Raw genomic sequence first — 267152 nt, 5'->3', positions numbered from 1 at the left:
CGAAAATTATCAATGCCCATTTTAGCGAAATATTTTTCACCTTTTTATAATAAAGGTTAAATAATGCATATATTTTTAATAGAATCAAGAATACACAATATAAATAATATATCATGTCCATCTAAATACCGCGTTAAAAGTCTAGAAGGTTAAATCATATGTTGATCAAGATAAAAAATAAATCAAATGTTAAAGTCCATTCTAGCTTGTAATTTATATCCTAGACGTGTAATGGGCTCTTGGGTTATCTTGTCTTAATTGTGGTGCATATTCGTCTATTGTACGTCGTATTTTTGTATATGTTGTTTCTTGCAAATAGACGATTGTATCAAGTAAAACGTAAATAGCTGGGTGACTACTGAAAAGCAGTATATTTTGCCTTTATTTGACAAAACCCAAGGAAAAAATAATCTTTTATTGATGTTATTCATCTTATAGTCGCATTGAAGCCTAAAGGCCAAACATTTGAAATCTGAAGCTGTATATAAGTACCGAAACCGTTGAAGAGCTATGTGTAGAAAATACCTAAAATAAATAGCCAAATTCATCTAAAGCCAACTTTGTCTTAGGGAGTTGAAACCTTAGTTTCTTAATAATTTCTAAATTTATAAACGGACAAATTTAAGTAAAGTTTGTTAAATCATGTCAGTACCGAAATACTGACTACTGAGCTATCTTGGTCAAGATTTACACGTGTTTGAGAATATAATGGAATTCCAAAATGTCACTGTTGATACTTTCAGTGTTTCGATAAATTTGCCTTAGAAGTATACATCAATTGGAATGGTGAATGACTATAATACAAGTGGGAGACTCGGTACACCATTAGACAGGATTATCCCAAAAGGGAAAATAAGGACTTGCTTAAGGTATTTCCAACTTTGATATTTCGAACAGATTCATCCTACTTCTGCTAGTGCGAAAATTTTATGTACACATGTCTATAAACATGTATAATTCGTTTTAATATACATTGGCGATTAGTATACATTTAATATTTTTTATTCATATTACAAATGTATATACGAAAGCCTATTAGGGTCAAATTTTTTTTTATCTCGTAATTACGAGATAAATATTTTTCAAATACGAGAAAACTGTCGCGGAATTACGTGATAATTTTCGTGTAATTACGAGAAAACTATACCAAAATACGAGATAATCATTTTTTTAAATCTCGTTATTACGTGATAATTATCGCGTAATTACGAGAAAGCTATCGTGTAATTCCAAGAAAACATTCGCGTAAATACGCGATAATTATTTCGTTATAACGCGATAATTATCTCGTAATTACGTGATAAAAAACTTCTTACGTCGTAGATATTTGATAGTTTTCTCGTAATTACGCGATGATTATCTCGTTGTGACGAAATAAAAATCTCATCTCGTAATAACGTGATAGTTTTCTCGTTATTACGCGATAATTATCTCGTTTTTTCGCAATAGTTTTCTCGTAATTAAGAGATATTTTTTGTGTGACCCTGATAGGCTTTCGTATGTATATGTATGGGGATCACATTTGTTTTATTTAAAATTGATTATTAATAATTAAGAAATAATTGATGCAAGCTATACTTTATTGTAGTTTTAACATATGTAGGCATTATATTCGTGATTATTTCAGCCCGAGCGATAGTGAGGGCTAAAATAACACGAATATAATGCCTACCTATCCCACGTTCCATGTGACATCCAATCTTTCTTTTTGTTAGTTTTTCTACCAAGTACATCTTCACACACTTCCTTGATGATATCTCTTCCCACTTCCCATTCGTTATTTATGTCCAGGTCTGGCCCATCTTTAAGTACTTCAAATCTGTTTCTGTAGAAGAGAGGAGGAAAATGAAGGAAAATTTAAACAATGCAAAAACAAGGGCTAAGAAACAAGAAGCACAAAATAAACACCAGCTTCTCAACAAAGAAGTGAAAAAATGTTGTAGGAAAGACAAGAGAGATTATGTAAATGATCTAGCAACTGAAGCAGAATTTGCTGCATATAAGGGCGACATCAAAACCTTGTACAATATCACCAAAACCCTTAGTAGACGTAAAACAGCTAAGTCTAAACCAGTAAAGGATAAAGATGGAAAAGTCCTAACCAATCTTAATGAACAGATGGAAAGATGGAATGAATACTTTGTCAATGTCCTGAATAGACCAGAACCAGACCAACCAGTAATAGTAGAGCCAGCTGGGGTAGATTTGAATATTAAAATAGATAACATCAAGAAATATGAAGTGAAAAAGGCCATCAAAACACTAAAAAATGGAAAATCTGCAGGCATAGATGAAATACCACCTGAAGTTTTCAAATCTGGAGGCAATGACATAATCGAATACATGTACAAACTCCTGAATAAGATCTGGCAGGAAGAAAAGATACCAACAGAATGGTTAAAGGGTTTGTTAGTGAAGCTGCCAAAGAAAGGTGATTTAGGGCTATGTGAGAATTGGAGAGGCATAACACTTCTATCAGTAGCTAGTAAAATACTGTGCAGAATTATACTCAGCCGAATTAAAGATGCAATTGATCAGGTACTGAGAGACGAACAAGCAGGTTTCAGATCAAACAGAAGCTGCACTGACCAAATATCAACACTACGTACCATCATTGAACAATCGGTAGAATGGCAATCATCCCTCTACATCAACTTTGTCGATTTTGAAAGGGCATTCGATAGTGTCAACAGAGAAGTGCTGTGGCAACTGCTAAGGCATTATGGCATACCAACAAAAATTGTGAACATGATCAAGGCGTTGTATGAGGATTACACAGTACAGGTGATACATGAATCATCATTCACCAATCCTTTCCATGTAAATACTGGTGTGAAACAAGGCTGCCTACTCTCCCCTACACTATTCTTGATAGCTATAGACTGGGTAACAAAGCAAGCACTAGACGCTACACCAAGAGGTATACAGTGGAACTTCGCACAAAGGCTAGAAGACCTAGATTTTGCAGATGATCTGGCTCTGTTATCTCACCGTTTGAAAGACATGAGAGACAAAACCACCGAACTCCATGAAACAGGAAAGAAACTAGGGCTAAAAATCAACATCAAGAAGACAAAAATTATGAAAGTAAAGACCAGAAAAGGAGGAACAGTGTCAATTGAAGGAGAAAATATTGAAGAAGTAGATCAGTTTACTTATTTAGGAAGCATCATGGATAGAACTGGTGGGACAGATGCAGACATCAGGACAAGAATAAGTAAAGCTCGACAAGCCTTTGCTATGCTGAAGCCAGTCTGGAAATCAACAGCATTCACAGAAAACACCAAAATTCGTATTTTTAACACAAATGTCAAATCAGTCCTTTTTTATGGTGCAGAGACCTGGAGACTTACAGCAGGGGTACAACATCAAATCCAGGTTTTTTATCAACAAATGCCTGCGCCAAATTTGTAAATTTTGGTGGCCAGAAACCATTAGTAACAAATGCCTATGGGAAAGAACCAACCAGGAACCAGCAACTAAACAGCTAAAGAGGAGAACTTGGCAATGGATTGGGCATACTTTGAGGAAACCTGTAGGTACCATCACTAGACAGGCATTAGAATGGAATCCCCAAGGACATCGGAGACCGGGAAGACCATTTCACAGCTGGAGAAGATCAAGGCACAAAGAACTGGATGAAATTGGATATACCTGGACCGAAGCAAAAAGGATAGCCCAAAATAGAGTAAGATGGAAAGCGACTGTAGCAGCCCTATGTTCCACAAGGAACGAAGAGGATTAAGTCAAGTAAGTCAATGCCTACCTATGTTAAAACTACAATAAAGTAATAAAAGCTTGCATCAATTATTTCGATTTTGATTAGGAGAGTTAAGGTAATTTCTATGTCCGATGTGTATAAGGGTAAAACGATTGTGTATGCTCTTCCATGAATCTCCCTTTTTTGTTTGTAAAAAGGCAAACATCTGGCGCTGTGATTTTTCATAGGGAGGTGTTTTAGAACAGCCAGCATGCACGGTGTCGTATCTAGGTCAAATATGTCATTATGAATGAATTAGTAACGAAATGTGCATCATTTAAGAGTTTGGCAGCGTTTTAAGTTAATGAAATATATTTAATGGATGCAAATTTGATGAAATTCATTATTCTGCAATAGTCAATATACGCATGTGCCAAAAAAATTATTGGATTAAGAGCATGGGTTTATTCATAAAGCAAAAGAAGCACGCCATATTAAAATTTTACGTTTTGTATGATTTATCACACAAGTTTAATTTTGACCTAGAGGGACGAAAGATACCAGAGGGACAGTCAAACTCATAAATTGAAAATAAACTGACAACGTCATGGCTAAAAATGAAAAAGACAAACAGACAAACAACAGTACACATGACACAACATAGAAAACTAAAGAATCTGCAACACGAACCCCACCAAAAACTAGGGGTGATCTCAGGTGCTCCGGAAGGGTAAGCAGATCCTGCTCCACATGTGGCACCCGTCGTGTTGCTTGTGTGATAACAAATCCTGTAAATAGTCTTAATTGTGTAGGTCACATTCATGAAATGGAAGGGGATTGTAGTTACGACGTAAGGAACATATCCGATATCATTTGTGAAACAGTTATTCCATAACGGTCAACCAACTCGTGATGGCGTCCGTAAAATTTACGAAGGGATGATTTCAACTTCACCATTTGGAACTCTTGGTTTAATAGCTTCCTTGTGAGCAGCAACCCTCTATCAAGAAAATCATGATTTCATGAAAATGAAATCAATTGGGAGATATATACCCCGTATGCAGGTGCTGCTAGAATGTTGCTACTTAGAAATGGAAAGTTTACAATTGGAAAGCTGAAATCATCTCTTTTGTCGTAAAGTTTTGTTTTCAACCAACCCTCATTGTCAATTACTAGATGTAAGTCAAGATGTGAGGCCGACTTCACGGTATCTGTAGTATCTTTTATCTCTAGTTTGATGGGATAGATGCGTTCAACATAGAATTATTTAGTCAAAGAACATCATCTTTATAGCGGAAAGTAGAGTTAAAGGATATTGCTAACTTCTTATCTTTCTTCCTAAGAAGTTCCTGCATGAAGTCAGCCTCATAATAATAAAGAAACAAGTCGGCAAGAAGAACTTACAGAAGTTCAGATGCACATTGAATGAGAGACATTTTCCTACAATACTACAAAAAGACATGTATCAATAGTTCTGTATCATTTCGAAATTTGTAAGAGTTGAAAATAAATGAACACTATAGTGAAACCAACAGAAGAATTGACAGTAGTAATTCGTGTTCAGTCTTCCCGGTTACCTTTTTGAGGATTGAAACTGATATTGGACTTTTTGCAAGTCAACAAAAATGAATAAATTTAACGGGGGAAAATCGCATATTTGCCGCCGACAATCAATTCTTAAAAAACATCACAAGATATGATATTTAGTCCTTAATGACCTATAACATAACGGTTTTATTGAGTATATAATATTGTCAATAAAAAAATACAGTCTTTTTCGTATGGTTTATTTTTGCAATCTGTGTTCTTCTTCATAAAGTATGGATTTTATTATCTTATTCAAGGAACTTGACAACGTTCACATTACACTGAGATGATCCTGTCGATTATGTCTATCATCATCTTCGCTAGCCAAGGGTTACGATCCACTCCCACTCTCACAAGATAGCGGGAGTGGATCGTAACCCTTGGCTAGCGAAGCTGGTCTATCATAGGTATTGTAAAGATTGCGATCGAAGTTTAATTACTCTGACCAAAATTAGGAAAACAGATGCAACATAATATTTAATTTTTTGAACAATCTTAACCGGTTCCTAAAATTTTATTTCGGGAATGAAAAAACTACATTATAGTTTAAAAGATGGCAAAGCCTTGCAACACCTACGGAACTCCTAAAAATAGGTAAATAGGAGATACAAAATTACAATACTTGTGCAAATTTTTCGATTCTGTAAATGTTATTTTTAAACCATTAGAGTTATGCGGCCAAAAGTACAATAGGGAAGGACCATTCCTTCCTGAAACTACTATACATTCTACATTCATCAGATATGTCTAACTCAGTGACGAGGTAATAAATTGTTATCTTTTAATCTTTGTACAGGCTTCATAGAGACTACTTTGAATGGTAAACTAGAAATAAAAGTATTTATATAGTGATTTTATCCTGAAATGCAATTAAACCTCGTTGGAAATCTATATAAAAAGAATCAAAATAAGTTTCCTGTACACAAATGATAAGGACATTTTAGTATAACAAAAAAAAAATGAACTCCTAGTCAAATTAAATAAAAGGGAAGTTAATAAAAAAATAACAAAATCCAAATAATTAACTGCCATAATCCTGACTTAGTAAAACCATTTCACGAAAAATAAATGGTGGATTAAACTTGATTTAATAGCTAGCTAAACCTACCCAAAAATACATTGTAATAGGCCGTTGTTTATAATTCTGGTAAATTAACAAAATTTGACGATCAACCCTAACGGCATTGTAGGTTTATTTATAAACACGATATGGTTGGAAGAAGCCTATTAAATTTAATTGTTACATCGACTTGAAGTATAAGGAAATTACATTACTCATGTTACTATATGAATACTTACTTTTATCCTTTTACGCATATAACTAGTGACAAGACAAGGAATGAAGGATTTGTTTTATTTTGAATAAACTGTACAAAGCACTTCAATATTATCTTTGTATTGGGAAAACTCAGACTACCACATCTCGCTCTGACAGATAAAACAATACATGATTATCGTTGCCAGATAAACTGTCCAATGGTTCTGCGTTTTCGTCCATACAGATTTAGTATAAATGTTACCGGTATATTAAATTCATTATGTTGACTTATCAAGAGACCAATTTACGGGAACGTAAAAGCGAATGGCAAGGCAAAGAAAAAGTTGTATCATATAGAATGAAATTCAAAACAGTGTGGCTGTGGCTGTGGCCATTGATTGACACATTAAATTCATCCATTTACTGGGACAATTTAGGTGAACGTTTGTATGTAACGACCATTGCTTTCTGTGTACTTTTTAAAGACACTTTAACTATGGGGTCACCAAAGGTTCTCAACACCTTAATAAAGTAATTCGAAAAAAATAATCAGAAATAACACGATGTTTTGATTTATATCAATTATATAAATCAAAACATAACGGTTATTTCTGAATAATTTTTCGAATAATTTTATAATTAAAGGCGTTAAGAAACCTTGGTGACCCCACAGTTTAAATGTCTATCGTAGGTACGTCGTGAACAGTGATCGTTACAGACAAACGTTCACGTAAATTGTCCCAGTCAATGGATGAATTTAATGTGTCAATCTATGGCCACAACCACACTGTTTTGAATTTCATTCTATATATGAAGTACTAAAGGACATATATTAATTTAACTTCACCCATAAGAAAATGCCTGTACAACATCAGAAATATGACAGTTGTTGTCCAGTCGTTTGATGTGTTTGGGCTTTTAATTTTGCCATTTGATTAAAGACTTTCCGTTTTGAATTTTCCTCTAAGTTACGAATGTTTGTGATTTTATTATTTTCACTAATGTTTAGTTGATTTACTTTCATGACTATCCTAAGAAGGATGTGATGTTTTTCAGTTCGTACCTTACTTCTGTTTCAGGTAACATTTTAGATTTTAAGGTAGTAAGAAATGAAGTTGTGGTCTCTGATGCTGATAAAAAAATCACTTCGATAGAATTTTTGCTTCCGAATGAAATGATGATCACGGTAAATTCAAACCGCATATTCAACGCAACCAACAAATATGTTACGTCGATTCACTACCATTGTATCAAACTACGATTGTTACACTTTAATTTCTTAATGACAAAATCTTGTTCATATAAATAAATAAATTGATTCATTTACTGCATATATCTTTTTAATCATTTTACTTTATACAAAAGATTTGTAACTTCTATAACAGACTTAGTAATCTCTAACAAGTTATTCTAATATCAGTGGTATGAAAACACATCAAAGACTGTGACTTTCCAAACATTTGTTGACAACAGCGTTTTCTTTAAATTATTGGTTTGTTTTATTTTGAAATCGTGATTTCAGAATATGCAGATTCACAATCCTTTTGTATTAAGAATATCGCCAGACATTGATTTTTACATCAGAGGACCGTCAGGACCTCGGGTGTACTGCCATCGCCTAATTTTCCACCTAATTTGAATATATCCATATAAGGAATATGCATATATAATTAGTTTTGGAATGATAACCGAGTAATTGATCCGCGCACATTATATAGTGCAAAATAAAATTATTTATCGCTTCTTCTTAATTCATGTTTTCAATGGATACTTAGAAAATTAATGTTTATTCAATACCAATTAAAAATATGGAAATGTTTTGTCGTCAGAAATATTAGATTATATTAGTCAAACAATCTTTAATATTAATGACGTAGCAAACAATTGTTGTTGCGGATGAATACCACCAGTGCGCATTCATCATCAAGAGCGAGCTTGAAGAAACACGAAAGTCAATCAATACAGGAATTTATAAACATAAATGTAATTTATATATTTCAATTATTTGATTTTAAGTTAATCTTGTTTAAAACCGTTTGTAGAATATTTGTCTATCATATTATCGTAGCAAAACCAGCAATATTTAATCTGGCACAATATGAAAATAATTTCTCTCTTTACGTTCCCTGTCGCCATTTTGAAAATACCAGCTGATTGAGTTGGAGAAACGAGAACATGCAAGGCCTTTAAAGATAAGTTTACTTTTTGTGTATTCTATATTGCAACAATTTGGTTTTTTTATATTAGATCTCAACAATTTTTGGAGTTAACTTTATTTTCTTTGTATTAAAGTAACAAGTAGATCACGTATAGGGTTACAAGAGCGCAATTATTTGTTTACATTTTACAGCCCTAGCACATTTATACGGTTTCTGACTGGATGATACAGGGTTGGAATTACATTTCCAATTAGGTTTTAAAAATTGCCGAAAATCATATTCACATATTAAATAAATTTTATTACGAAGTATAGAAAATATGTTTCATTTCTGCACGTCGGAGCCATCAAAAATATGCCTTAACGTGCCTTCAGCTCCCTCCTCCCCCTAAAAATATGCCTCAGCAATGTAATTAAACCCTTTTACGCTGTATATTAATGTAGCTGTACAGTGGAGCCTATTGGACTACAATATAAGTAGACATCTGATTCTGAACCACTGAAAGTCAACCTATATTTTCATGTAAAATGTTTAATTTGATAATTAAATTTTAACACATTTATACATTTTTTTAAATTTGTTCTTGACAATTTTTTGTTTATTTAAAAAGAAAATATAGGGACAACAGAGTTGGTGTATGTGGGTTCGATTCCCACCCTAGGCATTCATTTATATTGGCTGGTGGAAGCGGACAGTTTAGCTTAGTGGCCCCACACTGACTCTGTTGTTCATATGTTACTTAAAAAAATTAGGTGGCCTCGTTCAGGTCTTGCCATTTTTTTTTTCTATTCGAAAATCAGACACAACAAAACCATTGAATAATTGTGAAAATTATACCACAGATAACTATGGTAAAACTTTAATTGCTTTTGGCATAATTAAACTTGGCTGCCATCCAAGATCCAAAAAGTTTTTATATTGATGAATATTATATATATCAGATTTGGATTCTTTTGGTTACAAAACATTTTGGATGGTACATGTAGGTAGCGGCGAAATCTTTATTCCTAAAGGCTTAAAGCTTTCAGGTCTGAAAATTGCCCAAAATCATCACATTTTGACAAATTTGGAACATAAAATGTACTTTTATGAAAAGAACTGATTTATTTTATTGAGTGTTAAGACTTTTGAAATAGACCCAAATTACGAACCAAATTGAGAACTTTTTGGAGTTTTATAGTTTAGGCTATTTTGGGCAATAAGTGAAACTTGTCCCATGAATCAGTGGTTTCACAATAACCATTATATACTAAGTATCTGTTAAAAGATAGCTCTTTCACAGTACATTGTTAAACTTAAAGATAAATATATACCAACAATGACCAATATTAATGATGGAATGAGATTATACCTGTATATACACTGTTTTATATTGTTACATGTACATACATAAATGAAAATTAAAACCAAACTGTTGTCATTATTCATAAAAAAAGAAAAGGGAGGTATGATTGGTATAAATCAGACACCAGCTCTAGACAAAATGATGAAAAAGAAATAAAGCTTATAACCATACAACATTTTTACAATCAGAAAAAAACTATACATAAATCAGTTAGAAATAGCCATGAAATGTCAAATGTTAAACAATATACAAGAAAACTAATGGCCACATCAATGTACAATCGGGAAATCAAGATATACACCAAAAAATTACAAGGCCTGTTTTACAGGTTTCTTACAAAGGACCGACACATTCATATGGTAGTTGTGTTCTATATGTATAGTGCAAAATGTTCTCATTGCTAAACCAGTGGTATCAAAAGTATTAAATCCAGAAGAAAGTTTAAAAAAAATAACAGTTGAAAAACTATCCAGATGTTGTGAAATTCAATTAACAAAAATACTATCATTAGCAAATGGCTATCTACATATAATACATTGTAATATTTACAATGAACCATTTAATAATTAGAAAACAGAACCTACAATGTACATGTATAGCTGCTGATTTAAAAAAAATATAATGGATAAATGATTGACTGTGTTACAATAAAACCAAGATACAAATGTAACTCAGTGAAGCTATTTATGAACATTTAAAGAGTTTGTGTTGACTGCAACAAAAATCTAGAATAAGGGATAGTAATCTTGCTGTGTTAACATCCATTTAATAAGCAATTGATCCAAAAGCTAAATGTTTCAGAAAAAAGACCTGGATACTACATGTACAAACATTGTTAATAAATGCCATTTGTAGAGCAGGATCTGCTTACCCACCCGGAGCACCTGAGATCACCTGTTTTGGTGGGGTTCGTTCAGTGAGTGACTATATAGCTACTCGAAGAATTGTTTGCTATGTTGATTTTCTATTATAAGTTATATGTTAGCGATTTTTGTATGTGTGCAACTATATGGTCATAATGCCAATCTAACAGTTCTCATTTGACCAAGTAATCATTGATAATTCACAAAGTTAAGTTTCCTAGTTCAAGTCAGTATCTCAGATATGATAGCAAATTATATTTAATATTTGTGCTATATTGTATGGTGAACATATCTGTCTGGTAGGTATAATATAAACACCTGTCATTTATCAATAATTCAACACAACTTGAGGTCCTCTGATGTTCAGTACTTCAGTACTTTGATTTAGATTTGGTTTTACCATCTAACCTGGTATTCCGAAAAATTGGAACCTATGGATTTAAATCCTTTTAGAGTATGTTAATACCGCAAGTTGGATATAAGATTTGAAGACAAAAACGAATGTGAATGGGACTAATAAGGTTTTCTTTAAGCATAATTATTAATGTCATTATTTAGTTTGTTTAAGCTTTGTGAAGTTTTGTCAATTTCAAAAATATATAAATTGATGTTACACATGTTGGTGCCCGAATACAAAATATACACTGCGATTATGTTTTATCCGAACGATGTACCATAAAGGTAAAGACAATGAACTTTCTGTGAAACACAGAACAACAGACATCTTTACGTATACATAACCAATATTTAAAATGAAATGTAATGGATATCGTCAAGTTATGGGAATTCCTAATAGGGATTTACTGTGCACCACTTACAGAAAAGCGGTTCCGTGGCATAAAATTCATAATGTGTAGTTGTTTTTTTTATTTTTATTGCAGACCTGTTTCTGTAGTGTTATGAGTTACAATTTATGATTGAGAGCAGCAAACCCATCGAAAAATCAGCTGATACAAATTTTAAATACACTTTTAGGTATTGTGATTATATATTTGCTCTCAGTAATGACGACTTCAGTATGTACACTAAAGATATTTCTCCTGCTGTACTGATCTTAAATAAAGCTTATTCTAACAATGAACACTGCCCTAGATATTGATACCAAGGTTTTTTTTCATTTATTAAGGAATTTTCCGGTTTGAATTTCCCTTGGAGTTTGGCATTTGTATTATATATCTTTGATACACAAATTAAAATGAAAGTTGTATATACCAAAATAGTATGTGCTATTATCAGAACATCCACCCACACAATGTTTACTATACTTAAGGGCATACGATAAAGTTTTGATCTTGATTTACAGTTTGATGAAAAATTCCATATAGGCTATTTTTTGTCTGATTAAATCAAATATGTAATAAAAAATATACCTTCATGTGCTACTTTTTGAGTTAAATGAGGTCAAAATTTTGTATATTTGCTCAAAATTCGGATTTGTGGCCGTATTTTCCCTTTCGAAAGAAAGCCATAGCTTTTTTGATTTAAAAGATAAACGCAAATTGTTTTTTTTTTAATAATTTGTAATTTCTGGTTTTTTTTTATAAGTATCCAAAATCTTATGCATTTTTTATTTAGAAATAACTCATATTTATCAAATGGTCATGAATTGAGAAGAAAACGTAATTTTTTGCTGTATAATAATTTACATTAAAAAAAATGCACTATTTACAGTTTTATAAAATGTGGTTCACATAATCTCTCAGCAAAATGAAACAAAATGTCGTTTTAAAAAATAGGGGTCCATGCACTCGTTTTCAAATTAAATCAGTTTGAATGATAAAAATCAGTCGAAAAATGCATCTTTTCCCGGTATGTCACAGTTTGACGTCGCGAAAATAACATTTTACGTTAGCAACGTCATTACCTCCCCTGTAACTGTATCGTATGCCCTTAATATGATTTTGGTGGATAAGTATTCGTGTAAATGATATAAATAATTATCGTGCCATCGACCTCGTGCAGTGTTTTAAGGTCCGTCGTATATAATTTTAATCATCGTTCCTATGGTGAGTGTATTCATGCATTTAACCTATTCTTTCACTTCTTTTGTAGTGTAAATAAACTCATATATACTTGGATTGAAATTTTGCATTTGAGCCAGACGCGAGTTTCGTCTACATATAAAAACCTGCTAACAATTTACAGTCTTAACCCAATGACACTTCTCCATATAATATATGCACCAAACAAAGTTGGTGACTTCATGCGTGTTTCAATTCTATAAAGTGTGTGACTGTCACAAGCAATAACATCAATGTTTAAGATAGTGCTGTGGACTGGTTTTAATGTTTAATTCTGATCATATGTTTCACACATTTTTCAGGCTTTCGTTTCAAATTACATTAAGGATTGTGATTAAGTCATTAAAAAAACAAATAAGAACTATATGACCAAAAAGGATACAATAGCCAGATTTATTAAAGGTCAACTGTGTGTTAGGGAGTGAAACTCTTAATTTTTGAAAAACTTTAAACTGGTTGAACGGGCAATTTCACAGAGGTATCATATTGTAGATCATGTCATTCATGACTTCTGAACTGATGAAACCATCGGAGATTGATAGTCCACCAACAACGGTATCGTATTGTAAGAAAGGCAGTAGTTATTTAGACAAAACCATTTAAACAATAATCAGTTTGTTTTATTTTGAACAGACTGTACAATGAACTTCGGTTTTATCTTTGTATGGAGGACATCTCAAACTACCACATTTTGCTCTGACGGGATAAAACAATGCACCATTATTGTTGGCTGATTGATTGTCCAAAGGTTCTGCGTCACCGTCCATACAAGCAAAGTCGATCTGGTTATAAATTTTATGTTGACTCATCAAAAATCCATTGTATTCGTATTTCCATCCTTTGTAACAGGTTTTCCTTCCTGAAGTAAACCAAAAAGTTAAAAGACAAAGAGAAAACAAACATATGCAAAGTTCAAACAAAACAATGATATCAAAGTTTTATTTCATTCTTTGAATAAATTATTTCAATAATACAGCAAGTGAACTTATTTAAAGCTTATGCATTCAAAACCAATCTATACCGATGATAGTATTATAAAATAATCAAAAATATTATGCAACAGAGCAAGTGAGAAAAGGAACATATTTCTAATAATTTTGAAATTACATTTGAAATAAATGTTGATGATATTACTACCTGGTATCATTAAAACAGAAAATTTCCCTGTCCTCCTGCAAACAGCACATGGGACCTCTTTTTGATACATATTTGATCGGAAACCGGCGGGTGCATTGCCGGAACTGACATCATACTCGGCACCATATAGTCCGTCATTATCATTGGAGGTTACTCTACCATTTTCAGGATCACTGGATAAACAGAGGTAGTTGGAACCTCCTCCTTTATTAGTATAAAAGTTTCCCCCAGCCTGACCTGCATAAGTTTGAGGAAATGAACTAATTACAAATAATCTATTTATACGTTACAATGACACTAATATTTCAAACTAATGTTTTGATTTTTAGAAATTAACATACTAATAGTAGAGAAAATAAAATCGAGTTAGAAACTCTGTTATAGATTGCAACTAATTCTAATAACATACAATCTGTTCAACCTTTCTCATAACACTGTTAAAAAAACCAACTGATTAATTCATAAGTGTATTTATGAGTCGGCATTGCATATTGCAGTTTGCTATCTTAAATAACAAGAGGAATAGCCAAGAAAATAAATGTTTGTGCATTGTTTTAATAAAACACTGAAATATAAATTGATTCGAGTACAAATTTTGCATTCACGGTAAAATTAATCCGTGTTATTTAATCAAAGACCGTTTGGTCATCTCCAAATAGTTCATTCAACCTAACCCTCGCACCGATTCATTCATTTGTTTGAATGATCATACTGATGGTTAACTGCCATATAACAGTGAACGCTATGAATTATTTGTTGAATTTGGTAATAATGGTACCAAACAGCTTGACTTAAATTAATTTGGCTCGTTTAGTTTTCATAAAGTTTTGACAAAATATTTACTTTGACCCTTTGACAAAAATATATGAATTTAAAAAAAAAACAAGAACCAAACACTTTTCGGAAAAATTACATTGAAAATAAAGCAGTTCGACAAACACGTTTTTGATTATTAAGAAGCTTAATATATCCTTGACAATAGGACGTGGTTAAAACGTTAATTTTTTCTAAAGATTTTTTACAGAGTTATCTCCCTATAGTGTAATTTACCAATTTCAAATAGGTAATGCATGAAGTTTATATTACCACAAACATGAAAATCTTAAACAAATTGAACTTTATTTTGTTTATTCTTATGTAGTGCTCTCTCGGATTTTCCAAATCTATAAGTTTATGTATATGTAAAAAGGTTAATTCACATGCACATAATAATATTCGTAAGAAAAAAAAAAGATAGCGATTCAAAGTATCTTTTAGTGTCTAGCGGTGTCATCCATCTGTAAGAACTTGTCAGTAATTTACTAAAAACATTAATAAAAATGAACACAAACTATAAATACCTGCATACACAATGTCCACACCTTCGGGACAGACTTTCTTCCCCCATCTGACATATGTCACACCAATATCTAAAATAAACACAGGATTTTGCTTGTTTTTTTTCTATAAATGAACGTTATCATATAATATCGGAAATTGATGAGACTGTCATTAAAGTGAGAGGGTTAGCGCTATAGAACCAGGTTTAATCCACCATTTTCTACATTTGAAAATGCCTGTACCAAGTCAGGAATATGACAGTTTTTGTCCATTCGTTTTTGATGCGTTTTGTTATTTGATTTTGCCATGTGATTATGGACTTTCCCAATTGATCTTCCTCTAAGTTCAGTATTTTTGTGATTTTACTTTTTTTGTAGAAAAATAAAAACAAAAAATGGGTTCCCCGTTCATTTAAGCTCACAATCTGCCATCGAAAGAAGCATGCATTTTACTTTATTTCTGTTGAACTAATAGGAGAAATAGAGGTAATATCGAAAAATAAAAATAACTAAATTACAGAAATCGCTAAATGTTTTACAATTAGAAAGTTTTAAGTACAGCTTATTTGAAGAAAAAAAAATAATAAAAAAATATAGGTCACCGATGAGTTAAAAAGATATTTCAATTTTAATGCGAAAATGGCATTTTTGTACCAAAGGCAGATAATTTGGAACCTTTTGAAAGATATAAACATTTTGAAAGTCTTCTGGAACCAAAACGAATGGATTTGTTTGGTTGATTTTTGTACAATATCATAAAATTATAACTGATAGTTAAATAGATAAAAGTTTTAATGAAGAAAAACAAAATAATTTTTTGTAGCAATTTTTATACCTTCGAGCCTCCTTAAGGATAAAACAGCTTCGGTGGGCGCATCCAATATGGCACCGGACGGCTTACCATCGAAGTGTTTGTTATATAATCACACCAACAATTTCATTTGAAAGACGGTCTTGTGTCTTTACAGAACAATCCTAGTCTAGTCATATGATCTTTAATTTCATCGAGTGTGTCCAATTTAAAGTTTTCATATTCAGACACATTTTTATATCGCTTTGAAAGTGATTCATGAATAGCAGAAAGAGTTTACCTTGTCTATGCATTCAGACTCTTTCAGATTTTCTTTGTTATATGTATCTTTATTTTCCCCTTCCTAATTGATTTACATGATTTGAACTTTGATTAAAAATTGTCAGTCCGTTTTTTCAAAAAGTACTTACTTATAGAGATTTTTAATGACAATTATTGGCTATAAAGCCCTCGCACTGTCGGAAAATTGAATATCTATACTGACAAAAAGTAAAATCACAAAAATACAACAGATACTTACCCTGTTGTGAATGTGCTACCGGAGTATCCGCCTTCCTGGAGGTATGCAAGTAATGCTTCATCATGTCAATAAGCGACTGGTCTGATGGTGTTAGGCTGTATTCTTTACAATCATTTCCAAAAACACTTACAACAAAGGCAACTATTGTGGTGGCAAAGCTGAATATGAGCATACTGAAAATCAAGTACTAATAATTATTTGTTAGAATGAAATGTAAAAAATCAAAATTACTACACTATGAACAAAATAACATCAGTACATGATTGTTTTACCTCTTAGACTCCCTATAATTCGTCTGTCAGTTAATGCTGTATTTTCATTATATCTTATATTTCGGATTGATCAATATTTTTTTAATTTGGAAATAGCGTGTAGAAGAAATACGATAGCGTAACAATATATTTTGACATTTCAAATGAAAATATTCAACTGAATATAAAGAAAGCATAGTTGTTTTTATATTATCTCGTACAACAATAAATAATGTATGGTATAGCGTTGTGAGCTGTGTTCGTCTTTTACCTAGTATTTTATCATAGAACATAAATATTTTCGTATTTCGTAGAATGGCATTGCATATTAGTTATACAGAACAAAATATATAACTTACTATACAAAATGATATTTGTTATTTTTTGAAGCATGAACGGTTATCTTAAGTTGATGGCACTTGCCAGTTGGTCTTCAAATGATAGATATTTATAGAGGTTTCTATCCTAAAATATATATGCCTTGTTATTAAATTTGTGTCATTACCCATAACTGATGACATCTTCATGCGAAATGAGCTATCATACAGGCGTTCGAATTTGAAAATGATTTCGTACTTTTAAGGTACAATGATGTCAATCCCAAATCAATCCTAACCATTCTAAACACTGTACTGGTTCAAAAATGATTGTTCACCATTGAAAATAAATCCTATCAATTCAAGTGATGATTTTACAAATTCAAAATAAAATTGAGAAAGGAAATGGGGAATGTGTCAACGCGACAACAACCCGACCATAGAGCAGACAACAGCCGAAGGCCACCAATGGGTCTTCAATGTAGCGAGAAACTCCCGCACCCGTAAGCGTCCTTCAGCTGGCCCCTTAAAACATATGTATACTAGTACATTGATAATGGACGTCATACTAAACTTCAAATTATACACAAGAAACTAAAATTAAAAATCATACAATACTAACAAAGGCCACAGGCTCCTGACTTGGGACAGGCGCAAAATTGCGGCGGGGTTAAACATGTTTATGATATCTCAACCCTTTCCCCTATACCTCTTGTCAATGTAAAAAAGTAAACGCATAACAATACGCACATTAAAATTCAGTTCAAGAGAAGTCCGAGTCCAATGTCAGAAGATGTAACAAAAGAAAATAAATAAAATGACAATAATACATAAATAACAACAGACTACTAGCAGTAAACTGACATGCCAGCTCCAGACCTCAATTAAACTGATTGAAAGATTATGTCTTCATCATATGAATATCAGGCACAATCCCTCCCGTTAGGGGTTTAGTATCATACTATCATAAAATATATGAGAAGAACATAACCGATGTCATTCCAACATCTGTTTTTTTTTTTAAATAAATGTGTTAAGTTCCGATGCAAAGACCCTATAACAGTATCGTAACTATTTTCCTTCTTAATAAGTTTGTTTAAAGGTTTTGCAAGCTTTTGAGGTGAATACTGACATTTTTGTGCTTTGTAAAGAATATTTCCATAAAAGATTGGATGTGAAATACCTGAACGTATAAGATGTCTGCATGTTGAGTTATATTTACGAATTATTTCCTTATACCGATGATAAAATTTAGTAAATGTTTTGACTAGTTTGTGATATCGAAAACCCTGGTGTAATAATTTTCCAGTAATACATTAATTTTTCTCGTTAAAATCTAAAACATTGTTACATACACGAGCGAATCGTACAAGTTGTTATATATAAACACCGTAAGATGGTGACAAGGGAACGTCACCATCTAAAAATGGATAATTAACGATAGGAAATGAGAAATCATCTCTTTTATCATAAATTTTAGTTTTAAGCTTTCCGTTAATGATATAGATATCAAGATCTAGGAAAGAGAAGTGGTCATTGTTAGTATTAGTTTTATTTAAAGTAAGTTCAACAGGATAAATTTCTTTAGTATACATACTGAAGTCGTTATTATTGACAGCCAAGATATCATCCAAATATCTAAAAGTATTATTAAAGTTGTGTATCACATGTTGTTTCGAGGGGTCTTTACTGATTTTTGTCATAAATTGTAAATCATAGCAATACAAAAACAGGTCCGCAATAAGTGGTGTACAGTTAGTCCCAATTGGAATTCCGATAACATGGCGATATACGGAATCTCCAAAGCGAACAAAAATGTTATCTAGTAAAAATTCAAGGGCATATAAAGTACCAAAACATGTCCAATTGACATAGTTCGTTTGCTTATTGCTACTAAAAAATGACCTAAAAGAGTGTGAACATATGTACTCGCATTCTGACTTTTTAAATGCCCAGTTAATTAAGGATGTGATTTTTTTCTTAATAAGAATATGAGGCAAAGTGGTTTATAGGGTAAAAAAATCAAAACTTTGAACAGATTCAAAATCACCAATATATGCATGCAATTTATCAAGTACTTCCAACGAGTTTTTGACACTTTAAAAGTAATAAATTCCACTACATGTATTTTCAAAGGCCTTATTTGAACAATTCATTATCAGGTTTTTTACTGTACCAAGTGTACTAGTAAGTAGAATAGACAATTTAGTAGTGGAACAATGGCTTGAAGATGAAATAAATCTATATTTGTAAGGTTTTTTGTGTAGCTTCGGAAGCCAGTATATATATGGGACTTTCTTTGTATTTGGTTCTGCTTCTAAAGAAGTATCTAACAGTTTGTGTTTGTTACAGATGTCGTTTTCTGAAAATGAAGTCAGTTTGAATGTTGGTGAATTCGTGATTTCCTTTTGCAGAACCTCAATATAAAATTTACGTCAAACAATGATGATTTTATTAGCAGCTTTATCAGCCGGGACAAAAACAAATTCCTTGGCTAGTTCTTTAAGTTTATGTTTGATACGCGAAATGGGGTTTTTATGGTTGTTGTTAAGAGTAAAATGTTCTTTAAAATATATTATTTGAATATCAACTATCTTCATTACTGAATTAAAAAAAGAGTCCAAATATTTTTTGTCAGCTTTTTTCCCGTTTTACCCATTTCAAACAGTAGGTACGGAGTGAGTTGTGGATGATATAACGACACTCATTCCAATTAATAATTGACGGGGGACGATATTTAGGTCCTTTACTGAGGAATGATTTTAACTCTCGGTCGCGAACGATGTTAAGGTCTCCTGTTATGACATGGGAAATGGGGCCATAAGTGTATTCGGAATTACTTCAATTACATGACATATTTGTATTTTCAATGATATTTACATCTTTACACAATTTGCTATGATTAGACACATATATCCAGGAATTTGGTCTTTAACAGAAAAAGTACCGGCAATATTTACAAAATCAAAACCTTTATTGACATACTTTATTTTAATAAAATGGTTTTTATGATCTTTAGGGCGATCAATTTTGGGAAACAGTTTAGAATAACAATATGCCATTATAATTTGAACGATTTCATACTGAGGACTGTAATATTAAATTGTGTTGCAATCCTGTAAAATTTTATTTAATTTATTTATAGGTAAAGAACAGAGCTTGGTTAACAGATAATGTCTGCCGTTGTTTTTTGAAATAGAAATCAGGTCCGAAATATTTGTATGGTTGGTCCGAATTTCTTTGATTGCGATTTTTTTCTACGTCCATGAAAACGATTTTTACGAACAGTTTTAGAAACTATATCCAAAATGTTAACAGAAAGTATCTTTACAATTTCCATAACCGTCGTCCATGACTAATCCATCGTCCAAATTTAACAATATTTACACCACTTTCTCGCTAGTACTTTACCATTGGCCTCAAACATTAAGGGAATATATAGAGGCCACTTCTTAAACCAAAAACTAATACCGAAAAACAATATAACTTGTTATTCCAGAAAAACTAAATATGGTTGTTGTTTTTTTTAAATGAAATATCGAAATGAAAAAAATCACGATTCTAAATAAAATCTAATTAGAAAATTATCTTTTTGGAAAGATTCCAGTGAAATTTTCAATTTTCCCATTTTAACCTCGTTTTGCAAAACATAGAAATTCAATTCCCTTTAATCTAGAATGATGCGTTGTGTACTTGTCTTTTGTATCGCTACACGGAGGGGATAAACAACGAATGGTTGAAAATGTACTTCTTGAATACAGCCCTTGCTAATTAGTCAGTTACTGCTTCTATTACAGATTTATTATTACGAAATTCCTTTGCAGAGGGTTGTTTTATCACCAGCCCAGTAGTCAGCACTTTTTGTGCTGACATGAATTATCATTGATATGGTTATATTTATAAATTAACTGTTTACAAAATTTAGAATTTTTGAAATACTAAGCTTTTATACCTCAGGCATAGATTACCTTAGATGGATTTGGCAAAACTTTTAGGAATTTTGGTCCTCAATGCTCTTCAACTTCGTACTTTATTTGGCCTTTTTAACTTTTTTCGATTCGAGCGTCACTGATGAGTCTTTTGTAGGTAGACGAAACGCGCGTCTGGCGTATATACAAAATTTAGTCCTGGTTTCTATGATGAGTTTATTTATAAATAGAAATATATGACCATTTTCAATGGTGTTAAGCACAAATGTGTAAGCCCCAAAGTGTTTCCGAAACTGTATATGTTTAGATAAGCTTGATTTTATTCATTTTGCGATTTTCGAAAAATCTATATTATCAAAATGTCTAACATGTTGAAAGAGAACATAAATGTGACCATATAGCATAAAATTGTCAACAATATTAATATACTCATCTTGTATCATTTTGCCAAGGTTCCAAAAATTTGTCTGTTTGCAGTTGTTGGGCAGTTCCTCTTGAAGTGGCCAGTTTGATGACAATCGTAACAGGTGTCGTATTAGGTTGGCTCGTGGCGACAGTACCTCGTAAAGGGCTGTTGGGAATAGTTGTATGACTGGTAATAAATGTTATGAGTAGAATTGACAGGAATCGAAACATTGGCTGACGATTTTGGGTACGGTTTATACGGTTTGTCTGTGCCTTGATTTTCTTTTCTTGGCCCTACTTTCTGTTTGGCGTAGACATTTTCGTCCTCTGAATCTGATTCCAGGTCAACCCATTCGTATGCTCAGACTGTGGACTCGCCTGCTTGCGACTTTTCAGCAATCCAGATCAATTCATTCCTCTTGTTGATTTTCAGAATAATGCTGGAAATCAAATCGGTGCTGACGGAATCTTCCGCCGGTGTAAGTTTCTGGATTTTCTGCAGAAACGATCTCAGAGTTGTTGCATCTGATTCCACTCACCTTTCGGCTTAATGTACACACCCTCCTTGAACTTTTTTTAAAATCTACATAATAGTTAACGAACAAAAGAAAAAATTTCAAGAAGGTATGACATATGTATAACTTATAAACTAAAGAATACTGAGATATGTATTGCATATCAAATGTGTTTTTTCATAAACAACACTGTCACACCTCCAAAAATCGGTCATACAAGGGATTGAACACGTAGTTCAGCGATAACAGTTTGACAGATAACATCACTTACCTCACTTCAAAAATACTAGAACACACCCGAGAAATCGCGGGCATATACAGCTTGTGAACTGTTGTAGGATGATTTTTTGTGTGGAGAATTTCAAAGGTACCAAAAGCCCTCTCCCTTTTTCGAAAGTCCGATATTTGTTTCCTTTCTGTTAAATTAAACTATTTTCGTGTTTCTGGCCTCATACCACAATTATTCTTTTCCTTTGCTACAATGCATCTTTTGGTAAAAGTCAAATTAGATTCAAAATGTGCAACGCTTCAAACATGAAATAAATGTAACTGCTTTATATAAATACCATTATTAGTCTAATAAAATATGCTTCTAGGACAATCCATCAGTGCTTTTTCTTTTGAGAGCCTTACTAAAATGCCAGTGGTAGGATATGAATCTTGTATTAATGACTAAGACCGACTAAGGCTAATTTGAGGGGTGGTCGGAGGGGTCCTGATCCCGAAATCCCGGGCTTAAAAACATGTAATCCCGAGACGCAGAATTTAAAAAATCATATACCGAAATCGAAAATTATATTCTCGGATCCCGAGCTTAAAAACACCCGATCCAGACATCCCAAAAAAGGTGCTGCCTCCCTCTAATCTTTACCCTACTTTCATTTTTGCCAAATCACTACTTTCACTTTCAACAATAAATTTAAATGTCCCATTTTCCCATGTTTTCTAGTCTGTTGTGCATCCGTGCGTTCGTTCGTTCGTCCGTCCGTCTGTCCCGCTTCGTGTTGAAGTTTTTGGTCGATGTAGTTTTTGATGAAGTTGAGAAGTCCAATCAACCGGAAACTTAGTAAATATAGTGCTGATGTGGCATCCGTGTACTATGGACACATTCTTTTTTCCACCTGTTCTACTTATTTTAATATATATGCAACTGGTATGACCCCTTAAATAGTTACCATTTCAAAGAAAACAATAGACAGAATACAGAGAGTTTCTATATATTAAAGTAATATAATCGTAGTTTACATGTAGGTAAACGCAAAAAATAATTGTCCTCTCTAAGGAGGTATAATAGTTGTGGTTCTTGCGATCTAAACACCATGATATAGAGAACGCTCTGATTGGCTTATTTATTTTTTCAATTTTTGTTATCTCATATATACCAGTGAACTTGAAATTGAGGACACTACTGATACTAGAAGGACTGCTTCATACCTTGATCTTTTCCTCAATATTGACACAGATGGACGACTTCACACGAAAATCTATGATAAACGGGACGATTTTAACTTCCCAATTATTAATTTCCCATTTCTTAGCAGTAACATACCCTCTGCCCCTTCGTATGGTGTTTACATATCTAAATTAATACATTATTCTCGTGCATGTTCACCCTATACGGACTTTATATACAGGAGTGTGCTCCTAACGCAGAAACTGCTCAAACAAAGTGATGAGGAAGACAGATTAAAAATGACACTCCGTTAAATATTACGGACACCATCACGAATTGGTTGATCCATACGATGTATCTTTGTTCAAACTATCTATGTACATTTTTACCACGTGTTAGATTGTGGTTTGTCATTACGTCGTCTGATCTTTTCATTACCGAACTTGACTTATTTCCGAATGTGACTGTTTTGCTGAGTGTGAATTCGTACTGCTTTAAGACTTGGCACGGTACTTTTTTCCATCCCAAATTAATTTGTTGTGTTTTTATGTTGTGTTTGTTGTTGTCATCGGATTTTGTCAAATGTCTTAACGTTTGTAGTTGTAAATCGTATTTTTTTCAGTTGAATTCGTGTGTTGTGTTATGGATAACTACTCATCCAGGTCATTTGGTAAATTTAATTTTAGATCAACGAAATTTACACGATATATTTGGTTTGCAGTTTGATAATATTTGCTTCTCGTTATCGATTATCGTCTTTGCGACGTTATCAAATAATTTCGGTAATTTTGCCTTTTTTGTAGTTCCAAGAATAGAACACCTTTTGGGTTTCAACGCAGCGTACAAATTCCGTACCGGGAGGCATTCTTCCGCTGACTCTTAATCAATATTGTGTACTGATTTAGTTAAATGGATGCCACACTAAACATACAAAAAATACAAAAAGGGGAGTAACACATATTTTGTGAGATCCTTAACCTCTAGCCAATGTAAAGTAAACAAGCACACAGTAAAACTGAGTTAAAAAAAAGTCTGAGTTCGATGTGAGAATAGTAACATGAAACAAAAGACACTAAGCAAACACAATGATAAACATAAAGAAACAAACACAGACAACTAGCAGTAACTAACGTGCCAGCTCCAGACTTCAATTAACCTGATTTTCAGATTACATCTTCATCATATCAAAATCATATGAACACTATGGGGTTTAGTATTACCCATCATAAATAATACGAAACGAACATAAACCGTATCATGCCAACAAGTGGTTTTAGAATAAATTGTTTATTTCCGATGCATAGACCCCATGAGTTAATCAATATTAATTTCAAATGCAATCTTTAATAAATTGACAACAGTATCGTAACTATATCCGTTAAAAGATTCGGTTTGCTTTGAAGGCGAATGACGACATTTTTGTGCTTTGTATAGAATATTGCTATAAAAGATGGAATGTGAAATACCTGAACGTATAAGATGCACGCAGATTAAATATTTACGAATGCTGTCCTTGTCGTGAAGAACAAATCAAGTAATAGTTTTAACAAGCTTGTGAAATCGAAACCCTGGTGTATTTATTTATTAGTAATACATAGATTTCTTAAAAACCGCTAAACTCGTTAAATAGAGCAACTTGAGAAATTTAAACATCGCACGATGGTGCCAATGGAGATCCATGATCAAAAAGCGGATTCTTCACAATAGGAAATAATTGAAATCATCTCATTGCAATTAGGTAAGTTGGCGAAACAAAGGAATCTTCAAAGGATCAAAAATGTTATCTAGTAAAAAAATCAAGTACAGTTATCATATCAAAGCAGGTACAGTTGATATATTTCTTGTGTAGTTATTTAAAAATCACTTAAAAGAATTTGAACGTATATGTATTCAAATTCTGACTCTTTAAATGCCCACTTTAAAACAGATACAGTTAAGTCGGGCTCTTATCTTGACTTACATCTAGAAATTGACAATCAGTGTTGGTTGAAAAAAAACTTCACGATAAAAGATATGATTTCAGCTTTCCAATTGTGAACTTTCCATTTCTAAGAAGCAACATTCAAGCAGCACCTGCATACGGGGTATATATATCCCAATTGATACGATATCCCCCTGCTTGTATTTCCTATCATGAGTTTCTTGATAGAGGGTTGCTGCTCGCAAGGAAGCTATTAAACCAAGAGTCCCAAATGGTGAAGTTGAAATCATCCCTTCGTAAATTTTACAGCCATCACGAGTTGGCTGACCGTTATTGAATAACCGTTTCACAAATTATATCGGATATGTTCCTTACGTCGTAACTACAATCCCCTTCCCTTTCATGCATGTGACCTACCGAATTAGACTATTTACCGGATTGGTTATAAAATGAGCAACACGACGGGTGCCTCATATGGAGCAGGATCTGCTTACCATTCCGGAGCACCTGAGATCACCCCTAGTTTTTGGTGGGGTTCGTGTTGCTTATTCTTGACTTTTCTATGTGTCATGTGTACTATTGTTTGTCTGTTTGTCTTTTTCATTTTTAGCCATGGCGTTGTCAGTTTATTTTCGATTTATGAGTTTGACTGTCCCTCTTTCATCTTTCGTACCTCTTTTAAAATTATATATCGTGATTTGGTTTCATGATGAGATTTTAAGGAAAAGTAAAATACATTGTAGAAAATCTCAATGTGAACATATTCGAAATACTTATAGATATTTAGCCCATATTTACTGACATTTATATTGCATTTAAATTCATCAAAGGTTAACACGAATATTCAGATTAATACATTTGTTTGTGCAGAATTTAAAAAATCATATACCGAAATCGAAAAGTATATTCTCGGATCCCGAGCTTAAAATCACCCGATCCAGACATCCCAAAAAAGGTGCTGCCTCCCTCTAATCTTTACCCTACTTTCATTTTTGCCAAATCACTACTTTCACTTTCAACAATAAATTTAAATGTCCCATTTTCCCATGTTTTCTAGTCTGTTGTGCATCCGTGCGTTCGTTCGTTCGTCCGTCCGTCTGTCCTGCTTCGTGTTGAAGTTTTTGGTCGATGTAGTTTTTGATGAAGTTGAGAAGTCCAATCAACCGGAAACTTAGTAAATATAGTGCCGATGTGGCATCCTAGTACTATGGACACATTCTTTTTTCCACCTGTTCTACTTATTTTAATATATATGCAACTGGTATGACCCCTTAAATAGTTAACATTTCAAAGAAAACAGTAGACAGAATACAGAGAGTTTCTATATATTAAAGTAATATAATCGTAGTTTACATGTAGGTAAACGCAAAAAATAATTGTCCTCTCTAAGGAGGTATAATAGTTGTGGTTCTTGCGATCTAAACACCATGATATAGAGAACGCTCTGATTGGCTTATTTATTTTTTCAATTTTTGTTATCTCATATATCCCAGTGAACTTGAAATTGAGGACACTACTTATACTAGAAGGACTGCTTCATACCTTGATCTTTTCCTCAATATTGACACAGATGGACGACTTCACACGAAAATCTATGATAAACGGGACGATTTTAACTTCCCAATTATTAATTTCCCATTTCTTAGCAGTAACATACCCTCTGCCCCTTCGTATGGTGTTTACATATCTAAATTAATACATTATTCTCGTGCATGTTCACCCTATACGGACTTTATATACAGGAGTGTGGTCCTAACGCAGAAACTGCTCCAACAAAGTGATGAGGAAGACAGATTATGAGTTTGACTGTCCCTCTTTCATCTTTCGTCCCTCTTTTAAAATTATATATCGTGATTTGGTTTCATGATGATATTTTAAGGTAAAGTAAAATACATTGTAGAAAATCTCAATGTGAACATATTCGAAATACTCATAGATATTTAGCCCATATTTACTGACATTTATATTGCATTTAAATTCATCAAAGGTTAACACGAATATTCAGATTAATACATTTGTTTGTGCATTTAGCTTGCTTTTAAATACATGTATACATAAATTTCCCTTTATATATCGTAAACAAACTTGCCAAAGACTCTAGTAAAAAACTGTCTCCACAAAAGGTCATATTAGTTTCGTTTCGCGAAATGTTATTCTCCCAAATATTTGGTAAGTATTTTTTTTAATATCTTTTCGAAACGTAACAGGATGAAACATCTCCCTAGTTTGAACAGAACATGACTGTTAACATATTCAAACGTTGTATATTGTTCGGAAGTATAGATGTCGAAGATGGGCTGCTTAACAAAAACATCAGATGGCATATACCAAGTGCAATAATAAGGAATATGGAGTACTCAATGGTAGTCAAATTCATACTTTCTTTCGACATCTATTCTTTTTATTCAAGCATCACTGATGAGACAAACGGCGTCTAGCCAATAAAATATCAAGGTTGGTGTTTATGATGAGTTTACTTGTTCTGCTTTGAAGTCCCTTGATAAAGAAAAATTTCTTTTAAACCCTCTCTAAATACATAAAATATAGATAAATAACACAGTAAGTCACCAAAAAACTCTCCTTGTAATAAAGAGTATTTAAGATAATGTATGGATGTATTCAGCTGAATATCACATGCTACTTTTCGGGATATTAAAAAAAAAACGATATTAAAATTTAAAAAAAAATCACTTAACATCCTATGCTGATATAAATACTGATATATAAAAATAAATCGCTGAAATTGTTTTTCTTTAATAACAAAACACTGATTTTTGATAAATTAATTACATTCCAAACATACTTTTTAAAAGATACTCTCTGATATGTTTCTAATTAGCTGACTTAGGTTGAATTTTAACATATACCTGCGGTAACATATGGCTACATTGAACACTGCAAAAGGTATAATCCCATCTGATAAAGGCGATTACGTATGATAGTAAGGATTACTCAAATGTTAAAAAAAATGTACAATAGAAGAACAGAATTCGACGGGGATCGTTGTCTGAAACCAGACGATTCGATTACAGAATAATTACAGTCCTTATACCAAATATATTTATAATGAAAGTCTAATACAAAGAGTTATCAATTAGCTTGAAATTGAACTGAAAAATGTGTAAATTACATAAATTAGTTTTAAAAAGGAAATATCAATACAAAACATTAAACATTTGGAATACAAGTCTTTGATCGAAGATACCAATGGAAGCCATAACACTTTAATCAAATCTTGAAAATATTATAACATTCCCACGAGTATGAGTAAATTGCCAGAATATACGATCAAATTTATATTGATCCAAATACACCAGCTGTTTTTGTTTTTCAAAACATACATGTATTTCTTTTAAAGGTAAACTATTTCAAAGAATTGTTTATTGATTTCCGAATTCTATATGCAGATATATGTAAACAAATATTTTAATAAACAAACTTTTACAGCTTCACTTTAGTATTTACTCTGACTATCAACATTTTTCATAAAAGGTTTTTATATTATATACATAATAATATATTTAACTCTAAAAGATTAACCAAATAATGTTATAGTAGTTTCCAGCCGTGAAACCGTTTTTGCACACTGATTTGAATTTTAAAAGTAAAATAATAAAAATATCAAACTCCAAGAAAAATTCAAAAGGAAAGTCCCTTATTAAATGGCAAAATCAAAAGCTCAAACTTAAGTCACGGCTGATGAAAGGAACATTAGTTTCTTACAATTTATGGAAACCCTGCGCCTATCATGTAAAGACAGATACTATCTGTTTCACAAGGTTCAAGAGAGGAAGTTACATACATCACGATCAGTTCAATAGTTATCACGACCTGACATAAACTTAACCTTACCTAATTGCAAACTTATCAAATGTATCATATGAAAATTAACACTTATACATTTGGTTCATCTCAAGAAATTTCGGGATTAGCCTTCATTCAGAACAATCAAATCCCAAAAAATTGAAAGCCAAATATGTATATATACTGAAATTTTTGAGGAGCTACATGTATGTAACTATATGTACTCGAACCTTTGTATCGAAGGAAATTCATACAAAACAATATATATGTATTTGTATTTGAAAGATAATACATGACGTGGCTCTCATACTATTTATAGTATTGGCAATGAATGCACTTTTTATTCATTTCTTGGATAAATTTTCAAAATTTTTCAAATGCTTGAAACAAAATGATTCTTACCTGGTCATCAACTTCATCTCTTACAAATACAAACTAATATAAACTTTATAGGTCAAACGAAAGTAAGGTTTGGTGTACCAGTTATTTTATAAATAACTACAAAGAAAACCCGTTTAACCCTAAAAAATGTTCGAAGCAAATGCATACTATCTTTTTTAGACAATTGTTTAGCAATTCAAAAATAACTTCCTCTCACCTTTCGAATGACTTTTTACCATAACAGTTTGTAACGACATATTTAGTATCAATTTTACACTAAAGATCAAGTGGAAAAGTTTTATACAAGTATAAGTATGCATATTTCATCACAGTACACGGTTGTATGTGAACTACACATGTGATTTGAGGCATTCATGTTCATTGAACAAACAAAAACAAAATAAAAAACAAACAAACAGATTTTTGAATGTTTGTTTGTTTGCTTGACCATATTTGCCATTGATGCATCAAAAGACTATCCATCCCTTACTACAAGCGTGAAGTTTGTAACTAGCTCAAAACTGTTCGTACCATTTACAATTTATTTAGGAGTTAAAGAAGAGGGACGAAAAATACCAAAGGGACAGTCAAACTCATAAATCTAAAATAAACTGACAACGCCATGGCTAAAAATGAAAAAGACAAACAGACAAACTATAGTACACATGACACTAAATAGAAAACTAAAGAATAAACAACATGTTATCTAGCATTTACAATAATAAATTTCAGTAACGAAGTATACCCCCTTTTAAAGATCAAAGCTCACATGAAATGAGCAACAATACGTTTTGCTCATATCATAACTAAATGTGATTATTTTAAAAGAAAGTCAACTAGATATCAAAGTTTATACTCATATTTGATGTATATAAAAGCTAAATATATGCATTCAAAATTGACAACAGTGTCAACAGACTGAAGTTAAACTGTGAAATATTCTTTATATTGTATTACTGCTTATTATGTACAGATTTCACAAATACTAAACTATGTATAGCAACAACAAACATATGCATTGTCGATGCTATTTGTTGATTTAAGCGGAAATTTCAGTATTTGATTTTTTTCACCTCAAATTGGCACTGTGATTTCAGAGTTTTATTCTGCGGCCCAGTTACAGTACATATGAATGATTTTGCATATATTTTTTTAAGAAGTTGTAAACAAAACCAGTATGTTAAACATATTGAAAATCGAAACAAGTATGCAATAACTTATTTTCAGAAAAAGAATAGAATGCATGATTAATTGATTGATTGATTGATGTTTAACACCACCTTCAAATATATTATGCTATTTCGTGACGCTCAGTTTTTTTGTGACGGAGGAAGCCACAGTTTCCGGAGAGAACCCACGGTATTCGGTAGTAAAACTATCAATTCTAGTCAATTAAGATTAGAGCCGCGTGTACCTGTCACGTGTAGGATTCTAACTCACAACCCTAGACAGAATAATGATATATAAGTTCAACTAATTAGACCACTCAACCACCGCGGCCCAAAATAAATGCATGTAAATTAGATGATTTTTTATTTTATTCAAAACATACCCATTAATTTTTCGAAAACAATATCTGTTTTTAATGAATAAGTATCTGTTAAACGTTTGTTTTAAGTTTTTAGATTTCAAGTATCTTGACCACAAGCATCACTGAAGACATACGCATCTGGTGCAGTAAAAATGGTATTATTAAATCATTACTACCACTTGGTCAATGCCTCTGCTGGTGGACTGTTAGTTCAGGAATTAAAACTCAGCGTTGGAGTAAAGTTTTAGTTGTTTTCAAATATGTTGGCCTAGATAATTACTGATGAGACATTAATTGTCGTAATTCGCCTCTGATGCAGTCAAACTATTACAGCCTATATTATTCGTTGTTTATAAACTAAATAGAAATAGACTTAACTCTTAATAGCTTTACATCGCCATCGTTATTTCGACCGATGATTTAATGTATTTTTCTTCAAGAACTCATATATATGAATAATGTATGCATTAACAATAAGGTCAATGACAGTAACAAGAATGTTTTAATCTATTAAAATTGAAATATTCTGTCATTTTTTATATTGTTTTGGTCTAGTAAAATTTCTTTAAATTTGTCGAAATACAAAGGATTTTCTATTTCGGAAATTAATTATATCAGCTGTGTATTGGAAAACCTGAAATAAACCGCACAACTTTGAACTTTATTTTGCCTTTTAACACTTTTGATTCGAGCCTCGCTAATATTTCTTTTGTATATAGCGCTATTCTAGTGTACACAATTTTTCGTCTGACGATTTCATAATATTTTATAAAACCAAGTAAAATTCTGACACTAAACAATAATGCCCCAAAGCTTCAAACTCAAAATACAAGTAAATAAACTCATCATAGATACCAGGACTAATTTTTTTCATATACGTAAGCAACCAATAAACACGTACTACTCCTGTTAATTTTTTTTATCTGTATGACTATTGTCAAAATTCATAATGTGATACCATCCAATCAACTTTCTTTTAATTTTAGTAACATTGACCTTGGACATGTGTTGATTCCAAAATCATTAGGCTTCTTTCAATTTGTCTAAGCGTCTGTGTGTGTCAGTTTAATTCAAATAATGCAAGAGACGATCTTATGACTATCCGTACACCTTTTGTTCAAATTTTCTATGTTAAGTAACAATGACCCTAACCTTTAGCCAAACAAAACCCAAAGGCTTCTTTCCACTTCCTATGTATATTAGATTCGTTCCAGTCAAAAAAGTTAAACTCAAGCTATTATTCGGAATTCTAATCTATTTCTAAATAACCTTTACCTATTAACTCCAAAAGCAGTAGGCTTTTTCATTCCTAAATCTTCTATTTATATCACTTTCATTTGAATTGAGCAAGGAATATTCAAGTTATCAAAACCTTTTGTTTCAGACACTAGGACAAAAGAGACGAACGGAAGTTCTATAGCAACTATTATATGGTACCGAATGGTTTTAGGAGAACATGATAAAATCTTGATTGTAAACAAATAGGAAATCCGTTTATTCTTTCGCAGTTCAGATATAAAGATTGTGAAGAAGTTGAATTAGTAGCACTGGGTCGATACCATTTCTGGTTGAATGCAAATCCGCAATGTTTGATAAGCACAGTAGTGAAAGATTTGGTACTGATATGATTTGTAACATGTTTTTCTTCTTAAATTCTTCCTTGATCAAAAAATAACAACTTCCTCAGACAATGTTGACCGTAGCCAATTTTGGCAATGTTTTATGTAATTTTTGGTCGTATAGCTCATAAATTTTCTACGTATTCATACGTTCCTGGCTTGTCAATGACTCCGTTTGAGCCTTCCAGAAGAAGGTAAATCAATTAAGCACTGTGGACACACGGACAGTGTAGAGTGTTATTTTCATGTTTTTGTCATTAGTATAAATTCTAATAAATAGATAAGGTAAAGCAAAACGAATAAGCAATATTAAATCAATTATTGTAAATTAGGAATATTTATATTTACATCATTACATATCAATGGGAAATTAAAAAATAAAAATCAAACAACCTGATGTAGCTTTTCAAGTACCTTTCATACCTGTTATCCCCAATATCAACTTACTGTCAAATATAAACTTATATCGCACGATAAAGAGGCTTTTATTAATTTTTTTTTTTACATATTACATTAAATATAAGGAATGTTGAACAACCTTTATCCAAAACTTTCAAGAGAGCGGCGATAGATTCCATAGGGACATCCAAACTCATAGATCGAAAACAAACTGATTGATAAAGCCATAACTTAAAAAGAAAAAGACAAACAGACAAATAATAGTACACAAGACACAACATAGAAAACTAAAGACTAAGCAACACGAACCCCTCCAAAAACTGGGGGTAATCCCAGGTGCTCCGGAAGGGTAAGCAGATCCTACTATACATGTGGCACCCATCGCGTTTTAAATATCAGATAAGAGAAAAGATAACAAAAGTATATCATTTATTTAGTACAAACGGTACAAAGCACTTCAGTATTATCTTTGTATGGAGGGCATCTCAGACTACCACATTTTGCTCTGACAGGATATAACAAAGCACCATTTTCGTCAGCTTTTCGATCGTCCAAAGGTTTTGCTTCTCCGTCCATACAGATAAAGTCTTTATTGTTATGATTCTTATGTTCACTCATCAAGAAACCACTGTACTCGGATTGCCATCCTTTGTAGCAGGACTTCCTTCCTAAATTAAAAAAAGGTCACAATAAAAAAAAGTTTAATATCTATATAAGAACACATTTGTACTTTTTATTTTGAATAAATGACTGCAATAATGCAGAACAAAGCATCATTTGAAGCCGTTGCTTTCAAGATTAATTTAAGTGTAACATTATAATCAACAATATCATATAACAATATCATGTAACGATCTAGGTTAATGATGTACCAATTAATTAAAAAAAAATTATTTAACTTTTCAAGTTAAGGAACAAAATAAATGTTAATAACAAAACTACCTGGTATCATTAAAACAGAAACTTTCCCTTTTCGCCTGCACACGGAACATATGACCTCTTTTTCATACAAACTAGTAGGTAAACCGGATGGTTTAGTGCTGGAAGTTATCTCATACTCTGCACCATATAGTCCATCATTAGCATAGGAGTATTCTTTACCATTTTCAGGGTCACTGGGTAAACAGAGGTAATTTGAACCTCCTCCTTTGTTAGTATAAATATTACCTCCAGCCTGACCTGCATAAGTTGAAAGTAATCTTAAATAATAGAAATTCAGTTCAGATTATCTATTTGTAAGTAAGAATGACAAGTATAGCGTTAACATGTGTATTAAAATTTTATGCCATACAAGGAGGGGAGACAATACAATCGACTTTTATTCCGTTTTGCAGATTGTACCAAGTATTACAAATATATTTTCATGGAACTGAGAGAAAAAGAAAGTGATTGATTACATAATGTTATAAAATGTTCAGCATTTAACTTTACAGTTTGAAAGCCATAGTAGTAAGGTGAACAACACAGTAACATGTTTTGCACCAGCTATGTCAAGTTTAAATTGGATACTCAAAGCCATCTTTTGATAAAAAAATAAAACTTTTTTAAGACAAATATTCTTAAAAATCATGACCCTGCTAGTCACAAAATAGAAAAGAATAAGTTCACACCCGCCAGTGTAACATATAAGTCTTAGGAAATGAATACCAAAGGGACTATCAAAATTTGTAAGTTGATATAAATAGACAAAATCATTGGAAAAACGGAAATCACAAACAGTCAATAGTGTATTAAACACCACATAAAAAACTAAGGACTGAGCAACAAGAACGTCGCAAAAAAAATGTCAGTAATCTTATGTGAATCTTGAAGAATAAACAAATCATGCGTCATATACGGTACCACATTTACAATTCGTTCAAAGAATTCGGACTCTATTCCTCATTAAATTCATAGTGAAGTGATAAATCTGACACATACTATGAATATGTAAATGTTCCAACATTGTAGGTTTGTTACAAAAGCATTAGAGTTGCGAATGCATGTGTTTTATGTTAGAAAGATCTGTTTCAATAACCTTGTATCTTTCAAGGCCTAGTCAGGACATATCTTTAACATAAACCAGACATACACTGTTTTATAAAACACTAATCTTTAAACAAGTATCAGATCTACTCTAGGGGAACTAGATTACTTGTGTTATGAATTAACAGAAATTTGTCGTATTATTTGATGAGATTTAACCAATAAATTAAAACAAGACAAGATTTTGAAGATATCTTAAATCCATGGAAACATATATAGGTACAGAGTTTAATCAACATGCACATAATTATACATTAAGGTGGTATGGGTGTCTTTCGCCATCTTGGATTGTGAAAACACAGAGAATCTAAGTTCCAGATATTCAATCAAGTTTCCAAAATTGATTCAGGAATGCAGTTAACAAATGTGAGTTTGCATGTAAAAGAACAAATTTGTAAGATTATAACTTATAAATATTAATATTTTTACAAGTGTAAATTATTCTAGCTTGATTTTTAATGCATTTTAAATTGACATTTTAAGGATAAGTAACTCTGAATTAGTGCATTTTCTGAAGGAATCTTTATGGAATTTTGCTATTTTGAATTCTAGCCGGAAAAACGCACGGTGACCCTATCTTTTCTTTGATATTCTCAAAGCATTTTCTGAAAGCCATTTTTTTTACAATTCTATCATTAAGTTTAGCTTCAAATCACATACTGATGTTTTTTCTTGTAGAATCCATACAAAATGTGTCATAACCTGTAGCTTAAGAAAATGCGCGGTGACTATTATTTTTATTATATTTTTGAACATTGATAAAACGACACTAAGTTTTGGCAAAATATGAACAAATTCTATCATTGTTAATTTAGACTCATATACCACCTTAATAAGAGAAAAACAATCGAGTTAAAATGTCCTGAGCTTTCGTTCATCTGTAAGAAAATGTCAAGAGTTAATTAAGTTAAAATGATAATAATAATTTAAAAAACATACCTGCATAGACAATTTCCGCATGTGCAGGACAAGTTTTCTTCCCCCATCTAACATATGTCACACCAATATCTTAAATATGAACAGCATAGTATTAATTTATAGTATAAAACGGTAATACAAATAATGTACAAATGCTTAGTCCTGTGTATCCAATACGGTAGTGAAAATACGACTAAACTTTTACGTGCTTGTCATTCACTATCATTAACAATTAGGATTGAACGCAAATACAGATAACTCTTTTTGGTATTAAAATACATAAAATATATATTAAAAGAAAAAACAACACAAATTCGTTATACATTGTATAATAACTCCCAGCAGTTTCATTTTAAATAATAAAAAATGCTTTCGCGGTCTTATGTTTTTACTTATGTACCAGTCTAGTCGTCTGTTCTGTTATGTTATTGATTGTGTCTTGTTCCCGATTAAGACATTTTCAGTGAATGTGCATTGATTTCACATGGAGGAGGATTTAGGCATAGCAGGAGAGTCTTACTGTGTCGGCGATTTCGGTCTTTCTGCTTTGGGAGTTTATGTATTTTTCTTCAGTTTTTTTGTTTAGATTTTGATTTGCCTCATAATAAACGTATAAAGATTTGAATATTGGATAACTACAATTGCATTTAGTAACACTTATTTCACAAAATCACTTACGATTAGGATTGATCGTAAATCATGAATAATTCAGTATAATTCCGATACCATCAAAAAAGCAAATCAAATTTTAGTTTTTACCCTCAACAAATACTTACCCTGTTTTGAAGGTGTTACAGGACAGTCCGCCTTCCTGGAGGTATGCAAGTAATGCTTCATCATATCAATGAGAGACTGGTCTGATGGTGTCAAGTTGTATTCGTTACAATCATGTCCATATACAGTGACTACAAAGGCAGCAATAACAGTTGCAAAGCTGAATGAAAACATTCTGAAAATCAAGGACTAATAATTATTTGTTAGACTAAAATGTAACAAATCAAAATTACTACACTGTGAACAAAATACCATCAGTACATAGTTGTTTTACCTTGACTTCCAGGAATTTGTCTGTCAGTTAATGTAGTATTTTCTATATATTATATTCCGGATTGATCAATATTTTTTTAATTTGGAAATAGCGTGTAGAAATAAATACGATAGCGTAACAATATATTTTGACATTTCGAAAGAAAATATTCCACTGAATATGAAGAAAGCATGGTTATTTTTAGGATATTTCGTACAACAATAAATAACGTATGGTATGGTTTGTGAACTGTGTTCGTATTTTATCGTAGAACACTAAATATTTTCGTATTTCGTAAAATGGAATTGCATATAAGCTATACAGAACATATATAACTTACTATACAAAATGATATTTGCTTATTTTTGAAGCAGGAAAAGTGATCTTTAGTTGATGACACCAGTCAGTTGGTCTTCAAATGATAATTATTTCGTTGTCAAACAGAAAAGTACTACATCTTCTAAATAAATTAAAGGATTGTTACCTGAATGGTACACCCGCTATCCCACTTAAAACCATTTCTTTATCAATAGTAACAGAAATTAAATGTGTATATGTTACACGATACATCATTATACCTATTCAAGTATTCAGTTATTTTAATTATCTTATATCAGGGAATATATTTTTCCAACTTCGTACAAATTAAAAATAACATTTGTAAAATAATTGGAATACAACCTATGTTCTATTACTTTCAATATTATGCTTCATTGGACTGTTCACACCAAACATGTACTTATTAAGCTTTTCTCTGACTGGACATAAGACATATTATTTGATCATGAATGCATTTGCGTACGTTTTAGACTTCTTGGTCTAGATTTTCAGCTGATTGCGGGATTGTTTCCGTATACGCTTTTGATTTCGGTTTGTCTCTTACATTGGACAATTAAATAATCGTTCAAATATGTTAGAAAATCTACCGTGCAAAAAGAGAAATGTTGCAAATATCCGATATTTAAAAATTTTGTCATTTCGAGGACTCTTATAAGGCGAGTGACATTTAGACCTAAAAAAATATTTTTAATGCACCCTGCTTAATTATATATCTTTGGAAAAAGAAAAGTGTGTAGAATTCATTTTGCCTGGTCGTAAAAGTGAAATATGGTGCATATATTTTTTAATCCGGGGCAAAGGTCAGACGCGAAAATTTATCAAAGTTCACACCTTTTTTGAATTTTGAAATAATTTGAAACTGCAAGGTTACGAAATTTATTTTATTTTACTTTATACAACATTATTATGTTGTTTCTTCGATTGAAAATTACATACGCTGTATGCAAGAGCGGTAACTGACGTCATTTTTGACGTTTCTATTCTGATATGAAAATACGGTTCTTTTACCAAGATATGAATAAATACGAATGAATTTGACATTAAAAATACTGTTTTATATTGCAATGTTGGTTCTAGTATGCATAATAATGATACAGGTATAAAAGTTAGATAAATATCTAAATACAATGGTGTCCAAAGTAGACGTATTTGTCGCATCAACTATAAAAAGGGCGTCCTGTTTGTGTAAAGCCTACCAACCACACTAAGGTCGGAGATTGTCTGGCAGGTAATTTTTTTTTTAATTTCTTTTTATATTTTTTCTTTTGTTACACATAAGGGCTTTTGATTATTTGAGTTAAGAGTTTTCATGTCCAATTTTTTATCTAATGGAACGAATTGTTAAAAAATAATCACAAACAGCGTTTCATCTTGTGATTCATTAACATTAAAACAAATTTAAATTCATATTTTAGAATTGAAATCAAGCCTGAAGAACTTCCTCTTCGTCGTCATCGTCAGGGCTCTGTTGGCTTGTCAATATATGAAACCAGAGATCGCTTCCATGACAAGGAAATAGTTCTGTACAACAAAGGTTTTGTTCAACACAAACACATTCTCTACTGCAAATCTTTTTTTCCTTTACAAGAACATATTAAATCCTGAAGAAAGTTTGATGACATAAGTCCAGTGAACAGAACTGGGGTAGAACCATTGCAACTTTATTTCCAACCGTATTCATAGGGTGAACCCATTGGCGGCCTTGCCTGATGTGATGTCATCCATATGTTTGTTTGAATGCTGGCTCTTAGAACATGTTGTTTAAATGAAGCTTCGATCGGTCGAAGGCGAACAAGAGAGCAGTCTTTGCTAGTTGCAAGTCTAACACGTGCACTTAACTTGTTCAAATCATGGTGACTTGACTTATATTTGCCTTTTGGGTGATACAACTAAAATACAAGTTTTCTTGCAACACAGATGGAGGTGTCAATATCTGAGTTACCTAGTTGTGATAGACCCGCAAGTTTTGCAGATGACGACTTCAAAATCTTAAAAACAGACTTTTCCAAATGCCAAAGAGACTTGATGTGGTGTCACAACCAGTAAGAGCATGAGTTGCTGATAGTATTACACGTTTAATGTTTGTAAGGGAACTACACAACTCATGCACTGGGATGTATCGCCTACTATCCTAACCACTAATGACAGAACCCATGTATAACCATAGCTGATCTGTGTACAGAGAAATAATCAACAGCGAGTACTAAAACATCAGTGTCAGAACATTTAACAATCGTTCTCCCTCTACATTACACATCTTAAAGTGTTCGTCTGCATGAAGAGCATGAAAAACGAGTCTTGTATCAGCTTCCACTTGTGTGCTAAACAAGCTTGTACAGTCAGTTATTTGATCGTAAGTTATTTGTTTTTAGATTTCTGGATTTGGAAAAGTTCCTGCTAGAAATAAAATTTGTCCGACAGGCAGTGTATTACTGGCACAATGATATTTTTGAAATAAATTCCCCGATGAAGCTTGTTTATTTCTTTTGTTCGCCAGGATTTTTTTCCAGTTTGGAATACTGCTTCCTTTATTTACATGATAGACCCTGTGTCCACCAGCTGCTTGAGATCGACGTTCCCTTTCAGCCGATTTGATAGAGTATGTTATGTCATACATATTAAACACATCTACAATTGATGATGCAAACCGAAAGAGAGTTGACAGCCGCTTTAAATAGAAAATAAGCAGATCACAAAAACTAGAAAACCTTTTCACATCCAACGATTGAATAATAGCCATGCCATCCCTGATTACAACCGTGAGTGATGAGTCAAATGCTGGAAGATTAAAAGACGCGTTTAAGCTCATGTGCCAAATCAGATTTAACACATTTTCGCATCGTTCCATCGTCGTGAAAAAGAGGAGTGGGTATGGGTCCAATAGGGAAAGAAAGCAATTTTTCAACAGTAACATCATTTTTGCATTTCGTCAGTGATAGGGAACGACGGAATATGTGCTCTGGGTTGATGTTATCTTGAACTGTCTCTCCTGATCTGCATTTTAACTTTGTTTTTTATCGTCTTTATGTTAGAGCGTTGAATGGGTCCATAGCAGCTTCTAGACATACCTTCAGACAAGGCAGAATCAATGAACTTTTTGGACATTTCAGTACCCGTGTCAGCTGCATACAAAAGTGATTCTTGGACTTCCTTTGAAGTTTTAAGGCCAGTTGAAATATTGACTAATTCAGAAGGATGCTGTTGGATGTCAAAAAGATTCACCATTGTCTCGTGTAAGTGACTTATTAAGTCGATGACTTGCTGTTCGTACCGTTTCATAGATGCAGGTCTGCTTTCATCATGCGTGTTCTCATCAGCAATTACCAAACCTGATCTCTTTTTCATTGCAGCACTAAAGTGGCCTTCTATGTGTCTTGTTACATTCCATCTTATCAGTGCAGATTTTTTTCTGGTCAGCCCAACAATACCACCGTTCCCTGTACTATCGATATCTTGAATAATGTTTTTTTTGTCGGTGGCCATTTCACTCCAGACTCCATTGAAAGAACTAGCTTTTTGATGTATAGCAAAAAAATCCATCATTAAAGTGTGCTTCAACTTCAGAGGGGAGATTGAGCATATCAAGAAGGTATACAGGCGTCAATCTTGAATAATTATTCCTGTTGGTCACATAAAATAATGGGAGCATAGCGCGGACTGAACTCAAATGTAGTGGCCATATACCATTTCTTTCTGCTCTAGTTTTTTGTAGCATGCTACTCACAGAATCCAGGAACATGTCCAAAAGCCTAACTGTAGGGGACACAGCACAGCTCCATTCCTTAAATTCTTTCAGTAGAGGCACTAGATGCAGGTCTACTAAAGAGGTAAGGGAGGCTATATTTTTGATTCCATGAGGACATATCACCAGCAAATGTATCAAACAAGTAGAACTTCAGAAGGGCGTCCCAAATAGTTTCTGGTATGTTGATTATACGATTATACGATTTGTGGTAGTTCACCAATCAAAAAAAGAGGATACCCATAGCGACATCATAGCCTCATATGTAAGAGCTGGAGCTCTGACTGCTCTGTTGAATTGTGTTCTAGAAAGCATTTGTGCAACGGTACAGGCTGCGTATACTCTTGAATCAAAAAGCAGATCTGACAGACCCCATCCCCCCCAGAGTTTACAAATAGAAGCAATAAAGCATGATACGGTGTGAAACCCTCCCAAACGAATGATATGACTCTGGAATTCAAGAGGCCTGGACCATTTGATCTGCTGTGCAATGGCATATAACTGTTGGTCTGAACTGAAAACTGCAGGCCAGCTTTCATACACATATCAACACACCTTTCTATTGTAGTATAGACAGTAGCCATATCGCTTGGTTTTGAGTCGACGATTGGTTCATATAATACTATACTGAAAGATCTACAGTACACATATGTTTTACGATTATAGCCTGTCCAAAAAGGAATAATTTGTTTGCCTCCAGTGACAAATGGTTCCCTATTGGAAAATCAACAGTATGCCTAGGCCTTGACAGAAGCCTTACAAATACCCAAGCTATGTCTGATGTTTCCGCACGTCGGTCATCACAACTTTTGATTTTTCCAAAAGCATCTTCGTGACGTATAGGTTCTTTTGGTTTGTCGTACTGTAGACAACTGATCAGAGCAAATGTGGTCTCTGTCAATGGAAGGGAACGCACTTGGTTACGTCTGACCCTCATTTCATTTACAGCTTCATTCGTATGAGACAAATACTGAACCTGAAAGACCGCCCTAGCCATTGAGTGGAACGTATCCTTACCATCTATTGTTTCAGTATTGATGTCTACATTGTCTGCTCCTTCTTGAATGAGGGTTACATCCCAGGAGATGCAACACTACCTTAAGGAACATATGCGCATTCTCAATCTTGTCAATCTCATGATCGACTAAGCTAGTAAGAAATCTCCTCAGCTCGTTGTATGAAGCACAGAACCCATGACTATGTAAAGTTTCGACCAGACTTTTAGAATCATATACATGATAAATTTGTAATGCTAAAGCCAAGATTGAAAGGCGTGAATGAATTTCTACTGATTGAAACTATTGTTTCTGTTAAGGCCAAGCATTTTCTCAATTTTACCATTGGTAGGGCATTGTCATTATTTACAGTTTCATAGGAATATCCATCTATTAGCCAGCATATGAATGTTTATAAAATAGTTGGCAAAATTTTCTGAGACTGACTTTAGGAAGTATCTGCAGGTGACGGATATGCATCACTTTGGATTACAACATCGCCAATATGCTTACGTAATATACTAGCAGCTTTGTAATATGAGATCTTCGTCACAACCAGGTGTTGAAACAGTACTTAAGGTAGCACAATACAAAGATTTTTCATCCCCAATCAGACATCTTTAAACTGATGTAATTCCACTCATCTTTCTTTAAATTTTATAAAGGAGGTACTAAAAGAAAGAAGAAAGATTAATCTTTTAAATTGTGATAATTTCATTATGACATAATTATTACATAATTAATTATTATGTAATTAGTTGCTATATTGTGATGTCCACACTTGAATGAATTTAGCTTCTTTGTTCTTCATAGCATCCCAAAATATTTTATAGATTCTTGCACAAGACAGTATGACCTCCAAAACTGTGTCTCAGATTTTTCCTATTGTATTTCATTCTCTCATAAATCTTCAATGAAGTTTGCTAAATCAATTCATAAGAGACCACCAAATTCAATTGGGTATAACATTTGTTCTATTGATGTTTTTGGAAATCTGAGACACAGTTTTGGAGGTCAAGCTGTGTTGTACAAGAATCTATAAAATATTTTGGGATGCTATGAAAAACAAAGAAGCTAAATTCATTCAAGTGTGGACATCACAATATAGCAACTAATTACATAATAATTAATTATGTAATAATTATGTCATAATGAAATTATCACAATTTGAAAGATTAATCTTTTTCCTTTCTTTTGGTACCTCATTTATAAAATATAAAGAAGGATGAAATGAATTACATCAGTTTAAAGTTGTCTGATTGGGATTGAAAAAATCTTTGTATTGTGCTACCTTAAATCATAAGTTTTGAGAGGTTTCATATCGGCTTTAAGACGGTTAGCCGTAGTGATGGCTTCGGCGAGAGAAATTGAGCTGCTGTAAACAATGTTGGACATTCCTTTTCCTTTTTGGCACTGTATAACAATAGTTTTTCCAAAGTGTATTTTTGCAATTTTTGTTGAAGCCAATACGTTGTGTAACTTTCCCGCACATGTTTGGGGAGGAAGGGAGTAAATAGTTCTAGTAAACCCTTCATGTAGAATACCTTCTTATTCACAAGCACATCTTCCTGGATTGTAGAAACAAATTCAGCAAAGGCACTTTCATGCTCCGACTTTAAAGGTTTTTCAATTTCAAATTTAACCGAATTTCTCAACAAATATTTGATATGCAAGTTGAGTGGTATAAAGCATTTGGTGCACAAAACTCCTATCTTATTTTTAAAACCATTTCACTGTCTGATATATTTTTCCAGTACGCATAATATATTGGATTCTTTCGGCCGATGATACCTTGTGTATTTTTTTATCTTACCTAAAAGCATTGTATTTACAAAATATGCAAACCATCCAATCTATCTCAGGCAATATAGATCGTGTCAATATGGTAGACTGAGTATCATTTTTACACAAGGGTACTTTTTTACAGGAAGATGTAGATTGTCCGGTCAAATTATTGTCTGTAAATGTGGTCAAGTTTTGTTTACGGGTAAAAGCTTTATAACAGCTTTTATGATATTTTATTCTATCAAGTGGTGCTTCCTCGACCGTTTTTTATTCATGAACAAGCCTTCTATAAACGTTGTAATCCGTTTATTTACGGCAGAAAGAAAAGTTGATTTCCCTTGGCAGCTGGAAAACATAGCCGCTCTGTCGTAAATACTTGACAAATGATACATCGTTGCCAGTCAATGGAGAGTCTGCCCTTTTTAGCAACAGAAGGGGTTAGTTTAACAGGAGTACACGTCAAGTTAGACATTGTCCGAAAAAAAAAACAACTAAAAGAAATTGAAAAGAAGGGGTCGGTTTTCTAAATAATGACAAAATTGTTACAACAATGACTTTTTTCTGCGAAAAAAACCACAATAATATATTTTTAAAACCTTTTGATTATACTAAGATCTGTAATACGCTAAAAATCAATACATTGTATTAGTAAAAAAGAGAAAGTAAAGGCTATTAATTTACGTTGAAACACAGGTGGTAAATTTTAATTTTGAAAACATTTCTCGACTTTAATTCAATTTTTACAAAAATTGCACAGTACGATTTTTTTACGACCGGGCACAAAATGAAGTTCATATATTCATCTATCACTTGTAAAAAAAAATCAGCTGTGTGTTAAGTGGGTGCATTAAAGTCGATAACCAAGCGTCTTTTCTGAAAATGCCACTCGCCTATATAGCCTGCCAAACATTACGGGTTCCACTCATAATTAAAGGGTGTACAGTGGTCTCTGGTTGATAGTTCCCTGAATTGGTACAGTTTGATTTTTAAAAAGTTTAAAATTTTTTTTTTAAAAGGTGCAGTGTTCCGCCTGTTGGAATTTTCTTTAAAACCGTTAATATTATAGTCTAGCACATCTGCTCGTGAAGATCTTGACGATCTAACCTTCTACAACCGTTGACGAGGTTCATGCTTTCGAATAGACACATGTACATGTGACAGGATTTAATTGTAGATTTCATAAGGACACGAAGCGTCCAATGTGAAATATAGTTTATACTAAGAAAATGATTAAGATATAACATTGCAATTGCCTTCATTTATGAACTGTAATCGAGCTATTTAAAGTAAAACCACTATATAAACATGCGTGTCACTTAAATACTCGCTTTCAATTGCGAGCAGAACTTTTAGAACCTAAGGATCCTCTTTATAAACATCAACATACATGTACCAAAAACAATAATAACCAACGAGAACTCTAAACCATATATATTGAAACAAGAAATGTATAATTATGCTTCTACTACCAGTGCTGGTACAAATTTCCTTTCCTTTCATATATGATTAATAAAAAGAATACTGTTTAACATTTAATTGGTCAACAAGATATATTATAATAAACCTGTTCTTCATAATTAATAATATCAATTCAATTGTTACGTTATTATTACTACACAATTTCATAAAAGGATCTTGGTTTTTTTAATTATATTTTTTTTTGTGTGAGTTTGTGTGTATATATAGTTTATGATATGTGTATATATAGTTTATGATATGTGTAAATATAGTTTATGATATATACTAGTAGTGTATCATGTATATGTAGTATCTGGTCATAAGTAGTCTCTTATACATTGACTCTTTGTACTAATCTACGTCAAATATTATCTTTGGGTATTGGTTTGGAGGGAAATTGCAATGTTATATCTTAATCATTTTCTAAGTATAATCTATATTTCATATTATGAAATCTACAATTATACGTCAGAAAAACTCATTAGATATAACATTGCACGTTCAAAGCGTAAATCATAATTACTAACATACCTGAAGGTAAACTCAAGACTTTCTTTGAAAACTGATCATTGGAACTATCCTCCAGCAATGGTCTGAAATAGAATTTTTTTAAAGTTAAAGCATTTGACCAATCAGATATTTTCAAAATCTCTGATACAGAAACTCCTTAACATTTAGCTTTACTAGTTGAAGACCCTCTAGTTGAATGAGACTCAAACTTAGCTGTATCAATACCGGCTAACTTCATAATATCCTTAATCCAATTAGCTATAGTATAAGACGAGGCACCTCTTAGTGGCTTAACTAAAGTTCTAAGTAATGGATTTGGCTTAGACTTATCCTTCACTCGAAAATCTGCAGAACGATCAAATAAGCTTGTAAACAATCAACCACACATAATTTAAGGTTGTCCTCAAATTTGGGATAAATTATTTCTTTTTGAATAAAATCAGATTGAGTTTTTGATATACCTGGGAGCTGAAATTTAGCCCCTTCATTGTTTATTTGCCTAAGTCTTATATCAAGTCTAGCAATCTCAGAAGATCTTTTCGGAGCAGCTATTGCTAAAAGAATTGCTAATTTTTTGGTTAATGTTTTAAGATCCAAATCAGGGTTAATAGACTGAGAAATGAAAAACTTCAGAACAATATCAATGTCCCACATATCTTAATATTTCGGTTAAGGTGGATTTTCCCTCAAAATGCCCTTCATTAATTTTTTAACTAATTGTGTCTGTCCCACTGGTTGACCATCAATATGAGGAAGAATAGAGGATATTGCAGATCTATGGACATTATGTTCTTTATTGAAAACCCTTTTGGAACATCCATACCAAAAAATCTAGAACAGCAGTTAGAGGTGCTGAAAAGGGATCAACTTCCCGTTCCAAACACCAGCTAACCCACTTATTCCAGGCCGAATCGTAAGATTTCTGAGTTCCTTTCCCCCAGGAGCTGAGCAAAAGTTTTTTTAACTTCCTCTGATATTGATATTTTTTTATATGATCTCCTGAGACAAGCCACCCGACTAGTTGAAGCGATTTGTTTTGAATCATTGGGTGAGGTTCCCCTTTATGCGACTGTAGCAGACGTGGAAATATTGGCAACAGAATTGGATGTTGTATTGACATTTCCAGCATGATTGCGTACCATGGCTGTGCAATCCAAGAGAGTTATCAGAACTACAGTTGTTTGCTCTGCTTTGATTTTTATCAGACATTGACCTTCCAAGCAGAAAGGGGGAAGACATCAGCCTTGAAACTTGTCCAAGGATGTAGGAGAGCATTGAACGCTAATGCTCCTGGATCGGGAAGCCAGCTTATGTATGTTTGAAGTTGATTGTTGGACTGATCTGCGAAAAAATCTATGTTGCAGGTCATTGTCTGCCTCATTAAAGAATTGAAAACCTTTGAATGAAGTTTCCAATTGCTGGAGTCTAAATGATGTCTGGAATCTCAATCTGCAATTGGATTTTCTCGACCAGGGATGAATTCTGCTTTTAGCACTATGTCTTTCTGAAGACACCATGTCCAAAGCCATAGGGCTAGTTTGTTGCAAACTTTGTGCACAGTCCCTCCCATTTTTTTGATATAGGTCATTATTGTTATGTTGTCTGTCTGAACCAACACTTGTAAATTGTGTCTGTCTTTTAAGAAAGATTTGACTGCATGAGTCACTGCTATTAATTCCAGGGCATTTATATGGAAACTTTTTTTCTGATTGTAAGGACCCCCTATGGACACTTTGTTCATTAGTGCTCCCCATCCCACATTGCTTGCATCTGTTTGGATGATTACAGATGGTTGGATGAAAATTAGAGACCTCCCATTCCAATGAATGAACTGGTGTATCCACCAGTTTAATTCGTTTTGAGCTTTTTGAGATAGGACTATTTCTGAATTGTAACTGAGTCTGGTTGAGCTTTTGAATTTTTTTCTACCTGTAAATGTCTGTAATGAAGTGGGGCTCGAAAAATTGCTTGAATTGAAGCTGTCAGATTTCCTATTAATTCTGATAGTTTTTTCTCTGTTATGTTTCTGAATTTTTTACCTCTTTGCATAATTTTTGTACTTTTTGATATTTTGGGTTGGAAGGGACTCATATCTACCGAGTTCACTAGAAATCCTAGAAAAAGCATTTGTTGAGATGGGACAAAAACTGATTGCTTTTCGTTTATTGCAAATCCTAAACTTTAAATAAGCTTTACTGTTAGTTGTGCTTCTAACTGAGATTTCTCTTTTGATTGGTTCATTATTAAGATATCGTCCAAGTAAACCACTAGACGTATACCCAGTCGTCTTAGAAAACTTGCTGGGACTTTCATTAATTTTGTGAATACTAGTGGGGCGACTGAAATTCCAAAGGGAAGTACCTGAAATTGATAGTCTTTCCCTGTCATTAAAACTGGACATAATTTTGATGTTGTTTTAACACTGTGACGGTCAAATATACATCCGTCAGATCTATTTTTATCATCCAGTCTGATTTTCGGATTTAATCTTTTACTGAATGAATCCCTTCCATTTTGAAATGATTGTACATCAAATAATTGTTCATCTGCTTTAAATTTATTACAGGACGGTGTCCTCCCCTTTTTCTAGACCAACAAAAGATGACTTAAAAATACCCCTGACTTTGGAATATCTGACATATTGGTTTTTTGTCTAACAATGATAGAAGTCCTGATTGAGCAATGCCGTTTTCTCTTTGTCGAAAAATAGTTTGGGCACTGAATTTGTCTTGGCGGTATTTGACAGAATTCTAGTTTTAGACCCTGAATTGTATCTAAGACTGAAGGATCTGATGTTAAACAACCCCAGTTCTGGACAAACAGTTTTGTTCTCCCTCCTACAGGGAAGTGAGCAAAACGGTCTGTTGTAACGGGGAAAAAACTTAAGTCTTGAATTTGTCCCTGTTGTATGCTTAATTCTTGGGATTGAACCCCTTCATTGGGATCCCTGGTGTCGATCTTGACTGACCTCTGCCTCTGCCCCTGCCTCGGCCCCAAAACTGCTGGTTCTGGTTGTTTGGGGGCTCGAGCCGAAAATACTGGTTATTGCCACTGCCACCATTTCCATGACCAACACTAAAGTTACCATTACCAAATCTAGATGATTTATTCTTGGAACGACGTACAGTTTGAAGTAAGCTAAACAATTCCCTGTTGTCCTTGCTTTCCTCGGTGAGCAATTTTCTGAACTTACGGCCGAATAGTTCATTAGAGCTTTTTAACAGAGCTTTCTTGCCATCTTTATCCGTTAATAAATCTAATCATTCTGGTAATACTCTACCGAGCATAGACCTACGACGATCAGTTAAGTATACATAGTGAGCGTTTCCAATCAGGACTAATGATCTCTGTACAATGTCAATGACATCTACTGGATTCAAACCACGATCACGTTTCTTAGCTTTCTCTGCTTCTGTCCATAATATTGCTAAGGGACCAATAGCATCTAAAATTCTGTTTTCAGAGTTAATAATAGAACTTTCTTTCTTGGCATTCAATGGTTGATTAAATTTCTTACGAAACAGTTTCTTTATTTATCTATCCGTTTCTTTGGAAGCGAGCTTATTACTTATAGGAATGTTTCAGTTCTTTGTGACTTCTACCTTTACGTTCTTTGTGATGCCCTGATTGGCATATTTCTCAATGTATTTTGAAATTTTACCCGGTACCTTGATACCTTTCTTAAACATTTCAGACGGATCAAAAAGATCGTCATTATCTGAACTTTCCCCACTTTCTGAGGAGGAAATATCGGTCTCCTGTTCCGATTCATCACCAGAATCTGTGTTCACCTCCACATGTTTTCGTTTACCGGAAGAAGATGATTCTACTGCATTTCTTTTATCCGGCAACCAGTTTCGTGTGGCTCTCTCGTCACTTTCACAATCTTCACTTTCATCGTCTGATTGTGCATGAGTTTTGTCCTCATAGATACTTAATTTGCCCTTATTGGCACTATGTTTACCCTTATTGGCACTTTGTTTGCCCTTATTGGCATTGTGTTTGTCTTTCGTGGCACTTGAATTGTCCATATAAGTATTGCCCTCATCGGCATTAGAAACATCACCCTCATTGGTATGTTCAATGTCACTAAGGTCACTAAACTAACCATCGTCAAACAGTTCAACTTCATCTTAAGATTGAACATCAGACAAGTAGTCTAAATCTTCTAACAAATCTCGAGAAAGGGTATGTTTCCCTCTAGAACTGGGCGAGTTTAATTGAGTTTGAGCCATATTAATTTTTCAAAATTAAATCTTACCGAACATCTCGACTGCGAGCTAAAATTGAAAGCGAGTATTTAAGTGACACGCATGTTTATATAGTACACAGGTGAGCTGTTTTTCTCACTTGAGTGGTTTTTCTTTAAACAACTCGAGTAGAGTTCATAAATGAAGGCAATTGCAATGTTATATCTTTTGAGTTTTTCTGACGTATAAATATTTGTGATCGCACGTATTTTACTTTTAAATATCTACCAATGAAATTAGAGAAGGCTCATTGCAGAAAAATACATATAAATCAGTAATTGATAGGACTTCACTCTATAATAACAGTATAACAGATAACTTAATTACTTGTACAATAGAAAGATACAGCGTTTCTCAGAGGTATTTAACCAAGCTCAATTACTTCAAACACTGATTCAACATGTACTGGAATGCTATACATTCAACAAACATTGAACGAATAATACTAACAGAGATATGTGTACATAGTTTTAACCTACAGCTGACCAATGGATTCTATAGGATGCAACCATATTATAAATCTCGATAGCAGTAAATCTTATCATAGATATTTATGGTTTCAGTTCCACGATCATTCCATAGCTTTGTTATATCGGCACTATTTAAAAAAGAAGGAACAAAGCAAAACTTAGCAGCGGCCAACTGTATTTGTAGACATGAACAATAAATTCGTCTCCGAGCGCCTGATATAAATAAAAGCTTAAAGTGGAAATCGAACCCACGTAACCAGACTCTGTTGTCTAATATCTTAATCATATTACATCTCCTTATTTTCATACAATGTATTCATAAGTTATAAGTGAGGTAATACTTATATATTTATTGCGGAGGCGGTCTCCAGCTGAATCATTACAAAACATGTATACAAGTTTAACGAATTGAATACCACGTTAAACTCCAAATAAATACATATGGATTTACAAATTAAAATACAACCACAAGACTAATATTGCATAACGCAAAAACATTAACGTTCCCTTTACCCCATACTTCTAGACAATGTGTAAAACACAAAGCCAAACAAAACGCACAATAGTATTGGTTAAAAAGTCCGAATCTGATATTAGAATATGTAGCAGCAGGAACTAAAAAATGACAATGATAAAGATAAATTTACAAAAAACTTATAGCAGTTATTAACATGCCATTTCCAGACTTTATTTAAAGTCATTAAAATACTATGTCTTCATCAGATATATAAGCAACCACACAGCCCACCCGTAAGGGGTTAAGTGTCATGAAATCATAACTATTTACGAGCATCTGGTCTTTTTATTCATGAGTTTATTAATTCTAATGCAGACTATAAAGTTTAGTATGAAGGGATCAATATTATTATTTAAAATAAAGCCATCTTTCGTTAATTACTCCTATATTCTTGTTAACAAATTAATGGACAAGTCGTATCTTAAAAAATACCAACTCCTCAGGAACAGATGATACATATATTGTCTACTGTGTCGGACTTTACATTCAAATATTTTTGATTTTAATGAAATTTGGTTCATGAACACGTACACAAACAATAATTGGTATTATGACAAGTTATTTGTACGGTCGGTAAATTACTAATTCATTGTTAAATTGACACAAACAAAAGCAGAGGAGTAAGCTATGTTTGTAGAACGTTTGACTTATGTTTATGAAAGGTAATAACAATAACACTGCATCCCACCTTAAATATAAACTTTTCAATAGACGTTTAAGATTCATCCGAGTTCAATCCTTCATGGGTGGATTTAACATACATAACTAAAATACAAAAATAAGTAAGCAATGAATGAGGTTGTTGAAGTGATATTTGCCTTTTGTGTTTTTTTGTGTGTTAAATATTTGTTTGGTTTTATTGTGATTAAGATTATAACACAATGTTGAATGCTGTATCCCTATTTTTGACATTTTTACCAGTTATTCATGTTTATCTTGTTCACGCATCTATGTCAATATAATAGAATTTGATGCGACTGTCATACACGTGAGAAGTTTAGCTAGCTATAAAACCAGGTTAAATCCACCATTTTCTACATAAGAAATAGTCTGTACCAAGACGGAAATTTGATCGTTGTTTATTTATTCGATTGATGTGTTTGAGTTATTGATTTTGCCATTTGATTATGGACTTTCCTTTTTGAATTTTTGAGTTCAGTATTTTTGTTATTTTACTTTTTTTTGTGTTTATTTTCAGCTTTTAAAACGTTAGTACAAATACTTGACATAATGAGGAACACATTTAAAATCCCTGAGAATAACTCATTTGTAGTATGGTAATGGGTCTAGTCGTTTTAAAGGAGAGGATTTTAAATCAAGTAAAACGACGGTTGCCAAGTATGAACAAACTTTCACTTGCCATTATTTGACTGCTGGCTCTAATACATGACATGTAGATATTGTCAGAAAATGTACAAACTGAAATTAAAAGAAAAACCTATGACTTAATTCAGCAGTGTACAAGTTTACTCCACGATTACCTATGATTGAAGCAATAAACATGGATTCCCCCTCAATTTCGTTCTGAAAATGCATGTAACAAGTCCGGAGTAAAACAGTTGTTTTCCCCTTGTTCTGTTAATTGATAGCGTTTGATTTTGTCAGTTTTTGTGAACTTTCCCTTTTATAGTTTGCCTTGGATCTCGGTATCAGTTTTTTATGTTTTCAATGTGGGTTTCTTTTTGTTGCGGAAACTACAAGAGTGTATTAATGGGTTTCAATAAATTTTAAAATGAACTGAAACAAAATATAAACTAAACAAGAGAAAAAAGTGAAAAGGCGATAAAATTCATTTTATGTTGTAGAAATGCTCATTTACCCTGTTGATTTGTTGATTGAAACTGTCCATACATATCGGCGTGTCTATCCTTATTATTATATATTACTGTGATAAATTACTCAATTTTCAGTTTTTATTGTCATATGAACTAAAACGAGTTTGACAAAACACCAAAAAACAAAACAAACAACATACAAAATACAACACACAAAAAATTTAATTCAAAGGAACAAAGTAAATCGATCAACTTCGTTAGTTTAAGTGTAGCTACTTATACATGTATCACAAATGTGATTGGTATGTAACTTATATTTTTATTGAATCAATAGATAAGTTTACATGTGCGGGTATCCTTTCTATATTGTTTTCTACAATGAAAAAAATATTTAATCTGCATCAGTATCAATTGTTCGAGTGGCTTTTATGTGACGAAAGTATTTAAATTAGTTAAAAAAGAAAATACCAATTCAAAAGTTTTGGAATGAAATTCTTTGATAATATCAATATATCAAAAAATATCAATGCAAACCATAGCACTTAATTCCAATCATGAAAATGTTTTAACATTCCTTCACAAAATATGAGTACATATATACGATCACATTTGTATTGATACAAATGTGCCAGCTGTTTTTGTTTTTCAAAATATACGTGTATTTCTATTAAAGGTAAACGTTTTCAAAGAATTGTATATTGATTTCCGAATTCTGTAGGCAGATATATGTATGTTTTGTTCATGGATTTATGAGATTTGAACAGCGGTATACTACTGTTGCCTTTGTTTATGTAAACAAATATTTAATTTAACAAACTCTTACAGCTTCACCAACTGGATTTATCCTGACTATCAACATTGCTCATAAAGGTTTACATAATAAACTCTAATAGATTAACCATGCAATGTTATAGAAGTTTCCACCCATCAAACCGTTTTTACACGCGGATTTGAATTTAAAAAGAAAATAACAAAAATACCGACCTCAAAGAGTATTCAAAACGGAAAGTCCCTTATTAAATTGCAAAATCAAAAGCTGAGACTTAACTCACCTCTCATGAAAGAAACACCATGTTGTAAAATGGTACGGTAATACGCCTATCATGTAAAGACAGATACTAACCCTTTCAAATTGACAAGAGAGGAAAGACATATATGTGACCAGCCACGACATATCCAGGCTTTTTTAGTAGCAATAAACAAAAAAACTATGTCAATTGGACATGCTTTGATACTATATATGCCCTTGAATTTTGACTAGATGACATTTTTGTTCGCTTTTTGGATTCCGTATATCGTCAGATTATCGGAATTCCAATGGGGACTAACTGTGCACCACTTATTGCTGACCTGTTTTTGTATTGCTATGAGTTACAATTTATGAAATAAATAAGCAAAACCCCATCGAAACAACATTTGATAAACAAATTTAATAATACTTTTAGATATTTGGATGATATTTTGGCTCTCAATAATGACGACTTTAGTATGTATATTAAAGAAATTTATCCTGTTGAACTTACTTTAAATAAAGCTAATACTATTACTAACAATGACCACTGCCTTTTCCTCGATCTTGATATCTATATCACTAACGGAAAGCTGAATACTAAAATTTATGATAAAAGAGATGATTTTTCATTTCCTATCGTTAATTATCCATTTTTAGATGGTGACGCTCCCTTGTCACCATCTTACGGTGTTTATATATCTCAACTTGTACGATTCGCTCGTGTATGTAACAATGTTTTAGATTTTAACGAGAGAAATTTATGTATTACTGAAAAATTATTACTCCAGGGTTTTCGATATCACAAACTAGTCAAAACATTAACTAAATTTTATCATCGGTATAAGGACATCATTCGTAAATATAGCTCAACATGCAGACTTCTTATACGTTCAGGTATTTCACATCCAATTTTTTATGGAAATATTCTTTATAAAGCACAAAGGTGTCAGTATTCGCCTCAAAACTAACAAAACCTTTGAATAGACTTATTAAGAAGGGATATAGTTACGATACCGTTGTCAGGTCATTAAAGATTGCATATTTTGGCGTTAATATTGATTCACTTATAGGGTCTTTGCATCGGAACTAAACACATCTATTCAAAAATCAGTTGTTGGCATGACACGAGTTATGTTCTTCTCATATATGTTATGATGGTATGATACTAAACCCTTAACGGGAAGGATTGTGTCTGATGTTCATATGATGAAATCATAATCTTTCAGTCAGTTTAATTGAAGTCTGGAGCTGACTTGTCAGATAACTGCTTGTAGTCTGTTGTTATTTATGTATTATTGTCATTTTGTTTATTTTCTTTGGTTACATCTTCTGACATCAGACTCGGGCTTCTCTTGAACTGACTTTTAATGTGCGTATTGTTATGCGTTTACTTTTCTACATTTGCTAGAGGTATAGGGGGAGGGTTGAGATCTCACAAACATGTTTAACCCCGCCGCATTTTAGCGCCTGTCCCAAGTCAGGAGCCTCTAGCCTTTGTTAGTCTTGTATTATTTTTAATTTTAGTTTCGTGTGTACTATTTGGAAATTAGTATGGCGTTCATTATCACTGAACTAGTATATATTTGTTTAGGGGCCAGCTGAAGGACGCCTCCGGGTGCGGGAATTTCTCGCTACATTGAAGACCTGTTGATGACCTTCTGCTGTTGTTTTTTTTCTATGGTCGGGTTGTTGTCTCTTTGGCACATTCCCCATTTCCATTCTCAATTTTATTATGGAGGTAGAACGTCATTGTGAGAAAAACGCCGTTAACTATATGTGACTAGCCACTTCCAGGCTTAGGAGGGTACATTGTCTTAAATTTGCTTTTTGTATATTTATCTAGAATATTCCGAAACAAAACTCTCTGTCATGTGAATTTGACATATTTGTTGTAATAGCAATGAAACGAGTCATTTCGAATATCGGTATGAAAATCAGACTGTTCTATGACGGCTTTTATTTATTGAAGGCACTAATTTATAAAATACAAAATTATTGTATGTATTGGCTCTTAGGACTGTTCAATAGCGTATCTGAATAAAATTTCAAAGACTTTAATTTACTACAATGCAAACAATTCTTAGGTCTATTTTAGAACATGTAATTTAAACTTGTTGAAATGAAGTTAGTTTAAAATTTGTCAAATTAAGCTGTAAGAATTCCTTTTTTTGATTTAGATTTATTATGCATGTCTCTATACTTAGTATACGACGCGTAACAGTTTATAAGTAGGTTTTTTCTTAGATGCATTTTATACGGTGCATTTGTCAGGGATTTATTTCAGATTTCATTTATGAAAGAAAATCTATAGAGCAGAAATTTGATTTTTTTGGTATCAATTTAAAATGTAGATTCAAATATTTTTCACTTCAAACGATAAAGTAAAACTTCTTCAAAACTTATATATGATGTATAGTTCGGCGTCAGCAAAAAAGAAGCCAAGGAAAGTGTTTATCTCTTCTTCACAAATACGTATTTCATTGAATCTAGATATTTATCATGTTTATAATTTTTTTCTAACAATGACGTTCTACCTCCATAAGCCTGCAAATGTCATGGCGGGTCACATATATACATGCAGATATTCAGTTATATAGTTATCCCGACCTAACATAAAACGATACTTGAAATGTATGACAAAATTCTAACTAAATATACTATTAAAAATATATCTAAATGTCTCATTTATTTGAATAGAAAAGACACCTTAACCTTACTTAATTGCAAACATATTGTACAAGTCATATTAAAATGATTACTTTATAAATTTCGTGCGTTTCAAGAAATTTTCGGAATAAACCTTCATTCAGAACAGTCTAACCCTAAAAAAATTGAAAACCAAATATGTATATATACGGAAATACTTACATATTTAACTATATGTACTCGAAATTTTGCATCGAATGACATTCTTGTCAAAAATTAATATATTTGTATTTGAAAGAAAATCTGTTACGTGTCAACTTAATCTCTTACAAATACAAACCAATATTTGCTAGAGGGTTGAAAGTTGTCGTTAACATGTCAAACGAAGTACAGTTTTGTATTTCATAAATATCTACCAAGAAAACCCGTTCTTCGAAGATGAAATGGTTGAGGCCATTGCGTTTTATCTTTTTCTTATACGTTTGTATAACAAATGAAACATAACTAATTATATTCATCTTTGAAATTACTCTTTACAGTAACAATATGTTAAGCTATTTTTAGCATCATATTTACAATTATTATGAAGTGGAATGTACAAGTGTAAGACTTAGTATGCTTATTCTATCATATTACTCGTTCATCTGTGAGATCCAATATGTGAAGTAGAGAGAACAAATGGCATGCAATAGTAAAACTATCAACCCGAGTCAATTAAGACTGGATTTGCGCGCTCCTGCCATGTGCAGGATTCGAACGCACAACCCCAGTGTTGACGGCTAGTGGCACATTAGTTCAACTACTTAGACCACTCAACCACCGCGGCCTAAATAAAATGCATGTAAAGTGGATGTTTTATATTGTATCATATATCCATAACATTTCCATACATTTTTCTGTTATCAATGAGCGTGTATCCGTAAAACGTTTGTATTAAGTTTTGGATTTTCAAAAATATTGACCTTGAGCATTACTGAAGAGACATTTATTGCCGAAATGCGAATCTGGTGCAGTAAAATTGGTACCGTTAGATTATTACTACTACTGGTTTAATACTTCTGCTGGTGGATTGTAAGCCCTGGGGGTATCACAAGTCTAGTAACTAGGTACAGAAATTGTTTTCATCTAATTTTACTGATTAAAAATCATTTAAAATTATTTTAAATAGGAATATATCTCCCTCATGCAAAGCCCTGATTCCTTGTCCGGTTTTGGCTTTACTTCAGGTCTTTTTTTTGGTTGATCAAATCTTCAACGTTCGTGTTATGTTTTAGTTTTTTTTCAACTATTTTGGCCTCGAGCATTACCAAAGAGACATTAATTGTCGTAATGCGTCTCTGGTGCAGTAATATTGATACTGTTCTTATTGTTTGTAGTGTGCAAACTAAATACAAAAAAGATTTAATGTTTTACAGCTCTACAGCGTTATTCTTACTTCGAACGATTTTTAATGTATTTTTCACCCTAAACTCATATATGAATAATTTTTGCACGAGTTTTCCGTGCAGAATATTAAGTCTGGTATATATGATATGCTATAATATCATAAAACAACCAAGTGTAATTCTGACACTGTAAAAAAAGTCCCTAAAACTTCAAATTCAATGAGAAGCGTGTTTATTTCAAGATTTCAAAATACAAATAAGCTACACATTAACATGTACTACTATTGCTAACTTTTCCTCAATTCATAGTATGAGATCATTCAGCAATCTTCTTTTTCATGTTGGAAACATTGACTTTGAGTTTTGACATGTGTTGATTCCAAAAAGCTTTAGTCACTTTCGATTCCTGTTAATTTCCGTTTGTGTTAGTTTAATTCTAATTATGCACCAGATGATCAAATGACTATTCGTGCATCATTTTTCCAAATTTTCTATTTAAGTGTACAGTGACCATAGTTTTTCTTTACACATTTTTATTCTTTGTAATAACGTCTTGACTCCAAAAGTAATAGGCCTTTTCTGTCCTAAATATTCTATTTGTATGACTTTTAATGAAGTCATCAAACCCTTTTGTTTCAAACACTCGGACGATAGAGACAAACGGAAGACAAAGCGAGTATGATATCGTATAGGTTTTAGGACAGCATGATTACCTCTTAAGTTCTAATTAGATTGCAAACAAAGAGGAAAACCATCTATTGCTGGATGAATGTAAGTCCGCGGTGGTTTCATAAGCTCAGTAATCAGTGCTTCGGTACTGACATGATTAATAACATGTTTTTTTTTTCTTTGAGCGTATTGATGAAAGTTAATAAATTCAGAGCTTCGGACACACAAAATGTTATTTTCAGAATTAAATTATTAGAATGAATTCCAATGAATAGATAGCGAAAAGCAAAACGAATAAGTAAAATTAAATCCATTATTGTGAATTAGGAATAAATATTTTTACATTATTTATTATCACACGGGGTGAAAAGCTATAATATGATAAAAACAACATGATACGTCTGTCCGATAACATCTCAAAACAACGAGAATAACAAACGAATCACTACTTGTTATCCGCAAAATCAACAAACCGACAAACATAAACTTATATACCGTTTTATGACGTGCGACGTTGAATTTAAGGACTGTTGAATACCTTTTATTTAAAACTTTTACATATCAAGTGAGTTTAAAGAAAAACGTGAACATTATTTAATATTTATTTTGTACAAACGGTACAAAGAACTTCAATGTTATCTTTGTATGGGGGACATCTTAGACTGCCACATTTAGCTCTTACAGGATAAAACAATGCACCGTCTTTGTTGGAAGATCGATTGTTCAATGGTTCTGCATCTCCGTCCATACAGATAAAGTCTGCTGTGATGTGATTCTTATGTGCACTCATCAAGAAGCCATTGTACTCAGATTTCCATCCTTTGTAACATGACTTTCTTCCTGATTAAGATAAAAAGCAACAAATATAAATAGATATAACATACACAATGTATACAATTTCTATATAATAATATTTGTTCTTTATATATACATGTGTACCTCGTCCTAATCATTGCAGTAATTCAGAACAATCCAATTTTTGAAGAATTTGCATTCAAAGTAATGTTCATATTAAGCCTCAGAGTCAACAATACAATGTTACAATCTAGGTGATAATGTACCATATTTAGGACAGGTTTTTTATATTTTGAAGGTAATGATGAAAAAACATAAAACTACCTGGTATCATTAAAACAGAAACTTTTCCTTTCCGCCTGCACACAGAACACGGGACCTCTTTGTTATTCAAATTAGCAGGAAAACCGGAGGGATTATTGCTGGAATCTATATGGTACTCGGCACCATATAATCCATCATAACCATTGGAGGATACATTACCATTTTCAGGGTCATTGGGTAAACAGAGCCAGTTTGAACCTCCTCCTTTGTTAGTATAATAGTTACCTCCAACCTGACCTGAAGAAGTTTAAGATGATTATCTTATTTAAAATTAAAAATTTTCATATTCAAATTACTGATCTGTACGTTACAATGACAAAGATATCGCAAACCAATGTTTAATTTTTTTTAATGTATTAACATGCAATTAGTAAAGGCTTTAAGTTCGGCTTTTAAAATGTGTTTAATATTGATTCATAAGCTTTAGCTATTGTTTTCCTTTTTAAAAATTTCTCCCAAAAACTTCAACTTTATCCGGACCCTAGCCATGTTAGATATTAAATTTCAACTAAGACAACAATAAACAATTTTCCGATGAGTACTAGGCCTATTATCATATTTGTTGAAATTGTAAATTATACAGAAAACTAATGATAAAAAACATAACAAGATTTGTAATATACCAAAAATTTACATGAATGTACATTATGGGTAAAAAGTTAATTCATGCACAAGTTCAGAACTATATGTTTATGAAAAGAAAAGAAAACTGTAGAAAGCATGTAAAACTGTCCTTTACAGTCTATCGCTTTCATCCATATGTAGAAACTTGTCAGACTCTAATTTACATATAAATATGATGATATTGAGAAAATATACCTGTATACACAATGTCCGAATTTTCAGGACAAGTTTTCTTCCCCCATCTGACATATGTCACACCAATATCTTAAATACACAAAGCAAAGCGTTCATTTACAGTATGAACCGTATTGAATATGAATTATTAGAAAAGCTTAGTCCATCTTATCTAATACATTACCTTTAACGGGTTGGTCTCTGGTTTTCGTTTATACTTATGATTTAATGCAAGTTCAATTTGAAAGAACATTTGTGTGTGCATATAATCTTTAGAATACTCATTTTCATAAATAGAATACAAGTTTCTTTTCTTAAAACATTTATATAAATTTAATAAATTAAAAAAACCTCTTTATTTAATCACACCCAATAGTTTCATTAGAAAGAATATTATATTTTTCTGCGGTCTATTCGTCTGATCTGTAACTTTATCAATTGTGTCTTTTCCCTAATTTTGACAGTTTTACTTAGTATGAGTTTGTACTATGGGTGATGCATACAGAACAGAAAAGTCTTATCTTGTCGACACATACGGATTTTCTCCTTTTAGAGTTGTCCGAATCTCTTTTTAATCGATATAGCAGTTGTTTTTCAATTGTTTCGTATTTGATTTTGATTGGACTTCTCCTTTTAAAATGTTCCTTGGAGTTCGGGTTTTCGTTATACCTTTTAGTTTTTTTTTACCTTGATTTGTATATTTTTCTACTTTTTTTCTTACACTGTTGTGAAGGTGTTACAGGACAGTCTGATTTCCGTGAGGTATGTAAGTAATGCTTCATCATATCAATAAGAGTCTGGTCTGATGGTGTAAGCATGTGTTTTGTACAATCATGTCCGTAAACACAGACTACAAAGACTTACCTTGTTGTGTAGGTGTTACTGGACAGTCCGCCTTCCGTGAGGTGTGCAAGTAATGCTTCATCATTTCAATAAGAGACTGGTCAGATGGTGTCAGGCTGTATTTTGTAGAGTCATGTCCATAAGTACTGACTACAGAGACTTACCTTGTTGTGTATGTGTCACTGGACAGTCCGCCTTCCGAGAGGTATGCAAGTAATGCTTCATCATATCAATAAGAGACTGGTCTGATGGTGTCAGGCTGTATTTTGTACAGTCATGTCCATAAGTACAGACTACAAAGACTTACCTTGTTGTGTAGGTGTTACTGGACAGTCCGCCTTCCGTGAGGTGTGCAAGTAATGCGTCATCATTTCAATAAGAGACTGGTCAGATGGTGTCAGGCTGTATTTATTTTGTAGAGTCATGTCCATAAGTACTGACTACAGAGACTTACCTTGTTGTGTATGTGTTACTGGACAGTCCGCCTTCCGAGAGGTATGCAAGTAATGCTTCATCATATCAATAAGAGACTGGTCTGATGGTGTCAGGCTGTATTTTGTACAGTCATGTCCATAAGTACTGACTACAGAGACTTACCTTGTTGTGTATGTGTTACAGGACAGTCTGCTTTCCGTGAGGTATGTAAGTAATGCTTCATCATATCAATAAGAGTCTGGTCTGATGGTGTAAGCCTGTGTTTTGTACAATCATGTCCGTAAACACAGACTACAAAGACTTACCTTGTTGTGTAGGTGTTACTGGACAGTCCGCCTTCTGTGAGGTGTGCAAGTAATGCTTCATCATTTCAATAAGAGACTGGTCAGATGGTGTCAGGCTGTATTTTGTACAGTCATGTCCATAAGTACTGACTACAGAGACTTACCTTGTTGTGTATGTGTTACTGGACAGTCCGCCTTCCGAGAGGTATGCAAGTAATGCTTCATCATATCAATAAGAGACTGGTCTGTTGGTGTAAGGCTGTATTTTGTACAATCATGTCCATAAGTACTGACTACAAAGGCAACAATGACAGTGGCAAAGCTGAATGTGGACATTCTGAAATAGAGTAGTAGTTATCATACAATAGAATAAAATATAACAAATCAAAATAACAACACTATGAACAAAAGAACATAAAAATATTTTACTTTTTACCTTACTGACTTCAAGGAATTCGTGTTAGCGTTTATGCAGTATCTTCTTTATATTTTATATCATGGATTGATCAATATTGTTAATTTTGAAATAGCGTGTCGAATACATTCGATAGCCTAACAATATATTTTTACATTTTAAATGAAATTAAATCTTATTATTTTAATGGCATTTAAAGAAACCATCGTTTATTATTAATTTTTTAATATTAAACAACAGTATTGTAGTGAATGTTTTTGCTTTGTGATCTGTGTTTTTTTCATTTTATCGTAGCATCTTCATATTTCTGTAGTTGGCAATGCCTGCTAGTTAATCAGAACACTTGTGCTTATCACTAACATTTTACAATGTTTTCCAGCACGCCGAGGTTACATACTGATAAACGATTAGTAATGGACGTTTTAATTGCTATTCATCTATTCGCATCTGATATAAAGTTCATTTGTATATCAATTCACATATTGAGATATATTAAAAAAGTGGGACGAAAGATACCAAAGGGACAGTCAAACTCATAAATCTAAAACAAACTGACAACGCCATGGCTAAAAATGAAAAAGACAAACAAACAACAGCACACATGACACAACATTGAAAACTGAAGAATAAACAACACGAACCCCACCAAAAAGCTAGGGTTGATCTCAGGTGCTCCGGAATGGTAAGCAGATCCTGCTCAACATGTGGCACCCGTCGTGTTGCTTATGTGATAACAAATACGGTAAATAGTCTAATTCGGTAGGTCACATTCATGAAAGGGAAGGGGATTGTAGTTACGACGTAAGGAACATATCCGATATCATTTGTGAAACGGTTATTCCATAACGGTCAACCAACTCGTGATGGCGTCCGTAAAATTTACGTAGGGATGATTTCAACTTCACCATTTGATACTCTTGGTTTAATAGCTTCCTTGTGAGCAGCAACCCTCTATCAAGAAAATCATGATAAGAGATGCAAGCACGAGAATATCGAGATATATACCCCGTATGCAGGTGCTGCTTGAATGTTGCTACTTAGAAATGGAAAGTTCACAATTGGAAAGCTGAAATCAACTCTTTTGTCGTAAAGTTTTGTTTTCAACCGACCCTCATTGTCAATTTCTAGATGTAAGTAAAGATATGAGGCCGACCTAACTGTATCTGTAGTATCCTTTATCTCTAGGGAATAGATGGGATAGATGCGTTCTACATAGTCACCAAATTTTGAATTATTTAGTGAAAGAAAATCATCTATATAGCGGAAAGTAGAGTTAAAGGATAATGCTAACTTCTTATCTTTCTTCCTAAGAAGTTCCTGCATGAAGTCAGCCTCATAATAATAAAGAAACAAGTCGGCAAGTAGAGGGGCACAGTTTGTTCCCATTGGAATGCCGACAGTCTATTGAAAAACACTTTATTTGGCTTATTTTTTTTTTTTTTAACTTTTTTGGATTCGAGCGTCACTGATGAGTCTTTTGTAGACGAAACGCGCGTCTGGCGTTTATATAAGATTTAGTCCTGGTATCTATGATGATTTTATTTATCATTGCGATTTCAGAAAATATGTAGAAAGATATAGCATCATCTATTAAATGCGAAATTTATCATTGCCATACGCACTCAGTAGATTTTGAATTTACAGTAACCATCTTCATTTGGGGTTCAGTTGTCTCCTTTAAATACCAGTCATCAACTGTATTTGGCATATTTTCGTTATTATTAACTCAATTTCCTCAAAAGACAAGGTATGATAAGAGGCATGTTTGGCCCCCCTTTTTCCTGATTTGAGAAACTTTTATGTTGAAACCCATCCTGCATGTGAAATGACCTATAGTATCTGTTCTTAAACGTATCACCTTATTTTGCTGAAATATGTCCCCAGATTTTTGCAAAAAGAGTCTTAAAAAGGGCCATGAACAACGAAAAGTGTTTTAAATCTACAATTTTGTGACGTTTGATGTTCCTGAAGAGTTTGACATGTCTGACGTAGAAAGTGTTGATTCATATGTAGAAGAATGACATTAACCTTGTCTATATGAATGACTTTAACAAATTCCTCGCAACTGTTTTTGTTTATTCATAAGATGTATATTGCTGTATATATAATTTTTCTTAAAAAAAAAACCACATTTTTTAACCACAAGATTTATTTTGTCTCAACTTGTAACGTAAGACGTGGAAGACTAGATTTGGTATTTTTTTCAATTTTTCAATTTTCCACTTTTTCAACACATTTTTTTTTAACTCCAAGCACTTGATAATACACATGCCACTTTGTTTAACTCAGGAATTTGTTGTGTTTGGTCAAGTGTGTCTTGTAATTCTGTCAATTTCCCTTATTACTATTGGTAACAACATTAACATAATGTTAACGCACGTTAAGATATCTAATCGATTTATAGAGTTTTAGTAGAATATTTCATACCAAGTACATTGTTATAATTGTTTGCAATTGTGACAACTATCTACCAGAGACCTTATGTGTTAATTTCAAGAAATCTAGCAATATAATATTTAAGAAAAAAATGTAAAAGTTCATCTTCATTTGGGGTTCAGTTGTCTCCTTTAAATACCAGTCATCAACTGTATTTGGCATATTTTCGTTATTATTAACTCAATTTCCTCAAAAGACAAGGTATGATAAGAGGCATGTTTGGCCCCCCTTTTTCCTGATTTGAGAAACTTTTATGTTGAAACCCATCCTGCATGTGAAATGACCTATAGTATCTGTTCTTAAACGTATCACCTTATTTTGCTGAAATATGTCCCCAGATTTTTGCAAAAAGAGTCTTAAAAAGGGCCATGAACAACGAAAAGTGTTTTAAATCTACAATTTTGTGACGTTTGATGTTCCTGAAGAGTTTGACATGTCTGACGTAGAAAGTGTTGATTCATATGTAGAAGAATGACATTAACCTTGTCTATATGAATGACTTTAACAAATTCCTCGCAACTGTTTTTGTTTATTCATAAGATGTATATTGCTGTATATATAATTTTTCTTAAAAAAAAAACCACATTTTTTAACCACAAGATTTATTTTGTCTCAACTTGTAACGTAAGACGTGGAAGACTAGATTTGGTATTTTTTTCAATTTTTCAATTTTCCACTTTTTCAACACATTTTTTTTTAACTCCAAGCACTTGATAATACACATGCCACTTTGTTTAACTCAGGAATTTGTTGTGTTTGGTCAAGTGTGTCTTGTAATTCTGTCAATTTCCCTTATTACTATTGGTAACAACATTAACATAATGTTAACGCACGTTAAGATATCTAATCGATTTATAGAGTTTTAGTAGAATATTTCATACCAAGTACATTGTTATAATTGTTTGCAATTGTGACAACTATCTACCAGAGACCTTATGTGTTAATTTCAAGAAATCTAGCAATATAATATTTAAGAAAAAAATGTAAAAGTTCATGGAGGTCACGCTTTTTACGCATTTTCCTTATATGAAGTGTTGACGAACACTTAACTTTGCAAACTTTTTTACGCATTTAAAATGTTCCTGATATTGATTAACAGTTCCCTAACAGACGAAAAACGAATTCTAGAAGCAACACACATTTGTTACAGAATACTTTGTGATCCGCTTTTCATTTTTCAATAGCATTTTTAGTCGCTTTGTGTTAAATAAAGTTAAATAGTAAGGTCTATGCTTTATTTGTTACTCTTACTATTGTTTATAAAGATAAGTGTCACTTAAAAGTTCTTTTATACTACTCAATTTGTTAATACATGTATTACCTAATGTAAAGAACCATCAACAATAACTGTTGACGGAACCATACAAGTCCATGTGAAATTCTATTTATGAGAATAAAAGTGTATAAACAAGATCATTAATTATGAGTTATTTGTATGTGAATATAGATGCTTTAATATAAAATAGACTCTTACCAATTTTATGTACAAACGTATGAATGAAATCTGATATGAAAAAATATCATTACTTTAAATTAACTTTCTTAAATCCATCCATAAATAGCACAAACTACATGTGATTATTATTTAAAGTAAAGCAAACAATGTCGATATGGCAATCTTCTCCCTCCTCTGTATATGCTTTAGCTGGATGCCAGTATGATAGTTACTGAAAAAGTTAAAATTGAACTGACTTTTTTATTTCTATTATCAAGTCTTTTATACAGAACTAGAAAATCGGATGAGTAGATATTTGTACAATGAAAATAGTAGTTGTCTTTAATTTAAACATGATGATAGTTGCTTACAATATTTGTGTTGCTATGCAATATATAGACTTCTTACAACAACAACAAAAAACGATTGATAAAGATATCAATATTATAGTGTACTCAATGCGAAAGAAAGTTTTTAAAAATTACCAACACTCATGCTTGGGATTAAACAAAGGACTCATTATTAAACAGTTGCTAGGCACTATTTTTTTTTATTGAAATGTTGTTGATATACATGAACTTCAATTGAAATTACTTTTATCTCTTACAGTTAATTATTTTTATATGAAATCATTTTGTTTTTATTTACAATAAAATGATTGTGCTCACATTTCTTTTTAATTATCATTTTGTGTCTGTTGCTAAGCAATATTTGTGTTGCTATGGTTGATTTCAACATCCATAAAAAGAATAAGGATGACTGATCAATCATATCAGTCTGAAAACAAATTTAGATTTAAAATCTACAAATATTGCTAATTTTTTATATCCCAGACCAAACTTTGAACTGTTGCTAGGCAACAACCTTGTTGTTAGGTTGTTACTAAGAATTCTAATTCACTAAAATTTAACGTGAACAATCGTTCGTAACTTCAGGATCCTATAAAGTAAACAATAGCATTTAGAATTGAGATCATTTGTTTAGATAATACTTTCCATAAGAGATAATTTTGCTTTTTAATAAAACCGTTGCTAGGCAACCATCCCTTGACCGGAACATAAAAAAATCATTGTTTTCTCAAGTTTCTATACAAAGGCTATCAATGATATGAATATAAGCTTATTTTGAGAGGGGGCCAAAAACGCCCCTTATCATACCTTGTCGTTTGATGCAGAGTTATTGATGTATAAGTTGCTTGTCACAGTTAATGGGACTTATAGCAGTAATTTGGTTAAATTTTAAATAGACGAGACACATGCTAGAAGTTTCCGGACACTAACTAACAACAGATACCTGTTCTAAGTCAGTCCTGACAACAGTCCATGCATGGACATCTATAACTGACGTTTTTGATCTACATGCTTGTAGTCATAAACAAGAACAGGTCCAGCAGTAAGTTCAAGCATGAACTGAAAGTTAGTGTCCTATCGTTATTCAGAAGTTCAAGCATGAACTCAAATCTTCCGATTGATATGATTCTCAAGTTTGGGAATTAATCAATCACAGTGACAGCAACCGAGACGGCTAAACGCCAAGTGATGTTTATTTTATTGTATGTATATCATGTAGTATGTATCTTAGTTTATTTTATCTTCATAAATATATATTCTATGTTTTGTTTTGTATATAGCAGTATTTAGAACATATTGATATTTTTCTTCATAGAATACGGGTTATTTTTTTTATACACGAGACAATGCCTGTGCCAAGTCAGTAATATGACAGTTGTTGCCCATTAATGTGTTTGAGGTTTTGATTTTGCCATTTGATTACGGACTTTCCTTTCGAATTTTCAACGGAGTTCGATATTTTTGCGATTTTACTTTTCTTTTTTTTTTAAAATAAATCCCTATATATTTGATCTATTGTCTGAATCTAATTATAACTGATGCCTTTCTTTAGCTATAGTCAATTTGAAGCTTCTTTAAGCTGTTGACAAATTCATCGTGTCTTTTGGTGTATGTGGGGTTTTATTTGAGTTAAAATTAGTTTTTATTTTATTTCTTTTTAATTTCCACTTGTTTACACTTTACAAATATGTTCAAGCTTTTATTTTTACAAATTATTTCAACATAAGAATAGGAGCAGCACATTTTAACTACTGTAAATGTATACTTGTATAATTACAAAAGGAGCATAAAGTATTTAATTCATTGAACTAAAAATTATATATATGTAATTGAAACACAAAAATCAAAAGGCATTAAAAATAGAGGTCAATGACATATTAACTGGTTATGAAAGATAACAGTTGATTTCTTGTTAGACGGTTCTTTTAGACACTTTTTAAGTTATTGGCGGTGTCGATATATTGTGTTTTGTGGAAAAACATCAATTATGACCATGCATCAATGGATTTATTATAATTTTTACTCCTGTGTAAAATATTTGATTTATTTTATAAATCAGGTACATGTATCAATGATTATCCTTTTTTTTTTTTAGATTAATAACAATATAGTGTAAAATTCAGAATGAAAATGGGGAATGTGTCAAAGAGACAACAACCCGACCATAGAACAGCCAACAGCAGAAGGTCACCAACAGGTCTTCAATGCAGCGAGAAATGTCTGCACCCGGAGGTGTCCTTCAGCTGGCCCCTAAACAAATATATACTAGTTCAGTGATAATGAACGCCATACTAAACTAAAAAAATTGGACACAAGAAACTAAAATTAAAAATGATACAAGACTAACAAAGGACAATGGTTCCAGATATGGGACAGGCGAAAAAATGCGGAGAGGTTAAACATGTTTATGAGATCTCAACCCTCCCCCTATACCTCTAGCCAATGTAGAAAAATCACATATCAATACTCACATTAAAATTCAGTTCAAGAGAAGTACGAGTCTGGTGTAAGAAGATGTAAACAAAGAATAAACTTATAAAACAATACATAAATAACAACAGAGTACTAGCGGTTAACTGACATGCCAGCTCCAGACTTCAATTAAACTGATTGAAAGATTATATCTTCATTATATGAATATCAGGCACAATCCTTCCCGTTAGGCGTTTAGTATCATACCATCATAAAATATATGAGAAGAGCATAACTCGTGTCATGCCAACAACTGGTTGTTAAGTAAATGTGTTTAGTTTCGATGCAAAGACCCTATAAGTGAATCAATATTAACGCCAAAATATGCAATCTTTAATGACCTGACAACAGTATCGTAACTATATTACTTCTTTATAAGTCTCTCTAAAGGTTTTGTTGGCTTCTGAGGTGAATACTGACATTTTTGTGCTTTATAAAGAATATATCCATAAAAAAATGGATGTGAAATACCTGAACGTATAAGAAATCTGCATGTTGAGCTTTATTTACGAATAATATCCTTATACCAATGCTAAAATTAAGTAAATATTTTGACTAGTTAGTGATATCGAAACCCTGGTGCAATAATTTTTTCAGTAATACATAAATTTCCCTCGTTAAAATCTAAAACATTGTTACACACACGAGCGAATCGTACAAGTTGAGATATATAAACAACGTAAGATGGTGACAAGGGAACGTCACCATCTAAAAATGGATAATTAACATTAGGAAATGAGAAATCATCTCTTTTATCATAAATTTTAGCATTAAGCTTTCCGTTAATTATATAGATATCAAGATCGATGAAAGAGCAGTGGTCATTGTTAGTATTAGCTTTATTTAATGTAAGTTCAACAGGATAAATTAGTATACATACTGAAGTCGTCATTATTGAGAGCCAAAATATCATACAAATATCTAAAAGTATTATTTAATTTGTGTATCAGATGTTGTTTCTTTGTTGATTTTTGTCATAAATTTTCACTCATAGCAGTACGAAAACAGGTCCGCAATAAGTGGTGCACAGTTAGTCCCCATTGCAATTCCGATAATGGCTTATATCTGCTTACATTATCGTCTTTTGATCTCTGATGGTAGATAGCTGTCTCATTGGTAATCATACAACTTCAATGAAAAACAATACTTTATTTTTTTTGAGGGGATGGGGTATTCAGATTTGACATTCTTACGTGAATTTTAGCATTCCTTACACTCCTGCCTGCGTAATCATACATTGCGCAGTGTGGTTAAAATATGAGGCATAAAAATGTGTAGCTAAAATCTTGCGAACAAGCCTTTTAAATTTAAATGTCCCTATAAATTGATATATTTCCAAGGATTGCCTATGAAAGCTTGTATGTTTATTTTTTATTGAATCCTGTAAATGTATAACACTTGTTAGTCATAAAGAGCTGCGACAGCGCCATGAGCGCACGATATGCCTGTCACTTCTTTTTTTTATAGAATAAAGTTCCATAACTCCACAATGCCATATCAGAAATTTATAACAAAATGTAAAAGGAATAACGACGTGCTGTCCTGTGCATTTTAAGGCGAAAATTTGATTTGAAGTATAAGTTATTTGAAGAGCTTCAAGGGTTATGAATTACATCTTGTACTAAAATATCATAAATAATTTGTCCAGAAGGATAATTGATAAGGTTTCACCACCCCAATTGCAAGAAACCAACATTTCAGTTTTGACATAAATAAAATACTTCAATAGGATTTTCTACCAAACGAATTGATAACCTTATCTGTATTGGCAAAACCTTATATGAATTTTATGCTCTCAATGCGACCTATTCAAATATGTTTTTTGTGTAAAGTGTGGTATTTATAATGAATTTATGTACAACCACTGGTACAATGCCATTGTTGGTGGAAGTGTACCCCCGAGGTTATTACCATCCCAGTACTATGTATTCATGATGACATGCATTATTATGGATATGGTCATTAATCTAAATTAACATTGTTGTCATTATAATGGATTTTAATGTGACTGTCATAAGGGAAAAGTCAAGCTAGCTATACACTAAGCTTTAATCGACCATATTCTATGAAGGAAATGTCTATACCGCGTCAAGAAAATGATAGTTGGCATGTTTGATGTGTTTGAGTTTTGATTTTGCCTTTTGATAAAGGACTATATGTTATTTCACTTTCGAACAGTTGACAACACTTTTGTTATTGTTTGAACTACCCAAGAAAGATTACTCAAGCTGTGTTTGGAAAACTTCTGGAAATTTACGGTTCTTAGTGCTCTTCAACTTCGACATTTATTTTTCTTTTTGTCATGTTTTTTATTCGAGTATCACCAATGAGTGTTTTGTAAACGAAACAGGTTGTCTTGATTTGGGCTTAGACATATTGCCACTTTTGTTTACTTCTGAACACTAGTAAAACACTGGCTGGTCGAAATGTATCAAGTTCACAGTCACGTTCAGTCAGAATGGTGAATATGAATAAAATTCCATTCTCCGTATTAAGAGATTTCCACGTTCTGTACACGTTAATAACCTTTACAAAATATCTGTTAGTGGCCTGTAAGTGCACATCGCTTCTTACAAGGCCAAATGTCTGGCTCTATCTAATATTCCCTCGTTTTCCTGTGGCAGTTGAAAATAACTTAACCTTATCCCGGACAGCCTCAATTACAAAACGTACATATTGTATTTATTGTTAAGTTGTTCTCGTCATAAACATGGATTAAATCTTGACACTGGACGTGTAGCAAAAACAACCAATCAATCAATGCACTTAGCGTGCAATATGTAAAGTTTGGTATCTATGATGAGTGTATTTATAACCGCTAGGACGATGCCATTTCTGATAGAGTTTTCTTTCATAAAACATATGTAAAAGTATAACCAGTTATGTATTTAGGATTACTGTGCTAATATAAACTATAATTGATAAGATCATAACTATATTTATATGGTTCGGGGACAAAGGTATCGCCCCTTTATTTTCGTTGTCTAAAAATTAAATTCCTGCTATGAGCAGTGCAATTTTTTTATACCACTTGCTACTTTTTTTTTTTGGGGGGGGGGGCCTTAAAAAGCTAATCGGGGGAAGAAATTTCATGATAAAAAGGCGTCCTGAACTTTATAGTTAAAAATGCAATACTAGATGGCTGTGTTCTCGTGCTAGGTGTTTACAAATTTCCAATTTTCGAAGTACCAATTATGTAGAAATCTGGCAAGGCGATATAGTACTCCACCACCTCCATATCGTTTCGGCAAAAACATTGTATTTTAAGGTTTCAAAATACATGTTTGCTTTACGATAGAGTGTACTATTATTGCTATTTTTTCTCCTGTAAAATTTCATCAACATCAAAATCGGTTACAATGACCTTGACCCTTTGCATTTGTTGATCCCATATCAAAACGCTTCTTTTTTTCCCCTATAGATTTTTTTTAAACAACGTAACAGTCACCTAAACATTTGACCTTTTGACTTATAAAATCAATATGATCCCTTCCACGTGCTATATCTTCCGTCTTTATTAGTTTCATTCCAATCGCTAAGGGACACTCCAGTTTCGATTAGGAATCAGTTTATCGAGACAAAAATGATTCTAGTTACCTGGACATATTGACCTCCAATGCAATAGTCTTTTTTTTTGTTTCATCTTTCTTGCATTTGTAAAATTTTCATTCAAATCAAAAAGGCGATACTTAAGTTATCAAACTCTTTTGTTTCGGACACTGAGACGTAGGGAGAAAGAACGATAAGTGTTATCGTATGCTTTCCGAATAATAATAGGGAAGCATGACAACTTTCTTGGAAATTTGAAAACAAAGCAGGAAATTGTCTATTTGCTCTTTGTTCATATCAAGATTGTGAAACGATTCAATTACTAGTGCATGGTCAATTCCACATCTGGTTGAATGCAAGTCCCCAAAGTTCTCATCTCCTCAGTAGTCTGGTTTTTTGGTACTGACATGATTTTTAGTATATTTTTTCTTCGTCAATTCTCAATTGATAGATAAAGATATTAAATCCTTTTAATCAAATTGGTCTTGAATTATGCTATACCTTTTATGTACCTTATGTACAGCTCCTAACGTTTGTACCTATATGTACGTCCATGACTTTCAAAAGCCTTAGTTTGAGTGTCCCTTATGAAAGTAAATCTCTAAAACGCGTCTGACGCACGAAATTTATAAAGTGTCATTTTCATCCTTAAGTTATAAATAAGAATTCTGATTAATCGATAACGTAAAACATATCGATGGATTAATTGATTAGTATTAAAGTCCATTTCTAGCACTGTTGTGTTACTTCGTGACAATCAGTTTTCTTGGCGGAGGAATCTGGAGTGCCAGGAGAAAACCACCATTCTTTGATACAACAAAAAAGCTAACAATCCTAGTAAACTAAGATCATTTACCGGATTTTAACTCACTCCATCATTGTTGAAAGACTAGTGATACACTTGTTGGACTTAGACCAATCCAATTACCCCCCCCCCCCCACATGAGGCTCATCAAAACATAACAAACAAAATATTTTAAATCTATTATTGTAATATCGCGTTAGATGTTTACATCATAATATACCAAATCGTGAATCAAAACAATAACATAAGCATCTTAATTAACCTGTACGAGTACCTCACATATAAAATCCGAATAAAAGAAGAATCATTGCTTGATATCCTCAATATCAACAAACAATCTGCTAACACAAGCTTATATCATATAATAAAGAAATTTGTTTTTAATTTTTGACAGTACAGTAGACTACCATGTAAAGTAAACTTTCAACTATTAGGAAATAAGTAAACAAACGAGAACATTTTATTATTTTTATTTTGTACAGACGGTACAAAGCACTTCAGTATTATCTTTGTATGGGGGACATCTCAGACTACCACATTTCGCTCTGACAGGATAAAGCAAGGCACCTTCTTCGTTGGAGGATCGGTTGTCCAATGGTTCTGCGTCTTTGTCTATACAGATAAAATCTTTAGAGTTATGACCTTTGTGTTCACTAATCAAGAAACCACTGTACTCAGATTTCCATCCTTTATAACAGGACTTCCTTCCTGATTAAGATAAGAGCAACAAATATAGATATAACATAAACAACTTATAAAATTTCTATATAACAACACATTTATGCTTTATATATACATTTGAACCTATACTTAATGATTGCAGTAACTCAGAACAATCAAATATTTGAAGAATTTGCATTCAAAGTTATGTTCATATTGAGCCTCATAGTGAACAATACAAGTGATTACGTACCATATTTAGAACACATTTCTTATGTTTGTTAGGTAATGATCAAAATACATAACAAAACTACCTGCTATCATTAAAACAGAAACTTTCCCTTTCCGCCTGCAAACAGAACATGGGACCTCTTTTTCATAAAAACTAGCAGGAAAACCGGATGGATTATTGCTAGAATTTATCTGGTACTCAGCACCATATAGTCCATCATTACCCTTGGATGTTTCACCATTTTCAGGATCACTGGGTAAACAGAGGTAATTGGAACCTCCTCCTTTATTAGCATAAAAGTTCCCTCCAACCTGCCCTGAATAAGTTTAAGGTAAAAATCTAATTATAAATGTTATTATTCAAATATTCAAATTATATATTGCTACAAACAATGAAAAAGCTATTTCAAAGCAATGTTTAAAACATGCCAGTAGAAAAGACAATACCTTCGACTTTAAATATGTGTTATATATTGATAAACAAGCATTAGAAATTGTTTATTTTCAAAATCGTTTCTTTCAATAACATCAAACCTTATCCAGACACTAGCCATATCATATCTTTGAATTCCACGAAAATCTTAAACAATGTTATTTTCTACGGACACCAGGCCTACTATAGGAGAATGCGTGATATGAATTATAAGAATAATAAAAATGATTAAAATAAAAATAAATTGAACTATAAATACCTGCATACACAATATCTGTACTTCCAGGGCATGTTTTCTTCCCCCATCTGACATATGTCACACCAACATCTTAAATTTATATAAAATGTTTATTTGTTGTATGAATAAACTCGTCACAGACCAACAAACCCATAATAAAGATGAATTACAAAACAGCTTAGTCCGGTGCATCTTACATGACGAGGAAAATACCGAACGCCTAGCCATTAACGTGTTTACAAATAGGCTATTGTTAACATATGCTTTTACGCAAATAGAGTCCTTAACGAGCCTTTTAATTTGGGGGTTAAATAATTACCCAAATACTAGTTTCTATTGAAAAAATAAATGTGTTTTCATTTAAAACGGAAATAAACTTATATATTTACACGAACAATTTCATTAATTCGGAAAAAAAATCCTGGTACCTTTGATAACTATTTACGTCATCACATACCAGTACAGTCGTCTGATCATCAATTTTATCGGTTGTGTCCTATTCCCGGTTTTGACGATTTTATTTGAGTGTAGATTCGCATGACGGGTGATGCATGCATAGCGGGAGACGCTTACACTTCAGACTCATCTTGTCTCTTTTCTTTTTGGAGTTTATCTATATTTCTCGGTTTTTGGTTGTTATCTTTATTTGTTTCTACTTTAAAAAAATTGGCGATTGTAGGATTCATTTGGTTAACTACTTTCGCATTAATTTAAAAAAAGATTGTCAGTTTGTTAGTGTGTCCATAAAGTCGATTGTGTAATGACAACAGAGACTTGCCCTGGTGTGAGGGTATTACAGGACAATCCGCTTTCCGTGAAGTATGCAAGTAATGCTTCATCATATCAATAAGAGACTGGTCTGATGGTATCAGGTTGTATTCTCTACAATCATTTCCATAATCACTGAATACAAAGACTTACCTTGTTGTGGTGATGTTACAGGACAATCCGCTTTCCTGGAGGTATGCAAGTAATGCTTCATCATATCAATAAGAGATTGGTCTGATGGTGTAAGATTGTATTTTGTACAATCATGTCCATAAACACTGACTACAAAGGCAACAATGACAGTGGCAAAGCTGAATGGAGACATTCTGAAAATAGAATACTAGTACACAAATGTAATCATATAATGAGACAAAACATTACAAATCAAAATATCAACACTAGGAAAAAAATAACATAAGCACATTTTACTTTTTACCTTTAAGACTTCCAGGATTTCATCTTAACGTTTATGCAGTATCTTCTTTATATTTTATATCATGGATTGATCAATATTTTTAATTTTGAAATTGCGTGTTGAATATATTCGATAGCGTAACAATATATTTTGACATTTTAAATGAAATTAAATCTTATTATTTTAATTGCATTTAAAGAAACCATCGTTTATTATTATTTGTTTTTTTTTTGCTAAACAACAGCTTTGTAGTAAATGTTATTGCTTTGTAAACTGTGTTTTTCGTTTTTTGTCTTGTATTTTATCGTAGTACATGTATCTGCATATTCTTGTAGTTGGCAATGCATGCTAGTTAGGTAGAATAAAAACGCGTATAATTATGACCATATTGGTCAAGGATGGGCACGATTACTGATAAATGTAATCGATTAATAATCGATTACATGAAGGATTTTTGTGCAATCGATTAATAATCGATTACTCAAATTTTAGTATGTAATCGATTACATACTTTTCGATTACTGTCAATTACATGCTTCAACATTTCAACAAAAAAATAACATGCCTGAGTAAAACACAATTATATTGCTCAACATTTGTATAGTGGAAATTAAGAACTTTACCAAATACATCATTTAAAGCATTGATTCTAAATTAGAAGTTAATAGCTGTTGTTTAGATCAAATCTCTTAACATGCTTAATGAAGATTAGAAATATATAAAAAATCTTGAAATTTTGACTTTCAACATAAATGTAAGATGTCATCGCATTGCAACAATCACTTATTCATAACTAATTGTTTTTAAAAAAAATTTGCTTTCTTACTGACTTACGTTAGCTTTTTTGTTTTTACTCTTAAAAAAAATATTTATGCATAGTTAATTATAATGTTTAAGGAAATATAAAAAAAAAGTAGAATAATTAATCAGTTCAGCTAATTTTTAAGATCAAAATTATTAAAATTATAATGACATGCATGATTTAAACCTTTTGTTTGGATAACCATCCTAATTACAGATTATTTAACTGTCACTGGAGTTCAATTTATAACCTGGGGCTAAATATTGTAAATTTCCTTCTTAATTAGATAATAAGATAATTGAAATAAAAATAAAGTATGTTTGTTATTGATTAGAAGACTCTCATTAGTAAAGGCAAGAATGTTGTTAAGATTTGTTAACTTCTCCAATCAAATTATATACAAAATATATCTATAGTCTCAAAGGGATACATGTATCTTTTTCTAAAAAGAATTGCAATGCATTGCCATTGGTTCATTGTTAAAAGGATTTTGTGTTCTTTTTTAATTTAACTTATATACATTATATCATAACATTTAAGAAATCAACTGTTTATATATTCTAAGCTTTAATTTCAACTCTGATTGAAATGATGTTGTCAGGAAATTTAATACAAATAAGCTTACTACTTTTAAAAATGTACTACAGAACTTAAAGAAAGACGGACACATTTCTTATTTTAGATCTATTTTATTATTTCAAATCTATTTTCTTATTTTAATGTTAAAGCTCTTGAATTATTGACAAGCATATACATCCATTTGTTTCAAAAGCTAGATATAAAGTAAATTTAGGTAGGGGATCTGGTTGCTCATAATGCAGCTTGAGACAATAGATAGAAATAAGGCAGTTGCTTAACTCTCAAGTATTGTTGATGCATAATATTTTATCTGTACTACAAAGAGATAATATACATATTTTCCTCTGAACTAGGTTATTTTTCATCAAACTATTTTACTAAAGTAATCGAAATGTAATCGAAAAGTAATCGATGATTACATCCAAATTTTTTCTGTAATCGATTAAATTACAATTACATGTAATCGAAAATGTCTTCGATTACAGATTACTGTCGATTACTTGAAAAAATGTAATCAATTACAATCGATTACGATTACAGATTACCATTACCCCATCCCTGATATTGGTACACAATCTTGCAGTTGGCAATGCTTGCTAGTTATGTAGAATAAATACGCGTATAATTATGACCATATTGGTACATATTCTTGTAGTTGGCAATACATGCTAGTTATGTAGAATAAATACGCGTATAATTGTGACTATATCGGTATTCTCATAGGGTCCGACTATAAGCGTATATCCGGATATTATGAGTATATACTCGTTTCGTTATTAACGGACCGGACCATATGAGTATTAAGAACATATTGATATTTTTCAAATAGTTTAAAAAAAATATTTCATAGGAACACAGCTTGTTCTATTTTTTTTTACACGAGACAATGCCTGTACAAAGTCAGGAATATGACAGTTGTTGTCCATTAATGTGTTTGAGGTTTTGATTTTGCCATTTGATTACGGACTTTTCGTTCGAATTTTCCACGGAGTTCGGTACTTTTGTGATTTTACTTTTTTTTTTATAAATCCCTATATCTTTAATTCAATCTATTGTCCGAATCTTAGTATATCTGATGCCATTCTTTAGCTATAGTAAATTTGAGGCTTCTTTGCGTTGTCGACAATTTCATTCTGTCGTTTGGTGCATGTGGGTTGTTTTGCGTTGTGATTAGTTTTAATTTTATTTCTTTTTAGTTTCCACTTATTCACATTTTACAAATATGTTCAAGTTTTTATTTTTACAAATTATTTTCAACAAAATAATAGGGCAGCACGTTGAAACTACTGTAACTGTATACTTGTATTATTACAAAAGGAGCACAAAGTATTTAATTCATTGAACTAAAAATTATATGAAAATAATTGAAACACAAAAATAAAAAAGCAATAAAAATAGAGTTCAATGACATAACTGCTTATGAAAGATAACAGTTAAATCTTGTTAGACGGTTCGTTTAGATATTTATTTTATTTACTGAAAGTCAGTGACAAAGTCGTTAAACACTTCAATAATCATGATAGATATTTCTTAAGGTATTGTAGGTAACGATATATTATGTTTTGTGAAGAAACATCAATAATGAATATGCATCGATGAATCTTTATCTGCTTATACTCTCTGCTTATATATCCCGGATATATTGATGCAAAAGGGGATACGAGTTTAGGATGGGTTATGCAGATTAGAAATTATTTTAAATGTCTCTATAAATGGATATATTTCCAAGGAATGTCTATCAAAAGAGGGACGAAAGATACCAAAGGGACAGTCAAACTCATAAATCTAAAACAAACTGACAACGCCATGGCTAAAAATAAAAAAGACAAACAGAAAAACAATAGTACACACGACACAACATAGAAAACTAAAGAATAAACAACACGAACCCCACCAAAAACTAGGGGTGATCTCAGGTGCTCCGGAAGGGTAAGCAGATCCTGCTCCACATGTGGCACCCGTCGTGTTGCTTAAGTGATTACAAATCCGGTAAATAGTCTAATTCGGTAGGTCATATTCATGAAAGGGAAGGGGATTGTAGTTACGACGTAAGGAACATATCCGATATCATTTGTGAAACGGTTATTCCATAACGGTCAACCAACTCGTGATGGCGTCCGTAAAATTTACGAAGGGATGATTTCAACTTCACCATTTGGAACTCTTGGTTTAATAGCTTCCTTGTGAGCAGCAAACCTCTATCAAGAAAATCATGATAGGAAATGCAAGCACGGGAATATCGTATCAATTGGGAGATATATACCCCGTATGCAGGTGCTGCTGGAATGTTGCTACTTAGAAATGGAAAGTTCACAATTGGAAAGCTGAAATCATCTCTTTTGTCGTAAAGTTTTGTTTTCAACCGACCCTCATTGTCAATTTCTAGATGTAAGTCAAGATATGAAGCCGACTTAACTGTATCTGTAGTATCCTTTATCTCTAGTTCGATTGGATAGATGCGTTCCACATAGTCACCAAATTTTGAATTGTTTAGTGAAAGAACATCATCTATATAGCGGAAAGTAGAGTTAAAGGATATTGCTAACTTCTTATCTTTCTTCCTAAGAAGTTCCTGCATGAAGTCAGCCTCATAATAATAAAGAAACAAGTCGGCGAGTAGAGGGGCACAGTTTGTTCCCATTGGAATGCCGACAGTCTGTTGAAAAACACGTCCTCCGAACGTAACAAATATGTTGTCAATCAAGAAATCAAGCATCTTGATAATATCAGTTTCAGAGAATTTTTTGTTTGAATCAGAGTGATTCTTTACAAAGTAGGATTTATCCCTCCCTAAGACAAGATACTTGTATCTACGTTGGCCATTCTTTTTTATGAAGCAAAGTAATATCAAGTCTTTCAATTTGTCTTTTAGTTTGGAATGTGGAATACTTGTGTACAGGGTAGAAAAGTCAAATGTTTTAATACTGTTACAAGATGAAAGAGAGTTAGATTATATGTACTCTAAAAGATCTTTTGAATTTTTAAGTATCCACATCTGATTCACGCCACCTCTGGAATAGGCAGTTTCACAATAACTTTGAAGCCCGTCTTTGATTGCTGATAAAATAGATGTTAATAATTTAGAAAGAGGTTTCGTGGAGCACTTGGAAGACCCAGCAATATACCGTTGTTTGTAAGGACACTTATGTAGTTTAGGTGACTATTTATTTTCAATTGAACACATTTTGGTAATAAAGAGGTGCGGCAGCGCCATGAGCGCATGATACGCCTGTCACTTTTTTTTTTATAAAATAATGTTCCGTAACTCTATAATGCCATATCAGATATTAAAACAAAGTTTATTGGGAATAACGAAGTGATATCATGTCATTTTAAGGCAAAAGTTTGATTTACAGTATGAGTTATTTGTTTAGCTTATGAAATCCAAAAAAATGTTGTGATAAATTGTGTTTCTTTTAAAAACAAAATCGAGATACATATATCCAAAATCAATCCATCGGATATTTTCTGAAAAAATCATGTAAAAGAGGGGCGAAATATACTAGAGGGACAGTCAAACTCATAAACATAAAACATAAACTGACAACAATTTAAGGGATAGATGTAGGTTAATTTGATCAAATAATCACATTAGCTTCAAACTAGTGTTTGATGCATTTTCAATTTTGCCATTTGATAAGGAACTTTCCTTTTAGAATTAACATCGGGGTTCAGTGATGTTGGGATTTAACTTTTACCTAGTGCGTAGTTTAAAAATTGGAGAATCATAGGTTTAACGCTTACAGCCCTACAACGTCACTTTCATTTAGAACATTTTTGTTTTTCTTTATTAAAACATATTTCTTACTAAGACCTTGTCTATTCTATGAATAGTGTATTTTTATATAGATTAGACCGTTGGTTTTCCCGTTTGAATGGTTTTACACTAGTAATTTTGGGGCCCTTTATAGCTTGTTGTTCGGTGTAATCGAAGACTCCGTGTTGAAGGCCGTACATTGACTTATAATGGTTTAATTTTATAAATTGTTGTTTGGATGGAGAGTTGTCTCATTGACACTCATACCACATATTCCTATATCTACTAACAACAATGAAGTTTATGATGCTATATAGATCAATTGTATCCACAAGAACAAGTAACAACATCTTTATTTGCAAGAATAATCTTCTGCCTTGTTTTGAATGAATGAAAATTGAAGGATAATTTTGAAATACTTTTTCAATTTCTTTACATTCCTTGATTTCAAATGTGCACTATTTGAAGGATTTTCATTCAATTTGTTTCTTCAATTGGTATCAAAAAGCTGTTAAACCGTATGTGCAAAATGTCACATATAAATCCTGGATAATCATAGGTCTGTTCTATGTTCCTTTGGGATTTCAAGCAATGATGAAGAACTGGATCTTCCATCACTGTATTGGATACCTAAACTACATAAGTGTCCTTATAAACAACGGTATATTGCTGGGTCTTTCAAGTGCTCCACGAAACCTCTTTCTAAATTATTAACATCTATTTTATCAGCAATCAAAGACGGGCTTCAAAGTTATTGTGAAACTGCCTATTCTAGAGGTGGCGTGAATCAGATGTGGATACTTAAAAATTCAAAAGATCTTTTAGAGTACATACAATCTAACTCTCTTTCATCTTGTAACAGTATTAAAACATTTGACTTTTCTACCCTGTACACAAGTATTCCACATTCCAAACTAAAAGACAAATTGAAAGAGTTGATATTACTTTGCTTCATAAAAAAGAATGACCAACGTAGATACAAGTATCTTGTCTTAGGGAGGGAAAAATCCTACTTTGTAAAGAATCACTCTGATTCAAACAAAAAATTCTCTGAAACTGATATTATCAAGATGCTTGATTTCTTGATTGACAACATATTTGTTACGTTCGGAGGACGTGTTTTTCAACAGACTGTCGGCATTCCAAAGGGAACAAACTGTGCCCCTTTACTCGACGACTTGTTTCTTTATTATTATGAGGCTGACTTCATGCAGGAACTTCTTAGGAAGAAAGATAAGAAGTTAGCAATATCCTTTAACTCTACTTTCCGCTATATAGATGATGTTCTTTCACTAAACAATTCAAAGTTTGGTGACTATGTGGAACGCATCTATCCAATCGAACTAGAGATAAAGGATACTACAGATACAGTTAAGTCGGCTTCATATCTTGACTTACATCTAGAAATTGACAATGAGGGTCGGTTGAAAACAAAACTTTACGACAAAAGAGATGATTTCAGCTTTCCAATTGTGAACTTTCCATTTCTAAGTAGCAACATTCCAGCAGCACCTGCATACGGGGTATATATCTCCCAATTGATACGATATTCCCGTGCTTGCATTTCCTATCATGATTTTCTTGATAGAGGTTTGCTGCTCACAAGGAAGCTATTAAACCAAGAGTTCCAAATGGTGAAGTTGAAATCATCCCTTCGTAAATTTTACGGACGCCATCACGAGTTGGTTGACCGTTATGGAATAACCGTTTCACAAATGATATCGGATATGTTCCTTACGTCGTAACTACAATCCCCTTCACTTTCATGAATATGACCTACCGAATTAGACTATTTACCGGATTTGTAATCACTTAAGCAACACGACGGGTGCCACATGTGGAGCAGGATCTGCTTACCCTTCCGGAGCACCTGAGATCACCCCTAGTTTTTGGTGTGGTTCGTGTTGTTTATTCTTTAGTTTTCTATGTTGTGTCATGTGTACTATTGTTTTTCTGTTTGTCTTTTTTATTTTTAGCCATGGCGTTGTCAGTTTGTTTTAGATTTATGAGTTTGACTGTCCCTTTGGTATCTTTCGTCCCTCTTATATCATAGCACTCATTTCAGATCCTTAACTTGATTTTTGAAGATTAAAACCAGACAAGACAGTAAGATTTGAGAAAGATTATAATTGATCTATGTGTATATAATGATAATGGAAATCATCACAAGAACATTAATACATCCTATGTTTTAATTTTTTGTGACAGAAGGATACTTCTTTATAACAGATAAGGTACCACCAACCCCATAAACCAGCAATTCTAGCTGTCTTGACATAATGATGGTTAATATAGTCTTAAATATGGTTTACACAAAACCGTTTTTTCGAAATACTAGTTCTTTTATAGGATTTTCTACCATAGGAAACATCTATATTTGGCAAAACCTTTTTGAATTTTTGGCTCTCAGTGCGACTCAGTCAAAAGATTTTGATTCGAACGTCACTGTTAAGTCTTTTGTAGACGAAACGCTAGTTTGACGTTTAATATGTAAAGTCTAGTATTTATAATGAATTTATGTACAACCACTTGGGCGAATCCATTGTTGGTGACGGTTTATCACCAGGGGTGCTTACCAGCCCATGTAGTTTGCATTTGTTTTGACATGAATTATAATGGATATTGCCATCATTCTAAGTTATCAATGTTATCCGTATAATAATTTTTTTATGTGACTGTCTTACAAGTTAAAAGTAAGCTAGATATAGAACAAAGTTTTATCCCCCATATTCTCCGTAAGGAAATGTCCGTAGCACGTCCGGAAAATGACAGTTGTTTCACTTTCGTTTGGCATGGGTGGTGTTTTTAAGTTTTTGATTTTGTCATTTTATAAGAAAATTTCAGTTTGGGTTTTCTAGGAGTTCGATGTCTTTGTTATTTCACTTTCGAACAGTTGACAAAACTTTGAATTATGTGAAGTACAAAGGATTTTCTATCCAAGAAAAACATTACTTAAGATGTGTTTGGGATTAACGGTCTTCGATGCTCTTTAAGTTTATTTTGTCTTTTTCAACATTTCTTATTCAAGCATCACTGATGAGTCTTTTGTAAACAAAATGGGTTGTCTACGTGCTATCCTTTTGTTGTGCCTTTGGAATAGACATTTTGTAACATTGGTCTACTTTTGACAGGTAGTTAAACCCTCGCTAAAGTGGGGCGTCCGTTTGTCTGTCCGGAATGTATCAAGTTCACAACCACATTTAATAAAAAAGGGGAAGTTAAATCCGATGCCCGGTGAAGAGAAAGTGCTACGTTTTCTACACGTTAATAACTCTTATTAAATATCTTTAAGGGGTCATGTTGCAAGGCCAAATGTCTGACCATATCCAATATTTTCTCTTTTTTCAGTTGCAGTCGAAATTTCTCCTCATCTTTAACCAAGACAGCCTCAATCATGAAACGCACATATTGTATTTATCGTTAATTTGTCTCGTCATGAACATGGATTAATTTGCCACTGGACGTGTAGTAAAAACAATCAATCAATCAATGAATTTGGAGAGCCATATGTAAAGTATGCAATTTATAATGAGTGTAATTACAACCACTTGGATGATGACATTTCTGATAGAGTTTTCTTCTACAAAGGTATAACCAGTTATGTAGTAAGCATTGCTGTGTTAACATAAACTATCATTAATAAGATCATAACTATATTTTAGGTTCGGGAACACAGGTATCGCACCTTTATTTTCGTTGTCTACAAATAAAATTCCTACTGTGAGCAGTGAATTTTTTTTTCATACCCATTTTTATCTTTTTTCATGTTTTATGCCTTAAAAAAACCAATCGGGGATGAAATTTCATGGTAAAAAAGCGTCCTGAACATTGAAGTATTTTCTTTTTCAGCTGAAAAAGAGAGTACAAATGAGTAATAATATCTGAAGCTGTCAAATAAAATTGAACACCCCCTTAATATAAAACTGTCCATATTTTAAGCTAGAGGTAATCAAGTTCTATAAAAAATTTTGTCCCTAAACTGGTACACCATACTGTAAAAATATTATTGAGAAAGCGCAGGTACAATTTCTTTAATTTGACGTTAGTGTCTAAAAAATGCTAAACGAAATAGCTGTGCTCGGGTCAACTGTTAACAAACTTTTAATGTTTCGATGTATCAATTATGTAGAAATCTGGCAAGGCGATATAATACTCCACAACCTGCATATCTTTTTAGAGAAAACATTGTATTTTTCAAAGTTTCAAAATACATGTCTGCTTTACGAGACAGTATACTTCTATTACTTATTTTGTTACCTGTGTAAATATTACAATGTTTGTTGGTGGTTCTGCCACAGGGATTATGTATGCGTCTAGTGCAGAGGGGGCTTTATACTCTAACATTGCCGCTGGCTAACTCACTTGTAGGTGAAAACAGAGTCGAGTGCGTAAATCTCTCCTGCCAGTACAAAGCCTCTACACTGTACTAGACTTCTACAGTGCCTCCTCTTGACAGCACACGGTAACTAGGTATATTGACCTAGGCATTATCTGTAGATGATCTCGGAGCAGCAAGGACCCTCGAAATGCAGTGTGTAGGCCCACCGGCGTGTGGACATGCCCAGCACTCATTAGCCGTGCCCCAGCAATGGGTTGAATAGCATCGCTGCCTTGTGATTGGATTGGATCAAAGGCTATGGAATTAAATCCAGACAGAAAATCCGGAAAGATGGAACTCGTTAGCAACAGCAATCGTCTAAGGGATGGAATCACCTACAGAAAAGCCACAGGTCCTCCACCATTGCCGGTCTCAAGCACGGATGAGAAAGGGAGGAGAGTTATGCATAGGGCCAGCACCCCTATCATGTAAAAAAACCTACGCTACGGAAACCACACTAGTAAATCAAAATAACTTCACCGGTACTCAAGGAGACATTCATCAAACTGTTGATGGAATGACTGTTGTTAGTGAAAGCAGAGAGGCCAGAACTTCTGAGGCCAAAATCCCTACTTAGAGTGGGTGGATGGAATGTCCGCACCATGTACGAAGTAGGAAAAACTGCACAAATTGAAAACGAAATGTTGAACTATAACATCGATATACTGGGCATACGTGAATGCAGGTGGACAGGTTATGGGTCAGTTATAACAACAAATTGACATAAGATAGTTTACTCTGGGAGGAAAGATAATATCCATAGAGAAATTGTAGCCATCATAATGAATAAGCAAGCAGGTAAAGCTCTTATAGAATAGAAACCTATAGATGAGAGAATAATAACAGCAAGATTCCATTCAGAATATGTTAAACTTATTCTGATTCAATGCTATGCACCAACTAATGAATCAGACATTGAAACTAAAACCGACCTCTATGAAAAGCTAAAAAGTGTAATGGAAAGATTACATGGCCATGATGTTGTACTGGTTAATGGAGACTTGAATGCAATAGAAGGTAATGAAAACATCGGAGTGGAGAGAATAATGGGTAACACCGGATGTGGAACTTGTAATGAAAACGGAAACCTGCTGATTGAATTTTGCGGACTAAATGATCTGGTTATTGGTGGCACAATGTTCCAGTACAAAGAGATACATAAACTTACATGGACATCGCCAAACAGAAGAGACAAAAATCAATTTGACCATCCATCTAATGATAAATGGCAGATGGCGGCATTCACTGAACGATGTATCTGTAAGAAGAGGGGCAGACTGCGGAAGTGTCCACTACCTGATTATTGGCAACATTAAATTGAAGCTCAAGAAAGCTCCGAAGATAAATGAGTCGAGCAGGAAAACATTTGATCTGCAGAGACTGAAGGACAACAAAATAAGACAAAAATTTAATACTGAAGTAAAAAACAGATACCAAGTACTCCGTGCAATTCTTAACAACAATGACAACATGGGTGAAAACATAACTGAAATTAGAGATAACATCAAGGACATTCATACTGAAACAGCTTAGAAAGTATTGGGTTTAAAGAACAGAAAAAAAACCAGTGGCTGTCAGAGAAGACTTGGGAAAACATCAAGGAAAGGAAAGCCATAAAAATAAAACTTAATGCATCTAAATCTAACAGATGGAAAATCAAATTGCAATCAGACTATAGAAATAAAGACAAAGAAGTTAAAAAAAGGGGCAAAGAATGATGGGAGAAACTATGTTGAAGAACTTGCAAATGAAGCTAAAGAAGCGTCAAAGCGTGGAGAGCTCAGTGCAGTATATAAAATCACTAGGCAGCTCTGTGGAAAGTCCAGGAATAATTATGCACCAGTACTATCCAAAGAGAGTAAGCTTCTAACTACAGACAAGGAAAAGTTACATCGTTGAGCAAAACACTTTAAAACTATCCTGAATAGGGTTGAAGCAAACAATGATATACCTGACATTCAACCGTTTGGAGATGCACTTGAAATAGACACAGAAGCTGTATGCAAATATGAGATCCAAAAGGTAATAAGAAAACTGAAAAATGGTAAAGCACCAGGCATAGATAACATAAGTGCATAATTACTAAAATCCGACATACAGCCAACAAGCGAGATACTACATTATCTATTTACCAACAAATGGATAGATAAAGAAATACCAACTGAATGGGACAAAGTAATTATTATAAAACTGCAAAAGAAGGGAGATCTGAAACTTTGCAAAAACTGGCGAGGAATGTCACTACTTTCAATCCCTAGTAAAGTATTCCTTAGAGTCATCAATAATGGAATATTTGATTCCATTAACAGTAAGCTGCGTGAAGAACAGGCAGGTTTTACAAATAACAGAGGCTGCATTGACCATCTATTTACCCTCCGAAACATCATTTTGTAATCCATAGAGCGGCAGAACAAAATAGTATTAAACTTCATTAACTTCCAAAGAGCATTTGACAGTGTTATCAGAGAATATATCTGGGACATACTAAGAGCATATGGAGTACCATCGAAAAAAATCAAGCTGATAAAAATATTCTATGACAAGTACGAATGTAGTGTATAGTTGTTGACTGGTGTATGAGATCAACCTTTGGAAATGGAAACACCGGGATAAGATGGACACTCAACTCTTTTTTGAAAATTTAGATTTTGCAAATGACATTTGCTTACTATCAAGCAACAGAGCACAAATTCAAAAGAAAACATCAAGACTGAATGCTATGTCAAACAAACTTGGGCTCAAAATAAACATCGAGAAAACAAAAGTTATGTCAATCAGTGACCAATCAAACAAAATTCCAATAAAGATTGGATCCTTAAACATCGAGGAAATAGAAGACTTTACATACCTAGGCAGCGTAATAAGCAGTGATAATGGGACCACCAAAGACATCAAAGCAAGACTGAGTAAGGCTGTTTGTATGCATACTCTATCATTTGTATTTTAATCTTTTGTGATTGTTTGATCGAAATATCTTTTCACTTCTAGCAAATTCTATATTCCCTTGTCAATTAAATAAGTTAACTGATCAATTTAACACGTTCAATTATGATTACCAATACTTATATGTTGAAATGGGAGTGAAGGTAATGCGCATCCCTTTACTATGAACTTCCTCAGTCCAAGTTGTCCATTAGATGGTTGTGCTATTCTAATTAGTTCATTTTTGTTTATACCTCTACAACATTTAGGTCCCTATACATACATGGCCTTCAAATATTCGGTATTGCCCGTTCCTAATGACGGTTAATTTTGAAAAGCGGTTCGAACGCATGAATTCACAACGTGTTGTTTTCGTTTTTTATAAGTTTTCTTGAACTATGTTCAAAATATCAAAACAAAAATATCAAGTTACTTAATAGCTGTGAAAATGAAACAAATGATAACAGGTAATCACTGAAACAATCAGTAAATACATGTAATTACTAAATTGATTAGTAATTACATGTATTGACTGAATTATTTAGTAATTACCGGTATTGACTGAATTATTTAGTAATTACAGGTATTGCCTGAATTGTTTATTAATTACTTGTATTGACTGAAATGTTTAGTAATTACTTGTATTGACTGAAATGTTTAGTAATTACTTGTATTGACTGAAATGATTAGTAATTACTTGTATTGACTGAAATGTTTAGTAATTACTTGTAATTCTTATTTCATCTATTTACTGAGGTGTTGTTAAATCGTACATTTTTGAGTAACCGATTCCTCGGGTAATCGTTCGATCGATTAACAATTAACCGGTAGTTAACGTTGATGTTTGAAGGCCTTATATCTATAGTACCCTTCAAAAGCACGTTTTTATAATACGATGAACTAAAACCGATGTTTCTTTCATTTTTTCTTGATATCTCGGGAAATAATGTGGAGGGTTTCAATTTGAAATGATTAAAAAAAAGAAGAAGATATGGAATAATTGCTAATGAGACATCTCTCCACAAGGGACAAAAAGACACAAAAATTAACAACTATAGGTCACCAGACGGCCTGCAACATGCCGCATGGTCAGCTATTAAAGGCCCAGAAATGACAAATGTAAAACAATTCAAACGAATTACGGATTTCAAATTACTATTTAAAAAAACATATATACTAATTATGTTTACTTACGATCTTGCCCGGAGCTGATAGAGTAGTTGTCTATGTTCAAATTAAATTTATGTTTTGTTTAATTAACAATAGCAATCAGTATACTGGATAATTGAATTGTCAACTAATAACTTCGATGATATACGTCTATAATCAAATCTACTAAAATTGAAAAAAAATCCGGTTAACCGGTTAGCGTTTTGGTATTCGGTATTCGGTCCTTCCGACGGTTTACCGGTTAACCGTTGACAACACTTATTTACTGTAACATATATATTCCGTAAGAAGCAGTATAACCATATGTATGTAAAATTTTGCATCGAAGGAAATTCATCACAAACATTAATATATTTGTGTGTGATAGACAATTCATGACTTGAAATTCGGTCGATTATTGGTTTTGGTAAAGTATGCACGTTTTATTAAATTACCTTTTTCATTCGATCAAATTGATTATTTTGAGTGTAGCTGCGCAATACACGTGCATCTCAATTATGATATGTATATAAGTTGTTTCTTTTATTTCATAACTAGAGTACATAATGTAGGATATTTGTGTATTTGAGGGTGTCATTTTTATATTGTTTTTATGAAAATAAAAAAGTGAATAAAATCTACATCGATATCACCACTGATCGCGTGGTTTTTTGACAAAAAAATACTAATACAACAATTATACCCTGAAATTCTTGATTCAACAGTATTGATGCCAACCATGGAACTTTATATTTAACTTGAATGTCATCGTAAAAATGTAGATTCCTACACGCAATTTCAAAACTTGAACAGATATCACGTTAAAAAATACATCGATGCAAGTTCTGCCACAGTTTTGTATTGTATTTCCTGTTCTTCTGTTAAAGGTAAACTATTTCCAAGAATAATCTATTGGTTTTAAACATGCTGACTGCTTCTTAGTTATGCCAAAAATACATCTTGAATTTTATAAGGGGGTTTTGATAATATATTCATATATACATAGGCTTAAAGTCATCATAAACCTAAATTAAAAGAAAAATAATGCATATATGTTTTATAACTCAATGGATGGTTTTCATTATAAAACTTATGTACATTTACTTTTTTCTGAAGAAAATTCTTTAATTTGTTCATATTTAGAAGAAGTTTACTTTATTTTAAATGCTTCCTTCCAGGAAGCAATTCCCGGACATATTTTCCGTATGCAAAGTGACCTCAGTGTGACCCATCTCGTAAAAATCCAGTGATCGCAATACGCATGGATATCCTTAAAATAAACTATTATCTGATTGTACATGTTAAACACGTGCTCAATATCCATGCTTTTTTGTTGTTTGTTGACAAACAGGTGGCAATCGTCAAACTTCGGCTTCAAAACACGAACTTTAATTATCTGTCATATTTTTACAACAAAACTGACCGATTGAAAAAAAAATTGACGATCAAACGAAATTTATGCGAAAAAAATGATAAAATCGTGCACAGAAGACTAAGTTTTTTTTTCTTTAACAACATAAATAAATATTTATTTCAAATGGAAGCTTGTTACAATATCATTCAGGAGTCCAAGCTCCTCCTGTTACAATCCACTAATCACTCGGGGTAGTGATTAGTTGTAAAATACAGATTACATTTTTTACATCATATATATAATAAATAATATCACTTAATCACTTAATATGACTATTCATATGTTTTCTAATAGTTGCTAAAACATTTTTAAAACTTTTAAGTTTCAAACATACTCTTCTATTGAACTCATTGAGAAAAATTGAGAAAACGTTGACATTTTTTGTCTTCTGATCAGATATGTAGAAGGCTTTGTAAATTGAAAAACCCACAATTGTTAGAAAATTGTGTAAGTCAAAATATTCTTCTTCAGAAGTTTTATATCCAAATACTAAGTGTCTTAGTTTTATCTTAAAAGTTATTTTACTGTTCTTTAAAACTTCATTTATTTTATTCCAAAAAAGTTTTAAATACGGACACAGTATAAAGAAGTGATCATAATCTTGTATACAAAAATTAAAAGAACTATTGTTTACAATTTTCCACCTGCATAAAAGTTTCTTTGTAGGTAGAATATGTTGTAGTAATTTCCATCTAAAAATTATAAGTTTATTTTCTTTTGAATATCTGAATAAAAATTATTTAGATAGTTTTGATATAACACATCATCTATATCAAATATACGCAGCCAATTTTTGGGTCCAATAGCTGGTTAAATTTTTTTATTTATCAGAGACCTATATAAATGTTTATTTGTTAATGCTTCTAATTTTATAGGTAAACCATCCAAAATAAATTGGTTTCTTTTTATATCAACATTACTTTTTATAGAATTTTCCGATTTTAAAATTGCTGCCTAGTCTTTTGGTATAGATGTCGTTACTAAATTAATTTCAGCTATCCAGTTTGCTTTATTTTTTAGTTTATTTAAAATGATGTCTTGAGAAATACAGCTTTTTGCATCTATGATATTATTTACATAAATAAGATCGCTTTTAATTCAATTTAAAAAAAAATATAGCTTTATTTTCAAATTTAATAAATTTATTGTTCCATAATATTTGTTTTCTTATATCTGTAAATGTTTCGGTTTTCTTGTTAGACCTCCACCACTTAATTTCCAACATTTAATGATATCTTTATAAAAATCAGGAATATGTTCAATGCTTTCGTCTGTCTTATCACCACTGTTTGTTTGAAACACAAACCAGTTTGACCCAAATTTATAAAAATAGTGTTGAGGTATAATTGTCCACCCTCCTTCACAATCATTTACTAGTCTTTTTACCCACATAGCTTTTAAAGCAGTGAAATAACTTCTGCTATCTATCATATTCAATTCCCCGTTTTCATATGAACCAATAATTGAATTTCTTTTTACTTTATCTGGTTTATTATCCCAAACAAATTTATAACAACTTTTTTCTATTTCTTTTAAAAATTTCTCTGGAACTCTGCAAGCAGATCCCAATTTATGTTTTAATTATCAAAATTTTTCCAAAAATAGTAAGATTTCTTTTTTGCCAAGAACAAAATAATTTATTCATCTTTTCAATCTTATTTTCCCAATTTAGTTTTTCACATTCCTCTTTATAATGTCCAAAGTAAATGCCTAGAGTTTTAACTGGTCCATTGCTCCAGTTGTTTCTCTCAATTTTGTCTTTACAAGAATTAAGCTTTCCTACCCATAACCCCTCTGCTTTTTTTCTGTTAAATTTCAGTCCTGAATAAGAACCAAAAATTTCAATTTCATTCATAGCTACTTGAACGTCATATTTAGAACAACAAAATAAAGTAGTATCATCTGCCAGTTGCAAAATATTTATGAAATGGTTTTTGCAATCTAATTTGACTCTGATACCTTTAAAATCAGTATTGCTTATTAATCTTGAAGCCATAATTTCCACAGATAAAACAAATAATAAGGCAAATAAAGGATATCCTTGACGTATACCCCTTGTGTTTTAAATGACCTCAGATATCCAACCATTATTTATTACACATGTTTGAATATCGCTATTTAAAGTCTTAACCCATCTGATAAAAGATTCATTAAATCCAAAATGTTTCAAAACTGAAAACATAAAATTCTATTCTAGAGAGTCAAACGCTTTGGAAAAATCAACAAAGACTATAGCCCCCTCAATTTTGTATAAAATAGTAAAATCAATAATATCTTGTATCTGTTTAAGATTAAAACCAATAAATCTATTTTTAACATATCCAGTCTTATCTTCTTTAATAAGTTTTGGTAAGATTTTTTTCAATCGTTGTGCTAGAGCGTACGATAGAAGTTTCATGTCAATATTTAAAAAAGAAATAGGACGGTAATTATCTAGTGACAATGGATCACCTTTTTTAAATAAAAGCGTTAATACATTTGTACGCTGTGAATATGTAAGTGTTTGATCTTTATATCCAATATTAAGAATGTTTACTACTATGAACTTTAAGTTATTCCAAAATTTTCTATAAAATTCAACGGTTAAACCGTCTAATCCAGGGGATTTATTAAGTTTCATTTTATAAATAGCATCTGAGCATTCTTCTACTGTAATTTCCCCACCACAGAGTGATTTATCATGTTTATCCATTTCTTTATCGAGTTTTGTCTCAAATATATATTTATCGCTTGATATTTTATCAGGGCTTTGCGTCGAGTAATTTTTTTTTTATAGTATTCTCTAATACTACATAGTATATCACTTTGATCCGTTAAAATCTCACCATTTTCCCCCTTTAATTTGTTGATTGACTTTTTTACCTGTCTCTGTTTTTCTAAACCTAAAAAGTACGAGTTATTTCCCCCCCCCCCCCCCCAAATTCAACCCATTTCTCTCGTGATCTTATTTTAGCCCCCGTAGCCTTTTGTTCGTAAATTTTGGCAATATTATTTTCAAGTTCTTCAATATCTTTATCTAAAACGTTATTCTCAGATTCTTGTTCATCTCTAATTTTCAATTTTATTTCTAATTTTTTTTCAAGAGTTCGTACGTTTTCTCTTGTAAATTTTGCTTTAGATTTTATACAATAAGCTATAGTTTCCCGCCTCCCTTACCTTTATTTTAAATATATCCCATGCTAAACCAAGGTTTTTTAAATTACGATTACCCATAAAGCAGCTTTCCATTTCTTTATTAACTAATTGTATGTAGTCATTATCTTTTAAAATAGAATTATTTATTTTCCAGTACCCCTTCCCTTTTCTGATGCACCAGTTCTAAACTTCATAAAAACACTTTGATGATCCGTAGAATCAATAACTGCAGGTTTAATTTTACAACATTATACTAGTGGTATGAAATCTGAACCTATCAGAATCATATCAATCCTACTTGCCTGAGATTTATCTTTTCTTCGCCAAGTATATTGTTGTTTATCTTTATTTGAATATCGCCAAAGATCTGTTAAGTTATTTATTTTTATTAAAGATTTTAAACTATTTACTGATTGGACATTTATTATCTCTGAACGAGTATTTTTCCTGTCTATCGCTTTCATCGTATCATTGAAATCTCCCCCCATTATCGTAATTGCTATCCCTTGTTCTTTTAATATATTATTTACTTTTTTGAAAAATATATTTCTATTACTTTTACAATCTTTTCATCGATTATTCAGAATTAAATATGTATGTTCCACTGTATCCGAAAATATCTGATCTTCTAACCATTCATTAATCCGAATTCTGACATGTGATGAAAAAGTGTAGTCGGATTGGTGAGACATTTTGTTGTGCGAAAATATCGTATCTCAAAAGAAAAACACACGGCACGGCCGCTGACATTATAACAGCTACAGTTTTATCAATTTTAGGTTCTCAAAGCTAATATAGCTAAGAGATAATGTGAAAAGCTTTGAAAATACAATATAGGTGCAGACATTTTTGCTCGTCTTGGCTCAGAGCGTCTTGGTAACTGATTGGTTAGAAGATCAAATATTTTCGCATACAGTGGAACATACATATTTAAATTTAAAATAATCAATAAAAAGATTTCAGTTTTTACTGCCTGGTGTAAAATTATCAAAGCCTTAGATACGAGGTTTTTGTATAACAGCGACGATATACACATTAGTGTAAAAAACGCTTTCATCAATTTCTACATTCAAAAGAACCAATCGTCCATCTACATCGTTATGTTTATTTATCAACTTATAATTCAGTGACTTTTTTAATGAGAATAGCCACACGACTATTAGAGGTCGTTCCGTGACTGCAAAATATATTAAATTCTGAATTATTTCTTATTTCTGTTTCTATGTTTTCATCAAAATTATTTTCTTGTAAAAAACAAATAGAACTATTTTTACATTTAATCCATTCAATAACTGTCCCTTTTAGCTTTATTTTTATTACATTTAAACTACTTAAGTTTATTAGACATTAAAATGCCATTTCAAAGTATAGTTTCATATAATTGTATTATTTCCTCACAAAACTGTCCATGCCTGCAAACAATACAATTAAAACACATGTTTATAACAATCATATTGAAATCAACAATGTATATCACTCTATTTCTATAAGCATAAAAAGTAAAATTCATCAAGCTACCTAAAATTACAGGTAACAAATAAAACACGCTACCTGTTATGGCATGGCATTGGTTGCAAAAATTTTAATATTTTTCATTTAAATGCAATATTTCTTATTTAATTGGTATATTTCTTCATTTAAATGCAATGTTTTTTTTATTTGAATGGTATATTTTTTCATTTAAAAGCAATATTGTTTTTTCAACTGGACCTGTGAATACGGCATTTAATTTACTGGCCTGAATTGATCCTCAATGCTCTTCAACTTTGTATTTATTTGGCTTTTTAACTATTTTGATCTGAGCGTCACTGATGAGTCTTAGGTAGACGAAACGCGCGTCTGGCGTATAAAATTATAATCCTGGTACTTTTGATAACTATATTGACCTTGTTATGAAAAAATCATTAGACAATAAAATTGACACTGAAATAATCAACATCCACGTGTGATTTGTTACAGCTTTTCAATGACTATTCGAATGGATATATATTTTTGATATACGTGTCTTATTCACATTATGTGTGTATATACTTTTATTTGAATAGTGAAATGGAGAATGTAAACAAATTTAGGATAATAACGTATGTCAATTTCATCGTTTGCTTTTAAAATTGTGTTGGCTATGCTTACTAATTGACCAATAGTAAACACAATAGATGTAAATAATATTAAAGCAATAATGCACATCGTGCATACATACATTTCATGAGATACTTCATTGAAATAAAAAATAGTTGGTAATATATTTCTTTTTGACATATACATCTCACACTTTATATATCGTTTGTTATAGCTTATCAAAGCCTTTAGAATAAAGGTTTTGAGTTCGCATTTATAAAAAACATGAGTTGCATTAATGACCAATAGTCAACTTCACGATCAACACATTGAAGTTAACTCTTTTAAAGAGCTGAAAGCTTTTTTTAATTTTAATTTTTAATTTATATTTGGTTTATATTATATATAGATAAAAGATTTTTGTACTGTAATATTTACATTAAAATATTTATATTGTCTATATGACTACAGTTATAAAGCTTTGGCCTTATTGGGGCCATTATTACCAGTAGTCCTGTCATGTAAGTTCTCATGGGTGTAGGTGGGGTATGATGCTGAGACAGATTCCTGCGTTGACTTTGTGGTGTGTTCAAAAATTTGTCTATATATGATTGTGCTTTGTCAGAATTGCTTGAACTTGTCTCATTCACACTAGCCTTTCCCTTTCCTGGTTTTGCAGAATTTGTCTTATTTGCATTGTTTGAATTAGTGTCTGTTGTTTTTGTATTTCTACCTTTTCGTTTGTTTGCCACATTTGTCTTTTGGTTCAGTTTCTCAGCCTGTTCGGTTGACTGAGAATCATCTACTGTAACAGATTCATCAGTGGTCACTATTTGTTCTTTTTTGTTGCCTACTACTTGGAATGCATTAGGACAATCCATAATTTTGTGGCCTGGTAATTTGCATTTTCTACACACCCAATCATTTGGACAGTCATACAAGCATTTATAGCATGGTTTTGTATTGCCATCACTGTTAGAGCTTCTGTTTTCGAATTCAGGTTGCCCATTATGCATAACTATGGCCACGTATTTGCCTATTTGTAAACTTCTGGCTATAGGTTTGTCTAACAACTTACTAATAATAATTCTGTCTCCAGTTTGACTGTTAGTGATTTTGTCTTTTACCCTTAACCGTTTTCTGTGGAGACTCTGTATGTCACAACCCTGTAATGTAAGGGCTCTATGTATTTGCCCATCATCAGCTGAAATCGGCACATTTTTCACTATTATTCTGATGGTATCTGGTTGTAAATTGCCTGGATTTCGGGGATTTTGATAGTGCAGGGGAACTTTCCTGCCACGCAAATTCATTCCTGTCACTAACAGAGACAGTTTGTCTTCCTCGTTATCCATGTAAATGCGCCACATATCACGGATTCTCTGAATACCTTTTATCCGTTCAGCAGAAATTTGTGTATCAATGGCGTTGTATATTTCTATGTTCGTAAGCCAAATGGGTCTCAGTGGTTTAACAGAACCAAATACATCTGTCAGAAATATGGGTTTTATATAGTCACTTGGATTATATGATTCATCTGTAATATTATCAGCCCCAACTGTTTTGTTTTGGTTTGTGTTGGTGTTTGTATTTGACAGTACCTCAAAATATGACGCCATATTTGTTTTGTTCTGATTTGAAATGTTCACCTCGGGGTCTAACAACTCTTCTTGCATACCTTGCATGTCTTCTAGAAGACGTTTAAAACGATCTTTTGACATTGGTTTAACTAATACTTCAATTTCTGGTTCCACCATGTAGTTTAACTTTATGAAAATTGTATTTTTTCTGGAGCGGTATCTCACTAAGCCTTAGCCATAAAGGGACATCACTCCAATCTATTTAGGATATGGAAGTTTTTAAAATAAATAAGTGCCACAGTATTTCTCTATTTATCCCATTTAAACCTGAATAAAAGAATCAAATTGATAACAAAAGGTAGAAGAACTAAAAGATAAAAGTAGACTACTAGCGTACCTAGCCCTTGGACTGTCTCCCAGTGTCACCCAATTTGTATATATACGTATATCAAGCCTTACAACTCTTTCGCCGTGACAGAAAAAAAAACACAGTCCTCTGGACATCGCTTCTATCTGCTGAGATATCCACTGGCTCGTACCATTGGCAATGACTGGTGCGAAATGTCTAGGATGACTATCAATTGTAAAATTAGTCTGCTACACTTTATATGCTATTTTTGTTCTCATGTTGTACACGTTAATATAAAATGTTTAATATCTTCTTTGCCGTCATAACATAACTGGCAAATAATTTGTTTCTCTCTGTTTCCATAGAATGAAAGATATATACTCCAGTAGCAATTATAAGTATGATACACGCCTTCTTTATCAACACGGTTTCTAGACTTGTAGATATCCAAATGTCGTGAAAGATACTTGGTGTCACAGTGCGATTTACATTTACCCAACTTGACTTATTTGTTGCATCTTCTTCCACTAATTTCTTCCAATGGCCATTAATTTACTTTCTATTTTAACATGTTTTTGGATTCTGTATACTAGTAGTTTGAGATGGCAAATTATCAATAAGAGTAAAAATGAATGTGAGATCATACTAATCTAGTAATTTCCTTACATAGATTAATCAACTATTCGAAGGGAATCCTGCATTTTACAACCGGTATATTTCTAAATTGTCATCTCAATTTCCAGTTTATTATAAAAGTTGAATATTTATCAGATACGAAATACCTTCTGTAACGTATATTTCCATGCATTTTTATCTCTTTTTCTTATCTCACACAGTTTAAGAATAACTTATTTACATAAAATACTTTAAACTGTACTCGTTCTATTTGAGCAGTCAAAATGCGTTGACTGTATATTTCTATGTCGTATATAGTCACTGACCCGATATCACTTTTCCTCATGAATATTTAAATTGAAGTTGCCGAAACTATGTTTAATTATTTATACGACCTCTTCAGCTTGTTCTTATTTTAAATGTATACAATGATGCGTGAAACTTATCTCTTTAACAATTTTTTTTTACATATTTCACTTGTTAATATTTTTTTGTTTAAAACCTATAAATCATTATGTTTTATGCTTAAAGTTGATATTTTAGTCCATTCTCAAACTAATTTGTTCCCCATCAATCGCTGGTTTCAACAGGTAATGTACATTTCATTGTGTTGTATATTTCTCCGCCTCAGATATGCGGCCTTTTTTTTTAAAGGGGGCGTTTCCCATAACATTAACACATTAAACAACAATTGAAAAAGCATTTTCTAGATTGCAGTATAAAGACAATAATAGTGCATTGACTTGACATATCAACTATATAAGGATTCGGCCCTAAACGTTTCTAAGTCTTATCCTTATATCGTTGATATGTCAAGTCAATGCACTATTATTGTCTATGTATTAAAATGTTGATGTTGATATAAAGCTTATAAGTGGTGAAACAATACACCAGGGCATTTTTCATGGACCGAGAATACAACCAGTATTTAAAATGGCTTTCAATTGTTAGCTTCATTGAACAGTTCTTCATTACACGGTTCCAAATAATATCATGTCTAGCTATTTCCTGGCTAGTTATACAAAATACGTTTTCGATAATAAATGTATGACTTAAGGTTTAGATTATTTGACTTTTCAGTAATTATTATGTTCAGGCTCAGCTGTCCGACTTTCAAATACAACAATTATGCCTAATTGGGTTGCTCATTCAATCTATTTAGAAATGTGACAGAACTATAGGTTGCAGTCTTGTAATTAACTGCTCCATAGGCTTACATGCAAAACAGCTGATCTTTAAAATAAAAAAAATAAAAAATGCTACATAGAAAAAAAAATATTCATGTTCATATCATGTATTTACTAATGTGAAATTGTGATTTAATCGAAAACAAAGTGGGTCATGCCACGAAGAATAAACAGTTACGTATCCCTGAAGTCAAAACATTTTTTTTCTACTTTCTGTTTGCTGTTTTTACTAGGCCGCACCACTTCCAGTAAACATAATATCCTTCCACTATCCTGGATTGATATCCCCCAAAACATACAAGATTTTTTTAAATCTATATATACATGTACACCTCGCCAAAAGTTAAGCAACACCTAAATGTTTTTGCTTCTAATTTTTGTTTTTACAATTAAATTTGATACTGCTTTGTTTCCCTATATTTTGTTAATATATTACTTATCGACTGGTAAAAATTCAGGTCTGAATTTCATTCCTAGGTACTTAAAAAAACGGGTTTTCGAAAACTACATACACGTTTTTTCCTTTCAAGTTTAGTGCAATGAAATGTAACTGTTAACCGCAGACTAAATTGTGCCAATTTACGTCCCTGTAGACCAGTCAAAAGACCATTGCTGACTCGTAAGCATCGTCAGGCTCGACTTCAGTGGTCGCGTGATCACCGCAATTGAACTTTGAGACAATGGCGTCAAGTCCATTGGTCTGACGAGTGCAGATCCTCCTACATCATATTGATGGGAACATGCGCGTATGGCGTCCCCGGGATACAGCATACAAGAAACCTCACATCCTTGTAACTACAGCGTTTGGATGTGGGGGTTTGACGGTTTGGGGATGCTTTGGTTTCGACTTAAAAATTGACCTTTATGGTCTGGATGGGACTATAACGGGTTCAAAAAATCGCGGTAAAAGCATCCGAGATATCGTTGTGCTACAATTTGACAATAACAACCTTGCAACTAGACCGATACTCATAGACGATAATGCTAGACCACACAGAGAACTTATTGTATCCGATAATTTACGTCAGGAGGCAATTGACACGATTCCTTGGCCACCCATACCACCGGATATGGTTTCCATTTAGCATGTTTGTGATGATATTGCTCGAAAAGTCAACAACAGGGTTCCAGCTTATAAGAATTTACAGGAATTACGAGCAGCCTTGATTGATGAATGGCAAAGAATTTCTGTTAGAACATTACGACACTTAGTTCAAAGCACGAGACGACGTGTGTCTGAATTTTTCCGAAAGCGTGGAGGATACAATCGCTACTGACCTAAATTGTACTTTAATTTATTCACGAATTGTCATTATCGAGTTTTAAAAAGAATAGTGCGTATAGTGCAGAGCAAACTTTATAAAAACTTATAAGTTAAAGTTGAAACTGTATCTTGTATTTTATTTTGCCATTTTACAACCATTTGCCCAAAATGAAACAGTCAAAAGTTCAACTATGAAAACAGTCCAAGTTTTCACTTTTCAATTAACATTCTATATGTTTTCTTATAAAAACACAAAGTCAGTTAATTGTATCAATAATTCGATAAGTTATGAATTCAGTAAAAGACGATTCTGGAAAATTATCAGGTGTTGCTTAACTTTTGGCGAGGTGTATATATGTTTCAATTCCGCATAAACCTATAATCAAACAGAAAAAATTGAGTCCAGAAAAAAATTCAGAAAAAATGGACTATTTTGTTTCCCTCCATGTTTTGACATGCACCGGCAACTGGAGTTGTAATACAAGACTGGTACCTCTACACTACTGCTATACATATAGGATGTTAACTAGCAATAGAACAATGCTATCTCGCCAATTTTGTAGAAAATGTCTGAACCAAGTCAGGATTATGACAGTTGTTGTCCATTCGTTCCGTTGGTTCATATATTCGAGGATTTGATTTTGTCATGTTATTTTGATATCCCAGGATGTAATTGGAAGCATTGTTTCTTAACAATTGCAAAAGTTACATTTCTTAAACATAATTTGTGTAGGTTGCTATCTCCGTGTTGAAGACCGTATATACGTACCTTCACCTATTATATTAGTATAGCTATTATAAATTGTGACATGGATGTAGAGTTGTCTCATTTGCACTCATACCACAGCTTCCTATATCTTATTGATTCTACAATTTAAGTTTTGGAGTACTTACCGCGATCAATTCATAACAATATATTTCAATCTTTAGCAGTGCACATTGGTGGTCATTATCTGTCTCATGCATTTAAACTGCTTCATCACATTTACATTCAATACAGTTAAATATTTTTATAGCATATCTTACTTGCTCTACACATTCTAATATCTATTTTGATATGAGCGTCACTGATGAATCTTATGTAGACTAATTGTGCTTCTAGCGTACTATACTTTATTCTTGATAATTGTTACGGAAATAAGAAGATGTGGAATGAGTGCCAACTCTCTATCCAAATCATAATATGTGTAAAAATTATAAAATTCTAAACAGTGAATTGGATTAATTCACCCAGTATATATGCTATTTGCATCTTCTGCTAAATCCTACGATCCTTTTATTGTCAAATGTGTATTTCCAAGAGAAGCTAAATAGTTTATGGTGCGAGCGATATGAATATATTATCAACGACCAAGAAACCATTTTTAAACCTGCACTGTGCATATGAATGAACTCAAACTTATCTAAAAATTGAATAAACAGCAGACAAAACTGTACTCATACAATAACTAAATTATTGTTGTAGCGGTGTACTTGTTTATATGAGATTGAGTCAGAAATTGGTCCTTCATTTTTTGAATATTGGAATCGATGCAACTTCTGCTATGATATTTTTTTATTATATATTTAGTACTTTTTTTTACTATTTGATAAAGATGGAAATTCAAGACCAGTATCTCATACCATGTAACGCATTTCTTTTTTTAAACTGCCTTTAAGTCTTTTCTGATCTCTATAGTTGTTTTCTACTTAACATTGACCGAGAAGGTATTAACGTCGCTGAGGTAAAATAATTTGTTTTGCGACGTCAATAAAAATTTAATAAGAATGAATTATTTTCATAAAAATTGTAACAAAAATGTAGAGCGTGCTTACTTAAAGAAGATGTTCCAAATGATTTTAAAAAAATCAGCTTGTGATTATCTTTTGAATCAATATGACAAGGTATACTTGTAAGAAAAAAATATCTTGCTGAATATATTATTTACTCGGGTTGATGAAACGTATGAGACGGATTTTATGTTTTGTTCAATATAGTTTTACAACAGAAATATATAAAAATAAAATTTTTGAGGGGGCCCTAGCTCCCAAATTCATGTGTATTTTAGTATGGACGCCATCTAATTAACCACCGATTACCATATAAGTGATATACACATAATTAAAGATATAAATAGACAAAGAACTCGTGCAATTTGATTTTTCTTGGTCTGTTTAATTTCATATTATAGATTAAAAATGTATGTTAATCATCGTGTTTACCTGTATAAGAATGATTTTTTTGTGGATCGAATCAATCAATTAAATGATTCATCTTTGTTTCACATTCAATTTTGACATTCTCTTCCTTTTAATAACTATACACACATAATTTACGTGTTATCTATCCATCTCTAGCTAAGGGGTTAAATGGAAGTTCAAATGAATACAGATTAAATGAGGTCGAATTATTCACTTGCAAGTGAATAATAATTAATCAATGTTTCTTCCCTTATTTTGACAAAACTGAACCAAACTGGCTGCTAAAAGCGAATTATTATTTCACTATTTTGCTTTCATTAATGATTGAACAAAACAAACAAAAATCATATTTTAGATTTTTTATTTATCTCTTGCTAGTGCCCCTTTAAGGTTAGATTTTATATAAAAATAATTAGTACCGTTAAATATACTGTATATACAATTTAAAAAAAAAGGTTAAAAGCAAGGGCACACCTCTTCTTATTTTCATATAAGTCGGAGTTCCTTACGAATCTTGTAAAAAACAAGAAGATCAAAGAAGCCAGATCATTTAATTTTTACATTCAGATACATTGATGAGGTTCTTTTTATTAAGAATCCAAATCTTCTGATGCGCTTCATAAATATCCACCAGAACTCGAAATTAAAGAAACAACAGACACGGCTTCCTCTGTCTCATTTTTAGATTTATACCTCGGATTTGACACGTTTCATCTCAGTATCAGAATCTATGACAAACGAGACGATTTTAATTTTGAAATTATCAACACCCCCACCTTAGTAGAAATATACCAACTTCACCTGCATATGGGATATACATTTCTCAACTTATTCTGTATTCAAGAGCTTGCAGCTGCTTCTCAGACTTTGAAAAACGTCACCAGTGTCCGAGTAGAAAGATGATGATCCAGGGGTATGTCAACAAACGTCTCGTCATTTTTCTAAAAAAACGATCATCAGAAGGTACAAAGACCTTGTTGGTAAATATTAAGTATAAACTTCACAAATAATACACGATATTCTTGAAGTGTAGATTCTGGGTACCAACGTTGTTTAATTTTTTAATAGCGTGTTATAGTATTCTTTTATTTGTCTGTATAAATATAACTTGAACTGTTTTTATTGATGTTTGACGTGACTCTGTACTTTAACATCCCGTAACTGTGTTAGTGTGCTGTGATAAATTGTTATATTGTTATATTTCTTTTTTGCTAATGTGTCTATTTGCCTTTTTATGTTTCTTTGTTACATATTTGTTTGTTTTATATTGAAAAAGATTATAACACAATGTTGTCTGCTGTAACCCTTTTTTGACATTTTTACCTATTATGTCTGTTTTGTTCACTCATCGTTGTCAAAATAATGGAATTTTATGCAACTGTCATACAATTGAGAAGTTTAGGTAGCTTTAAAACCAGGTTTAATCTACCATTTTCTACATAAGAAATCGCCTGTTCCAAGTCAGATAAATGACAGTTGTTGTTCATTCGTTTGAAGTGTTTGAGCTTTTGATTTTGTCATTTGATTAGGAACTTTCCTTTTTGAAATTTCCTCGGAGTTCAATATTTTTGTGATTTTACCTTTTCTGCATCTGAATTATACAATACCTTAGAAACGATATATATAGTTATTTGACGAAAGGTTATGTTTTGTAAATTAACAAAAATATTTCTTAAGAAAAACCATGCACAAATTGAACTAGAAATTGTGCTGTTTTAAAGCGCTATGACCTTTTCAACACGGTGTGCATTTATGTAGACAAGTTAATTTAAAAGATATTGATTAGAAAATGTTTCTCATGTTTAGGATGGCTAATTATGAGACACATGTATTTGACTGATGATTAAATCCAAACATAGATTCGACTGGAAACAAACAAAACAACTTATGCTAAACCAATGCAAATTCAGTATTTATGTTATTCTACTTTTTTACTTTTTTTCTGAAGCTTATGAAAAATTTATCGTCGAAAATCAAGACATCACAGCTACTTAATGTAAAAAATGCAAGTAAATAACAGAGAGGATTATAGGCATAGCCTTTGGTTGGCTCCATGTTTTTTTTTTATGTATTGTCAATTTTATCTCGACTTTTCTCTGTTATTTTTGTCAATGGTGGGATGTGAGCACTCTTTTTCTGTTTTATTTTTAATTTATTGTTTTATAGTAATCATCTTTTTATCTATCGATATTTATTAGCTTTTGACTCTATTTTGTGTGCCTTTTAAAAACATATTCAACTAAGATGTATATGTAACAAATAAACATGCTATCACAGAAAAAGGCAAAAGCGTATACTTTAGCTACATATTTGTGACTGTTTCATTCGTCCCATTTCAGTTCCTATGTATAAATATGTGTTTGGAAATCAGAAATAATGATTTTAACTTCAATTATCCTTCACGAAGCAAACAGATAGAATGTCCTGTCCATATGCAAATTAAAATGTAAACTCTATTCGATCAAGTGGAAAACATTATACCTTTAAAGGATGACAAAACGGCTCTTTATACACAAATGTTTAAATGTATATGTTAAATTATCAGTTTCTTGATCAGAGTTTTTGTTACAAGTCTATGAAAAAGAGAAGACACGTAGTTCGTCACGCCAGTTAAATTCAATGATATATATTAGAATGCAGACTACATTTATTATGTAATACAAATGTACATATCATGCATATGTAAGGTAAACTTGGTGTTCCATTCAATAGAACGACTTTATGAAATTGTAATGCATAATATTCAAGTGCTGGATATTGCAACTTGATGATATTTGGAAAATGATTTACTAGCTGTAGGTAAGCAGCAGATGATTTATCTTAAACAGACATTTTTGAAAGCTATTTGTTATCGACGCTTTCGTCTATGCCTGGGCCTACAGGTAACCTTATTGAAAAGGGGTCACCTCAATGTGTACAAAATTCACAGTCATTAGGTCTTTCCACTTTTCTGTGGAAAGACCTTTTGTATTTGTTCTGATTTTATTAGGTCTTTTCACTTTTCCATGGAAAGACATTTTGCTTTTGTTCTAATCATATTTTTTTCTTTTGCCTAATTTGTTTCCTTTCGCTGTTTCCTTGTTTCACAAGATGTCGATTTGATATTTGGTATGTGATATTGAACAGTTTAGACGCTTTAAAAACTGACACTGCCTAACCAAATACTTTTCTTTGTGAGATTTATCTCACCGGTAAGGGTTTTTTCTTGTGTTTTCTACTCCTTTTCAACCGTTAAAGATAACAAAAAATTATTTCACTATTTTGCTCATTATATCATCAGGATATTGAGATCAGTAGACTCCGTATAAGAGTCATTTCTAATTTGTCTTTTGTAACAACCTTCATTCTGTATGAAAGAACTACACTCCATAATTCTAGTCACATGCACGTCACCCCATGCTAATGTACGCCTTTGAAAAACCCTTTAAAGGAAATAGCATACTGTGGAAGTGTGGAAGTATAAAGAATACACACACTCATAATCAAAGTGCAAAGCTACACGACAACGCTACTGCTATGTATATTAAATATGTTACCGTGGCATGAACATTCAAAAACACAAATGTATATATTATACACGAATATATGTGGAAGGGTGAAATTTAAATGGTTTGTATGTATATAGTTTTAACTTTCAGAATTGTACTTTGATCTATATGATGTTATGTTTTTCTGTATAATAAAATATCCATTGGAACATATTTATTGGATTTGTTTACTTATTTACAGAATAGAATCTTTTGTCTAAAATAAAAGAATAAAGCATGCTGTTTTGTTTATAAGCTAATTAAGGTGATGACCCGAGTTCTGGTATGTGAACCCTGTAAATGCCTATTCATAGTACTGATGGTCAGTATTGGTCACTTTGTCTATTCTCATTGGTCAGTTATATCACATGTATATGTGTGGAGGGAAATCTCTTTGTTCTTTGAAATTATTCTTTTGGATTTACTCAGCATGAAGGCAGACATTTTGAACTATATACACTAATTAATATTCTGATGTCCATTTGAGTCTTTATATTCAGCCACTGTGTTACTTTGTCATCATATTATTCATTTAGGTATTTATGATTACTCACATATATTTAATTGTCATTTAATTAATAATTCTAATGTATTTGAAATGAGTGATTGATTGATTGACGGATAATACAGCTAAATTGAGTAAATGGTTAAAAACTATAAAAAGTATTAAAAACGTTTATCAGTTAATATTTAAAACCATAAGATATTAATATAAACTATCTGAGTAGTATTTTTCATTAAACTAGTAAATATAAACTAAAAGTAAAGTTTCATGTACAAAATGTGTATTAGTGTAATTGTGCATTTTTGTGGCACAATAGTTATATTCCTTATTTTATATTCAGGAGTTACTATGCCTATGTACTGTTGTTTCCATCCCATGAGGGGATATTGTTATTGACCTTTGCATCTAAGTGTGAGGTAAGCATTGAGTTGGGTTTTATATGTTTTGCTATCAATGCTTATTATTTTGTTTGCTTATGCTTATTTTTAATTGCTTTGCTTTTGCTTAACATTAGCTATTTAGTTTGTTTCGTGTAGAATCTAGTTTTGCATGTAATTATATTTTTAAGACATTATATTAATTGAATAGTTTGTTAAATCAATAAGCGACTTAATTCAATTAGAGTACATTGATATTTTGTTAGAATAACAAAATAAGAGAAAGATTAAGAAATTGTATTATTTATTTTAATTGGAAATTCATTGAGTTCATATTGTACTCATATTATTAAAACTGAACCATTGGTTATAATTCTATATTTAATAACAGGGTCTTTTGTTTACAACCTTTTCGTTATTTTTTTTACACACTTTGAACTTAGTTACACTTTGAACTTAGTTATACTTTGTGTTTTATTTGTGTTTAAAACAAAGAAAACCACTCGACAACAAATGGCGCCCAACGTGATTATTGTGATTATCGAAAATATTGGAAACTAGCCCGGGATCAGCATACATCTTTTAGCAGTGCACTCGACCGTAATCTACATCAACATCCGGTGAAAGAAAAACGTGTTTTCTACAGAGATTGACTGCTTGTGATTGACTTATATATTCATTGTAAAGGTTTGCATATATATTTTATGTATTACATTTATCTACTTATATGTTTGTGTAACACCGTTTGAAGTTGTGGTTGATATTGATGCAAAATAACATAGAAATCTTGAGAAAACAATAGGGATTTGGACTTGCAAAATTTTGTACATTAGAAAAAGTGTTGTTATTTTGTTAAACAAGTAAGCCACATCGTTATTACTTGAACAACATTTAGATTAGAGTATACCGTGTTGAGTATATTTATCACGTTTTGTGAAACTTGTAAACTTAGTCTCGGATAAAGTTTGTACATTATTATCACCCCCTACATACCCGAACCCACCCACAGACACACACAAGGTCAAGGTCATCGTCGACCGGAACCGGAAGTACACATAACCAATGTAAATAAATATGTTTTTGTTTGTTTACATAGTACAGTTTGATTTATAATTTTTTTTACACTCTTTGAACTTAGTTACACTTTGTGAATTTGCATACATTTTTTTTCAAAATTATTTACACATTGACATGATGATTGATTGGTATATGTAGTTGAGACATTGCGAAATATAGGGTAAGATACCCAACTGAGACTTAGTTTAGATTACTGAATTTTATTTATGTAAACAGGATTAGTTCGATTTAGTTTCACCGATACACATTGAACTTGCGTACACATATACACACATACTCACAAACATTTACACTTAAACCGCATTGAATATAGTGCCATATTGGTGTTTATATATATATTTTGTGTGTTGATACTTGGTAGACATAGTGTATTATATACATGTTATACGTTGTATTGTAGTATATTGAATATTGTGTTGTTTTGTGTATGTTTATATGTTGTGATGATTTATGCTTTAACTTTTGTTATTGTTGTCTCTTGAGTGTATACATGTACATGATTTAAATAATAATAATTTAAAAGGTTAAATTACTTAAACTTAATTTTAAATCAGAGTTTACAATTTGATTTGAGTATTAATAGTAATAAAAGCTTAAAAAGGTTTATTTGAGAAGTTAAAGATTAAATTACTTAATAATTGATATAAAACTACTCGACTGGTTTGAAAGTTGAATGAAACCGTACACTTGCATGTATCCTTATACTAACATCATTATCACCCAATACCTTACACACCCTGCATTCCTGATTGACACTTTGAATTTCAGTTGATATTTATACATCTTCAGGTTCAGTTAGTTGTTTTCTTTTTGTGTGAAGGCGAGGGACAGGTTACATTGAGTGAAGTTAGGGTCCAGTCTATATTTTTGTTACGTTTTACTAGATTCAGTTCTTGTTACTTACGTGGATATTGCGAGCGTAGACCATTTAGTCAGATTATATCGGTTATCGTGTTGCAGACTTTAATTTATTAAAGTTATAGATTTAGACGTAATTTATTCAGTTCATACATAGTTGTATTTATTTTTAGACTTGTTTATCATTTGATTATTTGTACATATTTGATATTTGGTATAAGACATCGTCATGGCTAGTGGAGGCAGTTCATCTACGAAACCATTCAGCCCAGGACTACCAGCCAGTCCTACGTTGAAGGAATTATTACAATTCAAGATGATGTTTGATAAATTTGAAACCATGGGTCTCAAACCCAAAGGCAGTAACGCTAAAGAACTGAATGAATGGGTAAGTAATTTCAACGCAGAGAAGTTATCTGAGAAGGAAAAGAAACCAATTAAGATGAGTTTGACACTACCATCAAAAGAAACAGTTCCAAAGAAAAGAGAGGAGAAACCAATACAAGAAAAATCCACTACAGTATTTACTCAGTCGCCGAAAGTTCGATGCTTTTCAGGTGGAGACAACAAAGAGATCTTCAATATGACATCTGGCATTATGATGTTAGGATGATGCTCATGGACCCATCTTATAGTAAACAGCAAAAGGAATTTGCTATTCGACGATCACTTACAGGATCAGCAGCTAGATTAGTTATGGGAATGGCGAAACCTATTGACCAAATAATGGAAGTATTAGATAGTGTATATGGAACCATAGACAACAAAGAACAACTACTCGCAGAATTTTATAGCGCAAGGCAGCGAGAGGATAAAGATGTTACTACATGGAGTAATAGATTACAGGATATCCTGGGTAAAGGACTTGGATCAGGCATTGACAGTCACCAAGAGATGAATTCCATGTTACACGCCATGTTATGGACAGGTTTACTACAAGACCTTAAGGATATTAGTGGATACAAGTATGACACCATTAAAGATTTTAACCAACTAAGAGTAGCATTGCGTCAATTAGAGAAAGATCATCAACCAAAGAAGACAAAACCTAATACAGCCAAAGCAGCAACTACTACTATCAAAGAAAACACACATGATTATGAAGAGTTGAAGGGAATGGTACAGCAGTTTACAGAATTGAGACAGCAACAACAACAACCGCAAAAGCAACTACATCAGCAACCTCAACAACAGTATTATAGAGGTAACAACTTTAGAGGAAATAGAGGCAACAATAGAGGTCGAGGTAGAGGTGGTCAATGGTATAACAACCTACAAGGACAACAGCAGCAAAATTATCAACAAGGACAACAACAGCAAAACTATCAACAAGGACAACAGCAGCAAAATTACCAACAAGGACAACAGCAGCAAAGTTATCAACAAGGACAACAGCAGCAAAGTTATCAACAAGGAGGTACTTATCAGCAGAACCCAATACAGTGTAGACGTTGTGGTCAAGAAGGGCACATACAGATAGGATGCCGTGTAAGACTAGACCATACAAGACAGAATTTAAACATCAAGAAGCCTATGCCTACGAGGGGCCAGCATTAGGCTTGATGGGAACATCAGGTCCCAAGGTAAGTAATAACATTGTGAAGACACCATCTGGATTATTTGGAACACCTACAGAGACAATAATATTTTTGAATGGAAAGAAAAAACCAGCATTATTGGATACAGGGTCAACCGTATCGACCATTGCAGAATCATTTTATACAGAACATTTATCATCCACAGTACCATTGAAATATTTAGATAGCATCTTGGAAGTTGAATGTGCTGGAGGATCTCAGCTGCCGTATACAGGATATATAGAGGTTAATATAAAGATACCTGGAAATACCAACACCACTAATCAACATGTAATGCTAGTAGTACCTGATAGTAGATATAGCCAACATGTACCAGCTTTAATTGGAACAAACATATTAGACACCATGATGTTTTACCTGAAGGAGGAACATGGTATATGACCTTCAGATGTTTAGCAATGAGGGAAAGGGAGTTAACAAAGAACAACAACAGAGTAGCTGTAATAAGAACATGTAAAAGAATAACCCTTCTTCCGTATACCACCATTGAAGTTTCTGGCTATTATGACAAGGAGATACCGTACAAAACAACACCATCTATTATTCAATCTACTATTTTGGCGGAAGATTACAAAGAAATTGACACAGAACAAACTTTAAGGAATAATCAGTATAAAGAAAATGGAACACTTACAGTTAGATTATCTAATATTACAACAAGAACCATAACCATACCACCAAAGACCATTATTTGTGAAGTTCAACCAGTTACTATAGAAGCACAACCAAATGGTACAAAGGAAACAGATACGAAGTTACTTGAAGAATTGGATATAACCCAGAGCGACCTCACAAATGAACAACTAGAGGAAGGGAAACAACTCATATTGAGATACACAGATATTTTTAGTAGAGACGATAATGATTTAGGACACACCAACAGAGTTAAACATCGAAAAGATCTGCTTGATGAAACTCCATTTAAACACCGATATAGAAGAATTCCACCGTCCATGTATGATGAAGTTAGATCTCATTTAAGACAACTTTTGGACATGGGAAGTATTTGACGATCACGTTCACCATTCGCATCAGCCATTGTTATTGTTAGGAAGAAGAATGGACAGCTAAGAATGTGTGTGGACTACAGACAGTTAAACAAGCAGAGTAAACATGATAGGTATGCACTACCAAGGATAGAAGAACTATTATATTGCTGTGCAGGCAGTAGATTCTTCTCTGTCGTCGATATGAAGTCCGGTTACCATCAGGTGGAGATTTTGGAAGACCATAAGGAGCGTACTGCATTCTCCGTGGGACCACTTGGCTTTTACGAGTTTAACAGGATGCCTTTTGGACTTACGAACTCTCCAGCAACATACCAGAGACTGATGGAGGATTGCCTTGCAGATTACAACCTGAAGATATGTTGCATTTTTATTGATGATATCATTATTTATGGTAGGACGTATGAAGACCACTTGCAGAATTTACACCTGGTATTCGAGAGGATAAGAGAGGCCAATCTGAAGCTTTTACCCAGCAAGTGCGAATTCTTCAAACGCAAGGTAAAGTATGTTGGACACATAGTGTCAGAAGAAGGAGTGGAGATAGATCAACAGAAGACAGAGAAGGTAGTGAATTGGCCAACACCAACGAGTCCAGAGGAAGTCAGGAGATATTTGGGATTTGTCGGTTATTACAGACGCTTCATAAAGAGTTTCAGTAAAGTCAGCAGACCTTTGACCGATTTGATTCCAGCACCAAACAAGAAGAAGAAACCCAAATCCAAGTCATCTAGAGAGTGGATATGGAATGATCAACACCAACAGGCATTCCAGACACTGAAAGACCACCTAGTAAGTGCACCAATCCTTGGTTGTGCAGATGGTTCAGTACCATATGAGCTTCATACTGATGCCTCTGGAGATGCTTTAGGAGCAGTTCTTTACCAAGAACAGCAGGGAATGAAAAGAGTCATCAGTTATGCAAGTCGAGGACTCAACAAGGCTGAACGCAATTATCCACCACACGAAAGAGAATTTCTGGCATTGAAATGGGCAGTATGTGACAAGTTTAGAGACTACCTTTATGGACAAGACTTCACAGTATACACAGACAACAACCCAGTCACGTATGTATTGACAACTGCAAAGTTAGACGCCACAGGACACCGTTGGCTAGCAGGATTGGCAGCTTTTACATTTGATATCAAGTACAGACCTGGAAAAAGTAACGCAGATGCAGACGCACTCAGTCGGTTACCCATCACAAGTGATTCCATCCAAGCCATATGTAATGTAACTATGCCGGAATCGTACATTGATAGTCTTACGTTGACATCAGATGCCGTCATCAAAGATCTGGATTTAAGAGGCAGTGGAATTGGTAATATTGTTGACTGGAGGAAAGTTCAAGAACAGGATCCTGATATACAAAGTATTGTGGAGTATGTCAGAGGAAACACAAAGCCTACCAGAAAAGACGTTGGACCAAATCCGCACTTAAAGCAGTTTAACCATCTGAAAATGTATGACGGAGTTCTTCATCGGGTAACTATTGTGAATGAAGAGGAAAGATGCCAACTAGTTCTTCCACTAGAACATGTACCAACTATTTTAGAAGCCATACATAACGACATGGGACATCCTGGGAGAGATCGAACAACGTCACTGGTCAAGGATAGGTTTTACTGGCCCGGAATGCACCAAGATATACAGAGATGGATTGAAGAATGTGGAAGATGTGTCCGTAGGAAGTCACCTACCAACCAACGTGCACCATTGGTAAGTATATCAACGACATCGCCATTGGAGTTAGTGTGGATGGACTTCCTAACCCTTGAACCATCTAAGGGAGGCTATCAACACCTATTACCCACAACTATACCCAAACCGAAACCAAGACCAAGGAAAAGACCTGCCAAGAGGACAGAAGAACTGGAAACAACCCAACCTGACTCCAAACAAGAATCGGACGAAGAGTCAGAATGGGACTTAAGAATCATCACTAGAACTGGTATGGTTAGTGATTCATCCATCACTAAGGAGAACATACGTAGTAATGATGATGAAGATATGTTGGTTACAAGCGAGACAGAAGGGGACGCCCAGTCATCTGTGGGTACTATTGGTATTTCAGATGATGTTGAGCTTGTACAAGAAGGAAGCGGTTCGAATGATGAGACTGTTCAGGAGGAACCGCCTGATGAGGAAACAGCCCAGGATACTGATATAGATGATGAACCAGTTTAGATACGTCGTTCCACCAGAGAACGGAGAGTTCCCCTCCGATTTAGATCTGGAGATTTTGATTTTGATATGACCAAATCTGCACAGAGAACACCGTTATCAGATTACAGTCTGAGGCAGCAAAGACCATATTTAATTAGACATACTGAAGTCGTCTTTACATACTCCTACGTGAAATGACGAGACATCATTTTCCAGCTGGGGGGAGTATGTGGAAGGGTGAAATTTAAATGGTTTGTATGTATATAGTTTTAACTTTCAGAATTGTACTTTGATCTATATGATGTTATGTTTTTCTGTATAATAAAATATCCATTGGAACATATTTATTGGATTTGTTTACTTATTTACAGAATAGAATCTTATGTCAATAATAAAAGAATAAAGCATGCTGTTTTGTTTATCTTTATATGCTAATTAAGGTGATGACCTGAGTACTGGTATGTGAACCCTTTAAATGCCTATTCATAGTACTGATGGTCAGTATTGGTCACTTCGTCTATTCTCATTGGTTAGTTATATCACATGTATATGTTTGGAGGGAAATCTCTTTGTTCTTTGAAATTCTTCTTTTGGATTTACTCAGCATGAAGGCAGACATTTTGAACTATATACACTAATTAATATTCTGATGTCCATTTGAGTCTTTATATTCAGCCACTGTATTACTTTTTCATCATATTATTCATTTAGGTATTTATGATTACTCACATATATTTAATTGTCATTTAATTAATAATTCTAGTGTATTTGAAATGAGTGATTGATTGACTGACGGATAATACAGCTAAATTGAGTAAATGGTTAAAAACTATAAAAAGTATTAAAAACGTTTATCAGTTAATATTTAAAACCATAAGATATTAATATAAACTATCTGAGTAGTATTTTTCATTAAACTAGTAAATATAAACTAAAAGTAAAGTTTCACGTACAAAATGTGTATTAGTGTAATTGTGCATTTTTGTGGCACAATAGTTATATTCCTTATTTTATATTCAGGAGTAACTATGCCTATGTACTGTTGTTTCCATCCCATGAGGGGATATTGTTATTGACCTTTGCATCTAAGTGTGAGGTAAGCATTGAGTTGGGTTTTATATGTTTTGCTATCAATGCTTATTATTTTGTTTGCTTATGCTTATTTTTAATTGCTTTGCTTTTGCTTAACATTAGCTATTTAGTTTGTTTCGTGTAGAATCTAGTTTTGCATGTAATTATATTTTTAAGACATTATATTAATTGAATAGTTTGTTAAATCAATAAGCGACTTAATTCAATTAGAGTACATTGATATTTTGTTAGAATAACAAAATAAGAGAAAGATTAAGAAATTGTATTATTTATTTTAATTGGAAATTCATTGAGTTCATATTGTACTCATATTATTATTCCTGAACCATTGGTTATAATTTTATATTTAATTACAGGGTCTTTTGTTTACAACCTTTTCGTTATCATAATAAAGAATCAAAAACCTGAGGAGTGTTTTATTTGTGTTTAAAACCAAGAAAACCACTCGACAACATATATACTTCACACAACATAATACCAAAATGAAAAACAACCCTCCAGTCCTTTTAATCTGATCTTGTTTATAATGAAAAAGGGGTGAGTTAATTAAAATTTACGAAGTGATTAAGGAAGAACCGATAGCTTTGGCGACGTCGTGCTGTATGACCGAAACCCCTTTCGGCGGGAAAGTGAACACTAATAGGTACGACACCTATACATCATGAAAAAGGCAAGAGGAAATTATGTCACTTTAATTCACTACGCCACGTTCAACCGTATGAAATTAACAAAAAAAACTCATAATTCAATTCAATTCTTTTATTACTTTGAGTTTAAGCAAATAATGCTCATCAGTACAAAGATAATATATATGCAAATACAATATATAAAAAATAAATACATAATGCATACAAAAATGATAAATGAATACATCCGAGAAGAATAATGATCTATTGTAAGTTTTGGATACTTATAACATGTCTGTTCTACGTTTAAATGCAGGGAAAAGAAATTTACAAAGGTTACATATGTCTTTTACATTTCAACAACTGCATAAGCTTAAGGTGATATGAATCTGACAAAATAATAGTAAAGTAATATAAAAAGGGTATGTACTCAAACTGTCTCCTTATTGCATTATAACAATCACACTGTAAAATGAAATGAAACACGTCTTCTACTGTAAAGTAGTGTCTTAAAGTAAAGAGAGTGCATTTTCTTTCTGATCTTTTAACGCGGCCTGTTTCAACAAATAAGTTATGTGAAGACAATCTTATTTTCGTTAGATACACCGTAAAATTCACATGTTTAGTAAGGTAAAATTGTAAACAAACATTATTTACACAGTATTTATACAAAAAGATACTTTCGCGAGCCATCCAATAATTGATTCAAGTATTTATAAGCTTGATCACATATTTTAGTTTTGAAAAAAATACTTAAGAGTGCCATTTACAACTAATTATCTTGGTTATACCAGAAGTCATTCAGACCCACATTATACATTAAATATTTCAGCCGATAAATCCAACTATTTCTGTTATTACATTGATTCTGTACCTGTTCTTTGTAACAATTTTTAAGAATAAAATTATTCGTTGATTAAAGTTTAAACCGGTATCTTATGATAGTAGACAATCTTAGATCTATAGATATCTACCAAACTCATAATACACCATTAAATTCGTTGTACATTGTTTGACACCTAAAATACTTTTGCAAAAATCTAACTGAACTTTTCAATATTTTGAGCTTTATGAAAGCCCCATATCTCACTGCTATAACAAAAAAAAATACTTATATATGTATCAAAAAAATTAAGGTATGTGAAAACATTCAAATATAAGGATGATATTTTTGATTTCAAATTCCAAAATTACAAGCTGCAGATGTTCCACTGGCTTTTAGACAATAGAGACCAAATAATTTGAAGTTCGGCACAAACGGAGTAAAAACCTTTATAAAAAGCTCCCCCATTCATATACACGAATAAGGTTTGTTGTATTTATGGAATGTAAAACTATGCTTAGGTTTCGTCAAATTCCGAAATAAATATCAATCAAAATCTGTTTTAATATAACTCCATTCCGAATCCATCAGTAAATTCTATACGGGGCACGATTTGTTCCCGGTTCTGGCAAAAATTATTTTATCGCCATCTCTGTAAATATAGGCTTTACTTTTCTGTATTCATACAGAAATATAATTTTGAAAAAAACCCATCACAGGTTTAAAAAGATTCAGCAATTCGGACACTCGTAAAAAACAGAATATGATAACAAGCAAGCGCAAATAGTAAGTTGGTTATATAGATAATCTTCACAATAAAATGTATCAAACATCTGCAAAAGCATGTCTTGAGCTATGGGCTCTTTCTTCTTAACCGGAACTGATAGACGTCTTTTAGCTTCTTCCAGAATATTTTACACCAAATCGGAGTCGGTCGGAGAAATGTCACTGACAATTTTATGTGCCCATCTTACGTTATAAAAATCTTGATTGATATATAGGACTGGACTTATGATTTTGTTACACTAAATATGCTAGATATAAAGGCAGATGAATTGGTTTAGCCGGTAAAATAAATTATTATAACTAGATATTCCATTCGATTAAGCCCATTTTTTCTATCTTTATAGACCATAATAATAATTGTGAACTGTGTTGCTAGATTTAATCTCAGTTAACGAATCAGGAAGTAGGGAAATTTTTCAATCAATGAAGCATGTAATTCCAACAGGTCGTTTTTGAAAGCCTGCAAAACATACGTAAAAATAAAGCACACATTAAAACGTTATATACTACAAACAATATAACTTAAGAATTATTTAGAATGTTTTAAACACTTCATCTTTCACTGAAATAAAAACCACACCCACTGTCAGTTAGACTGTCTAGAAAATATAAATTTAACACAAACACCTACAGCTTTAATAATATCTGAAATAAACCATCACACATTAAAAGCTTTTATACACGTTAGTAGCTGATATGTTCAAAAACCATTTTCAAAGCCAACACCCTAAAAGGTAAATCCATACTCCAAAATACTCCCCCCAAAAATTATTCCTTTACCGTGGGTATAGTATTCCTTGTAAATGTGAGTGGGTAAGTCAATACATCCCTCCACCTCTTTAATAAACCCTTTACCAGTCGGACATAATATCGGCCGAAAGCTTGCCGATTTCAATAGAACAATTGTTACATGTGTCATACATTGCTTCATGTGTCGCGGTACTTTCGGTACAGACTACGGGGCGCCGAATGGCAGGTAATCTTGTGGTTTTGTACTCGAAATTCAATTTTGTACGGACAAAAGTGAGTTTTGTTCAACAAAAATGAGTTCAGTTTAACAAAATTTGTAGCATACTACAAAGAAGTAGGTTCAGTAAGACCCCTTTTTGGCCTCAAAATATAGCAGTTTTAGAAAATTGTGAAAATGTTATCGTTTAGATATTTATTGCAAAGTAGACCGGACCTACTCCTTTAAATTTTGTCATACAAAATTATCTTTCAGTGGATACAAGTTACTTTTGTCATGACAAAATTATCTTTCAGTGGACAAAAGTTACTTTTGTCATGACAAAATTCATTTTTGTAACACAAACTTTACTTTTGTTACATAATTTGAAGTTGGGCGACAAAAGTAAATTTTGTATGCAAATAAGTTTAGTTTGGATTCTATGAACTAATTTGCTTACAAAACTGAGATTTTGCAACAAATTCCTATTTTGTGTTTATTTTCGTGTAGACAAAATTGAGGTTTGTTAAACAGAAGTGAAAATTTATCACAAAAGTCAATTTTGTGCCCCAAAAGTCAATTTTGTAGACAAAATTCATTTTTTAATGACAAAATTAAATTTTGTGTTAATTTTTGTGAAGACAAAATTGATTTTTGTGACACAAAATTGACTTCGGTCATAAAGTCTACAAAAATGAATTTAGTCTACAAACATAATTTTGTCATTGCAAAAATGAATTTTGTCTTCTAAAATTAATTTTGTCATTACGAAATTGAAGTTCTCATAAAACAAGTCTGTATCTCATAGTTTTGTAAGACAACAATGATTTTATTATGACAGAATTGAATTTTGGGTACACAAAATTGATTTTCATTACAAAAAGTTCAAGTCCCATTAGGCGCCCCGTACAGACGGGAGGTACAAACCAACTGTTCACACAATTCAAGTTGATAGTGAATGAATCAATATCAATCGAGTTCACCGTCCAATAACGGGAATGACATACCGCTTACCTGTGATTGTCATCATTAGCAAACCAGTCTATCTCGTTGGGTCCCCATAGGGAATCTAAATACGTAAACAATTGTATACCTTCACCCCAATTGTCGTAATCAATATTACGACTAATATAATCTGCTTTTCTATTGAAAGATCTAGGTACCCATTCTGCATCGATGGATATGTTACGTGTTAAACTATTTTTTTAAATACACAGAGCAATATCTGGTTTCATACTACCTTTAGCATCAATACTAACTACGTTCTGATTGTCACTAAACCATTTGATTCGTTTATCTTTCCAAATATCTAACATAGATAATAGAACATGCTTGACGACATTAAGCTCTTTCCACGTATACCTCCTGGTAGACTCATATTCGGGACCACATACCATGAGCCATATAAAAAGGCGTTTCTACAATGTAACCACCATTTCCTGTATTACTAGCATAGCTGTAAACTACAGTCTGACATGAAAAATCAGGTATATGATTTAATATTTACTCTCCCTAAATTTTCTTTCCAGAAATTAATTTGTATCCAACTTGCTTTTGATAACACAATACAACTTTTCCATGAACTTTTCTCTAAAATATCAATACTTAAAATGACTGTTAAGACATAACAGAAGCAACATTTCCTATTACATATGACATTGACACTATTTGTCCCACAAAAGAGGAAACCAATTTAACGTGAACTTTTCGGTATTTTAATGTGTAATATTCAGTGACATCAATAGTTTTTTAAACCTTTTTTTTCTGTCATCCGGTATGTTTACGATACTCCGGTAGACGTTAATAGAATTACCCTAGTATAACGAAGTCTCCAAAGACCACTTAGATTTTTCTTTTTGGGAACAAAACCACTCATAATCAAATCTTTTGTAACTTTTTCGGACACAGTTTAACAAATATCTTTATGTGTGTGTACCAAAACCATCTTTATAAGTGGCCTGATGATCTCGGTAAATATTTAACAAGCTGAAGAAAGCCCCTCCTCCCTCCCCCCCAAAAAAGAAAGGACTGGGATTCAGTGTTTAAATTTTTAACTTGGGAAGCAACAGAAAGTGAACTTCTTGCCTTAAATCGGAAATGTCTTTCCTTAAACTAGCGTTAAATTCACCTTTTGTTTTAACAGCTTACATCATATCACGAAGCGAAACATCAGAGTTATGAACTCCTCATTTTCAGCCATTATTAAATAAAAAAATTACCAAGTGATTAAGTTAGAACCGATCGCTTTGGCGCTGTCGTGCTGAATGACCAAAAACCCTCGTTTCGGCGGGAAACTGACCTAACGATAGGAATGACACCTTTACCTCATGGAAAAGACAAGAGAAAATAATTTCACACTAATTTAAAACGTTTGTAACTGGTTAACCATAAGTGATACAGACCGGGGTCTTATGATTTGAAGTCCTTGATTATTAGCATATGTTTTGTATTTTTTGTTGTTGTAAAACTTACACTACAACTATTCTTATTTTGAAATGTATATTTTCTACTTGTGTATGCCGGAGAACCGCCCTTGATAAAATGCAAGCGTGTGTAATTCCGCCTTAGCATGACTTGTTTCACGACCAACGCTTTGGTTGTCCGTCTTTTGTCGAATTGGGAAGGTCTTAAGTCTCCTGACTTTGCTTGTACTTTTTTTTATTGCTTCTATGTTATTTTGATATTTTTTTTGTTTCCTATTTACAGAAATTAGGATCTTGCATCTGTTGTATCCAAAATGGAATCCAGAATTAAAAACGCATTCTTGAGATATGTTTCAAATCAAGTGTGCCCGTTTGAGGAGACAGACAAGGACCTCATAGATATTGAACAGCATGTGTTATTACTGGTTAAAATGTTACTCAAAAAGGTTACAGAAAATGATTCTTTCTTTAAAACAGAGGAAGTTTTTCCAACAGGAAGTTTCTATGAGGAAACAAAAATACGTAGCCCAGATGAATTTGATTTTATGGTCGTGCTAGATCCGTCAGCATTTGCCAAATCCATCACACTTGATTCAAAATGCAAGACGTCTTCTTGGTTCAGAAACATTAATGCCAACATTGATTCTAGTACAACAAAGGTCATCGTAACCGAAACAAGACGGGTTAGACCACCGTGGAGTGCTGAAAAGGAATTTTGGAAAGAAATTAAAATATCATCGAGAAAACTCCTGTCGTCGTTTCAACATTCTATGGAGAATTGAGAACAAAATACGTGAAATATCACAAACTATTTCTTGAATATACGCAGAAACAGCGGCTACATTCAGAGTCTGATGAGCCTACCGCACAAGGCCAAGATACTGTCCATCCTGTAGGACTGGTAGCAAGATGTCAAGTCGAAATAGGGGTTGACCTAATGCTGGCTTTCAATCATCCATCATTAAAAGATATCTTGCAAAATGATGGTTTTCCAAAGGAATATAAAACGCTTTTATTGGCTAAAGGTTGCCATTTATTTGCAAAGTCTTGTCACCAAACCCAGAAATATGAATCCATCGCATCAACTGGGGGACTGATTCACAATACAAGTCGTTGTGATTGTTGGTTTATATCATTTGCGGCCATGGAAACCGCGATGATGAAAGGTTTAGACAAAAACCATAAAAACTGTTACAAAATATTGAAGGCCATATTGATAGGAAGTGTCAACTACCCTGGAAAGTGTATGAACCTTTCATCATACATGCTAAAAAATGCATTTCTGTTTCATTATTATAGGGATAAATGCACAGAGAAATCGTTCGTTTCATGCATTCCGCAAATTTTAGATTATCTGAAAACTGGGTTTCAAAACGTTGATATGCCATGTTTCTTTGCGCGAGATCTAAATGTTTGGGGAGCAGTTGTTGTTGCGCCAGTGCTTGCAGAGTTCAATAGTATTTCACAAGAGGAACCAGCTGTTCATTCAATGCTTTGGGTTGAGTTTTGGCGCCGAGTAGTTTTGGTATATCAGGATCTTCTTTTTAAGCAAGTAGATAAGGGTCAATGGGCCCTACAATTAAAAAAAGTTGACTGTTTAAGAACATTAACAACTTTTATGTTGAAAGAATATTACAAGTCCAAACAAGCTGAAAGTTTTCTGTTGGAAGGCGATCCAGCAAACTTCAAGTCGTTCAAAACAGTGCCTGTTAGTATAATGATTTTGATTCTTAAATATATAAACGCATGGCAAACATTTGTGAAATGTGAAAAATTTGATATTGAAGAAATTGTTAAAGTCGAACCCTGTTCTATTATGTAGAAATGTTATATCATATCTGAAAGTCTGTGTTAAAACCAAGAAATTTTTCCAAACACATTATAAAGATGACTGGGAAAGGCATAACTCAGCTTGATAAAGCTACATGTTTATAGAACCTAGGGAGCTGAGTGATTTAGATCAATTGATGCAGTGCAGGATTCATCATCACGTTATCACAGCACAATGAGTTTAAAGTCCGCCGAGGAAAAATACAAGAATTTACTACCCCAAATTTGCAAATCTTTCATTGTTGTACTGATTTTCAGGCAAACATCTGAGGGGTGTCAGCCTTGTATAACATCTTGGATAAATCAAATGACAGTTTGCCGTTATGTTCTCGCATGTTTAGGCATGTCAAATATATAGTTTGTCATAAAAATCTGAATATAACAGTAATGTAAATATCAAGACTTGAAATAAAGTAGCTTTGGTTTCTTTAAGTTCGGCAATAGATTTTTGTACACTTACGAAAAAGACTTTTGGGTACATGTACATGAAAGTTTTCATATATTAACTTAGGGTCACGGGCCTTGATACATATTGCACTTAACGAAATTAAAGATATTCTAAATAGGTTATACATGTATACAAACATGTAGTGAAACCTTTTTTTAATCATTTAGAAAACATTAAAAGATGTTATCGGTAAAATATATCCAGTAGGGAATTACATTTCATGAATTCTTCAAAAACCTCAAATGAAAATAGGCGATATGGTTCTTTTGATCTTGACAATTTGGCACATTTTCCTATCAAATACAAGATAATTGCCTGCTCTTGATTTAAGAATTTTGTAAACAATTTTGAATACACTTAATGGCACTTCCGTTATTATAGCTTAATCATATGATTTTAACTTGCATATGGATATGTTGTAATGAATGATACTTGACAGTATATTTTTAATCAAATTAGTATTTTTGCAACATTCCCAAAAGTGATGCTCAGACAATAATGACAAGGTTGATCTGCAAAAGTCGAAACAAAAATGGCAATTAGATTAGGTGACTACGTTCAAAAGATACACTTCAAATAGGTTCAATAAGATGGTCTTGTATTTTACGATTTTTCAACCAAGTCTTCTAAAATTCATAAACGACTTTTTTCTTTAACTGCTGTTTTGTTTCTCATTCGGTTAAAGCTAGCTGGTAAATTCATAAAGGTTCGCTTTGGTCCATAGTTCTTTTAGGGTCACAGTTTATTGTCTATTGGCTGACAATTCACGTCCAATAATATTTTCACGATGCTTTTATGAAAATATGGTTTAAATGATATTTACTAATACAGCTTGTGAATATATAGAATCAAATTCATAGTGTCGTCGAAAGCGTTTGTTTGTGACCCATTCCGATACATAAAAACTTGTCTAAAATCTCAAGTCCAACACAACTTTACACGAATTTGAAATTTTTCTTGCAAATCTTATATTCTTGTGATGTATTCTTTTGTTGAAGAATGAATGGAGCACCTTTTTTATTGTTTTTTACGTTTTTTTTTTTTTTTTGGTGTCTTATTGAAGTAAACGACAACCTGACTAACCCTTTATTCATATTTAAAACCATACGAGATGGCATCGATACCAATTCATGACACAAAATAACTAAATTAAACTAAATAGATATAGAACATCGCTTTTATGGTCTACTTAATTTCAAAGTCACAATGTGGTCTTTTAGAAAATGTTGTAAATTAATGAAAACAAAACAAAAAACAAAATAATTCGAATGTTTATATTGGAAAAAGTAACGTTGTGTAGATTATTACAATTATTTTATTTCAAATAAAAATCAAACTTGAATTTTGCCGCTGCGAGCAAATTTTGACTTTGGCCGTATTTTTAAAATAAATTTTCTTGTTGCATTCTTGTTGGAAGTTGCACTGTGTAGTTTATATTTTTGTATTTATTAATGACAAATAAATCCAAGACAGACAAAACAAAGCTGGTAGTTTAAAGAAATAATTGATGCAAGCAATACCTAATTGTGGTTTCAACATGGGTAGGAATTATATTCGTGATTATTCTTACCCGAGCGATAGAGAAAAACTACAATAAAATGTGTATCAGTCTAATTCAGTGAAAATGCACGTCATACCTAACTCCTTAACAAATAAATGAACTAGAATTAATAAACATACAATACTATCAAAGGCCAGATGAACCTGACTTGGGACAGGCGCAAGCAATGTATATTTTCAAAATAGTCGAAAAACAAATTGTCTGTCCAATGGTAAAGTCGAGGCCCAAAAAAAGAAGAACGGTGCATTATAGAAACATATAAACCGGTTGCAAAAGTTGACAATATTTATAACTTGAGTATGGCCTAATACTATTTACCTGAAATAAATATATTTATAGCAATTTCCTAGATACGGGCTGTGTTCTGTTCTTTAGTCGGGTTGTTGTCTCTTTGACAATTCAATTCGTATTTTTATTAAAGATATACCTGCATATAAAAATAAAAATATGTGGTGTGATAGACAATCAGAAAATTCGTTCCAGGGACAAACAGACGTTAGCAAACTGTAGATCCCCGTATCACATTCAACACTAAGCAAAACACACACTGCATAGCATGAAAGCTGCAAAAGGTCTTGGCATGACAAACACGAAAGTTGAGCAAAAAAAAAAAACACGGATATCGTATGGAAATTGGAAAAGGGTTCGCAATATTGCTTTAGTCATTCGCGAAGTTGAAATTTAAGACCTTACGAATTTTAGTCCTTATCTACGGATGTGATGTATGTTTTAAAAAAAAGAAAAGCATGATTTGTTTGGACATTTTCATAATGCAAGTCTTGGTTTTAAATTATTTGCAAGTAAGCTTGATGTCAATAACAAACAATCACCCATAGAAAGACGGCAAATCTACAACAAAAGCAAACCATGAATAGACTAACAGCAATGCACAGAATAATATAATTATACAAATTTTATTTGCGATCATAAAATGTACGAAGTCGTCCATTACTATTTAAACTGGGTTTTAAAAAAATTAAGTTGAAAACGTTTCTGTTGCCACGGTTTTATTCACAAGACTTAGTATAGTATCAGTATAGCAGAACGAATTGTACATTTTACTAATAACGTAAATGCAAATTTCACAAGATTTAATCCAAATAGCTTTCTTACTATCCAATAACTTGCAAGTGCGAAAAAGACAGGGCCGATGTATTTTTTGTCTATATATTTTGTATTTGCAACATTTGAAAGTAAATAATGCATTTGTTCTAAAATAAAATTTAAAACAGATAAAAGTAAAAGATGAAATAATTCGACAACCGCAATTGTTAAATCGCCTTGACGTCCGAAAAAAGATAATCAATCAACACATGCATTGTAACTTTTAAAGCCGTTTAAGTCATTTTTTTCTGAAAGAACATGCAATATCATATTAAGAAAATTGATTGTCAAAAAAAAAACACAAGTAAAGAACGTTTTAACCCTATCGTTCACCCTATCTGTCCCATTCAATGAGATAGTAAGGAACGCCAATCAATTGCTGTGGCTACACTGTTATGAATTTCGTTCTATTAAATTATGGCATCTGACGACAAACAATAGAACGCTAAAAACATATAGAATACGTAAGAGAACGAAAATGGGATAATGACACGAAAACAGTACAAAATCATCCCTTAACCTTGCCCCTTCTTAATTAGTTAGTGTGGCTTAAACTGCATCGATATAACAAATTTTGTCTGCGTGTTTCAAATTAGACAAAGTATTTTATGTTTAAACTATACAGTCAATTTCAAAAATAGCCCATATGATTTAAAAGCTGGTGTATTTGCACGCTACTTTTAACGCGCCTGATTGGTATCGCATACCAGTTTGTTTATGCCAATGATAATATCAATTTAATTCGATCATAAGCGTACGGTAATTAGTATAAATGGATACCTGTATGAATGATCATATTTTGTTCAGCTCCCATTGTATGTGGTAACTTTAAGAATTGACTGTCGTTTGTGGGTTACTTATTTTAAATTATTGAACATTATGCTATGTTATTTTTATGTAAACAATCGTTTTAGTTGATGATGTTGGCGTGTCATTGTCAAAAGTATGTTCATTCTCATATATGTCAATCGAATTCTATATAGAATCATTTTTTTAACAGCGTGGACAAGACCATTGCTTGGCGCACTTATGTTATCAACTTACTTGGTCAGATTAGGTGAACATCCACTTGTCATACCGTACATGATATAGACATAAAAAATGTTGGGTCGCCAAAGAATCAATACGCCTGAATCAAATAATACTAACAAAGGACAAAACTTTGTGTGTTGATTAGCTTAAACTTTTTTTTCTTCTCGTGGACCTGCATGTACTTTACTTTATTGTATTTTATTTATATCCCCATTGGCAGGCCTCTAACAGGCTGAGTGAGCGTATACTCACTGCTATTGATAGCTGATGACAAACAACAAGGTTTTAATCATTCAGTATTATCACCAACAAAATTATTACGATTGTCCCGCTGTTATGAAATGATTCTATACATTGATCGCGCTATACTATCATAAATACGATTACTATTCTGTATTTCTACAAAATATTTCTTTTTATTATACATAAATTGAATTATGAATATGAATAAATCGAATCTGTTAATGTCAAATTATTTTATATATATGCAAATTGATTTCTGAACTACTATTTTACATTGAAAGACCCTGTCGAGAATAAAAATAAAACCAAATTAATATCTAATTGACTAAACATTGAAGTTTCCATTGAATATATGACAATCGCTTTGTTTTGTATATAGCTACATCAGGTATAGTGTTTTAAACAAGGTAGAATTCATCAAACACCAACATACTAGATATTTGTTAAATAATGACAGTCATATTTATCTGATTTTCTGCACAAACCATCGATTGCCAACTCAGCAAAACAGTTGTCAAACATTTTAATGTAGCATTTTCTTGTGTTTCCTCCTGCTTTCAATTCATGGTTCATGTTGACCCTTATTGTCAAAAATATCATGTAACGATCTAAGTGAAAAGTTTAATGTTTTTTTTTTGTACATATTTCTTTTAGTTTTTAAGTAATGATCTAAATACATGGTTATAACAAAACTACCTGCTATCATTAAAACAGAAACATTTTCTTTCCGCCTACACACAGCACACGAGACCTCTTTGTGGAACAAACTACCAGGTAAACCGGACGGTTTAGTGCCGGAATTAATTATATACTCGGCACCATATATCCCATCATTTCCATATGAGTATGCATCACCATTTTCGGGATCACTGGGTAAACAGAGGTAGTTTGAACCTCCTCCTTTGTTACCAAAATAGTTACCTCCAGCCTGTCCTGAATAAGTTGATGGTTATAAATCAATGGTGTTATTCAGATTGTTTACTTGTACGTAACAATGACAAAGATATCGCAAACTAATTTTAAGTATTTAGTTGCCAATAGCTGACTTCAAGTCCGACTTTAAATATGTGTTATGAATTGTCACGCAAACAATAGCAAATGGTTTTATTTTTAAAAAGTCTCTTTTAAAAACATTTACCTTATCGGGATCACAGCCATGTCATATCCTTAGATTCAATTTAAATCGGAAACATATTGATACAAAAGAAATGATTTTTCAACGAATACAATGCTCACTGCAGTAGAACTTGATTATATGTTATAAAATTTGTTGTAATTGTAATAAGGACAGCAAACTAATGAGATAAAACATAACAAGATTTTTATCATTTCTAAAATGTACATAGATATATATGGGTAAACAATTTAATTCACAAGCACACAATTATATATTTATCACATATTTATCAAAGAAGAAAAAGGACAGTAGTAAATGAGTTAAACTGTCTGTTACTGCATAACCGTTTAATCCATATGTAGGAACTTTCTAACTCCAATTGACTAAAAATAATTATAATAAAAAAAAACACATACCCGTATACACAGTGTCCGAATTTTCAGGACAAGTTTTCTTCCCCCATCTTACATATGTCACCCCAATATCTTAAAAATACACAGCAAAACGTTAATTTACAGTATGAAACATTCAAAAAGATGATTCGACCGTTGTAACCAATATATGTTGCTGAAAATACTGCACGGCTTACTAGTACCTTTAAAGTGTTTGTCATAGGCTATCTGTTGTTTACAATTATGATTAAATGCAAAGAGGTCTGTACGGAACCTTTGAATACTCAGTTAAATACTCGTTTTCATAAATTTTAAAATTAGAGAAATAAAAAGATGATAATTGAATCGTGTCATTAGAATGAAAAATTAATGTTTTTATTGTCATTTTTTAAAGTTTGCACGACGGTTGGTACACGCATAACAGGAGAGTCTTACCTCGACACTAACGTTTTTTGTCCTTTTGGAGTTCTGCGATTCTCTGTTTTAGAGATATGGCCGTTGATTGGTAGCCTTTGAATTTGACTCCGGATTTTATAATATTTCAATAGGTTACATTTCCTGTAGTAAGACATTCTGGTACTCAGTCAAGTAAGAGGAACCAAAATAAGTAAAATCAAACATATAATCGGTGTAATTTGTAAAGAAGGTTTACTGTTTGCCGAATATCTTGTCGTGTAAAGAAAATTTAAGCAGTTTATTTTCCCAACGAATTGAATCGAATGAAATCTAGATTAACACTTGTACGTCGCACTTATTTTACTTGGTACCACGATGTCCAACCAAACTCCGAATCAGTGTGGACATCTGGCTACGCTTTATTGTAGAGAAAAGGAAGTATGACCTTAACGATCAAGCTGTATGGAGTTTGAATGTCCAACCATATTGTCGGTTACCAGTCGCAAAACAATATAAACTTTGGTCAAAAGTTGGTAATCTGAAACCATTTTATAGATGTATTTGTACTGACACCATATACTTACCCTGTTGTGCCGGTGCTACAGGACAGTCCGCTTTCCTTGAGGTATGCAAGTAGTGCTTCATCATATCATTAAGAGATTGGTCTGATGGTGTCAGGCTGTATTTTGTACAAAATCATGTTCATAGGCACTGACTACCAAGGCAACAATGACAGTGGCAAAGCTGTATGAGAACATTCTGAAAATTGGGTAGTAGTATTCACATAATATAATAAAATAACCCTAAATATAACAACGAAATGAGTAAAATAACATAAGTACGTATTTCATTATATCTTTATGGCTTCCAGAAAATTTTATCATGTCTTGATGCAGTACCTTCATTTTATCTTATATAATGGATTGATCAAGGTTTTTTTAATGTAGATATGGCGTGAAGAATGAATACGATAGCGTAACAATATATTATTTCAAATCAAATTACATTTCACTTGATTCTATAAATTTCAGAGAATAAGTATATATTTTTTCAACCTTGCATTTTATATATATTTGATTCAAAGCCCCATTGCTTTTTTATGTTAAGTTCTACAAGTTAATGGCTACTTTGTCTTAAGTTTGAATACAGTGGCAGTAATTTAATGTCAACACTATACCTTAGTATGACGTCTATTACCACTGAACTAGTTTAATTTTTGTGATGGGGACATCTGAGGAACGCCTCCGGGTGCGGGAGTTACTCGTTGAATTGAAGACCCCTTGTTGGGCTTCGGCTATTGTTTGCTCTTTGGTCGGGTTGATGTCTCTTTGAAACATTCCCCATTTCCATTCTCAATTTTAATTTTACTTGTGCTGATTATTCCACATACATTTAATTGCATATAAGAGCGTACTGGTCCCCAGATGATTGATAGAACAAAAACAGGTACTTCTGATCTGAACAACATGGCAAATGAGCCCTCCTGTTATAAATTATTTGATACCAAAAACTACTAAATATTTCACCTACTGACAAAGACACAGATATGCGTAAGAACCATTGTTTTTGATATATATATATTTTTCATGTATGTTCTTTCCGACCGGGCTTGCATTAGTTGTTCTATACCTGTTATGACAACAGTTATGAAGAACATATAGTTCTAACATGCCATTAATATATAACTCATTGTTGAAACATGTATCTAATTAAACTCTGAATTCTACAACCCGTTCTCTCCCTTAAAAGCTATTTTTATAAAAGTTATACATAAGTATATATCTGTTACGATACATCTTTTGTATCTGTTCATACATTTAATCTATTCTCTTTAGGGATAACTTTTACAATTTCAGACTCTTAATTGGAAAACGATCATTCGTAAAATACTTTGGAATACAACCCAATGTTCTATTATATTCCATTGTAGGTCTTTTTAGTATATCGTAACTGACAATTTCCTAATTATGCTATTCTTTGATCTGATATAAAGGAAAAACTATATCTTTCATCAATGCATGGCAAAAATTTAAGACTGCCTCACGTTTACTGCCATAAATCAGGTTTAAGTTTCAAGCGTCAATAATGAGTCTTTTGTTGACAAAATGCGCGTCTAGCGAAGAAAATGCCAAGCCTGATATTCATGATAACTCCATTGAATTCCCTTATGGCAGAACAATCTCTTCAAGATTAGCTCTAAAAAAACCAATATAAAGATATCTAATCAGGGAAGTCCTCGAAACAACAGCATCTAAGGTATAATGTTGCCGATAAATATATCAATGCTAGAAAATTTTCACAATTTTTGTAGATCTGATAGACCTCTGCGATATTTAAAAAAATGTACACACTGAAATTTAAATAAAAACAATTAGACTGAAACACTTTTAGATTGCTAATTTTCTTATTTAGGGTGCATTTTGATAGGCAAGCAATACAAATAGAATACTGCAAACTATGATTACATATTATAGTGTGGAGGATGCATCAAATTAAAAGAAAAAGAGTGGAATCAAGTTAAATCTGGTTTCTTTCGCTCCTTTTTTGGCAAAGATTTGTTAGAAATCATGTCAGGACCGAAGTACTGACTACTGAGCTGGTAATACCATCGGGACAAACAAGTAAAATCCACCATTTTCTACATTTGAAAATGCCTGTACCAAGTCAGGAATATGACAGTTCTTGTCTATTCGTTTTTGATGCGTTTTGTTATTTGATTTTGCCATGTGATTATGGACTTTCCGAATTGATTTTCCTCTGAGTTCAGTATTTTTGTAATTTTACTTTTTTTTACCAGTACGTTGGAAGATAGCAATTATGTAAAATCATCTTTCTTCAAAACTTGTATTCTAATTTTAATATTATTTGTTCCTTAATTCACTATGTTCTATCATTAGATAATATTATACGGGTTTTATTATTTTCATATATTTTATGATGGTGTGACACTGAACCCATAATGGTAGGAATTGTGCTTGATTTTTATATGATGAAGCCAAATGGCATAATTTTTATTCAGTTCAATTGAGGTCTGGAGCTGTTATGTTAGGACAGAATAAATAAAATAAAAAATGTTCCTCCTATCACTTTATAAATAAAAAATTTAGTGGTAATTTTGACTTTTAAATTTTCGAGCGTCATTGATGAGGCTTTTGTTGACAAAATGCGCGTCTAATGAAAATACCAAGTATAAAGACGCTATTGAAGTCCCTTGCTGCAGAACAATCTCTTGCAGATTATCCCTGTAAAACCCCAATATAAGGATAAAATATATCTAATCCAGGAAGTCCTCGAAACAACATCATCTAAGGTATAATGTTGCCGATAAATATATCAATGCTAGAAAATTTTCACAATTTTTGTTGATCTGATAAACCTCTGCGATATTTAAAAAAATGTACACACTGAAATTAAAATAAAACCAATTAGACTGAAACACTTTTAGATTGCTAATTTTCTTATTTAGGGTGCATTTTGATAGACAAACAATAAAAATAGAATACTGCAAACTATGATTACATATTATAGTGTGGAGGATGCATCAAATTAAAAGCAAAACAGTGGAATCAAGTTAAATCAGCTCTTTTTTTGGCAAAGATTTGTTAGAAATCATATCAGGACCGAAGTACTGACTACTGAGCTGGTAATACCATCGGGACAAACAAGTAATTGACCAGTACGTTGGAAGATAGCATTTATGTAAAATTATCTTTCTTCAAAACTTGTAATTCTAATCTTAATATTATTTATTCCTTAATTCACTATGTTCAAACATTAGACAATATTATACGGGTTTTATTATTTTCATATATTTTATGATGGTATAACACTGAACCCATAATGGTAGGAATTGTGCTTGATTTTTATATGATGAAGCCAAATGGCATGATTTTTATTCAGTTCAATTGAGGTCTGGAGCTATTATGTTCGGGCAGAAAAAATAAAATAAAAAAGGGTTCCTTCTATCACTTAATAAATTAAAAAAAATAGTGGTAATTTTGACTTTTAAATTTTCGAGCGTCATTGATGAGGCTTTTGTTGACAAAATGCGCGTCTAATGAAAATACCAAGTATAAAGACGCTTGCTGCAGAACAATATCTTACAGATTATCCCTGTAATACCCCAATATAAGGATAAAAGATATTTAATCCAGGAAGTCCTCGAAACATTAGCATCTAAGGTATATTGTTGCCGATAAATATAGCAATGCTAAATACTTTTCACAATTATTGTTGATCTGATAGACCTCTGTGATATTTAAAAAAAAATGTACACATTGAAATCAAAATAAACACAATAAGACTGAAACACTTTTAGATTGCTAGTTTTCTTATTTAGGGTGCATTTTGGTAGGCAAACAATAAAAATAGAATACTGCAAACTATGATTACATATTTTAGTGCAGAGGATGCATTAAATTAAAAAAAAAAGAGTTGTAATTTATTCACATTCAACCTGGCTCCTTGATCTTCTAGAGAAGATAACAAATTAAATACATGCCTTAACCAGATAGATTACTATTGTCAGTTTAATGAAAAGTTTTTAGTAAGTTTGAAATTGAACTGAAAAAAAAAGAAATTGAACAGGAGAAAGAGGTGTAAAGGCGGAAACATTTATTTTATTGTTGCGATAGTCTTTCACTCTGTGGTTTTTGTTAACAGAATCTGGCTATCAATCACAGAGTGTTTATCCTCATGTAATATCTAGAGAACAGTGCTAGAATAATTAATCTAATTCATTTCCCATCCTGATTTTGATTTTACACTGAAAAGGTGAGTGAAAAAAACCAAAATAACAAAATGCAATTTGAAGGAATTCGATCAAATTCATTATTTTGAAAGTAGCTGTGAAATACACATGCATCACATTTGTGATTTGCAAATAACTCGTATCTTTTATTGCATCTCAAGAGTAGGATATCCTTCATCATTTGCATTAATTGTTTACACGATCAGCTTATATCAAGGCAGATTATGTTTACTTTTCTATTTTTATAAAATGACACCTTCACATTGACGAATAAAAAAGAAAATAACAATGTAAAACTTTAAGAGGGAAATTCTTGATCCAACATTATCGATGCCAACATGAAACTTTATCTTAAACTTGAATGTAATCGGAAAAAATGTAAATTCCTACACGCTATATCAATACCTGAACAGATGTTACATTCAAATCTATATTGATGCAAGTTCTGCAACAGTTTTTTTTAATTTCATGTTTTTTTGTGTGTTAAAGGTGAACTATTTCCAAGAATAATTTATTGATTAGCAAATTCTCTTTACAGATCTATTGAGACTATCATCTTTTTAACACGCTGTAACTGTCTCGTCCTTGTTATTTATCCTGAAAATATATCTTTAAATTTCAAAAAGGGCTTTTATGATATATACATAAACAAAAACCTCATATACTAACCATTTTATAATATAGTTATTTTTCACCCATAAAATCGCCTTTACACACTGATTTGATAATACAAATCCCTCAGTAAGAACTTACAACTACTTGTTACAACATTCGGCCGCAATGGTCCTAGCATGTAGTGACACATGATGAACATTTCATTAGGTCTGATTTTTAAAAGGGAAATGAGACATTCAAATATGTATGATAATAGTATAAGTCGATCGAATGTATATTTTTCACGAGCTTACATATAGTAGAAATTCCAAATTGATGAGAACTTTGAGAAAGGAAATGGGAAATGTGTCGAAGAGACAACAACCCGACCAAAGAGCAGACAACAGCCGAAGGCCACCAATGGGTCTTCAATGCAACCCCGTATCTGGAGGCATGCTTCAGCTGGCCCTTAAACAAAAATGTATACTAGTTCAGTGATAAAGGACATCATACTAAACTCCGAAATATACATAAGAAACTAAAAATCATACAAAACTTACAAAGGCCAGAGGCTCCTGACTTGGTACAGGCGCAAAAATGAAACGGGGTTAAGCATGTTTTTGGAGATCCCAACCCTCCCCTATTCCCCTAGCCATTGTAGCAAAACAAACACACAACAATACGCACAGTAAAACTCAATTCAAAAGAAGTCCGATTCTAAACATATTTAAATATCTTATCTTTTTTGAAAAAGGCAGGCCTCTTATTTTTTTTTAATTGTAAACGTAATGAATGAGTTATTTGAAATTGATAATTTATAATTTTGGTGCGTCCCAAGCACTTTTTTTGGATTTATCTCATTAAGAACGGTTAGAATACAAATTGTTAAGGCCAAATATGTAAATATACTGAGGTACTTGATGAGCTATAATGCCAAATATAAGTGGAATTTTGAATTGATGACATTCTTAACAATATTTAATACATGTGTATCCGTAAACAATGCATGGTTTGATTGTAGGTAGATATTTGCTTTTTTTTTTATTATTATCCTCTTTTTCTATTTTTTCAAAATATCAAAAGAAACAACTCTTACCTGGTCAGAAACTTCACATTCTAAACTTTAAACCAATTAGAAGTTATGACAAAATATAAAGGACACCGTTATTTACATATTTTGTGTAATTACCAGTTGCCGTTGTTAGGTAAAACGAAAATAAAATATTATGTTCAAGATATCACCTTAAAATCTACAAGGAAAACCCCTTCATCAAAATTAAATATTCGAAGCAAATGCATACTATCTTTAAAAGAATTGTAACAATATGTATGGAAATATTTAGCAATTTTCTCAATAATGATAAAGAAAAATTAAAGTCTTATACGAGTGTAAGTATTTTATTTTATCGCTATTAAATTTTCCCTTTGAGATCCAATGTTTTTAGGACTTAGAAGTACATTTGAAATTTTGCCCAAAAACGCGGAGATCTTTCTGGAATCATATTTGTGAAAACACTTTGAACATTATTGAAGCCGGAGTTGCACAAGTGATCAGCGGCATGTATGGTCAATGAACAAAAAAACCCAGAACTGGACTGTATGAAATGAAACAAAAAACTCGCCATTCCTTATTACAAGCGTAAAGTATGTAACTAGGCCTGAACTTTTACAACGATTTTAAAATTATTTAGAAATGGTTGCTTCCAAATACAATTATAAAATTATAATAACGAAGCATATTCCACTTTTTAAGGTCAAAAGTCCAGTTAACTAAGTAAAACAATTCATTGGTCATAACAATATTAAATCTTATAGTTTAAAACGTAGGTCAACTAGTTAATATAATAGTTTTTATCATCATTACACAGCTATACATCAAATGGTCAACAATAAGTGAAATTTGAGATATTCTCTGTAACTTATTACTACTTATTATCGGCAATCTGTACATGTTTCCCTTGATCTTACTACCTCATATTTGTTCCACACTACCATAGGCAGTACTTGATACTCGAAAACATATGATGTCATGTATCAGTTCAGCAACATCGCGTGTTTATGTCCATCCGCGTTATGAAATGCGCGCGTAAACGTAGTTATACTAGCTTATTCATTATGTTCATAATTCTCAACCAAAGACAAATTGTCAATAAAAATTAAACGCCATTTTATTATTTGATAGTGCGCACGAATATCAGCTGGCTTGGTATTTTTGCTGATAAAGGCTGTGTTGACATAAATCACATTTTATCTGGTCATAATTATCAATAACTTTACTGGTATCAATAAAACGTTTATTAGCAGCTACTTTGTCGATGTAGATTCTGGTTGAGGCCCAGTAGACAGCACGTGTAAGTTAACACGAACTATCTTTGATATGATTATAATTATGAATTAACTGTTAACAAAATTTTGAATTTGTCGAAATGCCTAGGAATTTTTTGCTCAGGACTTTTTTTTTTATAATTCTTTATTTGGTATTTCTTCATCTCATACAATATCTATATGCATTTTTTTTTATAAAGAAGAATACAATACAAGTTTATTCATTTTGACCTGTCAGTGTCAGTGCTTATAAACATCCCCCTCCCTATACCAAATAAACCCCCCCCCCCCAAAAAAAAAATACAAAAATACAAAAAACTAAACTAAAAACAAACAAAAAAAAGAACAATACAAAAACAAAAAGTACAAAAAACAAACAAACAAAAAATAAATAAAATAAAATAAATATAAAAAATCATTGACTTATATTCATAAATGATTAAATTGGTATTAAACGATTATAATTATTATTTATGCAATCTAATCATTCTATTCATACATGTACTCATATCATAATATATATAGTGGCATACTCTAACAATATCTGGAAATCACATAACAAAAAACAAAAACCAACCAGTATTTCAACTCATATTATCATAACATAGTAACACATATTTAATTCTTCCATACATACATATATATAATATCTATTTGATGCACACTAATCACTGTCCAATTGTGATGTGCATCAAGTTGTGTTACACATTTATTTTCAGTTAAGTATGAGTTATCTTTCTTGTATCATAAAATTAGTTGTTGAAATGGTTCCCATTTTTTTCTATTTTTTCACCTATTGCAGGAGAACTGTGAAAAGTGGAAGATAGTTTTTCAACAATGTAATAATTTTTCAATTTCTTTAGTGCAATCTTAACACAAGGTAACAGTGAGTTCAATCTACAAGAATAAATATAGTACTTCATGAGAACAGTGAAAAAATTTCCTGAGATATCTATAATATCTGATCCCAAGAGAATGTTTTGTTTTGATATCAGAAGCTCATAATTGCAATTTGAATGTAGTGTATCAACTAGTTGAAACCAAAAGTTTTTGACAATGTAACATTCCCAAAAAATATGTTCTATTGTTTCTTTTGTCTCATTGCAAAAACTGCATAGTTGTGTTTCTTTAAGTTTACACTTATATAGCAGATTATTTGTGCTTAAAGTTCTTTGCAGAATTTTGTATTGAAAAATTATCATTTTATTACTCAAAGAACACTTGAAAGGATGCATATAGAAAAGATCCCAGTGAGCTATTTCCATATGCAAAATTTCTTTCCATTTATTTTGTGATTTTGTGGGGTTTTTATGATAAGCAGCCAAAAATAATTTATAAAAATATGGGCATGATTTCTGATTTGTTTTCAAAAAGTCTAAATTATCGCAAGTAATGTTGATTTTCTTTTCACAGTTTTTGATCTGGTCCTTCCAACTACTTGGGATCATATGATATATACCATAGAATTGAAGAAAATTTGTATCGATATCATATGTTTCTTTAAATTGATTAAAAGAGAGAAATTCATTGTTCTCATTCAGTAAATCATTGACAAAAAATATTCCTGCCTCACACCATTTTTCATAAAAAATAGTTTTATTATCAATTTTTAAAAGTTTATTAAACCAAATAGGTTGGCCCATTAAATCATTATGGTCATGGGAAGCATTCCTCAGTTTAGCCCAATTTAGAAGGATGTCCTTCCAAAATATATTAAAATATATTGAAATTTGTTCAATACTATCCTTATTCATCATCCATATTTTATCTGCCCCATATTTTCTATACTTATCATTAAAAAGAATTTTCCAAGGAGAAAGATTGAAAGGGTCTAATAATTTATAGATCCATGTCATTTTTAATGAATAACAGAAGGATTCAATATGAGGCATCTTTAGTCCTCCAGTATCATATGATCCAATTAGTACATTTCTTTTGATTTTATCTGGTTTGCCATTCCATAGAAACTTAAAAAAAATATTTTCAATTTTCTTAAAATTTTCAAAAGAGGGATTTGGCAATATTGTTAATGACTGAATGAGAATTGGCAATGCTAAAGACTTTATGACTGTTATTTTTCCTAGGTATGTAAGATCTTGGTAAATCCAAGTATTTAATAATGAGTTTATCTTTTCAATTTTCTCTTTGAAATTATAGGCAGTCTTGTCGACAGCAAATAGATCATAGTTTATACCTAAGAGTTTAAATTTCCCTGTCTGATTCCAGTTTAATCTTTCTCCTTGGTGAAATATTTCTTTTGAATGCGCTTTTGACCCAATCCAAATGGCTTCAGTTTTTTCTAAGTTTGCTCGTAAACCAGAACACTCAGAGAATTTTTCTAAAATATATAGAGATTGTTCTAACGATTTTTCATCATCATCCAAAGTTAAGGTTGAGTCATCTGCATACTGACTAAGCAAATATTCAGAGTTATCTATCTTAATACCATTAATATCTGGGTTATTTTTCATTGCTGCACTCATAAGTTCCAAAGCCAGTATAAAAAGATAAGGGGATAAAGGATCCCCTTGACGAACCCCTCTTTCTATATTAAAGAAACTAGAGCAATGACCATTATTTATGATACAACTTTCGATATTAAAATATAAAGATTTTACCCAATTACAGAAATCAGGACCAAAACCTAAGAATTCAAGTGCTTTATTTATGAATGACCATTCAAGAGTATCAAATGCTTTTTCAAAGTCTAAAAGAAGTAGAAGTCCAGGTATATTTTCTTCTTCAGTTCTTTCTATTAAGTCAAAAATAAGTCTTGTACATTCCCCGATGTATCTACCTTTAATAAATCCTAACTGTGTTTCACTAATAATATGTTTGAGCAAAGGTTTAATTCTATTTGCGATGGATGCGGAACATATTTTCATATCAACATTTAAAAGGGTGATAGGTCGCCAGTTTTTTAAATAAAACTTAGATTTCCCTTCTTTTGGGATGCATGTAACAATGCCTTGTCTTTGCGAAATTGATAAAGAGCCTTCTTCAAAGCTATAATTAAAGGAATTAAGTAAATATAACTTAAGGTCATTCCAGAAAAATTTATAAAACTCTGCTGTATACCCATCTACCCCTGGTGATTTATTGTTTTTCATGTTTTTTAAGGCATTCAGACATTCTTGAGTTGATAATTTTCCCTCAGCTTCTAACATTTGTTCTTCCGATAAACAATTGAGAAAAGAGTTATTTTTATTGAAAAATATATTTTCATGTTCCGTTTTACAAAATGCATTTTTAGATGAGTATAAATTTTGATAAAATTTTCTCTGTTCTTCCAATATTTTGAATTGATCAGAGATTTCCTCTCCATTTTCGTTGATAACTTTAGGAATAATTTTTTCATTATAATGTCTTTTTTCTAAATTGCAAAAGTAGTTTGTACATTTTTCCCCTTCTGCTTCCCATTTTGCTTTTGCTCTTGCAATTATTCCATTTATTTTTTTTTCTCTTAATGTTTTTAGGCTCTCCTCTATGTTTTGAATTTCAGTTTTTAGTTCCTGATCTGGGTGTAGGGCATATCTATTTTGTGAAATGTTTAATTGTTGTTCAAGTTCAGATTCTTCCCTTTGACTTTTTTTTTTAGATATGAAGTATAAGAGATAGTTTTCCCTCTTATTGTACATTTTAATAACTCCCAAAATATATGGGGGTTTACAGATAATTCTGTTTCTTCCCCAGTATTTGTATTTGAAAGGTTATATTGATTAACAGTGTCTGATATACACTTTTTAATCTCAGCCACATAATAAGTATCATGTAGTAAGCTATTATTGAATTTCCAAGTACCCCTCCCCCTTTCTTGGTTATAAAATTTTAAACTGAGAGAAACAGGAGAATGGTCAGATCGATAGCTAGTATCTATATCAGATTTATTTACTAATGATTCAAAATCAGTGGATATCAAAAAATAGTCTAAACGACTTTGTTTATGTTCTGGGCCTCTCCATGTATATCTTTTCTTGTCTGGGTTATTTGCTCTCCAAACATCTACCAAGTCTAAGGAGTTCTTTATTTCTATCAATTTAGTGTGTGCTTTGACATTATTTTTTGTTTTATAATTAAGTGTATCAATTTCATAATCTTGAACTACATTCCAGTCTCCTGCCATAATTATTGAAGAATTTTGAATATTTGAGATTACCTCCTGTACTTCTGAGAAAAAACTTGGATTATCATTATTTGGGCCATATATACCAGCTAAAGTTATTCGATACTCATGAATGGTCATATCCAAAATTAAATAGTTTCCCTCTTTATGTTTATATTCTTTATGAACAGTAACTTTGAATTTGTTATTTAGAAGTATAGCAACTCCCCTGCTGTGTCCAGTGAACGAGCAAAAATAGGCTTGATATCCCCATTCATCTCTCCATTTATTTTCTCTTTCTTTCGTACAATGTGTATCACATAAAATAGTTATATCATATTTTTTATTACATCTATCAAAAATATCTCTGCGTTTTACTCCTTCTGACAGTCCCCTGCAATTCAGAGCCCCTATAGTAACTGCCATAGTACTAGAATATTAACCTAAGTTGTATATATGCATAAAGACATGTATATGTAGTAAAATAAATCAATTGCTTTAATAAATAATAATTGTCAATAAAAGATATGAAGACAAATTTAATCAATATATCAAATTCACAGGCATATTCAAGTTGTGCCGCATGAAAGCAAATAGTTTTTTTATCCCTATTCCCTGACACTGACAAGTTCAACTTAAACACAACAAATCTTATGCATACAAAAATGTAATAAGTGAAAAAAAATATTTTTGAAATAAATAAACCCCCCAAGTTGAACCCCACAAAGGTGATTCCCTGTACTGCCATTCAATATTAAGGAAAACAAAGTCATACTATGCTCTCCGGTTCTTTTCTTTTTAGCTTGAGAATTTTGAAAACTACAGTTTATGTAATTTTGTTTCATCTAATAGAATGAAAAATAAGGGGAAAATGATTGAACAAACTAATAGAACACACCCTCGGCATGGAATTGGAAGTAAATGCGTTCCCGGATTACCTTTATCCTTCATTGTAAAGAAGTTATTACTGAAATATTTCAAATGACCTACTGCCGGATTTGTCTATACATGTGAGTACATAATAATGTATAATGCATGGTTTGCAAAATAGAAATTGTTTGCAATAATTTATAAATTTTGCCAAATTGCGGTCAACACAAAAAGTTGTTGTTGGAATGTTGCCAAGTTGTTCTTACCGAGCGCCCATATTTATGAGTTTAGTACATGCCTATAACTATTGTAATAAGTCGTGATTTCACCTTAAACTATTTGGGGTTACAAAAAATTTCAGACGCATGGAGGTCGCCATCTTTGTTATTGTTTCTTGAACGCGGACCTCCATGAGAGCACTTGTATATTTCATTCGTACAAAACAAATCATGTGATTAAAACAGCTGATTTTTAAAAACGCGGACCTCGACGAGGACACCCCGTCAATACACAATTTAGAAATTTTATATTTAAAAATAATGCCAGACAAATAAGGTTAGAATAAATTCTTTTGAAATATTTAAGGATTACAATATAAGGACAAAGATAATGACAATAAATGTAAATAACACAATTCAAACATCGATTAACTGAAAAAAACAAATTTTTATTATGTACATTGTAAATTAATGTTGTTATCTATGAACGCTTGGTGACCAGCTTCAGGAACGGAGCATCACGTAGATAGATCAATTTAGTTTTCCTTCTAGATTCTGGTGACAAATCCCGTCGTTCTTTTGCTCAGGACTTAATGATACGAGATGGTTTAAATTTTGAAATAGTAACTTGGCCCATCGTAGAGGAAATGCACTTGTTATTCATTGGTTGCCGTTTGATGTTATATTTCATATTTTTCGTTCATTATTTTTTTTATACAATATGCCGTTAGTTTTCTTGTTTGAATTAATTTACATTTTTCATTTCGCAGCTTTTAAACCTGGCAATGCGATATGGGCTTTGCTAATTGTTGAAGGACTTACGATGACATATAGTTGTTAATTTTTTAGTCATTAGATCTCTTGTGGACAGTTGTTTATTTGACAAGCATATAACATCTTCTTTACATATTAACCTACAAGTGGGATATACATTTCCTAACCCATTCTATTGCAGCTTGCAGGAACTACTCAGACTTTATAAAAGTGACCAGTGTCTGAGCCGGAAGTTGATGAACCTGGGTTATGAAAAGATGGTAATGTCCTTTTTTCTATAAGAGTTCATCGGAAGATGCAATGACCTTGTTGATTAATATTCAGTCCATTTTCACAAATAATGCATGATGGTCTTCACCTATAGATTCTAGGTAATGACGTCCTATATGATCTTAATTACGTGTTAGAGTGCTCTTTTTATTTTTCTATGCATATTCCTTAAAACTACTGTTAAATTTATTTGGAAATATCCTTTTGGCCAGGCCCAGTATTCATACTTGAAACATTGTTGTGAAGTCTTCCTGTTGTTGTTCTCGTTCTTTATTTGAGGGATTGGTCTATCATTTACCTAAAAAAACATAATGTTAACTGTCCAATAACTTTAATAATATGAGTGACAATGAGACAACTCTCACTCCAAGTCACAGTTTGTAAAAAGTAAAAAAATATAGGTAAAAATACGTCTTCAACACGGAGCTTTTCTGACGCCGAACAACAAGCTATAATAGTTATCAAAAGTACCAGGATTATAATTTCATACGCCAGACGAGCGTTTCGTCTACATCAGACTCATCAGTGACGCTCAGATCAAAACAGTTCAAAAAGCCAAATAAATACAAAGCTGAAGACCATTGAGGACCCAAAATTCCAAAAGGTTAAGGTCTCCAAAATAACTAGTGTAAAAGTACTTCAAACAGGAAAAAATAACGGTCTAACCTAAAAATATAAAAAACGAGAACCCAGAAACACTTATAAACCCCATCAACAAACGACAACCTCTTAACAACCATGCTTATTTCACGGTAATTCTCAAGTTTTGGGTCGTCTCCCATAGCGTCAATTTTGTTGACAATGCTCGTTTTCAGTGAGATGTCTTGATCTGAAACGCTATCTACAACTTTCAGCTGCCCATTACATATCCTCTTGTACCCACATAAACCCGATACACAATGACCAGTTTTTTCCTGCAATTAGCTGTTCACCTATCACAAAACGTTGTCGCTGCCGTCGTACGTAGGTAATTATTTGTAGAGTTTTAGCAGATTTGCACAATTCTAACACTCTCTTTTGTATCTGGACCCCTTTTGGAAATCGTCGTACCATTCATCTTTTGTTGGATATTTTCTAGATCTCAAGTAAAATATAAGCCATATATAAAGGCAACAGTAGTATACCGCTGTTCAAACTCATAAATCCATGGACAAAAAACAAAATCAGGGTTACAATATAACAGTCCATTTTGTAACATATTGGACAGTTGTCCAATATTTCATAGAAATTATTTTTTTCAAAATAGACTGTTATCGGCTTATATCCCTTACTTCCCGACATTGTGGTATTGTGCTATGGTTACTTTTTTGTATTCTTGTCTTCAATTTTTATTATGTTCTTTGTCTATAGAAGGTCTACAGCTAATATTCGTTTTGTTTTTCTTTGTTGACTTAATTGTATATTTTTATAGTGATTAAGATAATAACACAATGTTGACATTTTTACCCTTGTTTTTTACATTTGTACCTATTATATCTTGTGAGTTTTGTTCACACATCGTTGTCATTACAATGAGAGGTTTTGCTAGCTTCAAAACTAGGTTTAATTTACCAGAGGAAATGTTTGTACCAAGTCATAAATATGACTGTTGTCTCCCATTTGTGTCATATGTAAGAATTTCCGTTTTGTGTTTTAAATGAATTTCAGTAATTTTGTAATTTTATTTTTAACATAAACTGTGTTTAGGGGAAAAAAATTTCAGGATTTAGGTTCCTTAATGCCCTTCGACTTTGAACGTTATTTGCCTTTAAATTTTTTTTATTCAATGCGTCACTGGTGGGTCTAATGTATATGAAACGCTAGTCCGGCGTGCAAAATTCAAAGACTGGTATCTATGCTGAGTTAAAAACCTAATATGACAAACAAGTAAATAAGCACTGCAAAATAGTGCTCCAAATACTGCAAATCCATTTGGAAACATTTGTATTTCAAGGTTTCAAAATAAAAGTTTGCCTTTGGAGACAATAACAATGTACTAGTATTGCTCATTTGCATCTGAATGAATATTGCTACAATTCAGGGTTAAATACCATTAAGACATCAACATTTCTATTTAAGTAACAGTGACCTTGATATTTGACATGTGCTGATTAAAAAAATCAGTAGGCTGTTCTCAATTTCTTATAGCCTCCGTCTTTGTTTGTTTAATTCAAGACTTGCAAGAAAAGATCAAATGACCATCCGGAAACCATTTTTCCAACTATTTCTATAAGTAAGAAAGACCATATCATTTGAACATCGACTAAACAAAATCTTTAACCTTCTTTCCACTTCCTTTTATTTCCGTCTGAATTACCTTAAATCCAATCAGGCAAGAGAAACTAAATAACCATTCGAAGTTTTTCCAAAGTAATTTTTTGTAAAATCCTTAACCTATTGACTCCAAATGCAATAAGCTTCTTTTTCATTCCTGGATCTTCTATTTGTTTAAATTTCATTTAAATCAAGCAAGGGCTATTAAAGTTATTAAACCTTTTGTTTCGAATACTCGGACGAAAGGTATTAATGGACGACAGAGCGCTTGTTACATGATACCGAATGGTAATGGGGGATCACATTGACCTCTTAATTTCTCAAAGGATTGCAAACAAAGAAGAACACCATCTATTTGTTCACTGTTCAGATATAAAAATTGTGCAGAAGTTGGATTACTAGCTCTGGGTCGATACCACTGGTGGTTGAATATAATTCCGCGATGGTTCCATCTGCTCAGTAGTCAGTGCTTCGGTACTGACATGATTAATAAAATGTTTGTTTTATCCTTCTAGTGTTCTTGATGAAGATTAAATAATTAGGCGCTTCCGATACACTCAATGTATGAAGTGTTATGTTCATGATTAAGTCATTAGTATGAATTCAAAATAATAGAAAAAGTAAAGCAAAACGATTAGTAATATTAAATCCATTATTGTATATTAGGGATAGTTATTTTTACAGCATTACATATCACACAAGGGTAAAAGCTACACTATGATAAAAACAACATGATACGCCTGTCCAACAACATCTCATAAACAAAAGAATCACTACTTGTTATCCACAAAATCAACAAACCGACAAACATAAACTTATATACATATATATATATATATATATACATATCAAAAGATATAGAACCGTTTTATGACGTGAGACGTTAAATTTGAGGACTGTTGAATACCTTGTATTCGAAACTTTACATATCAAGTAAGTTAAAAAAGAAAAGTGACCATTATTTCATATTTATTTTGTACAAACGGCACAAAAAAACTTCAGTGTTATCTTTGTATGGGGGACATCTCAGGCTACCACATTTTGCTCTGACAGGATAAAACAAGGCACCGTCTTCGTTGGAGGACCGATTGTCCAATGGTTCTGCGTCTCCGTCCATACAGATAAAGTCTTTAGAGTTAAAACTATTGTGTTCACTCACCAAGAAACCACTGTACTCCTTTCTTCCTTATTAAGATAAAAAGCAACACATATAGATATAACATAAACAATGTATGCAATTTCTATATAACAACATTTATACTATATATATATATATATATATATATATATATTCATTTGTACCTCGACTTTATCATTGCAGTAACTCAGAACAATTCAATATTTGAAGAATTTGAATTCAAACGCATGTTCAAATTAAGCCTCAGAGTCAACAATACAATGTTACAATATAGGTGACTAAGTATATTACTTGAGTAATGATCAAAACACATAACAAAACTACCTGCTATCATTAAAACAGAAACTTTCCCCTTCCGCCTGCAAACAGAACATGGAACCTCTTTGTCATACAAACTTGCAGGAAACCCGGATGGATTATTGCTGGAATTTATCTGGTACTCGGCACCATATAGTCCATCATTACTATAGGAGTATGCTTTACCATTTTTAGGATCACTGGGTAAACAGAGGTAGTTGGAACCTCCTCCTTTGTTAGTATAATAGTTACCTCCAACCTGCCCTGGAGAAATTTAAGATTGTCTTATTTCAAATACCAAATTTTATTATTCCAATTACTTATCTGTACGCTACAATGACAAAGATATCGGAAACCAATGTTTTACATTTTCAATGTATTAACATTCAAATAGTAGGGGCTTTTAAGTTCGACTTTACAACTGTGTTTCAGATTATGTTAGATATTGAAATTCAACTGAAACAACGAAATATAATTTTTCGGTAAATGCTAGGCCTATTATCATATGTGTTGAATTGTTAATTCTACAAAAAACTGATGATACAAAACATAAGATTTTTGATATACCTAAAATGTATATTAGTGTACATTATGGTAAACAGTTACTTCAAACGTACAGAACTATATGTTATGAAAAGAAAAGAAAACTGTAGTAAGCAGGTTAAACTGTCCTTTACAGTCTACCACTTTTTTCAATGTGTAGGTATTCTCTGATGTACGTAAAATAATGATAATTATGAAAAAAACATACCTGTATACACGATGTCCGATTTTTCAGGACAAGTTTTCTTCCCCCATCTCACATAGGTCACACCAATATCTAAAATATACAAAGCAAAGCATTAATTTACAGTATGAAACCGTATTGAAGATGAATTACTAGAAAAGCTTAGTTCTTTTGGAGTTCTCCTAATCTCTGTTTAATCAATATAGCAGTTGTTTTTCACGTCTTCCATAATTTGATTTTTATTGGACTTCTCCTTTAAAAATTTACCTTGGAATTCGGTTTTTCGTTATACTTTTTTGTTTGTTTCCTTGGTTTGTATATTTTTCTACTTTTTTTTCTTACCTTGTTGTGAAGTTGTTACAGGACAGTCCGCTTTCCGTGAGGTATGCAAATAATGCTTCATCATATCAATAAGAGACTGTTCTGATGGTGCCAAATCAAAATAACAAATTAAAATAACAACACTATGATCAAAAGAACATAAAAACATTTTACTTTTTACCTTACTGACTACAAGGAATTCGTCTTAGCGTTTATGCAGTATCTTCTTTATATTTTATATCATGGATTGATCAATATTTTTAATTTTGAAATAGCGTGTCGAATACATTCGATAGCGTAATAATATATTTTGACATTTTAAATGAAATTAAATCTTAGTATTTTTAATTGCATTTAAAGAAATCGTCTTTTATTATTATTATTTTTAGATATTTAACAACAGCATTATAGTGAAAGTGTTTGGTCCTTAATGCTCTTTAACTTTATGTTGTTTTGCTTTTAACTATTTTGATCTGAGCGTCACTGATGAGTACTATGTAGACAAAACGTGCGTCTAGCGTACTAAATTATACGCCTGGTACCTTAAGAACTATTTACACCACTGCGTTAATGCCACTTCTAATGGACGTTTCGTTACCAAGGTTATCACTAGCCAAGTAGTCAGCACATAGGTTTGACATTAACATCAATTATACGGTCAATTTTATAAATTAACTGTTAGCAAAAGCTTAAATTATTCAAAATACTAAGGATTGTCTTATCCCAGGCATAGATTACCTCAGCCGTATTTGGCACAATATTTTTGAATGTTTGGTCCTCAATGCTCTTCAACTTTATAATTGTTTGGCTTTTTAATATTTTTTATCAGAGCGTCACTTATGAGTCTTATGTAGACGAAACGCGCGACTGGCGTACTAAATTATTCGCCTGGTATCTTTGATAACTATTTACACCACTGGGTCAATGCCACTGCTAGTGCACGTGGACGTTTTGTACCCGAGGGTATTACTAGCCCAGTAGTCAGCACTTCGGTGTTGACATGAATATCAATTATATACTAGTAGTCATTTTTATAAATTTACTGTTAGCAAAAGATTAAAATTGAGAAAGGAAATGGGGAATGTGTCAAAGCAACAACAACCCGACCAAAGAGCAGACGAAGGCCACCAATGGTTTTGAGAATTTTTGGTCCTCAATGCTCTTCAACTTTATAGCTGTTTGGTTTTTTTTTTTAACTATTTTGATCTGAACGTCACTGATGAGTCTTTTGAAGACGAAACGAGCGTATGGCGTACTAAATTATAAGCCTGGTACCTTTGATAACTATTATTGCTTTGTGAACTGTGTGTTTCGTTTTTTGTCCGGTATTTTATCGTAGCCTCTGCATATTCTGAAAGTTTGCAATGCATGCCAGTTATGTAGAATAAATACTCGTATAATTTTGACCATATCGGTATTCTCATAAGTTTCGACCATAAGCGTACGGTCGGACATTATGAGTATATACCCGTTTGGTTATTAACGGACCGGACCATATAATTGTTTAGAATATTTTGATATTTTTCTAACTTCTTTATAGGAACACGGCTTATTCTATTTTTTACTAGAGACAATGCCTGTGCCAAAGCAGGAATATGACAGTTGTTTTCCATTAATGTTTTTGAGGTTTTGATTTTGACATTTCATTACGGACTTTCCATTCGAATTTTCCACTGAGTTCGGTTTTTTTTTTTTTTTTTTTTTTTTTTTTTTTTATATCTTTGATCTATTGTCTGAATCTCAGTATAAATGATGCCTTTCTTTAGCTAGAGTCAATTTGAAGCTTCTTTTCGATGTCGACAATTGCATGCTGTTGTTTGGTGCATGTGTTATTTTTTTACGTTAGGATTAGTTTTTATTTTAATTTCTTTTTAATTTCCACTTATTCACACTTAACAAATATGTTCAAGTTTTTATTTTTACAAATTATTTTCAACATAAGAATAAGGGCAGCACGTTTAAAAAACTGTTACTGTTTACTAGTTAATTACAAAAGGTCATAAAGTATTAAGTTCTTTGAACTAAAAATTATATGAAGATAATTGACACACAAATAATAAAGCAATAAAAATAGAGTTCAATGACATAACAGCTTATGAAAGATAACTTTTGATTTCTTGTTAGGCGGTTCAGTCTTATGTAGACGAAACGCGCGTCTGGCGTATTAAATTTTAATCCTGGTACCTTTGATAAATATTTACACCACTGGGTCGATGCCACTGTTGGTGGACGTTTCGTCCCCGAGGGTATCACCAGCCCAGTAGTCAGCACTTCGGTGTTGACATGAATATCAATTATATGGTCATTTTTATAAATTTCCTTTTACAAAACTTTGAATTTTTCGAAAAACTATGGATTTTCTTACCCCCAGGAGTAGATTACTTTAGCCGTATTTGGCACAACTTTTTTTGAATTTTGGGTCCTCAATGCTCTTCAACTTTTTATTTGTTTGGCTTTTTAACTGTTTTGATCTGAGCGTCACTGATGAGTCTTAGGTAGACGAAACGCGCGCCGGGCGTATTAAGTTATAATCCTGGTACATTTGATAACTATTAAGTTATTGGCGGTGTCGATATATTGTGTTTTGTTGGGAAACAAATCATGACCATGCAACAAGGCATTTTTCATAATTTTTACTTCTGAGTAAAATATTCGATTTTTCTTATTAATGATGTAACAATGATTATCATTTATTTCAATTGATTATTCAGATTCCACTTTTCAAGCTTCTTAATTTCTGACATATTGAAGGGTGCAATTAATTGGAAAGGTAACTGATCCACGCTTATCGTATCAAATACTCGGACTAAATGAGTATACAGTGTTTATACGTATATGGTCATGACCTACGCATATGATCCAAATACTCCTATAATCCGGACCATATACATTGTAATTATACAATATATTGGTAATTTGTGAAGCCTGTACGGTAACTTGTATGCTTCCCTGTTGTTTGGTCTCTGATTGATAGACGTCTCTTCGCTTTTCATATCACAACTCCTCATTGTAGTAAATTGACAAATAAAGGAGATATTCTGATTTCAACCATCCGCTCTACCTCCTTAAATCCAGGTCAATTGAAGAATTAAAATAAAAATTAAATATTTATTCTTATCTGTTTAAATGTTTATAAACTTAATTTTCTAAGAATTGCATATCAAAGCGTGTCTATATATTTTTCATTGGATCCTGTAAAAGTACAACACTTGTTGATAATAAAGAGCTGCAGCCGTGCCATAAACGCATTGGTACGCCTAATGCTTTTTTTTTTGCTTTTTTTTTTTTTTTTTTTTTAATTTTTTTTATAGAAAACAGTTCTATAACTTCGCAATACAATATCAGAAATTATAATGCAGTCTAAAGGGGTGCTGTCATGTCATTTAAGGCGAAAGTTTGATCTACAGTATAAGATATTTATCTAGCTTGGAGGCTTGTGAAATCCAAAAAAATGTTGTGATAAATTGAGTTACTTTAAAAAAAAATCAAGATACATATATCCAAAATCGATTCATAGATTATTTTCTAAAAAACTCATGTAAGGGATAATATCTATGATGAGTTTATTTGGTTAATTTGATCAAATAATCACATTTGCTTCAAACAAGTTTTTTAATGCATTTACAATTTTCCCATTTAGGTTGGGGACTTTCCGTTTTAAAGTAGCCTCAGAGTTCAGTGTTTTTTGGATTTAACTTTTACCTTATTTAAGTTCGTAGTTTCAAAATTGAATAATCATAGGGTTTACGCTTACAGCCCTACAAAGTCAAGCCCATTTTGTTTATTTTTTTGCTTTTTGTATTAAACATATTCCTTACCAAGACCTCGTCTATTCTTTGAATAATGTATGCAACAACAATGACGTGTAAGACGCTATATATATTATTTTAATCAACTTGAACAATTAACAACATCTTAATTTGTAACAATAATCTTCTGACTAGTTTTGAATGAAACAAATTGAAGGATAGTATTGAAATACTTTTTCACTTTCTTTTCATTCTTTGAACTGAAATGTGCACTATTTATAGAATTTTTATTCAATGTGTTTCTTCAATTGAATAAAAAGATGTTGTCAAACATTGTGTGCAAAATATTACATATCGTATTGCCTATCTTCTGTCTCTAAACTTAATTTTTAAAGTTTAAAATTAACACCAGACAACAGACAGTAAGATTTAAAGATCCATTTATAATGTTAAGAAAAATCATCACGAGAACAAATAATTCTACTTTTTTAAAAGTAAAATATCACTGAGGTACCCTTCTATATAACAGATAAGGTAATAACCCAGAAACCAGCATTTGTTTTGACATGAATAATGATAAATATAGTCACAAGCATTGTTTGCAAAAAACTAATTTTTAGAAATACTTTAATAGAGTTTTCTAAAAAAAAAAAAAGGTAACCTTATCTGTATTAGGCAAAACTTTTTGGAATTCGCTTCTCTCAATGTGACAAACGGGTTTTTTTTTTTCGAACGTCACTGGTTAGTCTTTTGAAGACGGAACGCTTGGCTGACGTGCAATATGATATGAATTATTATTGGTATGGCCATCATTCTAAATTAATATTGATGTCAGTAAAATTGAAATTGATGTGAAAAATTAACATATGAATCAAGATTTATCATGTTCTACATAAGGAAATGTATGTATCCGGAAAATTATAGATGTTTTCCTTTCGTTTGCCGTTTGTGATGAGGTTTTTGATTTGCCATTTGATAAGGGACTGTCATATCTGAATTTGTTTTGGGTGTTTTTTTTATTTCTCTTTCGAAATGACCAAACTTTGAATAATTTGGTGTGCAAAGGATTGTCTACCCAAAGAAAACATTACTTTTGTAAACAAAAAGTGTGTCTGATGTACTTTCCCTTTACTGTGACTTAGGAATAGACATATTATTAACTTTGTCATCTTTTCACAGGCATCAAAACCCTCGCTAAAGTCAGGCGTCCGTTTGGCTGTCTGGAATGTATTTAGTTCTCAACCATGACGAATAAAAATAAGGAAGTTAAATCCGATGCTGAAGAGTCCGTAGGTGGTCTTTTGCAATTTATTGATTTAAACGGAAATTTTCAGTTTTGATTTTTGCTCTTCAAATTGGCAGTGTGATTTCAGTGTTTTATTCTGCGGTCAAGTTACAGTACATATTAGTGATTTGAAATATTTTTTTAAAGGAGTTGTAATCAAAACTTAGTTTAGTACATTAAACTTAGTGAAAATCGAAACAAGTATGCAATGACTTCTTTTATTTTCTTGAAAAAAATATTGATTGAGAATAATATTTGAATAATTAAAATGCATGATTAATTGATTTATTGATTGATGTTTAACACCACCTTCAACCATATTGTGCAAATTTTATGACGTCAAGTTTTATTAGCAGTCGAAGCCAAAAAGAACCAACGATTTTCGAAAGTAAAACGATCAATCCTATCAATTGATATTGGAGCCGCGCATACCTGCTATGTGCAAGATTTGAACTCACAACCCCAGTGTTAACAGGCTAATGGTACACTAGTTCTACTACTTAGACCACTCGGTCAACGCGGTTCCCCAAAAAATTGGTTGTAAAATGAATGATTAATATATTATCATATATCCAAAACATATACATAGATTTCTCTGAAATTTCATCACGACATTATGTAAAAATAGTTCAAAAAACAAAATGTGTTAACATTTTTAAAATGTCACTTTATTTTTTTTTTAAATAAAAACACTTATCTTTATTTTTTAGGAATAAACACTTACTAATACATGATTCAAGATTTATTCAAAACAAAACCTTTTAAAAGGTAACACTAACAAACGTGTAGGACGCTAACAGACTACAGACACTTGTTTCTATCCATGGGAAGGTCGACTATCCATATATATATGGATAGTTGACCTTTTAATGGATAGACTACAACACAATTCCTTTGGAACAGACCCAGCGTGCAATTTTGTTTGGTTGGAACTTGAAAGAATTTGAACGTGAATGGAAACAAATATGAATTTGTGTGAAAAAAAAACCTTGATCATTACGGTTTACCCATGTACATTCTTAGTTTCCGAAATTGGTTTCCGTTCTCTAACTTTACTTTGCCCCTATGTAATATTTTAAAATTAAAACACATTCATCAATCCTTTTAACAACCAAACACAGATCAAGGCAGAACTCGTGTGGTTATACTTTCACTGTTCTGGAGTAATGTTCCTTTACAAGTTAAAATAAAACACCGTCTCTTACTTTCCTTTGTCACAACCAATTGTAATGAAACTTGTTCTCATGCTTATTACCAACAAAGACACATCAAATTCGAAACTAGAGGCTCTAAAGCGCATGTGTCGCCCACTTGGTCTATGTGCATAATAAACAAAGGCCACACATGAATTCATGACAATATTGTGTTTTAGTGATGGTGATGAGTTTGTGTAAATCTAACTTTACTGAACATTCTTTCTGCTTACAATTATCTCTATCTAAAATAACTTGGCCCATCAATTTCAACAATAAACATTTTTGTAATTTGATTTTTAAAATTTACTATAAAGGGCAATAATTCTTTAAGGGGTCAACTGACAATTTTGGTCATGTTGACTTATTTGTAGATCTAACTTTGCTGAACATTATTGCTGTTTACAGTTTATCTCTATATAATAATATTCAAGATAATAACCGAAAACTGCAAAATGTTCTTAAAATTACCAATTAAGGGGCAGCAACCCAACAACGGGTTGTCTGATTCATCTAAAAATTTTAGAGCTGATAGATCTTAACATAATGAACGTTTTTAATCCTTTCAGATTTTCTCTTAAGAATTTGGTTTCAGAGATATCAGCCAAAAACTACATTTTACCCCTATTTTTAATCTTTTGACATGTCGGCCATCTTGGTTGGCAGGCGGGGCCATCGGACACATATTTTAAACAAGACACCTTAGTGATGACTGCAACCAAGTTTGGTTAAATTTGGCCAAGTAGTTTCAGAGGAGAAGATTTTTGTAAAAGTTACCGGAGGACGGACAACAGACGACGGACAACGGACGAGGACGGACGCCAAGTGTTGAGAAAAGCTCACTTGGCCTTTTGGGCCTAATGAGCTAAAATGGGTGGTATCATTTCAAAATATATCTCATGTTTTTCACAAATCATGTACATTTAAGAACAAGAGGCTCTCAAGAGCCTGAATCGCTCACCTTAATTTTTTTGCTTAAATCTTCCATCAATGATTATTTTGGGTTTTCAATTGATATAAATGGTTCTTCGATTCTGTCATATCTTCTTCAAAAGCAAAAACAAGAGTGGACACACTGAAATGTCTCGTTTGTCTCGTGTTCATAATATAATTTATGATGAAAGTATAAAAAAACATTGTATACCCCAAGCATTACATTATTGCTGTTTACAGTTTATCTACATCTATAATAATATTCATGATAATAACCAAAAACAGCAAAATTTCCTTAAAATTACCAATTCAGGGGCAGCAACCTAAATTCATCTGAAAATTTCAGGGCAGATAGATCTTGACCTGATAAACAATTTTACCCCATGTCAGATTTGCTCTAAATGCTTTGGTTTTTGAGTTATAAGCTAAAAACTGCATTTTACCCCTATGTTCTATTTTTAGCCATGGCGGCCATCTTGATTGGTTAGCCGGGTCACCAGACACAATTTTCAAACTAGATACCCTAATAATGATTTTGGCCATGTTTGGTTAAATTTGGCCCAGTAGTTTCAGAGGAGAAGATTTTTGTAAAAGATAACTAAGATTTACGGAAAATGGTTAAAAATTGACTATAAAGGGCCATAACTCCTAAAGGGGTCAACTGACCATTTCGGTCATGTAGACTTATTTGTAAATCTTACTTTGCTGAACATTTTTGCTGTTTACAGTTATCTCTATCTATAATAATATTCATGATAATAACCAAAAACAGCAAAATTTTCGTAAAATAACCAATTCAGAGGCAGCAACCTAACAATCGGTTGTCTGATTCATCTGAAAATTTCAGGGCAAATAGAAATTGACCTGATAAACTATTTAACCTCGGTCAGATTTGCTCTAAATGCTTTGGTTTTTGAGTTATAAGCCAAAAACTGATTTTACCCCTATGTTCTATGTTTAGCCATGGTGGCCATCTTGGTTGGTTGGCCGGATCACCGGACACAATTTTTAAACTAGTTACCCCAATGATGATTGTTGCCAAGTTTGGTTCAATTTGGCCAAGTAGTTTCAAAGGAGAAATTTTTTGTAAAAGATAACTAAGATTTACGGAAAATGGTTAAAAATTAACTATAAAGGTCCATAACTCCTAAAGGGGTCAACTGACCATTTCGGTCATGTTGACTTATTTGTAAATCTTACTTTGTTGAACATTTTTGCTGTTTACAGTTTACCTCTATCTATAATAATATTCATGATAATAACCAAAAACAGCAAAATTTCCTTAAAATTACCAATTCTGGGGCAGCAACCTAACAACGGGTTGTCCGATTCATCTGAAAATTTCAGGGCAGATAGATCTTGACCTGATAAACAATTTTACCCGTGTAAGATTTGCTCTAAATGCTTTGGTTTTTGAGTTATAAGCTAAAAACTGCATTTTACCCCTATGTTCTATTTTTAGCCATGGCGGCCATGTTTTTTGATGAAATGGAAATTAAAACACAAACTTTATTCTAGATACCCTAGGAATCAATCAGATGAAGTTTGGTTTGAATTGGTTCAGTGGTTTCAGAGGAGAAGATCTTTGAAATAGTTTACGACGGACGGACGACGACGACGGACGGACGACGACGACGGACGGACGACGACGGATGCCAAGTGATGGCAAAAGCTCACATTTCCTTTTCGAAAGGTGAGCTAAAAATGAATCTCTTAAATTCGGTATACTTTGTTTTCTGGAATTACTTCCATTCCCCTCTTTTTTTCTTACACAAATCATGGAACCTACTCTTATATCAGAAGATTGCCTCATTCAAACACAAGATTTTTGAATTGAAATTAGCAGAAATATTAGAATGTACAGAACTTGATATTTTGCATGTCTATTAAAATTTCATATTAAATGAAAATGATCCTCAAAGTTTTCGTTTACTCCCTGACAATATGTAGTTCATTGCTTTCGGTTTTTTTTTAAAGTAAAACTAGGTATGCTTACAAAAATAGAATAAGAAATTCATGTTACTGATTCATAAGCAAAAAGGTAAAATTCGTATAAGCATAAATAAAGGCAACAGTAGTATACCGCTGTTCAAACTCATAAATCCATGGACAAAAAACAAAATCGGGGTAACAAACTAAAACTGAGGGAAACGCATTAAATATAAGAGAACAACGAAACAACACTACAATGTAACACACACAGAAACGGACCAAGCAACAGACAAAATTCCACGAGAATAACAAATATAACATCAAAACTAAATACATGGAACTGGAATCATAAGAACGTATAAACTTTGCCAAAGGAATACGTCTAATTTTTACGGCAAATTTCAGCTTTTTATTGCTTCCCTGACACTGAAAAATTTAAAATAAACTTTCGCTTCAACCTTGCACCCAAAACATTTTTTATCTGAAAATTTCTAATTGGTGCAAGGATGGTGCGGTGGTCAAAATGTAGCATAACCTTTCCAAATTCTATATTTTTGCTTATATTTCTGATTATGACTTCTTTTGCACCTAGCATTGTGACGTCATAACACTTTTTTTTGATAGATAAAAACATTTAGTTTTAATCATTGTCTCATATTCTAATATTTTTTTGAGAAAAATTAGCTCTTTTTGAATTTTTATGATTTTGTAAATCTAGAGCCATTTTATGTCATTATAGCCCGTACTCCTTTAGACCATTTTGGTAGATCGGCTATTCAATGTTTGTATTTAGATTCAGATTTTCAAATGTTTTGACTTCGAGAATCACTGAAGAGACATTAATGGTCGAAATGTATCTATGGCGCAGTAAAATCGGTACTGTTTATAGGATTTGTAGTGTACAAACAAAATTGTAATACATTTTAAGCTTAATCGCGCTACATCGCCATGTCTATTTCGAATGGTGATTTTTGTCTTTTTTTCTCCAAAACTCTTCAATTTTTTTTTATCGAGAGTAGTGAAGTCATTTGCCTGAATGAGACTGTTTCAATCTAGTAAAATTATTAGTTTAGTCTAGTAGTCTATTTTCTTTGAATTCGTCGAAATACCAAGGATTTTCTATTTTAGGGATAAATAACATGAGCTATGTATGGAAAAACCTTTTGGAAAATATAGTCCACAATGCTCGTCAACGTCAAACATTGTTTGCCTTTTAAACCTTTTTAATTCGAGCGTCAAAAATAAGTCTTTTGTATACGTTTATGTAGCGTGAGTCTGGCGTGCACAAATATAAGTCTGTTTTTCGTAATGAATTTATAAAAACATATGACAACAAAGTAAAATTCTGTCGCTGCAAAAAAGACTTGCTCCACAAACTGCGAATTCAATGAGAAACATTTTTATTTCAAAGTTTCAAAATAGAAGTACATTTCAAATAAACGTGTGCTACTATTGCTTATTTTTCATCTGTATAATTCATATTTTGATACCATCCAGAAATTGACCTCTTAATTTTAGAAAAATTGACCTTGACCGTTGACATATGTTGATTACAAAATCATTAGGGTTCAGCTTCCGTTTGTGTTAGAGTATTCTGATAATGCAAGAAAAAATCAAATGACGATCCTAACAAAGTTTTTCCAATTTTCTATATTAAGTGATAGTGACCTCAACTTTTGACAATACACCAAACGAAACCAGTAGACTTCTTTTCACTTCCTATATCTTCCATATATATTAGTTTCATATCGATTTAACTCAAGAAACCATACAGAATTTTACTAAACACAATTTTATTTTTTATAATAACCTTGACCTATTAATTCAAGAAGCAATAGGCGTTTTCCCTCCTAAATCTCCGATTTGTATAACTCACATTTGAATCGAGTAAGGAATACTCAAGTTATCAAAACCTTTTGTTTCTGACACTTTGACGAAAGTGACAAAGGAAGACAAATCGATTATAATAAGGTACTGAATGGTTTTAGGAGACGTAATCACCTCTAAATTTCTATAGAGATTGTAAACAAAGAAGAAAACCATCTATTTGTTCACGGTTCAGATATAAAGATTGTGATTAAGTTGTATTACTTGGTAGATAACTCTACTGTTTGAATGTAAATCCTCGATCAGCTACCATAGTTTAATAAGCTCAGTACTCAATGCGTTAACGTTGGTACAGACAGGAATTATAACATGTTCTTGCTAAATTCTACCTTGAATAAAGATATTTACAACTCCCTCAGGTATTGTTGACCAAAGCCGAATTTTACAATTTTTTATATAACTTTTGGTCGTACAGCTCATAAAGTTTCGACATATTTATACGTTCCTGGCTTTCAAATGACAGATGCTAGGGTTTAAGCGAATCAGTTACGCGGTTTGGGAACATGGAATGTACAAAGTGTAATATTCATTATTACGTCATTAGTATGAATTCTAACAAATAGAAAACGGAAGGCATAACGAATATGTAATATTGAATCCATTATTTTAAAATGGGAACAGTAATTTTTTACTTCACTACATACACAAGGTCAATAACAAGAACAACTTGAAATGGCTGGCCGAGCTACTCGCATAAAAAGAAGAATCATAACTTGTTATCCTCAATATAAAGAAACTGGACAGCTCAAAATTATATCATATGATAAAGAAACTTGTTTTTTATTTTACATGTCAAGGACTGTTGAATACTATTTGTCCAATACTCTTGTTGAATACTATTTGTCAAAAACTCTTAGATATTAATTGAGTGAAAAAACAAGAACGTTATATATTTTATTTTGTACAAACTGTACAAAGCACTTCAGTGTTATCTTTGTATGGAGGACATCTCAGACTACCACATTTCGCTCTGACAGGATAAAACAAAGCACCTTCTTCGTTCGAAGACCGATTGTCCAATGGTTCCGCCTCTCCGTCCATACATATATATTCTTTAATGTTATGTCCTATATATGTTCACTCATCAAGAAGCCATTGTACTCGAATTGCCATCCTTTGTAACAGGACTTTTTTCCTAAATAAAAAAATGTAAAAATATGCAGTTTCTATATTAAAACGAGTTATTACTTTATAATTGGAAATAATGATTTTGATTATACAGAACATTATGTTAAGCCGTACCATTCAAGATCATTTATGTTGAACCTTATAATTAACAATATTATGTGACGATATAGGATATTAATGTACCAACTATTTTATAACATATTTATTATTCTTTTCTAACTAATGGTGTAAACAAATATTAATAATGAAACTACCTGGTATCATTAACACAGAAACTTTCCCATTCCTCCTGCATACTGCGTATTGAATATGAATAACTAGAGAAGCTTAGTCCATCTTATCTAATCCATTACTTTTAACGTTTTGCCTCTGGCTCCAGTTTATATTTATGATTTAATACAAGTTCAATTGGTAAAGAACATTTTGGTGAGGATATAATCACCTGAATACTCATTTTCCTAAATAATTTCCAAGTTTCTTTTCTTTAAACATTTATAAAAATTCAACAAAAGCAAACTTATTTATATAATCACACCCAGTAGTTTGATTAGAAAGAATATTTTATTTTTCTGCGATCTATTCGTCTGATCTGTAACTTTATCAGTTGTGTCTCTTTTCTAATGATGAGAGTTTGACTGAGTATGAATTTGTACTGTGGGTGATACATGCATAACGGAAAAGTCTTATCTTGTCGACACATCATTTATCTCTGAATCTCTGTTTATTCGATATAGCAGTTGTTTTTCAATCGTTCCGTAATTTGAGTTTGATTGGACTCCGAGTTCCATTTTTTTTTTTTTTTTTTTTTTTGGTTACCTTGATTTGTATATTTTTCTACTTTTTTCTTACCCTGATGTGAAGTTGTTACAGGACAATCTGCTTTCCGTGAAGTATGCAAATAATGCTTCATCATATCAATAATAGACTGGTCTGATGGTGTCAGGCTGTATTTTGTACAATCATGTCCCTATGTAGTGGCTACCAAGGCAACAATGGCACAGCTGAATGGAAACATTCTGAAAATAGAGTAGTAGTATTCATACAATAGAATAAAATATAACAAATCAATATAACAACAATTTGAACAAAAGAACATAAAAGCAAATTAATTGTGTACCTTACAGACTTCTAGGAATTCGTCTTAGCGTTTATGCAGTATCTTCTTTATATTTTATATCATGGATTGATCAATATTTTTAATTTTGTAATAGCGTGTCGAATACATTCGATAGCCTAACAATATATTTTGACATTTTAAATGAAATTAAATCTTATTATTTTTAATGGCATTTAAAGAAACCATCGTTTATTATCAATTTTTTAGATATTAAACAACAGTATTGTAGTGAATGTTTTTGCTTTGGGAACTGTATTTTTTTCATTTTATCGTAGCATCTTCATATTATTGTACTTGGCAATGCCTGCTAGTTAATCAGAACAATTGTGCTTATCACTAAAATTTTACAGTGTTTTCCAGCACGCCGGAATTACATACTGATAAACGATAAGTAATTGACGTTTTAATTGCTATTTATCTATTCGCATCTGATATAAAGTTCATTTGTATATCAATTTACATATTGAGATATATTAATAATGTTACAAATCTTTGTTCAAAATATACTGTAAATTCAGAATTTGATGCGTGCATATATCATTGCGATTTCAGAAAATCTGTAGAAAGATATAGTATCATCTATTAAATGCGAAATTTATCATTGCCATACGCACTCAGTAGATTTTGAATTTACAGTAAACATCTTCATTTGGGGTTCAGTTGTCTCCTTTTAATACCGGTCATCAACTGTATTTGGCATATTTTCGTTATTATTTACTCAATTTCCCCAAATTTGATGCAGAGTTATTGATGTATAAGTTGCTTGTCATAGTTAATGTCATAGTTAATGGGACTTATAGCAGTAATTTGGTTAAATTTTAAATTTTAAATAGACCAGACACATGCTAGAAGTTTCTAAGTCAGTCCTGACGTCAGTGCATGGACTTCTATCACTGACGTTTTTGATCTACATGCTTGTAGTCATAAACAAGAATAGGTCCAGCAGTAAGTTCAAGCATGAACTTAAAGTTAGTGCCTTATCGTTATTCAGAAGTTCAAGCATAAACTCAGATCTTCTGATTGCTATGATTCTCAAGCTTGGGAATTAATCAATCACTGTGACAGCAACCGAGACTGCTAAACGCCAAATGATGTTTATTGTATTGTATGTATATCATGTGGTATGTATCTTAGTTTATTATATCTTAATAAATATATATTCTATGGGTTTTTTTTTATAAAGCAGTATTTAGAACATATTGATATTTTTCTAACTTCTTCTAAGGAAAACGGCTTATTATATTTTTTTCTACACGAGACAATGCCTGTGCCAAGTCAGGAATATGACAGCTGTTGCCCATTAATGTGTTGAAGGTTTGTTGATTTTGCCATTTGATTACGGACTTTCCGTTGAAATTTTCAACGAAGTTCGATGTTTTGTGATTTTACTTTTTTTTTATATAAATCCCTATATATTTGATCTATTGTCTGAATTTAAGTATAACTGATGCCTTTCTTTAGCTATAGTCAATTTGAAGCTACTTTACGCTGTCGACAAATTCATCCTGTCGTTTGGTGTATGTGGGGTTTTATTTGAGTTAAGATTAGTAACAGTTGATTTCTTGTTAGACGGTTCATTTAGATATTTTTTTGAGTTATAGGCGGTGTCGATATCAGTGGCGGATCCAGAACTTTTCCTAAGGGGGGCCCGCTGACTAACCTAAGGGGGGCCCGCTACAGTCATGCTTCAATGATTCCCTATATAATCAACCAAATTTTTCCCACGAAAGGGGGGGGGGGGGCGGGCCCCCAGGGCCCCCTGGATCCGCCTATGGATATATTGTGTTTTGTGAGGAAACATCAATCATTTATTATAATGTTTACACCTTAATAAAATATTTGATTTATTCTATAAATCATGTAACAATGATAATCGTTTTTTTTTAATTGATTATTCAGATTTCACTTTTCAAACTTATTAATTTATGACACATTGAAGAGTGCAATCAATTGTAAAGGTAACTGATATCAAATTATTAAATACCCAGATCCTATGAATATACAGTGTGTATACCCATATGGTCATGACCATACTCATATGATCCAAATACTCCTATGGTCCGAAACATATACATTGTAATTATACAATGTATTGGTAATTGGTGAGGCATGTACGGTAACTTATATGCTTCCCTGTTGTTTGGTCTCTGATTGATAGTCGTCTCGTTGATTATCATACAACAACTCCTCATTGTAAAAATTGGCAAATTAAAACAGTTCCTCTGAATTCAACAATCCGCTCTACCTCCTTAAATCCAGTTCAATTTAAAAATTAAAATAAATATTAAAAATATACTCTTATCTATTACATAGATAGTTTGGCAACTTCATGGAGTTTTAAATCAAAAGAAAAACATTCGTTATATACTCAAATTAATACAGGTTTTCACAAATATGAGATTGATTATATCGAGACGGTGTCAGAGAGTTATTTCCTTTGTAGTCCGACAAAACGAGCCATTTTTATATATGGACTTGAACTACAACCCAGTCTTCTATTACCATATATTATTGGTCTCATTGGTCTTTTAATTATCTATCACTGCTCTGACCAGACAAACTGTTTCGACCATCTATGCATGCATATGGTGTAAATTTTTACTTCAATTATCGGTAAATTGCAGTGTCTTCTGGCTTGTATCATATTCCAGGCCCTTTATATGCAGCTTAGATGTTGCCCTTTGTTGAATATCGTATCGTGCCCTACATCTGCTTATATTCTCGTCCTTTCTTATGGTGGATATTTGTCTCATTGGAAATCACACAATTGTTATCTTCATTTTCTTTCAACATTTAAACCCCTGATAATTATTATTTGAACTTACATGAACAACAATGCCGTTATTTTTGAACATCGGGTGACTATCCTGATCTGTTAATTTTAAAAAGTATTTTCAAATAGAGATAACATTTTGTCTCATAAAAACGTAAAAGTGATTCTTCACTTATCCCTGATATATTGATGCATACGCAAACGGGAAAAGAAGGTTGGGATTGGGTATGTGGATTAGAAATTCTTACGTGCATATTACCATTTAATAATAGTCATGCCTGCCTGTTCCGCTGTGTGGTTTAAAATATGAGATACATATGTTTTGTTTAGCTAAAAACAAGCCTTTTAAATGTTTATAAACTTAATTTTCTAAGGATGGCATATCAAAGCGTGTCTATCTATTTTTCATGGGATCCTGTAAAAGTACAACACTTGTTAATAATAAAGAGCTGCGGCAGCGCCATAAACGCATTGGTACGCCTTATGGTTTTTTTAATTTATAGAATACAGTTCTATAATTTCGCAATGACATATCAGAAATTATAATGCAGTCTAAAGGGAATAACGAAGTGCTGTCATGTCATTTAAGGCGAAAGTTTGATCTACAGTATAAGTTATTTATCTAGCTTGGAGGCTTTTGAAATCCACAAAAATGTTGTGATTGAGTTACTTTAAAAAAAATAATCAGGAAACATATATCCAAAATCGATTCATAGATTATTTTCTAAAAACTTCATATAAGGGATAATATCTATGATGAGTTTATTTGGTTAATTTGATCAAATAATCACATTGCTTCAAACTAGTTTTTGATGCATTTACAATTTTGCCATTTAGGTTGGGGACTTTCCGTTTTAAAGTAGCCTCAGAGTTCAGTGTTATTTGGATTTAACTTTTACCTTACTTAAGTTCGTAGTTTCAAAATTGAATAATCATAGGGTTTACGCTTACAGCCCTACAAAGTCAAGCTCATTTAGTTTTTTTTTTTTTTCTTTTTGTATTAAACATATTTTTTACCAAGACCTCGTCTATTCTTTGAATAATGTATGCAACAACAATGACGTGTATGACGCTATATATATTATTTTAATCAACTTGAACAATTAACAACATCTTAATTTGCAAGAATAATCTTCTGACTGGTTCTGAATGAAAAAAATTGAAGGATAGTATTGAAATACTTTTTCACTTTCTTATTATTCTTTGAACTTAAATGTGCACTATTTATAGAATTTTCATTCAATGTGTTTCTTCAATTAAATAAAAAGATGTTGTTAAACAATGTGTGCAAAATATTACATATCGTATTGCCTATCTTCTGTCTCTAAACTTAATTTTTAAAGTTTACAATTAACACCAGACAACAGACAGTAAGATTTAAAGATCCATTTATAATGTTAAGAAAAATCATCAGGAGAACAAATAATTCTACTTTTTTAAAAGTAATCTATCACTGAGGTACCCTTCTATATAACAGATAAGGTAATAACCCAGAAACCAGCATTTGTTTTGACATGAATAATGATAAATATAGTCACAAGCATTGTTTGCAAAAAACTAATTCTTAGAAATACTTTAATAGAGTTTTCTAAAAAAAAAAAAAAAGGTAACCTTATCTGTATTAGGCAAAACTTTTTGGAATTCTCTTCTCTCAATGTGACAAACGGGTTTTTTTTTCGAACGTCACTGGTTAGTCTTTTGAAGACGGAACGCTTGGCTGACGTGCAACGTTTAAAGTCTGGTATTTATTATGAATGAGTGTACAACCTATTGGACGATGCCATTGTTGGTGGAGGTTTATCACCCTGGGGTTATTACCAGACCAGTAGTCTGCATTTCTGTTGATATGAATTATTATTGGTATGGCCATCATTCTAAATTAATATTGATGTCAGTAAAATTGAAATTGATGTGAAAAATTAACATATGAATCAAGATTTACTCCATCATATTCTACATAAGGAAATGTATGTAGCCGGAAAATTATAGATGTTTTTCTTTCGTTTGCCGTTTGTGATGAGGTTTTTGATTTGCCATTTGATAAGGGACTGTCATATCTGAATTTGTTTTGGATGTTTTTTTTATTTCTCTTTCGAAATGACCAAACTTTGAATAATTTGGTGTGCAAAGGATTGTCTACCCAAAGAAAACATTACTTTTGTAAACAAAAAGTGTGTCTGGTGTACTTTCCTTTTACTGTGACTTAGGAATAGACATATTATTAACTTTGTCATCTTTTCACAGGCATCAAAACCCTCGCTAAAGTCAGGAGTCCGCTTGGCTGTCTGGAATATATTTAGTTCTCAACCATGACGAATAAAAATAAGGAAGTTAAATCCGATGCTGAAGGGTCCGCAGGTGGTCTTTTGCAATTTATTGATTTAAGCGGAAATTTTCAGTTTTGATTTTTGCTCTTCAAATTGGCAGTTTGATTTCAGTGTTTTATTCTGCGGTCAAGTTATAGTACATATAAGGGATTTGAAATATTTTTTAAAGGAGTTGTAATCAAAACTTAGTTTAGTACATTAAACTTAGTGAAAATCGAAACAAGTATGCAATGACTTCTTTTATTTTCTTGAAAAAAAATATTGATTGAGAATAATATTTGAATAATTAAAATGCATGATTAATTGATTTATTGATTGATGTTTAACACCACCTTCAACCATATTGTGCAAATTGTATGACGTCAAGTTTTATTAGCAGTCGAAGCCAAAGAGAACCAACGATTTTCGAAAGTAAAACGATCAATCCTATCAATTGATATTTGAGCCGCGCATACCTGCTATGTGCAAGATTTGAACTCACAACCCCAGTGTTAACAGGCTAATGGTACACTACATTGTAGTTTCTACTTAGACCACTCGGTCAACGCGGTTCCCCCCAAAATTGGTTGTAAAATGAATGATTAATATATTATCATATATCCAAAACATATACATAGATATCTCTGAAATTTCATCACGACAGTATTCATTATGCACTATGTAAAAATAGTTCAAAAAACAAAATGTGTTTACATTTTTAAAATGTCACTTTATTTTTTTTTTAAATAAAAACACTTATCTTTATTTTTTAGGAATAAACACTTACTAATACATGATTCAAGATTTATTCAAAACAAAACCTTTTAAAAGGTTACACTAACAAACATATGTAGGACGCTAACAGACTACAGACACTTGTTTCTATCCATGGGAAGGTCGACTATCCATATATATATATATATGGATAGTCGACCTTTTAATGGATAGACTAGAACAAAAATCCTTTGGAACAGACCCAGCGTGCAATTTTGTTTGGTTGGAACTTGAAAGAATTTGAACGTGAATGGAAACAAATATGAATTTGTGTGAAAAAAAAACTTTGGTCATTACGGTTTACCCATGTACATTCTTAGTTTCCGAAATTGGTTTCCGTTCTCTAACTTTACTTTGCCCCTATGTAATATTTTAAAATTAAAACACATTCATCAACCCTTTTAACAACCAAACACAGATCAAGGCAGAACTCGGGTGGTTATACTTTCACTGTTCTGGAGTAATGTTCCTTTACAAGTTAAAATAAAACACCGTTCTGTTACTTTCCTTTGTCACAACCAATTGTAATGAAACTTGTTCTCATGCCTATTACCAAAAAGACATATCAAATTCGAAACTAGAGGCTCTAAAGCACATGTGTCGCCCACTTGGTCTATGTGCATAATAAACAAAGGCCACACATGAATTCATGACAATATTGTGTTTTAGTGATGGTGATGAGTTTGTGTAAATCTAACTTTACTGAACATTCTTTCTGCTTACATTTATCTCTATCTAAAATAACTTGGCCCATCAATTTCAACAATAAACATTTTTGTAATTTGATTTTTAAAATTTACTATAAAGGGCAATAATTCTTTAAGGGGTCAACTGACAATTTTGGTCATGTAGATCTAACTTTGCTGGACATTATTGCTGTTTACAGTTTATCTCTATATAATAATATTCAAGATAATAACCGAAAATTGCAAAATGTTCTTAAAATTACCAATTAAGGGGCAGCAACCCAACAACGGGTTGTCTGATTCATCTGAAAATTTTAGAGCTGATAGATCTTAACGTAATGAACATTTTTAATCCTTTCGGATTTTCTCTTAAGAATTTGGTTTCAGAGATATCAGCCAAAAACTACATTTTACCCCTATTTTTATTTTTTTGACATGTCGGCCATCTTGGTTGGCAGGCGGGGCCATCGGACACATATTTTAACAAGACACCTTAGTGATGACTGCAACCAAGTTTGGTTAAATTTGGCCAAGTAGTTTCAGAGGAGAAGATTTTTGTAAAAGTTACCGGAGGACGGACAACAGACGACGGACAACGGACGAGGAAGGACGCCAAGTGATGAGAAAAGCTCACTTGGCCTTTTGGGCCTAATGAGCTAAAATGGGTGGTATCATTTCAAAATATATCTCATGTTTTTCACAAATCATGTACATTTAAGAACAAGAGGCTCTCAAGAGCCTGAATCGCTCACATTAAATTTCTTGCTTAAATCTTCCATCAATGATTATTTTGGGTTTTCAATTGATATAAATGGTTCTTCGATTCTGTCATATCTTCTTCAAAAGCAAAAACAAGAGTGGACACACTGAAATGTCTCGTTTGTCTCGTGTTCATAATATAATTTATGATGAAAGTATAAAAAAAAACATTGTATACCCCAAGCATTACCCCATTTCAGATTTGCTCTAAATGCTTTGGTTTTTGAGTTATAAGCTAAAAACTGCGTTTTACCCCTATGTTCTATTTTTAGCCATGGCGGCCATCTTTGTTGGTTAGCCGGGTCAACAGACACAATTTTCAAACTAAATACCCTAATAATGATTTTGGCCATGTTTGGTTAAATTTGGCCAAGTAGTTTCAGAGGAGAAGATTTTTGTAAAAGATAACTAAGATTAACGGAAAATGGTTAAAAATTGACTATAAAGGGCCATAACTCCTAAAGGGGTCAACTGACCATTTCGATTATGTTGACTTATTTGTAAATCTTACTTTGCTGAACATTTTTGCTGTTTACAGTTTATCTCTATCTATAATAATATTCATGATAATAACCAAAAACAGCAAAATTTTCTTAAAATAACCAATTCAGAGGCAGCAACCTAACAATCGGTTGTCTGATTCATCTGAAAAGTTCAGGGCAGATAGATCTTGACCTGATAAACTATTTAACCTCATGTCAGATTTGCACTAAATGCTTTGGTTTTTGAGTTATAAGCCAAAAAATGATTTTACCCCTATGTTCTATTTTTAGCCATGGTGGCCATCTTGGTTGGTTGGCCGGGTCACCGGACACAATTTTAAAATAGTTACCCCAATGATGATTGTTGCCAAGTTTGGTTCAATTTGGCCAAGTAGTTTCAGAGGAGAAGATTTTTGTAACAGATAACTAAGATTTACGGAAAATGGTTAAAAAATAACTATAAAGGTCCATAACTCCTAAAGGGATCAACTGACGATTTCGATCATGTTGACTTATTTGTAAATCTTACTTTGCTGAACATTTTTGCTGTTTACAGTTTACCTCTATCTATAATAATATTCATGATAATAACCAAAAACAGCAAAATTTCCTTAAAATTACCAATTCTGGGGCAGCAACCTTACAACGGGTTGTCCGATTCTTCTGAAAATTTCAGGGCAGATAGATCTTGACCTGATAAACAATTTTACCTCGTGTCAGATTGCTCTAAATGCTTTGGTTTTTGAGTTATAAGCTAAAAACTTTATTTTACCCCTATGTTCTATTTTTAGCCATGGCGGCCATGTGTTTTGATGAAATGGAAATTAAAACACAAACTTTATTCTAGATACCCTAGGAATCAATCAGATGAAGTTTGGTTTGAATTGGTTTAGTAGTTTTAGAGGAGAAGATCTTTGAAATAGTTTACGACGGACGGACGACGACGACGGACGGACGACGACGACGGACGGACGACGACGGACGCCAAGTGATGGCAAAAGCTCACATTTCCTTTTGGAAAGGTGAGCTAAAAATGAATCTCTTAAATTCGGTATACTTTGTTTTCTGGAATTACTTCCATCCCCCTCTTTTTTTCTTACACAAATCATGGAACCGACTCTTATACCAGAAGATTGCCTCATTCAAACACAAGATTTTTGAATTGAAATTAGCAGAAATATTAGAATGTACAGAACTTGATATTTTGCATGTCTATTAAAATTTCATATTAAATGAAAATGATCCTCAAAGTTTTTGTTTACTCCCTGACAATATGTAGTTCATTGCTTTCGGTTGGTTTTTTTTTAAAGTAAAACTAGGTATGCTTACAAAAATAAAATAAGAAATTCATGTTACTGATTCATAGGCAAAAAGGTAAAATTCGTATAAGCATAAATAAAGGCAACAGTAGTATACCGCTGTTCAAACTCATAAATCCATGGACAAAAAACAAAATCGGAGTAACAAACTAAAACTTAGGGAAACGCATTAAATATAAGAGAACAACGAAACAACACTACAATGTAACACACACAGAAACGGACCAAGCAGCAGACAAAGTCCCACGAGAATAACAAATATAATATCAAAACTAAATACATGGATCTGGAATCATAAGAACGTATAAATTAAACTTTGCCAAAGGAATACGTCTAATGTTGACGGCAAATTTCAGCTTTTTATTGCTTCCCTGACACTGAAAAATTTAAAATAAACTTTCGCTTCAACCTTGCACCCAAAACATTTTTTTATCTTAAAATTTCTAATTGGTGCAAGGATGGTGCGGTGGTCAAAATGTAGCATAACCTTTCCAAATTCTATATTTTTGCTTATATTTCTGATTATGACTTCTTTTGCATCTACCATTGTGACGTCATAACACTTTTTTTTTTATAGATAAAAACATTTAGTTATAATCATTGTCTCATATTCTAATATTTTTTTGAGAAAAATTAGCTCTTTTTGAATTTTTATGATTTTGTAAATCTAGAGCCATTTTATGTCATTATAGCCCGTACTCCTTTAGACCATTTTGGTAGATCGGCTATTCAATGTTTGTATTTAGATTCAGATTTTCAAATGTTTTGACTTCGAGAATCACTGAAGAGACATTAATGGTCGAAATGTATCTATGGCGCAGTAAAATCGGTACTGTTTATAGGATTTGTAGTGTACAAACAAAATTGTAATACATTTTAAGCTTAATCGCGCTACATCGCCATGTCTATTTCGAATGGTCATTTTTGTCTTTTTTTCTCCAAAACTCTTCAATTTTTTTTTATCGAGAATAGTGAAGTCATTTGCCTGAATGAGACTGTTTCAATCTAGTAAAATTATTATTTTAGTCTAGTAAGCTTTCTTTGAATTTGTCGAAATACCAAGGATTTTCTATTTTAGGGATAAATAACATGAGCTATGTATGGAAAAACCTTTTGGAAAATAGAGTCCACAATGCTCGTCAACGTCAAACATTTTTTGCCTTTTAAACCTTTTTAATTCGAGCGTCAAAAATAAGTCTTTTGTATATGTTTATGTAGCGTGAGTCTGGCGTGCACAAATATAAGTCTGTTTTTCGTAATGAATTTATAAAAACATATGACAACAAAGTAAAATTCTGTCGCTGCAAAAAAGACTTGCTCCACAAACTGCGAATTCAATGAGAAACATTTTTATTTCAAAGTTTCAAAATAGAAGTACATTTCAAATAAACGTGTGCTACTATTGCTTATTTTTCATCTGTATAATTCATATTTTGATACCATCCAGAAATTGACCTCTTAATTTTAGAAAAATTGACCTTGACCTTTGACATATGTTGATTACAAAATCATTAGGCTTCAGCTTCCGTTTGTGTTAGAGTATTCTGATAATGCAAGAAAAGATCAAATGACCATCCTTACAAAGTTTTTCCAATTTTCTATATTAAGTGATAGTGACCTCAACTTTTGACAATACACCAAACGAAACCAGTAGACTTCTTTTCACTTCCTATATCTTCCATATATATTAGTTTCATATCGATTTAACTCAAGAAACCATTCAGAGTTTTACTAAACACAATTTTATTTTTTATAATAACCTTGACCTATTAATTCAAGAAGCAATAGGCGTTTTCCCTCCTAAATCTCCGATTTGTATAACTCACATTTGAATCGAGTAAGGAATACCTTTTGTTTCGGACACTTTAACGAAAGTGACAAAGGAAGACAAATCGATTATAATAAGGTACTGAAAGATTTTAGGAGACGTAATCACCTCTAAATTTCTATAGAGATTGTAAACAAAGAAGAAAACCATCTATTTATTCACGGTTCAGATATAAAGATTGTGATTAAGTTGTATTACTTGGTAGATAACTCTACTGTTTGAATGTAAATCCTCGATCAGCTATAATAGTTTAATAAGCTCAGTATTCAGTGCGTTAACGTTGGTACAGAAAGGAATTATAACATGTTTTTGCTAAATTCTACCTTGAATAAAGATATTTACAACTCCCGCAGGTATTGTTGACCATAGCCGAATTTTACAATTTTTTATATAACTTTTGGTCGTATAGCTCATAAAGTTTCGACATATTCATCTATTCCTGGCTTTCAAATGAAAGCTGCTAGGGTTTGAGCGAATCAGTTCCGCGGTTTGGGAACATGGAATGTATAAAGTGTAATATTCATTATTACGTCATTAGTATGAGTTCTAATAAATAGATAACGGAAGGCATAACGAATATGTAATATTGAATCCATTATTTTAAAATGAGAACAGTAATTTTTTACTTCACTACATACACAAGGTCAATAACAAGAACAACTTGAAATGGCTGGCCGAGCTACTCGCATAAAAAGAAGAATCATAACTTGTTATCCTCAATATAAAGAAACTGGACAGCTCAAAATTATATCATATGATAAAGAAACTTGTTTTTTATTTTACATGTCAAGGACTGTTGAATACTATTTGTCCAATACTCTTGTTGAATACTATTTGTCAAAAACTCTTAGATATTAATTAAGTGAAAAAACAAGAACGTTATATATTTTATTTTGTACAAACTGTACAATGCACTTCAGTATTATCTTTGTATGGGGGACATCTCAGACTTCCACATTTTGCTCTGACAGGATAAAACAAAGCACCATCCTCGTTGGAGGATCGATTGTCCAATGGTTCCGCCTCTCCGTCCATACAGATATATTCTTTAATGTTATGTCCTATATTTTCACTCATCAAGAAGCCATTGTACTCGGATTGCCATCCTTTGTAACAGGACTTTTTTCCTAAATAAAACAAATGTAAAAATATGCAGTTTCTATATTAAAACGAGTTATTACTTTATAATTGGAAATAATGATTGTGATTATACAGAACATTATGTTAAGCCGTAGCATTCAAGATTATTTCATGTTGAACCTTATAATCAACAATATTATGTGACAATGTAACTAAATAATGTACCCATTATTTTATAAAATATTTATTATTCTTTTCCAAATAATGGTGTAAACAAATATTAATAATGAAACTACCTGGTATCATTAAAACAGAAACTTTCCCATTCCTCCTGCATACTGCACATGGAACCTCTTTTTCGCCCAAACTGGCAGACAAACCGGATGGTTTAGACGACCTTGAATGTATCTCATACTCGGCACCATATAGTACATTATTTCCATAGGAGTATGCTTTTCCATTTTCAGGATCTCTGGGTAAACAGAGATAGTTGGAACCACCCCCTTTGTTCTTATAATAGTTACCTCCAGCCTGCCCTGAAGAAGTTTAAGATGATTATCTTATTTAAAATATCAAATTTCATTATTCAAATTACTTGTCTGTACGTTACAATGACAAAGATATCACAAACCAGTGTTTAAATTGTTTAATTTATTAACATGCAAGAAGTAGAGTATTTTAAGTTCGACTTTAAAACTGTGTTTCAGATTGTTTCACAAGCATTAGCTATTCTTGTTCTTTTTAAAAACTTCTCTTTTAATATACCTAAAATATATATGAGTGTACATTACTGGTAAAAAAATTACTTCAAAAGTACAGAACTATATGTTTATGAAAAGAAAAGAAAAGAAAACTGTAGTAAGCAAGAAAAACTGTCCTTTACAGTCTAGCGCTTCATTCAATGTGTAGTAATTCTCTGATTTACGTAAATGATGATAATAATGAAAACAACATACCTGTATACACAATTTCCGAATTTTCAGGACAAGTTTTCTTTCCCCATCTGACATATGTCACACCAATATCTCAAATATACAAAGCAAAACATTTACTTACAGTACGAAACTGTATTGAATATGAATTACTGGAGAAGCTTGGTCCTTTAACGTTTTTGCCTTTGGCACCCGTTTATATTTATGATTTAATGCAAGTTCAATTGGTAAAAACATTTTGGTGAGGATATAATCACTTGAATACTCATTTTCATAAATAAATTACAAGTTTCTTTTCTTTAAACATTTATATATAAATTCAACAAAAGCAAACTAATTTATATAATCACACCCAATAGTTTGATTAGAAAGAATATTTTATTTTTCTGCGATCTATTCGTCTGATCTGTAACTTTATCAGTTGTGTCTCTTTTAAATTTCTAATGATGAGAGTTTGACTGAGTATGAATTTGTACTGTGGGTGATACATGCATAACAGGAAAGTCTTATCTTGTCGACACATCATTTATCTCTGAATCTCTGTTTATTCGATATAGCAGTTGTTTTTCAATCGTTCCGTAATTTGATTTTGATTGGACTCCGAGTTCGATTTTTTTTCTTGTTACCTTGATTTGTATATTTTTCTACTTTTTTTTCTTACCTTGTTGTGAAGGTGTTACAGGACAGTCCGCCTTCCGTGATGTATGCAAGTAATGCTTCATCATATCAATAATAGACTGGTCTGATGGTGTAAGGCTGTATTTTGTACAATTATGGCCATAAGTACTGACTACAAAGACTTACCCTGTTTTGAAGGTGTTACAGGACAGTTCGCCTTCCGTGATGTATGCAAGTAATGCTTCATCATATCAATAATAGACTGGTCTGATGGTGTAAGGCTGTATTTTGTACAATTATGGCCATAAGTACTGACTACAAAGACTTACCCTGTTTTGAAGGTGTTACAGGACAGTCCGCCTTCCGTGATGTATGCAAGTAATGCTTCATTATATCAATAATAGACTGGTCTGATAGTGTAAGGCTGTATTTTGTACAATTATGGCCATAAGTACTGACTACAAAGACTTGCCCTGTTTTGAAGGTGTTACAGGACAGTCCGCCTTCCGTGATGTATGCAAGTAATGCTTCATCATATCAATAATAGACTGGTCTGATGGTGTAAGGCTGTATTTTGTACAATTATGGCCATAAGTACTGACTACAAAGACTTACCCTGTTTTGAAGGTGTTACAGGACAGTCCGCCTTCCGTGATGTATGCAAGTAATGCTTCATCATATCAATAATAGACTGGTCTGATGGTGTAAGGCTGTATTTTGTACAATCATGTCCGTAAACACAGACTACAAAGACTTACCTTGTTGTGTATGTGTTACTGGACAGTCCGCCTTCCGTGATGTATGCAAGTAATGCTTCATCATATCAATAAGAGACTGGTCTGATGGCGTCAGGCTGTATTTTGTGCAATCATGTCCATAAGTACTGACTACCAAGACAACAATAACGGTGGCAAAGCTGTATGTGGACATTCTGAAAATAGAGTACAAGTAATCATATAATAGTTCAAAATATAACAGATCAAAATAACATGACTATGCACAAAAGAACATAAAAACATTTTACTTTTTACCTTACTGACTTCAAGGAATTTGTGTTAGCGTTTATGCAGTATCTTCTTTATATTTTATATCATGGATTGATCAATATTTTTAATTTTGAAATAGCGTGTCGAATACATTCCATAGCCTAACACTATATTTTGACATTTTAAATGAAATTAAATCTTATTATTTTTATTGGCATTTACAGAAACCATCGTTTATTATTATTTAGATTTTAAACAACAGTATTGTAGTGAATGTTTTTGCTTTGTGAACTTTTCATTTTATCACAGCATCTTCACATTCTTGTAGTTGGGAATGCCTGCTAGTTAATCAGAACACTTGCGCTCATCACTAAAATTTTACAATGTTTTCCAGCACGTCGGAGTTACATACTGATACACGATTAGTAATGGACGTTTTAATTGCTATTTATCTATTCGCATCTGATATAAAGTACATTTGTATATCAATTCACATATTGAGATATATTAATATAGTTACAAATATTTGTTCAAAAGATACTGTAAATTCAGCAATTGATGCGTGCATTTATCATTGCTATTTCAGAAAATCTGTAGAAAGATATAGTATCATTTATTAAATGCGAAATTTATCATTGCCATACGCACTCAGTAGATTTTGAATTTACAGTAACCAACTTCATTTTGGGTTCAGTTGTCTCCTTTAAATACCAGTCATCAACTGTATTTGGCATATTTTCGTTATTATTAACTCATTTTCCCCAAATTTGATGCAGAGTTATTGTTAAGTTGCTTGTCACAGTTAATGGGACTTATAGCAGTAATTTGGTTAAATTTAAAATAGACCAGACACTAACTAACAACAGATCCCTGTTTTAAGTCAGTCCTGACGTCAGTCCATGCATGGACTTCTATCACTGACGTTTTTCTATCTACATGCTTGTAGTCATAAACAAGAACAGGTCCAGCAGTAAGTTCAAGCATGAACTTAAAGTTAGTGTCCTATCGTTATTCAGAAGTTCAAGCATGAACTCAGATCTTCAGATTGATATAATTCTCAAGCTTGGGAATTAATCAATCACTGTGACAGCAACCGAGACGGCTAAACGCCAAATGATGTTTATTTTATTGTATGTATATCATGTAGTATGTATCTTAGTTTATTATATCTTAATAAATATATATTCTATGTTTTGCTTTGTATAAAGGGTTATTTATATAGGTTCACCTAAATAAATTGGTTTTATACACACAAAACTATTTTTCACATGCACCTTATGGTGCCTCATGCATGAAGAGTGAAGTCATATAGCATGTTACCTATGCCATTATTAATTTGCAATGGAGTAGTGTGGTCGATTCTATATAGACTAACCACCATCTTCCCCACCACCACCATTGTTTCATTATATTTAGAAATTTATAATGTACTATTAAATTGCTGTCTCGGTATATAATTTCTTTAAGGTCAGCATATTTTCGTAATTATTAACTCAATTTCCCCAAATTTGATGCAGAGTTATTGTTGTATAAGTTGCTTGTCACATTTAATGGGACTTCAAGCAGTAATTTGGTTAAATTTTAAATAGACCAGACATATGCTAGAAGTTTCCGGACACTAACTTACAACAGATCCCTGTTCTAAGTCAGTCCTGACGTCAGTCAATGCATGGACTTCTATCACTGACGTTTTTTTTTATCTACAGGCTTGTAGTCATTAACAAGAACAGGTCCAGCCGTAAGTTCAAGCATGAACTTAAAGTTAGTGTCCTATCGTTATTCATAAGTTCAAGCATGAACTCAGATCTTCTGATTGATATGATTCTCAAGCTTGGGAATTAATCAATCACTGTGACAGCAACCGAGACGGCTAAACGCCAATTGATGTTTTATTTTATTGTATGTATATCATGTAGTATGTATCTTAGTTTATTATATCTTAATAAATATATATTCTATGTTTTGTTTTGTATAAAGCATATTTAGAACATATTGATATTTTTCTAACTTCTTCATAGGAACACGGCTTATTCTATTTTTTTCTACACGAGACAAGTCTGTGCCAAGTCAGGAATATGACAGTTGTTGCCCATTAATGTGTTTGAGGTTTTGATTTTGCCATTTGATTACGGACTTTTCGTTCGAATTTTCAACGGAGTTCGATATTTTTGTGATTTTACTTTTGTTTTTATATAAATCCCTATATATTTGATCTATTGTCTGAATCTAAGTATAACTGATGCCTTTCTTTAGCTATAGTCAATTTGAAGCTTCTTTACGCTTTCGGCAAATTCATCCTGTCGTTTGGTGTGTGTGGGGTTTTATTTGAGTTAAGATTAGTTTTTATTTTATTTCTTTTTAATTTTCAATTGTTTACACTTTACAAATATGTTCAAGTTTTTATTTTTACAAATTATTTTCAAGAAAAGAATAGGGGCAGCACATTTAAACTACTGTAACTGTATACTTGTATAATTACAAAAGTAGCATAATATATTTATTTCATTGAACTAAAAATTACATGAAAATAATTGAAACACAAAAAAAGCAATAAAAATAGAGTTCAATGACATAACTGCTTATGAAAGATAACAGTTGATTTCTTGTTAGACGGTTCATTTAGATATTTTTTAAGTTATAGGCGATGTCGATATATTGTGTTTTGTGAGGAAACATCAATCATTTATTATAATTTTTACCCCTTAATAAAATATTTTATTTATTCTATTAATCATGTAACAATGATAATCATTTTTTTTTAATTGATTATTCAGATTTCACTTTTCAAACTTCTTAATTTTATGACATATTGAAGGGTGCAATTAATTGTAAAGGTAACTGATAAACGCTTATCGTATTAAATATCCAGATCATATGAGTATACAGTGTGTATACGCATATGCTCATGGCTATACGCATATGATCCAAATACTACTATGGTCCGGAACATATACATTGTAATTATACAATATATTGGTCATTGGTGAGGCCTGTACGGTAACTTATATACTTCCCTGTTGTTTGGTCTCTAATTAATAGTCGTCTCTTTGCTTTTCATACCATAACTCCTCATTGTAGTAAATTGGCAAATTAAAGCTGTTATTCTGAATTTTACAACCCGCTCTACCTCCTTAATTAAAAAAAAATAGATGTTAAATATTTATTTTGATCTATTACGTTTTACATATTCATTTTCCTTATTTTTGAGGATTGTTTGACAACTTCATGGGGTTTTAGAACAAAAGAAAAACGTTCATTAGATACTCAAATGGATGCAGATTTTCATCAATATGATATTGTATATCTCAAGAGGTAGTCAGACAGTTATTTCACTTGTAGTCCGACATTATATCGCAATTTTATGTAAGGACGAGAACTACAACCTAGATTCTATGACCATATATATTGTTGACCTCAATGGTTTGTCCTAACAAAGGCATCATTAAGTTCTCTATCAACTCACTAACCAGACATAAGAAAAAACTATTTCGACCACCAATGCATGCATATGTCGTAAATTCTTACTTTAATTATCTGTTAATTGCAGAGTCTTTTGACTTGTATCACATTCTGTGCTGTCGGGGCCTTTAAAATATGGAACAGGTGTTGTTCCTTATTGAATGGCGTATAGTGTCCTGTATCCGCTTATATTCTCGTCCTTTCTGATGTTTGATAGTTATCTCATTAAGAAATAATTCGTTCATGCCATGCTCTATGCTAATTTTAACTTGTGTAGGCGTTATATTTGTCAATATATTGTTACCGAGCATAAGCGAGGTATTAAATGTTAACAAATATAATACTTAACCATGTTAAAATGAGCATAGAGCATGTCATAATAGAATTATTTCGTTTCTAATAGGAATATTTTGAACTTTTGTACTTTGAAACGGACCTATATTTAACGCTCGAAATGCCGCCATCTTGATTTTGGTCATTTTTGTATACATGTAATAGTTCGTTTCTGTGTGTTACATTTTAATGTTCTGTTTCTGTTGTGTCGTAGTCCTCCCCTTATACTTGATGTGTTTCCCTCAGTTTTAGTTTGTAACCTGGATTTGTTTTTTTTTTCTCAATCGATTTATGAAGTTCGAACAGCGGTATACTACTGTTGCATTATTAAGAACCAAAAAAGGTATAGAAAATCGAAAAAAAACTAACCACATTTAAACTTACTTTTATGTTTTTATTTAATCGATGAACACCAACAAAATGTCCATTTTGATCTCCGACGTATTTCAAAATTCATCTGACGTTGAAATTTTAATTGTGATGTCAATCACGTGAAGCCCATGATTTATTGGAATTGTAACATGGCTTTGTATCCAAAGTTTAATAAGAACGTCATATTAGAATTGACAAACACACACCTTTCTATTTGTTTTTTTGTATCAACATTTAAACCCCTGATAATTATTATTTGCACTTAAATGAAAAACAATGCGTTTTTTAGGGCATGTTAGACCGTTATTTCTGATCGTTCGCTGTTATCATGATACAGCTCAACTGTTTATTTCAAAATGCGACAACTATTTTCCAATACAGATATTGTTTAGTCTCATAAAAACGTAAAACTGATTCTTCACTTATCCCTGATATATGGATGCATATGCAAAGGGGATAGTGGGGATTGGGTATGCAAATAAGAAATTCTTACGTAAGCGATTTGTTTTTCCTCTATCGATTTATGAATTTTGAACAGCGGTATACTACTGTTGTCTTTATTTACAATTCATAATACTCGTGGCTGCGTATTAATACATATTCCGCAGTGGTTGAAAATATGAGACATCACAATCATTGTTATAAATTTCCTATTTACAAAACTTCGAATTTTTCGAATAGTACAGCGGCTTTGTGAAAAACTGTGCATATCCTGCAACAAGCATGAAATTTGGCATAGACCTTCCTTAACTATTACTCTATTATTTCAGATAGGGAGGCATTTGAAAAAATGTCGCACTTCCGGTAAAATCCAAAAGGGTGGACTTCATACTTAAATCAGCCCAATATCGTAGGCTAGTATTTGAAAAGGTGTTATAATCATGATACTATCATAACATTTGGTACAAACCTTTGTTTTGTCACTACTTTTGAATATATAATATAGGTTAGATGTCTTTTTAAAAAACCCTACTTCCGGTAAAATCTAATATGGCGAACATTGTACTAAAATTAGTTTATTTTTTTTAGGGAGGGTAATTGAAATATGTTTGAAATGCGTATTGCTACTATCATTACATTGTGCAGGAACTTTTCTTTGATGCTTCTCATGGATACAATGTATAAGACATCTTTCTTTGAAACCCTTACTTCCGGTAATATCCAAAACGTCGGACATAGAAGTATCTATTTCTTATTTATATATTCAACTTTTTTTCAAATGTAAAGAAAATGTTGTTTTTTGTGCTGGTCATTAAATTTTTGATGTAGAGTTTTGAATAGATCGATGAAAACAAAATAAAATCACTAAAGTACTAAAACATTTTTAAAACTACTATTCGGCCAAAACTTCATGTTTTTTTCACGATCACCACCTCATGTACATTAGGCAGTCTACGGGAAATCCACATTAACAACGATCGCATCATCCTTTCTTACATCCACATGTACAAGCTTCTGACTAAATGATGAGGCATCGGAAAGAGTTTTTAAAAAGAGATCCTCTTTGTCCCTTCGACATCCATTAGCGCCTGGACTGGGTAGCATAAGAACCAATTCCAAGTTCGTACTCCTAGGCACCTGCCTTAGTATATTGCACGTTTTACATGCTGGAAAAGACTAGACCAAGTTGAGGGAATAGCCTCAATTAACCTTCCTTTTTGCGCAAATAGTTGTTTTCTTACTTCGTTAACCATCTTAACCCAATCTGTTAACTATGTGCGATCTTACAGTAAAACCCCGGTGATTTAGGTTGATTATCATCCTTCTTTATGTTAAAGTCACATCTTCAAATACCATCAATGTGTCACAAGCAGTCTTTTTTCTTTTCAAGCAAAAAGAGAACTGTATCACAACCGGTAAAGGCATGGATCACAATACGTATGTGTGATCACTCATTGCCTATTGCATTTGAAAGATCATCGATAGATATTAATTCAAAGATTTTTGCCCTCCCAAACACAATCAACATTTCGTCTACCCCTACAAATAGATATACTCATCAAAGATTTCATCCTCTCGGGTTACAGTTTCAAGGTATTTTATTAAGGTAACGACATAATACCCAATCAGCATACTCGTTAGGACACACCTTGAAACTATAACAATAGTGGATGTAGTCTCGGATGCGTACACAGACAATACTGGTAGTTTGAAGGCTGCTACAAAAAGCAAGAGCTACATTTTGGGGAAAGGGAATACACAGACGAATCCAGGGTCAAAACAAATTCCTTAAAATAGGCAAAGTTTTTTTGAGAGATGACGACAATAAAAAAGAACTTTATAGTTTCATTCACAGCAGCTTGTTCAATAAAATGTCGAGGAAAAGGTAGTTGTAGCAACAAATGCGCAGGATGTTCAGTGCTATCCACCACTTGATGATGTTTCAAGTTTAGCACCATGTTTACATGAAGAGACTTACACTTGAATCAAGATGAATGTGTCTGGTGCAGTGAAACACAGACTTAACTGAGTCATGACTCGAACAGTCGATACTGATGTCATTGCTGTTTCGCTATTCTGTAACCTAGGGGGAGACGAACTTTGGTTTGCATTTGGAAGTGGGAAAAACCTTAGATATATATCTATACATGACCTTTCAAATGCACTAGGCTTTGAGAGATTACACTTTTGCTACAAAAGGAGTTGCGTTGGTGACATGGATGGCGTTTGAAGATGTGACTTAAGCATTTAGAATGAGTACAAAGCAAGAAAACAGCGTTTTTGAAAGAGGAAAGACTTATTGAGACTATTCCCACGACTCGGTCTAGTCTTTTTCAGCATGTAAAGAGTGCAATATACCATAGCGGGTACGAATGAGTAACAAGCTTGGAATTGGTTCCTATGCTAACTAGTCCAGACGCTTATAAATGGCGAAGGAAAAACTATGATCAATGAAACCTTTTGGACAACTCTTAGTGAGGCCTCTTCATCTTATCAGGAGTTTGTACATTATGGATGTAAGAAACAAAACCAATCTTTGTAAATGTGGAAAATCAGCTCTCCGATTGTGAATAAAGATGTATTTGTGGTCTAACGAGTATGCTAATTGGGTAGTATGTCCTTACCTTAATAAAATACCTTGAAACTGTAACCCGAGAGGATGAAATCTTTGATGAGTATGGTAGTTGTAGAAACAAATGCTCAAGATGTTCAGTGTTATCCACCACGTGATGTATTTTAAGTTTAGCACTATGTTCACATTAAGAGGCTGACACTAGAATCATGGTGCATGTGTCAGATGAAGTGAATCACGAACTTAAACGAGTCATGATTCGAACAGTCGTTACTGATGATGCTGTCATTACTGTTTCGCACACTAATTGTGATCAATGCCTTTACCGGTAGTGATACGGTTCTCTCTTTCCTTGAAAAGAAAAAAAGACTGCGTGGGAGACATTGATTGCATTTGAAGATGTGACTTTAACATAAAGAATGATGTTTGATCAACCTAAACACCGGGGTTTTACTGTAAGATCGCACAAACTTATCAGATGTGGCTAACATGGTTAACGAAGCAAGAAAATAACTATTTGCAAAAAAGGGAAGGCTAATTGAGGTTATTTTCTCAACAGAAGCTTGTACATTGTGTATGTAAGAAAGGATGTCGCGGTCGTTGTTAATGTGGAAAATTGGGTTTCCAGTGCACTGCTTTATGTGCATGTTGTGGTGACTTTGAATAAACATGTAATTTTGGCCAAATAGTAGTACTTTTAAAATTGTTTTAGTATTATACTGATTTTATTTTGTTTTAATCAATCTATACAAAATTCTACATCGAAGAAATGGATCGATGACTCATCTTTGAAATTTACGCCATATTTTTTACCGGAAGTGTCAACTTTGTATTTAAACATTTACAACAGAATAGAATTAGGGGTTTTGAGGATAACTTAAAGCCAAAAGTTTAATGACCAGCACAAAAAAAAAACACATTGTTTTTACATTTTGAAAAAAAGTTGAATATCTAAATAATAAATTGATATTTCTATGTCCGCAATTTTGGATATTACCGGCAGTAGGGGTTTTTAAGACATATTTATTTTACATTGTATCCATTAGAAGCACCAACGAAAGGTTCCTGCACAATGTAATGATAGTAGCAATACGTCTAAACACATTTTAATTAACCTCCCTAAAAATAAGCTTATTTTAGTACAATGTTAGATTTTACCGGAAGTAGGGTTTTTGAAGACTCCTAATCTATATAATATATTCAAAAGTAGTACATAACAAAGATTTGTACCAAATATTATGATAGAAGCATGATAATAACACATTTTCAAAAACTAGCCTTTGACATTGGGCTGATTTAAGTTATTTTGGATTTTACCGGAAGTGAGTAATTTTTTTCAAATGCCTCCCTTTCTGAAATAAAAGAGCAATAATTCAGGAATGCCAAATTTCATGCTTGTAGCAGGATGTGAACAATTCGTCTGTAATATGCTTGTAGCCGCCGGACTAGAAAAACTAAGGATTTTCTTATACCAGGCATAGATTACCTTAGCCGTGTTTGGCACAACGTTTTGGAATTTTGGATCTTCAGTGCTCTCCAACTTTGTAATTGTTTGGCTTTATAAATATTTTGATATGAGCTTCACTGATGAGTCTTATGTAGACGAAACGCGCGTCTGGCGTACTAAATTATAATCCTGGTACTTTTGTTAACTATTGAAGCTAATATCTTGCAAACAAGCCTTTAATAGTTATATCCAAAATTCCAAAACGTTGTGCCAAATACGGTTAAGGTAATCTATGCCAGGGATAAGAAAATCCTTAGTTTTTCTAGTTTAAAATGTCCCTTAAAATTGATATATTTCCAAGGATTTCCTATTAAAGCGTCTAGTTATTTTCAATTAGATCATATAAACGTATAACGCATGTTGGTGATAAAGAGCTGTGGCAGCGGCATGAGGGCATGGTACTCCTGTCGCTTTTTTTTCACAAGCTCCATTACTCCCAAATGCCATATCAGAAATTATAATGAAATATAAAGGGCGTATACTTCATTTAAGGCGAAAGTTTGATTTATAGTATAAGATATTTGTCTAGATTGGAGGGCTTATGAAATCCTAATAAATGTTGTGTTAAATTGTGTTACTTTTAAAAATAAAATCATCGATTATTTTCTGAAAAAATCACGGAAGGGATAATTTGGTTAATTTGATAATGAATAATGTATGCTACAGCAATGACGTTTATGACGCTATATAGATTATTTTAATCCACTAGAACAAGTAACAACATCTTAATTTGTAAGAATAATCATCTGACTGTTTGTGAATGAATGAAAATTTTGCAATACTTATTCGCTTTCTTTACATTCCTTGGACTCAAATTTCACCACCCCAAGAAACCAGCATTTCTGTGTTGACATAATTGACCATTAATATAGTCATTATTCTAATTTACAAAAACATTTTTTTCGAAATGCTAGTTCTTTAATAGGATTTTCTACCGTAGAAATTATCTGTATTTGGCAAAACCTTTTTAGAATTATGTGCTCTGAATGCGACTTACTCAAACGTTTTTTATTCGAACGTCACTGGTAAGTCTTTTGTAGACGAAACGCTCGTCTGACGTGCAATGTGTAAAGTCTGGTATTTATAATGAGTATATGTTCCATCACTTGGACGATGCCATTGTTGGTGGAGGTTTATCACCCTGGGGCTATTACCAGCACAATAGTTTGTACTTGTTTTGATATGCATTAGTATTGGTCTGCATCTATTTGTGATGATATGCATTAGTATTGGTCTGCATTTATTTGTGATGATATGCATTAGTATTGGTCTGCATTTATTTGTGATGATATGCATTAGTATTGATCTGCATTTATTTGTGATGATATGCATTAGTATTGATCTGCATTTATATGTGATGATATGCATTAGTATTGATCTGCATTTATTTGTGATGATATGCATTAGTATTGGTCTGCATTTATTTGTGATGATATGCATTAGTATTGATCTGCATTTATTTGTGATGATATGCATTAGTATTGATCTGCATTTATATGTGATGATATGCATTAGTATTGGTCTGCATTTATATGTGATGATATGCATTAGTATTGATCTGCATTTATATGTGATGATATGCATTAGTATTGATCTGCATTTATTTGTGATGATATGCATTATCATTGATCTGCATTTATTTGTGATGATATGCATTAGTATTGATCTGCATTTATTTGTGATGATATGCATTAGTATTGATCTGCATTTATATGTGATGATATGCATTATTATTGGTCTGCATTTATTTGTGATGATATGCATTAGTATTGATCTACATTTATTTGTGATGATATGCATTAGTATTGATCTGCATTTATTTGTGATGATATGCATTAGTATTGATCTGCATTTATTTGTGATGATATGCATTAGTATTGGTCTGCATTTATTTGTGTTGATATGCATTAGTATTGGTATGGTCATCATTCTAAACTAACATTGTTGTCACTAAATTGGAATTTTATTTGTCTGTTTATACCGCAGTCCCACTAGGCCACGATCGCACTACGATCTGTGAAAAAAATGCAAATTTTGATGATCGTAGTACGATCTTGTAGATCGCAGTAAGGTCGTATCACGGTCGTGGTGATCATTCTACAAGATCATGATGAGCGTGGCTAACTTTGAACATGTTCAAAACAATTGTGGTGCAGTCATGGCGAACTCAGGTCGTAGAAGAAGCGTAGTGAGAGCGCACTAAGATCGTAGTAAGATCGCCAAGGCCGCTGTACCATCGTAGCGAGAGCGTAACGAAAGCGTGATTTTATTCGGAGAAACTGCGCTACGATCCCATTGCGACGTTATTACGACCTCACTACGACCATTGCGTTCACACTGCGACCCAACTACGCTTCCACTACGACTATACCACGCTATTCACGACCATAGTATGATTCTAGCACGCCCTTGTCGTCCTCATTACGCTCTTCTTACGACCTGACTTCGTTCATACTACGATCATCATTCTCATTGTCATTTTCACATTAAATATATTAAATCTCTCAAGGTTTTGTTTGTCTGTATGTAATTTGGACTTCTTGTTCATTTTCTCTTACGACTCAACCATGCTTCTCGTTTTCATATAGATTAGACCGTTGGTTTTTCCCGTTTGAATGGTTTTACACTAGTAATTTTGCAGACCCTTTATAGCTTGCTGTTCGGTGTGAGCCAAGGCTCCGTGTTGAAGGCCGTTCCTTGCCCTATAATGGTTTACTTTTAAAAATAGTTACTTGGCGATGGAGATTTGTCTAATTGGCACTCATACCACATCTTCCTATATCTATTGACACATCTGTGTCATCTCTGCTATCGTTCACAAAAATTTCAGCTTTATGGACCAGCAATAGGTTTTAATTTAGGTCGGATTGGTCGGTCCGACATCTCTGCTTGATCAAGATTTGATATTATCAGAGCTCCCTCTGCCTCTACATCAACTCCTACGCCCACGTGTTCTAGTAGATTTTAGTGGCATGACTATTGTTTTCGAGAAATCTACGTATTAATCAGAAATAGAAGGAATGGAACTGTATTCATATGGAACACGATGTTGACGTTATTGCTGAGAGCGTAGTAAGATCGCGGTATAATCGTGGTAAGAACGTGCTATAATCGCAGAAGAAGCGTTGTAAGATCGTGTTGCAATCGGATAACTCGTGGTACGGTCGTAGTGAGAACGTGATGAGCGTAGAAAGATCTTGATAAGCGTGGTGAGGTCGTAGTATAAGCGCGGTGAGAACGTGGTATAATCGTAGCGGGATCGTTGTAGAAGCGTAATGAGGACGTAGTAGCATCGTGAAAGCAACTCAAATTTACATTTTCATTTATTTCAGATCGTGGTGAGCGTGGTGCAATCGTGGTCTTGTGGGACTGGGACTTAAAGTGAAAAGTTAAGTTATCTATCGACTAAGGTTAAATCAACCATATTCTCCAGAAGGAAATTATTGTATCACGTCAGTAAATTGACATTTGTTTAATATTCGTTTGGCATGTTTATTGTGTTTGAGATTTTATTTTGCCGTTTGATAAGGAACTTTTAGGTTTGATTTTTTCTTGTTGGAGTTTGTGGTGTTTTGTTATTTCACTTTCAAATTTGTTCTCGTCCTACACATGCATGAAATATATGCCACTGGACGTGTAGCAAAAACAATCAATCAATAAATGAATCTGGCGAGTATGTCAAGTCTGGTATCATAAACAGATGCACTTTTTGTTTTCTATACAGCATAAATATCTAGAACTTTAAGTGTTTTATTTACTTTAAACGATGCGATTTTCAAAATGTATGTGTGCAACAATAAAAGGTACGTGAAACTTAGAATTTATAACGATTAAAAATAGAAAACAAAGTTTTACTATTGCCAAGGTCGTGCGTTTTGTTAATTTTGGTCTTTAGAAAACTATATAAAAAAAATACGATATAAGTGACATATCATAGAATATACTGACCCAAAATATCATGAGAAATATTAAAGGACTTAGCTTAAAAGTGTAATTGTTATTCTGTTTAACCTCAGTTGTTCACGGGATGCTCGACTCGAATCATTTGTATCGGGGTTATACGAGGTGGAATACTTGATTAATAAATCTTCACCGAGTTTTACATCCCTAATTTATATATGTGAAATAGACATTTAAATTGTAACCAATTGGTAGCCCAGAGGTTTCGTCGATATGTTGATGTCAGTAACACGTAATATAATTCATAGACGGGTTGGATACCCAGTGAAGGAATACAGAATTTTAAAAATTGAAGGTAAATTTTAAAAATAATTCCATTAGTGAACAGAAATCAGTAAATTAGTCAATTCAAACTTAATTAGGTACACATAGGAAACGATAGTATAATATAGAATATAATCTGGTGAGCCCATTTCAGAGACGGATTTAGGTTTTATAAATTTTCAGATCTGAGCGTCATTGATGAGTCTTGTGGAGACGAAATGCGCGTCTGGCGTACTAAAATATAAACTTGGTACCTTTGATAACTAATTAGGGAGCGTTGATTCTAAAAAAAAATCTACAGTTAATGAATAGGCACCGCAATGGTTTAAATTCAGTGAAACAATTGTATTTCAAGGTTTCAAATACATGTATATGCTTTAAGGGACCGTGTACTATTGTTGCTTTTTTTCATCATAATGATTATATATATTGATACAACTAATAGTTTGATACAGCACCAAAATCAACTTTTGTTTTATTTCAAGCTACAGTGACCCTGACCCTTTGCATTTGTTGATCCCATAACCAATATGCTTCTTTCTTTCCCCGGTTGGTATTTCAATTATTTTTATATTACGTAACAAGGACCTTAAACTTTGACCTCTTGACTTTCAAAATCAATAGGATTCCTTTCACGTCCTGTATATTCCGCCGTTATTATCCAATCCAATCAATTAAGGGAAAATTCAAGTTTCCATCAGGAAACAGTTTGTCGAATCAAAATATTTCAAAAAACCTTGACCTATGGCCCTGAATGGCAATAGTCTTGTTTTTTCTGGGGTTTTATTTTAAAGTAAATTATTTTATTGATATCAAGCAAGAGATACTTTTAGTTATCAAACCCGTTGTTTCGAACACTTGGACTTAATGACAAAGGACGACAGAGTGCTTATCGTGTGCTATTTTAAAAGGGAATCATGATAACTTCTAGATTTTCTAGGAAGATTGCAAACAAAGCAGAACACCATTTATTTGTTTCCCGTTAAGATATAACAATTGTGATCTTGTTCATCAATTACTAGTGTTTGGTCGATACCACGTCTGGTTGAATGCAAGTTCCTTAATTAATAACCCATCAGCTCAGTAGTATGTTCTTCAGTACTGACAGGATTTATATAAAAAAGAAGATGTGGTATGATTGCCAATGAGACAACTCTACACAAGAGTCCATAATGACACAGAAATTAACAACTATAGGTCACCGTACGGCCTTCAACAATGAGCAAAGACCATACCACATATCTCGAAATGACAATGTAAAACAATTTAAACTAGAAAACTAACGGCCTTATTTATTTTAAAAAATGAAACATGTTTTTATATGTTATAACATGTTTTTTCGTCTTCAATTCTCAATTTATAGATACAGAAATTTAACTCTTTCTTGCTAATTTTGAATTAGGCTATTCCTTTTCTGACCGATTCTTCACTTTCAAAAGCCTGCGTTTGAGTGTTCCTAATGAAAGTAAATCCCGTAAGTGCTTCGGACTCACATAATATGTAAAGTTTCATTTTCATGCTGAAGTCATTAGTAAGAATTCTGATGAAGAGACAACGTAAAACATAGCGATTGGTAAATTGATAGATATTTACCTCTATTTTTAGCACTATTGTATTTCGTCGTGGGTGGCATTGAGTTTTATTGGCGGAGGAAGCTGGAGTGCCCGGAGAAAACCACCAATTCTCAATAAGAAAACTGACAATACTAGTTTACAAAGATTAAATTTGAACATATCTGACATTTCCCGGATTTTAACTTACATCCTCAGTGTTGAAAGGCTAGTGATACTGAAGTATCATTGGGTTTATTGCTATAACACCAGGTTCAATCCACCATTTTCGACTTAAGAAAATGCCTGTACCAAGTCAGGAATATGACAGTTGTTGTCCATTCGATTGATGTTTTTTTTTATTTATGCTTTTGATTTTGCCATTTGATTAGGGTCTGTCCTTTTTGAGTTTTCCTCGGAGTTCAGTATTTTTGTGATTAAACTTTTAAGACCAATCGATCACCCCAGATACCCCTTAAAACATAACAAACATTAGATATTGAATCTATTATTGTAAAATGGCGCTAGATTTTTACATCATAACTAACCCAAGTGAAAAATCTAAACAATAATAAACAACTTGATTTATAACCTGTCTCTCATAAAAACCTAGAATAACAGCACACCCTGTTATCCTCAATATCAACAAACCAGCATACACAAACTTATATCATATGATAAAGAAACCAGTTATTCACGTTTGACTTTAAATTGAGGTACAGTATACTACCCTGTAAAATAAACTTTTACATAGGAAATAAGTTAAAAAAATATTGAACGTTATATTTTATTTTTATTTTGTACAAACGGTACAAAGCACTTCAGTATCATCTTTGTATGGGGGACATCTCAGACTACCACATTTCGCTCTGATGGGATAAACCAAAGCACCATTTTCACTGGATGCTCGATTGTCTAGTGGTTTTGCGTCTCCGTCCATACAGATAAAGTCTTTATTGTTGTGAGTTTTGTGTTCACTCATCAAAAAACCACTGTACTCGGATTGCCATCCTTTGTAACAGGACTTCCTTCCTAAATTAGAAATTTAAAAAAAATAGATTTAAAATATGCAATTTCTATATTAGAACATATTTAATTTATACTTTATACTTTGAAATAATGATTGCAATAATAAAGAATAAAGCATAATTTAAAGCAGTTGGATTTAAGATTATTTCATATTAAACCTTACAATCAACAATATGATGTGACAATGTAGGTTTATATTAGACCAACTATTTTAAAGCATATTTATTAAACTTTTCACATAACAGTACAAGCAAATATCTAAAATGAAATTACCTGGTATCATTAAAACAGAAACTCTTCCATTCCGCCTGCATACAGCACACGGGACCTCTTTTTCGGCCAAACTAGCAGGTAAACCTGATGGTTTAGTGTCGGCATGTATCTCATACTCGGCACCATATAATCCATCATTACCATAGGAGTATGCTTTACCATTTTCAGGATCACTCGGTAAACAGAGGTAGTTTGAACCTCCTCCTTTGTTAGTGTAAAAGTTACCACCAGCCTGGCCTGAATAATTTTAAGGGTAATTATCTTAATAAAAACGTTATTATTCATATTATTTATTTGTATGCAACGATGAAAAAGATATCACAAACTAATTTTAGGAATTAAATTACCAGTGGTTGAGACAGCAAGTTCGTCTTTGAATATATGTTGTAGATTTTTACTCAAGCATTAGCAAACGTGTTATGTTTAAGCATCCGTTACGATAACTTCAACCTTATCATGACCCTAGTAATGTCATATCCTCAATTTCCTTTGAATCTACAAAAAAATACTATTTTCAACGAGTACCTGGCCTTGAAGTCATAAACTTTCGAGTTAGTTTTTTGTACTCATACTCCAAAATCAACCAATCAAAATGCTTAATTTCATGTTTCGAGCTCGATTTTTGTGCTCCTAGGACTGAGCAAAGTTTTATGACTTTAACCCCAGGCCTATTCTAGGATAAAAAGATTATTTATGTTTATGACATTTGTTGTAATTTTCAATGCAACAAAATAAGATACAACATAACAATGATATTTAACAAATATTAAATGTACATATGGCGTTATATATTCATAACATATTTATAAAAAAAAATAGTTAGCAAGTGAAAGTGTCTTTTTATGTTTGGCGCTCTCATCCATCTATAGGAACTTACCATTTTCTGATTTAGTTCAAATGCAACAAAATAAGATACAACATAACAATGATTTTTAACAAATTTAACAAATATTAAATGTGCATATGGCATTATATATTCATAACATATTTATAAAAAAAAATTGTTAGCAAGTAAAAGTGCCTTTTTATGTTTGGCGCTCTCATCCATCTATAGGAACTTACCATTTTCTGATTTAGTTCAAATGAAGATAGTGAAAAACCATTCCTGTATACACAATTTCCGAATTTTTTGGACAAGTTTTCTTTCCCCATCTGACATAAGTCACACCAATATCTTAAATAGACACAGCAAATAGTAAATTTACAGTAAAAACCGTAATGAAGATGAATTCCAGGAAAAGATTAGTCCGTATCCATAACATAACTTTTGGTGTCTTTGGCTATCTTTTACAATGGTCGTTTCAGAATCTAAAGGACTATAGATAAACTCATTGTTCGTACTAAAATGAAAATAAAGTTACGTCATTGGTTGAATTTCAATTGTTTTTGGACCTTTTTAACCAATCACGACGTTTTGGTGTACTTTTTGAAATATTACCCAGAATGCATTAGATTCTGAAACGGCGAATTATGATTTAATTCAAACACCATTTGTAAAGAACCTTTTAGTGTGGATATGATCACTTAAATACTAATTTTCATAGCTAAAAAGTGTTTCCAATAAATATTTCTAGAAATTTAAAGAAAGCAGAATTCATCATATAATCACTATAATCACACATGTACACAGCAGTGTCATCAGAAAGAATATTTAATAATATATTGTTTTTGCGATCTGTTCCTCTGGTATGTATTTTGTCAATTTGTTTGGACTGATCGATTTAGAATTTGGATTTGAGTTCGGTATTTTTGTGACTCTTTGTTTGTTTGTTATTTTGATTTGTATCTTTTTGAAACAAATTTACCAGATTTAAACATTTATTTAGTTAACTACTGATGCATCAAATTGAACAATCACAAAGGCAAATTAAATGCTGAAAGACTTACTTAGTTGTGAAGGTGTTACAGGACACTCCGCTTTTCGTGAGGTATGCAAGTAATGCTTCATCATGTCAATAAGAGACTGGTCTGATGGTGTCAGGCTGTATTTTGTACAATCGTGTCCATAAGAACTGACTACAAAGGCAACGATGACGGTGGCAAAGCTGAATGGTGACATTCTGAAAATGGAGTACAAGTAATCATATAATAGTTCAAAATATAACAAATCAAAATAACAACACTATGAACAAATAACATAAGAACATATTAATGTTTACCTCTATGACTTCAAAGAATTCTTCTGTCATTTAATGCAGTATCTTCTTTATATCTTATATCATGAATGGATCTTTGTTTTTAATTTGGAAATAGCGTGTAGAGGAAATACGATAGCGTAACAATATATTTTGACATTTTAAATGAAATGAAAATTTATCTTTTTTCATTGAATTCCATGAAACCACTTTGTATTTTTTTTTACATATTGAACAACAACTTTGTAATTATAATAACGTATACTATTGCTTCGTGATCTGGGTTTTCGTCTGTTGCCTGGTATTTTATCGTAGAATCTTTATAGTCTTATGTTTGTCAAAAGGCAATTGTATATTAGTTATATAATCATAATATATATGTCGTGTACAAGTTGCGATTTTGTACAGGTTATAACATATTGTACATGTTATAACTTGTATAATGCTAAAATACAAGTTATAACATGTACAAAAGTACCTCATACATGTTATAACCTGTACAAAATATTGCTTAAAAATGGTCTTAACTTGTACAAAATTTAAAATAAATCTTAATGAAGTGAAATATACATTTAAATTCACCAATGCATAAAGAACAACAATAAATGGGCCAGAACGTGTCTTTTTCTGTAGAGGACAATGATCACAAAGTTTCAGAAATATGTGTTTCATGACTTATGTTGGCAAAATGTGTTTTCATGTAATTGTATGTTTTATGCAGTCCATCATGGTTTAAATAAGTGTGAAACCATTTACTAAAAGCTTGCATTCCTCAGTGACAATTAATTACATTAGATACTAGTACCTAAATTCTTCCAAAAAATTTAAGAACGATTCCTAACAATTTTGGGAAATACTCCTCCCTCTCGTTTTTATAGCATGCAAAGACTAAAACAATGTCTTATATGCTTACTCTGTAAAGGCAAGAGCGAGCTGAAATAGTTTCATTGGACCACGCTTCATTATCAATATCTTTGGATCTACTCTTCAACATTTTTGGCCTTCAGCATGACTTATGTAAATTTATAACTCAATTTTTGTTTATAAACTATAAGATCATTGCATGAGGCGAATGTCCTTTTGATATTTTAAATATATATCCTCTACTTTGAAAGCATGTATTTGTGGCCTTTGGATGCTGTCTGCTCCATGGGCGGGTTGTTGTCTTTTAGACACATACCCCATTTCAATTCCCAATTTTATTTGTAGACACATCTATCCTGGCTATCCTCTTATGTCATTTAGTGTCAACTAGAAAGTATTTTACTATTGCCTTCAAAGTGGATACTCACAATTATAATTCATCAAATAAAGATATGTCTATCCATAGTCATAAGAGATTCATAAGACATGTCCTAAGATATATCGTATGACAGGTCTTAGGAATGATTCGTAATACCGATCCCTGGACGACATTAACTGTATCAAAAAAGGATAAAACACACTAACATGAAGGAATAATACAAAAGTTATGAAAATGATATCGAGGTCAATATCATCTGTTGCGATAATTGAAAAATATCCTTATTTTTCGATTTTGTACAAGTTAAAACCATTTTTAAGCAATATTTTGTACAGGTTATAACATGTATGAGGTACTTTTGAACATGTTATAACTTGTATTTTTGCATTATACAAGTTATAACATGTACAATATTTTTGTACATGTTATAACCTGTACAAAATCGCAACTTGTACACGACATATACATTGTAACCATACAATATATTGTTAATTGGTGATATCTATATATGTTTTCTTGTCCATTGGTCTCTGATGGAGTCTCTTTTTGATGAAGTTAGAAAATCAAAACAGTTAATCCTAATTCAGGTCAATATACAAATTAAAATTTGAATATATTTTTTTTTCTATAATATAAGTGTTAACTATCTATTCTCATATTTTTTTAGAATTGTTTGACAACTTCGTGCAGTTTTAGAACGAAAGAAAAAAGATCGTTAAATGGTCAATTGGATGCCATTTTTTTTACAAATATGAAATTAATATCTCGAGAAGGAGTTAGATAGTTATTTCATTTGTAGTTCGACAATAGAAATAAAACAGAACTACAACACAGTGTTGCCATTTGGGATTTATTGTTACTTTCGTTAGACTTTTCCCACCAAACAATATTCTTAGCTATCTAATCTCCGACTAGGCATTAACATAGTTATTTCGATCATCAATGAATGCATATGGCGTAAGTTTTAGATTGCTACACTTAAATTTTCTGTTAATTGCAGAATTTCTTTTACTTGTTTCACATTCAGTCATGTCTGGGCCTTTTTATATGCGGTATAGGTGTTGCTCCTTGTTGAATACCTTAAAGCTAGCTGTTTCCATTATCGTTCTTTGATCTTTAGTGGTAGATAGTTGTCTCATCGGCAATTATACCACTTTTTTCTTATTCTTATTCTTAATCCTATGATGATTTTTATTTTTATTTTTATTTTAAATGAAAAACAATGTTGCAAGTTGGATCGTTATTTTTTAACATCTTAACTATCGTGTTATTATCATGAGCTGGCCGGTTAAATGTTTTAACTTTGTTCTTAAGCATATACTGTATTATATTATACATATTATTAAATGTCTTATTACGTAAATGAGTTTGTCTGGTATTTTTTCAGTTTGTCACAAACACTTTTTAATGATATGCCTGATATTTTAATACATATGCAAAAAAGGGGGTTGGCGAATTTGAAAGTGATATCGTTATAGGTCAAACTTTGATTGTCTTTGTTATATTATTGTTCGTTTCTGTGTGTGTTACATTTAAGTGGGTTTTTTTTTCTGTTGTGACGTGGTTCTCCTATTATATTTGATGTGTTTTCCTCGGTTTAAGTTTGTAACCCGGATTGTGTTTTTCTCACATGTTCAAGAATATTGGACATTTCCAAGCGAGATAATCCAAGTTGATTTAGAAATTTTTATAAAAAAAATCTGATAGTTTTAAACACCGAGATATAATTTTTTATGACACATGATTATCTAGTATGTTGGATTGTGAAAAATTAGATATTTTGAAAATGTTTAAAATTGACTTTTGTTTGGAAAAATATTTACTTCTTGATGTTAATGTTCGACTCTTAACACAACTTAGATGTGGTTCACTTAAACATTGAAATTGGTAGATATAACAATGTGCCTTGTAATGAAAGACTATGTCAATGTTGCAACATGAAAGCTATTGAAAATGAATATCATTTTGTAATGATTTGTCCAGCCTATAGACATTTGCGTTTAAGATTTTTGCCTAAATATTATTGTTCCTGGCCTATTGTGGCAAAATGTTTATCACGCATTCATACATGTCCAAGAACTTTGGTATTAAAACTTTGTTGTTTGTTAAATAAAAGCTGGAAACTACGGTCACAACTGATAAAGAAAACTATATATGGTGCTATTTGTTTAATATGTTGTTTTTTCTTTTGTTATTATTTTGATTTCTGTTTTCATTTATATTATGTCGCTTACTATGTTGTATATGTTGTTGATGCTATAGCAGTATATTATATGTTGATTTGCAATAAACTCATTACAATTACAATTACAATTATAAAAAGTGAACTCTTATTTAGGTTTGAATATTACAATGGGAAAGGATAATTTTGTAAGGTCACTCAAAAGTGTGAATATGTTCTAAATTGGTCAGACAATACTTGGTCATGTTTCTGAAGATTTTAGCCCTCGGCTTCGCCTTGAGCTTAAATCTTCATAAAACATGACCAAGTATTGTCTAACCTATAAATAAATTTCAAACAGCGGTTTTCTACTGTTGTCTTTGTTTGATTTGATTTGGTGTTACATTTTTGTAAACGCCTTTTATGACGATTTGCTTTTCCTATTCCCCGAGAGATCAAACCACTGAACTCTGGTCAGAAAACTGATAATCCTAGTAAATAATGATACGAGTCAAGAAAATCTAGCGCGTTTGGGATTTGAACTTACAACATCAGTGTTGACTTGGTAATGATACGGTAGTTAAACTACCCATGTTACCCTTCCTTTCCTAATTGGACTACTAGACATTGAGCTAAGAATCGATAGATACCATATGGGTTCAATAGAATATATTCCTGTAATACTATTGAGTATTTTCTTTTAAAAAAATGCAAATGATATAACGATCAGAATTTATTAGTTGAATGAAATTTAAACGTAATACAATTTTAATGTAAAAGGGGAAACACCTTAATAGTAAATGTCTGATTTTAGTATCGCTAATTATTACAAATGTATAACAGTTACTGTAAAATAACTGTCAACTTGTCAGTCAATTGCATTGCTTATTGCAAGATATTGTATTCCGATAAAAGTATAAAATAATATTCAAAGAAACAAATACATGTTACTAGTGTATAGGCAATACTAATAAATTGTAATACATTCTTGTTCGGGTTTGATTGAAAATCACAACATATCAAAAGATATGGTTTATAAATAATAAATATGTTTTTAGACAAATACAATGTTTATTAAGTTTGATAAACCATAGGAAATATCACAGGAACCACAAAATGAAAACCAACATCAAAAATTAAGAGAAGCACTAGAAATAGAAATGACCTGAGTTACATGTACAAGATTAATATTTAAATTGTCCTTCGTCGTAAGACAAGATCAAATTTGTACTGGAAGGTCATTATTTTTTATACTTGATGTTAAAGATCCTTGATGATTGACACCCCATACGAGGCTCATAAAATTTTTAAATGTCGGAGTTTTATAAGTTAAGATGATGTCTTGGAAATATGAGTTTGGTTCTCACTCAACCAAGTATATTTTTATATAGATGACACAATATACAATGCTTCTTACTTCAAAATATTGTTTTGGAGAAACCACAATCCCGTCGTCGTTTCTCCTAATATGATTTGCCTCTGAATGTTATCAATACGATCTGTCGCCTGGATACTTTCCGGAGCACCTGATTTCAGTGCTATTCTAATGGTCATGCTTCTTGACTTTGATTTTCGGTGTAGTATTTTGAGATCTTTTCTTCGGTCCCACGTAACTTTTTTAGACATCTGTTTATCTTCGACGTATGTTTTTTGTGTTTTTTTTTTAATTTATATATCGTATTTTTTTCTCGGTTTATTGTTAGAGAACTTCAAACCTTTTTTTTTGGCAAATTGAAGCCAGGTTGATACATTGTAAATATGATTTTAGAATCCGCCACAAAACGCCAAAACATTCTAATTATGTGATTAAAGCATGCCAGTTAGTTAGTTGATTCCTTTGATTTGTTTTGTCTATTTTATTCTTTTAAAGCTTACAATACCCCATGGTTTTTTTTTGTATACGGTATTAGTTTTGTTTATGTTGAAGATCGTGTTGTGACTCGTATTTGCTTATATGCTTGTATTTCTTTTGGTCCATCTCGTACAAATGTAGAAGTTGATACCATGTCTCCTTTCCGTATTTGCTGCTTCTAGTGCAATTAAGAGAAGAGGCAAAGAGTGATCGGACCGGAATTATAAAATGTCTTCAGAATGAAATACATGTATGTGTACCCGTTAATGGTTACCTTTTGAACAAACACATTACTCCAGCTCAGAGTGTCGGTCTAAGATTCATATACGAAATGAAATGCCAATTGAGCACAATAGTAAAGGACCGAAAAAACATATCACATTACATGTCATATGCATGTTCTCGTCCCGAATATGCATTTTTCTAGGTGAGACAAGATCAACACTTTTCACGAATGGTTGATTATATTGTGTACTATTATTTAAGATATTGATATGACATTAAAAAAAAATAAAACGACTATCTTTTTTAAATTTAAAAAGTTTTCAGAGAAATATACATATATATCCGCCACTGTATGTACATATGAAAATCCCTCCTTTACTCGGAGCACACGTTGATCTCTTATCGAAGTTTAAATGTACAACTCTTATCGAAGTTTAACAAATGTACAAAACACATGTTAATATATTTTACATATATAGGACAATATTAAAATTGAAGTCACGTTGCTCCGCCTTTTATAGTTTAAATTATGCACACATTTAATGAATTAATGAATTATCAATTTAATAGTGACGTGTTTTATATTTTTGTATAATTTGTGTTCTGTTAGTTTACTTTCATGGTTTGATTATAATTACATTGGATATATAAATAAAATGAGTTGTGGTACAGCATGTATAGAAGAGACTGGTATGTAGCTTAATTTATGTGTGTTGCTGTAAAGGGAGGAAAAACAGTAAAACAGGGTACATGAAAAGGGGTTTTACCTATCGATAATTGATAGAGTTAACTTCGGAATAAGTATGATACTGGAGTCTGTGATAAACCATTATTTAAAAAAAAAGGCAATGGCATCTGATCAGCATTATGTTTCGCTGCTATTTAACTTGGAAGCCTCCTACCTCAACCCCACCTCAATTTTGAAATGTATTACATGAACTATCTTTTTTTTAATTGATTAATTTGTATTTGCTAAACGTCCAGTGACAAACTTGTTTGAATATTTTAGAGTGAATATTTGAGCCAGAAAAAAGATAGGGGGAATGGGGTCGAGAAAAAAAGGTGACACAAAAGGTTTTACTTTTGTTTTATTAAAAAATTCATTTACAAAACAAACTTATGTTGATCATATAACTTTTTTTATGTTTTGTTTACTTGATACTTTTCTCGTAATAGAATTACGTAGAACCACAAGTCTTATAACCTTGTCTTGACATTGTATTAATTCGTTTATACTAATTCATTCTCTTCATTCTTTCAAAATCAATTTCGCCTTTTGATTATCATAAAACTTATTAATTAAAACTAAATTCAAAAAAAGTAAAACAAAATTACAATTTCATAACTGTTGAATCTAAATATTATTAAATAACATTATGCCTGACTTGACACTACTAACGCGTAGTTTAAATTATACATTTCCAATTTTAATAACGCAGGTTCTTATATACATTTGTATCATATTCAATTTTGAAACGGTTTATTGTCCGATTTTACTAGATTGACCGTACTAAAATTATTAAAAGATTATGATTAAAATTTAAATAGCTCTGACCCGTTATAAAATAAGTACTTTTTTAAAAGATTATTTTTTTTTTATTTTGAAAATAATTTTTCATTGGTATTTAGATTTCACTCTGTTAATAATATTATAAATGTCTTCACTAAATATGTACAACAATTAATAAAACCGTCACTTTTACTGTTACTTAAAATCCATTTAAACTTTAATATGCTATTTTTTTTTTAAAGTAATTAATTCTACACAGTCTGGCCACCATTTCAGTCCTTGCAAGCACTTTTAATTGATTGTTATCTTCTATAGCCGTATAATTGTGTTAAGTACTTTTCTGTACAGATTTTTATTTACATTCTTTTGTCTTTTTTTGTACTTCTTTGATTAAGATTTAAAGAAGGAAGTTTGATATAATATGTTTATCCCCTCCCCTAGTCCATGTGCTTGTACCAAGTCGAGAAGCTCGCCAGTAGTTTTTGTCTGAATCTCAAAATGTATGTTTGTATCAATTAAGGAACAAGGTGTTGATGGCAGGTCTATGATTTTTCAATTTATTTTTTCTTAACCATGGGCGACTTAGAAATTGACACATTCAATATAGTTATCCACAATCATGGACGACTTGGAACTTGAAAAATCCAATTTATTAACCCTCAAACATGGCGGAATCACAGTGGCGGATCCAGCCATTTTAAAAAGGGGGGGTCCCAACCCAGAGTAAAGGGGGGTTCCAACTATATGCTCCCATTCAAATGCATTGATCGGCCAAAAAAAGGGGGGGGTTCCAACCCCCTCCCCCCTCCCCCCCCCCCTGGATCCGCCACTAACTCAGAACTTGACACATTCAATCTATTAATCCCCAACCATGGACGACTAAGAACTTGACATATCGAGGCTAGTTAGCTTCAACTATGGACGACTTGGAACTTGACACATTCAATCTATTAATCCACAACCATGGGCGACTTAGAACTTGACACATTCAATCTGTTAATCCCCAACCATGGGCGACTTAGAACTTGACACATTCAATCTGTTAATCCTCAACCATGGACGACTTAGAACTTGACACATTCAATCTGTTTACCTTCAACCATGGACGACTTGGAACTGGACACATTCAATAAATAAACCTCAACATGGACGACTTGAAACTTGACACATTTAATCTATTTACCTTCAACCATGGACGACTTGGAACTGGACACATTCAATTAATTTTTATAAACCTCAACATGGACGACTTAAAACTTGACACATTTAATCTATAAACCCTTGTCTATTGTTGGAAACAATATAGTTATGTTATCTCTAGATGGCTTTGATTAATTTGTGTGGTTTGGTTGATGTCTTATTGGTGTATATTGTAAATCTCTTTTGTTCAAATACATCCCTTAAGTAATATATTGCCCTTCTCCTTGGCTTAGCATCAATCAATAAAACAAAACTTTACTCGAACCACAAATGGGTTCGAATTCGGTTTATTTACAATATGAGATTGTAATACCATTACGAAACATTTTAATCTTAGTCTTAACTCTAATTGGAAAACAGATATGGCAGCCACGAACGTCAAAATGTATGCTTTACTGATAGTCTGAAATGTTAAAGAGCTTCATTTAAGAATTTCTGAACTAATTGAAACCAGTTGAAGTTTATAAGGTAGATTGTAAAATGACTGAATATTATCGAAAATGTGCTAGTATGGTATTCACCAAGGTTTTTTTTTAATATGATGGTACTGATCGGAAATCAATTTCATCATTCGAGGGGGTGTAGAATTAGAAAAGAAGTTTCAGTGAATACTGTTGAACCAACTTATATGCTGGTGGACTATCAGTCCCCGAGGGTATCATCACCTCAGTAGATTTAACATTTTTTTCTAAAATTATCCGTTTACAAATTTTGAAATGATTAAGAAAATAAGGTTTCAACTCCCTCAGGCAAAGTTGACTTCAGATGAATTTGGCTATCAGTTTTATGTATTTTTGTCATATAGCTCTTCAACGGTTTAGCTTATATGATTAGATACTTAAAATGTTGTTTAAAATAAAACATTTATTGGTAGGCGTATCTTTCGTAAAGTCAGGACTTCAGTTTGCATTATATTGTACGTGGGCCTTTAATTCTAGAAAATACAGTTACACAAATGACAGAAAAATAGACAGAGAAGGGTTCATCCAGAGTTTGTTTGCTTTGTTGAAGTTTTCCAATCTAATGTTACTGCCAGTCAACACTAACAGACTTGAAAATAGGTATGTGTTGCTTCTCTACTAAAAGTGTGGAAATTAGGAGTAAGAGCAAAAGTGGTTCGGCTCAGATCTATTTAGAATAATGAGTCTGGTATATTAAATCGTCTTTCAAATGTGCAATACTTTGAGCCATGCAGCTTGTTACAAATCAAGTCACTTGTGATGGGATTACGTCCCTGAGTAAATGTGGTAGATACTTCTTCAACAGTAAGCGATTGAGCCTAGGGAGTTAGTATTTCTTTAGCTTAGTCGTTTAAAGCGTTGCCTTGTAACACAGAGGTCCCGGGTTTGAGTCCCGGTGGAGACAAGCAATTTTGTAACGAAATTCATGCTCTAAGGTTACACACTCTATTATATCAAGTTTAATGTCTTCTCGCCCTGATATGTTTGTAATATTTTTAACTGGACATTAAAAGTAAATTCCGTCATTATCACTTTATAAAGGTTTGTACTATATTTTAGTATTTTATTTTACAATTTAAGGAATAAATGATCGGGACCGAGTTGTCTTCTCTTATCTACCCCAAATATAATACAGTGAGTCCATCTCACGAGTATATTAGATATCAGTATATAACAACTCACCTTCACAAAGTCAATACTATCGGTCAGTTACAAAATGGAGTTTGCAGTGTGCCATGAAAATACAGGCAAGAAAACTTAGTATTTTATCAATATTAGATGAATTTGTATCATACTTAAAATATTTTTTCTAAATTTCTGAACTTTCTAATTCTAATAGTTTTAACTGTACATGTTAATATGTTTGTAATGAGCACCATTATTGAATGACTGACTTCTTACTTATCATATGTAATGGGTCTTAGACCATTTGCAGTTGTTAACGTTATTGTACTAAAAGATGTGGTGTGGTGTAACTGTTAGTCTGTTATATCTATTGTTTCTATTGTTTTCTGCATAATACTTCTAGACTTCATTATTTTGAAGATATCAAGAAGCCATTTGTTACGGAAAAATAAAATTTTAAACATATTTACACTAAATACAATAACAAGGACGAATTTCATTTAAAGATTTAAAAGTGACGAAAATGCCATTATACATCAATTGGCATATCTCTGTATATGTCAAACGGTAGATTATACGTGAATCGGGGTGTAATCCATCAATGTATGGTTATTCTGACCCGTAAAAGTCTTTCTAATACTGATACTACATACTATTTGTAAACTGTGTGTAGAATATGCGTTTGAAAAATCTTCATTTTCTATAAAAGAAAATGCCTGAACCAAGTCGTGAATAATCATGACAGTTATTTTTCGTTGAGCTTTTTTAATTTTCCTTTGTGTTCGGTATGTTTGGTATTTTCCTTCTTACAATATTTCACATTTTTTAAGAAAACCCAAAAATCTGCTTTATTTGATATTTTGGGCGGGTTTGTTTTATACCCCAAAACGGGAAGAGTTTTCAGTGATATAATATAACTTTTTTACGACATTTGCTTTCATGTTGCAAACATTGTGATAAATGACACCATTTTACCCCAAATAACATGAGAAATATAAAGAGTTTATAATTTAATGTTGGATGTAATTTGTCTTCTGATTGGCTGAAAGTTTTTTGTGTCTATCAGCTCATAAACATAATGTTGTCGTGTGATCGTGACGTCATCAACGTTTTTTACTGATTTACTGCTTATAGAATTTAATATACTTGAAAGTAGGCTATTGTCTTTAAGTTCTCATTTAACTATGGATTTAAAACTGTTAAAGGGAAATTTTTCATACCCCAAAATGTATGTCATGGAAGTGGAATTAAGGTCAGTGTAATGCTTCCATGGGTCTGCGATCAGAAAATTGAGATATTATCGTTTGATTCCGTTTTAGCTTTGCAAACATTTTGATATAAAGATTTCATTTTGGAGACACAAATTTCTTGACACATGCGTGAGGTTATTTGGTGCATCTGTCATTTTAAACGTGCTGAAGTGCATATTAAATTTAAAGAATACAATTTTCTTAAAACTAAACCACAATTATCAATCAATTTATATTGAATTATATGTCATAATCACTCAAATGTTTTAATATAATCACACAATTAGGACTTACAAGCAGTTATAACATGTTGTTTTAATTAATAATTCTAAGACATATACCTAAACAGATTGTTTTATAAGTTAATATTAAATTCCCAGTGTCAAAGTTGACAACAATGATATGCGGTTTTGGTTTCATAGAAATGTCCGCTTGGTTGTATAATTCCACGTTTTTATGAGATTTCGCGATTATATTAGGGTTATGCATTTATTTTTATCTAACTGTGAAAGTATTTTAAAAAGCTTTGAAAGAAATTCAAATCCTTAAAATCTAGTTTTAAACGAACATAATTACTTTATAACAATAGTCCTATTAAATAGAATTTAACATTTGCGTCACCGGAACCTTAATTCCAAGAGTGATAGACGTGTAGTAATTTCTAAGACTTGTGTTATTTATCCTGACTTTTTTAACAAACTGTCATCCTGTCTTTTTTGGTAGCATTGTTGCTTATCCTGCCCTTTTTTATACTCAATACTCTTGTCCATACCTCTTTTTGTTTAAATTTCACCCTAGTACCAAACTTGAATAGAAGCTTGTTTAGGATCAAAAGCGAGAATCTAGAAGTTTTGAAACCAATTATTTCCTGTTTTTCAGTACATGTACAAACTTAAATGGACTTATTTCATTTCCAGTTAACATTACATACAGTCTGCAGTTAAAGTTTTTAAAACATTTATTATATTCATAAACCATCCTGTATTTTTACCAACTTTGATAGAAGCTTCTTAAAATCAAAAGATAGTATCTAGAGGAACATTTCTATTAATTTGTTCACATTATTTGAATCTGCGACCAACAGAAAAAGTAGGCGAGACACTAAGTTCCACGGAATCCTTACGAATTTTGTTTTTATTTATAATCCTGATGTTCCGCTTCCAAAAAAAAAGACGCATTATCAGACGAAGAACAGCATTAAATCACTGTGTCTTTGCTTTTTGTATATGCATTTTCTGATTTTGTGTCATGGATGAATATATCATATTTCTTTTTTTATATAATTATGTTAAAATATAGAAAGCATTACAAAAAACGAAGCACATAAGATCATATACGTCTGACAGGGCAGACAAGCAATATAATACAGCTCATGATCACTTGTCCAGGTGTCTAAAGACAAAACAAAAATATTTTAAAACGTATGTAAACCGAACGACAGAAAGACAGCTATACATGTTAGTACAATGTACATGTATCTAATGTGAAGAGAAGGTACATTTCTGCTTCCTATATGCATCTTTGAGTTCCCTATCGAGTAACGGATATGTTCTTCCGTCGTACCCACAATCCACTCTTCCTCGTTTGTGACATTTAACCCAACCATGACTGAACACCTGATATTACATTTATGAACACCTGATATTACATTTATGTGAGCCGCACGACAGTTGTCTCTATGGAAAGGCGACAACTGGACTCCCGGAGGACCAGAATTCATTCATGCTGCTCAATTGTTGATATTACTAGAAGGTGCCCGCGAAATCAAGGTACAATTCGACAAGTGTTGAAACAAAGAGTTTTCAAATTTCGCGGGCATGCACGAAAGAGTTTCAGACACGTATCGATAACGGTCTCCGAATTTTGATATTATGCTAAAATTTGCGTTTTCTGTGAAAAAAAGATTGTTTCAAAGAGAACACAAAACACTACATATATTATGCGGTTCATTCTGGCTATTCCTACATTATGAATTTTATAGGTAAAATAGTAAAATTTTATGCAGGAATAGCCAGAATTTTTATTAAAACAATGGGATTATGTAGGAAAATGTTGTAACAACACCAGACTAATGAATCAAGGTAAATCCAGGTAAATCTTGTGAAAGATGAAGAAAAAGAATAGTTTATATTACAATATTTTATTTAATAGTTTCATAGCACATATTGTGTAAATAATATTAACAAAACAAAATGAATTCATTGGCATAATGTTATTCGCAAGAAATTACAATTATTTAGGCGCAAACATTATTCTTTGAATCACAGCACTAAAGGAGTAGGTCCGGTAAGGACCGATTTTGGCCTCAAATTTCAGATTCATCTGACGAAAGAATTTGACCACTTTATAAACACTTAAGTGTCTATTTCATTTGATTCAATTAATTTATGTGAAAGATTTTAATTAATTAAGTCATTAAAAACGTTCCGATTCAAGCTTAAATATGAAAAATCAACCAAATATGCGTGATATCCCAAATAAACGACTTTCAGAAGAGTTGCGGCTCTATAAAATCAGCAGTATAGTTTTGTAGCGTTAGTGGTATTTTATATAGCTGCCTTTTTATCCTCCTTTAACCACGGTGTCTCCAAAATTTCTTCTACTTACAGTTTCATTTATTTCTGTGACTTTCTATTTTGACGAAACTTATAAAAAAAAGTTTATTATTATTATTTCAGGTCCTGATACATGGTTTAACAACTACCCTATATTCTCGAGCGGAAAGAGACAATCACCTATAGATATAGGAACAGAATATGTTGAATACGATTCTTCATTGTCACCAATCAAGATCAATTACAAACCAGAAAAGCATTTACATATAGTAAATACAGGTTTATCTGTCAGGGCAGACATCAAAGAAACTTCAGGTAAGAGATAAAAAGATGTTATACCCCGCCGCATTTTTTGCGCATTAACCAAGTCTGGAACATCTAGCCTTTGTTAGTCTTGTGTGTTTTTTTTTATATAAAACGTTGGTCCATTTATGTTTTAGAGTTCAGGTAGTGTGGCGTCAGTTTCACTAAACTAGTAATCACTATTGTTTGAATGCTAGCTGAATCCTGTCTCTGGGTTCCGAAATTTTGTGTTGCTTTGAAGACGTATGGGTGGCATTTGACTGTTCTGTTTTTTGTCCGGATTGTCGCCTTATCTTGACACATTCCGTGTACAATTAGACGTGCTTCTCCCTTATCTTAAATTTTCTTAGTAACTTTATTGTTCATTTACCAAAACTGCATCAGTGAGGAGTTACAATTAGTCATTAATAGAGAAACATAATTTTTTTTCTTTCGAGAAAAACATGTACTTACCTTTTTTTTCTTTTTACAGAGATCAGCGGCGGACCACTCGATGGAAAGTATCGACTCGAACAATTCCATTTCCACTGGGGATCAAATAGTAATAAAGGTTCAGAACACACACTCAACGGTTACACATATGCTTCTGAGGTATAATACAAATGTGCAATAGAAAATAACACATAAAATTTACCCTTTTAGGTAATTCTTTTTAGATATCTTTAGACTACATGTACACATGTGTGTATTTATATGTATATCTCTGCTTTTGACCTTTGGCTGAGCGTTTGTAATGAAATAAAATAGTGAAATGCATAAGACAAACATTAAGTTTATGAAACTATATTTTTATTGTATAAGACACTTCTCGTATAGAAACAAGAAGATGTGGTACATTTGCCAATGAGACGACAACTATCAATCAGGTACTATATAACACACTTTCGAGTGAAACTTTTAACGAAATAATAATGAAGTATTATCCTCATCAAGTGTCTTATTTAAATCAATATTTTGTTGTGGTAATTCAGAAGACCAATCGAGAATCTTTGTCAAATTAGAAAAGCTTTACTTTTTTATTTAAGCTTCATCTAGTGCATTGGAATAAAAGTAGATATAATAGCTTTGGTGAAGCAGCAGACAAGTCAGATGGTTTGGCGGTATTGGGATTCTTCATTAAGGTATGCATAGTTCTTTTTGCATGAGCATTTTATGTGTATAACTAAACTCATCATAGATACAAGAATGAAAAGTTGTACGCCAGACGCGCGCTTCGTCTACAAAAGACCTTCAAGTGACGCTCGAATGTATTGGTGTGTGTGTTAAATAGCAAGCACCCGGTCTTACTCCTTTAGGAGTTCGTGTCTTTCCCACAGTTAGTGTTTGCTACCTTGATTTTGTTTTCTTAATAGATTTATTAAATTTCAACATCGGTAAAACTACGATTGTCTTAACTTATTGTCTTCTCCTTCATCGGCTTTATCCTGGTAACTTTTAAATCGATAATGCAATTATTTGGTATTCAGTGGCCCTGTTTTTGGGTGTTATGGTACACGTACAACATTTGAACAAATGTGATCATCTTGACGAACGCTCTTCCATTGTAACTATCGTTATGTTGCAAACTTTTTTACGACAACTGGTCATATACGGACCCTGCAATAAGCTGTTACAAAGTCCATTCAAGCTACAGAAAATATGACTTTCTCCCCTCACAAGAAGTTGAATTAAATCTATCCAATGCTACCGAACGTGGCCGTGTATCAATACATACTAAGAGCCAAGCATGCGTCTATCTTCATGATGGGTTTGGATGTTTGCTATCGAATGGCCGTATTCGGTTCGTTATAATAAGGAACTATTTGTCTTATACTATAAGTAATAAATAAACTGTTACATAACTTGTCTTGCACGACTTTGAGGTGTACAAGCATGAACATCTGACCTTGGCCTCTTTTTCCTGATTCATTTGTCAATGTTATGTCATTATATAATTTGATCTGTCTCTCAGATACGTTATATAATTGGTAAAATATATCAGATGTATAGATTGATTCTAATATATTACATACATGTCTTTCTGACAGAATTTATTTCACATTGTCTTTATGAGTTGATGTTTCATTGACGTACACCTACATCTCTGTCAATCATATTTCAATTTGGACAAGAAGTAAGTATTCCCCTTACACAGGTAATAATTGCTCTATTTATAAATATCAAATGGAATTATTTTGTTAAGAGAGGATGTCATCAAGACCATGTGCGATTTGATGAATATATCTTTTATCTTTTAAAAATACATATGCTTGCTTCATTTTCACTGCTCCTTATCAAGATTTGTTTTTAATTTCCTAGGAAGGACAAGAACACAAAGAATTAAGAAAACTGACAGATGGAATTCAACGGATCTTTGATAAGGATGCACTTACAAAAATCCCGGATAAGTTTGACCCGAAGCACATACTACCATGTAATTATATTTTCTACTTTTAGATCTCTTTTTTGTTTAGTTTATCCGAAAATGTATCTTCTTTTTTTATTACCAAAGTCTATATAAACTATAGGTATAAATGTATACACACGTAGAAGTGTTTTGTCGGTTGTTCTTAAGATAAGGTTTGCGATCTGAGAAGCTACTTTAATCCCGCAACATCTTCTATATCAAAAACATGGTCAATGGTTGTATCATGTCATATTGAAGTGGTTTTACCCAATGTATCTCGCCTGCAACGAAAATCTAAGAATATGATAGGCAAACTCATTCCGAATCGGGTGCAACGGGATGGCATAACTATTTGTATTAAGCCTATATTTGTGAGCAATGATTCACACCGTCTTTGCAGCTAACGTATGTTACCATGTTTTACCTCAATTTAATGGTTATGCGACTGCTTGAATAACTGTATAGTGTATTTGGCACATGATATTATGACTTCTTTTGAGTAATAGGATAACAACATTTGGTATTTTGGCTCTTTGCAAGCTATTATACACAGATCGATTGAGGTTATGTTTCCGTGAAAAGTCCGTCTGTTTCTAAGATACTACAATATAACCAGAAGGTCAGCAATATTTGCAATGGAAGGCTTTTAAAGTGTGCATATGGAAGGCTGCATATATACACAATTCACACGTAATATGATTTGTACAGGGAAAACTTGAAATAAATATTATGTATAATGCAATTTGAAAAAAAAATCCGCTAAATGAATTTTTACTTGTTATATTTAAAAAAAAATTAAATTGGGATCACAGCAAGCAGCCCACTACGACCAAATGTTTATTTAATAAATACAATTATGTCTCTGTTACGTAAATATAAAAAAAAAGAAGATGTGGTATGATTGCCAATGAGACAACTGTCCACAAGACCAAAATGAAACAGAAATTAACAACTATAGGTCACCGTACGGCTTTCAACAATGAGCAAAGCCCATACCGCATAGTCAGCTATAAAAGGCCCCGAAATGACAATGTTTAACATTTCACACAAAAAAACTAACGGCCTTATTTATATAAAAAAAAATGAACAAAAAACAAATATGTAACACATAAACAAACGACATCCACTCAATAAAAATGTTCACAGTTCGTCCTATTATAAAATAAAATTATTTGACTTATCTCCCTTCTAAAATAAAATTTTCATAATGTAAGAATAATATTAAAATGTTCCTGTTTTTGTTCATTGCTCCCAAAGAAGCTCATTAGCACCACAAGCTAATATGGCAACGTTTTTAAATCGGAATCAAATGTTGGAGCTTGAAGTTGAGCAAGCCACTGTATGTTTTATTTTATTTTTCAAATATATAACCAAAACATGTCAAAACTCAATTTATAATTTTGAGCTTAACAAGTGGTATGGATTTTGACTATGATCATAGGAGACCACATAACCAATCTCCCTTGATTAATAATTATGGCAAACTTTACAATTTACGCTATATACAGACTTCATTTGAATGGTTACAGCTATGATTTATACTATATGTCTGTGTCGTATTTCGCTAGGGATATGTTTTCGTATTCTTCAGATTTGTTTGGTAGAAGTAAAAAAAAATGCTGACACTGCGAGTTGACCGGCGTATATTTTCGTAATGTTTTGATGAATATCACCAGATTTCGATTTTGTTCGTTATCGTCATCTTAAGTTTTTTATTGTCGAGCCTTCGACTTTAGTCGAAAAAGCGAGACATAGCGATCCTACATTCCGTCGGCGTCGTCCACAAATATTCACTCTGTGGTTAAAGTTTTTAAAATTTTAATAACTTTCTTAAACTATCCTGGATTTTTACCAAACTTGGACAGAAGCTCGTTTATGATCATAAGATAGTATAATCACTATCCAGAAGTAAATTTTTGTAAAATAAAAATTCTGTTTTTTTACGTATTTTACTTATAAATGGACTTAATTTTTCTGCCAAGAAATATTACATTCACTTAGATGTGGTTAAAGTTTTTAAAATTTATAACTTTTTTAAACTATCCTGAATTTGTACCAAACTTGGACAGAAGCTTTTTACAATCAAAAGATAGTACCGAGAGGAATCTTTTTATTGATTTTTTCCCCAATTTTGTCAAGTCTGCGATTAACAGCAAAAGTAGGCGAGACACTGAGTTCTGTGGAACCCTTACGCATTTTTTGTCTCTCTGGTTGTTTTTGTCGTGCGATTGTTCCTGGACATTCCGTTTTCTCTCTTAAGTTGGTATTTTGTAGAAGAACTTTGATTTGATGATTTAATTTGTAAACAGCTTGTTTTTTTAAAAGAAGAGATAAGTTCCAAGTACATTGTTGCTGTGATATATGTTTGTTTTTATTTGTTAATAATTTGGTACATGCATTAAGTCGTTAGTTTTCTTGTTTAAATTGTTTTACATTTGTCATGCCTTTTATTGCTGACTTTGCCGTATGTGACCTACATGTATAGTTGTTGATATCAGTGCCATTTTGTCTCTTATGGAGAGTTGTCTGACAATCATGCGCCATTTTCTTTTTTATTCCTAATGTTAATGCAATTATTTTCTTCTAGCTGATTTGAGTAATTACTGGACATATGATGGGTCGCTGACAACACCTCCATTCTATGAAAGTGTACAGTGGATTGTGTTTGCCGACATGATAGAAATGTCTGCCGAACAGGTAACTTGTTAACAATCATATCTGACCACGTGATCAATCTCTGTAAACGACTCCGACAACTTCGGATTTCCTCGGTAACCATCGGAAGCATCACGCAAGACGTCAGTGTCTGACTTGTATGGCTATAACAATCTCTAAAACGAGCTGAAATCTGAATTTAATTTTTTATTACGTAAGAGTTTGAAACTGTTTATGTATAATCTTCACCAAACAAAAAAATACACATTGTGAAAAATCAATTCAAATAGTAATTATTTCATAACATTTAATTGCAAGGACATTGATATTTATTATAGAGCATTTGTATTTGAAAATTGATTAGCACAACAAACGAAAATACCAAGCTGAACTGCTTGCAAAATTGCAAAATCTCAAAACAACATTTGCTAATTAAAAAGAACAATTGGTTTTTTTTTCACGCGTGGGATAAAAGAAGATCAAAGACAGTCGCTGGTTTATAAAAATGATTTCAGATTCTCATAAAAGAGGGACCGAAAGATGCCAGAGGGACAGTCATTCTCATAAATCGACAATAAACTAAAAATGAAAAGTACAAACAGACACACAATAGTATATATAACACAACATAGAAAACTAAAGAATGAACAACACGAACCCCATCAAAAACTAGGGATGATCTCAGATGCTCCGGAAGGGTAAGCAGATCCTGCTCCACATGTGGCACCCGTCGTAACCATCACACATATATGCAACTTGTGATATGACTGAAAATTGCTAATAGTTTTTTTTCTTTGTAGTTAAATCAGCTTCGATGTATGAGAAGTTGCTCATGTGATGGGAGATATATCATAGACAATTATCGCTGCCCAACTCCTCTTGGGGAGAGGAAGCTAAGGTCATCATTCAGAATGTTGTCTACATATTTATAAAGAAGTGCTATTTACAACTACATCATAACGTTTAATGTTTCATATCTACATATATTATGTACCCCCTATATAGGTTTATATATTTTTCTGAATGGTTGTTCATTATTTTTAATTGTTTTATTGGACAAATGTGATTGTCTCAAATTTTAGCAATAAATGATATTTTATATAAATGTTGAAAATTAATGAGTACGACGATATTTCACAGATGATAGCGGATATGTTCCTTGCGTCGCAACTATACAATTCCGTTCCCTTTTCACGAATGTGGCCTACCGAATAAGTCTTACTACCAGGTTTATATTAACATGAGCAACACGGCGGGTGCCACATGTTTGCCAGGTTCTGCTTAACGTGACTTCATGGGCACCCAAGATTATCCCCTGGTTTTTGTGGGGTTATTGTTGCTTAGTCATATTTTTCCATGTTATTTTTTTGTACATATTATTGTTTGTCTGTTTATCTGGTTTTTTTTCTTTTTAAGTCATGTCGTTGTCAGTTCGTTTTCGATTAATGAGTGAATGTTCCTCTAGTATCGCCCTTTTTTAAATGACTGCTAAAAATGCATTTTAATGTCAAAGCCGAGCGCAGCTACAATGAAGGGTCATGAGTTAAAATGAAACTATTTACATTACCGGAGCACACGAAAATTCATATGTTGTTGATAGTTGAACGTTGCAGCTGATTGGGAGACAAAGGGAGACAATTCAGGCTGGTGTTATTTTAGCCCTTGTGCAGATCATCATTTTTCAGACGGTAAAAAGATCTGAATAATTCATAATCGCACCAATGTACACTGAGTGAAATTCAATATTTAGCACAAATCGACATTCAAATGAAATACGTTACATGAAAATAAAACAAAATTTGATTCATTGAGTAACAAATGTGGGTTTTTTTTAACTGATAAATCGACTTTTTTGCACTCACAAGAAAATAATATATTTTTTTTGTGAACGTTAATTTATGGACAATGATATGCAAATTATAACATTTACGACAATATTCTTTCGGTGTTATCCTTGCCAATATAACGTATTGACGGACGTCAAAATAAAAAAAAAAAACACTTCCTGAATGGTCGTTTTTCTTATAAAAAAAGTAAAGACAGGTTGATAAATAGAATTAGACTAATGATGAGTTGTATAAATCTTAAGTTCGTTGGCGCTTAGCTTAAGTAATTAGGGAGGTCGATGAAAACAGCCCCTATATCATTTAAGGTCATGGTTTCTGACATCTACGCGGTATACAACTTATAATTATATATGAAACGGGGATCCTCAAATTATTTGGTGTTTACTTCTAAAAACACATGAATCATAAGTACAATTTATGAGATGATAAATTAAAAACTTTATAAATATTCTTCTGTCAGTTATAAAGAAATGAAACTCCTACGAGCTAATTAATCATGAAAGTTTAACTATTTTTACGCATACAAGTTGGTATTTTTCTCGCTAATCATTTTATTTATTTATTAACGATATTTAAAATATTTTTTGTGGGCAGCAGTCCTTTTGCGCCAATTACTGTTTTTCAGGGGTATCATTTGCGCCAAATTTTATTTTCAAAATGTATCAATTGCGCCAATATTCAGAACTCATTTGCGCCAATTTACCTGTACATATATCTATCATAAATATTAATGATTACCATATATATATTCTTATTTTTGCCCCAAAAGGTATCACATGTTAGGAGATATTTCACCATAAATGACTTAAGCAGCACTAGACAGTCAATGTACAGAGAGAGAATAAAACTAATTGCTTTGCTCAACAAAGATATGCCAATATAGAAAATAGAAGTTTTTGCTCTTTATGTTTTATCCACAAATGTTGATGACACAGAGCTTTGTCCCACCATGCGTATGGGCTTTATTATTATTATGAACTATTATTAACTATTTTATGGATTTCATCCTTCAATGTTTGTGTTTTTGGACAATAAAAAAAAGTTAAAAGCTACTTAATACATTAAATTGGCAGTAATAAAAACATATGTTTCAGAAAAGGAAACATGTGCCGTGTTACACTGCCGGTTCCAAGTCCGAATAAAGGAGTAAGGAAGTAATTTTCTTTTAACTGGCGCAATCGTATGTTTAATTTTTTGCGCAAATGAAACCATCTAATTTTAAAACATGTGGCGCAAACGTAGCATTTGAGAAAAAAAAGTGGTGGCGCAAAAGGACGCATTTTTGGCGCAAACGGATCTCTCCCGTTTAGGGTACCCCTGTCCTTTTTCTATGTTTGTCGAAAAACATGGTGATCAAGATGTCCATGCCACCCCATTTATAGTCCAGTGGCAAATTAAATGCATATTAAGGATTTACCCTTAAATGCTGCGTGGCTAGCGGAGACGCAGCATTATATTCAAAAATTTATGACGACCGGGATTTTAACCCACGGTTTCCCACACCTGAAGCGAACACCTTCTTTTAACACGAGACCACGTATGCGGTGGCTAATATGAAAGCTTATCAGAACTCAATTCAGTTAAAGTTTGGTCCTTCTGTTGTTCTGAGTAGCAATCCGTTAAATTGGGAGATGACGGGTTTCTTTTAGAAAACTATCATCATTTGAAAATTGACGATAAAAGTAACAAAAATAAATCATATTTTTTAATCATTCAGGAGGATCTTGATTTTCTCATGAACTGGTAAATTGTAACTGTCTAACGATGATTAGGTGTGCAGAAATTTATTTTTTTCCTTCCTGTAGATTAAAAAAATAGTATATTGCATACCGGTCTTAAATATTTAACAAGAGACTTGTGTCATAAGAATCTGTCCGTCTCAGACTTGATACAAGTAAAAAGATAACACAAGTTACATGTAACGCTATACATTTTTTTTTTCAATGAGGCCCGACATTGCGGTTGATGTCAATAAATTCGGTATTTAGGTATTTGTTTAGCATTCTGAATTGTTAATTCAATATTATGGTTTTTGGATGTTTAAATAAATTTTTCTACAGATTGTGACTTGGATAGAGAGTTGTCTCATTGGCACTCAAACCACATCTTCTTATACCTATCTACTAGCAATGCAAAAAGCATACACTTTATACATTATTCTTCGATCTATATTGTGATTGTAAATTCTAGGTCGTTGTTAGCCATATTGCAGACTTTTCGAAATCGCTACCAGTTTTTACCATCATGTATTGATTCTGAAGGTTATATATTTGTCATGTATAGACACAGCAAATTAGTTTCTTATCATAAATTAAATATTTTAGCATAAAGATAAACGAAACAATGTCGATCGTATTATAACAATCACAACCATCATATCATATTAAACTAGTATCATTCTTACCATGCATAAACTACTACATGTACATACGTTCTTAATAACATTCGTATGTTCCAGTGTGTAGCATTTCACGATAAATGTGCATGAATGTTATAAGTTTATGGCATTGTGTCTAGGAAGATGACAGCATACTTATAACAATACCCATTTTCTCTCTGTTTTTGCTTTTGTTTAGGGGGTCATTACTCTTGTCTCTGCATGGCATTAAAATATGAACTAATGAACTCAGGTGAATAGTTGTCTCATGAAACAGGTTTCTTAAGAAACGAGTATTTAATTTACGAAATATAGATAATCGCACCTAGCTTATGAAATAGGTTTAAAGAATACATATGATGTTAGCGCGATACCAAAGATCGTTTAAATAGATATTTTCCATCTTGTTGAAAGAACCTCAATGAAACGGTGGAAAGACAGATCGTATCCATAGCTACAGACTCCCCCCACTCAAAACATTGTGAAAAAAATGACGTGTTTATTGCCAAGCATTTGAGTACTATTGCATCTTTGTTAAAACCTTCTTGCATGTATCATTTTAATAGTTTAAATCTAAAATACGTCAAACTATAGAGATAACATAGAATTGAAATGATTTACACCATAAATATTAGTAAAAGCTCTACAGCTGTTGATTCCGGTAAATATTTGTTACGATTAAATACGACTATTCAGTTTAGCTTAAAATACTATTAGAATCATATATTATATATGTTGTGTACAAGATGTAAGTTGGTACAAATTATAATTTGTACAGGGTTTTTGTACAAGTTATAAGTATTTTTACACCTACCTTCTTGCGACAAGTAATACAAGTTTATCTTTTAAAATGTATCAGTTTAATGTCTTTAATTCAAACTTATATTCTTCAACTTAACATTTAATGCTATTATCATTGTCTTAAAACTTGAAATGAGGATACCTGAATGGTTTAAATTTTAACTTTATTCTTCTCGCTTTACCAAAATCATTTCCATAAAAAGTCTTTTTGTGTTCTTATAATGTTTTTGTAACAATGCTCAGTATAAGACTGTATAGTGTTATTGTGGAAATATCACAGAAATATACAAAACAAAAGACTGTGTGCTTGTATTATCCATTTGTGTTGAGCGGTTCATAAAACATTGATAACATGTACAAAAAATCTGTACAAATTATAATTTGTACAACATTACATCTTGTACACAACATAAATGTATATATAGTGTGTATATATATTGGTAATCTGTGCCATCATCCAAGATAGTATAAAAATGTTGTGCAAGACCATTGTTTCTCTAAAAAAAACATTAATTTTATGTTTTCTTTGGCATCTTCTATACTATGTAAAGGTTTCCAGTCGGTTGCTAAATAACGAAAAAGATAAACAGCTTATTTCGAGTTGAAGTTATTCAATTTGTTATTCAATTTGTTTGAATAGAAGAGCAAACATCTCGAATATAACTCGAAGATAGATCAAATATATACTATTTGCAGGATCTACAACCCTTCCGGAGCACCTGAGATTTGGTGGGGTTCGTGTTGTTTAGTCTTTAGAGTTCTTTGTGTGTTTGTGTATGATTACCTGTCAGTTGGTCTTTTTCTTGTTTTAGCCATGGCGTTGTCAGTTTATTTTCGACTTATGAGTTTGGATTTCCCGCTGGTATTTTTCGCCTCTCTTTTGCAGTTTAATTTTTCTGTATTCTATCTGTTCATCTTAAACTATCATTTCCTGAAAACAAAATATAAATGTTTGGAAATAATACTTTTAGCATTTTTTTCTCTGTGTTCGTTCAACTTCACATCCTGAAAAAGGTTATTGTAAATATTACCTACATGTAAATTTTAAGTGTTGATGACTTTACTTGATGTGTTAGATATAATTGATCTTCTATCAAAAGGAAAACAAGATAGTTATATATGATCGGTGTTTGATTAAATTATTGTTTTCGTTTTATTGGAGTTATAGGAAATGAGCCTCTGTCTGGTTTAATTGTAATTAATTTTTAATTCTAAATATACAATGCGGGAGATGGAAAATCCATCGATGTATCATCAGAAAATTGTCTAAGTGTTTCGCCGTTATCATTTTTATACGAAAGAAATAAAATACACAGAGAACAAGTGATTGTGTCTTCTTTTTTTATATAAATAACTAGGAAACGATACAACTTTTCCCTTTATTCTTTATGAAGAAGCTTTTGAAAAATCAAAGAAAATGTAGCTTTTTTATTTTATTTTCAAGATAATTTTATTTAGTTTTATATTTTTAATAAGTTGATATACAGCTGAATCTTTTAAATTATCATACGAGAAAAGGTTTGCTAAGATGTCATTCTATACTTAGAATAGTCTAGTAGTTTTTAATATGTTTGTGGAGTACTCTCCCCGCTTCTTATCCGACACCATGTAAACAGCTAATTTTATATGTGTGTCATTGATTTGTCATTGAAAACTAGAAATAAAAGTTATGATATACCCTTCATATATTAACGCTATTTAATGATTTAAAATTTCAAAATATTGATATACACTTTGTATATTACTAAGTTGGTCAAAATACTAAAGCCCATATATGATTGTCCATAAAATGAATTTTCACTCGTGTAAATAAAAAACGCCCACTAGTTCTAATTTAGAAAATCTGTTAACAATTAAATAAATAGTAAAAGTTAGCAACTGATCATAAGTTCAATATATGGAACACCTAAATTAAAATATGAAAACAATTATTCTGGTCAAGCGTATGTCATTTGTATTTCGGTGAATGTAAGTGTAACTGTAAAAGATCATTCAGAGTACCCCTTTTTCTATAGACGGTGACAGATATGCATATTTACCAAAGCGTCTAAAGGGGTTTACTTTACAAATATTATAGTTGAGACTAGATATGGACGATGCGACCCCCCCCCCCCCCCCTCGCTGTGTTATCATATGCATGAGTATAGTTCCACACAAGACTAAGTCCAAAATACCTGGCAATTTGAGAATATTTGAAAAAAAATCTTGTTGATATATAATACATACTTCTACTATGTGAAGAAACCATCTTACAAAATTAAAGTTATAACTCAATAACTGCATGAGGAGTTACCCGGACATATCATGTATCTATATCCGGTAGTACGAACGGACAGGGGTAAATTGATATGCTTCTCGGCATATTGCTGCGGGGCCTAAAACTATTATGACAAAATTTGCCAGAGTTCGCACAACAATAAGAGAAACATCGGATTCAACTTCATTGCATGTACAACATATGGAATTCTGAAAAAAATGGATTGTGTACAGTTTCTACGTTGACTTAATTTTTGTTGTAGTACATATATTTAAGTGTCCAACTTCTGGTTTTGAACGTACCTAACACAAAGATGTGTGAGAATAAGAAGACTGAACATGTTGAAAGAAAGGACATATATGTATACATATAGAATTCAATGGTACACTGAAATGCTCATTTAGGGGCCAGCTGAAGGGCCTCCGGGTGCAGGATGTTATCGTTGTGTTGAAGACTCATGATTGGTGGCCTTTGACTGTTTTCTGCGCTTTGGACTGGTGGTTGCTTTTTGAAACATTCCCCATTTCCATTCTCAATTTCATTATATTCATAGTGAATGGTTCATAATGCTAGATACATGCATTTATGTCATAACTTTACATAGTTGTTATTTATTTCGTTTTGCTGCACGTGACTGAACCGGCTTCGACTTAAAGAATGTCACATATCTTTGACACGAAGCTAGCACACCATTGTAAGCGCTATTTTTCAATTAGATTTAGTGATTTCGTGCTATGAATAAATACAGCATCCAGCCATTTAAAAGTGCGTCTTACGTAACAAAAAAGGAAGTTTTAATTTGATCGTATAGATGTATAAGCGTTTACACTGTGCTTTTTTGTGTAATCAAGCAAAAGACCTTAAAAGATATTACGTCTTAACTCATTTAATACCGGATATATTACCAATAATTTGCCGAACGATTTTATTAAATTTAAGCACGATCAACAATTTCTTCCGCATTGTGCATACATGCAATTTATTTTCATTTTAACACGTTAGCAAGTGCAATAATGAAAACCTGATGCGTATATAATTATAATAGTATATCTTAAAACATAATGATCATATTTTGATTTTGTTACGCAGTTATATTTTCATGTATTATTCATCATTTATCAATAATCATAACTAAATAAAAGTGCATACTTGCAGTGATATATATAAAATTGTTTTGCATCTACAGTTAAACGTACTAATACAAAGATGTGATTAATCAGTAGTGGAGTATTGATCGATTTGCTACGTGAGGCTGAATCAATAACATACACAATCGTTTCAAGACATAAATACAGCTCTCCAAGGTTAAAAATTAGTTACACATCTCGGAACCGAGTTTGGTATTCACGTGTTGACGTAAGTATTTAAGGTTATATTTGCAGTGTGTTATTTATTTAGGGACAAGAAGTCAGAGAACAGATGATAATTTAAGAATGAATCGAAGACATTGGCAGAAAATATTTAAGCAGGTGATAAAACGGATATAATCTTAATTTATTCGACTGTCTATTAATACCACATGTCTGTTAAAACATTTTGAGATACTAAAACATGTAAAAAGAAAAAGAGAGAGAGAGCTTTGGATTAAAGTTCAACGTCTTCAATTCTTACCAAACAAAAATGAAATTTATCACATTTCTTTAGTTAAACCTCATACTTATGAAATAGAAACTCATGTAGTTCACACTTTATCTTATTTTAATCTCCACCTTGAACTCGTTATTAACGTAGTGTTTTTGTGTCTAAATTTGGCGCCAAAAGTACGAAATTTTCAATATAAAACTGTCGAATTAACAGAAAGATGAATTTTCCATACTAGTAGTTCATTAAGTAAATGTACTGCATTTGTATTTATACCAAGGATATTTAAGATTAATCATGATTAAAATATTATCTTGCATTTAATTTAATACACCGATGTTGTCACTGTCATACTTTTAGCATATATATACATGCATATATATAGAGTGTATTTTCTGTCATGACAAAAATCATCCAACGTATACAGTTTAAATATAGAACATTTTTTACAAGAGTTTAACCTTGCATATTTCTTATCATGTGTGACAGAAAACATTCCTCTCTTGTTATCATTTCAAAAACACATTATTCTTGTGTTTAGGATGTGGAGAACATTGATAAAACAGGATTTAAGAATTTCTCTAACAATTTAAAACAGTTTCTTCTTCCCATTGATGTCTTCCGCCGCGCTGTTATTAAGGCGGGTTTAGTATATAGAAATCTATTCTATCTTGTAAGCACCGTTACACTTACAATTCATGCCTTATTTTTTTATGAAATTTATCTCAGAGGTTTATATTATTTTGTCACAAATCGTATAATTTGGTTTATATGACAATACCAAGTTTGATTTGATTATTAATGTTCAGGACAATTTCGAAAATCAGTGCCGATTTACTATATAATTTTAAAGGTGTTTTGCCACTTGCTAATATAAGTTGTAACCAGACTCAAGCTAGCGACCAATCCTAGCGACCAATCAAGCTAGCGACCAATTCTAGCGACCACTAAAGAACACAATGAGAATCAACTTGTCAAAGAATCATAATGTGGTATATGAGAAAACCACAAAACGACATAATGAAACAACGTTCTGTAAAAATAAAATATGGCTACCAATACGGTTTATATTGTTTTTTACCTTTAAAGAACTAGAGATATCCATCATATCAAGTCAGAAGTTACACTACAACATTAATGCCGTCTGTAGCCTAATGTACTGACTAGTGTGGCTGCTAAATGTCTGCATTAATATAAATCAGTAAAGGGAGAACGTCCCAGAAAATCGTAAAAAGTCAAAATATCGTAATACAATAGAAAAACAAAGGAGATAAGGTATCTTTAATCAGCAAATGCACAGCGCAAAATACACAAAAAGCAAAGGAACAATGTTTTTAGCGACGATTTTTATTCCCCTACATAAACACATACTTCATGTTATTATGTATTTATAGAATGGAAAGTGCGCTCTTCTACGTATTTTACTCTATAGAGAAGGGCATATACTATATTTTGAGGCGTCTTTACGTTTTCTCAGTTTTTCAAACTCTTAACCGAGATGGTAAACAAAAATCAAGGATTGCAAATAAACTATTAAAAACGGATCGTATATCCCCCAATCAGATAATAGTTATAATATACGAGTAATTTACGGATACGAAATGAGAATAAAAAGTAAACGAATTAAATTAGAAAAAAAAACCCAACAGTGTTTGTCTATGATGATTTGCTCGCACAATTATTTTCCATATTCAGAGAACCTTAAAAGAACATAATTTAATAAACATGTGTACCTAGTTTCAACTTGATCTGACTGCAATGTCGTCTTTCAATCTAATACAGTATAAATGGATGGATACACGGAAAAACGAACGAACGAACAAACCTACAGATCAGATACGGTCTTTACTGTTGTAGACGTAGCATAGAATAAATATTTAATGTGAGTTGACTTAAACTCGTTCCTGTGTAAATTGTATAAGCTTTCAAATAAACGAAATAAGAAATATCTTATGTTCGAAAGAATTACTATATACTGGCTTTCTATACATTCGGCATCCTCAAATGGTCCGAGTACACAGTTATCGTTCTTTGATTTTTCGTTGTCCACGAATATAGTCCTTAGTGTGGACAGTGTTTTATTTGCCATTTTTTTATACCCCTTCCAAATGTATTTCTTCATGTTTTATGCCTCAAATAGCAAGTAAGGGGATTAAAGCACACTAAAAAAAATTGGGTCATGAATTTTAGAGTAAGTAGTGATTTGGTCCGGTTTAATTAGAAAAGGTTAAAAAATAGCACATCGGAGGCTTTCAAAAGATTTAAGGACCCCCTTAACATAAAATTGTCCATTTGCAGTTAGAGCCAAAGAATTTTTCTTTAATATTTGGATGTAAGTGAGAAAGTGTAGGTGGGATTCAAATCCCAGAAGGTTTTAACCCCCAAAAAATCATTTCATCTTTGATTTATTACCTTTTATTTGAGCCATGTCCGGTGGTGTACTTTACCGTATGGAGCTTGCGAGGCTTGCCGATAGAATGTACGTTGGACACGTAAAAAACAACATCGCCACGTGTGGGGAAAAACTTTGCCGTAGGGAACTGTACAAAAAGACTGAAAAATGAGCCCATACCCATAACTGTATAGGTACCTCAGACTTTGGATGGCCAGTGAAGTCTTCAGGTGCACTTTCCCACCCAGGGATTGATACGAGTTGAAGATATGGATAATAGCTTTCATTCTAACCACCTGCGGCCAAGAACTTTGCCGTAGGGGGATGGGAGTAAAGCGACTGCTGCCACCACCCATAATGGACCAAAATGACAAATTGAGTATGTTGTTGTCAGCTTCCGGTGCACTTTCCCACCTGGGCATTTTCATGAATAAAAGGGTCTGGGACAAGCTTTCAATCCCACTAGGTGTGGGGAAAAACTTTGCCGTAGGGAACTGTACAGAAAGACTGAAAAATGAGCCCATACCAATAACTGTATAGGTACCTCAGACTTTGGATGGCCAGTGAAGTCTTCAGGTGCACTTTCCCACCCTGGAATTAAAGCCAGTCTTTCTGTACAGTTCCTTATTCATGAAAATGCCCGGGTGGGAAAGTGCACCAGAAGCTGACAACCCAATACCCAATTTCTCATTTTTGTCCATTACGGGTGGTGGCAGCAGTGGCTTTACTGCCACCCCCCTACGGCAAAGTTCTTGCCTGCAGGTGGTTAGATTGATAGCTTTCATCCATATCTTCAACTCGTATCAATTCCAGGGTGGGAAAGTGCACCTGAAGACTTCACTGTCCATCCAAAGTCTGAGGTACCTATACAGTAATTGGTATGGGCTCATGTTTTCACTCTTTCTGTACAGTTCCCTACGGCAAAGTTTTTACCCACACCTAGTGGGATTGAAAGCTTGTCCCAAACCCTTTTATTCATGAAAATGCCAGGGTGGGAAAGTGCACCAGAAATATTACATTAATTTCTGGACCTTTGGCTGGTATAGCTATGAAAATACGGAAAGTCAAACAGAAAATAGCCCATTAAACATGTAAAAATAACATTGATGTTTTTATAAACCATCTTTGAAGGCTAAATTAGTAGTCAGCTGTCTGAAAATGAATTTTATTGCACAACAACTTTCATATATATAAAAAATCCACAGGGGCCAAAATGCGAAACCAAACTCCTAACTGTGTATTGCTGTCTTCTGGTTCCCCAGAAATTCCAGAATAAAAACAGGTACTAAGCCAACTCTACAACGGGGGAAATATGCCCTGTTTTTTTTATTATTATTTTTTTTTAATTATTATTCAACACGGGTCTTTAGTGTTCCTAAGTGAATACGCTTTCATTTGATACCAAAATGAACTAAATATTATACTTATTGACAAAGATTTATAAATATGCATAGTAACTGTTTTGTTTGATATACAGTAACTACTTTGTATATTCTCTTGATCTGATTACATTTGAGAAGATAAGAAGGAATATTCACACAACATTAATTTACTTTTTGTCATTAAATCAGAATTTTTTCTTGACATTGCATTGCGTAATTGATAAAAAAAATACGAATAATTTATCTAAAAAAATGTATTCAATAAGGAATATTGTATAAAATGTTATCCGTTAGACAACTTATTACTCTTTTGTCTTTATCGGTCACTTTATTTATAACATGCTACATAATGTCTGAATAAAGGTTGAAACGAGAAAAATAAATAAAAGTTGTATCTTCACAGAAGGAATTTACTTAAGAGGTTAAACAGTAAAGTTGACCTTATACAGTATAAAACATTATATAACTATTCTGTATGAATACTTGTGTGATGCAAGATGTATGAGAAATTTTTTTGAGCAACACTTTTTAAAGAACAACATTGTTGTACTAGAAACCGAAGGATTCATAACATTTATTTTCTAATTTTCGTGTTGATTATTTATGTCATTATACTTAAAACATTCTTGTGATATTTTTGAGTAATATGTAATATATTTGTTGTATATAAATGTTGAATTAAAGATTAAAAAAAAATGCATATCTGGCTGAACGTAGTTTAAATGTTTTGACTTGATGAATGTTGCATTGAATAAATTTTCTTTTTTCTTTCATATTATATTTTTATTTGTTTTATCCTGCTTTCAGTATTATCTGAAGTGCCTTGGACTATACCCATTATACTGTTTCAAGAACCACTCCCCTCAAAACTAAATGGTTTTGAGGAAATACTCGATATTTTTCTAGTTCCTTGTTCACTTAAACATTTTATTTATCTCACCGTAAGTTGACATTTGAACGGCTGTACTTAGATTTTTTTATTCTGTTTTACAATACTTAAGAATATGTTCCGAACCATATCAATATTTGGACTATATGCGTGCGGTCATGACCATATGCGTATACTCATATGGTCTGACCGTACGCGTATGATTGGACCATATTAGTATTTACTCGTTTTATTATCAACGGGCTGGACCATATGAGGTATTTGGACCATAAAGGTTTTTCTTTTTAAATATCTAATCTGAAAACAGTATATCTAGTTAAAACAAAAATCTCGATTTGAAATAAATGTATAATACCATTAATATAAAGTCTTCAAAAACTGAATAACTGATTTAGAATATTAGCCTCCAGCAAGCACGGCACGCTACTCATGTTTGTTTGTTGGAATCCAAAATAAAATTAAAACAAAATTAATAGGTGTTTCCTTTGCAATGTTTCCTTTTCAAAGTATATTTAAAGTATGTATTTTTTCTATCAATAGCGATACCTCATGTAATAAATATTAGTAGAACGTTGTAGTATAATGTCATTTTGTGATTTTCAGACATATCTCGAAATGGTTCTGTTATGTGTTTATGCTCAGTGTTAACTTAAGTGGTCGATAGAATTGGTCGCTAGCTTGATTGGTCGCTAGAATTGGTCGCTAGCTTGAGTCTGGTTAAGTTGTATGGAAATCTGTAATGTAACATTTTTTGACAGAGTTTAAAGATTTTAGGTTCAAAGGTTAATATCAAGAATGTCTAGGACGAGTTTGAAATTCAGTGCTGATTAAATACTTCTAAATGTCATTTTAAAATTTAAATTCGCAAATTGCATTGTACGTAGTGCGCTCGCAAGCCTACATTTCTTGTCAGGAAATCATGAAATGTGTTTCAAAAGTTTAAGACCACACTGTCCTGGGCCTTTGTTAATCCGTGTCGGTCTGCTAATTTTACTATAAATCATGCCCAATGAAAATGGAAATATTATAGGAAAATTGCATGGTAAGCGATCTCACGTCTACATTTCTTATATGGAATGTATTTTAATACAGTAAATTTAAAAGGAAAAAAATATTAGAGTTATTGCCCTTGGACAATAATGATGTGCATCGACGGGGGACATTGGAATATGTAATAATTGTGTAGCATATTTCATATTTTAACAGCAAAGGTGTGATGTACTAAAATGTATATTTAGTTACTTATCTCCTACAAATACTACTGACTTCAATAACATGTATGACGAGTCTTTCAGAAAGCTATAAGAAGTGTTTTGTTTCGGATTTTTTTTTCTTGGGCGACAGTATTAAACCCAATAGTTTTTTGTTTTCGCATCTGGGTTTTTATTTTTCATTTTCAAATTAATAGCAAAAAATGTTAAAAAAATAGTTTTGCTACTTCCGTTTCTATTTATTTTCTTAAGGTTTGAGTGTTCTTGCAATTGTTGATTGTCAATCCAGAAAAGCGCTTCTGACGCACGAAATTTATATGGAATTATTTTCATTTGGTCTTATAACTTATTTAAACTCTATCTTAAAAAAAGTACTTGCATGGTCAGTTCATGGCATTTTTTTATGCTAATTATGTGCACTGACACAATCAGTATTTATATTACTCAATGCAAATGTATAAATAATTGGTTAACAAAAGTTCTTAGCTTCTTCGCTATAAGCTATACATTTAAAGTATAATGATATTTTGAATAAATCAAATACTGAAAATAACATATGTACATGATAGTTTCAGTACTCGTAAATATTGAGGTTTTTTTTCCAATAATTAAAGATTGAACAGAAACTGGGTTAAAATAAATCGTTAGTGCAAACAATTATTATCTAACCACTACATTTGACCCGAAGACCACGTCATCAAACATTTCCATTGTAACTTTGTAATCTCTATGTCCTAAAACTGGTGCATTCTGTGATCAATTTTACGCCATTGCAATTGTCAAAGGTCTGTCCAATCTGTACTCAAATGTACAGTATGATAGCTTCAATGTTATTGTTTGCAGATAATTTCACATAGCGTATTTTTGAACATGTAACCATTTTGTGTTTAACGGCAGCTCAAAACTCCGATTTTGGTAAGATTTCCTTAGACAAATTTTGAGTAATTTTCGCACAAAAGAAAAATATGAAAACAAATCTCGGTCGAAGGTGCGGATGTGTATTGTTGTTTCAGATGTAATTACTCCCCAAGCCCCGTTGACTTCAATCTAAAAAAAAAACAAAAAAACAAAAAAAACTGCATTTATCAACTGTCTCCAACAATGTTATAAGTGATTCAAAGATGTCCATATAGTTCTAAATATTTTATTATTCTAGTTTCTTGAATTTTGATACTAGTATTCAAATTCCAAATTCCAATTTTCGTTTTTTGACCCTTCGAGTGAAAAAAGGAAACTGGCCCTATTTCGTAAGCTCACCTTTTAGCAAATCGTGGCTTTAAAATATGCAATCTAAACTTTTATTAAAAAATTCTTCTAAAACTTTTGTTTTTTTTTACTTATCAAAAGTAGTTACAGAAATCTGACAGTCGTGTCTGATATTGCAACGTACGCATGTTTTACAAAAGATGCGTCTTTCAATGGTGAATCGTTAATGTTGGACAGCTGTCTGTGTTGTCTTAAGAAGTATGCAAGGTCAGTCCTAAATGTGGGGCACATGTGTATTGTCTGAGTTCATATGTATCCGGAATAGACCTGAATCATGGATAACGTTAAGCGCCTGATTTATACTCTAACCTTGTAGAGGAGTTCACACGAGAGTATAAAGTACAATGTACTTAACGCATCATGTAAATAATTCTTTTCCTGAGAAGCAGGCAATATGTTACACATAGCAGATTATTAAAGCGTTCGATTCACTAAAAAACAATGTTCGCTATAAATCTCACTATTTGTCGATTTTGGTAAAAGTTTTATTTTGGTGTCTTGTGCATTTGTCGTGCTATCTTGCAGATACTAGTATGTAAACAAGCAGGATTGATCTCTCACTATCATCTTTAAACCCGCAACATTTGTATGTGCCAGTCCGAACTCTTTTTATTTTACAATTTTTATACTTTACTAAACTTCATGGGTTTTACTTATTACTAAAAACCTTACAAAACCCCTGTTCGGTGGATAGTAATCATACCATGCACACCTTCTTAATTTATTATAGAAAAGCACCGTTCAGGTCTTTTGGAAGATTAAGTTCATCGTGAAATAACACTATTAAAATTTAATGTTGATTTGTATTTGCAGTTAATTTTACTCCCTCATCTAAACTTTGAAGTCACAAAAAAAAAAAAACTGAAGCTATAGAATTCAAATTCCAGATGGGGAAATTTGGACAAGAAGTAAGATAAAATTGGTCAACAGCTCAATGCTGTCTAGTAAAAGGTATAGTTTGGACCCCTATTTTGTGCGTATTATTTACCGGGTGTCTGTTCATGTACATAGAATGACTCTGTTCCGACACAGAGTATCAGAGCTAACATCTCGACCGTTTGTAGATACGTATTTAAGGGGGGGGGGGGGGGGGGGGCTGGGATTTTTATTGTGTTCATAAATTTTTTTCAGAACCTTCCTCCGATAATTTTTTTTTTCTTATGAGAAGGAAAACAAAATTTTTTTCCCTATAATAATGTGGACAGAATACATTTTTTTTCTCAAAACCATAAAATTTACATAAAATTCATTTTAATGTTTTGATTGATGTAAAATGTAAAGTGCATGTCTCTGTCTATATCCTGGCATTGGCTGTTGTCTCTGTTGTTTATTTTTTAGCCCACTTCCTACATTATGTTATTCTCTGAGTCCGTCATACTGGTACCACAGTCCTTGCATTTTAATACTGCAATTGAAGTGGCCACCATTGCCATATGTAATGGCAAAGAGTGAGTAGCTCCAAATTATAAACATCCACTGTTTCCAACTATGATAATTGACAATCCATTGAAAAAAGAGGTATAAAGAATGATACAGAATGATACAAAGGACAATACTACCGGTATACAAGTCTGTGTCATACACAATCAGGGCTACTTTAAAAGACTGCTTATGATACCATATCTATCCCTGTTTTAGAATGACCATTTCATGTTTATAATAGTTGCAATTTTAAGTATGTCTTAATATAGTAGCATACGTGCGGGATATTTGGAATGCTTTTAAATAAAATGGTTGTTGCCTAAGCATCCCACACAGTTTTAAGGACCCGGCTTCATTTCAAGCACTGATCTTACTACTGGACGGAAAGGTTTCAGTATATCGCTGTAACCATTTAATGCAACAGATGAGTTAACAGTACACCACATGTGCAGTCTGAAGGTTAGGTTTTGGTCAAAAGCTCCTATAAGTAGTTTTACATATGTTCAATATGTGATCGCTTAAACATTTTCAAGGTCAGTGCTCACAGTGTAAACGTTTTTTTCCTCACATCTGCTTATTTGAAATAAAAACTGACGTTAAATTTTAACACTGCAATTTTCCAACAGGATATAAACAAAGGTATTTGAATTTTATAAGCTAAACGGTATGTGGTTTAATGGTACGTAGCATTTCTTTTGAGGTTAAATAATCATTACATTTTACAAATGTAACTTGAAACCGTGGATATATATATTATATAGTTTGCTTCTGCTACAACTTTAAAATGTTTAGTCTATAATTAAATCAGACTACACATGGCCTTTTGAATTGGAGGTGAAGCTATCGTCATTGTTATTAACAAAGACCGGTTAAATGTATTTTGAATTTTAAAAAAATATAAATATTTGAATGGCCGAATCATTGTATGTAACCAAATCAACCGTTGCATTGTTGAAAATAGTCTATTTTTAAGCATAGTACATGTCATCTGCTTTTCAGGTATGTAAGTAAACTAATATCTCTGCTTCTTTTTAAAACAGGATTTTAATAATTCATAATGACATTCTAATAACAAAAATACTATAATATATAATATTTAACTTTTAAATCATTTTATTCAAACCGGAAATAAGTCATCAGCTTATAAAAGTTAAATTGCATTTATATATTTAACAAAGAATCAATGGGCTTTATAGCACACCCACGTATAATGTATTAAGTATACATAATAGCTATGATTTGTAGAAATAACATCGATCTTTTTTTTAAATTCAGGGTATTCAATGATATGTATTTAGAATATCATATATTCAGTATATAATATATATCCAATATTCATTAGAGAAATATTGATATAAGGTAAGCCATAATTAGTCGAGAGACGTTATACGGGAAGTTGGAATACGAAGGAACTTTTTATGACCCACCTACGATAGTAGAGGGGCATTATGTTTTCTGGTCTGTGCGTTCGTCTGTTCGTTCGTCTCCTTCCGTTCGTCTGTTCGTTCGTCCGTCTGTCCCGCTTCGGGTTAAAGTTTTTGGTCAAGGTAGTTTTTGATAAAGTTGAAACTTAGTTCACATGTTCCCCATGATATGATCTTTCTAGTTTAAATGCCAAATTAAAGTTTTAACCCCAATTTCACGGTCCACTGAACATAGAAAATGATAGTGAAAAGTTCAGGTTAAAGTTTTGGTTAAAGTTTTTGGTCAAGGTAGTTTTTGATGAAGTTGAAGTCGCATCAACTTGAAACTAAGTACAAATGTTCCCTATGATATGATCTTTCTAATTCCAAATTAAAGTTTTGACCCCAATTTAACGGTCCAATGAACATGGAAAATGATAGTGCGAGTGGGCGGCATCTGTGTACTATGGACACATTCTTGTTCATATATATTTTAGAACGGATTTTGTTTTTCGTGATTTAAAGGTATGTCATTATGCCGACGTGACAATACGGGCTGTATGATTTTAAAAGTGTAGGCATGACCGATGATTGGTTGATGGCTGAATTGGTTGGAATTTAACGTCCAGTGATGCATATTACATTCTTATCGGTGACAAGAACATATTGATGCGGCATGATTATCAACCCTGCTTTCTACGACACCGACAAGTCACATGCTGATTCGAAATAGATTATATTTACGTAATTGTTCGTAGAAGGGTATAACTAAAGACCCTTCACTCCAACGACCGGTTATTGCCCTTACTCTTAACTGCATCGTAGAAGAAGCAATCAATTTATAAGTTTTTATATGACCCTTTTGGGAAGTTACCCGCTCTGTAGGAGAACACGTGTCCATGAGGCTACTGAGACCTTTAATTATGGTTTCATTTTCCGTGTTTATATTGGACAGTGTATAACTATTGCACCATGACACTTTTTTTTAACCAACCCACCTGTTTGATACTTTAATTTGGTACACATTATGTTCAGCCTTGTTTGTACTGTAATTACAGTGACTACGCTGAATTATTTTATTCGTAAATGTCTATTATGACGGTTAAATGCTAAAAAATAGTTTTCGAGAGCAATTTATTATCGCGACTTTCACGATTAGAAAAATGCGAATATAAATCGTCGCGAATTCCTTATCAATCTACATCACATGATAAATTGGGAGGAACTCGAAACCAAATCGCCACTCCATTGGATTAGATAGGGCTAAATGCACCAACAAAATATACGCAAAAACAATTCAGTTACAGTATCCCATTATTTCCCTTACATTAAGTGCGCAGCTGGGTTATTTGTTAGATTTCAGTGTATTATAAACAAACTTTAGAATCTTCTTTATAAATATAAATGCTGTTTATGTAAAACGTATGCACCAGATAGACAATGGATGTTTGTTATATAGTAAATCTCAGTGCAACCCTTGATAACAGGCAGACTATGAATATCTCTGGAATGGTTTATAGCGAGTGTTATTCTCACTGAAAACGCTCATTATGTAATACAAGTATATAAGTAATTGAAAATGACACTTTGCAGATGAGGCAGAAATTCTTAAGTACCAAAAACACAAGAGCTTATTTAGCAAAATTCCCCATGCACCGAACTGTCACGTAAACAATTTACCGACTTCACAGGAGCAACATTTAAGTAAAGCCACAATAAATAAAGAATTTTTGGATTTAAATTTTACACAAAAGGTAAATTATTTCTTATTGATTTAATAATTAAACTATACACTATCTACTCTTTAAATAACCCAGACGTTCTGAGAAAATAATGATAGCAAGGTTTCAAGAATAGGTATGCGATATGCTTTAATTTAAATGCTTGTTTCTTGGTCCTGCACTTTAATTGTATTATTATTGATGAATAAACAACCGTAATACAACACCAAATGAGACTTGAAACATTGTACTTGGCTTGCGATACACAACACGACAGCAGCAACTGGTGGAGTAGGATCTTCTTTCCTTTCCGGAGTACTTCGGATAACTCCTTGTTTTTGGTGACTGCGTGTTCCTCAATCTATTTTTTTTTGTTTGTAATGTTTTATAGATTGCTGTTTGTCTTTTTGTCGTTCTTTGTTTTTGGACCGGACATATCCTTGGTATCTTCATTCTCTGTTTTGTTATTATTATTATTATGCTATATTTCAAGGCCTTTAATTTTGGCACTTTTCCAACCCTACTACGCGGAAGTATTCAAATTCGTCTATTGTTATGTACCGACACCGATCGTTAGTTTGAAATACATTTATTTAAAAAAAATTATAACATAACAATATAGTACACCAGAAATAAATATCTACGATTCAGAAACAAGAAAATTCTCCTACTTTAGATCGTTTAAACTTTTGACTCTGACAGTAACAACATTTTCCTGCAGATTTAAATTTAATATGTTGCGAATGAGTATATATGATTCTGGTATTTTTGTTTTTTACGTGCTCATGTGCATATCTTACAATTTCCATCATAAATATCAATACGTTTATCGGTGTGAGCCAAGGTTCCGTATTGAAGGCTGTTCTTTGACCTATATAGTTGTTTACTTTTTACAAATTGGGACTTGGTTGAAAAATTGTCTCATTGCCACTCATACCATATCTTCTTATTTTTACATATTGATGTGTAACCTTGTCGAGTCTTTTTCTATCCGTTTCTAAGTCCTACTAAAATATATTTGAATTTATAAGACCATATATATACCTATGGACCTTGAAATACCATTTACAAAAGATACACTTAAGTTGCACGCCAGAGGAAAACTAAGCAATCGTTAAACTCGCGTTGCATACGTTTGAAGTACGTCGAAATGCAAAGGTATATACGCTTGGTGAACGCTATAACTCCAGGAAATCCAGCTCAAGTATTGTCAAGCGTATCCAGAGGCGGATTTATGGGGGGGGGGGGGGGGGAGGGGGCCCGCCCCCCCTTTTTGGGAATAAAATTGGTTGCTTATATAGGGAATCACTGAAGCGTGACTGGAGCGGGCCCCCACTTGTATGAAATTTTTTGGATCCGCCACTGGTATCTACCTGTACGCTACACACGCGTAATACATACGCTACAGATAAGTTTACATTAAGAGCGCGATAAGTTTGAGACACGTTTATGCCGGTGTCACACATTGGCGTATAGACCGGCGTGCACCAAACGTACAGAGAAAATTGAAAAAGTTGTATACGTTTGTTGCACGCCAGAGGAACGCTTTAGGCAATCGTTAAACGCGCGCTGCATAAGTTTGAAGTACGTCGAAATACAAAGGTATACGCTTGGTGAACCCTACAACTCGTGAAAATATTTATGCAGCATAAAAATTTTCATCCAGCTCAAGCGTGTGTCTAGTGTATACCTGTACGCTGCACACACGTTATACATACGCTACAAGCGCGTTTAACGCGCTACAGATAAGTTTGAGACACGTTTAAGGCACGTTGTATACGCTTCAAGATCGTTCGACTTTAACTAAAACGAACACCCCATAATAGAACGTCTAAGACACGACTGGGACGCGTCTCAAATACGTTCAAGAAACTTTTTTCCTTCGTAGAGTGCATTCTATCCACGTCAGACAACCGCCAAGCATACGCCAACATACGTTTCTTGAACGCCCGATAAACGCTTAGGTACGCCAAATACACGCTTAAAGCTCGTTGTGCACACGTTACAGATATAAGGTTGAATGCACCAACATTACTAGCGTATTGGCAGCGTACATGATTTTTTAATACGCCCGGCGTACGTCGAAGCTATACGCTGATGTGTGACTCCGGTATTAGGGCATATGGCTAAAACGAAATAAAAAAAAAACATTTTATAAAGTGGTGACTCCGAATCGCTTACCTTCACCCGAAAAAAAATGTCCGCTCAAATTCAAAAACAATTTAAAGGTCAAGAAGGTAAATGGTAATCCTAATTTTAACAAAGTTGACGGCTTCTGATATTCCAATAAACTGCAAATGAGTTACCTCAATTGGAAACATGAGAAATTAACACATGGCAAGAGTAAAATCTCTTTGTTCTTACTGTACTATAATCTGGATAATGCACAGCAAAGGTGTGCATTAACTACCTCAGTTATACTGCACAGTTCAAATCTATTTTTACCTTTAGGGGCGGTTCCTGGATTTTGAAAGGGGCGCTATTCTATCAAATTAAAAAAAATATATCACCGAGTGTAGCGAGACTAAAGACAATACTGAAAATTTTAAGCTAAAACACGATACTTTGTCCAATCCAAGGGTAAACGACCCGTTCGACCTCACCCCCGAATCCGCCATCTGCCTTGAAATTACGACAAAGTTGAACTTCGTAAAAACATCGTAGTTTCAAAATAGGTAAAAAGATAGGTTTCTCAATCCTTTATTTTTTCTTATCTAAGCTGGGACATAAACTATTTTATTACATTTTGTGTTCAACGTAAATCTAAATCAGTTAAAGTTAGAACGATAGTTTAACAATTTTTGGTAATTTCTGCCAAAAAAGAAATGTATCTAAGAATATCCGAATAAAAGAAATCTGATTTGGATTAGGTTCAGACTCAATGGAATTTATAATGACTTTTTGAATAATTATTCCTATAAAGAGACTATTTTTGGATCGGATATAACGAGGACCATATTTAAGTTTGTTTTAAAACAGGGTGGTTAGCTGGAGACCAATCAGACTTCATTTAGATCAATCTAATTAAAAACCGATCTCTCATCGCTCCTGTTTGTGATATGTCGCGTGGGAGATCTAACGAAACCGGCTTTGAGGTCACATGTGAGTGAACTAAAAGTTATGAATTTATAAAGATATGCAAATGAGTTGACGACCTATTAATAAGCCAATCAAAAAAGTTTATGAATTATTTTGACTGACGATTTCGTCGTAAATAAAATGAGTTACATCCCTTTGCCTTACGTTAAACTTCCAAGATCGTGGAAGACTCAATTTCATTGGTCGAAAAAGACACACCTACGAGGTCACTCACATGTGACCTCAAAGCGGATTTCGTTAGATCTCCCACGCGACATATCAGAAACAGGAGCGATGAGAGATCGGTTTTTAATTAGATTGCATTTAGATGGAGGTGTCTTAAAAAGTAATACAGTAGATTAAAAGAAAATGGGGGGGGGGGGGGTTCGGGGAGTAAATGGTGTATTTTCTGTTTATTTAACATTTTAAATTTGGGTAATACAACATCTTCCTCGGTTTTTTTAAGCATATCATTGAGGGAAAGAAATTCAAAATCAATTAATCTTATTTAAACCCAATAACCCTTGCAGTTATGTTTTTTTTCATACACCGATTTGAAAGTACACAATTTATCGAAGTCTTAGTCGTCATCAATTAAAAAAAAATGGGAATAGATTAACGGAAACGATTAAAAGACATATACCATTAAATCGCTATTTTAGAATGAGTCTAAATATAAAAAAAAGTTTAATTTAAAACTTACCAAAGTCGTATTTCCCCCTTTCTTTACCCTACAAGAAACATTCCTAGGACCCGTGGATTGCAGAATAACGTCCACATTTCTAAAACGTTCACGTAAATTGATTACGTCATGTGTTAAAACAGTTATTGGCCAATCAAATCGGTATATGTACGTCGTTCGGGTTATTGGGTCATCTCGTGCTGTGCAGATTAAATGACATATACCGACTTGCTTGGTCAATAACTATAACTTAGCGGACAATTAGAAAGTAAAGCTATGTGGCTTCAAAGCGATGAACGGTGACAAAAACAACCAAAAGATACCTAACGAGTAAAATAGCCTCAACTTTCTTTTATAATACGCAGTCCATTCTCCAAAAACTTCAAAATTAATTCCATGACACGTGTTTTATGTAAGGAAAGACCATAGCATTATAAGTAACATTCCCATAAATAATGTAGAAAGTTCTTATATTTACTTAGATGTTAGTTTACGGCATGTTTTAACGACATTAACATTGAAATGTACCCAACTGAAATAAAAATGGTAGTATTTATATACGAATGTGTTGGTGTTTTTGTTGCAAAATACTGTAGAAAAAAGGGGAAGAAAATTCAAAAGGGGCAAGCAATATACGATAAGTTATGAAATTGTCAAGACAAATTATTTCGGTTATCCGTGCTAAGTGATGATGATTCACATTCAATAGGTCATCGGTTCAAAATGCTTCAACTGGTCGAGGACATTTGTATGATTATGTAATGTGTTCGTGTAAGTGAATAATGTGTCTGACTATATGAGAGTGCGAATGGGGGGGGGGGGGGGGTCCTTCATATCTGTATCATTTTATTTTAAGGTATTTTTTCTCTATTTCTTTGAGGTTTTATTTTTCTCTTTTCTTTAATATTATTTGTTTCCAAATTCGCTATTATTTTTTTTCTCCAAAATTTCTCTATTGTGTATTTTTTCCGCCAATTTTTCTGCAGTATGTGTTAAAATTATTTTCTATTCTGAAACCCCAAACAAATTCAAATATAAGACCCATAAACCAATAAAAACACAATATATCTGTCATTAACTAAAAATAAATTAAATTTTTAAGTGTTTTGGGTTATCCCTGCTGAATATCAATTCCGTTAAAAACCCTCATTGAGTCCGTTTTATGTAAATAAATCGTGCTATACACGGATTGCATACGTTATTCAAGTGCAAGCATTTCCCTTGATCTATAAAAGTACGATAAATTATTGGTAATATTGAGAAAAATCAATATTGATAAAAGGCTTAGGTACCCAAATAAATTAGCTATTCAAAATCCTTCATAAATTAATATTTTTCATTTTATTCCCGTTATAGCTGTCACATAAATTGGGACAATGACCTATTTTAATGATTGAATTCTACAACTAAACTACGCAAGTATATACAAACAAATTACACATGTTATACGACTTCTAAGGAAGACAAGATTGTAAATTAAAGTTTGACATCTTTACCTACTTTGTTAATGTAAGGATTAATTTACTCATCATAATTATCTTGTCCCGTCAAACAATTTAGAAATGTTAAAAATGTTGATAAACAAGATGTTTCTAACATAAGATTTATTTTCATGTTTATTGTTTGTTCTTTTTTTTCAAATGACACACGACGTGGTCTATATAAAAATGTTTACCACTTAAAATTAGTTACTCTCTTAGCACCCCTTTTTCTTAACAATTAAAAATCGAATGGTCACTTAGCACCTCTCTTCCTTAACGCTTAAAACGTTGGGCACTCACTTAGTAACCCTTTTTTTAGTATTAAACTTAGGTACTCGGTTTGATAAGCATTTCGAAAATAGAAGCCAAGTATGAACAGTTACAGTATACTATCATATGGCTTTTTCTTTTACCAGCCTCCTTCACTATGTCTTGTTGAGATTTGTTAATGCACTAAATACTTACATTTGTATTCGTTGCTACAGAATGAGAAGTAGTCATTTATTAATTGTGAAAATCCTTAAATGATAGTGAAATCCCTTCACACACATGACAAACGAACAGTCTAATTTTGACTTTGAGATGCATACTAGCAATAAAAGAGCTGTTCCTTTGCTTTTTGTGTGTGTGTTTGTTTTGCTCTGCATGTAATAATTTAGTTTCATATAATGGATACCCCGTAATGCTGCATGATGTGTTCTAAATGTGTGCATTTGCTCTATCTTATTACAAAGGATCTGAACAAAAAGATTAAATTCAATGTGTGTAGTGATAACATTTATTTCAAATCCTACTAATAAGTCCTAACTAAATATACGAGAAATCCCAAATCAGAAAATCACTGGCATACAAAATCTAAAAGTTATTTTCGTCAATTTGATTTATAGTAAATATCTATTCATAACATGTGCTTCCTATAAAGCTATATATTAAAACTTTTGTTTAGCTAGTGATAAATGGTCCCTGTTATAAATTTAACAATATAAAGATTATTACTTGTTTCAACTGTCATCATAATGATATATATTTGTATGTAACTAAATTCAGTTAGTTAGACAACAATGATTAATATGTAGGTAAAATTACATATTGAAAAAGATTTCATTTCCCTTCTTTTTCTAATGCTAAACCTTATACTCATACTAGTATACATAGAGAATACTAATATCATTTGCTATGCACTCTAACTCATGTGTCCGTCTCATATTTTGTAACGAACGTCCTTAATTCTAACAACTGAAGTTTTATTCAGCGCAATAATTATTAATTCAGTCAAACATTTTGTTTAGATAGATTACAAGCAATTTCAGTTCGGATGTATAAATACGTAGCCACGTCAGGTTGGGATAGGGACATTATCCAACACCTCGTGTAAGTTGTGTGCCACACTTTCTCGGTATCAGTTCGTGAGGGTCGTTTACTATTACAAGTCTACATTTCAATCCCTATATATCCAACATGCACTCGTGTCCCCTCTTCCTCATGGTCGACCTATTTAGGGAACATATATTTATTCTAGTGAGCTTCCTCCAGGCATGCTTCGAGGATGCTCCGAGCATTTTAGAGAAGCTAATATCGTTAATACACCATTACACTCCCATTAATGTTAATCAAATAGAAAAGTTTATGGTTAAGAGCTTGTATGAGCTTTTTGTGAGCTTTTTTTTTTAAATGTCTCTAAACTGTTTAACCTCAAGTTTTGATATATCTATTTTTGTGTCAATTAACTAATTTTCTAGGGCAACATAGTAAAACTTCATTATTACAGGCATACAAAAGACTTACGAAAAGCTCATACAAGCTCTTAATTATAACTTTTATTTTTGATTGACATTGATGGGAATGTTATGGTGTATTAACGATATTACATTGTATCTTCTCTAAAAATGCTCGAAGCATCCTCCAAGCATGCCTGGAGGAAGCTCACTAGAATAAAAATATGTTCCCTTATTGAATGTTATGCATTATATGTCCTCGGCCTGAATAAATATGCATGAAATATTTGCCACTGGTAGTTAAGCAAACACTAAGCATTCTAGAGTTTGAAATGAGAAATTAGTTTATACGAAGTATTTATGTATTTTCTATGCAACGTTTAATATAAATTGATGTCGGGTGCTCCAATTTATACTGAGAGCCTCAATTTTTCGTTTTTAATTACAGAAATACTTTGCTGTAGATCGAATGAGTTTCGCGTTCCCACCTGAGAAAATAAATAATATTTTTTATATTAAACTATATCCATATAATAGTTTTTAAAAATGTCAGGAACAGTCACGTTTGTAAATAGGGATACACTTAATCGTATATTTGATCATTTAGATGCTGTTCAGATCAAAACAGTTTATATTGAATAATACCGTATTCTAAGGTCACGCTAGCATATCTAGCATATATAATTAACTAAGTGTTACTGAACCTATTGATATTAGATAGGAAGTTCAAATAAAGATAGAAATAGATAAGGGAGCTACCATTTGATTTTTATGGGGGGGGGGGGCTAGGATGAAATTTGAAAAAAATAGGCAGGACAGGAGTTTTGAGTAAAAAAAAATGGCAGGATGAGACACTTTGCAAAAAAAAAAGGCAGGATGACAATTTAGGTAAAAAAAAGTCAGGATAAACTAATAAAAAAAGGGCAGGACCGAATAGAGTGAAAAATGAAAAGGCAGGACAGAGATTACAACTAAAAAAAAATGCAGGACAAAATTTTTCATCCTTGCCCCCCCCCCCCCCCCATAAAAATCAAATGGTAGCTCCCTAAGTCTTAAAGACCACAAGCTTTTAATGACAGAAATGTGTTTCTGATTCGTATCTATATGATTGATTGAAAATGGCTCGAATTTCTAGGTATACTGTAAAAGATTCGATTCAAATTATTTACTATCATTTATTATCACTTCAAAACATTATACACAATAAATGCTCATACTATTATCAATCTCGAAATCAGTATTTGATTGTAGTATGATTTTTTTTTCATTTGCCCTTCAAAATATACTTGACATTGAGAAAATCACGTACTACTGTAGTTACTTTTCAAATGGGAAGTCCAATCGACGTTTCATTATTTGAAAGTGGCTATACTAAGCCAGGAAATGATACTTGTAGTCATAATTTTCCACAATTCGTACAATTTACAGCCATGTCGACCTTTAGAAGAGTTTTTACAAAAACTGGCTAGTTTATTTCGGTGCATTACTTATTTTTAAATTCCTTTAAGTTTAGAACAGTTCTGTTCTCTATCAATTAATTTGGTGTATGTTAGCTACTGTTAAGATTGTGCAAGGCATTGTCGCATATGACAAATCCATGTCAAGTCGTAGATCAGGATATTCAGTTAGATTTTTAACCGGATTTTTGTGACAAAAATGTCGGTTATTGATTTGGGGATGTACGGCGGGCGGGCGGTCGGGCGGGCGGGCGGTCGGTCGGGCGGGCGGTCGGTCGGTCGGGCGGGCGGGCGGGCGGGCGGGAATCAAATGTTGTCCGTGCATTAACTCATGAACCGTTCAACCGAAGCTTTTAAAATTTTAATATGTTGTTACTGACAACTAAATGAAGGTCAAGTTCAATAATGGCGATTTTGACTTTTACCGTTCAGGAGTTATGGTTCTTGAAAGATTGAAAAATGGAGTTTCCAGTCGTGTCCGTGCATTAACTCAGGAACCGTTCAACCAAAGCTTTTAAAATTTTAATATGTTGTTACTGACAACTAAATGAAGGTCAAGTTCAATAATGGCGAGTTTGATTTTTACCGTTCAGGAGTTATGGTTCTTGAAAGATTGAAAAATGGTGTTTCGAGTCGTGTCCGTGCATTTTCTCATGAACCATTCAACCAAAACTTTTGAAATTTTAATATGTTGTTACTGATGACAAAATAGAGGTCAAGTTCAATAATGACGATTTTGACTTTTACTGTTCAGGAGTTATGGTTCTTGAAAGATCGTAAAATGGCGTTTCCATTCATGTTGTTGCATTTACTCATGAACCATTCAATCTAAGCTTTTCAAATTTTAATATGTTGATACTGATGACAAAATGGAGGTCAAATTTGATATTGACGATTTTAACTTTCACATTCATCAGTAATGGTTCTTGTGATATTGCCAGGACACAAATAAATGTTAATAAATCCGGTTTGCTGTCGTTGTGACAGCCTCTTGTTGTTGTTGAATTCAAGTTGTTTCCTGAAATTCTTCTGTTATAAAGCAGCAAAATTATTAAGAAGGCTTCCTATTATTGGATAGGCGGGATGAAGAAGTTAAATCAAAAGTCTCATGTTAGGAGAGTGTCGAGATGTTATTTATTAATTTTCACACTCCTTATCCAATTTATTCCTTTTAGCAGAACACACATATGGCCCTTTTTTCTCATCCACATATTAATGGAATACAGATCACTGTTTTTCAAGTAATCAAGTCTTAGATTCATAAGTGTTTCTCGTTTCTCGTTATTATACGATAAGACCGATGGTTTTACAATAGTATTTATTTTGGGCCCTTTATAGCTTGCTGTGTGATGTGATCCAACCTGAAGGCTCCGTGTTGATTGTTACAGTTGCTTATGTCGAAAACAAATTAGGACAATAATTGAAATCATTCATCTTCCTAGCTTTTAAATTATGTGGTTTGTGCAAATAAGATGTATCTAGAGCAGTGAAACACAATCAAGTTTACTCCTACCGAACGACTCGTGATAAAAGGGTATGTGTGACTATTAGTTGTATGGGATGTATAAAAACTAAGTGTTACTCGTATGGTTAGACAAGGTTATTTAATGCTATACCCATTGGAGAGTGTCAAGCACTTCTCACGCTTTGCAATTTATAGTACGTATGTGGTTGAAAGGCAAAAGGTTTGCTACATGGATTCATTTATTTTCGTGGGTACCAATTTTCGTGGATTAAGGAAGACTTTCCGTGTTCGGGGATATTTAAATTCGTGGTTTTGCTTAAGTCTGCATTCAAGCCTGTATGAAATTTGTAATTCGTTGAACATTTATTTTCGTGGTTCATCTGCGCCCACGAAATCAACGAAAATTGGAATACCATATTTGCAGTCGCTGTCAATCTCTGTCGACAGACTTTGCAGAAACTGTTTTTTAATGATTTGTTGTTTACCTTTTCACATCCTAAATAGGCTTTGAATGTTTGCAACCATCAATTAACCATAACTTTCAAGGGTGTGTGTACTGATTATGGCAGGGTAGTGGATATTTTTTTTTTCACCTGATAAAACACTGCATCCATTATTGGCAGAAAATATATATGCAAATAAAATGATTGAAGATTGAATGAATGGCACATCCTTCTTGTTATTCAATAAGAGCCGAAATAATGTAGTATTTTATTCAACAATTATCCTTGTATATTTTCAGGTTTGAAAAATGCCATGGGGATACGACAAGGAAAATGGTAAGTATACTGTTTAAGGTGCCCTTGAAATAATTGATCCTGAGAGTCGTTTATTACAACACATACATGTTATTGATGATCGTTCTTTTAAGTTCCATTTGCTATTCCACTAATTGGGTATAAAAAGAGGGAGAAATGGCATTATGTTCATGTCATTCCAAGTATGGAAGGGAACCTTGTAAGTTTTTGTGTTTACATGTTGGTGGCCTTTTTTGTCTGCTGTCTGTTTTTATGCCCCACCTACGATAGTAGAGCAATCTAATTAAAAACGATCTATCATCGCTCCCGTTTTCTGACATGTCGCACCATGCGACAGCAACATACCAGAAAACGGGAGCGATGAGAGATCAGTTTTTAATTAGATTGATAGTAGAGGGGCATAATGTTTTCTGGTCTGTGTGTCCATGAATAAGACCAACATCTGTCTGTTTCCCCGTTGTTGTATGCAATAATTGAGGTTACATCGTATACTGAAGCTTACCTGATAATTCCCTTTCATTTGATTAAATCATTAAAAAGGTAAATGCACGATAGGTTTGTTAATATTACGTTGCCGCAACAGGTCAATAATATGAAGCTTCAGACGAAATATAAAATCATTCCCTTCTATAGAATACAAGACAAGTGTAACGAAAGTTTTCTTCCAAAGATCTTTCGGACAGACAGACGGACGGCGTCGAGTGGTTACTAGATCTGCTTTCGTCTTTGTTGACGCAGATAATAATAAATGAGCATTTTACAAGTACTCAGTGAAAAAACAGACAGCAGACAATAAAAGCCACCAACAAGTAAACAAAAATATGTACAATGTTCCCTCCATACTTGGAATGACATGAACATAATCTCATTGCTCCCGCATTTTAAATCCAATTAGTGGAATAACAAATGGAACTTAAAAGAACGCTCATTAATTTCTTACAAATCCTCAAATCCAACTCTTAAAACAAAAATGGATAGGATAAGACATTTCGAAGCAATAGACTGATGGATTCTGACTGCGGTTGCAATGCGTAATAAATAGACTAGTATACATTTTTAACAAAGATATGCCTTTAATGAAGATGGATGAAATAACAGTTCAAACTCTCTCATGTGGCAAAGTTGAACTTAGACGGATTTGGCTACTATTTTATAGATACTCTTTGGTCATTTGTTTCTTTTTTCACATGTGTCTTTTCTTATACATCCTCGGCTTTCAATTATTCAGTTTGGAGTGTTCACCACGGAGGATATTTGATGTGTACCAGACAAACTCGTACACCACGTTTTAGATTTGTACGACCTAATTACATTGTTTAATATTACTGTCCTTCAATGAAATCTAAAACAAGAAAAAGGTCAGGTTAAGCAAATAATGCATACTTTACATATTTAAATGATTAAACAGCTTCCGAAATATTTAACATGTATGTCTACATGTTGCTGGGGCTAGGATATCTTCACGAGAGAAACTAGCCTTGACTTTATAGAATAACGTCTTTTACGAGTCTTTCAGTTTTAATTAAAAAGTGTTAGCCATTTCTATAAGCTTATATTGAATTTGTAAATCGTAAAATTTTATTAAATATTTTGGTTACTGTATATACATTAAGGTAAGTTTATGTATATTAGTATATTAACCTCAACGAAAATTGACTGGCGTAAAAAACAAATGTACTGTTATTTTCATTTTCGTCATGTCATTAATATTGGGACACATTAATGACACAAAAATCTTGGCAATCACTTTTAAATTTTTATTTGTATTAATGGTGCAATCAACAGTTTTTTTCTATGACGTCATATTTTGAGGGACCATGAATACGTGACCCTTAGTGGTGGACTGATTAATAAAGATACTTGTATAAAACTAGATATCACTGGAATCAGAATGTTTTCTAGCTTATAATGAAATGAAAAAAAAGTGTAATTTTAATAGTATAAAAAAGTTTTATCCAGAGAAAATGGAAAAACCATTGTTTAAAAAACCTGAAATCAGGTCATGTGCACACCCATGAAGACATCATATATTGCACATTTTTCATAATAAAAACTATGAATTTCAAAGGGTTTTACCTGGTCTTTCAAAAAAAATCATGCTTCAGGGTCCGAAAAGAGCTACAGTGGCTGCTAATAAGTTTTCAATTTTCATTGCCAAAAAAAACCAGGATGTTATCAGTGTTGTCTCCCCTCAAAACATGAAGATTTAATCTAATTTTTTTTAATTATTTTAATCATTCAACCAGTTTAAATGGAAGAATAAACTTATTTTTACAACCAAATACAAAAAACATGATACTTTTTCACCAATTATGTTGATAAAAAGGGACTTCCCTTCATATCTATTTTTAGTCGGGGAATAACCCCTAGGTTGTTTTTTTTTATACGAAACAGTTTATAGAACCCTATCAGCATGTGCTTTCTTTTAGTCTACTGGATTCCGGTGACGTCAGCACAAACAAAGATGACATCATTAGGCAGCAACCATTTGATTTTCTAGGGGGGGGGGGGGGGGGGCTATGGTTTTTTTTTGGAAAAAAAAGTTTGTTTCCAGTTTTTGGAGAAAAAAATAATTTGTTTTTGATTCTGAGAAAAAAAAATTGTTTGTTTCACCCCCAGCTGCCACTATATGTAATGCTAAAATTGAAAGAAAAAAATTGTTTTCGACTTGTCGCGAAAAAAATAGATTGTTTTTCGCCGCAGGCGGAAAAAAAAGTTTGTACAGAAAAAAAAACCATAGCCCCCCCCCCCCCCCCCAGAAAATCAAATGGTTGCTGCCTTGTACACAAGAAATAGCTATTGCGTCATCAAAATTTATATGCTTTCATTGTTTCTTTGTAGCCGTATAATAAACAATTTTTAAAGCTCATCTCTTTTTTTTACAGGTCCATGCACGTGGTGTAACGAGTTTCCAATTGCAAATGGAAAGAGACAATCGCCAATCGATATAGTACCAGATAATGCTACGTTTGATCAAAAGCTAGCAAGTTCTCCATTGGTTATAAATTATAACCCAGAACCAAAGCCGGAAGTTATGAACACGGGAAAATCAGTAAAAGTGCAAGCAACACACTCATCGGGTAAGATTAGTAGGAAAGGGAGGAAAGATACCAGAGGGACAGTCAAACTCATCAATCGAAAATAAACTGACAACGCCATGGCTACAAATTAAAAGGACAAACAGACAACAATAGAACACATGACACAACATAGAAAACTAAAGAATATAAAACAACACAGTTTTTCTTTCTGGTTAGGAAAATAGAAATAACACCATTTTCTTTCAGAAATCTTGAATATTAAAATAAATGCATATGTAATTTAGAATTACACAAATGTATTTCGTTAGAGAGAGTTTAGGGGAAGTTATTTATTGCAAATAAGAAACGAAAGTGAAAAAATAACAACACACACACATCAACAAAATAAAAGATTAAAAGTTGCATAGCTTTAATTGTATATCAATAATCGTTTAATTTGATCATTATTGATAAACATGATTTAAAAATGCATTTCAATGTCTATTAAAGTTTGAGTTCATGCATGTGTAATGCATCCGCTTAATTTCCCTCTGTATGTTTTCAGAAATAAAAGGAGGACCTTTAACGGGGACGTATAAATTGGAACAGTTTCATTTTCATTGGGGAGCAAATGACAAAAAAGGGTCTGAACACACAATCAATGGCAAGATGTACGCCTCTGAGGTATGACTGATTAGAAAGGGATATAAATAAATTATCAGAGGAACAACTCCGATATTGAATGTCTTAAATACAAAAATAAATGTAGTGGCAAGATGTCCAATGAGATAATTATCTATCAAAGAAGAGTGCATATAGAATAGGGAAATACGTTATTTATTTTCTATATAACGTGATTTTTCCCACCTCTACGTAGAACTGTTATCATTCAGCTAGAATGTGTGTCAAAGTTCAAGTTTATCATCCCCCCCCATCATTTTTTTTCTCTCGTCTAAATCAACCTTGAAGCTTGACAATTCATATGTTACATGTAGTCAAATTTAAAAATCAAAATATGTCAATTCAATAGAGAAAATGTGACTCCGAAGGTCAGCGGTTCTCTCCTAGCACGCGAGCTTCCTCCACCAATAAAAAACCCCTTACCTTTCCGATACATCAATAAGTTATGAAAATGACGCGTACATGCAGCATCAATAACGTATTAAAATGACGCGTACATGCAGCATTAGGAACGTATTAAAATGACGCGTACATGCAGCATTAGGAACGTATTAAAATGACGCGTACATGCAGCATCAGGAACGTATTAAAATGACGCGTACATGCAGCATCAGGAACTTCTCAAACAATCGATCAATATCATAAAAGAGAATCGACTAAACCACTCATTATGTCGGAAAGACGTTGAAATGTACATGTACATGCTATTCCACATTTAACTTGAGAAGGTTTCAATTAATATATGTTTTAAATTTGTATAAAAAATGAAACTACAATAACTGATTAATCTGTATTTTCCTGTTTACTTTCAGTTGCATTTAGTACATTACAATACCAAATATCCTAATTTTGGGGCGGCTGCAGACAAACCAGATGGCCTTGCAGTTTTTGGCTTCTTCGTCAAGGTTTGTAAAATGAAAAGTTAAACAACAAAAATACCGAAAACCGAGGAAAATTCTTAATAGAAAATCACTAATCAGATGGAAAAATGAAAAGCTAAAACACATTGAACGACTGGATAACAATTATCATATTGCTGACTTGGAACATGCATTTTCTGCATATGCAGAAAATGCTGTATGTGTCACAGTGAACAAAATAAACAGACACATTAGGGAAAAAATGTTAAAAATAGGGGTACAGCAGTAAACAGTGCGATATAACCTTAATCACTATAAGTACGAACAAAACATGTCAACAAAGACGAACGAAAGACATATAGACAAAGCACATAAGCAAAAAACGAAATACAATAATACAAAAATGACGGGATGTACAAGTACCGAGCCACGTCAAGTTGACATTAACAGAAGAATACACTAAAAGAAGGTTAATATATATCGAACTCAAATTTGTCTTAAGCTTTGAAAAAAAAATTATACAATAAACAAGTTGTAAGTTGATACTCGGGTAGTTAAGAATATAGAATTTATTTAAGTATCAAAACAAATCATTTCTATTTTATTCCAATATATAAATATCATACAAACCAATATTTTTGTTCTTTTTACTGAAGACCGAGAAAAGAGCAGAATAAGACTTTGAACGTCTCCGGAATGAATATCATGATAAATTTTAAATGAATATTCACTTTTTAGCCAGGAGCTAAACATGTTGGAATGAAAGATTTAACAGATACTGCATTTGCAGCAGTCAGAGATGAAGGCAAAAAAGTCCATATGACATCTGATCTGGATATGAAAACTCTCTTAAATTGTAAGTCTTATATGTATGACACTGAATATTTATTTTTTATTAAAGAGGAAGAAGTTATCAAAAGAACAATCAAATTCATAGTACCATATTTAATATAAAAAAGAAGATGTGGTATGATTGCCAATGAGACAATTGTTCACAAGTGACCAAAATTAAGTCTACTGCGCCAAGAACGTGGCAAAAACACCTTCATACTAGGACACTTAAAAGTGAGCAACACAAAACCCACACAGAATTTAGATGCTACAGTTCTGAAAGGTCAAATGATCTTGCTCTAAATTCGGCAACGTCGTGTTGCTCATAGGAAAATGATTTTTAATGTTAATCATTGTATTCACAACTATATATCGTTTGTCTGTCATTCGTCACAACTTATATTTTTTTTTCACAGCGGATACAACCAAGTATTGGACGTATTTAGGATCTCTGACAACGCCACCTTTGTATGAAAGTGTCACGTGGATTGTGTTTAAAGAGCCAATCGAATTGTCTGATGAGCAGGTATGATATGATTTGTGTGCGCAATTGTGTCCGCAAAACAAATGTTTCTATATTTACGCTGGGAACAGTATATCTAATATATAATGTTCCTGAATAACCTTAATAGGGTCAACTTGGGACACAAAAAATTAAGTGATACTAATTAAAAAATGTAAGCCGTCCATCACATGGGCGAGATTAAAGTAATCATAGAGACACTTCTGTCATTCACGTCGTGTTGATATGTCTGATTTGGCATACGTGAACTTAAATAATTAAATGTTTAACCCTTAATACAAAAATGCAGTGAAATTACTTTGAAACGTTTTAGTACTTCTTGTATTTTATAAACAGTGTGTTGTTCTTTGTAATTTAGACTCTTTTAACCGAAAACGTTTCATCAACATGGCATTCGTACAGCGTACTTACAATACTAATGTCGAACGTGAATATAAAAATAAGAAGATATGGTATGATTGCCAATGAGACAAATTTACAAACAACAAATGACACATAAATTAACAACTATATGTTACCTTACGCTCTTCAACAATGAGCAAAGCCCATAACGCATAATCAGCTATTAAAGGGTCCAAAAGACAAATATGAAACCATTCAAACAATAAAACTAACGGCCTAGTTTATATACAAAGTACATGCATACTAATCTGTTGATACTTTTTCATAGATTTAAAAAAAAAAAAACAAAAAAAAAACACGTAATATCATCATTTTAGTAACATGAACTTTGTACATGGACTTTATGATTTATTTTTAGTTACATGAGCTACGTAATCTCAGATGTGGTAGCAACTGTATAGTAAACAACTATAGACCACCCGTTCCTCTTGGCGACAGATCAGTCCGAGCATCATTTAAATGAAAGATTTGACGAAAGGAAAAAAAGTCCTTTTGCAATACTACAATACAGATACTGTATCGTATGTCTTCTAAACATTTGTTTTCAACAGCATTATCACTGTTCCATAAGTGTTGTCAAAAGCATTTCGTTTGGTGTAACAATTGAATAATTATTTTTCAATTCGATTGTTATATGTTTTAGCATGTGGCATGTGTTTAAGCACGTGGCCGGTGTGTTTGACCCGAAAGTGACTAGGTTTACCTTTTTTCTTCCGAAGGTCGGTGATTCTCTCCGGCTTTTTTTTTCAATAAAAACTGACAGCCTAAATAAAACCAATAGCGCTGAAAGTGGTGTTAAACACCTATAATCGTTCTATCAATTTATATTTTTAAAACATATTAGGAAAGCCTGTGACGTAGTGTCAGTATTTTGTTTGTTCATATGTCTTGGAAGTTCTCAACAGTTGACGTTTCCTCAAGTTATTGATGAAGTAATAGAACTGAAAACGATCTATATATATAATATATATACGCTTAGGTATTAGCAGGACTTATACCTAACGTGTAATTTTATAAAGTGCCATTTTATTTGTGAAAGTGCTGTTTTGTCCTGTTTGAATTTTACTCATTTAGTGCTTAAAATTATTGAAGTGCTTTGCATTGTTTATTTTTAATGTTAACACGAATATTTGTTTGTTATAAAAGAATCAGCATTAATTGAAACGTTTCATTTATATTTGATTTTATTGTTAAATATACATTTTATATAATAGTTTACAATTGACTCGACATTGGAGAATTGTATTCCTTCTTTTCTATTTACATGGAGGTTTGTTTTTTTACCATTCCTACTACGCATATTATTTTAAAATATGGTTGATTTTTGTTTGTTAAACACTATTACAAAGTGATATTATTATAGATAAACTATATTATATGAAACAATTGTGTTTTAAACACTTTATATTAGTGCTACAAGTATTGTTCGAATGATGTTAATATGTAAGCTATCAAGTATTAAAAAGTTAGCATGTCTGTATCTGTGTTATATCTTTTTGTATTCGTAACAATTTGCCAAAATATGTTGCTGTCGACATCACTGTCGCTGATTGATTCTAAATGTCCTGAGGTAGGAAAATATACGACAGAAAATAACAAAATTACTGAACTTCGAGGAAAATTGTAAACGGAAAGTCTCTAAGGAAATGGCAGAATCCAAAGCTCAAACACATCAAACAAATGGATAAAAACTGTCATATTCCTGACTTGGAACAGGCATTTTATTGTGTAGAACATGGATGATTAAACCTGGGTTTTAAAGCTAGCTAAACCTCTCTTTTGTATAACATTCGCATACAGTTCCATTAAATTGACACAATGGGTGAACAAAACAAACAGATATAATAAGTAAAAATGTCAACATTAGGAGCAGTCCAAATTGTCTATTATCCTTATTTAGAGACAGAGATTCAGTGAAGCAGCAATCCGAAACAAAGAGATAGTTGTGTGGACGTCATCTTAATTGGTCCTTTTTTTCTCGATAGACCTACGCAACGAAATCAGTTAGAGTTAAGTCAGGAAAAGAGACTCAAAACTTTATTATACCAATTATCTCAAGACCAGTTGATGAATATAAATGTATGGTGACACATGTGTGTCCCTACCTGTCACTTAAATAAGTCAACTTGTCAAATTACCATGACAAGCGTAATAATCCTTTAATAATTAGAAACTCATTAATCTTGAGTGTTTCGTGTTCTAGAGAGCCTCTATACTGTATAGATACCCTCCTTTTTGACTTATAAGGCATGATTTCAGTATAACGACGAAAAAAACCCAGACTGAGTCTGTTTTAAGGAAATTCGAACTTATTATTAATGTATTCTGGGAATTGTTTTTTTATATGCTCATAGTTATAATATTATGTTGTTGAAGTTTAGAGAATGTATTAAAATACAAGCCTAAGGTTTTAAAATTTTGATTATACGCAAATAAAAAAAGAACACAATGTAAAAGTTTACTTAAACACAACTACAGGTAACATGAAGTATTCAATAAACAGCTACAGAAAAATACCAGAAATCGACGAAGACAATCCTCCAACATAGTCTATGCACTCATTGAATATTATAAAAAAAATCAATAGTACACACATGTTAATATTTTTTGTGGAGGGACATCAGAATTATTGAGATGAATCTGGCCTCAAAACACAATTATTCTTCCCCTTGGCTACAATGCATTTTTTTTTAGTTCAAGTCAAATTGAATAAAAAAAATTGCACCGCTACAAACATGAAATAAATTTAACTGCTTATAGACAATTATTATTCTAATGTAAATATCTTGTCCCAGGACAATCCATCAGTGCTTTTTCTTTTGAGGGCCCTGTTAGCATGCCAATGGTAGGATTTGAATCTTGAATTAATGACAAAGGCTGATTTCTACCCTACTTTCATTTTGGCCAAATCACTACTTTCACTTTTAACAATAATTTTTTTTCACATGTTTTACTTATTTCAATATATACATTTGTATGTGATATGAGGCCATCTGGATGATAGATATAATGAAGTGCTGCCAAAAGATCTGATTTGATTTCCCAAATGGTCAGTCAAACAAATGCAATGCATGTCCTACTTTTATAGCTCACCTTTGGTTCATCGTTCATGCGAGATTTTGCAATCATCTGGCGGCAGCTGTAGTAGTAGTCTATGGTTTAATTTACAAAATTGAGACGTTAATTTAACCGAGGTCTTTTGAGTAAAGATTGACACACTCTTTAAACATTAAACTAGGCTTGCAACAACACTTGCATGAATACTTAAAATGGATGCTTCTTTTCAACATTCCCTAATTTCCCGGTAGTTGTCGAAGGTCCCTTAATATTGGCCGTTCAACTCGACCGAACCACCTTAAGGAATATTTTGTAAATTTGTTCTCGTTGTGAAAATGCTTGAACCATTTCAATGGACGTCAGTAAAATAAAAATGCTGTAATATATCAGTGGGTATCGCCAGATCATGCCTAGCGCAGCCAAAAAATATTTTCTTCTTTATTCCTTATTGAGACTTTAGAAATCGGTAGACAAAAATATGAAATTTTACAAATGTTATGGTTAATATCCTTCAAATGAACAAGTGTTGCTTAGAACTAGGTATTATAGAAACAACAGACACGGTTTTCTCTGCCTCATTTTTAGACTTATACCTCGAATTTGACATACGCGGTCATCTCAGTACAAAAATCTATGACAAACGAGACGATTTTAATTTCAAATTATCAATTTTCCCCACCTTAGCAGCAATATACCAACTTCACTTGCATATGCCGGGATATACATTTCCCAACTAATTTGGTATTCAAGAGATTGCAGCTGCTACTCAGACTTTGTGTCATAGGGTGAAACTTTGCATATTTATTTCTTATCTTAGATAGGTATTTAACTGCCCACATTAATTTGTTATGGTCAAGCATGTTAAGTATATTTATAGATTTATTGTTTTCATGAACTTTAGCAGACTGTCTGATTGACCGTTAAATTTAATGTATGATGCAGCTGTGATCGTTTCTAATTAGAAGCAGTGTACTTTATGTTTCTGTTTGTTTATATTCTGTCCCTATACTTGTGTGATCTTGAGATGAATGACGATTTTAATGTGTGAGAAAGTCATGAAAGTAGTAAAGTAACCTTATTCTAAAAGGTTACATATTCAACACTATAATAAGATCATTGAATATTGTTTTTATTGGTATAAATATTGATTTTTTGTTATCAGTAAATTAAAAGCTAACTAAATATTCCTAGTATGTTATATGTATATACATATTCAAGGATCTACAATCTGTCGATACCTGTAACTTGGCATTGCACAAGGTCATGTTTTTCTCTGGCTGTTTATGACGTCTTTACACTAAATCCATTGGATGTTGGATGTGTACGGATTGATAGTTTAGTCTTAGTTGCATGATTTTTTTTATTAGTTGTTAGTGGCTTTGAACTAGCTTTCAGATAACTGCGAGTACTCTCAGATCCGTTCATTGTGTCTTTTTGTGTAGGGATGTATAAGTACCGGGCCACGTCCACTTGTATTTTTGTCCATCTGATTAGTTAAGCCTTTTTCAACTGATTTTTATAGTTCGTTCTTATGTTGTACTGTTATACCACTGTCCCAGGTTAGGGGGAGGGTTGGGATCCCGCTAACATGTTTAACCCGGCCACATTATTTATGTATGTGCCTGTCCCAAGTCAGGAGCCTGTAATTCGGTGGTTGTCGTTTGTTTAAGTGTTACATATTTGTTTTTCGTTCATTTTTTTACATAAATAAGGCCGTTAGTTTTCTCGTTTGAATTGTTTTACATTGTCTTATCGGGGCCTTTTATAGCTCACTATGCGGTATGGGCTTTGCTCATTGTTGAAGGCCGTACGGTGACCTATAGTTGTTAATGTCTGTGTCATTTTGGTCTTTTGTGGATAGTTGTCTCATTGGCAATCATACCACATCTTCTTTTTTATATTTACGATGATAAAATGGGGTGAATGTTTAGATTCGGGAGAATCGAAGATGTTAGTGAAAGAGAATGGACGTGTCTCTGTATTAACAATGTATATATATAGTGAACTTGTACATAATAAGTATGTATATCTGAACATGAGTCTTTAAAACCAGTGCCTTATAACAGCTCCGTGACATTTGTAAAACTTCACCAGTGTCTGAGCATAAAATTGATGAACCAGGGGTATGACAAAGAACGCTTCGTACTTTTTCTAAAAGATGTTCATCGGAAGATGCCAAGACCTCGTTGATGAAGTTTTGTATCTATTTCACAAATAATAAACAATGGTCTTGAAAGAGGGACAAACGATACCAGAGGGATAGTCAAACTCATAAATCGAAAATAAACTGACAACGACATGGCTAAATACGAAAAAGACAAACAGACAAGCAATAGTACACATGGCACAACATAGAAAACTAAAGAATAAGCAACACGAAGTATCGATTCTAGGTACTGACGTTGTCTCTTTAATAATATGTAACAGTATTCTTTTATTGACTTTGAAAATATTACTTTTACTGTTTCGTCTTTTTTTTTTGGTAAAAAGTAAAATTACAAAAATACCGAACTCCGAGGAAGTTTAAAAACGGAAAGTCCGTAGTCAAATTGCAAAATCAAAAGTAAAATCAAAACGTTAAACGAATTGATAACAACTGTAATATTCCTGTCTTGGTACAGGCATTTTCGTATGTAGAAAATGGTTGATTAATCCTGGTTTAAAAGCTAGCTTAACCTCTAACTTGTATGACAGTCGCATAAAATTCTATTGAATTGACAACGATTTGTTAACAAAACAAACAGATATAATAGGTTAAAATGTCAAAAATAGGGGTACACTAAAAATAATATATAACAAACAAAAAGGCTTATAGACGCACATATTAAGCAAAAACGAAATACAAGAATACAGAAACTTACCACTGCACAATAACGGGGTGTAATATTCCAGAGCCACACAAAGTCATGTGATACTAAATCCCTAACGAGAAGGATTGTGCCTAATGTTCATATGATGAAATCATAATCTTTCAGTCAGTTTAATTGAAGTCTGGAGCTGGCATGTCAGTTAACTGCTAGTAGTCTGTTGTTATTTATGTATTATTGTCATTTTGTTTATTTTCTTTGGTTACATCTTCTGACATCAGACTCGGACTTCTCTTGAACTGAATTTTAATGTGCGTATTGTTATGCGTTTACTTTTCTACATTGGCTAGAGGTATAGGGGGAGGGTTTAGATCTCACAAACACGTTTAACCCCGCCGCATTTTTGCGCCTGTCCCAAGTCAGGAGTCTCTGGCCTTTGTTAGTCTTGTATTATTTTAATTTTAGTTTCTTGTGTACCATTTGGAAATTAGTATGGCGGTCATTATCACTGAATTAGTATATATTTGTTTAGGGGCCAGTTGAAGGACGCCTCCGGGTGCGGGAATTTCTCGCTACATTGAAGACCTGTTGGTGACCTTCTGCTGTTGTTTTTTTCTATGGTCGGGTTGTTGTCTCTTTGGCACATTCCCCATTTCCATTAATAATAATAATAATATCTTTATTTAAAGAGAGTGGCTTATTTGGATTAAACCAATTTTCAATAAGGCTCTCTACATGCCTACAATGTTAACAATATGAATAAAAAATAATTAATCTACTGTTACACACATGTAAACAATAGGCGTATATAAAGTAATATAACAACAACAACAAAAACAACTATGGTATACATTGTGGCTTAACTTATAAATTCAACACTTTTAAAAATAAAATGACTTGTAAGAGTTTTTGAATGCAGATATACTTTTTGATTTTTTAATTTCACTGGACAGTGAATTCCACACTTTTGGACCACTAAAAGAAAAACTTGATTTGTATAATTCTGTATTTGATTTAGGGACAATAAAATTATCCGATGATGAAAGTCGAGTATTGTACGATTGTTTACTACTTGTAGGCACAATAAGATTGGATAAATATGTTGGTGCCAGTTGGTGTTTTGATTTATACATTAATAATGATTTGTGGTAAAATATTCTCTTAGTAACAGGAATAATTCCAGATTCCTTAAATAGTTCAATAGATGGTTTTCGAATATCGTGTTCGTTTAAAATAATTCTAGCTGCCCTTTTTTGCAATTTTAGTAAACTGTCAACTAAAAACTTGTTACAGTTTCCCCATACTGAACAACAGTAATCCAAATGTGGAAGAATATACGCATTGTAAAATAGAATTCGTGCATTGTGATTCAAGTATTTCTTGATTCTTTTTAATAAAGCTAATGAAGAATTAACTTTTTTGATTATATGATTAATTTGATCATACCAAGAAAGAGTTATGTCAACAAAAATACCCAGGACTTTTTCACAGTGACTTTCATTAATCTTTTGGCCATTAATGGATACATTTAATGTGTCATTACACATTACAGACAGTTTTTGTTTTGAACCTATACACATTGTCTTAGTTTTTGACACATTAACTAACATTTTGTTTTCATCAACCCATTGACAAATATTTTCTAATACAACATTGAGTGTCTGACTTATATACCTTTTGTCTTTTCCAATTACAGAAATAGTGCTATCATCAGCAAAAAGATCAAGATTATGATTAGGATTACACAAAGGCAAATCATTAATAAATATTAAGAATAATATAGGACCTAAAACGGACCCTTGAGGTACACCTGCTTTTAATGTAGATACATCTGAAAAAGTATTTGAAATTGATACGACTTGATGTCTATCAGCTAAATACGAAGTAAACCAATGAATTGAATTATAAGAACATTTATATTTTTGTAATTTTTGAAGGAGCAGTTTGTGATTTAGAAGATCAAAAGCTTTACACAGATCTAAAAATACTGCCCCTACTAAATTTCCTTCATCAACGGCTTTTAACCATTTATCTAACAAAGAAGTCATAGCATTTTGACAGGAATGGTTTGCACGAAAGCCTGATTGCATGACATACAATAGATTATATTTGTTTAGAAAATTCATGAAATGAGTTTTTACGTGTCGCTCAAGGATCTTAGATAGTAATGGTAAAATTGCAATAGGTCTGTAATTAAAAACATCATTTTTTGAACCTTTATTTTTAAAAACTGGTAGAACTTTAGCCAGTTTGAATAACGATGGGTATACTGATTTTCTTATGCTTAAATTAAAAATGTGACATAATGGAACTGAAATTAGGTGTGATGACATTTTTAAAAACTTTGCACTGATATTATCAAGACCTGTTGCTTTTTTCTCATCAAGTGTGATTAATTGATGGAGAACAAATTCATTAGTTATTTGTGGTATGGTAAAAAAGACATTTTCTGGTACACGACATGAAATATAATTATCAAGTTTTCCAGAACAACTGGTGCTTGAGTTTGAATTAAGATTAACATTTTCAGTAATATTTGTAAAATAATTATTGAAAGTATCAGCAATGCTTTTAGGGTCTGTAATTGGTTTATTACTACAGTCTTTTAAGATTGCATGGTTATGATGATTTTCACTACCATTTACATTATGCAAGTGTTTCCATAATTTGCTACTATTTCCTTTTTCTTGTTCTAATACTTCAGTATAAAAATTTTGTTTTGAATTTTCTATGAGGTATTTAACCTTATTTCTCCAAAATTTATAGTTATATGTGTCTTTTTTCTTATGATAATAATCACGTTTTTTCATGCCCTCCTTAATTTCATCATTTATCCACTGATTTTGATAAACATGTTTAACTCGCTTTTTAATGAGAGGAGCATGATGATTTAAAACTTCAGTAAAAATATTTATAAAACTTAGTAGCGCTTCATCAGGATCATCAATTTCTAGTATACTGTCAAAGGGACACTGAGATAAATGGTGAATAAAATCAGTCTCGTTAAAATATTTTGTAGATCTATAAGTTATATAATCATGAATTTGCTTTTTCGTTTTAAACCCTCTTTTATGAGAAATACATACTGGATAGTGATCACTGATTGAATATTTTGGAACTGCAATATAATTAATATTTTCTGGCAGATTACAATACACATGGTCAATTAAAGTAGATGAAGTTTTAGTTACTCTGGTAGGTTCTGTAACCATTTGACTCATGTTGAAAATATTTTTGATGTGTGACCACTTAGCATGTTTTTTACTTGACATTATATCAATATTAAAATCTCCCATAATAATAGTTTCCTTTTCTTCAGTGTCAACTTTTAACATCATGGTTTCAAACTTAGTAACCCAGTCAGCATTACTGTTAGGTGGTCTATATACATAACCTAGTAAAATAGGCTTTTGATGAATATTAATAACTTCTATCCACATTGACTCAATTTCTTGCATTTCCAAATCGTTCCTTCTAAGCGTATTTATTTGTTTTGAAGTATAAAGTAAAAGCCCACCCCCAGATTTATCAATTCTGTCTTTTCTATGTAAATTGTACCCTAGAATATTGATCTCTTTATTTTTGACACTACTTGACAAAAATGTTTCACTCAAACATAAAATATGCGTGTTTGATTTTGAATCCGAAATTAAGTATTGTATTTCGGCAAATTTTGGTAAAACATGGTTTATATTTAAGTGACAAATGTTAAGGGATTTGTGTGGGAATATAAAAGGATTGATCTGGGTATACTTGGAGCATTCTGATTTTTGCTCAAGAAGAAAAATAGCAATACACACATATACAATGAGAATAACTATAGAATGATATAAAATACAATCTCGTGCTTGACTTGAGCAGAATTCAAAAGTTTCTTCTAATTCCAGACGTTTGGACGAAATGAATGTGGATGTTGATAATCTTGATTGGTTGTCTCTAATGGCGCATATTAATCTTATGTTATGAAAATAGAGACCCACCCTTCCCCCCTTTGCCAATGGTGATAAACACTGCCTCTTTTCAGCCTCCCTGCCAACGCTTGATATGGTATGACTTATATAACGTCCCAAATCAAGTTTAGATACACCCGAAGGATTCAGCGGCCGAATAGAACATAAGGCAGTGTTGGTTATATATTTAAACAAAGACAGGTTTGGGAAAACTAACCACAGTTTATTAAGTATACATGTAATTATTTCAATTATACAATAATTGAACATAATGCTAAATGAATTAAGGCAATACAAAATGTAAGTAATGCATGAATACAAAAGATAAATGATGTGTAATAAAAACTGTGGTTCTCAAACATCGAGACTAAACTTCACATGAAAATACAATGAATACAATATACATGGTAAACAGTACAAAAAAAAAATAATAAAATAAACCAAACATGACAATACAAACTTAAAAGACAGTTCATGAACTGATTTTCATGACATATATATACATGAATGAGGGTCGGGAGGGTGGGAATAAAAATCTTTAGCCTTAGTTTAAACAAGGTGTTCGCTGCTGCAAGTTATTATTTTGAATGCTGAAACTGCCGATGATGCCAGACGATGATAATTTACTTAAATCTGATTGGCTAATTAATGAGGCGGGAAATATGAATACTAGCTCTTGATTGGTTGATATGAAATGCCAGACATATCAAGGGTACCTATGCTGCATCCTGATTGGTCAATATGAATAACGTTATGATATAGAGGCGCAGGAGATATAAACAATGTACATAGTTACCAGATAAGATTGCAATGCAATCACTGCCCTGCGATTTCAACCATGATTAATAATATATTTAAATAAAATATTCACATCTCCTCCCTGTTATCCTCTGAATAAAAATTTTGTTCAAATTGTGAATTTGAATCGTACAATCTAAGCATTGTGTTAACACAAGAAATAATGTTATGGCTTAGAACTTTAGCACCGTCTACGTTGGTATGTACATGGTCCTGAAAAAGCAATTGATTAGGACGATTGCCGTACAAAAAGTCTAACGTGTTATCTAGTATTTTCACTTGATTATCTTCAACTGTTAGTAACTGGTGGTTTACTTCAGAAATAATATGGTTTGACTTGTAATCTGTAGGCCTTGGTAGAATTGATGAAATAATTATTTGCGTTTCAGGTAAGCTCTGTTTTACCGTGTGAATAAGATTTTTATAATCATTTATTATAGTACGAACAGTATCTCTATCAGACACATTGTTGGTTCCAACATGCACAGCTATGACATCAACACAGTCGAGTTTGCCATCAGATATATGTTCTATAAGGCAATTCTCAATATCCCTTATTCTTCCTCCACGGATAGTCTTTACTTTTGTTGTGATGCTATTTGTTGTCATTTTTCTGGCCGACATTCGTTTTAGAGTAGAACTTCCTATTAGAAATAAGTTTTTCTTGTTACTGTTTTTCTCAAATAATGGATATTTGGGACGTTCCAATTCTGTCACATGATACTGAACGTTTGGTATTTGTTCACCCCTTTGTCTCAAAAACGGTTCTGGTGTGTTTGGAGTAGTTGATTGGCTTGTTCTATACTGTAATCCACTTTTTACTGCATTACTGTATGTTCCAGGTGTCATTTTTGTTGAGGTTAAATTATTTTTTTCTCTTTTGCTGTTTGGGGTACTGGTATGTATTTGGGCAACTTTTTCTTGCATAGCGATATTTTCGTTTGATGCCTTTAATGATTTAACTTCTTGGAATACTGAGTTAAGTTTATCCCATAAACTCTTAGATTTGTCAACGAACGTTTTGTTATTAGAGTTAATGTCCGCTTTTATGATCTGGGTTTGTTCTAACACTTCTTCAACAGAGGCTGATGTTGAACTAGTTTGCACTTTTACTGTGTTTGCCAAGGAAACAAATTTATCATTGATATCTTGAAATTGTTTATTTGAAGTGTCAATGTGACAGTTTACAGTGTCGTTTAAATTTGAGACATCTTCAGATGTAGATAGAAGTAAACCTTCAATTCTTCTTAATGCGGAAATAACACCAAATGATGGCGAGCTGGTTTTGTTGCTAATTTTCTTTGCTTTTTGAATTGTGGTACTCCGGCGTGGGGTAACTAGTTTCATCGGAATTGTTTCATCATCATTATCACTACATTCACTTTCATCAATTGTATGAATTGTGATTTGTTGTTGACTTTGCATTATGTTATTATATTATATTATTAATAATTTTATTATAAAGAAAAAGCAAATAAACAAAAACGAAAGACAAGAACAAAACGTTTTGCAATAACACAATAATACAATGACGAGATGTAAAAGTATAGAGCCACATCAAATGGATATCACCAAAAACACACTAAACTGCAAAAATTATAAAGTAATTTTCATAGAGACAAATAATAAAGTTATTTTCATAAAGACAAATAAAAGAATACTACATACAACACGTTATTTAAATGATAAACACTGTCAGTCCCAGGAATCTATACTTCAAGATCATCGTATACTATTTGTGAAGCTGATACTGAATATTTATCAACAAGGTCTTGGTATACCTTCCGATGAACTTGTTTTTAAAAGGAACGAGACGTTCTTTCACAAACCCCTGGTTCATTAACTTTCTACTCACATACTGGTGCAATCTCTTGAATATCAAACAAAGTTTGGAAATTGTAGGTATTCCATATGCAGGTAAAGATGTTATATTGCTACTGAGGGGTTTTGGGGAGGGGGGATTTGATAATTTCAAAATCAAAAACGTCTCGTTCGTCCTAAGATATTGGTACTGATTTGATTGCGTCAAATTCATTTGACGTGGCTCGGTACTTTTACGTCCCGTTATGCAACAAAGTTTTCTCTAATAAAACGTGCTTTTGATCATGTAAAGACAAAGTAAACATTCATAATCAGAATTACTGTATAATTTGATAGCGTTAAACCAGTGCTTTCAAGATCTGTGGATCCTTGAGGAAACAATTTGAGACAGTAGTCCGTCTAGTATATCTTTTTTATAATTTAAATGCGTACATGCATTTGTTTAAATTAACATATGGGTTCTGGTTAATTCATATCCGTGGCCACCTCTGCCATATAGATTTCAATGTATGTTGATGTTTGTTTTTCGTTGCAGTTTAGTGTTTCTGTTGTTCAGTTATTTTCCTTTTGTAGTTGATGTGATTCACTGTGTTAGTTTGAAACATAGATTTGTTTTCTTTCTGATGACTTTTGAACAGCGGTAAACTATTGTTGCCTCTATTTCTACACTCAACCAAATGATTAGTTCAAATGTCAACCAAATGATTGGTTCAAATGTCAACCGAATGATTGGTTCAAATGTCAACCAAATTTTTGGTCCAAATGATTGGAATAAATTAAAGCTGTGAGGTCGTTGATACAAATCAGAATTAAGAAACTAGATGGGTCTATCAATACCCATGCTACGTCAATCGTTAGAGACCCAAATATTGCAAAACACTTGTCCTACCTCCATGACAAATATGTTGTTGTCCCTGCAAATAAAGCCCGAAATAACATCGTTTTTGCGTGTAAATCTCATTTCATAAACTGCTTGATAAATGAATTAGGTATTTACAATTCACTCGGAAACTCAACATATACCCTTACGACACTTACCAAAGAGTAAATCCTGGACATCAGCAATCAAAGCCGGGCTTCAAAGTTATTGTGAAACTGCCTATTCTAGAGTTGGCGTGAATCAAATGTGGATACTTTAAAATTTCAAACATCTTTTACACTACATACAATCTGAGACTCTCATCTTGTAGTATTAAAACGTTTGACTTTTCTACATTTTACACAAGTATTCCCCTTTCCAAACTAAAAGACAAATTGAAAAACTTGGTATTGCTTTGTTTCATAAAAAAAAAGGCAAACGTAGAAACAAGTATCTTGTCTTGGGGAGGGATAAATCCTACTTATTAAAGAATCACTCTGATTCAAACAAAAAATTCTCTGAAATTGACATTATCAAGATGCTTGATTTCTTGATTGACAACATATGTGTTACGTTTGGAGAACGTGTTTTTCAACAGACTGTCGGCATTCCAATTAGAAAGGTCCAAATGATTGGAATAAATTAAAGCTGTGAGGTCGTTGATACAAATCAGAATTAAGAAACTAGATGGGTCTATCAATACCCATGCTACGTCAATCGTTAGAGACCCAAATATTGCAAAACACTTGTCCTACCTCCATGACAAATATGTTGTTGTCCCTGCAAATAAAGCCCGAAATAACATCGTTTTTGCGTGTAAATCTCATTTCATAAACTGCTTGATAAATGAATTAGGTATTTACAATTCACTCGGAAACTCAACATATACCCTTACGACACTTACCAAAGAGTAAATCCTGGACATCAGCAATCAAAGCCGGGCTTCAAAGTTATTGTGAAACTGCCTATTCTAGAGTTGGCGTGAATCAAATGTGGATACTTTAAAATTTCAAACATCTTTTACACTACATACAATCTGAGACTCTCATCTTGTAGTATTAAAACGTTTGACTTTTCTACATTTTACACAAGTATTCCCCTTTCCAAACTAAAAGACAAATTGAAAAACTTGGTATTGCTTTGTTTCATAAAAAAAAAGGCAAACGTAGAAACAAGTATCTTGTCTTGGGGAGGGATAAATCCTACTTATTAAAGAATCACTCTGATTCAAACAAAAAATTCTCTGAAATTGACATTATCAAGATGCTTGATTTCTTGATTGACAACATACATGTATGTGTTACGTTTGGAGGACGTGTTTTTCAACAGACTGTCGGCATTCCAATTAGAAACAATTGCGCCCCTCTTTTTGCCGACTTGGTTCTTTATTAATATGATGCTGACTTCATACAAGAACTTCTTAGGATGAAAAATAAGAAGATAACAATATCCTATAACTTTACTCTCCTCTATATAGATAGTGTTATCTCACTAAATAATTCAAAATTTTGTGACCTATCCCATCGAACAACAGATAAAGGATGCCAGAGATGCAGTTAATTCTGCCTCATATCTTGACTTTGATCTAGAAATTGATAATGAGGGTCGGTTGAAAACAAAACTTTACGACAACAGATGAGTTCAGCTTCCCATTTGTGAACTTTACATTTCTATGTAGCAACATTCCAGCAGCGCCTGCATACGGAGTATATATCTCATAATTGATACGATATTTCCGGGTTTGTATTTCTTATTATGATTTCCTTGATAAAGGCCGGTTGCTGCTCACAAGGAAACTACATTTGTATAAAACCAAGAGTTTGAAATGATGAAGTTTCGCCCCAACTTTTGATCAGTTCATTTTCTGGTGTGCATCGCCGTCTTTTTTCAGTCAACCATATTACTTCAAAAAGGGGGTTATGCATTTTGTCCGAGTCCGATTTTTTTTTCGCGCACAGCGCAATCTTATTTTAATTAGTTTATCAACGCTATCAATCGACCCCCCCCCCCCCCCTTATTAAACTATAATTTATGGGGAAATTCTGGATTCAGTATATTATTTAGGGGTTCATCTGCTTGATCAGAGTTTTAAAAAAAAACAGACCCCCCCCCCCCCTTGAAGTTAAATGGTCGTTCTCTAATTTTATTTTTGAGCAGTCACGTAATCCGTTAAATTGATTGCCATTTCCTCTCATAAACTACTTTTTTTTAATATGAAATTTGAGTGTTTTAGTATTAAGATAGTTACATAATATTATGTCCTTCAAACAAGTGCAACCACATGACATTGTATGAATAATAGTGTTTGTTATTTTCCCAACAGCTGTTCATTACAATAAATAGCAACAAGTCTGATGACACATACATGTACAAAAAAATGTATCCCTGGATTGTTTCAAAATAGTGACAAAAATATAGCTTATCGAAATTTGTCAGCCTTCCACAGTTTTCGTACGAAACACACTTTGCCATGGCGTTCTATAGGTGTTTTTCTTTAGTAAACAACGGATATTTTATTGATATTGATGATAAAAAAAATATATCACTGAGGAGAAATAAATTTTCGAAATGCGCATGTGGTGCATCAAATTAAATTCGGTATTTTATAATTCTGTTCTAATTTCTGTTGTTACAGCGCCTTTTGGACTACCATGCCATGTAAAATGCTAATACTATTACAACAATAAAAAGACAAAGCAACGGGACAACAGATTGTGCTGTTGTGTGTACTAAGTTAAATTATTGATTGATTGAATGGTCTTTAACGCCACTTTTAACAATATTGTGTTATTTCGTTGAGGTCAGTTTTTGATGGTTGAGGAAACATAAGTGTCCCTACAAGTCAAATTATGACGATAATATATCAACGAAATGAGTAAAATTATTCAGTCTGACTGCAATTGCGCAATGTAAATATATCTGTGTTACTTAGTTTATTTAAATAAAAATTATAAACGCTGCGTTCGTTAAGATGCACGGTATTAGTTATTCGGTTTTTAAATTATGTTTACACGCAACAGTTTGCAAATTGTCATTTGAAATTAGTCAATGCTAAAGAAAACGGAAGAAATCTACACTCAGTCTACAATATCGAATTTTATTTTCAAAAAGCCAGTTATTGGAAAATATCCGGATTACTTGAATTATACAAATGACATTAATGATCATTTTTAACTATTTACAGGACTCAAACAAGACTGGTTGAACTATAATTCGTCGTTTCAGATGACGCCACTTATAGTTTGTCCGTGACAAATAAACCCGTCACATTGATCTTTTTTTGAAAGAAAACTGGACTGCATTATTTGATAAAGGACAAAGCCACTATAGTTTAAACATACGTTTTCCACTTCCATGTAAACGAGACGTGTTATTTTGAGTCACCATTTATTTAATGTTAACTAACATTTTTTTTTTATTGAGAACAATAAAA

At 32.5% G+C, this 267152-nt stretch overlaps 8 protein-coding genes and 1 long non-coding RNA gene across 14 annotated transcripts; 2 read left to right on the top strand and 7 right to left on the bottom strand.

The window, feature by feature from the left end:
- Nucleotides 1-13531: 13531 nt before the first annotated feature.
- LOC139524316 (short-chain collagen C4-like) lies at nt 13532-17018 on the bottom strand. The gene is made up of 5 exons (XM_071319065.1): nt 16993-17018; nt 16721-16893; nt 15411-15479; nt 14071-14307; nt 13532-13792 (listed from the first exon to the last, which is right to left on the bottom strand). Exons 2-5 carry the CDS (start codon nt 16890-16892, stop codon nt 13554-13556), a joined length of 717 nt encoding a protein of 238 aa, XP_071175166.1. The 5' UTR covers nt 16893; nt 16993-17018; the 3' UTR covers nt 13532-13553.
- A 16579-nt stretch (nt 17019-33597) lies between these two features.
- Nucleotides 33598-37195, bottom strand: LOC139524313 (short-chain collagen C4-like). The gene is made up of 5 exons (XM_071319062.1): nt 37177-37195; nt 36905-37077; nt 36150-36218; nt 34128-34364; nt 33598-33853 (listed from the first exon to the last, which is right to left on the bottom strand). Exons 2-5 carry the CDS (start codon nt 37074-37076, stop codon nt 33615-33617), a joined length of 717 nt encoding a protein of 238 aa, XP_071175163.1. The 5' UTR covers nt 37077; nt 37177-37195; the 3' UTR covers nt 33598-33614.
- A 22097-nt stretch (nt 37196-59292) lies between these two features.
- LOC139524314 (uncharacterized) lies at nt 59293-161436 on the bottom strand. Its single transcript, XM_071319063.1, has 4 exons — nt 161294-161436; nt 60647-60715; nt 59828-60064; nt 59293-59548 (listed from the first exon to the last, which is right to left on the bottom strand). The coding sequence occupies exons 1-4, from the start codon at nt 161355-161357 to the stop codon at nt 59310-59312; spliced, it is 609 nt and encodes a 202-aa protein (XP_071175164.1). The 5' UTR covers nt 161358-161436; the 3' UTR covers nt 59293-59309.
- Nucleotides 74103-74842, bottom strand: LOC139524315 (uncharacterized). Its single transcript, XR_011664768.1, has 2 exons — nt 74624-74842; nt 74103-74357 (listed from the first exon to the last, which is right to left on the bottom strand). It is a non-coding gene; the product is annotated as an uncharacterized lncRNA (long non-coding RNA).
- On the bottom strand, nt 146813-148445 carry LOC139522607 (uncharacterized). Its single transcript, XM_071316073.1, has 4 exons — nt 148359-148445; nt 148041-148109; nt 147317-147553; nt 146813-147039 (listed from the first exon to the last, which is right to left on the bottom strand). Exons 1-4 carry the CDS (start codon nt 148420-148422, stop codon nt 146813-146815), a joined length of 597 nt encoding a protein of 198 aa, XP_071172174.1. The 5' UTR covers nt 148423-148445.
- An 11940-nt stretch (nt 161437-173376) lies between the features above and the next one.
- Nucleotides 173377-175286, bottom strand: LOC139525195 (uncharacterized). The gene is made up of 4 exons (XM_071320386.1): nt 175162-175286; nt 174525-174593; nt 173865-174104; nt 173377-173615 (listed from the first exon to the last, which is right to left on the bottom strand). The coding sequence occupies exons 1-4, from the start codon at nt 175223-175225 to the stop codon at nt 173377-173379; spliced, it is 612 nt and encodes a 203-aa protein (XP_071176487.1). The 5' UTR covers nt 175226-175286.
- Nucleotides 175287-191335: 16049 nt separating this feature from the next.
- LOC139525194 (uncharacterized) lies at nt 191336-192405 on the bottom strand. The gene is made up of 3 exons (XM_071320385.1): nt 192390-192405; nt 191865-192101; nt 191336-191594 (listed from the first exon to the last, which is right to left on the bottom strand). Exons 1-3 carry the CDS (start codon nt 192403-192405, stop codon nt 191356-191358), a joined length of 492 nt encoding a protein of 163 aa, XP_071176486.1. The 3' UTR covers nt 191336-191355.
- Nucleotides 192406-200033: 7628 nt separating this feature from the next.
- LOC139524309 (carbonic anhydrase 2-like) lies at nt 200034-214030 on the top strand. Of its 2 annotated transcripts, none has more exons than XM_071319049.1 (7): nt 200034-200170; nt 207705-207896; nt 208357-208475; nt 208910-209005; nt 210183-210297; nt 212858-212967; nt 213726-214030. In XM_071319049.1, the coding sequence occupies exons 1-7, from the start codon at nt 200137-200139 to the stop codon at nt 213855-213857; spliced, it is 798 nt and encodes a 265-aa protein (XP_071175150.1). In that variant the 5' UTR covers nt 200034-200136; the 3' UTR covers nt 213858-214030. The 2 variants fall into 2 exon arrangements, with proteins under 2 accessions (XP_071175150.1, XP_071175152.1); XM_071319051.1 differs by lacking the exon at nt 200034-200170 and adding an exon at nt 203754-203898.
- A 6195-nt stretch (nt 214031-220225) lies between these two features.
- On the top strand, nt 220226-251905 carry LOC139524311 (carbonic anhydrase 2-like). Of its 5 annotated transcripts, none has more exons than XM_071319058.1 (8): nt 220226-221563; nt 244095-244131; nt 246996-247190; nt 247696-247814; nt 248624-248716; nt 249410-249527; nt 249919-250028; nt 250786-251905. In XM_071319058.1, the coding sequence occupies exons 2-8, from the start codon at nt 244104-244106 to the stop codon at nt 250888-250890; spliced, it is 768 nt and encodes a 255-aa protein (XP_071175159.1). In that variant the 5' UTR covers nt 220226-221563; nt 244095-244103; the 3' UTR covers nt 250891-251905. The 5 variants fall into 5 exon arrangements, with proteins under 5 accessions (XP_071175159.1, XP_071175161.1, XP_071175160.1 ...); XM_071319060.1 differs by lacking the exon at nt 220226-221563 and adding an exon at nt 230917-231029; XM_071319059.1 differs by lacking the exon at nt 220226-221563 and adding an exon at nt 231206-231349.
- Nucleotides 251906-267152: the final 15247 nt, after the last annotated feature.

This window comes from Mytilus edulis, chromosome 5 (assembly GCF_963676685.1).
Source record: "Mytilus edulis chromosome 5, xbMytEdul2.2, whole genome shotgun sequence".
NCBI lineage: Eukaryota > Metazoa > Mollusca > Bivalvia > Mytilida > Mytilidae > Mytilus > Mytilus edulis.
The sequence above is the reverse complement of the archived record's forward strand: the minus strand, read 5'-3'. Positions and strand labels throughout refer to the sequence as shown.

Bases quoted from the DNA above. Each gene is read 5' to 3' on its own strand.
- LOC139524316 (XM_071319065.1), bottom strand. From the start codon at position 16,892: ATGCTCATATTCAGCTTTGCCACCACAATAGTTGCCTTTGTTGTAAGT. The intron at 15,480-16,720 runs GTAAGTATCTGT...TGTTTATTTTAG, and splicing joins GGTAGCACATTCACAACAGG to ATATTGGTGTGACATATGTC. The intron at 14,308-15,410 runs GTATTTATAGTT...AAACTTATGCAG, and splicing joins TGTGGACATTGTGTATGCAG to GTCAGGCTGGGGGAAACTTT.
- LOC139524313 (XM_071319062.1), bottom strand. From the start codon at position 37,076: ATGTTTTCATTCAGCTTTGCAACTGTTATTGCTGCCTTTGTAGTCACT. The intron at 34,365-36,149 runs GTATGTTTTTTA...CAACTTATGCAG, and splicing joins TGCGGAAATTGTCTATGCAG to GTCAGGCTGGAGGTAATATT. The intron at 33,854-34,127 runs GTAGTTTTGTTA...TTTTTAATTTAG, and splicing joins TTCTGTTTTAATGATACCAG to GAAGGAAGTCCTGCTACAAA.
- LOC139522607 (XM_071316073.1), bottom strand. From the start codon at position 148,422: ATGATGAAGCATTATTTGCATACCTCACGGAAAGCGGACTGTCCTGTA. The intron at 148,110-148,358 runs GTAAGAAAAAAA...TGTATATTTTAG, and splicing joins TGTAACAACTTCACAACAAG to ATATTGGTGTGACCTATGTG. The intron at 147,040-147,316 runs GTAGTTTTGTTA...TATCTTAATAAG, and splicing joins TTCTGTTTTAATGATAGCAG to GAAGAAAGGAGTACAGTGGT.
- LOC139524314 (XM_071319063.1), bottom strand. From the start codon at position 161,357: ATGATGAAGCATTATTTGCATACTTCACGGAAAGCAGATTGTCCTGTA. The intron at 60,716-161,293 runs GTAAGAAAAAAG...TGTGTATTTAAG, and splicing joins TGTAACAACTTCACATCAGG to ATATTGGTGTGACATATGTC. The intron at 59,549-59,827 runs GTAGTTTTATGT...TATCTTAATCAG, and splicing joins TTCTGTTTTAATGATACCAG to GAAGAAAGTCATGTTACAAA.
- LOC139525195 (XM_071320386.1), bottom strand. From the start codon at position 175,225: ATGATGAAGCATTACTTGCATACATCACGGAAGGCGGACTGTCCTGTA. The intron at 174,105-174,524 runs GTATGTTGTTTT...AAACTTCTTCAG, and splicing joins TTCGGAAATTGTGTATACAG to GGCAGGCTGGAGGTAACTAT. The intron at 173,616-173,864 runs GTAGTTTCATTA...TGTTTTATTTAG, and splicing joins TTCTGTTTTAATGATACCAG to GAAAAAAGTCCTGTTACAAA.
- LOC139525194 (XM_071320385.1), bottom strand. The intron at 191,595-191,864 runs GTAATTTCATTT...TTTCTAATTTAG, and splicing joins TTCTGTTTTAATGATACCAG to GAAGGAAGTCCTGTTACAAA.
- LOC139524309 (XM_071319049.1), top strand. From the start codon at position 200,137: ATGAGTTGTGGTACAGCATGTATAGAAGAGACTG. The intron at 207,897-208,356 runs GTAAGAGATAAA...TTCTTTTTACAG, and splicing joins AGACATCAAAGAAACTTCAG to AGATCAGCGGCGGACCACTC. The intron at 209,006-210,182 runs GTATGCATAGTT...TTAATTTCCTAG, and splicing joins TATTGGGATTCTTCATTAAG to GAAGGACAAGAACACAAAGA.
- LOC139524311 (XM_071319058.1), top strand. From the start codon at position 244,104: ATGCCATGGGGATACGACAAGGAAAATG. The intron at 244,132-246,995 runs GTAAGTATACTG...TTTTTTTTACAG, and splicing joins GGGATACGACAAGGAAAATG to GTCCATGCACGTGGTGTAAC. The intron at 247,191-247,695 runs GTAAGATTAGTA...GTATGTTTTCAG, and splicing joins GCAAGCAACACACTCATCGG to AAATAAAAGGAGGACCTTTA.